At 32.9% G+C, this 281,356-nt stretch overlaps 4 protein-coding genes and 2 long non-coding RNA genes across 9 annotated transcripts; 3 read left to right on the plus strand and 3 right to left on the minus strand.

Annotated features, from left to right (window-relative positions):
* Positions 1-10,327: 10,327 nt before the first annotated feature.
* Positions 10,328-17,891, minus strand: LOC143045039 (P-selectin-like). Its single transcript, XM_076217326.1, has 7 exons — positions 17,738-17,891; positions 16,855-17,188; positions 16,025-16,201; positions 12,952-13,065; positions 11,994-12,239; positions 11,413-11,610; positions 10,328-10,576 (listed from the first exon to the last, which is right to left on the minus strand). The coding sequence occupies exons 1-7, from the start codon at positions 17,759-17,761 to the stop codon at positions 10,392-10,394; spliced, it is 1,278 nt and encodes a 425-aa protein (XP_076073441.1). The 5' UTR covers positions 17,762-17,891; the 3' UTR covers positions 10,328-10,391.
* Positions 17,892-17,894: 3 nt separating this feature from the next.
* On the plus strand, positions 17,895-218,803 carry LOC143045037 (uncharacterized). Of its 4 annotated transcripts, none has more exons than XM_076217320.1 (28): positions 17,895-17,920; positions 18,428-18,546; positions 19,925-20,090; positions 20,844-20,972; positions 21,619-21,748; positions 22,420-22,553; positions 23,746-23,937; positions 24,971-25,153; positions 25,798-26,052; positions 26,814-27,005; positions 27,276-27,464; positions 27,686-27,870; positions 28,204-28,489; positions 28,983-29,144; positions 29,474-29,635; positions 30,505-30,700; positions 31,242-31,411; positions 32,622-32,804; positions 33,332-33,562; positions 33,867-34,037; positions 35,122-35,325; positions 35,761-36,021; positions 36,191-36,373; positions 36,955-37,110; positions 215,041-215,073; positions 215,534-215,618; positions 216,197-216,298; positions 218,138-218,803. In XM_076217320.1, exons 2-28 carry the CDS (start codon positions 18,472-18,474, stop codon positions 218,364-218,366), a joined length of 4,644 nt encoding a protein of 1,547 aa, XP_076073435.1. In that variant the 5' UTR covers positions 17,895-17,920; positions 18,428-18,471; the 3' UTR covers positions 218,367-218,803. The 4 variants fall into 4 exon arrangements, with proteins under 4 accessions (XP_076073435.1, XP_076073437.1, XP_076073438.1 ...); XM_076217322.1 differs by lacking the exons at positions 215,041-215,073; positions 215,534-215,618; positions 216,197-216,298; positions 218,138-218,803 and adding exons at positions 37,854-37,886; positions 38,836-38,920; positions 40,252-40,344; positions 40,849-41,228; XM_076217323.1 differs by lacking the exon at positions 36,191-36,373.
* LOC143046433 (uncharacterized) lies at positions 65,401-128,389 on the minus strand. Its single transcript, XM_076219596.1, has 14 exons — positions 128,362-128,389; positions 126,602-126,784; positions 124,500-124,778; positions 124,019-124,141; positions 121,959-122,447; positions 120,965-121,126; positions 115,583-115,738; positions 114,387-114,620; positions 113,847-114,017; positions 101,762-101,917; positions 101,257-101,406; positions 69,110-69,280; positions 67,833-68,024; positions 65,401-65,414 (listed from the first exon to the last, which is right to left on the minus strand). Exons 1-14 carry the CDS (start codon positions 128,387-128,389, stop codon positions 65,401-65,403), a joined length of 2,508 nt encoding a protein of 835 aa, XP_076075711.1.
* On the plus strand, positions 130,102-136,700 carry LOC143045034 (uncharacterized). The gene is made up of 9 exons (XR_012968846.1): positions 130,102-130,250; positions 130,607-130,685; positions 131,249-131,339; positions 132,385-132,463; positions 133,026-133,116; positions 134,162-134,240; positions 134,804-134,894; positions 135,940-136,018; positions 136,582-136,700. It is a non-coding gene; the product is annotated as an uncharacterized LOC143045034 (long non-coding RNA).
* Positions 153,416-161,986, minus strand: LOC143046434 (E-selectin-like). Its single transcript, XM_076219597.1, has 7 exons — positions 161,965-161,986; positions 156,470-156,751; positions 155,735-155,911; positions 155,350-155,463; positions 154,569-154,814; positions 154,038-154,235; positions 153,416-153,665 (listed from the first exon to the last, which is right to left on the minus strand). Exons 1-7 carry the CDS (start codon positions 161,984-161,986, stop codon positions 153,481-153,483), a joined length of 1,224 nt encoding a protein of 407 aa, XP_076075712.1. The 3' UTR covers positions 153,416-153,480.
* Positions 218,804-250,414: 31,611 nt separating the features above from the next.
* LOC143046901 (uncharacterized) lies at positions 250,415-264,136 on the plus strand. Its single transcript, XR_012969299.1, has 4 exons — positions 250,415-250,653; positions 251,642-251,756; positions 259,348-259,472; positions 264,045-264,136. It is a non-coding gene; the product is annotated as an uncharacterized LOC143046901 (long non-coding RNA).
* The last annotated feature ends 17,220 nt before the right edge of the window (positions 264,137-281,356 follow it).

Genomic DNA, 281,356 nt, shown 5'->3' on the forward strand with positions numbered 1-281,356 from the left:
ACAAGGAATTTATCTCTTCTTAATTTTATGAAATATTACTGATTTAATTTTCAAAATAAGGGAAGTTATGAGTATTCCCCATTATCATTGTAACTAGATTTATGTGCCAACAATATAATGCTTTAAATATGGACTTTAAACTGGAGAATTTATTTAAGACAAATTTAAGTTTTTTTTTTATATTCAGTAATAATCCAACAAGCAAAACCTAGGTGCACAACTTTTACAAAAAAAAAAAAAAAATATCTGTGACATAGCCCACTTACATGAAGCGTTAAGTGGAGTTTAATCAAAATATCAAATTGACAATTTCGGATATTCACCGCTTCTAAGGGGCTATAATTGTTTTTTTTTTAATGCCGAAATAAAAGTGGAAGGGCCTTTTCAAACATTGGAGAAACGCTTGTGAACCTAACATTATCAAACACGAGTTGACGTTTGTGTTTTAGAATTTCTCGTTTGTACAACAAAGGTAGAATTTTTGTGTAAAATATTGGTGGCCCTGAAATGGACCGTTTATAAGAGATATCTTCGGCACTAAATGCATGTTTAAAGCCTTATTGTCCCGTCTCTCGATGGGCTTCATGTAACGTGAACGTTGCCATTTTGTTTATTTACGCATGTGACGTCATTTTCCTGGGAGATAAACTCTTGAACAAATCAAGTAACTCAAAAGGTTATTTGCCGGAGAATAAACAGGTTATTCACAGCTGGTGTATTTTTTTTAGGGTTATATGTCCTTCCTTGCAATTAACTGAAAATGAATTGAATTATTCCATGTCACGTGATAACGTGTTACCCAATAGAAATGTTGGATTAAATATAAGGTATAATAATATCATTACTTCCCTGGAATTTCATAATTGGTTCCATCAATTATATTATTTGTTCATTGGAATTGGATCGTTGATTCCTTCGAATCTGATTATTGATTTCTTTGAATTTTATCATCGTTTCTTCCTATAATTGATTTCATTGGATCTTTTCACAGCTTAAATTGGTATTTTGATATCTTATCATTGCTTCCTTAGAATCTTATCATTGGTCCCTCCTTGTATTGAATCCTTGAAACCTGATTTTTGCTTCCTTCAATCTTATCATTGATTTCTTGGAATCTGATCATTGATTACTTGATATCTGATCATTTCTTCTTTGGTATCTTATTATTCATTCCTTGGAATGTTGTTATTGCTTCCTTGAAATCTTATTTTCCTGAAATGCTATTATTGATTACTTGGAATGTTATTATTGTTTCCTCGGAATGTTATTATTGGTTCGTTAGAATGTTATTATTGGTTCCTCAGGATGTTATTAATGGTTCCTCGGAATGTTATTATTGGCTCCTCGGAATGTTATTATTGGCTCCTCGGAATGTTATTATTGTTCCTCGGAATGTTATTATTGGTTCCTCAGAATGTTTTTATTGGTTTCTTTAAATGTTATTATTGGATCCTCGGAATGTTATTATTGTTCCTCAGAATGTTATTATTGGTTCCTTGAAATGCTATTATTGGTTCCTCGGAATCATTATTGGTTCCTGGGAATACTATCACTGCTTCCTTGGAATGTTATTATTGATTACTTGGAATGTTATTTTGGTTCCTTGGAATGTTATTTTGGATCCTTACAGGAATGTCATTATTGGTTCATTTAAATATTATTATTGCTTCCTTGGAATGTTATCCTTGCTTCCTTGGAATGTTATCAATGCTTCCATTGAACGTTATCCTTGCTTCCTTGTAATTTTATAGTTGCTTCCTTGGGATATTATTATATTAATATTAACATTGCTACCTTAGTACATTGTAACTACTTCCGTGGTACATTATATCTGATCGTGGCTTCTTTGATACATTATGTTTTACCATTGCTTCCTTGGTATTTTATTTTTGCTTTCTCAGTATCTTATCGTTGTTTCCTTGACTTCGTATCATGGCCTCCGAGGAATTTTACCATAGCTTTCTTAGTATCTCATCATTTTTACCTTACTTCAATATAATTTCGTCCTTGGAATCTATCCATTGTTTCCGACGTATTTTATAATAGTTTTATTTATATCAAACACTGCTTGCCTGAAATCTTATCATTGCTTCCGTTTCATCTTGGCATTTCCTCTTTGATATCTTATTATTTCTTCTTTGTAGCGTATCATTGCTTTCTTTGCATCTTCTCCTTACTTTTTGTATCTTATCTTATCTTTTTTATAACTATCATTGCTGCTTTAGTTTCTTACCATTGCTTCTTAGGCATTTCACCAATACTTCATTTGTATCTAAATATATCTAAGGTTCCTTCTTATTGCCATCGTTATTTCTGATCATTGTTTCATTGGTATATTAGCACTGCTTAATTAGTTTTATAACATTGCTTTTTGGTCTCTATAAATTGGTTCTTTAGTATATTATCATTGCATTTTTGATATCTTGTAGTCATTGCTTATTTGGTATCCAAACATAGCTTGATATCATGACAACCTTTGTTTGTATCATATAATCGATTCATCTGTATCTTGTCATTGCTTTATTCGTTTGTCATCATTGCTTAATTGGTTTATAATTAATTATTATAAACATATCGGTACGATGAAAGAATTGAGATGACCATTGGTAATCTGTTTTTCGTTTTATCACCTATGTCGACGTTGTTAATTTCATTGACAATGGCACGTGCACCCTTACTTTATAGAGATAATTTTTTGTAAATCATTCTACTGCTGAGAATGGAAAATATCAGTCGGTAAGATCGAAGGAAAATTTCGTAAAATAGCGATACCATTGATTATTTGGTCTCTTTTTTTGTTCTTTTTGATATCTCATAATTGCTTCTTATATATCTTGTCATCTCTTCATTCAAAATATTGCTGCTTTCTTTGTTGTATAAAATGGTTTTCTTTGTATCTTATCATGACTTTTTTGTTATCTTATCTTTGCTTTCTTTGTATCTTATTATTGCTTTCTTTGTATCTTATTATTGCATTCTTTGTATCTTATCATGGATTTTTTTTTAAATCTTCTTATTTTCTTTGTATCTTATCCCATCATTGCTTGGTGTATTTTATTACTGCTTCTGCTTTTATCTCTCTCATTTCTAAGACATGTCTGTATAACTATTCTTTTTATTGCCTTCTTATTTGTATATTTCAAACTTTATTTAACACATAATAATTGGCTCTCTTTGCTTAAGTATCTAGACGTCCCATATGAACTTTATGAATACAATTTTGATTTATTTCTTATTAGTATGCAAGTCTTGTTAGATGTAGAAAGAGATATTAATATAAGAAGTTCAAAATAGTCTTTTCTATGTACGTTTATGTAAATAACAATTTGAAGAAACAAATACATCGAACCTTAATTTTAACTTGGACAAACATTTTACAAATCTTGACATGTTAAAATATCTTCATTTGTTTATTAAAAATTCGATACTGGGATTGCCAAAGAAGTAGATTTGTTTGCCAAAAAATCACAAAAGATCAATTTTAGAATGGTGAAATCAATGAATAATTTGAATTGAAAGTAAATATTTTGTATTAGAATAACGTCCAAAATTACATGCACTATAATAAAACGTATGTAAAACAAGTTCACTATTGTATCAGTTCAATGTGGAGACCCATTATATTTGTTGAATTTAAGTTAGAAGAATAAATATACGGCGCCTTTCATTAATACTGCAATATAATTATTATACATGGTTATTTTCATATGACCGAATCACACAAAAAAAACCCACTTAATAACAAACAATAAAGTCACAATGTTATAGTACGACAGAATATATGAAAGGTCCATTCAAAGCTAAGATGACACTGCAATCATCATTAAACATTGATAAAACGGCAGATAATTTTGAAATATGTTTGAATTCGTTTTAATTGATTTTGGGAACAAAAAAACACCTGTTGTTTTGAAGTTTATTTTTTTTCTTACAAGTACAAAAATTTTATCATTGATGTTCCTCAACATTTACGCTCAACAATACTTCTTCAACTTGTTTAACAGACATTTAAAAATTCTAATTGAATTTCATTTGTTCCCGTCATGATCAATAAAGATATATATATATATATCATTTAAAAATATGAAATTACATACATTGATTTAATCAAAGCACAAAAACAGTTTAAGTGCATAAAATTTGGCAGAGTATTTGGAATGTTTGACTTTGTAATTATAAGATAAGTACTAGTAATTAAAGGAATGTGTTATCACACACATCAGTCTTGCAACATATTGTCAATAACTTCTTCGGTATGAAATTTGGACAAAACATGGGAAAAAAACTACTAAAGAATATAATTAGAGGTGTACAATTATTTTTGTAGTTTGTTTTAACGCGGTCAATTAGTGTTTTCTAAAGACCCTTGTAATTCGACAGTGAAAGAAAATGGGCAACAAGTCAATATGCTTGTACTTTATTACGAATTAGTCGAGAATTCACAGAATTAACAAAGGAAGTTTGTATTCTTAAATCCTAATATTGTAAAATCAATCTTCGGACTTGATAACTTTAAAATATATATATACTAATTTCCAAATCTCTATCTATCTAAAATGTTGTCTTAGTGATTTCAAAGTTTCTTATCAGCCATTGCATTTATATTCGCAATTTTTAACTATGCATCTTTCATTTTCTTTTTACAAGTTGTCTTACATTCTTTTTTAAACCTGTTGCTGCAATACACCTTATCGCTAATCCCGACTGACCTGGCCGCTTGAACTTTTGATGCATACAACAATCCCTTTTTCATTGTGGCGTCAGATATTTTGTTTTGTGAAGTCAAAAATTTACGGGAACCTGTGTGATATCTAGTAAGGACGGACAAATAGCGATAAGGTGTATTAAGTTCTTCCTGTGACAAAATAGACTGATACAAATGACTTCAAATATGAAAATGCACATTCACGGATGCGGATGTTAAACCAAATTATCAAAGATATTAGACTTATAGGTCTGTACGCCGGACGATCGTTTCGTCTATAAAAGACTCAACAGCTAGAATAAAAAAGATAAAAAGGCAAAATCATGTTTGAAATTGAAGAGCACTGAGGACCCAAAAAAGTAATTCTATAATTTTTCAAGAAAACTTCATTTCGTCAGTTAAGTAAGGTTTCCGGATGGTAGCTGGTGAAACTTTACGAGTCATGGATATATGGTTACAGTTAATGAGACAAATATTTCTATTGATTTAAAATAAGAAGTTTACAACTATAGATCCCCTTACTAGCTTCAACAATGATCAAAACTAAGTCTACAGCTCTAGAAGGCACCGGAAGTAAAAATCAAAAACAATTCAAACGGGAAAACTAACGGCATAAGATAGAACCGAATGAACCCCCCAAAATTTTGGTATTTGTATACATCAACAAACCACAACCACTGAATAACAGGCTTCTACCTTACGACAAACACATACATATAGCGGGATTAAGGCCATTTGTTTAAGGATCAAAATAACTGATACTGTACCAGAATAGTACTAAACTTCAATTTAGGGTTGCATACATTTATATATCATTATTATATAGGAAGACGTTTTCTATTGCTAATGAAGTCAAAACATTTACTAGGACAAGGTCTCAGATACATATACCAAAAATATTACAAAAATCGAATTACTTATAAATAACTTAAGGGGTGTATAAAACAATTATATACTCAAAAGATTATATAGACATGAAACTGTGTATTTGTTTTAATTATACTTCACCCAGAAATGTTTGAAATAACAAAAACAAAAAAATGAAAAAAGGTATAACGAGGAAAAAAAGAAGACATAATGTTTGATAAAAAATTTTGGTTTTAACTTTCAATTTATGAAGCGACACACCAAATTAAAACTAGCCGTTGCAGTACTTAGTGATTGGAATTGTCACTCTTCAACACATTCAACTTATCAATTGGAATATTTGTTTCTTTATTGACAGTGTTTCCTCGGCATTTACATATCAGAACATAGTTATTTAAAAAAACAAAATAAGTATAAGTCAACAGTCATGACATATGACTTATTTAAAGGGTAAATGAAATCATTACAGTAAAGGTAATTTGGCTTGTTATCAAAATAAATATTTATATATTCTCTTGCAAACGAGTTTGGAAATTCCCGAGCATGGACCCGGAAGTGTTTGTGTATTGTCAATGTGACCCAAATGCCTCGAAACGGTTTCATATTTTAGAACTTGATACTGCATTATACTAAACATGCGAAAATAAACAAACAAAAAAACGCGAAGGTTTTTATTGTAGAGTTTTATCAGAATTTCATTTAGTTCCAAAAACTTTAGTAAAAAAAAATAGTGTTGTCAACGGTTAACCGGATACCGAATACCAAAAACGCTAACCGATTAACCGGGCTTTTTTTCAATTTTAATAGATTTGCTATAAATTTGTATTGAAATCATTAAATATTTATGTTGTCTTTAAAAATTGTCGTCGTGGTAATTAATTTGACAGATCAATTGTCCAGTATATTGATTGCTGTTGTAAATCGTGAATGTAATCAATATATTCTTGATGGATGGATAAATCAATTAAAATTAAAAAACTTCAATATAATTCACATTATTTTCGGAAACAACAAGTGAAAATGAAAGAATCATCGGTTTCAGACATATTCAAATCTACGAGATCAAGAATTTTTATTTTTCAATCAGAAGTTAGTTCAAACGCCATAGTTGATACCGTTTATTTGATTAAAAATCAAACTTCGACAGGAATCTTTACAGACAAGCCTTATAATACCAAAGGACAAACTTCAATTTATGGTATTATAAAAACGTAAATGTATGACTTAAATGGAAGGTAATCACATTGACACTCATACCACATCTTATATCTATGTGTAGGGTACTATTGAAAAGACTTTCAAAAATCAACTTAAACTACCGGTTAACCGGTTAATCGGTCGAACGATTATCCGAGTAACCGGTTAGGCAAAAGTGTACGATTTGGCAACACTAAAAAAAATCCAATGGACAGATAATGAACGTTTTTTCTTTTTTTTTTTTAATGATTACCGGTATTTATACATGTAGTTACAATAAGAAATTCAACTATCCCTAAATAGATCTTCCACGTACTTTTTTACGACTTTTTTCATCTATATCTGTAACCAGTGCTATAATATGATAAGACTATGATACGGGCCTATTTCTTTTATTTCTTTCGTCCTTTGTTTCGTCCTTTCTTTTTTACATATCTATGCAACATTTTTTTCTATTTTCGTGTATTTCCTGGATTATATGCATTCCTCAATTTCTTTTTATTTGATACCAGTATGCAATTGCCAGACCTATGTAAGTCAGATACTCATTGCTTTGATTTTGGAAACATCTAATAATTATCTGAGGAGTCTCAATAAAACGTTCCGGAACTTTTTGTTTCGAATTCTACAACGCATTTTAAATCACATTATGTCCACAAAAGGTTAGAAAATGTCTTTTCACAATGTAAATTTGCCAAGAATCTGTGTAATATCTCTTTAAAATTTGTAAAATGGAAAAAAAAAGGCACAATTATTATTGAAATTAAAAGATCATTGAGCTTGAACAACTCAATAAAATTGAGAATGGAAATAGGGAATGTGTCAAAAAGACAACAACCCAAACATAGAGCAAACAACCCGACCATAGAGCAGACAACAGCCGAAGGTCACAAATGGGTCTTCAATGCAGCGATAAACTCCCGCACCCGGAGGCATCCTTCAGTTGGCTCCTAAACAAATATGTATACTAGTTCAGTGATAATGGACGTCATACTTAACTCCGAATTATACACAAGAAACTAAAATTAAACAACAAAGACTAAAAAAGGCCAGTGGCTCTTGACATGGGACAGGTGCAAAAATGCGGCGGGGTTAAATGTGTTTTTTGAGATCTTAACCTTTCCCTATACCTCTAGCCAATGTAGAAAATCAAACACACAACAATACGCATAGAAAACTCAGTTTAAGAGAAGTTCAAGTCCGATTTCAGAATAGGAAATAAAAGAAAACAAACAAAATGATAATAATACATAAATAACAACAGACTACTAGCAGTTACTGACATGACAGCTCCAGACCTCAATTTAACTGATTGAAAGATTATGTCTTCATTATATGAATATCAGGCACAATTAATGTTTGTATGTATGTGCATGGAACGCGAAAAAAAATGAGATATGTCTAAACTGAAGGACCCGGTTATGCTTTGTTTTGAACCTACGGTCTGATATTATTAAAAGAAATTCAATGTTATTGTATATTTTTGTAAAACTGAACATGTGGTGTTAAAATTCATTTCAGACAGGAACTTTTCGAAATAGGGTGTACCTATTTTGAATAGGTGAACGTATATCTTATTGCACTTATCTTATTTATAGAATGCACATTAAATCTTTTATATCATCATAATATTTATGTACTATAATGTATATCATGTAATGATATAAAAAAAAAGAAAATGTGGAATGATTGTATCTCGTTTATTTATTCATTTATTCACTGACTATATTACAAATTTAAATGATAAAGATAACATAACATATAACTCTTAACCTAAGATCCTACATTCAAGTAAATAAACTAGGATTCTTTTTGATCCAGTCTATAAAACCGAGAACATGGAACTCTTGAATTATTCACATTTATCCTGTTTATTTAATGATCTTGTTGATATTGTTAATTCTATTTAGTTATTTTGTGTCACATGCTTTTAATATATAGATTTCAATTGAAATGTAGGGCACTAGTATCATACACTATCAGATTATAATGTCATATTGTTCACGATTTATACTTAAAAATACTTTTTAAAGGATAAAATCAGCAAATTGTTTTCCATAGCTACGCTCAGCTCATGGATCCTCCCTTTATGTTGACTATCACAAACCTGCCCAACGTCACTAAAATGTGAAATATTTGTCAATGTAATTCATATAATCATAACACAATGTAGAGATAAAAAATCCGTTTATTGATACAATTATTAATATAATAATCAGTTTTGCATTTTCTAAATGGCCTGAAACTATTTTATTAATTTATTATAGTGCGATAGTAACAAATGGAGAGGTAAACACATTTTAACGCAGGATTATTGTGATTCTATGCGCTGCATGAAAATTCATGCATAGCCATTTGTCTTATTCTCTTGTTTTATATTGAACATCTAAGTGTTTAAGATGTTTTCCCTGGAGATAGGAAAAAAATAAACTCCATATATATAGTGGAATATTTATTAGGATAACTATCCTTTTGTTGAAAACGATCACATATTAAATGAATGTCCTTTAATTTGCATGGCCGTATGAATACGTCATCCAAGTTTGAACACTTCAATTCACATAACTCGTATTAAAAAAAACTTATACGAGCTTTAACCTAAAATTATGTTACAACCTTCATTTCTTTGTTTTTATACAAAGTCAAATGAAATCCAATACTATCATTACTAACCATAACGGAATGTATTTATAGATTTTACGAATGTCATTCCATGATTTACGAGATAACCAGATAACACATCTAATCCAATACTACTAATAATATTAAAAAAGTAAAATCACGAAAGTACCAAACTCTGGGAAAGTTCAAAACGGAAAGTCCCAAGTCAAATGGCAAAATCAAAAACTCAAACACATCAAGCGAATGAATAACAACTGTCATATTCCTGACTAGGTACAGGCATTCCCTTATGTAGAAAATGGTGGAATGAACCTGTTTGTATAGCTAGCTAAACCTGTCACTTGTATAACAGTCGTAACAGTAGTAAAAATATGTAGAAGAGATTACTATAAGTATTATATGAATGCAATTGTATTTCATATTGCGCCATAGAACAAAACAAAATAACGCAGTAACGTTTTTATGAACCAGGAACAACGAGCGAGTTTCAACATGCACCCTGCACAGGATTTGTCACGTTCCAGTTTTTTCCATGCATCTTGCTTTGGGACAATAGGAAGCCCCTTTTAGTTTAAAATGAACAGACTGACGACTGCTAGGATACATGAAATATAAACAAGACGGATGACTCAAACAGGGATATACAATGTTCATTAACCAAAGAGCGATCAAACATTGTCGTCTAGCTTTGTTCATTCGTCATATTTTTCTGGCTAATATTATCCGTAGACTTCTTTACTTTGTTTTGCCTACATTATATCTTTATTTTTTCATATTGAATATAATTGCCTTATACAAAAGTAATGTAGTTTCACCAGACGATGTATAAGTTTAGAATTCAAATTATTGATATGTAATCTTTAGATGCCTGGCTATTGGACAGCAATCTACATGCATTGAAAGGTGTTGTCATGTGTAAATAATTGGTACATATAGATGAATTAATGTGTTTATTTGACGAAAAATGAAATGATGACCAGACTAAACATGAAAAGGTCTTTTAACACTGAACAGACACATTTTCCGGGATACATTCTTCTTGAAATTTTTCACAAAAATAGCTGAAATCTGATTGGCTGAGTTTTTCTATGTAAAACTCCTGCATTTCTCTACGGTTATCTGAACAATTAGAATATGTTGGACCAATATTATATCCTGTGGTAGACTGTAAATTTGTTACCATCACTGAAATAAAACATTAAAAAAAATTAAATGTTTATTATCTCCAGCATTTGATAAAATGACATCTCTTGAATAAAATCATATAAAACGAATTAATGTAGATTAGTTCAGAATGTATTTTATCAGTTGAAATGTTTTCTCGACCAAACATTTCATATACAATTTCCTACAACTTCATGCTAATATTGGAACCTCTTTCTCAAACTGTCACTTGTTGAATAAAGAAATAGGAATTGATACGAATACCAATGACCAAATGTCTTACCAGAGATCAAATGACATAGAAGAGAGCGAGAATAGGTTACTGTACGACCTTCATTAATATGTAAAACACACAACGCATAGCTAAATATAAAATATCCAAACATTACAAGTTATTAACAATTCAAACGAGAAAACAAACTAAGGGATTTATGTACAATAATACGACTTACGATTACAATAGTATTTTGTCATGTGATCAAAGACTTTTCGTTTTGAATTTTCCTTTGAGTTCGGTAGTTTTATATGAATATTAAAAACGCGCATTCCGGAAACGATGCATATTCCCTCTAGCGTGTGAGTTGATTTTCGAGTATATTTTCGAACAGCGGTATACTACGTTGCCTTTATTTATGGATTATTCATCCAATTCACAGGTATTCATCTTTAGTTGTATTACTCAATTGTGCTTATAACTGAAATTAACAAGAATTTACAAGAAATATTTTCCACTGGACACATCAAACAAACTATCAATGGAAAAAGCGTTTGCCAAATAAGAGGTAACTATCTTTTAATATCAAATTTATAAATTAAGTATATGATAGATTATAAATCGTTACATTATAATATTTTACCTGAACAATCGGGAACTGTATTTGCAGGCGTCCACGACCCAGAAGCTCCACAAACATAAAAATCATCTATTATAATACCACGGGGCACTGTGTAAGACTCTTTACAGAAAAATGTACAAAACTGACCGTAATCAGTCTTCCAGTTGTTACAAATTAAAGCCCCGTTTGCTGGAACATTCATAGGATCACAAGGTTTTGCTGTTTTGAATAAAGAAATACACAATGTTCTTAAATGGTGAAATAAAAATTGTATGCAATATCTTCATATGCATGGAAGAAACAAATATTCGCTCGTTCATTAAATGAAGAAAATATGGTTAACGGGCATTTGAATATATATTTAAAAAATAAAACATGATAGTTCTGCAGATATTTTAAAATATAAGGATTACGAAACGGATGGCGGAACCACATGAACTAATCATTTGGTTTGTAACCTAAATCGTTTGTAGAATGACTGTTTGTACTCGCCTAACAACGTCTTCAAATATAATTCCATCCGTTTTTAATTTAGCACATGAATGAAAAGCTGTAAAAATAAGTAAACAAATTGAGTAAAACCTTTCTACGGGAAAACTTACGCCTTAAACTGATACCAAACAAGCAGTCTGTACTTAAACCGTTCGATGGTTTTACTGCTGAGTAACTAACATTAAAATCTCCCCACGGAAATGTGAACTCATTGTTAAGGTAGTTAGCTGTAACATCAATCCGAAAATCATGAGGATCTGTAAAAGTAGGTATCTGCCATTCAACCAGATCAGTGAGTTTTGATGTGGTTATGTATTTGTCGCTAGAACAATTTGTCATCACTGGTGGCTGTATATCTGGAAACAGTTTTGATAAAACATGAAGAGATCTCAATCAAATTATTAATTTCCGAACAAATTATTAAAGTATTATCACTAAACAAAAGGTATTTATTCAGAACCTAGGTTAAAATATTGAAAAAGTGAAATAACAAGAATACCTAACTCCAAGAAAAAAAAAACTGAATGTCTTTTATCAAAAGGCAAACTCAAAAGCTCTAGTACATCAAACGAATAGAAACATGTCACATTCCTGATTTGGTACAGGCAAATACATTAAATGTGTCAAGGAGACAACAAAAGTAAAATATACAAAAAAGCAATAATAGCTAAAATGACACATATTAACAAATCTTTTTATTAGGTATTTTACTGTTGTTGTCTCTTTGACATTTTCCAAATTTTCATTCTCAAATCTAATTTCTGTGTATTTTTAGCTAACATTTTTATTGTGTATTTTACTTTTACTACATATTGTCTAAATTAGAAAGGTGGTGCTCATGCGCACGTAAGACGATTTCAGTCCCACCGCATCTGTTTAAAGTTAGGCTATCTGCTACATTCTTTGTTCGTTGTTGTTTGTCTTTTTTAGTGCTGGAGAAGTTAAATGTCAATGGCTGGTGTAATCTGTTGTTCGTTACTTGTATCATTTGATCCAATTAATGCATCACATTTACAAGCTATTTTTAAACAGGGAAAAGAAGTTAAAACAGTTTTAAAATATTCATACCAACGTCACAGTTTTTACCAGACCAACCATTAGAACATGTACATTGATAATCATCCGGTATGTTTGTACAAATTCCTCCATTCTTACATGGACCACTTGAACAGGAGTTATAATCTGAAATAAAAAGCATAATTACAAAATGTGCTATTTTTTATTACTTGAATGGTCATTATATTACACTAAATATAGGTATATCGTTCAGTATTTAGATATGAGATGATTTGGTATGAGTGCCAAATAACATTTTAGAAGAATTTAGAAATTTTCGGTTCAGTAATTGTTACACACACATATATATATATATATATATATATATAGATTAAGGATTTTTGTAACCTTCTGCTTTTTTTTTATTTTGTACCTTAAGGTTTACTATTTCTTTCTAAATCATATTTCAATAAGTTGGTATTTTGAGCAATATTAAATAATGATTATAATACAACTTCTCTAATTCTTACTCGATTTACCCCTTTCCTGATCGGATGATTATTTTATTTATCTAATTCTTCGTCAAGTTATCCCTTTCTGTACTCATTGTATAAAAAGAATTAACGTGTGATTCGTTTGATCTCAGGTCCTCATTGGTTAACATCCTATTATTACGTCGAATTTTCTTGCTATCATCTGAATTCCTTTTGTGATGGCATGAAAAAAGGCGACCATGCCTGATGATGTCATATAGAAAAACCCCATCTTTTTGCAGATCATTCGAAAAGAAGGAATAAGTTTAACTGCATATTGTTTGAAATCATTAGAGAAACAGATTCCACCACCAAATATCGTGTAATACGATATTTATCCACTCTCGAGTGCGCCTCGCGTTTTAAATTTGAAAATTTAACTACCTCGAATGGATAAATATCGTATTACACTCGATGCAGTGGTAGACACTATATCTAATCAACGTGTTGTTTGTTTAATCTCAGTTATACATTGGTCAAATTTGATTATGACGTCAAATTTTCTTGCTTTCCTCTGAAATTCCTACTATGACGTAACAAAAAAGGCAACCATGCCTGATGCCGTCACATAGAAAGATCACATATTGTTTGCATATCGTCTAAAAATCATTAGAGAAACGGATTCAACCACCAAATCTCGTGTAAAACAATATTTATCCCCTATCAACAGTTAAACTATATATAATTAAATACCAATTGTTCAGAGAACAATTGAAAGTCTTTCCACATCAAAGAGATTTTGATAAGATAGTTTCATATACTGATGCAATAAATAATTGTTTAATTATATTTTTGAGTGAAATAAGGGAATTAATATGCTACTTCCGGTGAAATGAATGTCACTTCCGGTCTCATATGATAGCTTCTTTCACACTGATTCCAAAAATATATAGTTTCTATATACTTTTGTATGTATAATGGGAAATAATTGACCCCTTCCGGTTTGTTGGAAGTCATTTTTAGTCTTCAGTAATCAGTTTATGTATCTATATGACAAAATATATGGATTCTGAGTACTTTTATATGAAAAAATTGCAAAAAGGGCTACTTCCGGTTTCTTAAGGTCACTTCCGGTAGTCATTTTTCAAGGTCATTTGTCACCTTACCTTTTGTACAAGGTCAAATGCCTTTATAATGAACTGAGTTAAAGTTATAATCAAATAACCTCATATCAAGACATTTCAGGTGCACCAACTCCTATAAGATGTCATTAAATTGTATAAGACTAAACGTGGCATATCTTTATTACAATAAAGCAGACATTTTGCACTTGTTCTTTTATATATACTTTCAAATTGTCGGAGAAAATGCAAAAACAAGCAAAAGTCACAATTGAGAACTTGACCTTGACCTTTGACCTTGACCTCATTTTCTAAGTTAGGACCTAGGGGCCTCAAATAAAAACATTCCAGGGTTATATCGTTAACTGTTTATGAGTTAAAAAAACATACCGACAAATTTATTTTGTAAAGGTAGATAACTCCTATAAAATGTCATTGAATCGCTTCAATCTAAATTAGCCAAAAAATACTGAGGATGTAACGAACAATTTGTAAAAGGAATTTTGTCGCTATCTTTTTTTGTTACGAAGGAGATGCACACAGATGATAAACAATGAATAGGTTGATAACTCTTACAAAGAAAATGGTTCTCGTTAGCAGGGTGAAATTTAAAAGCGCATAAACTATACAATACCATATGAGAAATATCTAAGCGACATATTGCAAAACAAACATTTATCGCAAGAACAAAATTTGGCGGAAGAAAAAAAAATAATAATCAGAAGAAATACAATAAGTCTTTCCACAGAAAAGTGGAAAGACTTAATTATAACGGTAGGCGAGCCTCGCGTTTTAAATTTGAAAATTAAACTGTCTCGAGTTGAGAAAAAAAATCATATCACTCTCAATAAGAGTGGTAGAATATATAAATATTGACGAATAAAATGTAAATTTGAAAAAATGAACAATTCGATTTTATGTCAAACATGCTACGACATTCGTTATCAGAACAAAATTTTCTTTTACTAGATGCTTGATATTCTGTAAAATTCATTTAAAACGTATTGTGAGTATCACAGCAGCTATTGTTGAAGGAATTTACATATCCTTCATTAGAATCCTGGTTGAAAACTCTGGTAAGTTTAATAAATAACAGAAGACATATTTTATGTAATAACTGATATCTTATAAACCTGGTACCTTTGATAACTTATTGCAACATTTCAAAATAATATTGCTTGTTTCGTCTAATTATCTTAGTTGGTGACGGCTAATGAAGCTGTTTGAATGATGATTGACCATATAACAGACCCAAACAAAAACAAAAAGAAAATCCTAGTAAGTTGACTTAAATATGACTTTATTTGCGTTGATGGGTTATTGTATCATTTTATATTAAATACCATATCATGCAATTGCTATCTTTAGGAACAATTAATCTGCAGCGCCTTAGTTTGTTAACATTTCCTTTCTTTACACTGCACATGACGTTTTGCATATTTCGTATCAATTTGTTGCTACAATAAATGACTTACATGGAATTATAACTAGTTTATAACAAAGTTAAAACGATGACTTGCTGTTTTAGTTGATAAAATTAAGTTTACTCACATGCACATCTTGGTTTTGTTCCACTCCATATTGCGTTCAGTTCACATTTTCTACTTGAAGATCCGTCCACCAACAGATATCCAGTCTGACAGGTGTAAGTTACAGTACTACCATACGTGAAGGTACCTCCGTTTAATATACCATTTGTTAGAGATCCAGGATTTCCGCAGTTTACCTCTACAACAATGTACAATAAGTACGTTTAATTTTCTTTAAACAAAAAATTAAGGAGATGAGGTATGAATGCCAATGAGACAACTATCCAAATAAAGTTGAAGTAAGCAAGTATAGGCAACCTTCAACAATGAGAAAAAACATACAGTATAGTAGTTAGTTAGGATATTTTCTTACTTTCAAATTTCACTTAATATGGTGAAAATATTGTATCACCTGATTAATTCATGTATGTCAATCGATTGAGTGAGACAGAGACATATCTAAATGGTTGATTTCATTTTTGTTGTTAGACGGCAACCAGTAGTGTAATGCTTTTTAAGGATACATTTACACGGATTAATTCAGTTTCCTTTATACATATGTTTGACAATGACATTTAGTTTTAACAATTTACCTTTGAACCGGATTTTGATCAATGTGATAATTATTTTAATCATGTGTAGTTTTATTTCATAAAAAACCATGTTCATTATACTGAAGACTATTTCAATGTGGATGCTTTTTTTTAGACAACTAACATATTGATATAGCTCTGTGTGCCGCCATGTTTGATGCTGCTAGATCTGCATATACATGCGACCATGATTTTTATTTTTCAACATTTGGTAGATAATTGCATAGATTTAACTTGTATAGAATTTAATCAAACTTACGAAGTCCACAACATGCTCCATAGAATCCTGTTACACAACTACATGAGATGCTATTTGATGTTCCTCCATTATGACAAAATGCATTACAATTTGAGTAGTCCCATCCCATATCGTTGGTAGCGCATGTGTTGAATTCGAAGACACATCCGGGCATGTTGGTATACAGCCATACTCTTCGTGATCGTTTACGTTCACCGTTGCATTCGCTGTCACATTCTCCCCATGCTTCCCACTCCTCCCATCTACATCCACATTGATCCCACTGTGAGGAGATTCCACATTCTGTAGAACCAAGTAACGAAAGGAACAAAAGCAAAAGCCATGGAATGGATCTCTAAAGGAAAAAATAATCACACCTAGAAAAATCTTAGTATCAATATCCTCTGTTTTAGTTCGCATTCTTTAAAAACAAATAAAGGCAACAGAAGTCTACCGCTGTTTGAAACTCATAGAGAGAAAAAAAATCAAATACGGGTTACAAACTAAAACTGAGGGAAACGTATCAAATATAAGAGGAGAACAACGAAACAACCGGAACACAACATTAAAATGTAACACACAAAGAAACGAACTATAATACAACAATGGCCATTTTTCTGACTTACCACACAATGCCATGTGAATAATGGAACTTAAATCAAATAGATCATAATCGATGATTTTCTTTATTTTGAGAATCCAAAATGTTAAATATGAATCAAAAGAAAAATCATAATTTGATTTTTTTTCTGTTTAAAAACCTGCAACTATCCTAACATTTATACATGGTTTCTCTTTCTGATTCATAACACATCTTGATTTTCATATAATTAAAATGCATTTTTCTATATTTCTTACAACACTCCAATGTCTTAAAATATTTATAAGTAAAATAGTTACTTACCATTATCCGATCCAGAATACACATATAACAAACCAACGGTGTATTTTAATATTCTAAATACTAGTACAGTACACTCCTACTTGCATATATTCTATATTAAATAAATTCGATACTCATGCGTAACATAACTTCCTTATTTGAGAAATCTATCAATATATTCAGTCCGTCTTGTGGTGTTTAATGGTAAGGTTATTTTTAAAATATTATCTGTTTAGAACGTTATTATTATAGTATCGATAATTTGAAAGCAATACATTGCTATTAAAAAAAATGTATAAATTAAAGTAGTATATATTAAAGTATTTACGCAGTTCCTTGTTCTTGTAAATGGATAGCAGCAAAAAAGTGAAAATACAACTTTCGCAATAATGGGAATACTATTGCTTGACGTTTGTATTTCAACCTTTTTTAATGTAAATTCAGAATCATAATATTTTATATATTATCATTGCCTATAGCTAATAAGTGCTTTTAATGCTTCCACAAAAATTTCAAGTTCTCTGTGGTTTATCCGAAGCACCTATCGGAAGTCACTGGTATAAATTTTCTACGGAAAGGGGGGTTTATCACAAAGTTTGTCACTTTCTTTGTAATTTTCAAAAAAAAATATATAGGAAGGAAGAAGATTAAACCTCCGAAACCCTCCGCTGGATCCGCCAAATAGTTTATATATATTTATTTTAATTTCAGGACAATTCACAATAACTATATTATACAATTCATTGTACAACAGTATGACGACGTCCAATCTTGTAGTTGCTGTAATTTCCCTTTTTATCGTAAATGTCTTTGGAGTAAACGAGAATCAGGTAAGTAATTTCCGAAATTGATTTTATAACTCAAAGGGTATATGAATGTTTCACAATCTGAAACAATGTCATTTGGATAACAAAACAATTTAAACGACATAATTCATTTGAATACGACATTTTTTATTTTATTGAAATATTTTTATATTCTAAATACTTTTTTTATAATGTATTACTACACACGTATAGTTGACAAATATTTTATTATTTCATGTACATACAATATAATTGAATAAAATATGTACATTGGATAATGAAAAAAACCAAGATAAATTGGTCCTGTTTTGAAATATTTCATTGAAATGAATTATGATGTTTCCTATTGTATTGGACATAAGCTTTAACTCCACCAAAAAGTTATGTCCTTACTCAATCTAATTGTGATGGAATAAATAAAACAAAATTACAAACAACAACATTTCTATACTATTTAATGACATCAGGTTATACAGACGAATTGAGTGTAGTAAAGACAGCTACACATTTGTTACATCTGCAAAACTAATGATTGAAAACAATACTAGTACCTGAAATAATAGCCTGCAGCACCACTACTGGTTTTTTTTAAAAGGGAAACCCACCAGATATATTTTTCATGATACCTAAAAATACCTACATACAATATCTATAATTGTTTTTCATCTTACACAAATTAAAAATATATCGTATATGCCTTGACAGAACATTTTCATGTGTATATTTGATAATAGTGTCTCTTGCTCTGCCGTGAAAGAAAGTTTTCACTTGTATTTTTATAGTTTCCTGTATTTTCCTTGACAAAACATTTTCATATGTATATTAATATTTATATTAATATTTATATAAATCATAGTGTTCCGTAATTGCTTTGACTGAACATTTTCATGTGTATTTTTATAGTGTCCAGTATTTACCTTGACATTTTTTTTTATATCCATGCTTAAATTTCCTGTATCTGCCGTGACTGAACATTTTTAGTTTCCGTTAACTGTCTTTACAGAAAATTTACATGGGTATGTTTTGATAGTGTCTGTTAGCCTTTACATGACATTTTCATGTGTATGTTGATATAAGGTTCATTAATCGCAATTACATCACAAAAATGTTGTGTTTACATTGTATGCTTTATAATAGTGTCTTTGCCTGCCTTGACAGAACCTTGACATGTATTTTTATAGTGTCTAGTATATTTTTATAGCATCTCGTATCTGTCTTGATGGAACAGTGCTCCGTATATTCTTTTTTTTTCATGTTTATAGTGTGTAGTATCTGCCTTGACAGAACCTTGCCATTTGTATGTTTAAAGCGTCTCGTATCTGCCTTGTCAGAACATTTTTGTGTGTATGTTTATAAAGTCTCGTGTTTTATTGACAGAGTATTTTCATGTTTATGTTTACAGTGTCCTGTATCTGCATTGGCAAAAAATTTTCATGTTCGACACACTTATCCTGATGTAAAAGATTTCATTCCTCATGGAACCACATTAACAGTTAAATGTAAATCTACGAGAAAATTTTCATGGGCGTTTTGTCAGAGTGGTCAATGGACAGTAGAAGATAATGGCTGTAAGCATACATTAAATATTTACGACTATAAAAACGAGCTGTGCGATGCAGACAGCTATACAAAAATGAATGGTTGGTAATTCTCGTCAAAACTATGTTTAAATTAAATTCTTTTTTTCAAAAACAAATTACACACTGTGATTTTTTTTAACATACTGATGAATCAATATTACACACTGAGATTTTCTATATAATCAAAACAAATTTTTCTCAGAAAAGGGGGAACCCGGTCCCCTGGCACCTTCTAAATCCACCTCTGTGAGAATTTTGAAAAAAACACTGAAATTTTAAAAATGACACACACAGATCAAATAAATTGAAAAACATAGTGAGAATTGTTAATCATTTTAATGATACACTGAGATTCCAAAATATTCACTTAGTTTAAAATCCATATTACTTATGAATATTTACACAGATTAATATTTTGGTCTCCGGAACTCTCGTCATCTTAAATTAATGAAATGCTGATTTCACATTACTTTTGTCTTCGATGGAGAAAGCAGAATGCTTTCCATAGAAGGAAGAATTACCACGAGCTATCATCACGTTTTGCAAACGGATGACTTAATTTTAAAAGTGAGAACTGTGAATACCTTTGAAAAATGTACATGTCAAATACCATTAATGCCTGAAATAGTAGCTGATAAAGATGAGTTAGAAATGTATTTTCTGTACTAAAAGTTATGAATAGCCAATATCATATGCATTCAGCTTTTATTAATCTATGAATCATTATTTATTCATCATTAGGTTTTTCAAAGATAACCAAAGAGATAGCAAAACCATTAAAAAGAAAAAAACGGTTTTTTTTCCGAATTTTTGTCGCAATTGTTGCCAATGTTGTTTGTGGTATATTCAGTTGCAGTAGACCAAAATCAAGTAAGATAATTTTTCTTTATTAGGTTCTTGTAGCTTCAAAAAGATTTTGAAAAGTTAAATGAAATCGATTTAATATTGATATACAGAACTGTAAAATGTAGAATGTAGTAAACATCAAAATACGTTTGTGGAGTTGAAATTCGATGATGAAATTTCTGAATTTTAAAGATGCCTGTGGTTATTGACCATCAATTAATATCTGAGTATGATAGTTTCACACCGTTTTTAGAATTTAAAGATAAATTAAGAAATATGATGATCCTTGCGCAATATTCAAAATTCCCACATGGAGAACAAATAACATATAAAGTAGGAACTAAAGTTCACAAGACTGATTTACACAACGAGCAAAACCCATACCGCATAAAAGGCCAAACAAGGTGACGAAATTACAAATGTAAATCAGTTCAAACGAATTATCAAACGGTCTGATTTATATATTTTACATAACAATTAACGATATACCAATTATGATATACAGAAACATACGATAACCACTTAACTACAGGCTCCCGACTTAAGATATACACATACATAATGTGGGAGGGTTAAACGTGTTAGCTGGAGCCAAATCCTCCCCTAACTGTGATAATGGTGATAGTACGACATAAGAACAAACTTTAGAATATTTTCTGTTATTTTACAGGAGATACAACTATACCGCAGATAAGTGGTTGCCCATCTGATAGAACAGTTACAGCAATACCATTTCAGCACCATGCCTTTGTTGATTGGACACCTCCTACAGCATGGGATAATAGAGACGGACAAATCAGGTACTTAAACAAACTAGACGAACTCATAACTGTTTAGCTTGGAATGTTTAATAAAATAACACAGTGCCCTCATACGGTCAGTACCTGCAGTGTAAATGGAGTGATCGAAGTAATCGGTATGTAACAAATGGATTATTTGGGTGAGGACAGTTAAGGAAATGAACATCATGTTTTCTTTGCAATCATGATAACTTGTCAAAATATTACTTTTATAAACATTTGATCATAAATACTTTTGCACTGGTCATTTCAGCTCACATTAATTTGATATTTGATAAATTCTCATTTGATGTTTTAAAATGAAATTTTAATTTATTTAATCGTACAACAATATCCTCCTACCCACGGAATGTAGGTGTCAATCTAAATTACAATGTAAAATGCAAACAACCAAAATTTGCAAGCAAGCCGTTTTAAACTTTTGTTCAGCTTGGAATATCATGATATATCTAACAACTATTTTTCAGTGAACTGTTTTTAGTTGTAAAAAGATGTCATTTATAGTTCAATCATGAATACGAACGATACAATTTTCTAAGAATGAAAGTTAAATACATCTGTGTTTCTTGTTGTTTTTCAAACCTATCCTAATAGACGTCCCACAGATAAGTTAACTAATTAAACAATGAAAATATGAAAAAAGACAAAACTGCATTTTCTGTAATTCACAGCGTCCATATAAATGGTCCCTACTTTCCTGGTGGTCCATTCTTCGAACGAGATGGTAGACCTACGACAGTTGGTTATTATGCCCGAGATCAAGCAGGAAATATGGCAACATGCAACTTTAACATTTATGTTAAAGGTGAACAATAGTATATGTTATAGACTAAAACGGCTAAAAATAATTGTGCATAAAAACTCATTCTGTAATAAAAATGGTGAACTGCATCAACACATGTTTGAATCCACCAAAATAAAAGAAGAAAAAGAAAAAAAAACCGACAGAGAAGAATAGAAAGATAGTGTATTTCATAGTATTGCATTCATATATAGTTATCTTACCTCATATGCGTTTATAGAAATATAATTGGTTAAACGCAACCGCGTGGAGACAGTGTATAGATCATATGGAATTAGTAGCTGTGGTGTATTTCAATTATACAGTTAGTAGTGGTGTTATGTCTTTAGTATGAATAACACAGTTTTGAGACGCAAAGGTTTCAATAGACAAGACAAAGGAATTGATGATGAAACATTGAAATAAATTCACAGAACACATGTAAAGCTAAAAACGTTTTATTGTTTGCTTTTGTTAATGTACATGTGATCTACATATTTTTAAAGACCCATTGGTTGACTTCGGCTGTGGTCTGCTCTTTGGTCGGGTTGTTGTCTCTTTGACACATTCCCCATTTCCATTCGCAATTTCATTATAGTTCTAAACACTTGACTTTTCTCAAACTTATTTCAGAAAGAGTAAATCAAAAAGCCAAACTTTATTTCTTAAAATACCAACGTACAAGAGTTGTGTTGAGAAATGATATATTATACTTTTAAAAAATAAAAATCTCAGCATTCCTATAGGACAAACTGTACTACTTTATTGTAAGAGAAAGGGAGGACAGATAGAGGAACTGTTTATTGACTATTTAATAATTTGTCTCATTGATGTAAAAATTGAGTAGATATCATATTTCAAATAAGATTTTGCAAATAGATAATAGTTAATGAATATTTGAAATTTTGAAATGCTATACAAAACACATATATCAAAATGTTTCTAAATGTAGTTAATATAATATGATAAGATGTGGTATGAGTGCCAATGAGACAACTCTCCATTCCATCCAAGTCAAAATTTATAAAAGTAAACCATTATAGGTCAAAGTACGGTATTGAGCACGGATCCTTTGCTATCCTAATACAACAAGCTATAAAGGGCCCCAAACATTACTAGTGTAAAACCATTCAAACGGGAAAACCAACGGTCTATTCTATATAAAAAATTGAATTAATTATACATTTTTTATGAGTTAAGTCTTGTTCGATTCCAGTCATACGATGTCCAGTGCGTTCGGGTAGTATACCAGATGGATATAGAGTCTGTCATCCGAGCTATGATATGGTATTAGGAGCACTCTGTTGGTATGGCTGTTACCAAGGACACACACTAAAAGGAGCACCAGCAACAATAGAATGTTTAGAAACAGGTGAATGGTCAAGTCAACAGGAGCCATTTTGTGAAAGTAAGTAACATTTGGGATTACGTATACAGAAATCATTAACTCTGAAATGGGAGAATATGAAGAATTCAGTTATTGGTCATTTATAAAATAAGCGGAGCTAATAATTAAAATATGAGTTTCTTTCATGCGTCATGGGTTGCTTTCGTACAAAATGAAAGCATATGCCGAAATCAAAATATTAGTTTCTCAGCTTATATCAGATCAACATTTGTTTTATTGAACACTTACATGTACTGTAAATATATGCATATGTATTATTAATTGTTCTAAATAATAAGGATGTTCTTATCCCAAGCATAAAAACTTAGCCGTATTTGACACAACCTTTTTCAACTTTTTATCTTCAGTGTTGTACAACTTTGTACTTTTTTTCGCTTTCGATCTTTTATATCTGGGCGTCACTGGTGAGTCTTGTGTGGACGAGGCGCGTTTTTGGCGTATTAATTTTTAAACCTGATGCTTTTTGTTATTCATTAATCATGTGTTTCTTTGTCTAATACGTTTTCCTATTTATTTGTATTGTAGTCCTGTAATATTATGTTGTCATTTCTATGTTATATTTAACATTGCCATTAAAGTGCGAGGTTTGGCATGCCACAAAACCAGGTTCAACCCACCATTTTTTCCTTTAAAAATGTCCTGTACCAAGTCAGGAATATGGCCATTGTTATATTATAGTTCGTTTCTGTGTGTGTTACAATTTAACGTTGCGTCGTTTGTTTTCTCTTATTTTTGAGTATAAATTGACATTGCGATAAGTCGTGTCACGGTACTTGTCTATCCCAAATTCATGTATTTGGTTTTGATGTTATATTTGTTATTCTCGTGGGATTTTGTCTGATGCTTGGTCCGTTTCTGTGTGTGTTAGTTACATTGTAGTGTTGTGTCGTTGTACTCCTCTTATATTTATGCGTTTCCCTCAGTTTTAGTTTGTTACCCCGATTTTGTTTTTTGTCCATGGATTTATGAGTTTGAACAGCGGTATACTACTGTTGCCCTTATTTATAATACATCTGTTATTCTATTTTTACAGAAAAACAGTGTACACCGATTGTACAACGTGGCCAGCTTAGTTTTTCGTGCACAGCAGATTTTTACTTCAGATCTATTTGTACATATGGATGCGATGCAGGATTTGATATTCCTACAAATCAACGGAGAACTAAAGTTTGTTTAGCATCCGGGACTTGGAACGGATACGATCCGGATTGTGTTGGTAAATGCTTTAACTTTTATTACAATTCACTAAGATTGATGACAAGATTTGGAATGCATACGATCCGGATTGTGTTGGTAATAACTTGAACTAAATAACACTTTTAAACCTAGTATAATAATCTCATCGATGATACCAGTTTCTCTATCTGTTCGGAGAAGGTGCAAAGCAAACAGTAACATTAGAAATACCAGTTCAATTTTTTTTTGGAGTCAGACACACGTTTCGTCTTCAAAAGAATCATTAGTGACGCTCGAATGATAAAAAAATTTAAATAAAGTACAAAATTGTACCATCACATAAGTATAATGTTGTGAATAAATTGTTTTTTCAAGCAAGCAAAAATTATATTATGAATATAAATTTACAAATACAAATAAATAGTACGGAGAAACCAAAAAAATCTCTATTATCTGTCTTTTCTGAAGCTAGTTCGAAAATGTAGTTTTATTGTATATATTTTTCAAAACAATAACAAATAACTACTAAAAACTAACATTTATATATGTTTCTATATGCAGTCATTAAATATTTGTCATAAATCAAATATCTGTATATTTCAGCATAAACTCATTAAATTTATTTGTTTCAATAAAAAACAGTTTTCATTATTTTAATTGTAATATGATTCATTTTGTTATTAGATGTTGAACCGCCTTCAATAGCACAATGTCCAAATACCTTAATGTTTTATCCTGGAGATAATAAAGACACTGCCTTTATTTCCTGGGATAAACCAGCAGTCATAGACAACAAAGACAAGGGATTGGAACCAACACAAGTAACAGGTCCTACGTCAGCCTCCGAACAAGGAGTTAATACGTATAACGTCAAATACACAGTTAAAGATTCAGCAGGCAACGAAGGAATGGAGTGTTCATTTGACATTGTGATCAAACGTAAGAAAAAATCATATTGTACATTTTCATCACTTTTAATATTTAATATGTGTGTGTCTTTTTTTGCATCGGTTGATCTGTGATTCTGACAATACTATATCAAATTTGAAAAAAAAGATTGTCTTTCGATTAGCATTTAATCAAAGCACAAATGAATAATATTACATTTCCATAAGGAGATTAATACCATTTTATCGGTTTGATTACTGAAGAATCTCCGACGAATTATTTTATAACAACACTCACCTTGCTTTTTTCGTCTCGATGTGTTTATATCTTTAGATATGTGCAAATTCCAGAACGCACAAAATTTGGTATATTTGAATTTGAGTTAAATAAATATTAAAATCGCGATCGTAATGATGATGCAGATACTGTTTATCTCATGTATAAACTATAACAGAAAAGATATAGCATCTACCAATTGAGAAAATTTAAATTCCAAATCAAAATGAAAGTTGATTACTGGAGATTTATACTCCAACGCTAATGACGTGAAGTGGAGTACTGGGAATGTTAATAAGAGCCTCTAACGTCACCATTCCAGTGTTGTCTTTAAAAAATTACAAAGCCATTAACTTAACTCAACTATACCAACAGTTATATGTAGTATGGATGCATCCAACCTTAACAAGGTTTATTCAATTTTATCTTAGTTTTATCATATTTCTGTAACATGGTCTTATATTATTCCATCAACTTTTACCATGTTTGCTGCATATTAACAAAAAATACATTTATTGTATGATGTTTATTTACAGAACTGAGATGTCCTAAGCTATACCCACTGCCTTATATGAAGTTAAACTGTACAGGAACGAGGCGCGGTTCCGAATGTGCTTTTTCATGCCAGGATAACTCGGTATTAGTCGGCAAAAGAAACACCTTCTGCACAAGAACTGGAGAAGATCCCTATGCAAAATGGGCGATGGATTTCCAGCCTTTCTGTGAATGTAAGATTTCATCTTTTGTTTCTTTCGTTTACCAAAAAAAACCACATACTTTTTGTAAGCAGCTGAATTCATAATAAATATTGTAAATGATATATTTGCAACAAAAGCCTAAAATGTTTTAAAACAAGACAACAATGTTCTTTTTTCGCTTGATTAAAAACCTCAGGAAAAGTATGATTTGAAGAAGAAAAAAAACCCTCTTCAAATTTGTGTACCTATTCTGGTGTTTCTTTAACTTCCTTTGCTGGAAACAAGCTTTGAAAATTTCAGTATCAAATGGTTGTCAAGATCTAGTACCCCCTGAAAATGGAGCTATGGCATGTGACGTGTGGGTTGGTGGACGCTATTGTCACCCCTTGTGTTCTCAGGGATATTCTGTACTTGCTTCATTACCAAATTTCTTGATTTGCCAAGACAATGGAATTTGGACAAACCACGACAAACTGAAAGACTGTTTTGGTAAGTACGGCATAACAGAATTCGAAAGTAAAACATAGTACACAAAATGTAGAGAAACAGATTAAAATCATATAAAAACAAGTAATTTTTGAAACGGAAATGGTGATAAAGAGCATTTTTATACGGCATATATTCTTACTACACTGTACTTGAAATACAGACAGATAAAGCACTTTTACGTTACAAAAAAATCCATGTACATTTTGTTTTCATTTTCGTAGATACATCAAACTCCAGACGTAGATATGTCACCATGGAAGCTGAGTTTTATTTCACGGGTAACTGCAACGATCCAGTTATTCAGGCTGAGATAAAGGAAAAATATATGACTGCCATAACAAATTCAAATTCCTTTCTTGTAAAGAAAATGTGCATGACTCCAGAGTGCAATATTGGAAACGTGAAGGTATTTCATATAAGAATAAAACAAACACATTTTAAGGTAACTGAACAGAAACAGTTTTCCAATATGGTATATATTGCAATTCAAATGTTTTTGTAATATTTCTGAGGGACATTTCGGTCATGTAATTACAATATTTGTTCGTATATTTTCAAATGCAAGCTAGGCTCAAAGTTTTATCTTACAACCTTAGCTTTACTGGAGAAAAGACCAGTAACATAAACATTTTTTTCAAATATGCTCTAAGCGTCAAATATTTGCGTTTATTGTAATGTTTTGCGTTTGACACCACACACTATATTATTGATGCGAGTTTGAGTAACTTTTTGCATACAGGTAATTTGTCCAACAGCATCAAAGAAAAGATCAACGGATAACATGAAAATAAATACAGACATATCTTTCGAGTCTGGAAATGGTACACTTACATCACAACAATATGAAATAGAAGTGTATACTTATACGGAGTTTCTGAGTTCTCTAGAGACAGAACTAAAATCAGACAACTTTACACTCATCATCAATGACCAGCATGCTTATCTCCTTGAAATGACATCAAACGATTTACAACTAGATTGTCCTGATAATTCTGTTCCTGTATTCAGCACTATAGTTGCATGTGGTGAGTGGACCTAAAACTTGCGGGGTTCATGATTAATGATTTGTTTGTAATGGTATGATACACACATCTCACATGAATCAAAAACTATATATTTTAGTTTTTTTTTTATGATAAACCTGTTAGAAATAATTTAAAGGTTTTAATTTATCTTGCAAAGTTGTTTTCAGTTATTAATTTTACGTCTATTCCGTAATGTTTTTCTAATATTTATCTTTATACATCTCTGTCATTCCAAAAATTGGTTTTGATCGATTCTTTTCAATAATGATTCGGCGATTTGGACAAACTTATTTTATGATGTGTTGTTTGTAATAATAGTATATGTTTTGAAATCGGTAATTGTGTTGTTTTATCAAATTAGATATTAGCCTAATTTTAACATCCAAATCTATAATATATACATAGATCATAACCGTGTTTACTTATATGCTCTTTAATATAGTAGTTATGAACACTACCTGATTTTTAAATATTTCATGGTTACCATTTTTAGTGCAATGTCCCCCTGGAACATTTTATGACGGCAGTTCAAAAACCTGTAGTACATGTTCTAGAGGTTCTTACCAACCACATTCTGCTCAGGATGACTGTACTCCATGTCCGTATACTCAGACAACAGCCAGAATTGGTGCTAAAGATGCATCGGAATGTGAAGGTACTCATACATGTAGTGACAGAAGAATGATTAACAATTCATTTGCAAACAGGGATACTTTAAATTCACATGATTATTATCTATGATTTTTTCTGTAAAGTAAAAATAGTAATGTTGCAATGTTGAAAGAAAGTTTACAAAATCGAAAATCCAGGATTTTTTTTTTTAGTCTTTTACTTGATATACTAAATGTAGTGTATGATTTAAATCATAAAGCAAATTTTAAAAATAAAGACCCTCAAGTTTATTCGCATTGTAAAAATCAATTACTAGAAATAGTAATTTGCTGTTATATAAAAGAAATTTTGCTGTATTGTGCTGTATTGTAGATGCTTGTGAACCTGGTACCTGGTCTCTGAATGGTATCCCACCATGTGTAGAATGTGATGTTGGCTATTACGAAAGCAACTATGGTTCTACAGTCTGTAAACAATGTCCAGGAAATCGCATCACACTGATGGAAAAAAGTGACAATGTGTCGAATTGTGTTGGTAAGATATAATTGTTTTTCGCATTATTTTTTATTATTCATTTTTTTGTATCAAAGCAAAATCAGAATCACTTTGAAACAAAGATCAACAAAAATTGGTCGCCATAAGTTTAACACACTTTTCGATATAAAATATTGAATCAATACGGATTATGGCTGTAGCTTCATTTATGGCAAAACAATCAACGAGATTTATTCATCCTAATAAATACTAAGTCGATTATTATACAATTGTTGAAGTAAAAATTAAGTAAAAACTTAAGATGATGATGCATGCAATTTCAGAATTCCATTTTTAAGTAGCAACATTCAAGCACCACCTGCATACGGGGTATATATCTCCAAATGGATACGATATTCTCGTGCTTGCATTTCCTATCATGATTTTCTTGATATAGTGTCGCTGCTCACAAGGAAGCTTTTAAACCAAGAGTTCCAAATGGTGAGGTTGAAATGATCCCTTCGTAAATTTTACGGACGCCATCACGAGTAGGTTGACCGTTATGGAATAACCGTTTCACATATGATATTGGATATGTTCCTTGCGTCGTAAATACAATCCCCTTCCCTTTCATGAATGTGACCTACCGAATTAGACTATTTACCGGATTTGTTATCACATAAGATATAAGCAACACGATGGGTGCCACATGTGGAGCAGGATCTGCTTACCCTTCCGGAGCACCTGCGATCACTCCTAGTTTTTGATAGGATTCGTGTTGCTTATTCTTTAGTTTTCTATGTTGTGTCATGTGTACTATTGCTTGTCTGTTTGTCTGGTTTTTTTTTTCATTTTTAGTCGAGGCATTGTCAGTTTATTTTCCATTTATGAGTTTGACTGTCCCTTTAATGATGTTTTTTTTTCTTCAGATTATGATGTTGTTTTCCCAAACAGCACAGAACCTGCTTACACAGAGCTGCAAGTTACCGGTATTTCACTTCAAACACCATTTGTGGTGACTTTTCATATACATTGTCATACTGTATGTCGGGGAACGTTTTTTAGTATGATTTCCTCTGCATCCGACCACATCGAAATGACTTCTAGTTTATTAACTATCAACACGTAAGTCTTTTATGTCGAAGGTATGCTTTAAGTGTGTTGTAGTATATAAAATGTAAAAATGTATCGAATAAAGAAACGTAGACAAAAGAATATTAAAAAACTACCGCAATAGGATTAATCCAAAATTAACAATAAACGAAACACAAACAATCAAACAAAAACAACAAAAACAACAAAAACAACAACAATAATAACAACAACAACAACAACACCAACACCAACACCAACAACAACAACAACAACAACAACAACAACAACAACAACAATAAATACAAAACAAAACCTAACCAAATATTTTTTTAGCACAAAACTAAAGCTAGCTGGTAAAGGAATCCTGTGCAAAACATAGGTTATATTTGGGATACGGAAATTTTACTATATTTCGTAGTAACATACAGCCCATGTTTTATTGTCAATTAAACAAAAGCGGAAATGCGTTAAAATCAGTTGATAACGTGAATCATGTGCACTGCACATCGGTGAATGATATATTTCAAACGCAAAAGTTTTTATGTGTGTTTGTTTTTCTCTATTGTAACAGAAACACGTATGGTGTTTTTGAGAATCTTGACTTCTCTAAGAAATGGTTTCACATTGCATTACATATTGGTAAAAATGAGAGTTCTACATTTGTGGATGGAGAAATGCATAAAAAATATGCAAACAACATAGATTTTTCTACAGATGTTGACTTAAATATTACTTTAGGAGGTAGGTCTAATATTTTCGATAAATGTTAGTCTAACTATTGTTTTAAATTTTGTGTCAAACAATTACACCGAATGTCAGCAAATAATCTGACTTTAGATTAGTTCAATCATTCTATAATTGTTTTAGTCAAGAAACTTTGAATCGGACATAATTATAAAGGATACTAAATAAGGCAAAGTCTGTTTTAGCATTACTGGTTTATGTATAAAAATATGATATCAAGAAACATTTTATAATAAAATTGAGAATGGAAATGGGGAATGTGCCAAAGAGACAACAACCCGACCATAGAAAAAAAAACAACAGCAGAAGGTCACCAACAGGTCTTCAATGTAGCGAGAAATTCCCGCACCCGGAGGCGTCCTTCAGCTGGCCGAATATAAGCATTTTATTTATCTTAACTTCCAGTCATAGCTAATTATTTGCCAATGAAGTAAGTAAATAGACAGACAGGTTGATAAGAATTTAAGACAAATAATGAACAATTAACATATATAATACAACCTTAAAATATCATGAAGGCCAAACTATAGTCTCTTTGAATCTTCTATCACCAGTTAGATATTTAAATGCTTTGCCATATCATTTTTCTTTGCATGATTGATATTTTTGAAGGACAAAGTTAGTATCAATTCCATTGCTATACGACTATTATGAGTTGTGAATAAGTAAAAAACATTGTCATTTCGGGGCTTTTTACATGTATACATGTAGCTGAATATGCGGTATGGGCTTTGTTCATTATTGAAGGCCGTACGGTCACCTATAGTTGTTAATTTCTGTGTCATTTTGGTCTCTTGTAGAGAGTTGTCTCATTGGTAATCATAGTTATCAAATGTACCAGGATTATAATTTAGTACGCCAGACGCGCGTTTCGTCTACATAAGACTCATCAGTGACGCTCATATCAAAATATTTATAAAGCCAAACATGTACAAAGTTGAAGAGCATTGAGGATCCAAAATTACAAAAAGTTGTGCCAAATTTGGCTAAGGTAATCTATGCCTGGGATAAGAAATTCCTTAGTTTTTCGAAAAATTCAAAGTTTTGTTAACAGGAAATTCATAAAAATGGCCACATTTTTTTTAATTTTATATCATCATAGATACCAAGATAGAAATTGTTTAATGTGCCAGACGTTCAAATAATTTAGAGCTTGAAATGTATATGATTCAACTGAAAACTAGTAGTGGATATGTTTCTTCTTCAGGAGATGACTTTACTGGGGCTATTTCACAGTTTAGCATAGTTTCCCAGCAAGGGTATATGAAGTATGACCATTGGTATTCGAAATGTGAAAGTGAAGGTGTGCCTTCTGGGCTCGTCAATTGGAATGAGTTTGCTTATAGCAGTCTTATAAATTGCTATATCAACATCCCCTCCAAATGTGATGGCAAGTATTTATTTGTTTAGTGTTGTTTAGTATTTTAGTTATTGCAACAATTTGAAAGATACTTTAGAATAATCGAAAATGATTTGAGCACTGCCATATTTTAAGAATGAATTATTGAAGTGGAACCAAGTTTAGTCAAGGCACAAAGGATATATAACACAAATTCATACAGAGTTAATATAGATTTAAGTTGTTTTTCCCTTTGATTTTGAAATTTCTATAAACTCATATGTAAACTATCGAAAAATATATATATACATATCATGCATATGATAATAATGATTCTCTTGATTCAAACTTTTTTAATTTTTAATAATCTACTGATAAAGGAATTTAAGTATTCTAGCCAAAAGTCTGTAGCTCCTTCCGGGTTTTCCAGTCCTCCCCCAACGAAAACCCCTGTCATAACTATGAAATACTAGTAGTGATGAAAAGGGTATTTGTTCTTGCTGTTGGAGGAGTATTTTTTCCTTCCTAAACCTCTTTTTGAATTTAGTTAAGTCATTTATTTCGTTTCTGTTTAACAGACTATGATGAGTGTCAGATGAATCCTTGTGTGAATGGAAGCTGCACCGACAAACTCGGAGGATATACTTGTTCTTGTGATATTGGGTTTAAGGGCAGTAACTGTGATATAAATATTGATGACTGTGTTGCACATGCCTGTCAAAATAATGCAACATGTATAGATGAGGTCAATGCTTACTCGTGTTCATGTGACTATGAGTATACAGGAGAGCTATGTGAAATTGCAATGGGTATGTACTTTTCGGAACCATCATTTTCAATTAATCTTATCCATAATTCTTTAGAGCGGGATAATGAAATGGTAGCATAGTTTTTTTTTTCACCAGTTCGCTCACCATTTTGTCTTCAACATCATACAAATAGCAACGTATCAATCTATATCATTTGCTTTCATTTATGATCTGTAATGTAACATTGTATAGCGTTATACTATGTAATGACATGTGGATATGCATAATTGCTTCAAAAGTAGGAATGTATCGTTTTGATCAGCGACATTCATTATTTTGCCTTTATTCTTTCTTATTATTTTAGTTGACGGTAGTTGGTCTGACTGGGATAACTGGACAGAATGTTCTGTAAGTTGTGGTAACGGAACAATCCAACGTCGACGGGCATGCGCAGATCCACTCCCAGATAATGGAGGAAAACTTTGTGAAGGATCAGATACAGAAATTGAAATATGCAGCTTAGAACCTTGCCGAGGTACTGTCTGGTCTTTTAAGTGATTAATGCTGAGCATAAATTATCAAGTTATTTATATTTCGAAATGTCAGTAACTCGTAAACTTTAATTGGATATTATGCTTTAGTTAACTTGCATATTTATATTGTTAATAGCTACAAAAGGTACCAGGATTATAATTTAGTACGTCAGTTAAACTGTTATATATGTTTTGAAGTAGACTATTCACAAAAAAAGCCCAAAAATGAGATGGTTTGCAACTTTGCCAGATAAAGAAAGTAGAGAAAGAGATGGGATTCCCATCTTATTTGAATAATCTAAGCTATATATGAAATATATCAATTTTTTTTATTTGAATGCAGCATTTAATATGTTTGATGGGAGTACACTCAATACACAAAGACAAACATACATTAACGGCGTCCCAATACTGTTTTTGTGAACAAAAATTCCATTACAATCGTCCGAAGTAGTACCAGAAGTGTAATGTCCTAATCTGTATTTATCAAATGAAGACAACAGTAGTTTAATGCTTTTTAAAATTCATAAATCGATTAAGAGGAAACGAATCCGGGTAACAAACCATAACCGAGGGAGGAACATCAAATATAAAAGGAACACAACAGAACAACAGAAACACTTAAGTGCAACAACAAAAACCGCCAATTGAACATACATAGGAACAAACCATTTGATAACAACTGCCGTATTCCTGACTTGGTACAGAACATTTTAACAAAATTAACCAAAAAAAAAATGAAAGGTTTGATGAACCCGGTTTTATAAAAAACCAAACCTCGCGCTTAATAGTCATTTTGTTTTAAATGCCGCTGCAAGAACACTCCAGACAACATAAATAAAAATAATACACTTCGACATGTTTACCACAGAATAACAACGAACACCTAAAATGAATTTACGGGATTGAGTTGTAAAGGTGTTATTTGATGTATTTTATAACAATTTCAAGAATATTGATCTAAAAATTAGAATGCTTACAGTCTATTGTTACTTTTGGATGACAATGGTGATGTCCTATTTATTAATTAACATTTCAAAGGACTTATCTTGGGCAAAGTTTCTTAATTTTCTTAATGTTTTATAGAATGCACAGAGCTGAGTGAACCGAGTAACTCCACCTTGTCATGTGTTAACAACAGCAACACAATAACATGTGTGCTGAAGTGCAACGAAGGATTTGACTATGACCATGATGTGAAGGACAAATATGTTTGCGGAAATGAAACATATTACTACTGGGACTTTCAGACGGATAATAACCCGTATGGTCGACTACCTTATTGTACAGGTAATCCTTGAAGAAAATAATAAGTCATATATGTCAAGACATAATAGCATTGCATGTATATTTTTGGTCGAACAAACGAATATGTAAACATGATACTTTCACCGACATTTTGATAAACATGACACATACATACAGACCTTAGCTAGTATTCATCATCGGCTAAAACATGTTAAATGTCCATAAAAATTGAATTGTAGTGATATTTAAAGTATGGTGCTCTATGATTTCTGGTCTTCTCATCCAACCGTGATACCGTTCAGTATGAGGTTAAAGTTTTTGACGTATATGGTTTATAACATGTTGTTGTCCTATCAACTTTGCACTTTGTACAAATAAAATATTGTGGAAACTTTAGAAGAAAAAAATATGCCAAATAATGAGATAGAATAATAAACGTATTTGTTAACTTAAATTACTTTTTATATTTTATTTCAGCGGTTGTTCCAACTTTCAAGATGCACGTTGACCATACAGCGTATTATGACTTGGACGGCTGTGATGCGCTATCCACTACTGATATCGAAAACAAGATAACTGCTAGAATTGAGTCTGCTACAAAGCAACTTACATGTGTGACGTCAAACATATGTACAATGTCAAACAATGAAGTTATAAATTGCGATGTTTCAAGGAGGAAAAGAGACACTAGCACTTTTGTTGGTTTTACTGTGAAATTAACATGTGATACCACTACACGTTAGTCAGTTATTATCAGTAGCTTAACAAACATTACAAATCATAAAAAAAAATTATCTACAGAAAAAGTTTCATCTTCAAGACATCAATAATTTTCATTGAATATAAAAATAAAATTAAGTACGTAGGACAAATTCTGATTATTGATAGATTCAAATTTCAACTTCAGATGGAACAGATACCTGCTTTTTTGGATTAGAAGACGCTGTAACAGAATTTGAACAATTGGAAAATGGAAATGAGTTAGATCTACCACACAATAGTATTATATATAAAATTGTACAGAATAGTTCTGTATCAGACAGCAGTTTAAATTGTCCATCCGAAACAATTCCTGTTATTGCTTATTGCGGTAAGAATTTTCCATAGCAATTTTCCAAAAAAAAAGAAAGAAACCCGATCACATTTTGATCAATTATTTTTGCATTATGTGTATGCATAAGTTTTAAAAGTATAGATATATTAACAGACACATGTAATATACATTTGTACTTCAGTCTTCAGTATATTCTCATTTGTAATCATACCTTATATCTTTTTTATTGCTCAACAAAAAAGACCAATGAATTGATAATTCTCCTAATCTTTTCTGCGCTTACCATTAAAACAGAAATTATTCAACTATAAGAATAATAAAGGTATTACCTATTGCTGGTTTTGTCCAGAAAAAAACAATCATGTACAATGTTGGAAACTTGTACATTCTTGATAGCTTAGTCAGCACAAAAAAAAACTTCATAGTATATCAAATAATATGTTTGAAAGAAGGTAGGTGCATACTTACACAGTACAATGTTGCCAGTGTCTACATACCTTATGTTTTACTGAGCTGTTACTCTTGTATTTCCTTCATTTTTATACTAAAATTCATTTTTGGAAAGCTGCTATATTTAGATTTTTCTCCAGTTTGTATTGTATTGCTTTTCATTTTAGTTCCTTGTAGCATCGGTCATTACTATTCCAACGAAGAATGTCTGTCATGTGCTAAAGGAACATATCAAGATCAAACAGGCCAAACGTTCTGTTTTTCATGTCCTAAGGGAATGACAACAGAAGGAACGGATTCTGTTTCTATTGATGACTGTAATGGTATGTTTAATAGACAAAATATGAATGAATGAAAATTTAGTATTTATTTTTCTCAGGGGTTAAGAAATATTTTACAACTTTCGATTATATTTTTATGCCCCACCTACGATAGTAGAGGGGCATTATGTTTTCTGGTCTGTGGCTCCGTTCGTCCGTCCGTCCGTCCGTCCGTCCGTCCGTCCGTCCGTCCGTCCGTCCGTCTGTTCGTTCGTTCGTCCCGCTTCAGGTTAAAGTTTTTTGTCGAGGTAGTTTTTGATGAAGTTGAAGTCCAATCAACTTGAAACTTAGTATATATGTTCCTTATTATATGATCTTTCTAATTTTAATGTCAAATTAGAGTTCTGACCCCAATTTCACAGTCCACTGAACATAGAAAATGATAGTGCGAGTGGGGCATCCGTGTACTGGGGACACATTCTTGTTTTTCATATTTATATATCTGTCTTTTAAAAGTTTCTCTTCATCTGCTTAGGAAATACTTCAAGTAGTTTTGCAACTAAAGTGAATACAGTTTATCTGTTTGTTGATAGAAAATAAAGGTTACCGTAAAAATAATGCTATTGAACCGATAAGAAACATTGAGAGTGGAAACATAAGTATAAAAGTGTTTATGTGTCGTGGAATGAGAGTTATTTATAGCATTTTATACTTACTGTTTTCTATGATATGCCAATATTTGAAATAATATTTTATCATATTCTTTTTACATTAAAAATATAAAACCTTATTATTTTATACTTTAGTACCGACACCAATAGCTAGTGAGGAAAATAAGTGTAAGTATTTTCAATTATATGGCTTTATTTTGGGCACAATTGTTTAAATTGAAAAAGTCCAAACAAACAAAAGTTCTTGTGGGAGTTTTTATGCAAAGGATGTAAGTATCAATCAGCGCGTGTAAATTATTTTCAGTGGGCTTGTTGGTTTGAATTTTAAAGATTAACAGTCGACATTAAGATTAAACAGTTATCAAGCGTTTACTTTTCTACATTGGCTACAGGTATAGGGGAGGGTTGAGATCTCATAAACATATTTTACCCCGCCGCAATTTTGCGCCTGTCCCAAGTCAGGAGCCTCTGATCTTTGTTAGTCTTGTATGATTTTTAATTTTAGTTTCTTGTGTATATTATGAGTTTAGTATGACTTCCATTATCACTGTACTGGTATACATATTTTTTAAGGGGCCAGCTGAAAGACGCCTACGGGTGCGGGAGTTTCTCGCTACATTGAAGACCCATTGGTTGCCTTCAGCTGTTGTCTGCTCTATGGTCGGGTTGTTGTCGCTTTGACACATTCCCCATTTCCTTTCTCGATTTTATTTGGAAGAAAACGAAGTTCCTTTTACTAGAAATATCCAGTTTAAAATCTAGGATGTGTATTCGCTTGCTGAAAGAAAAACCAATTATATAGATAAGGGCATCTAATGTCTATATTATGTTTTACAGTTCACATCTATTGGTTAGTCCCTTTACATTAAACAAAACTACAATTTTAAAAATGAGATTTTCTTTCTACAAATGTTTATCACCTTAGAGTAAGTGTATACATTGAATTGATAAGTTTTTGATTTTTTTAAATTAAGTTCAATTAACCAAGTTTTTTTTATTAAATTAACACCATAAAAATATCAGATCTTGGAACAAATATAAGAACGATATACAATGTAGCAATGTTTTAAAGTAAAACTATATATAATTTAAAGAATATTTTGTTATTTTATTTCAGTGCCCATCATTTTGGCAGTGTGTATCAGTATCTCAATCTTAGTCATTATGGTGATTGTCATTGTGGTAATTTGTAGACAAAATGGGTATGCTGCATAAATTAGTGTTTTTGTACAGACTGAGTGTTCCTAGGAAAAGATTAAAAATTAAGCTTCTATTCTCTATTCTAAGTTAAGACATATGTCGTTGATAGCCAATCTCAATTGCATTTATAGAGACTTAAGTCTATCTTTCGGAACTATTGTTGAGACACAATATTTATTAAGATTGCAACATTTTCAAAAACAGTTCAGATTATTCAAATACTATTATTCGTTTACTTATTCATATAAAACATAATTATCATTTGTCATGCAGTCCAATTTTCAGCCCTTCAAGCTTTTTCCAATCATATATTGATCAATTTAACATTTCTAGTTTTCCAAACAATTGACCTAAATAAAGGGTATTGTTGTGCACAAGGAATAAAATTGAGAATGGAAAGGGGAAAGTGTCGAAGAGACATCAACCCGACCAAAGAGCAGAAAACAGCCAAAATAGCACTAATGCGTCTTCAACACAGCAGGAAAAATCAAGCGCAAGTAGGCGGTCTTCAGCTGGCTCGTAAACAAAACAATGTACTAGTTCAGTGAAAAAGAACGTCACAATACACTCCGAAACATGTATATGAATTAAAATTAAAAAACCCATAAAAAATAATAAAGGCAAGATACTCAGGACTTGGGACAGGTGCAAAAATGCGACAGGAATAAAATGTTATGTTAGTTCTCAAACCACCATCTTATACATATAAGAAATGTAGAATCAACAAACATACAGCAATACGTAAAAGTAAATTTCAGTTACAACAAAGTCCGAGTCTGATATCAGAATGGATAACAAAAGAAATTACGCAAAATAACAATAAAACATAAATTCACAAATGACAACTTTCCGTGCCTGACATTCCAGCTTCAGGTCTCAATAAAACAGATTGAAGATTATTTCTTTGCAATATGATGATCAAGTATAATCCGTCCAGTGAGGGATTCAATATCCTCCCATCATAAAATATACGCAAAACACATAAACCGTATCATGCCAACAACTGGTGTTAGAATAAATGTGTTCTTTTCCGATGATAATCGGTTTACACCAGATTTTACCAGTTAAAAGAAAAATTCAACTTGATCAAAGTTTAAACATATACCACCCATCTGATAATTTAACTTTCATCAGCTGAGCATACTAGTCAAACAGTTCGTCCTTTTTAAATCTAAATGCTGTATATAAGTTAAAAGTAGGAAATCTCACACACCAACAGTTCAGGTGAAAGCAACGTTATTTAGCGCTTTAGAAGTATACATTAGAACGAAATATCGACCACAGAATTGCTTGTCTACTAACGTTTCAAGTATGATGCATTTTCTATTTCTAGAATTTTCAAAAAGAGATTTGAACAGAATAAAAACAAAAAACTGAAAGGTAGCTGTGATAAAGTTGGAAAGCCACGAATTAATCCAAACGCAATGTAAGTATTAATTCCAATATGAACATGAACTCATCATTGATACGAGGCTTAAAATTGTGTACATCAGAAACGCGTTGTGTTTCCAAAAGACGCATCTGTGACGGTCGAAAAAAAAGAAGTTTTAAGGACAAAATAAATCACGAAATTAAATAGCTTCAAGTAAACTAAAGGGTTCCGCGAAATACAGATAGTGTTCTATATGCTTTGGATATGACGATATATTCAAAGTTTAGTTGACAGTAAATAATTTTATAACTAAAATCATATCAACTCAGAAGTGTTGATTACCGGGCTGGTGTAGCATTTGGGGAGGAAACCTCCTCCTGCAGTACTATTGACCCTGTGGTTAGAAAGTCCAAACATTAATTTATTTTGATTAATATTAATGAAAATAAGATACATCCCTTTTTTCATAGACGAGCATGACTTTGTATATGATTTGACGTATTGCATTATTCAAAGTAGTATTCCGTTTTAAAGTGTTTTTTTTATTTTTCATTTTAGAACAAGTATTCAAAGTAGCACCTTTAGTAACGATGGATTTGAATTCGACACAATTACATTAGGAATCAGTTCTCCTCCTCCCGTTAGCTGTTCTTTTTCTCAAGCAAATCCGAAGCACGGCGAAGCAAAACAGATTTCAAATCTTTCAGAGGATGATGATAGGCGGCCAAATTCACCGAGAGAATGTTGGACACCAGAATCTGTGAATGGCATTGAAGTTGATTGTTGATAATAAAAAGATATTACATCGACTTATATCATATGACAGTAATTCGTCTAAACTTTTCATATACGAATAGTTCTTATTTTTGTGGCTGGGAATCATTCAACATTTATGTTACATGTTTTTGCATTCAAATAGTAAATAAAATGTTCAATCTAGACTATAATTGTCACTATTATGATGTCCGTTTCTAAAAATCTTCCAACAATTTTTTTGTAAAAAAACCCATGCACTCGAGAAATTTGTTTTAAAACAGAGTTACATACACATACCTTATACTGAACGGAGCTGTTTTCATTGAACAATATGAAGATGCATAAATTGCCAAATTACAAGATGACAACCATAGATCAAAAATGGAAGACAGAGGATTATAATCATGACAAATTACAAAATCCTTATTCACTTGATATGGTATCTGACGTGTACATCTTCAACACACGTGTTTTTATGACGGATGGTTTGTTCTGTGATCTAAAAACAAGACACATTTATCTTCATTGGTCAGTATATTAATGAAACAGCATTGATATAAGATACTATACCATGGAAACAATAAATGATATAAGTTGTGGAAAAAGAGACAAAACAATGGCAAAATAAAATAAACTGAAACACAAAAAAGGCATTTTTTCACATAAAGAAACAAAACACCGAGCAACATTAATCTCTCTATATACTTGGAGTGATTTCATTGGCACCACAATGGTTACCAGCTCATACCCCGCTAATTCAGTCGTGACACTCTAGGTAAAAATACGTTTAGAAGTCATATTAGGTGAGTATGCATCATAGTAGTGAATTGGTTATTAGTTGTTGCACCCCCCAAAAAAAAGTATCAGGTCTAACGGGCTTTATCATTTATTTTTTCAAAGGCTGTAAGATCCTCCTCCAGTGATACTCAATTAAAAATGGTTTGAAAGCCAAATTAGATACAAAGTTTTTTTTTTTTTTTTTTTTTTTTATCAAAACGCATTGAAGATATATTTGTATGACTGTGTCGCGTTTCATCTACACAAAATTAATGAGTGGTGCGCTAATAAAAAAAATCAAAGTACTGAAGAACTGAACATCAGAGGACCTCAAGTTATGTTGAATTATTGATAAATGACAGGTGTTTATATTATACCTGCCAGACAGAAATGTTCACCTTACAATATAGTACAAATAATATAATTTGCTATCATATCTGAGATACTGACTTGAACAAGGAAACTTAACTTTCTGAATTATCAACGATAACGGTGTCAAATGAGAACTGCTAGATTGGCATTATGACCATATAGCTGCACACATACAAAAGTCGTTAGCGTATAATTTATAATAGAGAATCAACATAGCAAACAATTCTTCGAGTAGCTATATAGTCACTCACTGAACTATGAAAAAGAGGTTCAAGACAATCATATTAAAACAGATAAATTGTAATATTGGAGCTAAAGATACCAGATGAACAGCAAACTCATAAATCGAAAATCAACTTACAATTCCATGACTAAAACTGAAAAAAGACATCCAGACAACTAAAAGTACACTAGAAACAACATAGAAAACTAAAGACTGAGCAACACGAACCCCACCAAAACTTGGAGGTGATCTCAGGTGTTCCGGATGGGTAAGCAGATCATGCTCTACAAATGGCATTTATTAACAATGTATGTACATGTAGTATCCAGGTCTTCTATTTTCTGAAACATTTAGCTTTTGGATCAATTGCTAATTAAATGGATGTTAACAAAGCAAGATTACTATCCCTTATTCTAGATTTTTGTTGCAGTCAACACAAACATGTACATTGTAGGTTCTGTTTTCTAATTATTAAATGGTTCATTGTTAATATTACAATGTATTATATGAAGATAGCCTTTCGCTAATAATGGTATTTTTGTTAATTGAATTTCACAACATCTGGATAGTTTTTCAACTGTTAAGTCTTTTTTTACTCTGGATTTAATACTTTGGATACCACTGGTTTTAGCAATGAGAAAATTTTGCACCATACCTATAGAACACAACTACCATATGAATGTGTCGGTCCTTAGTAAGCAGCCTGTAAAACCAGGGCTTGTAATTTTTTGGTGTATATCTTGATTTTCTGTTTGCACATTGATGTGGCCATTAGTTTTCTTGTTTATATTGTTTAACATTTGTCATTTCATGGCTATTTCTAACTGATTTATGTATAGTTTTTTTTCTGATTGTAAAAATACTGTATGGTAAACTTTATTTCTTTTTCATCGTTTTGTCTAGAACTGATTACCAATCATACCTCCCTTATTTTTTATGAATAATGACAACAGTTTGGGTTTGATTTTCATTTATGTATGTACATGTGACAATATAAAACAGTATACATATAATCTCATTTCATCATTAATATTGGTCGTTGTTGCTATATATTTATTTATCTTTAAGTTTAACAATGTACCGTGAAAGTGCTATCTTCTAACATATACTTAGTATTATGGTGGAAGCAGGACAAATCACCCCACTTCCAAAACGCCCAACACCAAATCGCCCCACTTTTTCACCAACTCGCCCCATTAAAAAAAAAATCGCTGCAATCTGGTTTACCATCTCGCCCCCTTTTTAAAATATCGCCTCACTTGTGAAAAGGGTTAAATCCTTTAACTTAGTTCCCCCCTGTCAACTCGCCCCACTTATCTAGAATCTACTTCAATATATAATTTTCAGATCTACCAACTAGCCCCACTTGAATGAAAACAAATCTACAAAGAATACAAAAAAAACCCGGAATTTATTAAATCAATATTTTTTAAATCAAATGATGTTTAACATTCTTAAAATATAATTGCAAATACATTTTGTATCATTATTGGAGAATAGCTTTATACTTGTAAGCTTAGTTATTTGTATAACAATTGAAAAGAAACCTGTTAATTGTATCATAATCATACAATTTAAGGATTTCAATTAACATTAATTTGATTTTATAGCACTTCACTAAGGTTTACATAGGTATTGAAGTGGGGCATGGACATAATACAACGGGATTGCATCTTTTTTCATAAGTGTGGCAAGTTGGCACTAATAAATTCATCGTGGTTTATCTATTTGTCATGAGTGAGGCGAGTTGGCAGACCATATTTCAGCAAAATTTTAACCCTTTTCATAAGTTGGGCATGTTGTCCAACCTATTTGCAATGTGATTTTACACTTTTTAATAAGTGGGGCGAGTTGGTTAACAAGATTGTGCGATTTTTTAGAAAGTGGGGCGAGTTTGTGAAAAAGTGGGGCGATTAGGTGTGGGCGATTTGCCAGTGGGGCGATTTGTCATAGATTCATTATGGTTATTGTGAAACCACTGATTCAAATGACAAGGTTCACTTATTGCCCAAAATGGCCTAAAATATAAACTTTACCCTAAGAACTCCAAAAAACTTCACAATTTGGTTCGTAAATGGGTCTATTTCAAAAGTCTCAACGCTCAATAAATCAGTTCTTTTCATAAAAGTACATTTTGTGTTCCAAATTTGTCAAAATGTGCTGATTTTGGGCAATTTTCAGACCTGAAAGCTTTAAGCCTTTAGGAATAAAGGTTTGGCCGCCACCTACCATCCAAAATGTTTTGTAACCAAAAGAATCCACTAAGCTAAACTGCCCACTTTGCACCAGCCAATATAAATGAATGCCTATGGTGGGAATCGAACCCACATACACCAACTCTGTTGTCCCTATATTTTTAAATGAACAAAAAATTGTCAAGAACATATTTAAAAAAATGTATAAATGTGTTAAAAATTCAATTATCAAATTATACATGAAAATATAGGTTTATTTTCGGTGATTCAGATGTCTACTTAGATTGTAGTCCCATAGGCTCCACTGTACAGCTACATGAATAAACAGCGTAAAAGGGTTTAAATTTGCTGAGGCAGATTTTTTGGGGGAGGAGAGAGCTGAAGGCACGCCCTTTTCAAGGAGCTTCATGAATGGTTAATGCGTAGTCCTTTTTTATATAGTTTTACCCAAAATGTTGACTTGCTAGACCCCTCCCTCTTTTAAATCCTGGATTCTCATCCAATTTGATATAAATCTAAACTCTTAACAAGGTTGCTTAAAATGATAACAACTATGTTTGAGAATTAAAAATAGATAGGTTTGTTTAATTATCTAAAATATACATGTACATGTGATTTTAATCGTGGACATTTTAAATCCCTGTTAACTTATGTGTGACTTGGGTTTCTGGTACAAATTAAAACATGGAATTATTCATCCAAACTCATAGAAAGATTCTTGAGATTTAAATTTCCACAGAATAATAAATTAACAATATTCAAAGAGCAGATTGCGCTGAGGGATACGATTGTCTTTTATTATCCACACCCGTATGAAAAATCACAAAATCACGGATCCAGGGGGGGGGGGGGGGGGGGGGCTGGAGGGGTCGGGGTTGGCACCCCCTTTTTTGCCGATCAATGCATTTGAATGGGGACATATAGTTGGAACCCCCCTTTTTTAAATGGCTGGATCCGCCCCTGTTGAAGGTTACAAGAGCACAATTATTCGTAATGCATTTTCCATAGGGTATCACTGGTGTTCCAAGATTCTGGGGCTTTAAAATGTAAACAAATAACTGCGCTCTTGTAACCCTATAAGTGATCTACTTGTTACTTTATAACGAAGAAAATAAATTTAACTCCAAAAATTGTTGAGATCTAATATAAAAAAACAAATTGTTGCAATAAAGAATACACAAGAAGTAAACTTATCTTTAAATACCTTGCATCGTATCTCCAACTCAATCTGCTCAATCTGCTGGCACCCCCCCTTTTTTTGCCGATCAATGCATTTGAATGGGGACATATAGTTGGAACCCCCCTTTTTTAAATGGCTGGATCCGCCCCTGTTGAAGGTTACAAGAGCACAATTATTCGTAATGCATTTTCCATAGGGTATCACTGGTGTTCCAAGATTCTGGGGCTGTAAAATGTAAACAAATAACTGCGCTCTTGTAACCCTATAAGTGATCTACTTGTTACTTTAATACGAAGAAAATAAATTTAACTCCAAAAATTGTTGAGATCTAATATAAAAAGAAATTGTTGCAATAAAGAATACACAAGAAGTAAACTTATCTTTAAATATTTTGCATCTTATCTCCAACTCAATCTGCTGGTATTTTCAAAATGGCGACAGGGAACGTTTTTAAAACAGAGAAATATTTTCATATTGTGCCATATTAAATATTCCTGGTTTTGCTACGATAATATGATAGACAAATATGCTACAAACGGTTTTAAACAAGTTACCTAAAATCAAATAATTGAAATATATAAATTACCTTTCTGTGTATAAATTCCTGTATTGATCGCCTCTCCGGCTCTCGTGTTTCTTCAAGCTCGCTCGATAATGATGAATGCGCATTGGTGGTATTCATCCGCAACAACAATTTTTCGGTAAGTCATTGATATTAAAGATTGTTTGACTAATAATCTAATATTTCGAACGACAAAACATTTCCATATTATTAATTTGAATTTAATAAAAATAAATTGTCTAAGTATCCATTGAAAACATGAATTAAAAAGAAGCGACAAGGAATTTTATTTTGCACTATATAATGTGCACGGATCTATAATTTTTATAGCTTGGTTATCATTCCAAAACTAATCTGAATATTATTCATATATTCAAATTAGGCGGAAAATTAGGCGATGGCAATACACCCGAGGCCCTGACGGTCCTCTGATGTAAAAATTGAGGCCAAATTAAATAATTGATTCTTTTGCGACTACTTGCCGAAATGTATTTCAGGACATGGACCTGTTTTCAAATAAATAGTTGATGTACATGTATCAATGATTTTGGTTGTTACGTGCATTTGTCAACGTATATTAATTTTGTTCCGCCTAACAAAAGTTCCAATGGAAACTTTGTTATAAACATTGTCATAATATCTATTCCTGTTGGAACAAATATTCTATACCATTTATTCTGTTAGGAAGATATACTGTATTATTTATTGTAACCTGCAAAATTTTGCTTAACATTTTTTTAAAATACTTCTTTTTTGTGTAGCATCAGATACTTGGTACTGTAACGTGTCAATGTATTGTAAACGCTGTTTTACAAATTTGGACTACATGCATATAACATATTTTTTCATGCTATTGAAAAACAGCAAATTGCAAATGGTAGGTTGAAAGCTCGTTTACACATATACTATTGCAGATTACATATATGAACGAACATTATTCTTAAAGCAGATTGCACATATGAATAGGCATTACTCTTAAAAATATAAATTACTGCTTACGTATGTATATCTTGACATATGGGCCCGTATACATAAAGCTATGTAAGTTTACGCACAGTAATTAGAAAAAGGTTCAGATTTGATTAAGTATTACTTAGCTTAGTGGAGAATTAAGTAAGTTAATGCATACGACTTAATAATTTTACATAACTAAAAGAATTCTTAGTGAAATCTAAGATTAAGAAATACTTAAGTGAAGATGTTTTATCCATACGGGCCATGATATCTAAAATGACACAAAATGTGATTTTACCTTGTCATATACCACTCAAACATGTCAAATCTAAATAAATGCTTACTTTTGTTAACTTTGCGTTTTAGACTTAGAATTTGAAATATTTAATTGGGACAGATAACTTGTATACGGATATGTAGTATGATTGTTAGTGAGGTAAATACCAACCAATGGACAAGGATGTGAAACAACAACAGGTCATTTCATTCAACAATATGCACAGCCATTACAGTGCTGCAAGATATGAATGCCCAGGATGACTATATGTGAAACAATTCAAGTGTGAAAACGGTCTGATTGTTGCATAAAACAATAAGCAAAACAATTATCATCTACAACCTTCATAACCATTGAATAATATTCTCTAGCCTGTGAAAGACAAATAAAGAATTTGGCGGTATAGAATAAAAGATTGTTTGATCGTGACTACTTGTAATTGTTAGACAATGGATTGTCTTTAATATGCTTTATAACTTATAACTTTATGTTGTTTCGATTCAAAGCTCTAAAGAGCTTATTATGTTGTAGTTTTATATGTATATAAGAGAGGTTGGAACCCCCCCCTTTTTTTAACGATCAATGCATTTGTAATAAATCTACATACCAAAAAACAAATATGAAGCTTAGAAATGGAAAAATATTAAATACTAAACTCGTTCAAAGGGTATCTACACGTCTCAATCTTCAGAATCGCTTATCTAAAAATACTACCATCGCTAACGTTTTTAACAATAAAAATCGTGGTTACCCTTCTATCGATAAGTGTCATGCCAAAAAATGACTTACGTGTCCCCGTCTTTCCACCAACAATACAGTTAGGTCCACATTTAATGGTCGCACATTTTCTCTAAATTTTGAAACTGATATTACTTGAAAAACAAACAGTATTATTTATTTACTCACATGAAACAAACCGGGATGCGGTATTCAGTACGTAGGTGAAACTGGGCGATATTTATCTAAACGCACGCAAGAACACCTGTATCGTTTTAAAAGACCCAATAAATTCAAAAGTATCATTTATCAACATCTTAAGAAGCACAGTCATCCTATTAAATATTTAACAGTTCAACCTTTAGAAGTAGTAAATAAGCAGCCTGGTGAATCTCATTCCAAGTTTGTACGATCACGAAAAATAAATGAATTAAATTGGATTAAAAAATTACAGACAGTCTACCCTCTCGGTCTTAATGATAATATCATGGGAATTGGCAATATATCAAGAACCGATTCTGTTAACATTTTGGATATAGTTTCTAAAACTGTTCGTAAAAATCGTTCTCATGGACGCAGAAAAAATCGCAATCAAAGAAAATTTCGGACCAACCATACAAATATTTCGGACCTAATTTCCATTTCAAAAAACAACGGCAGACATTATCTGTTAACCAAGCTTTGTTCTTTACCTATAAATAAATAAAATAAAATTTTAGAGGATTGCAACACAATTTCATATTACAGTCCTAAGTATGAAATTGTCCAAATTATAATGGCATATTGTTATTCTAAACTGTTTCCAAAAATTGATCGCCCTGAAGATCATAAAAAACAATTTATTAAAATAAAGTATGTCAATAAAGGTTTTGATTTTGTAAATATTGCCGGTATTTTTAACGACCATTCTGTTAAAGACCAAATTTGATAATACTGAACTCCCTCTCATTTGTTATATTTACAAGAAATCTACCCGAAAATATTTGTTTAATTATAGCCAATTGTGTAAAGATGTAAATATCACTGAAAATACACCTATGTCGTGTAATTGCAGTAATTCAGAATACACCTATGGACCAATTTCCCATGTTATAACAGGAGACCTTAACATCGTTCGCGACCGAGAGTTAAAATAATTTCTCAGTAAAGGACCTAACTATCGTCCCGTGTCAACTATTAACTGGAATGAGTGTCGTAATATCATCAACGACTCACTCCGTGCCTACTGTTTGAAATGGGTAAAACGGGAAAAAGCTGACAAAAAATCTTTGGACTCTTTTTTTAATTCAGTAATGAAGATAGTTGATATTCGAATACAACATTTTAAAGAACATTTTACTCTCAACAAAAACTATAAAAACCCTATTTCGCGTATCAAAAATAAACTAACAGAACTAGCCAAGGAATTTGTTTTTGTCCCGGCTGATAAAGCTGCTAATAATATCATTATTGTTTGACGTAAATTTTATATAGAGGTTCTGCAAAAGGAAATCACGAATTCACCAACATTCCAACTGACTTCATTTTCAGAAAACGACATCTGTAACAAACATAAACTTTTAGCTACTTCTTTACAAGCAGAACCAAACACAATGAAAGTCCTAACTATGTACTGGCTTCCGAAGCTGCACAAAAAACCTTACAAATATAGATTTATTTCATCTTCTAGCCATTGTTCAACTACTAAATTGTCTGTTTTACTTACTAGTACACTTGGTACAATAAAAAACCTGATAATAAATTGTTCAAATAAGGCCTTTGAAAATAGTGGAATTAATTACTTTTGGAGTGTCAAAAACTCGTTGGAAGTACTTGATAAATTGCATGCATATATTGGTGATTTTGAATCTGTTCAAAGTTTTGATTTTTCTACCCTATATACCACTTTGCCTCATATTCTTATTAAGAAAAAATTCACATCCCTAATTAACTGGGCATTTAAAAAGTCGGAATGCGAGTACATATGTTCAAACTCTTTTAGATCATTTTTTAGTAGCAATAAACAAAAGAACTATGTCAATTGGACATGCTTTGATACTATTTATGTACTTGAATTTTTACTTGATAACATTTTTGTTCGCTTTGGAGATTCCGTATATCGTCAAGTTATTGGAATTCCAATGGGGACTAACTGTGCACCACTTATTGCGGACCTGTTTTTGTATTGTTATGAGTTACAATTTATGACTAAAATTAGCAAAGACCCATCAAAACAACATTTGATACAAAAATTTAACAATACTTTTAGATATTTGGATGATATATTGGCTCTAAATAATGACGACTTCAGTATGTATACTAAAGAAATTTATCCTGTAGAACTTACTTTAAATAAAGCTAATGATAACAATGACCACTGCCCTTTCCTCGATCTTGATATCTATATCATAAACGGGAAGCTTAATACAAAAATTTATGATAAAAGAGATGATTTTTCATTTCCTATTGTTAATTATCCATTTTTAGATGGTGACGTTCCCTTGTCACCATCTTATGGTGTTTATATATCTCAACTTGTACGATTCGCTCGTGTATGTAACAATGTATTAGATTTTAGCGAGAGAAATTTATGTATTACTGAAAAATTATTACACCAGGGTTTTCGATATCACAAACTGGTCAAAACATTTACTAAATTTTGTCACCGGTATAAGGAAATAATTCGTAAATATAACTCAACATGCAGACATCTTATACGTTCAGGTATTTCACATCCAAAATTTTATGGAAATATTCTTTATAAAGCACAAAAATGTCAGTATTCTCCTCAGAAACTAACAAAACCTTTAAATAGACTTATTAAAAGGGGATATAGTTACGATACTGTTGTCAGGTCATTAAAGATTGCATATTTTGGCTTTAACATTGATTCACTAATAGGGTCTTTGAATCGGAACTAAACACATTTATTTCTAAAAAAAAACAGTTGTTGGCATGACACGGGTTATGTTCTTCTCATATATTTTATGATAGTATGATACTAAACCCCTAACGGGAGGGATTGTACCTGATTTTCATATGATGAAGACATAATCTTTCAATCAGTTTAATTGAGGTCTGGAGCTGGCATGTCACTCGTGTATGTAACAATGTTTTAGATTTTAACGAGAGAAATTTATGTATTACTGAAAAATTATTACACCAGGGTTTTCGATATCACAAACTAGTCAAGACATTTACTAAATTTTATCATCGGTATAAAGACATCATTCGTAAATATAGCTCAACATGCAGACTTCTTATACGTTCAGGTATTTCACATCCAATTTTTTATGGAAATATTCTTTATAAAGCACAAAGGTGTCAGTATTCACCTCAGAAACTTAAAAAACCTTTGAATAGACTTATTAAGAAGGGATATAATTACGATACTGTTGTCAAGTCATTAAAGATTGCATATTTTGGCGTTAATATTGAGTCACTGATAAGGTCTTTGCGTCGGAACTAAACACATTTATTCTAAAAACAGTTGTTGGCATGACACGGGTTATGTTCTTCTCATATATGTTATGATGGTATGATACTAAACCCCTAACGGGAAGGATTGTGCCTGATGTACATATGATGAAATCATAATCTTTCAGTCAGTTTAATTGAAGTCTGGAGCTGGCATGTCAGTTAACTGCTAGTAGTCTGTTGTTATTTATGTATTATTGTCATTTTGTTTATTTTCTTTGGTTACATCTTCTGACATCAGACTCGGACTTCTCTTGAACTGAATTTTAATGTGCGTATTGTTATGCGTTTACTTTCTACATTGGTTAGAGGTATAGGGGGAGGGTTGAGATCTCACAAACAAGTTTAACCCCGCCGCATTTTTGCGCCTGTCCCAAGTCAGGAGCCTCTGGCCTTTGTTAGTCTTGTATTATTTTAATTTTAGTTTCTTGTGTACAATTTGGAAATTAGTATGGCGTTCATTATCACTGAACTAGTATATATATTTGTTTAGGGGCCAGCTGAAGGACGCCTCCGGGTGCGGGAATTTCTCGCTACATTGAAGACCTGTTGGTGACCTTCTGCTGTTGTTTTTTATTTGGTCGGGTTGTTGTCTCTTTGACACATTCCCCATTTCCATTCTCAATTTTATGTCAGTTGACTGCTAGTAGTCTGTTGTTATTATGTATTATTGTCATTTTATTTATTTTCTTTTGTTACATCTTTTGACATCGGACTCGGACTTCTCTTGAACTGAATTTTAATGTGCGTATTGTTATTCTTTTACTTTTCTACATTGGCTAGAGGTATAGGGGGAGGGTTGAGATCTCATAAACATGTTTAACCCCGCCGCAATTTTGCGCCTGTCCCAAGTCAGGAGCTTCTGGCCTTCGTTAGTCTTGTATGATTTTAAATTTTAGTTTCTTGTGTATAATTCGGAGTTTAGTATGACGTCCATTATCACTGTACTATTATGCATATTTTAGGGGCCAGTTGAAGGACACCTACGGGTGCGGGAATTCTCGCTACATTGAAGACCCATTGGTTGCCTTCGGCTGTTGTTTGCTCTATGGTCGGGTGGTTGTCGCTTTGACATATTCACCATTTCCTTTCTCAATTTTATTTGAATGAGAGCATATAGTTGGAACCCCCCCTTTTTAAAATGGCTGGATCCGCCCCTGGGTATGATTGCCAATGAGACAACTATCCACAAAAGACCAAAATGACACACTTTAACAACTATAGGTCACCGTACGGCCTTCAACAATGATCAAAACCCATACCACATAGTCAGCTATAAAAGGCCCCGATAAGACAATGTAAAAAAATTCAAACGTGAAAACTAACGGCCTTATTTATGAAAAAAATGAACAAAAAACAAATATGTAACACATAAACAAACGACAACCACTGAATTGCAGGCTCCTGACTTAGGACAGGCACATACATAAATAATGTGGCAGGGTTAAACATGTTAGCGGGATTCCAGCCCTCCCCCTAACCTGGGACAGTGGTATAACAGTACAACATAAGAACGAACTATAAAAATCAGTTGAAAAAGGCTTAACTCATCAGATTGACAAAAATACAAGTGGACGTGGCCGGGTTAAAAATGAAAGAAGAAAGAAAGACAAACAATAGAGCACCTGACAAAAAATAAAAAACTAAAGAATAAGCAGCACGAACCTCTCCAAAAACTAGGGGTGATATAAGGTGCTCCGGAAGGGTAAGCAGATCCTGCTCCATATGTGGCACCCGTCGTGTTGCTGATGTTATTACAAATCCGATAAATAGTCTAATTCGGTAGGGCACATTCATGAAAGGGTAGAGGATTGTAGTTACGACGTAATAAACATATCCGATATCATTTGTGGAACGGTTATTCCATAACGGCCAATCCAACTCGTGATGGCGTCCGTAACACTTACGAAGGGATGATTTCAACTTCACCATTTGGAACTCTTGGTTTAATAGCTTCCTTGTGAGCAGCAACTCTCTATCAAGAAAATCACGATAGGGAATGCAAGCACGAGAATTCGTATCAATTGGGAAATAAATATTCCGTATGCAGGTGCTGATGGAATGGTGCTACTTAGAAATGGAAAGTTCACAATTGGAAAGCTGAACTCATCTCTTTTGTCGTAAAGTGTTATTTTCAACCGACCCTCACTGTCAATTTCTGGATTTAATTCAAGACATGAGACCGACGTAAACTGTATCTGCTATATATCCTTTATCTCTAGTTCGATGAGATAGATACGTTCAACATAGTCACCAAATCTTGAATTATTTAGTGAAAGAACGTCATCTTTATATCTACTTTAAATAAAAGTTCATTCTTATAACTTTGTTCTGCATAACTGTATCAGCTTTTATTAACGCTGTCCGTTGGAATTTCCAAAAAATATCCTGTAATATTTCAATAAATGGTTTTCTTATTTACCCTGACATAATGCATACCTTTATCTAATTAAATTATAAAGTATACTTTTTTAACAGTTGTAAGTATATATTTTTGATTTTTTGATTTTATTTAACGTAGCTTCTTGTAGTAATGATGAATTTAAATGTGACAGAATCACGTTAGGAAGAAGATCTCCGCCTCCCGTTAGCTATTCGTTCTCCCCAACAATTACGAAACACGATGAAGCAAAGCAGATTTCGGATCTATCAAAGACTGTTGAGCGACAAAGGAGTAGGTTCAGTGAGACGCCTTTTTGACCCCAAAACATAGCAGTTTACAAACTTGTGAAAATGTAATCTTTTAGCTATTTATTGGAAAGTAGAATGCTTCTGCTACACAAATATGGACTGTTTTGCATTCATATATCGCAGATCAAATTTATTCGTTTATAGTGTATTAATGTACGTTGTTTGATTGAGTTCAGCCTGCCAATTTATATTTTATCGTGTCTTTTTCTATGTGGTGATGTTAGGCTATTGTTTCAGAAAAAGAGAGGAGATTTGAATCCATTAAAACGTTTAATCCCGCTGCAAATGTTTGCACCTGTCTTAAGTCATGAATCTGATGTACAGTAGTGGTCGTTTGTTTATACGTGTTTCTCGTTTCTCTTTTTTTTTTTTTTTTAAATTTTATATAGATTAGACCATTGGTTTTCCCGTTTGAATGGTTTTACACTAGTAATTGTTGGGCCCTTTATAGCTTGTTGTTCGGTGTGAGCCAAGGCTCCGTGTTAAAGGCCGTGCATTGACCTTTAATGGTTTACTTTTTTAAAATTGTTATTTGGATGGAGAGTTGTCTCATTGGCACTCACACCACATCTTCCTATATCTGTTTTCTGAAATCTTCACAATTTTAGCAATTTTGTTAAATTTTAGACGGTTTCTGTCTTAAATGAAAGCGGCCACATTCGTGTTCATTCATAATATTGAAATGTAAGTTGAATTTGATGATAATACATTACATATATAAAGGTTTAGGATAAACACGGATGCGGCCACTTTCAATTTTGACAAACACCATCTCAAAAGTGACTTTATTTTGCATATTTGATAGATTTTTCATATTTAAGCTTGAATCGGACCGTTTTTAATGACTTAATCAGTTAAAATCTTTCACATTAACTAATTGAATCAATTGAATTACACACTTTTAAGTGTTTAAAAAGTGTCCAAATTATTTCGTTAGATGAACCTGTAATTTGAGGCCAAAATCGGCCTTACCGGACCTACTCCTTTTACTGAGAAGACACCAAAAACAATGAATGACATTGAGGTTGTTTGTTGACAATTAAACGATATTACAGCAGTGAATATTATATACTAGTAACTTAAATTCTTCTAAACGTTTGATTTAAAAATAGTTCTTCTTGTTGTGGCTCAAAGTCAGTCGACATTTATGTTATATATTTGTGCATTCAAATAGTGAATGAAACTATACGTCATCTCACTATTATAATAGCTTTTTAAACTCTGACTTATAAAAGAGGAGCAAAAATACCAGAGGAACAGTCAAACTCATAAATCGAAAATAAACAGACAACGCCATGGCTAAAAATAAAAAAAAGACAAACAAACAGAAACAGTACACAAGACACAACATAGAAAACTAAAGACTGAGCAACACGAAGACTTATTCAAATGGTTGTAAAATTTATTTCAGTGAAGTGTTTTTTTGTATGCAGGTATAAAGTTATGACTTCCCTTAAGAACTTAATGCGTTGAGTTACACATGGCCTCACTGACTGGTAACTTCCGGAGATCTCATTGCTTTGTTTTTCCATGTTTAATTAATGAATGGCTATTATCTATTTTGAATTTATTGAACCATAAAATTAATTTTTGACTCTTCACATTGAATAATCCGCGAAGCGGATTATGTAAAATGTGAAGAGTCAAAAAATAATTTTATGGGTCAATAAATTCAAAATAAATCATTGCCATTCATTATATATAAATTTCTATCAAATAAGGCTCACAGAACTTTTTATACTATTTATATTAACAATAACAACGTACTCACATGTTGGCGTATGAATACACAACGTCAGAGTGGGCGTGTCGCCATACAAATTGACAACATTGAAAATAAAACTAATACTTTTAACCAATCAGAAGACAATAAATACACCAAATTTATTTATTTGCTCATGTTTTTGTTTAACCTTAAATTCTGATTATATATCTCAATGATATTGATAGATACATGTAATTTGTTTGCCTAATTTTTTTTAAACACAAGTCCAACGTTTTCCATGTTTTCATGTATCCAATAGCTTTTTTGTTTTTTTTAATTTTTTATTGAAATCTGTACATTTGTTAGTAATGAAAAACATTGAATACTGGTACCTTATTACGGCCTCGTTTATGTTAGCAGTAGAACAAGAAAATTTATATCTGTTAGTATTTGTTAGTTCATTTTACAAAACATTATATCAGCTGTAATTTTACTCAACAGATACTTAAAGTTTTATAGTTTTTTTGTGAATTTAAAGAAAAAAATATTAAAAAATTCAAAACTTAAAACACAAAGAAGAAAAAGAAAATAAATATAATGTTTTGATGAATATATTTTTATTTTGATTAAGAAGTCAACATTACAACATGTTATTCACATATGAATTACAGTAAGACTTTAATTACAATCTAACAAATTAGTAAATTGAATCCACAATTTGTAGAAACTCTCAAGTTTGTTTCTTACTGCTATACATTTCTCTAGATTATAAAGATCTTTTTAGTATTTTCTTCACAGCATGAATTGATAAATCTGTCTGGAAATATCTTGTATTACAAATATATTGTTTAAGACACAGACAAATCAGTTTTGAAATTTCATCCTTGTATACATCACCTAACAAAAAAATATTTTTGGTGAATGAGATACTTATACCATTAGCTAAAAACCATATATATATGTTACAGGGAATTTGTGAAATCAGGGATTTTGTAAAACCACTGAAATTTCAGGGAATTTGTAAAATCACTGAACTGATTAGTGATTTTATAAAATCCCTGATTTTGACTAGTGATTTTACAAATCCCTGAAATAATTAAGATCTTTTTTACAGATTCGCTGATTAAATTCAGGGAATTTGTAAAGTAAATTCATTCATTTTTTTAAGTACTTCTGTGAAAAAAGCCTACTTTGTACAGTAACACTCAATATGTTTGAGGTTTTATTTTAATATCAAGTGAGCAGTTTTCATGCACTAAACAACTGACATACTGTAGAACAATGGCTCAGACACAGATGTCTTTAAATCAAGAGCAAACACAAACACAACAGTTACTTCAAATAATTGAGGGAAAATTGAAGTGCAACATATAGAACTGGGGAAAATATGATGAAACTTTGAAACATGTTGTCAATGAGTCACAGAAAGAAGAGTTCAAGACAAAACAAGCTCTTATATTGTCTTAAAACTACCTTGTTTGTAAGAAAGTTACTATTTATTATAGTTTTTTTCTGTAATTACTGTATAAAATAAAACAAATTATATCAAATTTTTAAAATCAAATATAAAAACGGAACATGAGTTGATTGCTGTCATTAGAGAAGGAAAAACACATATAAAATGTATAAGAAATTGAGTGGGTTAGGGTATGTGATCCAGTGTCAAATATTACATGCATATCAGAGCAAGAGCATCTTATTGCTGAATGAAAATTGATAGATAAAAAGCAAATACGTGTTGTATTATTACATGTATAAATTTACCTACAAAATAACATTTATTTCACAAAGTAATAATGAAAAAAGACAACAGAAAATATAGGTAAGATTACTTAGTTTTGTACTTCCATGTTTATAAAGTTCTAACCAAGCAAAAATAAAAACGTTTTACTTACTTTGGTCATATATCAGATAAATTTATTCTATCACAAAGTGATATAACTTGGAATAAGTTTCTTAACTTTCTCAACTCTTTTAATCCAAATAAAGTAAATATTTTATTTAATGTAGGTATGAAGTTCTTCAATTTGAAGATTTGAAAAATCGTTAAAAGCGGTATTCATCAGATGAAGATGTATTAAAAATACTATGTATGTCTTGAAGACATGTACAGCATAGTTCAGAAAATTCACATATCAATAGGTCATGGTGGTAGGGACAAAATGGTATTAAAAGTACGCAAATCTTTCATTCAAAGCTTTAGAACTTAACAAGAAACTTTGACAGGAATGGCAACTAAAAAAGCTTAGAGCTGCTACAGTAAAGGTATTGTTGTTAAGTCTATGATAAGCAAAGAGTTCAATTTTCCTAGTACAGGTTAATTTGATACAGACATGCATTAAAAAGCAAGGCAATTATGTAACAGTAGATGTCACCCAAACTTGCCATGCAAAAATAAGTAAATTAACAGTGGTCAAAATATTCGTTAACATGCCTTTTAGTCATTAGCATTATACACTAGTTCTAGCTCATAGTGTTTAATAAACAAATATATTTCAAACTCATTAGTGATCATTAGTCTATTATTATCTTAATAAGAAAAACACATTTCTAATAGCAAGTTATACTTAATTGAAATCAGGGATTTAACAAAATCCCTAGCTCTCTTTTAAGTGATTTTGTAAAATCCCTAAAATTTCAGCGATTTTACAAAACCACTGAAACTGTTAGTGATTTTACAAAATCACTGATGAGTCCAGTGATTTTACAAAATCACTGATTTTACAAATTCCCTGTAACATATATATTTTGTCTATAAAATTCTGGACATTTTCACAATTCAATAGTACATGTTCTATAGTTTCTATTTCTTCCTTACAAAAATTACATAGTTGACTATTAATGATATTAATTTTAAACAAAAAATTGTTTGTAGCTAATAATATCCAATGATTTACTCTAAACTGTAACCATTGTAATTTTGTTTTATTAGTAACTGCAAAAGGGAGTTTGAAAATTTGTCTCCAATCTAATTCATCAAGTTTCAAAGTTTCATTCCACTTTTTATTTCCATAAAGAACCTCTTTAGGTATTAACATTCAATATATATCTTGAGTTCCCTTTTTTCTTTTTAAAATGGTTTGTACTATTGAGGGAATAAAAGGTTCTGCGAGCTTATTATATCCCCTTGAATATAGCTTCTTTGTCTGAATTAATACTATATGATACTATCAAACATCATTATATTGCCAGAAATATAAAATTTGTCTTTAATATCCCCATGTATCTAATATGTTGATGTTATACCATTTTTCTTGATGGTTTGATGATTTAAGTAGATTAGAGCTGTTTGAATTTGAAGTTTTCTTCTGTCACTGCTAACAAAGTTTAACAGACTAATTCGGCCGGAAAATATATTTGAAAGTAAGAAATTGTCTACTATGTTTATTGTTTTTTTAATGAATATCTAATTCATAAACATCTGATTTTTTCACCTACATAATAAAAAATATAAAAATAACATTATGGACATGATTAACATACTATTAGTGAATATGTTGTTTTAGTTTATAACCATAATTAAAACACAATTTCTTTTCACTTCTCAGACCTAAATACCAAATTTTCCCTCTGGAGTCAAACTTCTAAAATGTATGCTTTATTAAATTTGCAAAGTTTATGTACACATCTGCGCAATTTCTGTACTTGCTGGTGGAAGGCCACAGTCATCTGGTTTTACCCAATGTGTTGGTCTGACCATATTCATACTAGCTATGCTCGGTTTTCTAGGATGTTTCTGTCTACTAAGCCTTCTGAAAATAAATAGAAAACATATAATGTATTCAAATAAGCTATTCTTATACGTACAGGTATTTCACATCCAATTTTTTATGGAAAAATTCTTTATAAAGCACAAAAATGTCAGTATTCACCTCAGAAACTAACAAAACCTTTCAATAGACTTATCAAGAAGGGATATAGTTACGAAACTGTTGTCAGGTCACTAAAGATTGCTTATTTTGGCGTTAATATTGATTCACTTATAGGGTCTTTGCATCGGAACTTAACACATTTATTAAAAAAAAACAGTTGTCGGCATGACACGGGTTATGTTCTTCTCATATATGTTATGATGGTATGATACTAAACCCCTAACGGGAAAGATTGTGCCTGATATTCATATGATGAAATCATAATCTTTCAATCAGTATAATTGAAGTCTGGAGCTGGCATGTCAGTTAACTGCTAGTATTCTGTTGTTATTTATGAATTATTGCCATTTTGTTTATTTTCTTTGGTTACATCTTCTGACATCAGACTCGTACTTCTCTTGAATTGAATTTTAAATGTGCGTATTGTTATGCGTTTACTTTTCTACATTGGCTAGAGGTATAGGGGAGGGTTGAAATCTCATAAACATGTTTAACCCCGCTGCATTTTTGCGCCTGTCCCAAGTCAGGAGCCTCTGGCCTTTGCTAGTCTTGTATTTTTTAATTTTAGTTTCTTGTGTACAATTCGGAAATTAGTATGGCGTTCATTATCACTGAACTAGTATATATTTGTTTAGGGGCCAGCTGAAGGACGCCTCCGGGTGCGGGAATGTCTCGCTATATTGAAGACCTGTTAGTGACCTTCTGCTGTTGTTTTTTCTATGGTCTTGTTGTTGTCTCTTTGACACATTCCCCATTTCCATTCTCAATTTTATTAAACATGTGAATTGATGATAGAAAAGGTAGAACAAATTATAAGTAAACATAACTGATTTTGAAGAAAGGAAATTATGATCGGTATTTGATTTTCACTTTTCAACTTGTTAACTTGGTTTATGATAAAAAAAATTATGTCCCTTTCAGATTTCTTCCTGATTTTTGACTGTTTATTTTAAACATTTACTATGGCATCAATCCATTGTTAACTTCATTTGTTTTATTTTGACGATTGTTGAGTTGACATACATACAAATGATGAAGATATAATATTTCATTCAGTTTAATTGAGGTCTGAAGCTGGCATGTCAGTAACTGCTAGAAGTCATTTGTTAGTTTATGTATTATTTTCATTTTTCTGTTAACTAGACATCAGGCTCGGACCTCTTTTATTCAAAGTTTTAGTGTGCGAGTTGACTGTTCTCTTTTGTTGTTTGTCTGAGGTTTTTTTGGTATAGACTTTTCAGACCTGTTTTTTTTTATCATCGTTAAGTGTTCTTCCAACTTACATGTCATGTAATTTGCGCTTTATATTTTGTTAAAAAGTCTTTATATAGGTGATTACAATGTAACTTATACTGTAATATTTGTTGATCAAATGTGGTCCATGTTAATTACTCAATAGCGAAAATGTTCTCTTGGTAATCTATAATGCACGTTACAAACTTTGCGAATAAACACATACCTAACATAATTTCTGTATTTCATCAAGACTACCGATGTCACTATAATTGTAACAATTAACAACGATGCAACAATCACTGGAACTAATATTGCAGTTAAACCTGAAAAAGAAAAAAAAATACTTTCATCGTCAAAACAAACAAACACATCTAAACTCGCTGCATATTAATGCACCTATTCTTAGTCAGAAACCTGTTGTGCAGTGGTTGTCGTTTGTTGGTGCGGTACATAAGTGTTTCTCGTTTCTTTTTTTCCCCTTAATATAGAGTAGACCTTTGTTTTCCTGTTTAAATTGTTTTACACTTGTAATTTTGGTGCTCTTTATAGCTTCCCGTTCGGTTGGATAGAAAGACGCTCAATGGCACTCATACCATATTTATATTAACATAATAATGATGAGACATAATCTTTCAATCAGTTTAATTGAGGTCTGGAGCTGGCATATCAGTAACTGTTAATAAACCTTTGTTGAATTATATATCATTGTCACATTGCTTAGGTTCGTCTTTTATAACATTAACGGTACCACATTTTATGCACCAGATGCGCATTTTGACAATTAATGTCTCCTCATTGATGCTCGAGGCCAAACTATTTGAAAATCCAAAGATTATTAAAAATATGAAAAGCTATAAACCAAAAAGGACAAAACGTTTAGCCAAAGCTGGGCAAGGAATCCGAGCTTTGCAAGAGGGAGATACATTACTTACTTGAAGTCTCACTAGTCATTGCACTTGAACTGGATGGTGCACTAGTAGATGTTGAACTTGAAACTGGACTTAATAAGGTAGAAGAAGAAGTTTCAGTGATGTTTTCTAAAATGACATGAAATTAACCTTTGTATGTAATAGAAAATAATGACAATAGACAAATAAGAACACTAAATAACCAGGAGTATATTTCAAACGGGAGTTCTATTCATATTAGATACAATTGGATATTTTATTTCATTATTAAATTACACACTATGCAATCGGAAGTACAATATACGAATCAAAATACCACGGAATTTTTTTTATCTCTTTTTTATTTTCATAACTTTCAAACTCTCCTGTTTGAAACACACATATTTCAAAACCTTAAAAAATCTCGTTTTAATATAGAAAAGTAGTTTATTATCTTTTAAAAACTCATAAGTCAATTAAGAAGATACAAACAAAACGTTATGACAGAGAGTTTTTTGTTGGCTTCATTGTGAATTGTCTTTATTAGCATCGAACAGTTTACCATTAGACGTGTATTAAACTAGGCTTCACCAACTAATCTTTTAAGATATATTTTCTATGTATTCATCTTAAAAGATTTTGCAGTTAACATTTATTAATTTTCTATATTGGTTTTTCTTTTCTTGTTTTATAAAACTATTAACTGTAATAACACATCATAAAGATTTACCGTCTATGTTGACAATAATTTTCCCACTTTTTTCTACATTTTTAATGTAGCATAATATTTATAATATTTTATGATAATAAGAATATTTGCCACTTACCAGAACAATCAGTTAAATTTCTGAATGCTCTGTACAATGTATTATACCCATTTGGACAAGCTTCACATCTCTGCTGTCCTGATTCATTCAGGTATGTACTTACAGGACACAGAACACACAGCTCTTCACTCCAATATGTACCAGTAGGACACGCCACTAAAATAAGTTTGGTTATAATAAAACACTCATGCAACCACGTATCCCATATTGCATGATAGGACCCGACACTACTTTAGTGTTTTGCAGTTAAGCTTCGGATGGTCGATTTAAGATACATATTTATTCATTTATATATTGATATATTTACATTCTAATTCTTCATCAATAGATCTAGTTGTTATGACAGATCATCAGGGTTCCAACTGACAATTTCCTGTTTAAGTCTTTAACTTTAATCTTATAAGCATATCTCCTACACTCTTGTGTTTGCTATACTCATCAATTGGTGTTGTATTGAATTTTTGTTGTTCACAATCTTCGTCAAACTATAATAAATGTCATTGTGTCATAATACTTTTCTTTAGTTTACGTATATATGGATAACATTTAGTCATTAAAACTAATGGAATATTTTGTTTTGCTTTTGATTTGTTTTATTGTAATAATTCAGTACGGTCCATTGATAAAGCGTCAGTAATACTGTTATCTATTTCCACGTTATCATAATCCCTATCTAGTAATTTCACTTTAAATTAGTTAGATTGTGTTATGATAAAAACACCCATGTAAACAGCATCCTATATTGCATGATAGGACACAATATGTTATAATAAAAAACACAACATGCAACCACACATCCTATATGGCATGACCCGACATTAATAGTGTTTCGGCAGTTAAGATTGGGATGGTCATTTAACAATAACAAAACCATATGCAGTACACATTTGTCCTACACCAGATGATGCGCATAACCGACTGTTTATGTCTCTTTAATGAGGCCTGATGCAAAATTATTTGAAAATCCAAAACTGAATACACACGGGGAGGAGACGGTAAAACAAACTAAACGCTCACTTGGTTTCAACAATTGTCATTCACTACCGAAATATAGACTTAGATACATTATTTTCTATAAGAGTATAATTTTTGTTGGATCTTGATTTGCTAATCATTTGTGCTTTTTACAGAATCTATCTTGTCTAAAGATTTTGATACAGTTCCAATACAGTGTGTAGTATTGTTTTCGAGATGATTGGCAAAATTTATAAATAGAATGTAAAATAAAAATCATTTATTGTCAGTAACTCCTAAAATCATTCAAAAGGTATTTATATATTAATTATATATCAATCAATTGGAAACCCAAATTAAAAATACTGATGGATCTAGTTGACGATTATGCCAGACCACGAGTACCTACGTCTTTTTCATTTGTTTAACCCATTATAATTTAGTACGCCAGACGCGAGTTTCGTTTACATAAGACCCATCAGTGACGCTCAGATTAAAATAGTTATTAAACCAAACTATTACAAAGTTGAAGAGCATTGAGGACCCAAAATTCCCCAAAGTTGTGCCAAATATCGAACTGTGCCCACTTCTTGCCAACTTGTTGTTTTATTCATATAAGGCTAAATTTTAACTTTACTTTTTGCTATATTGATGCTCTCTAACTAAATGATTCAACATTGATGACTATGATGAACGCATCTTTCCCATCGAGCTGAAGATAAGGAATACTACGGACACTGTAAGGTCTGCCTCATATCTTGATTAACATCTAGATATTGACAACGAGGGTCGGTTGACAACAAACATTTAGGAAAAAAAGCTTCCCAATTATGAACTTTTCATTGCTATATTGCAATATTCCAGCAGATACTGTTTCCCAGTTTTAACATATCAGACAAAAACATAATGTAAAAGTCAAGAACCGTCAATTAACGCATTGAATCTACAAAAAAATACAACACGTTATCAATTTGATGCATCCAAGATGCTTTTTCTAGATTTACCTACAACAGGAACGCGCATTGTCGATAATTTCAATGCTCTTCGACTTTGTACCTGTTTTGCTTCATAATATTTTTGAAAAAAGCGTCAATGATGAGTCTTATGTAGACGAAACGCGCGTCTGGCGTACTAAATTATAATCCTGGTACCTTTGATAACTACTGAAAGTCAAGGATGTATAAGATCAAAAACATATGAAGAGCTATATAATCACAACAGTTTTTAAAAAATAGCGAAAACCATCTGGGGTTGACGTTGTCTGAGGGAGTTGAAAACTTAGTTTCTTAATTTATAAACGGCCAATTTTAAAAAGGTTCGTAATAAATCATGTCATAAACGAAGTACTGACTTCTAAGTAGTGATATTCACTAGAGGTATCTACCTAGTGCTGTTTCAGGAGTCATCTGAAAAGTAGGGTGACAATTAACGGTAGGAGAAAACTGACATTACTAGAAGTATCGCCCCTGTCAATTGTTGTGCTCTGTTATGGTTGTCAAGTTATAAATAAGTTGATGCTATCAGCATCATCTGGCATAATCATCATTTAGATTGTATGATTTTCGGTGAGTTGTAACAATTACAATATGTAGCTAAAATCTTAATCGCATTTCCGTAAATTTGTTAAATTCTTTAAACAAATTCATACATAAATATAAAAGCCTGTTAGATAGACCTGAATTCGAAAAAAGTTTCTATCAAAATTTAGCTTATAGCTCATAAGCACATTGCATGGTTTGATTTATTCAAAATTCTTAAGCTATCAACTAAAGAATTTGCCTACCTTTACATATACATTACAGGTTAATAAATACACAATGTTGCGTCGCTTTCAAAGAAAAAAACATTGTTGACATCTTCCCACAAACTGCTTCATATTCTACTTCCCCTGGAGAACAGCTGACATTAGACGAAAAGTCGATATTTGAAACATTTGTTGTATATACTTCACCATTGACATTGATAGTATAAAAGTCTGTCGTTTCGTTGATCATTTTTTCTGCCGTTGTAACTTGGTCTATATATATGTTAATAAGTTGGGCTAATTCCTCTGAAACTGAAAGTACAAATGAAAGATTGCACGTGTCCTTATAGCCTATATTTTAGAAACGAAACACACATCCTGACACGCAGTAATCTTATTGTAGTTAACAAAGATCTTAATGTTTTGTTTTTTTAAAGTCGATAACAATAAATGCATATAAACATGTAAACAAATTAAACATATATAAATGAATTAAACTTCCTTTCACATAAATAAGATTGTGCCCATTTCAAATTACTGATTTCATAAAGTCTGTGAATCTAACATATAATTTGCTGTAAAATGTTGCAAGAAAACAGCTGATGTTTTTTTTTTTTTTTATTAATACCTATTTTAGATGCATAAAAGTCCTCCAAATCCAAAGCATTACTTTCAGAAAGTGTGGATGTAAATGTCACAATAACTTCGAGGTCTGGTGTAGATCTACGTCTTCTGTCAAGTCCGCCACCACAGCCATTTATGTCAACAAATACCTGACATGTTGCATTTTCAACGCATTGTAGACTTTGAACTCGTGATTCCATTTCAGTTTTTATTTCATTTTCATTTGAACAACCAGAGCTGTCATAATTAAATGCATACTTTGTTTGAAGTTTTATTGGAGTCCTAATTGCTGTATAAAATGAAATCAATGTTGAAAAATGAATTATTGCAGTGAGAATCGATAACTTTTCAAAAAATTAAAATCCACATAAAGAAGCAATAATACAAAAAAGACGTTTAAAATCCAGAATGATTTCCCCCATGTGAGTTTGTTTATGTAAATATTATTCGGTACAATCAAATGTATAACTAAGATTCTCGGTTACGGTAATTTATCTGAATCCGTTAATGCTCTTTAACGTCGTACTTTATCTGGCTTTTTCTGATTCGAGCGTCAATGATGAGTCTTTTGTAGGCGAAACGCGAGTCTGGCGCAGATGTAAATTTTAAGTCCATTTTCCTTTTCATATCAAAAACTTTATAAAATCAAAAAACGTTAGAGATCAATGGTGGCAATTAAATCGTTTATTCCAGCAAAATTTCTTGTTCATTTGTTCAAATGTTGTTTTTTTTTAGAATTCAAGGTAAAACACATTTATTGTTTTTTAAAACAACATTTTTGATTAAAACAACATGAAAGGGTTGTGGTATTTTAAGAATTAGAAATTTGATTTGAAAATGTCCATAAAATTATACGATTGAATTCATATGAAACGGGTTACTAGGTATTATAAATTATTGAGCCATTGCATGAATATAAATACCAAAACAAGTCATCTGTATTTTATATTTATAATGAAGGAGGGACGAAAGATACCAAAGGGACAGTCAAACTCATAAATCTAAAATAAACTGATAAACTTATAAGGTATAATCGACAAAGATTATTTCGTTCTGTAATTATTGATCAACACCTTTGGCTGCTAACGAGTTTAAGCACAAAGCTTTACCGATTAGTGATTATACTAGATGAAAAATCAACACAGAATCATGAAGATTGTACCAATACGAGAGATGAAAGAAAAGAGGGACGAAAGATACCAAAAGGGACAGTCAAACTCATAAATCGAAAATAAACTGACAACGCCATGGCTAAAAATGAAAAAAGACAAAAAGACAAACAATAGTACATATGACACAACATAGAAAACTTAAGAAAAAACAACACGAACCCCACCAAAAAACTAGGGGTGACTGAACATCTGGAAAAAACAAAGGGTTTTCATTAGAAAGTAAGTCCTTGTACACGTTTTATTAATATTTGAACCATTTGAAGTTTTAAACAAAATTGCCCGATTGTTAAAATTTAAGTACGACATTTATGCGATGTAAACATAGTATCAATATCTTAAATATTATATAAAGAATACTTACGAGCACAAGCTGGTGGTGTACCAGACCACACATAATTGGTAGTTGTTCCACATTCATATTTATCATTTGGTCGGTGCTCAGGTAGAAAAACGTATCCATTTTTACACGTCACAGTGCATGATATATGGTCATTAATGATGGTACAGTTAAACTCGTTCTTGAACTGTTTTATTTCATAATACGGTTTGCAAACTGAAATAATGTATTTAAGACATCAACATCGCTATTCTAATACAATTTATATTGTAATGTTCACACCAGAATTGTTTACAAAAACATTTCCGTTCTTATATTTTATTCCTTGCCTTCATGACAAAGTTCCTTTTGCTCCTAGTGTATATTTCTCAATCGGTTTGATTATCAAATGTGTTATCATCTGTACATTGGTTTGTATTCCCTGTACATGAGATTTGTTCACAAGAGTAAACTACATGCAGGGTTAATTTAAGTGTTCTTTGAAAATAACTTTGTAGTTAATCTCTAAAGCAGTTAGAGGCAATTCATCCTTTGTGTAGGATGCGGGCATTTTTGTTGGAGATGTTTTTTTAAAATAAATCACTTGTTATAAAAAAAGTTTTGGAGATGAAGTAAAAAAAACATTTTTTTTCCATTTAAATATATAAAGTAGTAAAATTGAGTTTCACAAATGATAAACATCTTGTTCCTGTATATATATGTTTTTCTTTGATTTTGCTTAAATCGAAATAATTGTTTGTTTAAACCTCAAATCCCCTTCCAAATGCAAATAACTCAACGAAATATCTCTTCACTCTCCTAACGATCATTTACGTTTATATATAAATATTGACCTAGAGTGTCACTTAAAAGGCCTAAATGTTGCAAAAAGCGCATCTGGTACAATTTATGTTATGACTGCTTCTAGCTGATCCTGTACTAGTGACCTGTTAGTCCCTGAAAGTATCACTTGCCCATCAGAAATCACCTTTTTGTTTTTGATTTGTTGTTCTAAAATTTTGAAAAACCCTTTCAAATTAAGGACTGTATTATACGCTGTGGTAAATATAATCTTTTTAAACATTTTGTTTTAGATTTTTTACGTTTGTTGAAGGTATAAGACTGTTATAAATCATGTTATGGCATCAGGCATCACTACAGAGATATGAGTTATCGAAATTAGCAACTGGTTCTGTAAAACTAGTACGTACCGTTAATTATATTTAAAGACTTAGTATTGAATTGATTTTATAAGATAAATAATGACAAGCAAAACTGATTTATCATATATAATACCATATTGAATGTTGAATAAGTAATACCTGGACATGAATCCTCATTGCAATTTCCAACACCAGTGTCACTACCGACGCAAACTTGTCCATCAGGTTCAGGATGAGGATTGTCACAAAATCTAACACGTGATCTATTACCACCATCACAGGACTTCGAACACTCAGACCATCCAAACCAGGAACTCCATCCACCATTGACTAGATATTTTAATGATATAAAAGATATTGACATTTATGCTCATAAACGCTGACTGATATAAACACATCAACATGAGAGAGTTATAATGCGTTTTTTACCACTTATTCTTTATACGGAATAGTAAGTAACAAGTTTTTGTTCTTTTCAAATTACAGTACAATTTTAAATTACCACTAAGAATTGTCCGTTTAACACAGCTTTATATTACGTTAATAAAAAGTAAGTAAAATTAAGAATGTAAATGAGTTATATGTCAAGGAGACCGACCAAAAAGCAAGAAACAGACGAAATACCTATTTCTTTTTCACAAAAAGAACTTTTATATCCAAACACACAATGACATGTATAATTTGTTAGTTGGCTTTCACACGTGGCTCCATTGGTGCAATTATTTCCGATACAAAAGTCTGGTGGTGTCTGACAGTTACTACCTCTATATCCATTTAAACAGGTACAATTATAACCATTTTTCTTGTTGTAGCATATGTTGCCGTCTCCACATGGATTTGAAGTGCACTCATTTATTTCTGAAATGTGATACTTATCTAATTGAAATTCGAAGAATTATTTTTAACAGACAGAACGACACAAATATATGATAGTTTAAAAGTGTTCTCCCAATATTGTTTTTTTTACATCTATATTGAATGCATTTCAAGCTATCACTGTGTACAACTAGACTGTTATTCACCATAAAGTCTATTGTTCCTATACGTAATTCACATCGAAACACACAAGTACCAAACGATTTTACTGGTTTTGCTTATAACAGACATGTAGAATCATTTACCGGGAGTTCCTTCAAACACTTGTCAAAACAGAAGAAAAAAGAAAGAAGCCAAATCATTTAATTTCCCATTCAGATATAATGATGATGTTCTTCCCATAAATTATCAAAAATTTACAGATTAAGTGTCATTAATATATCCTCAAGAACAAGAACTCAAAGAAACAACAAACACGGCTTCCTCCGCCTCAATTTCAGACTTCTACCTCGAATTTGACAAAGGCGGTGATCTCAGTACAAAAATCAGACAAACTAGACGATTCTAATTTTGAAATTATCAATTTCTCTTCCTAAGTACCAATACTGCAACTTAATTGCATATGGGATTGTATATTTCCCAACTCATTCGGTATTCAAAAACTTGCCGCTGCTACTCAGACTTTGTAAAACTTCACCCGTGTCTGAGCAGAAAGTTGATTAACCATGGTTTTGTCAAAGATCGCCTCGTAAATTTTCTTAAAGTCCAGCGGAAGATACTATTACCTTGTTGATAAATATTCCGTATCAACTTCACAAATATTACGTGATGGTTCTGGTGTATAGTTTCTTGGTCATGACGTTGTTTATCCTCCTAATTACATTTTATAGTGTTCTTTTATTTGTCTTTTGTAAATTATTTACGTTAACTGTTTGATCCATTTTTGGTTATATCCGTCAGACTTGAATCGGAACATGTACATGTACATCCCGTTATTGTGTTGTTGTAATGTGGTCATTTTTTGTATTCTAGTGTTTCCTTTGTCCGTGTATGCTTTGTCTAAATAACATTTTGTTTTGCTGGTATATTTGTTTGTTAATAAAGTAATTATGTTTAACACACAATGCTGACTGAATCACCCATATTTTTTACATTTTTACCTATTACTGTGGAATTATTAATATTCGTTGGATACAAATTTTCGTGGATTCTGTTCGACCTGGGAAACTACTAATTAAAACTTTGCCGAAGCCAAGCAATTAAATATCAACGACTATGCAAGTTTTCCCAAATCCACGAATTTTGGTAACCACAGTACGTCTGCTTGTAAATGTTCTGCACATACATTGTTGTCACAATAATGGAATTAACGCGTCTGTCATACGAATAAGAGGTTAACCTTACTTTAAAAGCAGGTTTAATCGAGCATTTTCTACATATCAAAATGCCTGTACCAAGTCAGGAATATGACAGTTGTTTTCAATTCGTATGATGTGTGCTTGCCAATTGTTAAGGGATCTTCCAATTTAATTTTCATTTGAGTTCGGTATTTTGTGGTTTTATTTTTTGCACGAAGAAAACTTTGAAATATTTCAAAAAGAGTCTTTTTAAGTTGTTAATATCTAAATTTTGCAAAATCTTTTAAACAATGTGAAATTTTCATTGCCAGTTCATATTTACTAAAAATGGAACAGGTTGTTGCTCATCCTTATCAGTTTTAACAAAAAGAAAATTGCTTTTTTCATCGTTCAAATAAGCAGAGCAGAAAAGTATATTTCAATGTTTTTCCAGTACTCTTACCATCACATCGAGATTCCAGTAATTCAATACCACTGGTTTCTATGGCTAGGAACTCTGACATCGTGTATACTGAGTTTGTTGTTACCGGTGTACAAGTCCTGGTGTGGACATCTGATGTGTTATGTGTAGCCAGTAATAATCCTGACACGTAAATTTCTGAAAAAGACGAACCAAAATCGACTGAAAGTTGAATCAGAAAGAATGATTATATCTTAAAATTAAAAAAAAAAAGTTTATATTACAGTGTCAAAGTATTACTTGCACTGAGTACCACCAACTTGCTCCTGTTTTAACGATTGTATATATTTGAGTTTATTTTAGGCAGTAATCGACTGTCCTAACTGGTTGGACTCTGCATTGTTTATCAGAATTAATTTATATTTTGATCATTTACACACTTATAACTGAAAATGGATTGAAAATTTTAAAAGAGTAATCATGCTATGTAATTTTAAAGCATTATCGCATAAAATAGTTGACGCTTTTAATACATACGATCCTACAGTTGAATGTGCTTTTGAAAGATTTAGTTTTTAAACTTATTAGCGTCTATCGTACTTTCCATTTTTCATTTTTTTCATTCATTTTATTTGCGTTTGATTGATCTTTTATTTATATTCATATGTCGAAAAGTACATTTGATGCAGTTAAATAAGTACCGTTAATATTATTACAAAAATTTAATTGTGTATATTGTTGGTGAAAGCATACAGTTGAGACCAGGTTTAACCTTTAAACTTCGTTTTTTAAATTCTTCTATCTAACTGTTGATACCAGCGTTTTTGATTAGATGTTTGCAGACATTACGTATATGAGAACAGTTGTGTAACAGCACAACATAAAACATAATACCAATTTCTTGCGTATATGAAAACAGTTGTGTAACAGCACAACATAAAACATAATACCAATTTCTTGCGTATATGAAAACAGTTGTGTAACAGCACAACATAAAACACAATGCCGATTTCTTGCGTATATGTTTCACTCCAGGTGTAAAACTAAAAAATGTGTTAAAAAATATCTTGATAAGTCCGACTTATAATACTCTTTAAAACAATGGCTATACTTCTTTATTTTGTCTATTGTTGAATATTGAATAATGACTTCGAGATGTCGTTTGTTTTTCTTTGACGTTATGTTGTTTTCTCTTTCACATACACTTACATGTATGTCATTTATCAACATGCATAGGAATGACACATTACTATGTAGATCGATTCAATTAACTTTTTACCCAAACTTTAATATGCATGATACCTAATTCGGGCTGAAAGAAATCTATATGGAAAGTATGCATAAATGCTTGAACCCTACAAAACATGTACATGTATAAGTGAAAACAATTAAATCCTGAATTCATTATTTATTCATATTGGACAACGATTAAAGACGACTACACTCAATCGGGTTTACTTTTAACAATACATGCCGTCACATTGGACGTCGATTAGAGTATCAAAATATTGGACGTCGATTTGCGAATGTGACGTCAGATTTGGACATCGATTTGAGAAACGGACGTCGATTTGAGGAACGGACGTCGATTAGAGGCCGGACGTCGATCTGAGTCTAACATATATATATACCGTAGGTTGTGGGACCCCTAAAACAAAAGAATGCAATGTTGCACTCTTTTGCTTTAGGGGTCCCATCAAAATTACCTGAAAATATATACCATAGGTTGAGAGTCCCGAATCAAAGGACAAAATCAAAATCTCAAACACATCAAACAAATGGATAACAACTGTAATATTCCTGGCGTAGTACAGGTTTTTTTCTTATGTAGAAAATGGTGGCTTGAACCTGGTTTTAGTGTACTAAACCACTTATTTGTATGACAATTGCATCAAATTCTATTATATCATACCTTGTATCATAATCTTAAATCAAAATAAAAACAAACAAATGTTTAACAGAAAAGAACAAAAAGGCACAAATTTAACAACCGCATTAATCGCTTACTTATTTTTGTATTTTATCTATCTATGTTTAATCCACCCATAAAGGATTAAAACAGAAACCAAATAAAAGAATGTGAGGACGTTATTTGATACACTTACAACAGGTAAAGAAGTAAATATTTTATATTATTACAAAAAAGCACTTTTATGGATCAGGATTCCTAAAGTAAAATCCAAAAATGCCAGGACATCTTAAGTGACAGAATGCCATTATAGCACCCGGTCATAAACCAATATTTACAGAACTAAGCTCACTGTTTGACTGTTTCCAAACAAAAATGACTTTGATCCAAGATTTTGATTTAAATTCGTCCACCGATTTCATGGCATTATCGCTTAAATAAAAAAATGTCAAAATATACACTTCTGTCTAAAAGTACTTTTAAACAAGATATTTTTTAACATAAATTGGAGTCACCAATAATCCATCGAGTCACTTATGAATCTAATGAATTATGGAAAAACAAGCTCGAAAAAATGAAATCACATAAAATCAAACGAAACGAAGTCGGCTGTCTTAATTAATTACGCGTCTCATGTCATGTGTATCCACACTCAGGCAAAATGTTCAACCAGGAAATAGGACACAGTTTGTTATGAACAAGTCAGTTAACTTTATGGTATAAAATAAAATTATCGTGAAAAGTATTCTTCTTAGTGTAATCATCAATAAATTCGTGATTTCTGACTTGACGTAATATGACTTTTAAAATGCTTTGCTGATCAATTGAGATTTGGATTACAAATGCTGTGAAAGAGACGATGTTACTATTTAAACTCATTTTTATAACAATAATTAATTCCGGTATTTTTGAAAATACACAATCGCAAAAGGATCTGGTTACTTGCCGCTGACATAACATTATTTTTATATATCCAGCATTCGAGTGATGCTTTTAAATCTATTGAGATTTGGTATGATTTCAAATGAGATAACTTTTCACTAAAGCCGAGAGAAAGTTGATGTATACAACTATAGGTTCTGTATTGAACAACAAACATGTGACGAAGCAATGAATGTGTTTTTAATTTTATAGATGTTTTTGTGTCCTTTTATTAAATAGTTTCTTTTAAAATTGTTACACGATGGTGACTTCTGTACCCATATTTTAACTATTTTATTTATCATATCTGTTTAGTTCAAGCATCATTATAAATATAACGGAATTTGATGAGACTGTCGTACAAAGTGAGAGGTTTAGCGCTATAAAACCAGGTTTAATCCACTATTTTCTACATTTGAAAATGCCTGTAACTAGTCAGGAATATGACAGTTGTTGTCCGTCTTTGATGTGTTTGGTCATTTGATTTTGCAATGTGATTAGGGACTTTCTGATTTGATTTTCCTCTGAGTTCAGTATTTTTGTGATTGTACTTTTTTTTCAACATAGGGCAGACTCCATACCGTATATTAATCAATATATTGTTTATCACATACCCAGAATGAGACACAGTCAAAGTTTTTCCCACATCAAATGTGAATCCTTTTATTTTCATTGTGATAAATGAATTACAGTTTTCAGGGCAAAATATCCAGAAGCTGAGTACAAAATCATCGGAGCTTGTAGTAACAGGACTAAAGCTGATCAGCGTATTTTCGGGAATCATGACATCAAAATCTGGAACAGACAATACATTTTTAATAACTAATTATTATTGCTTTCAACATATCTAAACATAGTTAACCAAAACATGTGGACAATTATGTTTTATATTGATTTTTACGGAACTTATTTTCTTACTTTCAAATTATCTTGTATAAGGTACGTACCGCCAATTTCATCTTTTGTGTTAACATGTTTTTTCTCAGAATATTTATTTCTTATAATTTTTCATTGTTATATTTGAAAGTGTATTAACATTAATAAAATATATTCAAGATATGCATACTGTTTTACAGCATTAGGTTTATTAAAAAAATCCTTTACCTAATCTGATTTTAATAATAACAATACCTTTACAATCTGAAGCATCAGTAGCACCCACTGTAGATGTAAATGTTTCCTCTGCACATTCCAAACAAGCGGAAGATCCTTCTAATGGTTGATATTTCCCAATCCCACAAACTGAACATGGAACTACACCAGTACTTGAGTAAGTTCCTGGTTGATACAGTAATCGATGTAAAAGGGTAAAATTTTCAGTATACCCTGTCAAGTATATATACCCTAATATAAGTTTTACTTGTAACTTTCTTCGGTTATAAGTTTATAAGTGAACAAAAACGGTCTTTAGATTTAGTAGTATAGATTGATGGTTAATATCAAACATCTAGCAAAATTTAGAAGCCGTTCTGATCCGAAATTAAATGAGGTCATTCATAACATCTTTTGAGGAAGCGCTGTAAAAGGCGAAAAGAAATTTGCAAATTTATCAGACCAAAGAAAATGTCAACAATTCAATGCAGTCGCTAATATATAAGAAGACAAGACCACTAGCGCATCAATCTTCGAAGTGGTTAAAAAAATATTCATATTTAAATAACATTTTAAAAACCTTGCAAAATAAAATTTTAAAATACACAGAAAGAACATTAAAGTAAATTTTCATAATAGATTTATTTTATATATGTTATATATAGTTTTAGGATTTTAATTAACTCAATCTATACGTTATAAAGAACCTGTAAGATTTTAATGGCACTCCGATTTCGCCCGCTCTTCGAAACTGATAAATCGATTGAGAAAAAAAAATCCAGGTTAAAAACTAAAACTGAGGGAAACGCAACAAATATAAGAGGAGAACAACGACACAACAAAAACACAACGTTAAAATGTAACACACACAGAAACGAACTATAATATAACAACGGCTAAACATCGTCAACAGTCTCGAATTAATAACTATTCGTGTTTTATTCCCTGAAACATGCAAAAATGAAAGTATAATATCTTGACAAAAAAGTATATTGTTTATTTTTTAATATATCATAAGTGAGTCCCGCGAGATTTGACCAATACATTCAGTTTGGCCGCTGCTATCAAGCGTGACAGCACGGACTTTAACAGCTCTTGAGTAGAGCGTGGTTGTAGTGTCTAAAGTAAAGAAGTTTCTTACTGTGGAAGTAAGTTTTTTAAATCTAGTTAAATGTAGTTAATGCTTTCAATGACCTAAATATCGCCCCCCGTCAATTATTAATTGGAATGAGTGTCGTAACATCATCCACGACTCATTCCATACTTACTGTATGAAATGGATAAAACGGGAAAAGCTGACAAAAAATCTTTGGACTCTTTTTTTAATTCAGTAATGAAGATAGTTGATATACGTATTCAACATTTTAAAGAACATTTTACTATAAACAATAACCACAATAAGCCTATTTCTCGTATCAAACATAAACTAAAAGAACCAGCCAAGGAATTTGTTTTTGTCCCGGCCGATAAAGCTGCTAATAATATTATTATTGTTTGACGTAAATTTTACATTGAGGTTCTGCAAAAGGAAATCACCAATTCACCAACATTCCAACTGACTCTATTTTCAGAAAACGAAATCTGTAACAAACATAAACTTTTAGCCACCGCTTTACAAGCAGAGCCAAATGCAATGAAAGTCCCAACTATGTATTGGCTTCCGAAGCTACACAAAACCCCTTACAAATATAGATTTATTTCGTCTTCAAGCCATTGTTCAACTACTAAATTGTCTATTCTCCTTACCAGCACACTTGGTACAATTAAAAACCTGATAATAAATTGTTCAAATAAGGCCTTCGAAAATAGTGGAATAAATTACTTTTGGAGTGTCAAGAACTCGTTGGAAGTACTTGATAAATTGCATGCTTATATTGGTGATTTTGAATCTGTTCAAAGTTTTGATTTTTCTACCCTGTATACCACATTGCCTCACATTCTCATTAAGAAAAAATTCACACACCTAATTAAATGGGCATTCAAAAAAATCAGAATGTGAATATATATGTTCAAACTCTTTTAGGTTTCGTCCCCGAGGGTATCACCAGCCCAGTAGTCAGCACTTCGGTGTTGACATGAATATCAATTATATGGTCATTTTTATAAATTTTCTGTTTACTAAACTTTTAATTTTTCGAAAAACTAAGGATTTTCTTACGCCCAGGAGTAGATTACCTTAGCCGTATTTGGCACAACTTTTAGGAATTTTTGGGTCCTCAATGCTCTTCAACTTTGTATTTGTTTGGCATTTTAACTGTTTTGATCTGAGCGTCACTGATGAGTCTTATGTAGACGAAACTCGCGTCTGGCGTATTAAATTATAATCCTGGTACCTTTGATAACTATTTACACCACTGGGTCGATGCCACTGCTGGTGGACGTTTCGTCCCCGAGGGTATCACCAGCCCAGTAGTCAGCACCTCGGTGTTGACATGAATATCAATTATATGGTCATTTTTATAAATTTTTTGTTTACTAAACTTTTAATTTTTCGAAAAACTAAGGATTTTCTTACGCCCAGGAGTAGATTACCTTAGCCGTATTTGGCACAACTTTTAGGAATTTTTGGGTCCTCAATGCTCTTCAACTTTGTATTTGTTTGGCATTTTAACTGTTTTGATCTGAGCGTCACTGATGAGTCTTATGTAGACGAAACTCGCGTCTGGCGTATTAAATTATAATCCTGGTACCTTTGATAACTATTTACACCACTGAGTCGATGCCACTGCTGGTGGACGTTTCGTCCCCGAGGGTATCACCAGCCCAGTAGTCAGAATTTCGGTGTTGACATGAATATCAGTTATATGGTCATTTTTATAAATTTTCTGTTTACTAAACTTTTAATTTTTCGAAAAACTAAGGATTTTCTTACGCCGAGGAGTAGATTACCTTAGCCGTATTTGGCACAACTTTTAGGAATTTTTGGGTCCTCAATGCTCTTCAACTTTGTATTTGTTTGGCATTTTAACTGTTTTGATCTGAGCGTCACTGATGAGTCTTATGTAGACGAAACTCGCGTCTGGCGTATTAAATTATAATCCTGGTACCTTTGATAAATATTTAGTAGCAATAAACAAAAAAACTATGTTAATTGGACATGCTTTGATACTATATATGCCCTTGAATTTTTACTAGATAACATTTTTGTTCGCTTTGGGGATTCCGTATATCGTCAGATTATCTGAATTCCAATGGGGACTAACTGTGCACCACTTATTGCGGACCTGTTTTTGTATTGTTATGAGTTACAATTTATGACAAAAATAAGCAAAGACCCATCGAAACAACATCTGATAAACAAATTTAATAATACTTTTAGATATTTGGATGATATTTTGGCTCTCAATAATGACGACTTCAGTATGTATATTAATGAAATTTATCCTGTTGAACTTACTTTAAATAAAGCTAATACTAACAATGACCACTGCCCTTTTCTCGATCTTGATATCTATATCACTAATGGAAAGCTGAATACTAAAATTTATGATAAAAGGGATGATTTTTCATTTCCTATCGTTAATTATCCGTTTTTAGATGGTGACGTTCCCTTGTCATCATCTTACGGTGTTTTAATATCTCAACTTGTACGATTCGCTCGTGTATGTAACAATGTTTTAGATTTTAACGAGAGAAATTTATGTATTACTGAAAAATTATTACACCAGGGTTTTCGATATCACAAACTAGTCAAAACATTTACTAAATTTTATCATCGGTATAAAGACATTATTCGTAAATATAGCTCAACATGCAGACTTCTAATACGTTCAGGTATTTCACATCAGGTATTTCACATCCAATTTTTTATGGAAATATTCTTTATAAAGCACAAAGGTGTCAGTATTCACCTCAGAAACTTACAAAACCTTTGAATAGACTTATTAAGAAGGGATATAATTACGATACTGTTGTCAAGTCATTAAAGATTGCATATTTTGGCGTTAATATTGAGTCACTGATAAGGTCTTTGCATCGGAACTAAACGCATTTATTCTAAATACAGTTATATGCATGACACGGGTTATGTTCTTCTTATATATGTTATGATGGTATGATACTAAACCCCTAACGGGAAGGATTGTGCCTGATGTTCATATGATGAAATCATAATCTTTCATCAGTCAGTTTAATTGAAGTCTGGAGCTGGCATGTCAGTTAACTGCTAGTAGTCTGTTGTTATTTATGTATTATTGTCATTTTGTTTATTTTCTTTGGTTACATCTTCTGACATCAGACTCGGACTTCTCTTGAACTGAATTTTAATTTGCGTATTGTTATGCGTTTACTTTTCTACATTGGTTAGAGGTATAGGACGAGGGTTGAGATCTCACAAACATGTTTAACCCCGCCGCATTTTTGCGCCTGTCCCAAGTCAGGAGCCTCTTGCCTTTGTTAGTCTTGTATTATTTTAATTTTAGTTTCTTGTGTACAATTTGGAAATTAGTATGGCGTTCATTATCACTGGACTAGTATATATTTGTTTAGGGGCCAGCTGAGGGACGCCTCCGGGTGCGGGAATTTCTCGCTACATTGAAGACCTGTTGGTGACCCTCTGCTGTTATTTTTTATTTGGTCGGGTTGTTGTCTCTTTGACACATTCCCCATTTCCATTCTCAATTTTATTTCAATGTATTTTGTTGATAACAGCTAGTAGTTGTGGTTTAATGCTGTTTTTATAATTAATGTACTAAAATGGAGTTTGCGTCTGCATTGGTTGCAACGCGTATCGAGAACTGTCCTGTATGTCGGGAAGTGTTGTATGATTTAAAGCTTTAAGTGGCGTTTGCATAGGTTGCAGCGTTAAATGAAGATATTGTCAGAGATTTTTGTTAAATATATCTAGGAGGAAGATAGCTCCGAATTTTGCGTTATTGTCTAGGTATTGGAAATAATTAACTTTGAAGGAAAATGTTTTTGGTTTAGTTCATTCTATGAGTTTAAGAGCATATTTATTTTTTTTGAATGTTCATACGTTAATTTAGAAGAAGATATTTGTATCTTCAATTTATGACGAAGACAGTCCGCATTGCACGATTTGTAATGGCGGATTTGTAATGGGGTTACTAAATTTATTTTTATTAATTTCAGCTATGGCTCAGGTATTGAAGCCAAATTGCTCCCTGGCGGGTATAAGTTTAATCCCGATCATTTTGAGGGTAAAAAACGCAGATGCAGAAGCGGTTTTAGAGATGTCAAGACTGAAAAAAGATGAACCTTTAGAGAGTTTAACAAAAGTCGAATTAATTGTCAGTTTGAGAAGCTGACAGGTAATCTCTAATTTATTATAACGTTTTCTAAAGACTTTCAGAGAACCTTGTATTCATATGGCTTTATTTTTTTGTTTTTGATAATTTAATTAGCTTCATTTGACCGATAATGCTCTTTTGAACAAACATTTTTGTTAGAAATGTAGATCTGCATCTGGTGCGATAAATTTAGCCTTTGGTTTTTATGTTAATTCTTGTTATTTAGTGTCATCAGAAGGTATGATTTTATTGACGGTAACTTGGCAAGTAACCTCCGAGATTTTCGCTTTTCACGGTTCGTGATTTTTTACACATTATACATGAAATTGTATCTGTTCCGTTTGATTGATTAGTGCCTTATTTAATTCCAGGTGAATCCGTTAAAGATGTATTAATTGTTCTGTGTGGAAAGGATGACAATATTGAGAATGTGAGACTTCTAGTGCATGAAAGCATATTGTTGGCTAATTCTGTTGGTGCTAGAGGTCAGAGATTAAGTACTAGTAATCCGAGTACAGATACACCAGCGGCGAAAGGTATGAATGTTTCTTTTACCTTTTTTCTTTGGATAAGTTTGCTTGTCCGTCTGTTCTAATTTAGCCCTTTTTAAATGCTTATCGAAGATAATCTCTCCTTATTTGTAACTTGATGCTTATGGACCTTTATATAGGCTTTTGTTTATTTAAGCGAGATATTATTCACGGCAACATTTATCGTTCACGGCAACACATATCGTTCACGGCAACAGATCTAGTCTGGTTTTGTTGCATTTTCAAGAAATCTGGATTTCTTTGCTAAGTAAACTTAATTTTTTACAGAAAACAAGACTTGATAATTTTATATAGTTTTTCGTTATTTCGTTTTACACTTAATTTTGTTTTAATGTTGGCACTACTTTCATGGTTTCCTACATTTACAGCTTACGAATGTTATTTAGAGCAAGACATTGTCCTGTATTTGTATTGCTAGTATGTTTTGATATTCTTGATTTTCTTTTTGATATATATTTAAAAACTGTTGCAAGGAAGTTTAGTTATTTTTCGTTTTGTTTGTTGTAGGAAATGATTGCAAAGCGGCTCAGGGAAACCCATCCACAACACACCAGCAGCTGCAAGCAATGAGACAAGACCTGGATGAGTTGAAGAAAAATTCAAAGGTATTACAGGTAGATGAAGCACTATCTTATGTTAGAACTTTGGCAGCAAGACCAAAACTCACAACACCGGGAGTATTACTTGCAGCCATCGAAATGTTGGTTGATGCAGCTAACAAAGCGAATCATAAGGACTGTTCTTTATTTTCAAAATCTTTTTCAATGTGTAAAAAATACGAAGATAATGTTGATTTTTGTGGGCTCGTCTTAAAGTTATTTGGTTCCCAGGAGGACAAGAAGATTTCCTCCTTAATTTCAGACTGGGCAAAATCTAAAAAATACGAGGAACCATCAGGTTCAAAGGAGAGGCAGGATATATTAGATGCTCCACCTACTTCAGCTCCTGCATTTCCTTTTCCTGGATATGGATATCAGAATCCAGGTTTTGGTTTTCCGCATCCTAATTTTTATCCAGGGCCAAACTATAATTCAGGTGGTTTTAGGCCTCCAAGAATGCAAGGAGGTAGTGGCAGGAGAGTGTCAAACGGTGTTTGTTATTTTTGCAAGGAGTCGGGACATTTTATTGCAAATTGTCCAAAGATGAAAAAAGACAATTAATTATGTATTTTGTAAATTTTTTAATTTTAATCTTTTAGATGCCTTTCCCTTTCCCAGGAGCTTCGATCTCCAGTGAAAATATTTTCACGCGGGCAAGGGTTGAATGTCTCTCTCCTTTATTTTATTTTATAAATCTCAAGCAATTTTTCAGAGTTGAAAAGATTTTCTTTTTTGTTAATTTCAGAATATCAGTGATCATGAACCTTTGGCTAAGAAAGAAAAGTTTGAGCCAGAAATTCCAGATTGGGAGTTAAAATCGGGTTTCGATCCACCTAGCGTTAAATTAAGAAAGCAAAGTGACATACTTTTAGTAAATTATAAAGGAGAGATCACCCAACCCTCTGATTGCTTACCAAGTGCTGAAGAGGTTGTAAATGGTAGCGACTATGATTTTGAGGATCTGTCTTTTTTAGATCCTAATTTTTTCAAAGCAGGAAATTTAATGTATTGTTCAGAACAATGGGACAAAATAGGTTGTCCTGGTGAAATTGTGGACTGGATTAAACAGGGGGTAGATATTAGGCCCATGTTTAAACATTTTAAGGGAAATTTTAGGGGTCGTTGTTACGATTGAAGTCTTCCCCAACCTGCTTATTTTCAAAATTCTGCTAGTTGCAAAGGATTTGAGACATTTTTGTGTGACACTTTATTAGAAAGAATAGCCAATGGATCATTAACTGTAATTGGCAAAGTTGGGGAATGTGATCCGCCGTTACTTGTTTTACCTATCACTATTGAGCCATCAAAACCACGTATATGCCATGATGAAAGATACTTGAATTTATGGATTAAGGGTTGCCCTTTTTCGTTAGATACTCTTAAAGAGGTTCCTAGATTAATAGAAAAGGATTCTTTCATGGCATCTCTTGATGATAAGTCTGGTTACGATCATATACTTTTAAATCCCAATTCTAGACAGTATTTTGGAATCCAGTTTGCAGGCTGGTACATGGTTTTTAACTCTCTTCCTTTCGGCTTCAAAGCTAGTGCTTTTATTTATCACACTACTGGTCTGGTTCCAATTAGCTATTGTCGCTCCCTTGGTGTACCTTCTTTATTGTACATAGATGATAGGTTAGTTTGCGAGTTTAAAAATACAAGTTTGAAGAAGAAATCAGGTCATGCCGAATTGGTAAAAAGTCAGTACATTCTGTGTCAAGTTCTTGTTAGATTGTGATATTTTTTAAACTTGGAAAAGTGTTGTTTTATACCAACCAGGTGTTTGAAATTCTTGGGAATGTTTTGTGACTCAGCTAAACTGGCCTTTATCTTGCCAGAGCAGAAAAAAGAATCATTTAGAATTTTAAGGGAATCTATCCTTGATGGCAATGACGTAGGCATTAAAACCCTTCAACGTTTCGCAGGAAAATGTATTTCATTTTTTCTTGCTGTCCCCTCTGCCAGATTGTTTTCAAGGGAAATCAATAGGGCCATAAGCCTTGCTTCTAAAAATAGTAAGAAAATTAACATTTATAAAGAGTTAAAAGAGGAGTTAGAATATTGGCGTTTTTTGGATAATTGGAAGGGAACTGCCTCTTGGAGATTAGAAACCCATTTACAATTGATTTTAGCAGCTGACTCGTCGCTTTTTAAGTGGGGTGCCTTTATGATTTGCAAAGAGGTTACGGTAGAGTTTGGTGACTTTTGGAATAAGAATGATAGCTCTCCTATCCACGTTAAGGAGGCAAATGGCCTACTACACTCCCTCTGTTCTGTTAAAGAGAGAATTGTCGACTCTCGGGTGGACGTGTTTTGTGATAATCTTGCGGTAGTTAATGCTTGGAGTAATCAAGGAGGTAGAGACCCCTCGTTGAATGGAGTTTTGCGAAAGATATTCACTCTTTCAAAAACAGTTAACATGGACCTACGTCTTGTATATGTTAGTTCTAGTAGAAACCCTGCTGACAGGGAGTCCAGAAAGTTGAGATTATCAGATGCTATGTTATCTCCTATGAAGTGGAAATTTGTTGAAGAGAGGTTTGGTCCCCACACTTCAGATTTGATGGCATTAGACTCGAATGCTATGAATGATACTAATGGTAATACGTTAAAACATTTTACACCATTCCCCACAGTTCTTTCAGATGGTGTTTATGTTTTTTCTCAGGACTTTAATTTGGAAAAAAACCCTTATGTGTTCCCCCCTTTTTGTTTAATTTTTCCCGTTTTGAAGTTTTGTGCTCAGATTGGGGTTAAGAGTTGTACATTTGTGGTTCCTGAGTTGTTTCCATGACCAGTGTGGTGGCCTTTTTTCTGGGAACATGTGTCAGTATTGAATGTTTTAGCTGAACGAAATGAACACAAAGCCCTGTTGTACCCATCTACTAAAGGGTTTAAGTTGGACACTAATGGTTTACCATGGCGTTTAATTGTCGCACGACTTCATTTTTAGTTTCACCTTTTTGTAGAATGGTGTACCACGAGTTTGGCTGCCAGCAGAACAGTGTTTAGTGTGTGGTTATGCAAATGATGTTGGATATCAATTTTGCCAGTCATGTGGACAAAACCCCGTTTTGATTGAAAGTTCGGAAAGAATCACGAGTAATTGTTCAGTGGAAAGGCGTTTGAGATATTTAGACAGTTTAGTTGGGAGCACTAGTTATGATAAGAAAAAACTTTCGCTGGAAAAAGAGTTTTAGAAGTTTTTATTTGGAGGTGAACCTGTTAAGTGTTTAAAAACCGCTTCCCCTTTAGATGTTAGGCGATTTATGGTCATGAAGGATTCAAGGGGGAAAACGCAAGTACATGACTTAACATGTGAATTTCTTGGTAAGTTGGGTATTCATTCATGTCAGTGTCCGTTAAGCTTAGCAGCGGGAACTGTTCAGTCTATGCTAGGACAATTAAAGGCTATATTTGAATCTAATGGTCTGGGTTCTGAGTGGAATGAAATAACTAAAATTGGTAATCCTGTGTGTAGTCCAGAGGTAGACAAATATTTGCATGCTATTCAGTTTGAGCAGTCAAAATCCCATGTTGTACAAAAACAGGCAAAACCTCTGTTTTTAGACAAACTCCGATCAATTAGTGTTCATATTGATGATTTGTTGTTGGATCCTGTTTTGAAATCCCCTGAAAGATTCAGATGTCTTAGAGATCAAGCTTTCTTCAAAGTTCAATACTTTTCAGGGGACAGAGCGAATGACTTGGGCTTGTGTATTTCACAAGAGGTTAAATTATTACCAAATGGTGACGGCTTTCTATTTTCACACACAGTAGGCAAAACACTTGGAAAAGGGAAAGTGAATGAATTTTCCATCTCAAGATTTGATGATACTTTAATTTGTCCAGTTAAAGCACTGGAAAGGTATGTTGAAGGTGCTAGGGCACTTTGAGTTGATTTACGGTTTGGTTATTTATTTCGTACTTTGAGTAAAAATCGAAAAGATGTTACTGACAACCTTGTATCTTCGAATGCTATGTATGATCGCTTGAGGAAATATTTAAAGAAACTCGATATTTACGACGGTGATACCCCTCATGGAATTCGGGGAGCTTGTGCTATTACTTTAGCTTTGTCAGGGGGGTCTACAAGTGACGTCATGCAGCATATAGGTTGGTCTTCTTCGTCCTCTTACCAAAGATATAGTAGATTGTCAAGTATGGTAGGAAGAGGGTTAGTCAGTTCCATCATGGCTAATACAGGGGTTTCTGAATCTAATATTTGTAGATCTATATTCGAGTCGTATTGTGAGTTCAATAAACTTTCCAGTGCTTTTCAGTGACAATTTGAAGTGTTTAGAGTAAAAGTTTGTTATTTTTGATGCTTGTTTAATTATTTTTTGTATTTTGAGGGAATTATGTACTACTACTTTTATGTATATTGACTATGACTAGCTTGCATTTTAAGGGATATTATGTATTTCTATAAGTATAAAGGTATGTAAAAATAGAGAATTTTTTAAATTGGACTTGCCTCTATTTTTCGAGGGATATTATGTATTACTATTTTGTATATGTATGTTAAAATTGAATTTTGTGAAGACGTACTGTATTGAATACACTTTTCTGTAATAAATATTACTTTTCATAATCTGTTTAACGTAATTTGTTTTGAAAACAAGTTTATTAAGTTAAGAGGGAGACTTGTGGTTTCTGTTCTATTTAGATATACGAATTGCTTACATCAACAACATTTGATCTTGGCTGGTTTGTTGTCTCATTGGTAATTAAACAACATCTGATTTTATATGGACAAAAATGGACAACATATTACACATGTCATTCTCTACACATTCTTTTTATTTCATACATGTAGTGGATGTATTGAATATTCAAGAGTATTTCCCTGATTATGGGAAATAAGGGATAAAGGACAAAGACACCAAACATTTCTTAGTCACCCGATGTAATACATAAAAACCATCTAGAGCTCATCCACCACTTGATCGTTCTTGGAAGTATGCAAAAACTACTGCATAACAAATAGTTCGCTCTGGGTGTCTACAAACATAAGAGCAGTTCAACTGAAAATATTAACACTTTAATTTAAGTCATACGTTGCATACGTTTGTTAAAATTCATGATATGGAGCATGCACGTGAAAGTCTCAGAAACAACACAAGAAGTACACGGAATAGTCAGCAGTTGGCATAATTTGCTTTTATCAGTTTTCTGCATGGGATGTATTCATTTGAAATTTCTTAACTTTTTGATGTTTGCTTAGATGGCGATATTTCAAGTTTTGTCATGGACTCAAAACTCCCATTTGCTTAAGAATTTTGACTTCTTCATTTATACAAGACAATTTGTAAGTTTTGGGTGAGTATTGGGAATGTTAAAGGTTAGAATTGGGAATTATAAGTGTGTTGTCGTTATACTAGCTTATAGTATTGAGGTCTGCTGTGTAACCCAATTTTCACCCAATACTCATATAAATTTGGTCATATCGAGCAAGGGCTCACCTATGATATTACTATATCATAAGTGAGTCCCGCGAGATTTGACCAATACATTCAGTTTGGCCGCTGCTATCAGAGCAATTAAAGCGGGACTTGCACATGCTCTGCATGATGTCGATACAAAGATGGACTTGCACATGCTCTGTGCATGCTGTCGATACAAAGGTGGACTTTCACACACTCTGTGCATGATGTCGACACAAAGGTGGATTTGCACATGCTCTGTGTATAATGGTGGTGCTATACAGATTGAATGAACGTGTGACGTCGGTACAAAACTTTAAAAAAAACAAAAAAACAAAAAAACAAACACGAAGGTACATGTATCTCGATATGGCTAAGTTCAAACCCAATTTTCAACCAATACTCATATAAATTTGGTCATATCGAGCAAGGGCTCACCTATGATATTACTATTTCGACAGGGCTTCTACAAAAAAAAACCAGGAACAAACATTTTAACATTAGCTTTTTTTTTTCTCGTTGCCCTTTTGATCTTTGAAATCTTTGTATCTATGGACGAATTTAGTAACTGTTTTATATACAATTTGGTAACAAAATTCGTGAGTTAATAAGGCACATAGATTATGTTTATTAAAATCTTAATCGTAACTACAAACACGTGCATAGTGAACGAGTTGGGATGGACAAACATTATAAAATGGTTCCAAAGAAACATCACGGTCCGTAAAAAAAACAACAACAAAAAACCCAACAGGGAACGAACAAATGTCCTTTTTTCGTAAATGATTGTATACAGTTTTCCCAAGTGAACATGAAATATACATTTCAAATGTCCTACCTTTGTTTGGATGATGTAATGAAAACACTACAAATGAATGAAAACAATTTTATTCTACTTAAGCATCATAAATTTCACGAGTATCTCATAATAGTTTTAAAAAATGTATGAGGGCTTGTTCTTAATGAAGTCAAATGAAGAAACCACATTCATAAAGTCCTTTTAAATAGATATTTACCTTATTACAAATTTTCCAATGAATATCGAGGACGGATAATACCAATATGATCAGATCTTAATTATATATTGTGTGATTTCCCCTTAGTTGCTTTCTCTTGACGTTCATCCTATATCTTCATTTATATAATTTTTTTAACAGATGAGAATATACGTTATCACCAGCTCAGTAGTTGACTTGAATTATCATTGATATGGTCATAATTCTAAAATAACGTTTTACAAACCTTTGAATTTTTGAAATATTTTGATTTGTCTACCTCAGAAATAAATTACCTTAGCTGTTTTGGGCAAACTATTATTGATTTTTGGTCCTCTATGCTCTTCAATGTCGTACTTAAGTCGAGAATAAACTTACAACGACATGCAACATGAACCAGACCAAATACAGGTGGTGATCTCAGGTGCCCTTTAAATGCTCTACATATGACACCTGTCATGTTGCTTATGTTAGTATAAACCCGGTAATACGTCTAATTAAAGATTGCAAACATCATTGTAAATTGTAATTCTAAAGGAAAATACAAACGGTACATTCAAACTCGCTTATTAAAAAATAATTATGTGGTAATGGATACATATTGTTAGGTTTAATCAATGAACTCAATTCAATAATGTGGAAAGATGCGAATGATAACAAAGGAAGCCCTAAAACTCATTGCCTATAGGAGATACGACAATACAAGGGTTGGGAACGAAAATTGGCGTGAAGATGGAAGCACAGTCTACATAATTTGTGTATCAGGTCTATTAATCACTGAAAATTTGAAAAAAGAAAAAAACCTACAAAAAAAAACCAAATACTGCAGTGAAAACAATGTATTTGTTTAAATTCTATTCGTGGTGAAAAAATATTTTGCATTGACGAATCATAGAAAGATATGTTTTATGTTTGTTGTTATTTGTTATTCTCGTTTTATCTATGACATTAGTAAAATAAAACTTTATGTGGTAAATTCAATTAATATTTAAATAAATAAATCCGACCTAAACAAGTTACATATTCAAATGCTCATCCATCAAACGACTTGAGTTGTCTTTGTTAAAAAACATGAAGGATGTTCGCTACTCTGGTTTTGTTACCTTTTTGTCAGAAATGCGGAATCTCTAGTTTTATCAATGTAGTGGCAATACAAATTTGCCGTGTAACCCTTACTTTTTGTTTTCATAATATTATTACACATACAATGTAGCTTGAAACGCGATTTTTGAAATCTTATATAATCCTTGTTATTTTTCATAGTTTTTAAACGATTAACGATGACATTGTTAAATGTATGAACAAACAGGAAACAATCATGTCCCGCCTAATTTTTACTTGATTATACACCAAACACAAGAACACAGACATACCTCTTCTCTTGTTTCTGATTTTATGTTTCTTTTTTCAGATACTATATATCTATAACAGTCTTTTTAAAAGCTTGTTATTTTGAAACAGAGTAGTTGACATCCAAAATAGACATCGAATAAGACATTTAGTGTCTACGTTACACCGTCAGTGGGGATACAGACAGACCTTTCTCTTGTTTCTGATTTTATGTTTCTTTTTTTATATACTATATATCTATAATAGTCTTTTAAAAGCTTGTTATTTTGAAACAGAGTAGTTGACATCCAAAAAAGACATCGAATAAGACAAGTAGTGTCTACGTTACACTCGTATATAAACAGAGAAAAAATATGTGATAAAAAATATCAACTAAAATGATTTTTAAAGAAATTACCCAACCAAAACTCTGATATCAAATTTCCTAACCAATTTTATAATCAATTCATTCTCTGTAGAAATCCGTAGCTCCATTCAATCTGCTCTGGAAAACCATTAAAATATCAGAATCGTATAGCAGTAACATATTAGGTAACTGAAATGTACAATTAATTTAGTTCAGAATAAATTATTATTCCTGTATATTACGATCTGTCTGTCTAAAGCACATGAAACAGGACAAGATAATAGAAGTGAACTTACTTTTGATGTTTAATGCACATCATTATTTATGTTATATTATATTCAAAATTGTAATTTTATATACAATTTGTTGCAAGACATTTCGTTATCACGTTTTAACAGATAATGTACATAACACCGTCTGCTTGGGAGAGGACGTTTACGAAGAAAACGCCATATGCAGACAATATGATGATTGAAATTTTTTGTTTTGCTTAATATTATAGTTCTCAGTTATTTAAAAAAAACAGGTATATCTAAAGAAAAAAAGAAAATACCTGGCGCATGAAAACCGGTATCGTACATATTTATGATTCGTTAATTTATATACCAATCCTTATAGATAGTCAAAAGATGTAGATTTTTAACATAAAAAATCAATCAACCATGGACTTAACACACATTTTGGATTTTGTATTTATCATAACTGCATGTGCCCAAGTACTGCTCATTAATATTCTAATACAGAAAACTCAATAAGTTACTATTGATCCTGTATAAGTCTTTATACGGCCGTTTTGTTCCCAGTCAGCTTTTTTGTTATTATTTATTATAAGTTATTAAAGGTGTCATGAAATAGGTGTTTTCGTATCGATCCCCCTAAATTCCTCGATCTCGATCAGCTATATTGTTATCTGTAGATATTTTGAATTTATATTTTGAATTATTCTCACCTTTAGTGGGGTCCAAATTGAAATCCATAGAATGTTCATTTATTTGTCAAAATGTAGTTTATATGATGCTTTTTTTTCTTCAAAAATATGATAAAAAGTATGCAACCGCACTTTCTTTCACGCTACAGGTTGTGCAAATTTTTTCGAATTTGAATAGATTATGCGTGGAAAATGTGTAACAAGAAAACTACACATATAATTTTAGTTTTAAATTTGAGAATATAGCTTTAGTAATATGCTTTCAGATTAGACACCACAGTTATCTTAAAATTCCAAACAATAAATAAGTCCAGAATTGCAAGTGCAGAAACGATGATGGCACGCGTAGATGATGAAACCAATGAAGCAAATATCCAAATAAAAAGACAAGAATTACAAAATGAAATAAATAAGGTGTGGTTTTCTTACGATTTTACAGATCCAATGGATAAAATAGAAATCATATAAATATAAGATAGACAATAAATATTATCTTCCCAGAAATATTGTCACCCATCCTCAAACGAAAAAAAGATAAAATAAAACAAGACAAACAAACAACAAACTCAATTAAAAAAAGAAACTTTTCAGTTTTGCTTTTCATTTAGTAAAACAATCATACTTTTGATTTGAAGAATGTGTCATAAATTGTTTCATTTTTTTAAAAATGGGCTTGGCTCATTGTTGAAGGCCGTACGATGATATATAGTTGTTTATTTCTGTGTCATTTTGTCTATTGTGGAGAGTTGTTTCATTGGCAATCGTTTAATATTTAATAGTTTAATATTTATCTCTGATATCAGATACATAGACAATAACTGTTTAGCGTCTTTAAATGTTAGCTGTATTTTTACGAGGCTAAGAAACAGGTGTAATGCGAGTTATTTCTCCTGTATCGAGCCGAGTACAATTACAGCTGATATTTAAAAACACAAAACAGTCATTGTCGTTATCCTGCATTTCACTCTGTATATTGTTTGTGCTTTGAAAGACACCAAAAACTCACATTTTTTGCGTTATTTTTCGATTTAAAATCCATTGAGGCCCGCGTAGTAATATTAAAATCACAGTTAGCTAAATACACGTTCACAAAAAAAAATCGAATGGTCAACAATTATCTATTTTAACATAAACTAATTTCAACAGTAAAAAGAAATAACAAAATATTTTGAAACTGAAGTGTACGAGTTGTCCTACACTTAACATGCATGCTGAAATTGATATGTTTGATTGTGTTACACATGTACACATTCAAGCTTTGAAATCGATGATTTTCGTCGTAGAAAATACTGGTGTTCATGTTTGTCTGTAATCCGAAAATTGGATTAATTCGTATTGCTCTACAGAAATGTTTGAAAACAAACAGAAAGTATAAAAGTTATCGTAAGTTCGCATAAAATCAACCAATACGTCATTGGAATGCGACTGCAATACACATACTGAGGTCTTGCATGTTCATACAACACTCATCAACAGCAATACGCAAACAAAGTCCGGAAGTGGGCGGAGCTTTAAAGCGATATCTGTATAGTATACAGATACGGCATAGCAATATTTGTAGGGCTGTATCCATATAGTAAGACACCCAATTGGAGACAAAATGTATATACGTAGAGTGCACAGAAAATAGATCAACAATGATACTTTGTGGTAATAATATTTATATGAGATTAGCATTTATAAGTGAATAACTTCTTTACATACGGGTCCTTTATGTAACATGTGAGTGGAAAGTACCTTTCCTTCTTGATAGAGGACAATCATTGTTCATGTAGTAAGTGTGATGTAACTGATGAAGATAGCAATTTGGTAATTTCATACTAAACAATTGAAGCGTATAATAAATAATTATTACTTTTTATATGTTGTGTATCAATTATCAAAGGTACTTTTTTTTACTATTTTCAAACTATTTGTATTTTCACTTTTGTTATAATAAAAAGAGATGACATTGCAAATGTTCTAGATAACGCCATTATTTATCACACCTGACATCCTACAAAACGACAAAAAAAGGAGGAACATCGTTTACACAATGAAGTTTGAAAATGACAAAAAATTTTGAAAACGGATGTAACGAGTTTGCTTGAAACTTCATCCTTTAAAAGCTACTGATAAGCTGCTGGAAAGACGTAGAAAATTGCGGTTTTACTCTCACTCCAACTTTTAAAGGTTTCGTATGAAAACACTCGTTTTATTAAAATAGGTTATTTGTAAATGTAACGAAACATTGAAACTTACGTGCGTTACATTCGGATGAAATAATCGGTAATCGAACACAATAAAAGTCCGATCCCCTGGGCCTCATTACGCTTACAATTATTTCCTTGGCATTGGCCAGCTAATTGCTGAAAGTTTATCGTTTAGATGAACATAAACATTTCAATCATTTGTCGAATTTCTGCCGATGTTGTTACATTTTTAGCTTAGATAAAAAAAAATCATTAAAAAGGCATTTTTAGGTTGTCATTATTGAATTCGAAAATTATGGTTTTTGGTTTTGTTTATTTTCAAATGAAATATATATTGAAACATCAAAACATATGCCGTTCATTTTATTTCGTCTTTTCATCCAATGTTTATTTAGTTATTACGGTGTTCAATAAATAATTGCTATAAGAAACAGTATTATTTTTAAAAAGATTTACTGTATTTGATTACAAAAGTTATCATCAAGAGAAACAAACAATTAATTCCCCGCACGTGATTGCAAATAATAGATAATACATACTAGCTCTTAAATACTGAAATGTACCTTTATTTTGTATATAACAACATATTACCATTACTCTATGTGAAATTAGTTGACGAAAGAAAAATACTGTCTCATGGAAGATCAGAGATCTATATATTATTTAATGACATTATCTAGTTATATAAGCATAAATGATACTGGATGAAATGCTTATGAAACGTTTACCTAAAATATCTTTCTTCAGTCGTATCTAAACACATTTTGCAAGTTACGTTCAAGAACTAATATTTAGTTAGATGGACATAGATACACCGTGAAGTTATAAAATCTAAAACAGATAAGTCAAAATCATATACCATACATGTACGCTGACCTTTTCAAAACTACAGTTTTTACATTAAGATGTGGGTCTAAAAATTCAGATTCTAAGCAGAAATTGTTAAACTTGCACAGAAGTTTTAATATCTACCCTTTACCAATATACAAGCTATCTAGATCTTCGTGACAGTTGTTCCTTTTATTTTGCGACACTGGACCTTTTTTGTGTGTCAAACAATAACCCCCGTTGCAATGTAATGTCATCATTTTTCTTGCTATGTCATTCAAAGTTTACGTCAAGGGTTGACATTTTCTGAAATAAGGGACAAATAGCAATAAAAAGAAAAATACTCTTTAATGGAACATGTCTATAATATTTGATGTCATAATATCATCAAAAATTTATCGATGAATGAGATCTTTAGGTCAACATGAATATCGCCTTTATTGCATGTATTGTATGTTAAGAAATTTGATAAAGATATTTTTTGGCAGAACTTATTCTAATTTGCCCAGAAGTTTTAAATCTACCCTTTACAAATACAAATGTATACCAGCTATCTAGATTTCTGTGATATTTGTTCCTAATTTTGCGACACTTGACCTTTTGATGTAAAACAACAACCCCCTTCGCAATGTAGCACCCTCATTTTACTTGCGATATCATTCACATTGTACGTCAATGATTGACGTATACTAAAATGAGGGACAAATATTAAATGGCGTATAGCCATTAAATGTCTAATACCTTTTTTTTTTAAATTGTGTTATCATTTTCAAATTTTACATAAATTCTCAGATTTATTAACAAATCGAATTTTCACTAGATATCTATTATTATAAATACATTTTCGACTTTGGAAAAGGAAGTTTTCAATCGTTGATTATATATTTGGTACTATATTCAGATAATAATGCGAGCAAATTTTATTGCAAATCACTATTTAAAAATAAAAATGCACGATTTGACTAAATTTCGATTTAAAAGCATTTGTGAAGAACATCTCGAGTAAAATTATGATAAAACTCCTCATAGATAAAGGAATTAAATTTCGCCAGACGTGGGTTTCGTCTAAAAAGACTTAACAGTGACGATCGAATCCAAAAAGGTTAAAAAGGCCAAATAAAATATAAATTTGAAGAGCATTGAGGACAAAAAAATCTAGTTTTGCCAAATACAGCTATTCCTGAGAATTCAAGTTTTGTAATAGCAAACCTGATACTGTCGCCTTATCGAAATTGTGACTTTCTAAAGACTAAACTATTTTTTACATTGCATACTAGTCATTTTATGACAACAAAATCATCTTAAAATCCACTATATATCCACCAAAAAAGCATTATAATATAAGGTATTTGATTATTCTTAATGTTCTGGAATATTTTGCCATAACTTTTTTTGATATATCTTATATCGTTATTGAGTTTGGAAAGGTCGAGACAGCAACAAAGCTTTTTCCAGTACTTTCCTTCATTCAACATTTACATTCCCCAAACTCAGCATCATTCATCTGGCAAGTTTTATTCCATGCTATAAAGTTTATAGATTCGCATACCTGCACTCTCGAGCAAAACTGGGCGCACAATGACAAAATCGGCATAGATACCGTAAACAGCACGTGACCAGTATATATTGTATCTTTTTGTTTTGTGATAACAACTATTCACATAGTGTCCAAGCAAATAAGTAAACGAACAAAAATGTCAAACGGTACATGTTTTGCTTACTGAACTACCATTAAAAGCTGTTACATGTAAGTTTTTTCTATTTTATTTATTTAAGTTATTTTGAATTGTAAGTTGTGTTTTAAATTTTCAAGAGGATGTGGAATGGTTTAATCGATACACGCAAAGCTATATTGCATTCAAAAAATACATTGGTTAAACAATTTATACGTTCAGGTATTTAATATCCAATCTTTTATGGTAATATTCTTTACATAGCACAAAAATGTCAGTATTCACCTCAAAAACTTACAAAACCTTTAAACAGACTTATTAAGAAGGGATATAGTTACGATACTGTTGTCAGATCATCAAAGATTGCATATTTTGGCTTTAATATTGATTCACTTATAGGGTCTTTGCATCGGAACTAAACACATTTATTTAAAAAAAACAGTTGTTGGCATGAAACAGGTTATGTTCTTCTCATATAGTTTATGATAGTATGATACTAAACAAACCCTTAAGGGGCGGGATTGTGCCTGATATTCATATGAAGAAGACATATACTTTCAATCAGTTTAATTGAGGTCTGAAGCTGGCATGTCAGTTAACTGCTAGTAGTCTATTGTTATTTATGTATTTTTGTCATTTTGTTTCTTTTCTTTTGTTTCATCTTCTGACATCGGACTCAGACTTCTATTGAAAAGAATTTAAATGTGCGTATTGTTATGCGTTTACTTTTCAACATTGGCTAGAGATATAGGGGGAGGGTTGAGATCTCATAAACATGTTCAACCCCGCCTCAATTTTGACCCTGTCCCAAGTCAGGAGCCTCTGACCTTTGTTAGTCTTGTATGATTTTTAATTTTAGTTTCTTGTGTATAATTCTGAGTTTATTATGACGTCCATTATAACTGAACTAGTATACATATTTTTTAAGGGGCCAGCTGAAGGACGCCTCCAAGTGCGGGAGTTTCTCGCTACATTGAAGACTCATTGGTGGCCTTCAGTTGTTGTCTGCTCTATGGTCGGGTTGTTGTCGCTTTGACACATTCCCCATTTCCTTTCTCCATTTCATATCTGTATTACTCCTAGAGAAGCAAGATTTTTGTTTAGCTAGGGACGATAGATGCGGAAATGAGACATGCATGTAGTAATTGTGCATTCTGTGTTTGTGGAAATTTTCAACATTTAGATTCAGTCTGTGGTTGAATTTTTTTATGTACATCATCAACTGTGTCAAGCCTGCATAAAAATTGATACAACTTGGATAAAAACATCTTCGACTTGGTCAGTATTCATAGCTTTTAAAGTATTTTATAATTTCGTATTTTACCAATAAAACAAAATCCCGGCTATTGCTATTACTTACTAGTATTACGAGTTCTTATGCGTCGATAGGTTTGGTCATGCAACTGAAATATAGGTCGACAAGAATATGTGGCAAAAGGTCACCATGCCATTATCATAGTTTCATGTCGACTGTTCTAGTCAAATGAAGATTAGAAGTATACCTTATAGTAAATAATAAAGAATTCATATACCGTCTTAATAAAACAAAGTTTACAACATCAGTCTGTATAATAGACTTGGGTTAATACATCTTTGTATCCGAAAAATTGCATAATGTTTTATAGTTAAAAGAATATTGTAACCAAAAACTCAAGTAAACTTTTTGTGTTCAGGAACATACTGAAATATCATTTTCGCGTTCATTTTCTTTAAAGGAGTAGGTTCGATTAGACCGCATTTTGGCCCCAAAATATAGCAGTTTTACAAAATTTTGAAAATTTAATCTTTAAGCTATTTGTTGACATGAATATCAATAATGTGGTCATTTGTATAAATTTTCTGTTTACAAAAGTTTGAATTTTTCGAAAAACTAAGGATTTTCTTATCCCAGGCATAGATAACCTTAGCCGTATTTGGCACAACTTTTTCAAATTTTGGATTCTCAATGCTCTTTAACTTTGTACTTGTTTGACTTTATAAATATTTTGATATGAGCGTCACTGATGAGTCTCGTGTAGACGAAACGCGCGTCTGGCGTACTAAATTATAATCCTGGTACCTTTGACAACTATTTACACCACTGGGTCGATGCCACTGCTGGTGGACGTTTCGTCCCCGAGGGTATCACAAGCCTAGTAGTCAACACTTCGGTGTTAACATGAACATGATGAATATCAATAATGTGGTCATTTGTATAAATTTCCTGTTTACAAAAGTTTTAATTTTTCGAAAAACTAAGGATTTTCTTATCCCAGGCATAGATTATCTTAGCCGTATTTGGCACAACTTTTTGGAATTTTGGATCCTCAATGCTCTTCAACTTTGTACTTGTTTGGCTTTATAAATATTTTGATATGAGCGTCACTGATGAGTCTCATATAGACGAAACGCGCGTCTGGCGAACTAAATTATAATCCTGGTACCTTTGACAACTATTTTGGAAAGTAAAATGCTTCTGCTGCATAAATATGGGCTGTTTTTGACAATACAATGCACAAATACAGCGTACTAGCATCATTAAGTCATGCTAAATTACTGAAATCTTCACAATTTTAGTTAAATTTTAGACGGTTTCCGTATAAAATGAAAGTGGCCGCATTCGTTATAGTGAAATGTAAGTTGTATTTGATGATAATACATAACATATATAAAGGTTGAGGTTGAACGCGGATGCGGCCACTTAGAGGTAGATTGCTTTTGCGTATTTCGCTCATCTTTCTGTATTTTCAGTTATTAGTCCATAACTTATCAATATTGATTTTGAGTTGGATAAGCCTGGTGCCACTGATGAGTCCTATGTATTTCAATAATAGCTCATCCAATGAATAGAATGCCGACGTCTGCAAGAGGGCGAAACATACCAGAGGGACAGTCAAACTCATAAATCGAAAATAAACTGACAACACCATGGCTAATAATGAAAAAGACAAACAATAGTACACACGATACAACACAGAAAACTAAAGAATAAGCAACACGAACCCCACAAAAAACTGGGGGTGATCTAAGGTGCTCCGGAAGGGTAAGCAGAACCTGCTCCACATGTGACACCCATCGTGTGGCTCATGTTATAACAAATCCGGTAAATAGTTTAATTCGGTAGATCATATTCACGAAAGGGAAGGGGATTGTAGTAACGTTACGACGTAAGGAACATATCTGATATCATCTGTGAAATGGTTATTCCATAACGGTCAACCAACTCGTGATGGCGTCAGTAAAATTTACGAAGGGATGATTTCAACTTCAACAAGTGGAACTCTTGGTTTAATAGGTTCCTTGTGAGCAGCAACCCTCTATCAAGAAAATCATGATAGGAAATACAAGCTAGGGAATATTGTATCAATTGGGAGATATATACATGTATATCCCGTATGCAGGTGATGCTGGAATTTTGCCACTTAGAAATGGAAAGTTCACAATTGGAATGCTGAAATCATCTCTTTTGTCGTAAAGTATTGTTTTCAACCGACCCTCATTGTCAATTTCTAGATGTAAGTCAAGACATGAGGCTAGTGAAATCCAAAAGTACCATAGAACAGACCTATGAGTATCCAGAATGTCCGCTTTGGTATGTGTCGTGAGGGTAAATGTTGAGTCTCCAAGTGAAATGTCAATACCTAATTCGTTTATCAAGCAGTTAATGTACAACAACATATTTGTCATGGAGGTAGGATAAGTGTTTTGCAACATTTGGATCTTTAAAGATTGACGTAGCATAGGCATTGATAGACCCATTCAGTTTCTTAATTATGATTTTTTTATCAACGACCTCACAGCCTTAATCCATTCGGAAAGAGTGTCTATGCCTTCCTTCTCGCGCTTAGCCCATTGACTGGCATAATCCTGGACTGAATCCATCGAAATTTTTAAGTTGTATTATCAATTGATGGATTTAGGCTCACGATATTTCGGACCTTTCAATAACATATTTCGCAGGGAAGTGTTATTGACAATGTTGACGTCACCGGTAATAACTTAGCCAGCCGGATTATATGTGAATTGGAAACTAGCACAAGTGCAATCAGGATTTTTAGACTAGAAATCGTCAATATTGAGATCCTGCAAAACGTGATGTACTTGAAATGAGTTCATGGACTTCTTACTTTTGATGTAAGAATTTGATGATGAACATGTGTTTGATTTAGTTGTTCTTCAAACGATCTATTCTTCATATTGTTCAACACATCACCACATGCATGTTTTATTTAAATAGGAAATGAATTCTCCTGAATTGAACAGTCAAATTAATTTTTCATATTTTGTATCAAATCTTAATAATTGATGTCAATCTTTTTTGGGCATCTGAATATTTCAGTTTGCAGAGAACTAACATGTACTGATAGGTGGTAAACCACAAATGTCAGGTTTTACTGACAGTGATGGGTTGACCATATTTAAACTAGCAATGCTTTGACGTTCAGTTAGCTTGTGTCTATGTAATCTCCTGAAAAAGAAATGATATATTCATGCAAGAATAAAGTATGGGACTTCATAAAAAGGTGTTTGAATAAAACTGTTGACAATGTTTTCTAATAAACGGAAAAGAAATTATTCAAAAGGAAAAAAAAAACGAGTAATATTTCTCATTTTGTTAATGATTTATTTCCTTGATTTTCTACATTATGATTTTCAAAAACTAGTTACTTTATTACTCACGTAGACTTTGGATTTTGCTTAATTTGCGATTCTTTCATTTCCTGTGTCCCTTTTGCTGTTTCTTTTTAGTTTTTTTTTTTTTCCGTTTTAAAATGTTCTCTTTTTTTTTCGATATTTGATTATTTAATGTTATCTTTAATTCTATCTAGCAATTTGCACTTTCGATTCATTTGCATTTTGTATTATCTAAACTCTTAAAATAGAATAAGAAGATGCTGTATGAATGTCAATGAGACAACTGTCAATCCAAGTGTAGAAATTTTAATTGAAGATTTAGAGAAATTTACTTATTTTATACAAGTATATTTTGTCTATTGTGACCTTCGGCTGTGGTCTGCTCTATGGTCGGGTTGTTGTCTCTTTGTCACAGTCCCCATTTCCATTCTCAATTCTATTTCGATATTTCTTATGTGGATTAAAAGTTCTCTGATTTAAACATCAAATTGAGAATGTGTTTAATGCATAAGTTTCAAAGACAAAGACGCAAACGAAAATAAGACAAGTTAACACAAACCTGACATGTTTTCTGTATTTAAACAATGCCACTGACGTCACTATAATTGTTACTAGTAAAGTTGCAGTAGCTGGAATGATAACTGTTGTTAAGGCTGAAACAAAACACAAAATTATTCGATTTGTTTTGGAAACAAAATGTATACAAACATTAATGTACACACTGTATTAGTTTTTGGAATACCAAAACTAAAGAAATTTTAAAGTTTTTAAAAACCTTCATCTTATTATCTTAGACATCATCTAGTTTGAACATGCTTTTTTAGGTTCTATTTAATACCTTTTCAAATATACTTTTGAATTGTTTAACTTCTATCCTGAATTCAATTTCCCAATATAGCAACTGTAAGCTAACTTGCAGATATCTAATAATAATTGAGTCCAAACTGATTGAATTTATATGTTATCTAGTTCCAGCAGGAACTTCTCAAACAGATACTATTATGCAATAAATCAATCAGACAAATTAATTTCGCTCAAAAAGAACATAATAATCTTTACCGGAAATATCTTCCTCGTCTACTTCTTTAACATCAGGTGAATTAGACACTTTTGACACACCATTTGATGTACCAGAGAACGTAGAAGTAGTAGTTGAGGTTGAACTTGTAGTAACTGTTTCCGAATTTGATGTAACTGATGTGTTATTTTCTAAAAGAGAAATGAAATTTAATCTCATATAAACAAACATGACGTTGCATTATAGCTACTAAAACTATTTAAGCTAAATGGTACAATTTTAATCAATACTTTCATGGCCATAATGTGGTTTTTTATTTTACAATTTTTTTAAATATTTCGCCACTTTCTTCAATGAAATATATAAATTCATAACGAAAACAGAAGACAATCAAATTATGTAATTATAATTTCTTGGTTGTTGTCTATACGATTCCCTTTTTTTTTTTTTTTGGTTTTTTGGTTTTTTTTTTGCTTTGTGTGTAATGATTTTTGTGTTATGGATGGATACGCCCTATTATTTTTTTGTCTGTTATATGTGACTTACCAGAACAATCAGTAATATTTCTTGAAGATCTGTACAATGTAGTATACCCGTTTGGACAAGCTTCACATCCCTGCTGTCCTGTTTCATTCTGGTATGTTCCGACAGGACACAGTCGGCAAAACCCGTCACTCCAATATGTACCAGTTGGACATGCAACTTAAATTACATTAGTTTGAATAATTCAATTCACAACCGATTATAAGATAACTTCATTATTAAATCCTTTTTAATAATGAAGAAGTGTTTCCCTTATGCCCGCGTCACACTGTCCCGATTTTTATATACGATAGACACCCGAATGCGGAAATTGTAAGTTCGTAAGAAGTTGGTCCCGATCTCGTTAAAATACCAAAAAGTGACCGAAGCAAATACGATGAATAACGAAGTCTATACGATGGTGCCGACATTATATACGATAGCAAAAGATATACGAAGGTTAACCGAAGACGGGTATTTAAGCTTCATATCTCAGCCGAAGCCTACACGATGGACCACGAAGGCTACACGATGGATTACGATGATGATGCGATGGCCATACGATGTCTAAAAGACGTCGTGTACAGCTTACGATGCATTTAAATTATATGCCGAAGGCATCGCGCGTTTTAAATTGTTTGATCAATATTGAATATATATCATATTGTACATTTCATTTCTGGTTTAATCATAAGACGGAAGACCGTGGGCTTGAATGGTAAAACTTGACTCTGAGTCTCTGCATATAATGCCACCAAAATCAGGGAGAGGAAGAGGAAAAGGGAGGGGTATAAGTCTAGCAGGAAAGTACAAGACCAAAAGAAAAATAGAAATAGAAGTGGAAAGTTCGGAATCGGATACCCATAGCACAGAGAAAAAGAGACACAGAACTGGAAGTCCGATCGAAACTGAACAAGAAATCCATAAACAGGACAAAGAGCCCCAAAACAAGTCTGCTATGCATGGCGGGAAATCGATCTTTTTGTCTAATTCTTATAAAACTTAGTTTATTATCCCCTCGCCTACTACATATAAGTTGCGTGTAGATAAAATTGTTATGGACACTCTAGAACCAAAATGCTCAAAACTTGGTATGGTGTTACTCGTTAGGAATATCGTAAGCGCTATTGACTTTAAAGTTCAAAGGTCAATGTCACAGTGGCAGTTGTAATACAAGGCAATATCACCCTTGTGGACACTCTAAAACCAATATGCTTCAAAAGATTTTAACCACATTTGGTATATTGTTCCTTCTTGTAATTTTTTACGTTTAAGGCGAAAGGTCAAGGACATGCAGATGGACTTGTTATTTCTACTTGAAATAGCATAATACACAGGAAATTGGTTGCTCATTTTTTTACCTGCTGGTTCTAAAGACAATATTAAAGGTATTTCCAGTTACTGAATGTTTTGGTTGATTTCTAAAAAAATAGTTTATGCATCAAATATGCATATTCAATTTCAATTTACCATTTTTTGCATGTGTCATATACAAATATAGTGTCCATATTTGTCCCCAATATGTTACATACGAGGGGATGCCACGCTCGGCATTGCCTTGTTTGAACTGTAAAATGTGTGCACTAGTCTGAATAATCACCCATAATTATTCCCATGTTTACTGATCTATCTTAAAGGTAAGGTAATGGGTTCGTTGATCCCTTTTATTCAAAAAGATCTCTTTCCAGGAGAATATCATAATAATATAGACTAAAGGAAGGATGTTGGGAAAGCAACAAATGCGGCAACATATAACATATAGAAAACAAAATGGTTATGGAGTAAACATTCGTGTGACAACAACTCAGACGATACATAAAAAATCAGAATAATGAAGAAAAAGTTGGTTTCCCTATATACGTGTACCTGCAGTGTTGGTATACGAGGCGCGTTTATGATTTTTATTATGTTACTTGATATGAAAAATTGACAAAAAATAATATTTTACTTGTAAAAGTAAATCCTGAGCCTGCAATAGCTGCTCTTCTTGTTCTATTTGTATTAATAGAAACAACGCTGTCGCCTTTCTTGTTCTTATAGAATCATATGATATGAGCTCCATGTTTTGTGAACGTCTTTCTTAACTGTCGTATTAGACTGACCAGTGCATATCGTGCATGGCACTTTAAATGTATTTTAGCGCGAAAATTAACTTACATTTAGCTGGATTTATTGCCGTCGTAGTTCCATCTTGTCGTCTTCGTACTTTTATTCGATGGCAACACGACGGGATTACGAGGTCTTCACGAAGTCGTGTTGCCATCGTAAGACCTTCGGGTAGCTTCGTGATTCATTCGTGTAGACATCGTAATGTCAAAACTGCCCGATGGAAACGATGGAAACACGAATGCAATACGATGTTCAAAGATGCATTCCCGGTGACATTACGATGGTGAGGATGGTGATACGAACTCAATACGAACCCTCAACATCGGACGCACCTTCGGGGATTTTTTAACATGTTAAAAAATTTAGAACCCTTCCCGAAGTTGTCCCCGAAGGCTAGAAAAAGTGGCCGATGGTTCTACGATGGTTAAAGATGGCACTACGAATAGCCCGATCTTGATACGATCAGTCCCGATTTTGAAAATTTCTATAATCGTGTTGCCATCGGCGTAAAAATCGGGACAGTGTGACGCGGGCATTAACTGCTATCAAACTTGATAAAGAAATGTCTTTGGCCTGTTATAAGCAGGTGGCCTTTAGACACAATCGTGTACTCTTCTTGACCAAGGAAGATCAATATGACAGTTTTACAACCACTTAAATAATGACATAACGAATGGACGTTACATCCTCGAGAGTATTGCCTGTTTTCTACATGTACCACCAAGCACATATTGCCTCTTTCTGATTTGGCTCATCTTTGTTTGACTTTATGCTTTCTTATTCCCATTTTTATTGATTTGGTCTAAAAATTTGTATGTCGAGACAAAACGCATGTCTGTTGTACTTTATTAAATGCCTGATATCTTTACACTCAATGTCTCCTCAGCAGTTGCAACGCAACTTGTCTGAATCAATTTTAGTGTGAACCAGTAGTCCACAGCTTTCACAATACAATAAATTATCTTTTGATGTTAAATGTAACTGTGTCATAAAACTATGACAATGCCATTATATAAATTAAACTTTATTTCGACTACCATCGCATGCCAATCTTTATCACAAAGGACAGTTGATTGGATAAACGTTACAGATTGTCACGCCTATATCAAACTTCGGTCCTATAAACTGACTAGTATTCGAATTTGATAAAATACTTATTGATATCTCTTATTGTTTCAGTATTAAAAGTGTTGAGTAACATAGTTTATTTAAGATTACATTTGGGAAGTCGTGTACATCCCCCTTTTTCTTAAATATTCAAAGAAATACAAAAAAAATCAGTTTGTTTTGAGATTTTTGATAATTGCAAATATTGAACAAATTCAAATTATCATACAGAATTTTTTTCTTTTTTGTCAATTTCCCCTTCAACTTTGTCTGCTGAAGAGAGAAAGAAACGGGTCGCCCGTGAAAGGGGTATCATCCTGAATTTCAGGAAGAAAATAGATCGTTGAATAACGAAATGCCATAAAAAAAAGCATTTGTTTCCCCGAGTCCCGAAAAGTTAATAATATACTGATTCCCGAGGTCAAATTTGTGTAAATACCGACTTGACAAGACAATAAAGGTCAGACCCCACGTTTGGTCTGTTCTAGAGTTCAGTTTAATTTTCAGAAATAAAATCCTACTAAAAATATCACACAAATATTCGTCTTCAGACACGTAAATTGATTTAAGTTAAGTTACTAACTGGTCTGGGTTGTGATATAAAATAGCCAATGCATAGCATGCAATTTCTAATGTGACGGATGGACTGTCTTATTCTAATGTGATGCTTATGCGGCACATCAAAGATAGAATTAATTTACCCATTGTACTTTAGAATAACCACATAACTTAAATTCACTTGAATACATTGATCTGTTATATTGTCAACTTAAAAACTTTAGATATGCTTATTGTAATATATAGTTATAAAGGTCTTTCTTCTAAAAACGAAGTTTAAAACGATTTTTAAAAATTTTGAATCAGTGCACTGTGTGCGTCAATATGTAGCCGTGAGACATGGGACTACGTATTTTCACACCAGACAAACATCTTCGTGCATGTGACTTCATATTCGATTAAGTAATTTCAAAAGGGAGAGGAATGCCCATCAGTTAATAAAGGAAGACAGTAAGATAATAATATAATGAGTCGGGCCTTTCCATTATGCAATCTCGATAGTTCTTAAGCTCGTGTATAAACGTATATAGACTTAGTAATGTATTATCGTGCAGCGATCAACACGTAAGTCACTTGCTGAAAGTCACAAAATTATGATGGCTAATATATATCATGAAACAATTACCAAAGTTCATTTAACTTCTCGGGTCGGTGTACAACGAAATAGTGCATTATAGTTTTAACAAAGATGTCATTCGGTATACAAAATGACTATATTGATAGGTTCTACATTGCATTTAAAAAATACATTGCAAGAATATTGTCAGATGAGAAATCATCGCCCACTGTTGAAAGTTTAGTTTCGCCACTTTCGTGTTTGTCATGAGACGGTTATAGGGGTTTCGATTGATAAAAATCAGATAACGAACATATTCAACCCCAACCTTAGGAAGAGTGGCTCATTTTCTTCTTGCAATGTTTATCGTTTGTTAGATGTATTTCAATGCTATTTATAAACGCAGAGTAATATTTTAAATGATTAGTATACAGACATTAAACTATTCATCTTCAAACAACCATTTCAGAAGATAATGGGAAAAATCAAGGAATCATGATATAATTTTAAAGAAAAGAAGAAAACCAGAAACATATTTTATTGATTTTGAAAAATCAAAGTGTTTAAAATCATATCAACCTCTAACATTCTTTACACTAATAACAATTTATTAGTATCACAAAATCTTAAAATAAAACCCGTTTTTAAACTCGCACTGGACATTATTAATGTAATTGTTAAAATTCTTTTCAGACTTTCTACATTTTATCAACCGCAAGTGAACTATTTTTGAAGATTAAGAATCCGTGTCTCCATTGCACGTTAAACACAAAATAGACTGAAACATTTTTGCTCACCTGGCCAAAGGGCCAAGTGAGCTTTTCTCATCACTTGGTGTCCGTCGTCCGGTGTACGTCGTCGTCCGCGTCATAAACTTTTACAAAAATCTTCACCATTGAAACTACTAGGTCAAATTTAATCAAACTTGGCCACAATCATTATTGGGATATCTTTAAAAAAATATGTTAGATGACCCAGCCAACCAACCAAGATGGCCGCCATGGCTAAAAATAGAACATAGGGGGTAAAATGTAGATTTTGGCTTATATCTCAAAAACCAAAGCATTTAGAGCAAATCTGACTTCATAAAATTGTTTATCAGGTCAGGATTTATCTTTTCTGCAATTTTCAGATGAATCAAACAACCCGTTGTTGGGTTGCTGCCCCTGAATTGGCAATTTTAGGAAATTTTGCTGTTTTTGGTTATTATCTTGAATATTATTATAGATAGAGATAAACTGTAAACAGTAATAATGTACAGCAAAGTAAGATCTACAAATAAGTCAACAAGACCAAAATGGTCAGTTGACCCCTTAAGGAGTTATTGCCCTTTATAGTAAATTGTTTACAATTTTCGTAATTTTTTGTAATCATGTACAACAATCGTCTTCTCTGAAACTACATGGACAAATTTAACCAAACTTGTCCATAATCATCATACGGGTATCTGGCCAAAAAAATAAGTCCGATGACCATGCCTGTGAACCAAGATGGCCGACATGGCTGAAAATAGAACATAGGGTAAAATGCAGTTTTTGGCTCATAACTCTGAAACCCAAGCATTGTTTGGGTTTATAAATATTTTGATATGAGCGTCACTGATGAGTCTTATGTAGACGAAACGCGCGTCTGGTGTACTAAATTATACCTTTGATAACTATTTGAGCAAATCTGACAGGATTGTATTGTTCATTAGGTCAAGTTCTATCTGCCCTGAAATTTTCAGACTAATCAGGCAACCTGTTGTTGGGTTACTGCCCCTGAATTAGTCATTTTAATTAAATTTTGCAGCTGATGGTTATTATCTTGAATACTATTATAGATAAAGATAAACTGTAAACAGCAATAATGTACAGCAAAGTAAGACCTACATATAAGTTATCATGATCAAAATGGTGCATTGACCCCGTAAGGAGTGTTTGCACTTTATAATCAATCTTTAACAAAGGAGTAGGTTCAGTAAGACCCCTTTTTGGCCTCAAAATATAGCAGTTTTAGAAAATTGTGAAAATGTAATCGTTTAGATATTTATTGCAAAGTAGAATGCTTCTGCTACATAAATGTGGGCTGTTTTTGACAAAACAATGCACATATATCGGGTACTAGCATCATTAAGTCATGCTAAATTACTGAAATCTTCACAATTGTAGCATTTTAGTTAAATTTTAGACGGTTTCCGTCTGAAATGAAAGTGGCCGCATTCGTGTTCATTCATAATATTGAAATGTAAGTTGTATTTGATGATAATACATAATATATATAAAGGTTGAGGATGAACACGGATGCGGCCACTTTCATTTTTGCCAAAATTCATCTGAAAAGTGACGATTTTTGGCATATTTGATAGATTTTTCATATTTAAGCTTGAATCGGGGCGTTTTAAATGACTTATTAGTTAAAATCTTCCCCATTAACTAATTGAATCAATTGAAATAGACACTTAAGTGTTAAGAAAGTGTCTAAAATCTTTCGTTAGATGAACTTGAAAATTGAGGCCGAAATCGGCCCTTACCGGACCTACTCCTTTCATAAATTTTGTTAATATTTTCCACTGTAACTACTTGGCCAACTTCACTATAGATAGAGATAATTGTAAGCAGCAAGAATGTTTAGTAAAGTAAGATCTACAAACACATCACCATCACCAAAACACAACTTTGCCATGAATCTATATGTGTCCTTTGTTTAATATGCACATATACCAAGGTGAGCGACACAGACTTTTTAGAGCCTCTAGTTTTTGTAGCGTTAAGAAAATACAGTTTCTTGTGTGTAAAATAATTTTAATGGAAGCTTTCTGAAGGTATTTGATAGGACGTACGCCAATTAATGAGGGCGTGACAAATTATCACTAATGCCCAATCAGCTTTTTTGGTGTGCAAAGTTTAAAGTGCGGTGATGTTTGAACAGTGTAAATGACATTGTCATTGTATTATGACATTGTCTTTTAACATGAAAGACTATTTTACTATTCTATTGTGACTGTGTTATCATGATTGAAAACTAAATTGATTTAGAAAAGTGCTTTGCAACCGTTAATTATATAAGGAGACGTTGAATGTAAATGTTTAGTATGTTACGGTTGACTAATCCATATCAAATGCACTAAAATTTAAAACATTAAATATGTAGGACTCGGAGGTGCGATGAGGACGCTGAAGTGCGATGGTCACGCTGAAGTGCGACGGTCTACGCCGAAGTACGATGGTCCTTTCGCTGAAGTGCGATGGTCTACGCCGAAGTGCGATGGTCCTTTCGCTGAAGTGCGATGGTTTTGCATGACGTTCGAATATTGTGACGTTTTCCAATATAACGTTTAAATACAAAATTGATTTGCAAGTAGGAGGAAAGGGTTTTGTAGATGACGGTTTCATGCTAAAAAATGATATGAAGGGAAAAGAAAGAGACGAACGATGAAACAAACGACCGATTCAAGTCCCGTGCAGAATATTTTTAACCATTCAGGCAGCAAATTAGAGAGAACAACGAGGCTTAAACTGATGAACTTTGTCAGAAAATGGACTATACCATGTATACAGTGTTCGGAATTATGCCGCGAACTCATTGCACTGAAATAAAGTATACTGATATAATTTAAAATATAAATGTTGATTTATCTTTGAGAAGCTTCACGTGGTTTTATGTGGACAAATTAAAAGAAAAAAATAATAATTGAGAGTATTAGCAATGCTTTTGTTAATCAAGTTAATACGGTTGTTTAATCCCGAGATACATACTGATTTGTAAGAACATCTTCGCTTTTGTCTTTTTTAAATGCGGTTAAAGTGTAAATTGTCTGCAACACAGATGGCTGAAATTAAACTGACTGCTCCCCACGTGTACTTCCTCAGTAAAATAATAAATAGGAATAATCGTTTTGATCAATTTCTAAGTTTAGTCATAAAATTTCATAAACTGAAATTAACGCTGCTTAGTTTTATCATAAAGATATACACGCTAAATATTTGGTTTCATTTCGCCCTTGAACACCCTATATCTGACTCTAAAATACTGCATGGTAATCGGAGAATTGGCAAATTGAATATAACATTAAAAAATTAAAATTTAATGACTTTAGTTTGACTTGAACAAAACATTTAAGATCTTCCAAATGCGAAGCTAGTAGCTACTTTTGTCAAATCTTAATAATGTGATTTCATTTTAACAGCTCATGTACATTTTGCTTTTGACCCATTGTCACAGGTAGACCATCGCACTACAGCGTAACCACCATCACACTTCAGCGTAGATATCAACAAGTTAACGTCACAATGTCACCATCGCACTTCAGCGTGTTAACCATCGCACTTCAGCGTGGACCATCGCACTTCAGCGTGACCATCGCGGTTCGGAGTACCATCGCGTTTCCGAGTCCTACACATATATTGCATGTTTAGTCATCTCGCTTGTGTTAGAATTATATCATAAAAGCTCTAACCACACACTGCTTGATATTCAACTTTCCCTGGAGAACAGCTAACAGTAGACGTAAGGTTGATATTCGAAAAATTTGTTGTATATACGTGACCATTGACATCTATAGTGTAAAAATCCGTGCTGTTAATCATTTGTTGAGCTGTTGTAACTTGGTTTATGTATATATTTATAAGTTCAGCAAGTTCTTGTGAAACTGTAAGTAAATATTCACATGTAGAAAATATCATGTATCTTGTTTGTGGTTATAAAAATGCAACTTCATACCTATAATTTTTAAAAAACAAATAAAAACACCTCTTTTTATCTTAAAAAAACAAATATCTGAGTGATGTAAAAATGAATGGTATATTACAATCTGTATGTTGAAAAACAGCTTATAAAATCTGTGAAATCTCTTATCAAATAATGATGCAAATCCATCAGTATATAATTATTATGATAATGGAAACGAGGAATGTGTCAAAGTTACAAAAAAAAAACAATAAATACCTATTTTTGATGCATAAAAGGCTTCCATATCCAAATCATTACTTTCATCAAGCGTTGATGTAAAGGTAACAATAACTTCAAGTTCTGACGTAGATCTACGTCTTCGTCCAAGACCACCACCACATCCATTTGTACCTACCGATACTTGGCATGTTGCACTTTCAACGCATGATAGACCTTGTACTCGAGATGTCATCTCATTCGTTATTTCAACTTCGTGTGTGCATGCAGAGAAGTCATAGTTGATTGCGTACTTGGTTTGAAGATGTATTGGAAGACCAATTGCTGTTGATAAATTAAAAGGTGGTGTATAAGCATTGATTGCTGAGAGAGTTCAATAACTTACACCCATAAACTGAAAGAAAATTTACGCCTGAGCGATAAACACAATTGAAATAATGCAAGGTAAGTTTGTAATGCAAAAGTCGGAAGAAGTGTAAAACAAGTATCCGAGTGGAGGGGTTCGGTTGCATTTGAAAGAGGTTTCTGTAAAACAACTTTTTTTCTCAGTTTGTATATAAAACAAATATGCGTTACTAAATATGTCGCCACGAATATGTTATACTTGGATCGTCTCTTAAATGAAAGCACTATTGATAGATAATCGCGAAAACATGCATTGTATCACTGCAAAAATTCGCAATATAACGGCTAACCACGAAAACCAATATAAAATCAAGAATGGAACTGGCGAATGTCTATAAGAGACAACAAACTGACAAAAGCAGAAAACTGTTGTTGGTTAACAGTATTTTGCTTTTTATATCAGACCTCGTCTAAATAAAGAATAAAGTTATCACAAGTTTATGTATAAAATGTTTCCCATCACATATTTATTGATTGTATGTTCAACGTGTACGTTCTCTCTTACATATCAATAAGAAACAGCAACACATTTTAAATCACATATGTTGAAAGGGGTCTTCTACTGCAATTTGATTTTAGAATGTATTTTTAATAATATATCAATGATTTAAAATTATATATGATATAGATAAATCTTTACTTACGGGCACACGCTGGTGGTGTATACCACCACACATAGTTCGTATTATTTCCACATTCATATATATCCTTTGGTGGGTGTTCAGGTAAAAATACATATCCATTTTTACACGTCACAGTGCATGATATATGGTCATTAATAATGGTACAATTAAACTCGTTCTTGAACTGTTTTATTTCATAGTATGGTTTACAAACTGTAAACAGATATCAATAATCATTTAACATAAACAAAGTATGACTGCAATCAATATTTACATTGCAATAAAACAAATTATCGATTAAATAAACTCAACATAAATTTCAGGATACAAATTTTGTACGGCAAACGCGCGTTTTATCGATAAAAGATTCATCAGTGACATTTGAGGCAAAATACGAAGATGAAGAGCATTGAGGACCGACAATTCCGAAAGGTTTTGCTAAGTTATACTCATATTATAAATTTCTGGGATAAAACATCCTTAGTATTTCAATTATAATCAAAGTTTTGTAAATACAACGTGGTTAATTTATAAGTATGAAAATATCAATGGCGATGTATGTCAACACTAAATTGCTGACTACTGTTTGAGTGAACTGTGTGGCTATACTTTTTTCTATGAGGTACATTTTTTATGTACTTTTCTTTAAATTTTTCTGATTTTATTTGATCGATCATTCATGTTGCTTTTGTTAGTGTACGTGTTCCGGACCATATGAGTATTTGGACCATACGCGTATAGTCATGACCATATGCGTATACTTATGTAGTCAGACAATACTCGTTCGGTTATTAACGGGCCGGACCATATGAGTATTTGGACCATTTAGGTATATATTTTTTTTTAATTACATTATAAAAGTTTCAATAATACAAAAACTTTATCTAAAAAAAAACCAATGTTGGTTATATGACAATGTATTATTTTTATAATTCAGATATTACGTAAAAATTAAATATTGATGCCATAGTTAGTTTTCATCACTAATTACATTCTTGCATGTAGGCTTAGGGTGACATTTACTTCACACGGTATCATAGCATTTTTGCATTTAAAAGTCTTGGTTGTGCACTATCCTTTTCATTTACGCCTTTTGTTTGCGAGTGAAAAGCTAGCCTTTTTTAGCTGCGTACAGTGATACCGAGGTCTTGGGCCATTTTGATGTCTATGGTGTTTTTAAGATGTTCTAGATCTCAAATATCGTAACATGACTGCAATACACCATATTCACAAGACAATTTAAATTAACTATGTTACTTAACAGTGACTTTTGGTGTAACAGTTCATTATGAAGTTTTTGGAATTTATCTTTATAAGTCGATATATTGCCATTCACTCGTAATAACAAATCGGTAATGACCATCGGTAATGACCATAGATATAAAATGTGTTGTTGTTTTTTTTTTTATAGTTTTGACAAGTAAGTAAAATTAACTATGTGAAACATCTTTGTTTAATTTAGCTAATCTTTTTATTATAATATAATAATAAAATTACCTATATGATATTTAATGAACGGTCATATCATATGAAGAGTTTAGAAGAATTCAAAGTAAACTGTAACAGAGTGTTAATTACCCCGACCATACGCGTACGGTCGGACCATATGAGTATATACCCATATGGTCATGACCATACGCGTATGGTCCAAATACTCATATGGTCCGGAACATAGTATCAAGAAGAAAAAGGGAGGGTTGTTATCTACCAGGTAATATGTTTTACTCTGACACATATTCAAAATCACAGATGCCTATTTCAAAGCGCATATACTGTTGCTTATGTAATTGCAATTTTATTATTAAGCCCGTCATCAAGTTATATATATATATATAAACATAACTTATATTAAACAAAGTTATACCAGGACATGGATCAGTATTACAATTTCCAACTTCAGTGTCACTTCCAATGCAAAATTGTCCCTCTGGGTCAGGAGCAGGACTGTCACAAAATCTAACACGTGATCTAGTACCACCTTCACATGACTTTGAACACTCATACCATCCTGAATAGGAACTCCATCCACCATTGACTAAATCATTTTGATATTATGAAAAAAGATTATTTATTGTACACCAAGGAAACATGGCATCTTAAAATAAATAAACATGAGTCTTTCAAGTCTTATCTTAGGTTTACAAGTACAAATGAAGTAATCAAAATATTTTTTACAAAACGTTTATTGTTGATTTATAAATTAAAATTTAGTTTTGAAAATGAAAACAACACGTTATACATTGTATGCGCCCGATGTGCGTTTATGGATTAAACTTTATTTAAAACGCCCAAAACCGAATATTAAGAGAACCAAGAATGTATCAGAACCGCAACAGACAAAAAGCTTAAAAAGACTTTTAAAAATAATCTTTTACCGATAATATTTAAAGGTTAAATGTATTACCTATTTCCTTTTTACAGAAAGGACCTTTAAATCCAGATGCACATTGACAAGTATAATTTGCTTGCTGGCTCTCGCACGTTGCTCCATTGGTACAGTTATTTCCAATACAGAAGTCTGGTGGAATCTGACATTTACTACCTCTGTATCCATTTAAACAGTTACAATTATAACCATCTTTCTTATTGTAGCATATGTTACCGTCTCCACATGGATTTGAGATACACTCGTTTATTTCTGAAATTCGATATTAATCTAAATTGAATTATATTCAGTAAGGTCTAGCAATCTAAAGTAGTGTGATAGACGTTCTATATATCTGCTGTAATTACAAAACGGATAAAACACACAAATCTGATCTTTCAACAATTTTTATTACATCTTCATTTAATTCCCTTCACTTTATATAATTGATTTGGTATTTGTCATAAATTTCTTGCATTGGATCTATTATCATTTTTGCAACGGCAACTTTACCTCTGAGTGTTTTATAACATGGATAAAATACGAATCAAAACCCATCTTAACCTAAAACATTTTATTCCTCAAGTCAGATATGTGATTTGCCTATTTTTTTTATTTTACTGTTTTTTATTTTCTTCGTTATTAGATATAATTTAAAGAAGATGTTGTGTGTTTGTCCTCGGCAACACAAATAACAAAACGACAGGAATATGACAATCAAGTGTATATACAAACTGTTATACTTTAAATTGTTTCGAGTCTTCCAAAGATGCAAATATTGTTGGCATTTATCAGTACTACATCTGAACTAGCATTACATAGTTTCTTGTTCTTTTGAACTTAAACTTCAATAAATATTGTATTTAGATAAGCAGCCTTGCAAATCAATTCATCAAAGATCCCAAAAAGTAGGTTGGCCAGACGCGTGTTTCGTCTGCAAAACCAGTGATGCTCAAACAAAAAAATCTATAAGGTCGTATAAAGTAAAACGTTTATTGAGATTATTGAGGACACAAAGTCCTGGAAGGTTTATCCAGGCCATGGTAATAATCGGGTAGAAAACCTTCAGTATTTAAGATATTTAAAGTAGTTTACACAGTTAATTTATGAGGAGACCTTATCATTGCTAATTCATGTCAACAAAGAAGTGCTGACTACAAGACTGATGCTACCCTTGACGATGTAACCTTAACCAGCAGTGAAAATGTTTTGCAAAGTTAGTATACTATTCTCACCATCACATTGAGATTCAAGTAGTTCAATATCACTTTTTTCAATGGTCAGGAAATCTGACATCGTGTATATTTCATCTGTTGTTGCCGGTGTACAAGTTCTAGTATAAATATATGATGTGATATTTGTGTGCAGTACTAAACCTGATAAGTAAATTTCTGAAAAAGACAGAAATCATATGTCGACATTTAAAACTCTAAATAAATTTATCATAAAATCTAAGATTTATTTTTCCTGTGCATCATAATCTTATTTCAGTATACTAGTACATGGCAACGTACAGGGTTTACGACATATATCAAAAGGCATTCCTGAATAAGTAAGTTCTTTTATATAGTGGAACTCATATTTCTTACTTTTAAAATTATTACTGGAAAGGGTTTGAAACTACTTTTGACATTAAGGAGGAACGAAAAAAACAAAGGAATGGTCAGTGGTCAGTGCCATGAAAAAAAGGACCAAAAAGAAAACAGCAGTACGCAAAACAAAACATAGGAAACCAAAGACTGTATAACGCGAACCCCACTAAAACAATCGTGGCTTTTTTTAGACAGTTTCGTAAGTGACACCAGTCATGTTCATGTGCGTACTATTACGTAGATAGTTTTCACATGAGGCTAAGCGATTGGTGCTGTAGTGTATTAAAGGTGTGAGTTCGAATCCCGCTGAGGGACGAACAAAAAATTGTCAGTAGAAAATCTAACTGTAACACTGTTTGGAGTAATTTTCAGACTTATATAAATATTTGTATTAACCATGTATCTCTATCACTCTGAGATCCAGTGGGCATATATATTGTATGGTTTGTCACTTGTTTAGACTTGTTTGTATGATATACTTATTTCTAGTGACTGTATAATGAAATGCATCATGATCCCATATGATATATAAAAATTGTTGAGTTAGATTACTGACAAATGAAAAATACATTGTGTATAAAAATAATAATATAACATCTACACACGCTTAAAAAAATATCGATAGTCGAGTGGTCTAGAGCGCTGGACATGAGGCTAAGCGATTGGTGCTTAGGTGTATTAAAGGTGTGAGTTCGAATCCCGCTGAGGGACGAACAAAAAATTGTCAGTAGAAAATCTAACTGTAACACTGTTTGGAGTAATTTTCAGACTTATATAAATATTTGTATTAACCATGTATCTCTATCACTCTGAGATCCAGTGGGCATATATATTGTATGGTTTGTCACTTGTTTAGACATGTTTGTATGATATATATATATATATATAAGTTGCGAAAGCAAATTTACAGATCTAACATTGTTGGGTTGATGTTTAGACGAGTTGTATATATATATACAACTCGTCTAAACATCAACCCAACAATGTTAGATCTGTAAATTTGTTTTCGCAAATTTTTGGTTCTTCCCTCGCTGGGATTCGAACCCATGCTACTGTGATATCGTGACACCAAATCGCCTGCACTGCAGCCGTCCCACTAGACCACACGACCACCTGGGCTCTTAAAAAAGAGCTTTCGCTGGCCGTGTGTTACCTTTCCTCGTCAGTTTTAATCTAGCGGCGTACTACAGTACATGATATATATGGCATGAAGATGTTATTGTTACAGATCAGCTAAATTATCTATAGTAAAGGATCCTACAAATTAATGTAATATACAATCACAGAAAATAATTATATTTATAAGTACGTCTGAGTCAGTGACAACTCTACAACAGATGTATCCATCGGATCGCCATCAATGATGGTGATACATGGCTGTGTACATAATGTATATACAACTCGTCTAAACATCAACCCAACAATGTTAGATCTGTAAATTTGCTTTCGCAAATTTTTGGTTCTTCCCTCGCCGGGATTCGAACCCATGCTACTGTGATATCGTGACACCAAATCGCCTGCACTGCAGCCGTCCCGCTATATATGTATATATATATATATATATATATATATATATATATATATATATATATATATATATATATATATATATCAACATTTCAGCAGTGCCTTTGTACGTAGTGAACATCATCTGTTGGTACAATATTCAAAGGGTTGTATTTCCTATCATAATTTCCTTGAGAGAAGGTTGCTGCTCACACGTAAGATGGTTAACCGTAACGGAATATCCATTTAACAAATGATAGCGCACATGTTCCTAATGTCATCACTACAATTTCGTCCCCTTTTCCCGGATGTGACCTACCGAACTAGACTTCTTAGTGGGGTTGTACTAATAAAGCAAAGCAACAAGATAGATTTGGAGAAGGATCTTTGACCTTCAGGAGAAAATGAGATCAACCCCTGTTGCTGGTAGGGTTCGTGTTGCTCAGTCTAGTTTTCTTTGTATGATTTTGTATACTGTCGTTTGTCTGTTGTCTCTTTGGTTTTTGTTAATGTGAAACATTTTGGGAAGATTAATTGTCCACGTATACAAACACGGTAATTTCTCGCTGCATTGAAGACCTGTTGGTGACCTTTTGCTGTTGTCTGTTCTATTGTCGGATTGTTTTCTCTTTGACACATTCCCCATTTCCATTCTCAATTTTATTTTTTACACTATGGATACTTACTCTGCGCTGATGAAAACATTTCTAATTTAGCTCCAACAGTTAGACTACCATCAATACCAGCAGAAAACACTTTGGTCAATGCCACTTCTTCATTCACGTGCACTTTCACTTCAGTCTTTGATTGGGTCCAGGCAAAAATAACTTTTATCCATGTCTTAGATTTGAATTCGTCAAACAATTGTATGCCATTTTCTCTAAAACAGAGATATATTATAATATGCATAACACAGTTCTGTTAGCATAACCTTAAAAATAATAAGAAAAATAAATTTAAGGCGACCATAGTTAACCGATGTTGAAATTTAAAAAAATAGTATCGAATGTTTATACAGAAATTAATATAGAAATACATTCAAACTTGACGGAATTGATTAATATCGTGTGTTTTTAGTTCTTTAAATTAAAAGGATTAAAATGACGTAAACAAAAAGTACCTTTTTAAACATTGTCATACTAATTTTTTTAGAATATACTGAGTTTCATAAGTCAATTTCTCTAAACATTTTCATATTCATCACTTACCCAGAATGAGAAACAGTCAAAGTTTTTCCAACATCAAATGTAAATCCTTTTATTTTCATAGTTATAAATGAATTACAATTTTCAGGGCAGAATAACCAGAAACTGAGTGCAAAACCATTGGAACGTATTGTAACTGGACTAAAGCTGATGTGTGTATCTTCGGGAATCATGACATCAAAATCTGAAAGAGATGTAAGTCTAATTTAAAGACTAAGTAAATATTCTGATTTATCTCGAAACAGTAAAGGTGGAAATGAAGACAATGAGAAGATATATATTTTTTTTTTATTTCTTTGATAATATATCTGACATAGATTCAATGATTTCAATTTCTCATATATAGACGCATTATTAGATAATAGCTTAAACGCGCATATATATTTATTATTTTTTAACTGTTTTTTTTTTTACATCTTTAATTACTATGCTAATCTTTAACTTCATACATAAAAAAGATTATAGCATTCAATTACATAACTACTAGTTACCAATGTAAACAGCAAACTTTACATATTCCAAAAATGTTTTTTGGCAAGTTTATAATTAATTTACTATATCACGTCTGGACTCAACGTAAACGAAAAATGACGTTGATTATTTTGAATGAATGTAAGTATTTTATTATTACAATATTATAATTATGTTTTTGTTATCACAAAATTATAATTATGTTTTGTTATCACAATATTATAATTATGATTTTGTTATCACAATATTATAATCATTCTGCATGAATGAAATATATAATGATGGATATAATTCTTCCTTGTAAAAAATAGCTTATGCATGCTGGGAAATAAACGGAAAAGGAATAAACAAAACACTGTAAGCATCTCAAATTCAAGCCTGCTACAAAGAATTTGAACTTCATGAATCACATTAATATCTTTTAAAGTTCCTCTTGGGCTTCCCCCAAAGAACACTATCACACCTTGAAATATCTATACCTTTACAATCTGTTACATCAGTGGCACCTAATGTGGTTGTAAATTTTCCCTTGGTACACTTCAAACAAGAGGATGATCCTTTTAATGGTTGATATTTACCAACCCCACAATTTGAGCAAGGAACAATACGAGTACTCGAGTAAGTTCCTGGTTGACAAATGTCTAAAATTAAAAAAATATATATTGATTTATTCTTAAAACAAAGAGCATAAAAAATGAAGCACCAATTACAGTATGCATAAATGAATCCGATGAATCTGAGATTTGTCACAAGTACTCTATTTGCTTTTTGTTGATTTAAGGTTAAGATGATATATTATATTTCTACACTAGAATAACATCTCGCAATGCTATATATCCTGTTCACAAGACATTTCTCTTTTAACTAAACACGATTTTAATTTAACATTAAAGGGGCACTAGCTACGAGATGTATAAAAAAAAATCTATTATTTTTTTTTATTTGCTCAATCAATAATGAAATGCAAATAGTGAAATTTGTTATTATAATAATTAGCTTTGAGAAGCCAGTATGGTTCAATTTGTTAGTGAATAATTCGACCTCATTGAATCCGTATTCATGTGAACTTTAATTTAACACCTTAGCTTGAGATGGATAACACGTGAATTGTAGGTGTAAAATTATTTAAAGGAAAAGAATGTAAATATTGAAAGTGAAACAAAGGTAAATCATTTGATTGACTGATTCGATCCCAAAAATACGTTCTTTTACAGGTAAAAACGATGTTAAACATTTATTTTTCATCTATACAATGAAATTAATTAGATATAGAATAATTCAACGCGTTTGTTTAATCTTTTTATATCTATATTTATGTTTACATCGCTTTTATGGTCATCGCATGACATTAGAGGTCAACTCGATAATTAATTAGATGGCGTCTGCACTAAAATACACACGAAATGAAGCTACGTATTCTCCTGCTCGTGCCCTGTTTATTTTTTATTTTAGACTTTTAAAAATTTGGATAAATGTTTCATACTGTTATAAATAAAATATGAGATTTTGAATTAAACATGTTAAATCGGTGAACAAGAATTTGACAGCTAGTGCCCCTTTAAATCTTTAATAAACATTTAATAATAAAAAATATCCACGGTACAACTTTTACTTCACCAGCTGGTGGGCATTTCGAGATCAGTTTTAATAGACAACAACATGTTTTAAAATCCAAAACTTTAAAAAAAATTATTAAAAAAGTTAAATAAATCTTCTCTTTGCAGGAAACAATTCAAAATTAAGATTCCAGATCGACTCTTCTGATATTTGTTATAAAAAAAAAGTTCGTATGAATTTATTTTCACTTACTGCTTTCCTCCTTTAACTAATTTGATACACGTACCTTTGCAATCAGAAAGACTGCTAGATCCAACGTTCTCAGTAGACATACCAGTAGGACATTGTTTACATGATGCTTGATATTCTTCATCTTGATAGAAACCTATGGCACATTTTTTACACTCTTCAGTTGCCCTTAACAAATGGGTACCTGGAGCACACCCAGCTAAATAACAAAGCAAACATAATTCTACAATAGTTGAATATAACAACGAAAAATTACAAGTATATATGCGATTGACAGACAAAATAGCAAAAGCTTACATTATCAAATTAATATTAAATTAACTGAAATGATATGTAACCGGAAATTGGCAAGTTACCACTCTGACATGTTTACGCTACATTAGTTACGACCCTGACTTGCTGACAAAATAGATTTCACAGTCACAATCACACGATGGTCGACCGACGTTTAGTCTGTCTTATTTCTTAGGTACCAGAACAGAGGTTTGATCCGAGTGTGATTTGTTGAGTGTATACACATGGCAGGTAACGCATACAAAGCAGGGACTGCTTACTGGTGGCTTACTCTGTCGATTTGTATTTACTGAATAGTTTTGTTTAAAGTTTCGAAAATCGGTCTTAAACTACTGTTTCCTCAAATGTATTAGTCATGCCTATCGTCAACATTTAAGATTATTACATGTTTTGATGGATACATTTGTCCTCGCTGTTACGAAACTATTATATTACACGTATGATTGGTATATGATGCAGGGTGGTTTATTCAAATCCTGACGTTGTATTTATCAACTTTCACTGTAATTGGCGCTTGTGTTTTGTCTGTAGTTTTAAATTCAATATATTACTACCTTGTTTATATGATGTTGAATCTGGTTATTAAAAAGACAGCATTCAAAAATTTATCCGAAATGAAAAAAAAACTTTGATGAATGCAAACGTTATTTGTTTTTATGTTACAGTATTATGCAGATTATAGCTGGTAAGAAATGGTTTGATCAAATATGATCAAATCAAATTAAGAATTCACTAACAACATGTGTCCGTGTAGTAATCGGGAGCAGAACCTTCTTCACATCCCATAGAGCTGAACGAAAACGCTATCGTTGCTGGTGAAAGTCCATTGTAAATTAAATCTCCGTTTTTCGACATTTCTTCGAGTATTTCACTAACACCAACTATTTCATCATCATTTGCCCAGTAGTCTCCTCCTTCAATCCACTGCATTGTTAATGAGAAAGTCAATGTAATCTCATTTGTTGATCGGATGAACAGTCGCTTGAAATATGTTCCTTCGATATCTCGTCGTCTTCTTCCAGTTGTTGGTCCACATGTAACAGTTACATCGCTGATATTGCAAGATGTCGGACAGATATTAGACCAGTTTCTATTGTAAGCCAAGTCTTCCATAACAGTTATAAAATTTTCTTTAATTCCTTGTTGAACGGTTGTATCACTGCAGTCTCCAGAATAAAAATATATAAGTTCGCCAGGCTTTACCAACAAGTTTGGATTTCTTCTGCCTATTTATAAAAAGTGGAATAATTGAATATTTTGGCTATTAAGCTATATATGACACATTTTGATTATTTACTGGTGATATTGAATTGAAAAATAAACAGTTTACTAAACATGCTCAACCAAAGAATACGGATAAGGTGTTCAAATTTATGAAACTAAAAATAAACTAGATAAAAAAAAAACAAAAAAAAAAAACAAACAAACAAACAAACAAACATTAAACCAGACGATAAGCCGTATAAAAACCTCGATGAAAATAAAATTTTATTAGTATTTCGTTTCATACAAACCGGTTTCAATTATATTTCTTGGTCATAAGATAGCACATATTTCATTTTATGGTTTTGAAAAATAAACAAGGAAACTTTTTTTTTGCACATTTAGGATTCTGCAATTTTTAGATAAAGGTAACAACAAAAACTTTTAAACATGTGCTTACGTGCGTCGATAGATAAATGAAACACACATTAAATAAATTCGACTGAATACGAATACCTTTGTTCAAAGCATTCAAAGCCGTAACCGCTGTTCTTTTTTACAAGATGAATAAAAGATAGATCAAATTGCGTAACGTATATCTCAAGAAATAATATTTATAAAATTAAGATTAAAATACTTGTGCAGTTTGGAGGCATCCCATTAATCCATACTTGATCATCATTACACACAAACTCTGAGGGCGGTTTAAGAGGAGTCTGATATCTTTCATTGCAGGCCATTGTGCAAATTTGATTACCCAAAACTGTTGAACAGGCAAGGGCACCATTGGCCGGAGCAGGTAAATCTGGACACACTAATAAATATACAATATATTTGTTAAACCGATTTTGAAATAATAAATGCAAGAGCAGGTTTTTTAATTTCAATTTTATAAAATATGAATGAAAGAAGATATGCATATAAATATAAATTCTCCGGAAAAGACATAAAAATGAAGATCAATAACAATAGATTAGTTGATGTTTGATACCCCCAATCCTAGTGGACACATTGCAAAGAATTGTTTTATTTATAGCACATACATAAAATTGAGAAAGGAAATGGTGAATATGTCAAAGCGACAACCACCCGACCATAGAGCAAACAACAGCCGAAGGCAACCAATGGGTCTTCAATGTAGCGAGAATTCCCGCACCCGTAGGTGTCCTTCAGCTGGCCCCTAAAATATGCATAATAGTACAGTGATAATGGACGTCATACTAAACTCCGAATTATACACAAGAAACTAAAATTTAAAATCATACAAGACTAACAAAGGCCAGAGGCTCCTGACTTGGGACAGGCGCAAAATTGCGGCGGGGTTAAACATGTTATGTATATCTTCATTCCACGATGGTCATACTGGGACAAAGGTACAAAAATAAATTATAATGACTATTAATTGTGATATAAAATATGATATACATTTGTAGTTTAAATATGGTTGAACATAAGATAAACCTACTGAGTTTCTCACAGAATGATTCTGTATCATTAGCCCATGCCCATACTCCATGTTTACCACTTGTATCTAACTCACAAGAGACACTTTCATTGCCGTTTAGAATATAACTCAAGTAGCAATTAAAAGAACAGATTGATCCATAGGTATATCCTGTTGGACATCGTGAGATTAAAAATGTATCAGATGGCATCAATGGATCACACGAAATAGCTGTAAAATACAATTGTATAGTATCTGCAATACTTTTGATAACTGAAATAGTATATTGACATACATTCTTTTCAGATTCTAAATGGAAGCGCCGTTTTTTAAAAGCTTCTAATCTTTAACGACATTGACGAAGAAATCCATCAAGTTAAAATATCTCGAATTCGGTGAGATAACACGCTTTTCTAAATTATATGTAACCTTTTCAGCAAAGTCAAAAAGACGGCCAAAGAAGATATGTTTATAAAAAGGGTAACATTTTTGCCAAAGGTAGATAGACCCTTTTTTGGCCAAAAATCATTTATATTTAGTTGTTCTTCCTACATTTCGACTGCAACACTGTTACTAACCTTTACAAGAATATAAATGTATAGCGAATAAAGTATGATTAATTAGAACATACTTTCAATAATAACAGTAAAACTGCAAAAAGATGTCAGTCCATTTCCATCTGTTGCTTCATATTTAATCAGATGAAAACCTGCAGAAAAATCAGAGCCATGTGGTAATCCTTCTACTTGTTCCAAAAGCGGATTACTTTGATCCCCACATGATTCGCCTTGTTGAGAATTGTCGGTTATAATTGGTTCATTCCACGTTACATTTGTTGCCACGTCACTTCCTCTATCAGCATAACGGATAATGGAGGTTGGACAGTTGACAAACTCAGGGGGTTCTGCATCTAATTGACAATGTTCAAATAAGTTATATTCAATTCATCGAGACTGAAGAGAGTATATAGGTTTTTATCATTGTATAACTTGCCTTAATTCATTGCATCAATTTAAATAATAAAATTTCACTCTAACCAATCTGTGTATAAGCTACATTTTATAAAATGATATAAAAATCGCAATGTTTTAGCATATGAAATATTTAATTCACGTTTCGCTAGCTTTCTGTCATTAATTTTAATCATTTGTGTATACGTGAGATACGTGTATAAGCCTGAGATCTACCCTGATTTCTTATAAAGTTATAAAGGGACATAACTCAAGACCTGTAAAGTAAGCTACCCAAATTTGTACTGGATCTGAGTTTTGTGGTAATAATCATTTTGTATACGTTTCATAACATTTGGTTGAGGCAAACTTATGTTAGAGAACGGAAACGGAAAATCCAGCAAGTTTTCCATGTGAATGGGGCATTACTCTACAAGAGTCCGAGTGACGCCACCAAATTCTAACTTGAGCTGTGTTTGTGGTTATAAGCATTGTGTATGAGTTTCATAATATTTGGTTGAAGCAAACTAAAGTCAGAGAGCGGAAATAAAAAGTTTAGCAATTTTTCCATATATAAAGGGGAATAATTCTAGAACGGTAAAGTGACGCCACCAAAATTAAAACTTGGTTTTGTTGTAATAAGCAAGTTTCATAATATTTGGTTGAGGAAAATTTAAGTTACAGAACGGGAACAAATTTTGAGACATACAGACGTACAGACGGACAAGGCTAGAACTTAATGTATAAGAATATTAAGAAAAGTAGTTGAACCTTCACAGGGAAGTATGGCATTTGTTCCTTCCCAGTTATCGCCATTGCATTTCAAGTATCGGCTTAGCTCTGTCTCATACCCAGCACTACAATTCGGATAGCAGACCGAATCATATTCATATAAATCATTTGTACAGGCATAGTTTCCGTTGCAAGGTGGAACTGGAATTGAACATTTCTTTCCTAAAACAAATAACACTTGTTCAATAAAACAGACAACCGTAAACCGAAATAATAACCCATATCAGTTTATTTAACTGCAAGTTACTTAGAAAGTTAAATGAAATAAACATGTATATGCATATATCTACAAATACATCAAAGTGATTTTTTTATCATGAAGCATTACTACGTATAGTTTTGTCCGACAGACGGGGCTGTGTGAATGAGTAATTTTGACTGGCCAAAACTATATAGATATAGGAAGATGTGGTGTGAGTGCCAATGAGACAACTCTCCTTCCAAATAACATTTTATAAAAGTAAACCATTATAGGTCAATGTACGGCCCTCAACACAGTTTATAAAAGGCAGAAAAAATAACACACAAATCTCAATTTTCACTAGAGTACTGATTATGAGGAAGCTTCTGTCCGAGGTTTGAAAACTTAAAAAGGAGTCAGTCTGTATAAATGGATTTGTTATTTTCGTTCTTTAAGAAAAATAAGGCTGATAGTTTCATATAAAATAACTACTCCATTTTAAGACAAATTACTACTATGCATGTGGTGAAAACAACCTGTTTATTGATGCAGAGAGTATGCTGGCTTGCAGTCTTTCCTAGAAATTAATATGTTTGATTATTTGGTCGCAGTTATATTGAAATATTGCACACCTTTCTTTTTCCCTTTTTAATTCAGTTTAGCTTTAAAATTCTTTCTCGCATTCATATAATGTATTTGGCAGTAGAAAGATGCACTTCTTGTCATTAAAACCTTGTTGAATTTCAACATATTCTTGTTTCTGTAAGTATTTTATGAATAAAGATCTTTGTTTAGTCAAATACTATTTACTTTCACATTCAATCTTCCCACTGGAGAATGATGTGCCTTCACAGTTTTTTGTTGATACACTGTCAGATGTCAGTTGATATCCATCATTACAGTAAATTTTACATATACTTCCATAAATCTTATCTTCAGGATCACATACAGCAAATCCATTTTTAACGTACAGACTCTGGCGACAGTAATTCACTAAAAGTAAAATGTCGTAGAATAAACACTTGACTTTACAATTACATTTAATTGGAAATAAGTATAATCACAATTATATATCTTTATAATTTATGAAATAATTGTTCAGAATCTGGTAAAAGCATCAAATTTTGCAAAGTTTTAATTAAGGTCATAGCAATCATTTATAGCTATCGACCCAATTAAGAATATCAAAATGGCTGTTCTGGGCGGCCATTTTAAATTGCAACAATACAATCAATAGAAATCTTTCCAAAATATTATATAAAAAAATGTCTTCACCAACTTTTATAATCTTTGGTACATAAATCACTTATTGCAAAGTATATCATCTGAGGACTTCAGATATATAAGTGTTGGTGGCCTTCTTGAATGTTGGCCATTTTAAAATCATAAATTTCCAAATATCTTTATTTGCCTTTATTTGATATTTGCATGTGTACTGGTGTTTTGATGCATTTGCAACTATTGTTGCAAATCATTGTTTTATGACTGTTGCTTTTAATATAACTAAAATATAGATTACTCAATTTGAGCTCATATTAACGAAATTCGAGTTCTATATTTTAATAAGATTGTGAAATCACTATAACTGGAAAATCTAATGAACAAATAGACTGGAAAGAATTGTGAATTTCCAATCGAGGACACGTGAGGATTTTCAATTCCCGGCTACCAGAAAAACAGACATCGACATAGGAACTGGTTTTTAGTCCTTTGATGCTAGCATATACAGATGTTTCGTATTGAACTACTTTATCGCATCACTCCAGCATCACATGGCAAAATGTTATCTTGTCAAAATATATTTTCAGATCTCAAAATATTTCGTCAGGAAAAACTTATTTCTGTAGTTGAAGATGAGCCACCGATGGAATATACCAGTAAAATAACCAGACAGTACTGGTGAATCAGCAAGAACAATGACTGCAGGAAGGTTTATTTGTGGTGATGTATCTGTCGATCATCACGAAGCATCGACATGTATGATCGACGAAAGAGTACGTGCATGACTATGCACGTGAACTACAAGCCATGGTTCTCTGAGCTAAACTCAGTGCTGTAGCTTTACAATCACAGGAGCTGCGGTATCATGCTTAATTTAAAATAAAGAAGATATGGTATGATTGCAGATGAGACAACTCTCCACAAGATACCAAAATGACACAAAAATTAACAACTATAGGTCACCGGACGGCCTTCAACATTGCGCAAAGCCCATACCGCATAGTCAGGTATAAAAAGCCCGAAATGACAATGTAAAACAATTCAATTGAGAAAACTAACGGCCTAGTTTATGTATACAAAATGAACGAAAAACAAATAAACAAACGACTACACCTGATTTACAGGCTCCTGACTTGGAACAGACACATACATACAATGTAATATTTGTTAAAACTGTACAGCAAGGCAATAAGACACAATCCAAAGACACAGAGTAATATGGATTACGATAATATCGTAATATGACGTAATTATCGTAATATGACGTAATTATCGTAATATGACGTAATATTTTAAGATTTACAAATGTGTATCGACAGTATTTGTGCAATTTTAGCCTGTGATTTAACAGTGTGTTTGCTCTTTTATAGCCTTCATTCCAGTGTTCCGAATTGAGCGATGGGAGGAAACAATTCATAGCGCAACATATTTGTATGCTAGCATCAAAGGACTGACTTATATACCAGCTCAAATATTTATATATGTATTTTTTTATCTGCTTATCAATGTAAATCATCACGTGTCCTCTCTTGGCGTTTCAAATAATTCTTTCCAGTCCATTTGTCCGTTATGTTACTGCTGCAGTGTTTCCGATATCTACAGTTTTTATCCTTTTTGACAAATTGTGGTCATATATTATATTATATATAATAATATAAACGTAATTTATGTGGTAAAAAAAGTAACTAAGACAACCCTGTTAGTTGAAGAATTTTTTATTCAGATACCTGTTTCGTAAACATGTGCATGCCTTATTTTCCACTTGGTGAATATCCAATATAAATATCAATATACATATAACAATGTTTTTGCTTAAATAGTTGTAAGTGTATAAAAAGATATAAATGCAAATAGCAATTTAATAAAAATAACGAATAAAGATATGTGGAAATTCTTGTTTTCAAAATGGCCACCACTCAAGAAAGCTACCAGTACTTCAATGTATTAAGTCTTCATATGATAATCTTTGTCATGGGTGATGAATATACCATGAGATATCAAAATCGGTAGAGAAATGTATTTTTTTCATAATTTTTTAAAACTTTTTTTTTCCAATTTTCTTGCGGCCATTAACATGATTTTACGTTGTTAAAATCCCCCCAAATGCAGACCTTTTTTATTTTCTGAAGAAAAAAATATGTATCCATAGCTATTAATGTTTGCTTTGACCCTTAACATAGACTTTGAAAAGTTTAAGGCTTTCAACACCATCCGAATAATTGCTTAATCAACAAAATGTAAAAGGTTAACCGGTCGCAGAGGACGATGTAAATGTTTAAAAGCAGTCTTAAGTTTTACTACTCTGTGAAATGCGGAGGACTATGTGATAGGATATAGTATACAGAGATAGTTGTTGTGTGGATTGACAAGATGTACAACTCATTCAGTGTGAGATATCTTTAACGTCAATTGAGAACATTTGAGCAGACAATTTCCTAATGACATTACTTGAATAATATGCTACTCACTAGGTCCGTCGTGGAGGTTTTTTGAAAGTCGGTTTTATATATACATTATCAACCAAATGATTTATTTTTTATCGAATTATGAATTTTGAGATCTACCTATTTTAGCTTTAATGACATTGAATTTCAAATGTTTCCAAGATAGCTGAAATACTATATGGGTAACATTATAATAAATTTTGTTCAACAAGGCAATTGGCATAAGCACTGTCACTCTTGTTACAAGGTTGCATGTCAATATCTTTATTGATTTAATGTTCATGAATTTTTAAAGTATATTAAAGAAATCAAACGTGCCATTCTAAAAATTCCTCTAATTTTCAACCTTTAAAGTGGGTCCATAGCTGAAAACGTTTTCCATGACTTATACAACTATTTATGCTTTTAGGTGTAATACCACCAAATCATGGTACGTCACATCCGGTTGCATACGAAAGTAGGCCTAAAAAAATATTCCCTTGAATTTGACAGTTGTAGAAAATTAACCCTGCATTTCAATGCACTTAAATTTTTATGAGTCGTAAATATGTATGTTGGGTGTCTGAAAGCATCATTCTTTTTTTATTTGATGGTCTTATAAAATATTTTGGAACGTTACGGTTACATAGTTACCAAATCAGGTAACCAGTAAATAACAGTGTAAAAATTGGGTTGTCTACCCTCGGCGGTGGTTACTTTCTTATATGCAATGAAATGTAGTGTGAAATTTTCACTGTATCACTGGAAAGGATTGAACTTTACACATGCAAAGTATTTCTTTGGTTGAAATAAAGGTAAATACTGTACGATTTTTTTAAAAGTGCCAATTTAACAAAGACTAATAGGGAAAAATCAATGGTGGTATTACACCTATTTAGGGAAACTAAATGTGCACTCGTGACCCTATTGTACTTTCATTTTTAAAAGTTATTAATAAACCAGTTCATACATTGTAAACATGGACTATTCAGAATGGATTTAGACACAGAAAGTACGTTTGAGGTAAAATTGCATTGAAATGGGGGTTTACGGGTGTTTTCTTAGTCAAATGGGTGGACAGACGAAGCTGTATTTAGATTACTGTGTTATATTTTAAATTACCCTTACAGTTTTTGTTTTGTTTATACAACATGTGAATTTTTTATTTCAGTATTAACCATGTTCTGAAGAGCATTCTGTTGAAAAATCTTATATGTGAATTGGTCTGCAGATGACACTTCAGCATTAAAGTATGTATCAACTATCATCATGTTTTTTTTTTTGTTTTGGCCGCAAAAGTTTACAATTTGCCATTGTGCCGTCTACATTTTGCACAGACAATAACTCATCTAAACACTTATTTGTCCTGGATTTATTAACATCAGAATCCAGTCTCACATACTTAAACTTTATAATTCTTACCAATTATTTTTTGTACCAGCATTCCAAGGGACATAACCCTTTTTAAAAATATTTTGAGGTATTTTTTTATTACTCTTTCTCCCCATTTCTAATGTAAAATACAAGAAAGTGGACTTTTTGTGTAAATCTATTAGAAATATACTGTTATGAGTAAATAAAAAGACTTTGATACCAGTAGCAATAAATGATTGACTGAAAGGGAACCGTTATTTCTCACACTAGGGGAACAGACCAAAAACTCAAGTTACACATAAGGGCTTATAGAAACTTCCATGTAGACTGTTAACATTTATAGAGACAGTTCTTTCAGCTAAAACACTTAAATCATTGATTTAACATTACATTTATTTCATTTTTGTGGGAAAATAATCACATTTTTTTTATTTTTTAGACAAAAGATATCAAGTTTTGATGAAAAAGGAAGGAAGGAGGAAAAATGGACCAAAACAGACCAAAACAGACCTTCAAATGAACTCTAAAAGGTGCAATAAAATTGTTTATCATCTTAAAGTTGTCTTTTGTATTCTATTAAATTGTTTGAATGCATATATCATGAGTTTATGATCAGATATTAGTCAACACTGCATTTTATAATGATACACTGAAATTAGGATTTTTCGAAGAAATTGGACTGAAATTGCCGTAGGATATGGCCTTACATTATAGTGATTTTCTCTGAAACTATAGTTCTGACTGAGACAAAACTTGACAGTTATGCTTGAAATAACTTGCAATTGGAGGGGAAAAAATTGCATTAAGTTTATTTGACATTTAGGTGTTCTTTAGGTGTAATACCACCAAATCATGGTACGTCACATCCGGTTGCATACGAAAGTAGGCCTAAAAAAATATTCCCTTGAATTTGACAGTTGTAGAAAATTAACCCTGCATTTCAATGCACTTAAATTTTTATGAGTCGTAAATATGTATGTTGGGTGTCTGAAAGCATCATTCTTTTTTTATTTGATGGTCTTATAAAATATTTTGGAACGTTACGGTTACATAGTTACCAAATCAGGTAACCAGTAAATAACAGTGTAAAAATTGGGTTGTCTACCCTCGGCGGTGGTTACTTTCTTATATGCAATGAAATGTAGTGTGAAATTTTCACTGTATCACTGGAAAGGATTGAACTTTACACATGCAAAGTATTTCTTTGGTTGAAATAAAGGTAAATACTGTACGATTTTTTTAAAAGTGCCAATTTAACAAAGACTAATAGGGAAAAATCAATGGTGGTATTACACCTATTTAGGGAAACTAAATGTGCACTCGTGACCCTATTGTACTTTCATTTTTAAAAGTTATTAATAAACCAGTTCATACATTGTAAACATGGACTATTCAGAATGGATTTAGACACAGAAAGTACGTTTGAGGTAAAATTGCATTGAAATGGGGGTTTACGGGTGTTTTCTTAGTCAAATGGGTGGACAGACGAAGCTGTATTTAGATTACTGTGTTATATTTTAAATTACCCTTACAGTTTTTGTTTTGTTTATACAACATGTGAATTTTTTATTTCAGTATTAACCATGTTCTGAAGAGCATTCTGTTGAAAAATCTTATATGTGAATTGGTCTGCAGATGACACTTCAGCATTAAAGTATGTATCAACTATCATCATGTTTTTTTTTTGTTTTGGCCGCAAAAGTTTACAATTTGCCATTGTGCCGTCTACATTTTGCACAGACAATAACTCATCTAAACACTTATTTGTCCTGGATTTATTAACATCAGAATCCAGTCTCACATACTTAAACTTTATAATTCTTACCAATTATTTTTTGTACCAGCATTCCAAGGGACATAACCCTTTTTAAAAATATTTTGAGGTATTTTTTTATTACTCTTTCTCCCCATTTCTAATGTAAAATACAAGAAAGTGGACTTTTTGTGTAAATCTATTAGAAATATACTGTTATGAGTAAATAAAAAGACTTTGATACCAGTAGCAATAAATGATTGACTGAAAGGGAACCGTTATTTCTCACACTAGGGGAACAGACCAAAAACTCAAGTTACACATAAGGGCTTATAGAAACTTCCATGTAGACTGTTAACATTTATAGAGACAGTTCTTTCAGCTAAAACACTTAAATCATTGATTTAACATTACATTTATTTCATTTTTGTGGGAAAATAATCACATTTTTTTTATTTTTTAGACAAAAGATATCAAGTTTTGATGAAAAAGGAAGGAAGGAGGAAAAATGGACCAAAACAGACCAAAACAGACCTTCAAATGAACTCTAAAAGGTGCAATAAAATTGTTTATCATCTTAAAGTTGTCTTTTGTATTCTATTTAATTGTTTGAATGCATATATCATGAGTTTATGATCAGATATTAGTCAACACTGCATTTTATAATGATACACTGAAATTAGGATTTTTCGAAGAAATTGGACTGAAATTGCCGTAGGATATGGCCTTACATTATAGTGATTTTCTCTGAAACTATAGTTCTGACTGAGACAAAACTTGACAGTTATGCTTGAAATAACTTGCAATTGGAGGGGAAAAAATTGCATTAAGTTTATTTGACATTTAGGTGTTCTTTAGGTGTAATACCACCAAATCATGGTACGTCACATCCGGTTGCATACGAAAGTAGGCCTAAAAAAATATTCCCTTGAATTTGACAGTTGTAGAAAATTAACCCTGCATTTCAATGCACTTAAATTTTTATGAGTCGTAAATATGTATGTTGGGTGTCTGAAAGCATCATTCTTTTTTTATTTGATGGTCTTATAAAATATTTTGGAACGTTACGGTTACATAGTTACCAAATCAGGTAACCAGTAAATAACAGTGTAAAAATTGGGTTGTCTACCCTCGGCGGTGGTTACTTTCTTATATGCAATGAAATGTAGTGTGAAATTTTCACTGTATCACTGGAAAGGATTGAACTTTACACATGCAAAGTATTTCTTTGGTTGAAATAAAGGTAAATACTGTACGATTTTTTTAAAAGTGCCAATTTAACAAAGACTAATAGGGAAAAATCAATGGTGGTATTACACCTATTTAGGGAAACTAAATGTGCACTCGTGACCCTATTGTACTTTCATTTTTAAAAGTTATTAATAAACCAGTTCATACATTGTAAACATGGACTATTCAGAATGGATTTAGACACAGAAAGTACGTTTGAGGTAAAATTGCATTGAAATGGGGGTTTACGGGTGTTTTCTTAGTCAAATGGGTGGACAGACGAAGCTGTATTTAGATTACTGTGTTATATTTTAAATTACCCTTACAGTTTTTGTTTTGTTTATACAACATGTGAATTTTTTATTTCAGTATTAACCATGTTCTGAAGAGCATTCTGTTGAAAAATCTTATATGTGAATTGGTCTGCAGATGACACTTCAGCATTAAAGTATGTATCAACTATCATCATGTTTTTTTTTTTGTTTTGGCCGCAAAAGTTTACAATTTGCCATTGTGCCGTCTACATTTTGCACAGACAATAACTCATCTAAACACTTATTTGTCCTGGATTTATTAACATCAGAATCCAGTCTCACATACTTAAACTTTATAATTCTTACCAATTATTTTTTGTACCAGCATTCCAAGGGACATAACCCTTTTTAAAAATATTTTGAGGTATTTTTTTATTACTCTTTCTCCCCATTTCTAATGTAAAATACAAGAAAGTGGACTTTTTGTGTAAATCTATTAGAAATATACTGTTATGAGTAAATAAAAAGACTTTGATACCAGTAGCAATAAATGATTGACTGAAAGGGAACCGTTATTTCTCACACTAGGGGAACAGACCAAAAACTCAAGTTACACATAAGGGCTTATAGAAACTTCCATGTAGACTGTTAACATTTATAGAGACAGTTCTTTCAGCTAAAACACTTAAATCATTGATTTAACATTACATTTATTTCATTTTTGTGGGAAAATAATCACATTTTTTTTATTTTTTAGACAAAAGATATCAAGTTTTGATGAAAAAGGAAGGAAGGAGGAAAAATGGACCAAAACAGACCAAAACAGACCTTCAAATGAACTCTAAAAGGTGCAATAAAATTGTTTATCATCTTAAAGTTGTCTTTTGTATTCTATTTAATTGTTTGAATGCATATATCATGAGTTTATGATCAGATATTAGTCAACACTGCATTTTATAATGATACACTGAAATTAGGATTTTTCGAAGAAATTGGACTGAAATTGCCGTAGGATATGGCCTTACATTATAGTGATTTTCTCTGAAACTATAGTTCTGACTGAGACAAAACTTGACAGTTATGCTTGAAATAACTTGCAATTGGAGGGGAAAAAATTGCATTAAGTTTATTTGACATTTAGGTGTTCTTTAGGTGTAATACCACCAAATCATGGTACGTCACATCCGGTTGCATACGAAAGTAGGCCTAAAAAAATATTCCCTTGAATTTGACAGTTGTAGAAAATTAACCCTGCATTTCAATGCACTTAAATTTTTATGAGTCGTAAATATGTATGTTGGGTGTCTGAAAGCATCATTCTTTTTTTATTTGATGGTCTTATAAAATATTTTGGAACGTTACGGTTACATAGTTACCAAATCAGGTAACCAGTAAATAACAGTGTAAAAATTGGGTTGTCTACCCTCGGCGGTGGTTACTTTCTTATATGCAATGAAATGTAGTGTGAAATTTTCACTGTATCACTGGAAAGGATTGAACTTTACACATGCAAAGTATTTCTTTGGTTGAAATAAAGGTAAATACTGTACGATTTTTTTAAAAGTGCCAATTTAACAAAGACTAATAGGGAAAAATCAATGGTGGTATTACACCTATTTAGGGAAACTAAATGTGCACTCGTGACCCTATTGTACTTTCATTTTTAAAAGTTATTAATAAACCAGTTCATACATTGTAAACATGGACTATTCAGAATGGATTTAGACACAGAAAGTACGTTTGAGGTAAAATTGCATTGAAATGGGGGTTTACGGGTGTTTTCTTAGTCAAATGGGTGGACAGACGAAGCTGTATTTAGATTACTGTGTTATATTTTAAATTACCCTTACAGTTTTTGTTTTGTTTATACAACATGTGAATTTTTTATTTCAGTATTAACCATGTTCTGAAGAGCATTCTGTTGAAAAATCTTATATGTGAATTGGTCTGCAGATGACACTTCAGCATTAAAGTATGTATCAACTATCATCATGTTTTTTTTTTTGTTTTGGCCGCAAAAGTTTACAATTTGCCATTGTGCCGTCTACATTTTGCACAGACAATAACTCATCTAAACACTTATTTGTCCTGGATTTATTAACATCAGAATCCAGTCTCACATACTTAAACTTTATAATTCTTACCAATTATTTTTTGTACCAGCATTCCAAGGGACATAACCCTTTTTAAAAATATTTTGAGGTATTTTTTTATTACTCTTTCTCCCCATTTCTAATGTAAAATACAAGAAAGTGGACTTTTTGTGTAAATCTATTAGAAATATACTGTTATGAGTAAATAAAAAGACTTTGATACCAGTAGCAATAAATGATTGACTGAAAGGGAACCGTTATTTCTCACACTAGGGGAACAGACCAAAAACTCAAGTTACACATAAGGGCTTATAGAAACTTCCATGTAGACTGTTAACATTTATAGAGACAGTTCTTTCAGCTAAAACACTTAAATCATTGATTTAACATTACATTTATTTCATTTTTGTGGGAAAATAATCACATTTTTTTTATTTTTTAGACAAAAGATATCAAGTTTTGATGAAAAAGGAAGGAAGGAGGAAAAATGGACCAAAACAGACCAAAACAGACCTTCAAATGAACTCTAAAAGGTGCAATAAAATTGTTTATCATCTTAAAGTTGTCTTTTGTATTCTATTTAATTGTTTGAATGCATATATCATGAGTTTATGATCAGATATTAGTCAACACTGCATTTTATAATGATACACTGAAATTAGGATTTTTCGAAGAAATTGGACTGAAATTGCCGTAGGATATGGCCTTACATTATAGTGATTTTCTCTGAAACTATAGTTCTGACTGAGACAAAACTTGACAGTTATGCTTGAAATAACTTGCAATTGGAGGGGAAAAAATTGCATTAAGTTTATTTGACATTTAGGTGTTCTTTAGGTGTAATACCACCAAATCATGGTACGTCACATCCGGTTGCATACGAAAGTAGGCCTAAAAAAATATTCCCTTGAATTTGACAGTTGTAGAAAATTAACCCTGCATTTCAATGCACTTAAATTTTTATGAGTCGTAAATATGTATGTTGGGTGTCTGAAAGCATCATTCTTTTTTTATTTGATGGTCTTATAAAATATTTTGGAACGTTACGGTTACATAGTTACCAAAGCAGGTAACCAGTAAATAACAGTGTAAAAATGGGGTTGTCTACCCTCGGCGGTGGTTACTTTCTTATATGCAATGAAATGTAGTGTGAAATTTTCACTGTATCACTGGAAAGGATTGAACTTTACACATGCAAAGTATTTCTTTGGTTGAAATAAAGGTAAATACTGTACGATTTTTTTAAAAGTGCCAATTTAACAAAGACTAATAGGGAAAAATCAATGGTGGTATTACACCTAAACCACCATATGAGCAATTTTGCTAAAAATCTGCACAATTCGACCGGTCTATTGGAAAATAGTACTAATTGATTATTTAGTCTTAGATGCATGAATTTATCACTAGTTTTAATTGGCTTCGAACAGTTAGTGCGAGTTCTCTCTAATTTGTCGTTCTTTGGTGTGTGGATGTATACGTATCCTTCCACGTCCGGTCGGTGTTTTTCTGTGAATTTTTACTTTATTTCAATCTTTTGAGTTAAGTTCTTTTCAACTAATTTTTATGATTTACAATTTGAACTGTTAAACCATTGTTTGAGGTTAGGTGAGTTTTGGCGCCTTCGACATGTTCAAACCTGCAGCTTTCGGAATGTGACTGGCCCCTGTCAGGATTTTTGATTTAGAGGTTGTCGTTTGTCGCGGTTTATCATATTTATTTTTCGTTCATTTTTTTTACGCTATTCGGGCCGTTAGATTTTGTTTGAATTGTTGAACATTTGAAATTTTAAGGACTTATATTACAACTGACTATACGGTATTGGTTTCGCTTATTGTTGAATTCCGTGCTTTGGTCTATAGTTGTTAATTTTTTATGTTATTTAGTTTTTTGTTGAAAAAGTTATGTTATTGGCAATCATACCACTTTTTAGTATTTTAATAAATCAGGAATGTAAGTGGAGAACAAACATTTCTCTTAAGTTGTGGTAGACATTTGAAATGAAATCTATTTGGTTAATTTATTGAGGTTACTTTTATTTTCACTTTATCATAAAACATTATCAAGAAGTTCAAGAGTCATTTATGTTATATAAGAATTTATACGTCATATAAGAAGTTATATGATGTATAGTCATATAAGAAGTTATATGATGTATAAGAAGTAATAAACATTGATAGAGATAACAATGAGAGGGTTGAATACTCAAAAACTAGTTTAATCGGCCACGTCTTCCTGAATAAATCCAGGCAACTCACCATATACTTATATTTATTCATGTTTTTAAGATTTAGAGTACTTGATGTTCATACAAATTGAAAGCAATCTATGTTAATTCATCAAAGACTACAAGTCTTTAAAAGCTTGCTGTACATACACACTTTACTTTCATTGAATACCTAGGGGGTCCCTCAAAATCAAGGTGATGTTTTTAGATCTTTTTATTTATAACCATTAAAATGATTAAGATGTCCTTAAGTATGCACCCTGGCCTACTTAGGTATTCATATATCAGGAAATAATTCGTTAAAAGAAAGAGGATGTCCGATAGATTTATTATACGCTTCTCTTGATACTAAGGTCCTAAATGACTATTTATATCTGTCACATCAAAAACTAAATATGTATCTTCAAACGGCTATCTTAACCATTGATATTAAATGAAAAAAATACAAACATAATCGTTCATAGTGAGTGATACATGTATTTTAGTGGGCCTTCCAATAAACATCAGCCTATTCTTTAGCAGCAATATTGGTATGCGAATGTTAAGTCTACTGTTTGCTTTTTTGTATGAAAACGGTTTTGACAATGTGTGAATCAATTTGTTTTAATGATTTACAGGTTGTTTTTCTATTAACTTTGTTGTCGCTGTATTCTATTAACTATAACGATCACAAAGGCAAACTGATTTTTGTTGGAGAACTAGAAACTCTAGATAAAATCATAAACTGATACAAAAACGTAGATAATATAAAAAAAATAACGTTATCCGAGCTTACCCAACATTTGGTTTGAAAACAATTTGCCATCTTAGAAAAAGGGGAGAATCCAGAATTTGATGCCACGGTTACTCCAATATGAGCTCGAACAAGCTGAGATGACGCACGCTGACGTCGCAACTCATTCTCTTGTGACAAGAATAACAATATCAATATTGATGATTCATCCAAAGCAATGCTTTTTTTATATACAATAACAGTTACGGGTAACTTCTAATTGAATAGGTCAGTTTGAATATTTACATTTTATGAAATGTCTAAATGTGTGTTCTTACCCGTTACTCGAAACCCAAAACTACAGACTACCATGTTACCATAACTGTCCGTAGCAGTATAAGATATTGTATGGTAACCATGTTCAAAGGAAGACCCAGATGGAGGATGTCCACCATTTATGCTGAAGAAAAAAAGTTTCTCGTCTATTGACCAAGTTTCCTGAATGATTTACATAAAAACATATTTTCAAAGACTGTAAGATTGAATCTTAGAGACTGACGAACTTCTTGATAGTGACAGGAAAATAAAACGCGGTTAAGACTACCATTCAAATATTCAGCTACTCCTACCAACTTAATCTCGACAAATAGTTATTAGTTCTTCTACGTCATGTTACTTATAGGAAGGGGAGATATCATCAATGTCTGACAAATTAATAAGATATTTCAACAAATCAAATTTAAACCACACGTATTTTGTAAATTGTATGAGATTTATTTAAGCTCTTCATAAAATACAATATACCTCACACTGTCGCCATCCGGGTCAGAATAAGAAGGGTAATTCCACCTGACAACAGCACTCGTAGCCAATGGTTTGGCGGAAACACTATCTGATGGTTGAGGAGTTCCACAAGTTATAGATGGGGGCCTATTAGCTAAAATGGAATGATATTGATTTTTCAGCTTTTATCAACTGCTCCATATGTTTAACTATAAAGTCAGAACCCTCTTTATCTAAACTTGATATGCAATTGTATAATGCGGTCATTATTTTAATAGGGAATTGCCTATGAAAGTTATATCAATAAGTTAATTTTAAACTGACTTAAAGGCTCAAGTACAAAAACAAATATCAAAGGGGTATTTGGTTTCAAATGCATGTTCAGATTTAACTCAAATTATCATATTAAATTTATGACATACTAAATAAGATAGCACATCTTAACCTTTATAGAGATGTTGTTTACCGAGCTCGCAAATTAACATACGATACAGGTTAACTTGCCGATCCTTTATAAAAAAAACTTTTCTAAAAGGTTTCCTATTCGATCTATATAATTATATCAATTACACTGGGGTAAAGCTGATGACCGTAACTGCATTTACGGTCATCCCAAGATGTCGGACGAAAAATTAGGTCAGTATTTTTATTGTCTATTAAGGTGTTTCTACATCATTTTCTTTACAAAGCATACTTTGATACGATGTAAATTTATAAAAGATTCACACGGAAGTCACAAATCTCTACCAAGGAACGTGTATAAAATGGGAATTTGGATTTGAAAAATTCGCTAGGATGACCGTAAATCGTAATCGAGATGACCGTAACAGGATTAGCGATTCATAACAAGGCTGACCGTAATTGGTTAAAAGATGACCGTAAATTGTTAAGGATGACCGTAATTTATAAAGAATGAATAAATTTAAAAGGATTTTCGTCAATTGAAAGAAATATCCATATTTGTATGCATTGTTTTTTGTTGAGTTTGTCTCAATAGTTCTTTTTAACTATTTGGCGTATTTTGAGTTTATATGAAAATGATAGTAAATAGTATAATCGATGTTGTGAGTAGTTTTGATTTAAATGGACACTATAGACAATAGACATCTGCAAACAATAGGTGATTTTAACTGTGTAACTGAGTGGACCGTATCAAATGAAACTCGTATGTCTGTTTATTTTGCTATCTTCTGCATATTTAAAAAAAAATGCAACTCCAAAACCAGGTAAGTTAGTTTTTTTTTTCTCAAACATAGACTTTATATAACTTTTACATATCTAAAGGTCCTGCCATGCTTTAAGGTTTATGTACCCTTCTGTAGCCATTTTTGTACGAATTTTTTAAACATCAATTGTATCAAAACTACAGATATAATGAATAATAGATACAGTCCATTTTAAACATATACTAGGGGGAAACTTGATGCAAAGCATTATTATTTACTGTTGCAGTGCATTTAATAGAAAAGAGCACTTTGTGGCAAATAAACCAAGATTTTTATAGAAAATCCACAGCCTTTAATAAAGAGATTTTTGTTATAAAATTTGAAACATAGATTACTCACTTGCTTTTCTATGATGTGCTAGTGTTTATTTTTTACAAAAAGTTCTAACCAACCTGTAAATTTCAAAATACCTCGTGCAGAGTAACTAAAGTCGAGCGCACCCTAAAAGATGTACTTGATTTGGTCCATATTTTTATTTGTTCTAACCAATAACTACATTAATTAATAAACTTGTTTTAAGGAAATCAATGCTAGCACTGCATGCAATAATCCTATATCTATCGGTCATCAAATTGCCAAATATGATAGAACAAGGATTAAGGCTGTGGATTTTCTATAAAATTTCCATATGTTTAGCATTGAAGCAACACAAGGGTACATAATCCTTAATACTTTTCTAGATGCATCAGTTTGTCTGTTCTCTTAATAGATATGTGTGTGTAAAAACGGCCATATTTTTCAATTCATTCATATGAACCTTAAACATTATGAATATCCGGTAATTGAGCCCATGTGTATGGTTCCAGAGGAGCAGAATAAAATCTTGATTTGTCTTGATATATAAAAAAAAAACAATTCTGTGTTCTGTTTATACAATTTACAAGGCCCCCCTTTGAAATTCGCTATTTATACAAGACTATTTTAGGATCTATTTTGCTGGAGCTCACCTTCACTAGTTTGGTCGGAGTATTTTAAAAACATTTTCTGTTATTTCACTTACAAGATAAAATGGAAGACCAATCAACAGAGACAATAAATGACGGTTATACTATGAAAGTTACGGTTATCCTTTATAAGTTACGGTCATCCTTTCGAAATTACGGTCATCATTTTACCAATCACGGTCATCCTTATTATATGTTACGGTCATCTTGAAAATATTTTTAAGATGATTTACGGTCATCTTAGCGAATTTTTCAAATAAAATTTCCCGTTCTATACAAGTTCCTCGGTAGAGATTTGTGACTTCCGTGTGAATCTTTTATATATATACATCGTACTAATGTATGTTTTGTAAAGAAAATGATGTAGAAACACCTTAACAGACAATACAAATACTGACCTAATTTTTCGTCCGACATCTTGGGATGACCGTGAATGCAGTTACGGTCATCAGCTTTACCCCAGTGAATTAACGAGATCTTTAAAAATTGTTTTTTATTGGTATAATTACTATTGATTCTGTTATCAGAGATTCAGTAAATTAAAATCAAACTAAATTGTATTGTTATATACATATACAAATGCATGGCTCTACAATTGTTGATACTTGTATGTCCCTTTAGGACATTTATCTAAGGAAGTTTAATTAAAAGGGCATTCCTAAGTCTATGCAACGTGACAACTCGTATGGCGAAAATATTCGCCTATTTTAAAATAAAACTTTCTAATTGAGCTCATACGTGTTTCTTCTTTGCAGAATAATACACAACCAAGGTATCCCATTGCACCACCAATTATACCACCAACATGACCACCGACAGCGGCTCCCGTTCCAGCACCTGCTGACGTCCATGCTACCAAGTCATCCGCCGTTGCCCTTTTAACTCTGCCTGAAAACACACAAAACAAAAAAAACAACAAAAATATGAATCAATTGCTTTAAAAAAGCAATTGTATACGGTATTTCACCTTTCAAAGCATGATAGGTTGATTTGTTTTGTTCGTTTGACTGTTTTATTGTTCGTTTGTTTGTTTGTTTGTTTGCTGTTTTATATGAGTTATATCATCATCATACAGCTAGGGGAAACACTCCCAACATACCCGTTCAACAACATGTGTGGTACGTTATGTAGCATATAACAATTTAGTAAAAATATTGTGTCGATATTTATACGACATCTGGTAATCAGTAATAACGAGCCAGAATCAAAATTTAGAATATGACCTGTACTTCTGACCTCATTTTCTTTAACTGGGCCACGGACTTCAAATCATAACAATTTAGGTCTTATGGTTTACCAGTTACAGATACATATCACCTATTTGAAATATATAGTTATCAAGGTTCCAGGATTATAATTTAATACGCCAGACGTGCGTTTCGTCTACATGAGTCACATCAGTGAAGCTCAGATCAAAATGGTTATTAAGCCAAACAAGTACAAAGGTAATTAAGCGGGAATAACTCTCATATGGAGTCTTCGTAACGTTTCGGTCAAGTTAAACGTATTATTCTAAGGATATAATTCAATTTTTTGCTATCTTTAACGGTTGTGAAGGGATTGTCATAGCAAGAAAAACAGTGCTTGGGGATATAACTCCTAGAAAGAAAAGTGATCAGTTTAATAAACAGGATCACTATCAAAAGCGTATATACTGTACAATAGTATATACAAAAAATCTAAAAGACAACGTTTGAGACAACAACAGCGCAAGAAAAAAAATTAGGCGGAATCTAATAAAAAATTAAGGTCACCAAAAGAAAAAGGTTTTTCTGCAGAAAAGTGGAAAGATCTATAATGATAAAAGAAAATAACAAATATATGTAAGAATGGATCAGTATTTGTTCTCATACGAGATGATCTGAGGGGATCGACAGAATAGAGAATAATGAGCAAAATATAGTAAAAAGTACTCCCCAACAAAAAAACAAATTATAGCATTGGTAAAACCTTCCCGGCACTTAACCCTCATAGAAGCCTTTCATTCTTCAATTTTCCTGAATCTCATTTATTTTTTGCTATTTTTCATTCCATCACAACGAATGATATACCAAAATGTTTACCTCTATTTTCATATTCCTTTGTGGTTTATTTAAAGCGTACTGTATGATTTTGGTTGATTTTATGGTTGGTGATAATAGCTATGTTTTTAAAAACTTATTTCATTTATCTTATTTCGATAACAATTTTATTCACGACAGGTGTTTATCACCGACACAGAAATTTATCTACCCAAATGTGATGGATGTAAAGTTAGCAGCCTGTTCGATATTCAATATTTGATATCCAACCAGCTACTAGCAGTCGGTTCGATATTCAAATTTAGTTGATAATCATGAAAAAAATGTAATATTTGATAAATTCAAAACATGATTTTCAAAGTTTAAAGGAGTGTAAGATACGTAACAAAAATTTAATGACCCCTTCAAGTTGTCTTACACTCTCGTTGTCCTCAAATATAAACCCTTATCAATGATTATGTAAGTTGCATATTTGTCCTAATGTAATACAGATTTTTATCAATAAAACGACATCAAAACTGTAATTTTCTATCTTATCTTTTTAAAAACAAAACGAAAAACCGATCATTCTAGAAACATTTAGAAGTATAGCTAGAAATGTATATGGAAAGCCCACAAAAAATTAGAAATATATAGTGAAAACCTACCTGAGACCGCTTAAATGACGGTGAGACCCCCTGTTCTTTTAATGTCCATGAAATTCGACGGATTCATAGACTCTATATATAAAGATTGTGTCGAAAGGATTTTTCCTAATAATGTCATCTTCGATATCTACGGAGGGCTAAGATTGTCACTTTTCAACTGAAAATTGTCAAAATTTTAAGACAAAGGGCACAGGGCAATGGTGAGAGTATCCTGTTTTTTCAATTTCGGGAAGTCTATCCAAATTTCTTTTAGTCACGTTTGTATCTATCTATTAAGTAAATGTCTGCATAATATCAGAAAGATTGAGAGATCAGGGAGCTCTCACCACTGCTCTGTGCCTTTGTCCTAAAATTGTGACAATTTAATTTTTTGCTGAAAAGTGACAATCTAAGCCCTCCGTAGATATCGAAGATGACATTATTCTTGGAAATCCTTCTGATACAACCTTTATGTATACAGAGTCTATGACCTGATTGTATTTTATGGACAAGGGGGGGGGTGTCTCACCGTCATTTACGCGGTCTCAGGTATGTTTTCACTATACATTTGTTTTTTGTGCTTTCCATCAACACGATCAATATTTCTATTTTATATTTCAAAATGTTTCTAGAATTATTGGTGTTTCTTTTTGTTTTAAGAAATATAATATATAATATTACATCTTTGAAGTCGTGTTATTGATAAAAATCTATATTACATAAAGACAAATATGTAACTTACAAAAGGGTTTATATCTGAGGACAACGATAATTTACGACAGCTTGGAGTCTTTAAACGATTTCCTACGTATCTAATATCAGTTTTCTTAACTATGAAAATCGTGCTTTTAATATTTTCTAGTATTTAATTTTTTTTATGATTTTCAGCTAAATTTTGAGCTAAATTTTGAATATCGAGCTGACTGCTAGCAGCCGGTTGGATATTGAATATCGAGTATCGAATAACGAAACGACTGCTAACTTCACATACATCCAAATGTGTCCAAAATGTGTCGATCTGTCCATATTTCAAATTGATAATAAGTTCACAAATGTTTTTACCTATAATACATCATACTCTGACATGGCGTAGTGGGTTTATATAATATATCAATTGCAACTGCTGTATAGACCTCTAATCATTAATAATATTTTAAAACTGACAGATTATTCCAAATACCTTGCTGCTTCGTGTATGATGTATACAAATAACCATGGTAACAGTACATAGTTTTTATGAGTTCATCACTACGAGACAAATCACAAGTTCCATCGTTTCGGATCATTCCATTCTCTACTGGTACATTGCAGACTAAGTTTCTCGCCATGAAAGATTCAACTGAACATGTTTCGCTTTCCACATTTTGCATCTCAAATATCTAAAGAAAACAATTGAAATAACATGAACATCATTATTTGCAGTCCTTAATTGTGGAACATTAACGAAAAAACTTGTATGTTAGTTGTAACAAAAATTTACAATATTTGGGGTCATATTATATTACATATAAATATCATTTTAAGTCAACATAATACTTTGAGTACATTTTCCGGGTAGTCCAATATTATAAGCACCTTAAAAACTAACATTTGTTTATGCTTGTTACCGATTCACCAATACAACAAACTTCATAATGACTTAGATTAAGTAAGATCAATATATTACTAAGATAGCTGCATAGTTTGATGAAAATCCAAGTTAATTTGAAAAATTTATAACAAAAATTAAAGTGTACTAGTATCTTAATTTTGTCCGAAATTGCAAATCCTAGCTTTTTTTTTACCTAGATTAATTAAATTCTTAAATTTGTCAGCAATACACCAAACTACATAATGACCTGGAATTAAATAAGATCAATATTTAACTAAGATAGCTTTATAGTTTGATGAAAATCCAAGTTGATATGAAAAAGTTATTAAAAAAATTAAAGTGTACTATCTGAATTTTGTCTGAAATTGCATATCCTAGCTTTTTTTACCTAGATTAATTTAATTCTTAAATTTGACAGCAATACACAAAACTACATAATGACCTGGGATTCAGTAAGATCAATATATTACTAAAATAGTTGCATAGTTTGACGAAAATCCAAGTTGCTATCTGAATTTAAGTTTGGTTTTTTTTTCCCTATTAATTAAATTCTTTTATTTTACAGCAATGAATCAAACTACCAAATAAACTGGAATTTTGTATGATCTATATTTAATTTAGTTAGATGGGCTGATTTACACCAGTCAAGACTAAATTTGAAGGTCCAGACTAGTCGAGACTGGTTAAGACTGAGTCGAGACTAGTCGAGACTGGTTGAGACTGAGTCGAGACTAGTCGAGACTGGTTGAGACTGAGTTGAGACTACTCAAGACAAGTAGGGACTGGTTGAGCCTTGGTCAAGACCAATTCAGACTACACAAAGATAATTAAGTACTGAATCAGACTATTTAAGTAAGTCGAGACCTAGTCGAGTGCAATTAAGTACAGTTAAGTACTGTCGAGACCTAGTCGAGTAAAATGTGTTCTCGAATTTACTGGTCGAGCACAAAAACTGGTCTTTTCAGACTCTGAGCAGTTTGTAGTGATAAATAACGTAATTTTGCGAGATTTCTGATTTTAACAAAATTTTATATGCATTTACTTACCACATTATTCAGTACATTGCTACCAACCGTCGTGGATATTAACGCAAAGAGCATAATGATATATGGAAGACTCCTCATGTTAGGTCTGCTAAAAAGGGTAAGGTATATATATATACATGTTTAGGTGTAAAACCACCAAATCATGGTACGTCACATCCGGTTGTATACGAAAATAGGTCGAAAAAAATATTCCCTTGAATTTGACAGTTGTAGGTAATTAATCCTATATTTTATTGCAGTAAAAGATTTCTGTGTCATAAACATATGTCTTGGGTATTTCAAAGCAACATTATTTTTTTATTTGGGATTTCTATAGAAATTTTGTAATCTTGAGGTTACATGGTGACTAAACCTTGTACACAGATAAAATAAGGGGAGAAATTTGATTGGTAAACTTCCAGTGATGGTTATTTTCTTATATGCAATGAAATGTTATGTGAATTTTTTTCTATAGTACTGGACAGGATAAAACTTTACTCATGCAAAGTATTTCTTTATTTGAAACAAAGATACATTCTACAGATTTTTTTGAAAAGTGCAAATTTAACAAAGACTAATAGGGAAAAATCAATGGTGGTATTACACCTATATATATTGGAATAAAATTGAGAAAGGAAATGGTGAATATGTCAAAGCGACAACCACCCGACCATAGAGCAAACAACAGCCGAAGGCAACCAATGGGTCTTCAATGTAGCGAGAATTCCCGCACCCGTAGGTGTTTAACACATTTTTAAAGAACCAGGAAAAGTGAAATATTACATAAAGCATTACATTTACATTTTTTGTTACCAAACACATTGAAACTGCTTTTAAGGATCAATAACTTGTCAAATAACTTTGAAGACAGTTTCTTCATTTATGAAGATGTTATTTTCTGTTATCAACTCATGTGGAAACAATGTACTGAGATGTTATTTCCGTAAGAACAACACTTATTTTCGGAAAATTAGAATTCATCAGTTACACAAAATAAAAAAAATAAAAAAAAACGGAATAAACGTTTTAGAGTATGAACAAACGGATATAAACTGACAACAGTCAAACAAGAGTGAGGTCAACCTTGTAGGATGGTGCTGCAACCTGATGAGTTGAACGACAATACCAAATTCACAAAATTATAATGCCAATACCGAAACACTTGCTAGTGCGCCTACTTGGCAGATTGAACCCCCAGCGACTGTTAATCCAGTGATAACGGTACTCTACTTGACAATGAAAAAAACAGATTAAAAGAATTCTTCAGGAAAACCGTTAACATTTATAAAACAATATATATTTTTCTTAACAATTATATTAAATAAAAATAATTATCTATTTATTTATCTTATGTATCATAAAAATCAAATTTCAATAAAACAAAATATTTATAAAAAGTTTCGATTCACCTGTTATACCTTTAAAAGTTAAAAAATACATACCGTTCATTGCACGTCTTTTCAAAATGATAAACTCCGATACAAAAACGGTTAAAGTGATTATCAGGAAGTAGTTCTAGTTTAATGATCAGCTTTTTAAATAGACCGCATACAGGAAATGGTAATAAATACTTTTAGTATTTTTAATTTCCAAATTATACTTTTGCATCTGTGATGGTAGCTGTTTTAGTCTTATCGTTAAAATTATATTGAATTTAATATTGATCTCTGGAAGAAAGATGTCTCATTTTTGCAATCAAATAACATCTCCTTAATTTCAAATTGAAGAGATAACAGATCATTTAATGACTGTGAAATGAAAGAAGTTAATTTTATCAACTGAATATCTTAATTTCCGCAAATATGTTTTTTAATCAATTAAATGAGCGCTCATACGCATGTTGAATCCCGTCGCATTGTTGATGTGCCTCTCGCAAGTCAGGGGCCTGTGATGCAGTTGTTGTCGTTGGTTTATGTTTGTCAATTTTGTTGTTCGTAAATTGGTTTGTTATAAATTGTACCGTTAGTTTTCTTAATTTAATTGTTGCATATTTTCCTGTCGGGACCTTTTAAAGCCGACTTTACGGTATAAGAGATTTCATTGGTGAAGGCCATACGGTTGTCCATAATTGCTTACAGCCACTTCATTTGAACGTTGGAGGAAAGTTCAACTTGTCTCGTTCGTTATTATTATATTAGTAATTCTCAGTACGGACAAAGAGGTACTGACAATTTTATTCTTTATTTTTTATTAATTAATTTACTTTTGTTTTTATTGACTTTACTTTCAATGTGATGATATATGTTATTGGTCGTCAATCGGTCCCTATAGCTTAAGGTGTAAAACCACCAAATCATGGTACGTCACATCCGGTTGTATACGAAAGCGGTCGGAAAAAAATATTCCCATTTATTTGACAGTTGTAGGTAATTAATCCTACATTTTATTGCAGTAAAACATTCTCTGTGTCATAAACATATGTCTTGTGTATTTCAGAGCACCATTATTTTTTTATCTGGGGTTTCTTTAGAATATTTTGAAAACTTGAGCTTATATGGTTCTTGAAACTGTACACAGATTAAAAAAGGGCAGAAATTTGATTGGTTAACTTCCAGTGATGGTTATTTTCTTATATGCAATGAAACATTATGTGAATTGTTTTCTATAGTACTGCACAGGATAAAACTTTACTCATGCCAAGTATTTCTTTATTTGAAACAAAGATAAATTCTGCACATTTTTTTTTTGAAAAGTGCAAATTTAACAAAAACTAATAGGGGGAAATCAATGGTGGTATTACACCTAATATGGGAAGCTGTACATGCACCTTTGACCTTGTGAGTACTCTCATGTGTTTAAATTTCTTGTCTTTTAAGTGAAATATTACAAAAAAAGAAATATTCTGAGTGGATTGAGTCTCCAAAACACATTTTATAAGAAAATTTACTTGCAATAGGACTCTACCATGAACATTCAGATAACAGAATAAGCCATACTTAGTGTTTTGTTGAGTTTTTTCTCCTTATTTCTTAGATTCTGCTATGAATGAACATTTTACTTAGAAATACTTCCATAAATATATAGTTATAAGTAAATGATTTATTTTTTAATGCTGTAACAACAAATTATTCACTAAAAGAGAAGCCTTTTATGTCCCTCTCTGGAACGCGGCGTAATTTTTTGTTTTACGTAAGGTCTTATTGAAACCTCCACGGAGACATTAAACTTTTATATTGATTGTTCATTCTGCTTGAATACTTCAATTACTCATTTCTTATAACAATTCTATCATAAATGAGTGGAAGTTACCCCATTATTTTTATTTAATGGCCTGAAAAATTGAAATTTTGAGGAAATGAGAGGTATAAATAGACCAAAAGAGACCTTATAAAGAAGACATAGAGGTCCATTAGTGGTATTTATCTTCCTAAAATCATCTTGTGTATCATATTCAACTGTTTGTAGGCAGATGAGATAAATATTTGATCATTTATTGGTCCACACTATATTCTACGTCACATCCGGTTGTATACGAAAAAAGGTCGGAAAAAAATATTCCCATTTATTTGATAGTTGTAGGTAATTAATCCTACATTTTATTGCAAAACATTCTCTGTGTCATAAACATATGTCTTGGGTATTTCAGAGCACCATTATTATTTTATCTGGGGTTTCTATAGTATTTTGGAGACTTGAGCTTACATGGTTCTTAAACCTGTACACAGATTAAATAAGGGCAGAAATTTGATTGGCTAACTTAGCTTACATTGATGGTTATTTTCTTATATGCAATGAAATGTTATGTGAATTTTTTCTATACATGTAGTACTGCACAGGATAAAACTTTACTCATGCGAAGTATTTCTTTATTTGAAACAAAGATAAATTCTGCACAATTTTTTGAAAAGTGCAAATTTAACAAAGACTAATAGGGGAAAATCAATGGTGGTATTACATCTACATTACCAACGTGTTAGTAAATGACTTTAGTTTTTAATACTATGTAATTCGGTCTCTGGTAAATGGTTGGCTCATTGGCAATCATGCAACATCTTCTTATATATTGTTATAATTGTTTCGATGTGTATGTTCATTGAAATGATTAAAGTATTGCATTTTTGTCGTGTTGATAATTCCATACAGTCTGTTAAAAAGTCACATGGAGAAACATCTCAAAATTCAATATTGTAAATTATGTGTTGTACATGAGTTGGTTTGTGTAAACTCACTTTTGTATGAGACAATAAGCTTAACCAAAATCTATGAGACGAATGTTCATGTATAGTCAAATATGTCGACACAGTAACTGCTGCTACAGTACTAGTGACACCACAAATGACATATGAACACTAAAATTATCAAACCATACTTAAATAACAATTTATCACTAAATTTAACGAGTTGAACCAATTCCAGTTCCTTAATGACGGTCCATATTATATATCATCTTATCATTCGACGGCCAAAGTACAAGAAAACAGATACAATTAATCATTTAGTCGAAGAGCGACGAAAGATTCCAAAGGGACATTAAAATTTCAATCGAAAATAAACTGACAACGTCATGACTAAAAAGGAAAAAGGCTAAAATTAAAAGAATCAGTACACAAAATAAAACACCACATATACATGTATAACAAAAAACTGAACAACAAGAATCCCACCAAAAGACCGGGGGTGATCTCAGGTGCCTGAAAAAGAATCAAAGCAGACGCTGTATAACATGTGGCATCCGTTGTGTTCATCGTGTAAGCACAAACACGGTGATAAAACTTATTCGTTTTGTCAAATTCGTGAAAAAGAGGACTGGATTGTGGTTACGGCAATTGGAAAATATCCGTCGTCATCTGTGAATCAGATATTCAATAACGGTCAACCAACTCGTGATTGCATTGGTAAAACTTTGAATTATTTAGTCCATGAGAGGACAACATCTTTATAGTAGAAAGTGAAGTAGGAGGATAATGCTAACTTCCTTTCTTTCTTCCCAAGAACCTCCTGTATGAAGTCAGTCTCATAATAAAGTAACAAGTGGGCAAGAAGAGGAGCACATTTCGATTCCATGGAAATGCTAATAGGAACAATTTCATTCAAAATTTCAATGATCCGATTTTGTTATAATTAAAACGAAACAGACTGTATGCTATGCTGTGCTGTAACATAACTGTCCTTGGTTAGGGAAGGGTTGGGCGCCCACAGACATGTGTTTCACTACGCTACATTCTGTATGTTCCTTTGTCAAGTCGGAAGCATTGAATTGTTTCACATTTTTGTTGTATGGGCATTTAATATCTGATTATGTGGTGTTTTCCCTCTTATTGGTGACATATAACTGTTATATCATCGTCGTTGGACTTCTGGTGGATATTTGTCTCTTGATCTCCTTATTTTAGTGTTTTCTTCATGAACATTTGTTTTTGCAGGTAAATATAATCACTGAATTTTTTTGTTTTGTTTTATTGATATGTAACTGTCAACCTGAATTTCTTTTCTGATATATCTATGAATAGTCTTTTAATTTCACACTAAAGTGTAGTATGAAGCTTATGCTCTTCAACTTTGTTATTGTTTGGCTTTATAAATATTTTGATATGAGCGTCACTGATGAGTCTTGTGTAGACGAAACGCGTGTCTGGTGTACTAAATTATAATCCTGGTGCCTTTGATAACTATTTACACCACTGGGTCGATGCCATTGCTGGTGGACGTGTCGTCCTCGAGGGTATCACCAGCCCAGTAGTCAACACTTTGGTGTTGACATGAATATCAATAAAGTGGTCATTTTTATTAATTTCCTGTTTACAAAACTTTGAATTTTTCGAAAAACTAAGGATTTTCTTATCCCAGGCATAGATTACCTTAGCCGTATTTTGCACAACTTTTGGAATTTTGGATCCTCAATGCTTTTCAACTTTGTTATTGTTTGGCTTTATAAATATTTTGATAAGAGCGTCACTGATGAGTCTTGTGTGGACGAAACGCGCGTCTGGCGTACAAAATTATAATCCTGGTACCTTTGATAACTATTATGATACTATATGGTCTCCAGCATTCCTTTTTAAAATTTACGCTATGGCAAAAAATAAGGAAAAAGACAAAATACATGTAATTCATATGTTACTATAAGTTGCATTGGAATTTCACTGCAATTAGAAGGTTGACATGAACATAAAACTGTTAAATGTAGAATTAACGTGTTTATTTTAATGAGACATGAAATGCTGACCGTACTGAACAAAAATAAAGTCTTCAACACTGAACAGACACATTTTCTGGGATACATTCTTCTTGAAATTTTTCACAAAAATAGCTGAAATCTGATTGGCTTATTTTTTCTATGTAAAACTTCTGCATTTCTCTACGGTTATCTGAACAATTGGAATATGTTGGACCAATGTTGTATCCTGTGGTTGACTGCAAATTGGTTACCATCACTGAAATAAAGAAAAAAGAAGTTAAATGCTTATCTCTATCTAAAAAAAGGGATCTTTCTTGACTACAATATAACGAATCGAATTAATGTTGACTAGTTCAGTATGCGTTTTATCATTAGAAACGACCAACCATTACATAAAATTTCTTGTACTTTTCAATATATAAATATCATAATTTATAAACGAAGCGTATTCCTTCATAGCCAAAAATGTTTAATAAAGCAATGTGCAAAACACTAAAATGTACATGAAATATTTGCCACTAAAAACATCTAACCAACGTCCAATGGAACAAAAGCTTGACACATATGAGGTTAATATATTTAAAAACAAATTGATTGTTTATTAATCGTCTCTTATTCTAAAATTTACCGGAACAATCGGGAATTGTATTTGTAGGTGTCCACGTTCCAGAAGCTCCACACACAAAGAAGTCCTCTATTATAGCGCCACGTGGTACTGTGTAATACTCTTTACATAAAAATGTACAAAATTGACCAAAATCAGTTCGCCAGTTGTTGCATATCAAAGCTCCGTTCGCAGGAACATTAATTGGACTACAAGGGTTTGCTGAAATAAATGAATAAATGACTGATGTGAAAAGAAATGTTTTGTGTAAAAATCATTTATTATGGTCATATGCATTTACATGGTTATTTGAAACACAAACAAAACATCGTCCGACGGATAATATTTGAAAAAGATAATTATAACGAAATAGGTGGCGGTACAGACCTTAATCAACTATTTAGTTTGACACCTTAATCGCTGAAATAGTTACTTTTCTTTTGTTCTGGATTCACCATTTCTTCATATGTAAATACATCTGTTTGTAATTTACCAGAGAATGTGTTGTAAAATGATTAAACGAATTAGACAAACGATCTCGTCAGAAAAACTTACGCCTTAAACTGATACCAAACAAGCAGTCTGTACTTAAACCGTTTGATGGTTTTACTGCTGAATAACTAACATTAAAATCTCCCCATGGAAATGTGAACTCATTGGTAAGGTAGTTAGCAGTGACATCTATCGGAAAATTATGTGAATCAGTAAAAGTAGGTATCTGCCATTCAACCAGATCTGTGAGTTTTGATATAGTTATGTATTTGTCGCTGGAACAATTTGTCAAAACAGGTGGCAGTATATCTAGAAAAAGATTTTTTTCGATTTAAATGTGAAGTTCTCAAATGAATATCAATAAATAAACTAATTATTAGACTGAGAATAAGATTATCTACAAAAAGTTTCATTCATAACCTAGGTTGAAATATTTAAAAAAAAATTGCTGATTTTTTTTTATTCTGCATTTTATTTTTACTACATATCGTCCAGAATGAAAAGAGTAGTATATGTCCGTACTTTAACCTATAATGGTTTACTTTTTAAATTGTTATTTATATGGAGAGTTGTCTCATTGGCACTCACACCACATCTTCTTATATCTATATAAGATTGGTTTAATATCACCACATTGTATGCCTGTTGCAAGTTAGGATATCTAGTTCATTTGTTGTTGTCTTCTTTTTAACTGAAGAAGTTGAATGTTGAATGTTGATGGTTGGTGTACTCTATTGTCCACTACTTGTGTCATACTTTGATTTTAATTGAGACAAAAAATGCGTTACATCTATGAGTTATGTCTAACCAGAGAAAAGAATATCCAGTTTTTATATAGTCTTACCAACATAACAGTCTTTACCAGACCAACCATAAGTACATGCACATTGATAATCATCAGGTATATTGGTACAAGTTGCTCCACTCTTACATGGACTACTTGAACACGAGTTATAATCTGAAATGACGATAAAAATGCCTTTGAATGGAAACATATAGTTGAAACCAACCCATCCCTTTATCCTGGGTTACGACCTCTCCCCCTTTTATAAATGACTGGATCCGCCCCTGGATCATGAATATCAATTTTACACATTTCTATTTAGGTTTTAATTAATCTGTTTTATTGAAATTCAATGAAAGATATAAAACATACTAAAATAACACGTTCCTAGAATTTTACGCTTTTTTTCACATACGTGTACTATGGTAAAATTAAGTTTACTCACAGGCACATCTTGGCTTTGTTCCACTCCATATTGCGTTCAGTTCACATTTTCTACTTTGAGATCCATTTAACAACAAGTAACCGGTCTGACAGGTGTATGTTACAGTACTACCATACGTGAAGGTACCACCATTTAAGTTACCATTTGATATAGATCCAGGATTTCCACAGTTAACCTCTATAATAAGGACACAGTTTTTATTTTCTTTAGTTGTCTTACTTTTAAGTATGACTACTTATTGTTTAGATATTGCATCCACTGCATAAATTGGTGTGTGCCGATCGATTGAGTAGGCATACAACCGATTAAATGATTGATAAAGTGTTTCATGTTTGTTGAAACTTACATTGACAAACATGGATTGATTGCATCGAGTAACATTGTTCTTGTTATATCACTGACAATGCTAGTGAATAAGCAGCACTTCAGTAAAACCCTTGTATCCCTTTAAACCCGATTTTGACAAATCTGATAACTATGCTTATCTTGTTAACGTTATCTCGGTTTAAAATGTTTCATAAGTTCATGTTTCAAAAAGACAACTTAAAGAAGAAGTTTAAGTTAAGCTTTGATATAAGATCACAATGGTGCACAGTTCGATACTACAAGATCAGCACGTACAACCAATCATTATGATTTATGTTTAGCACGTAGTATAGATGATATTCAGCATGTATAGGTTACTAAGCAACAAGACAAATGAAGTTTTACATAAACTAATTGACAATTTCTTACGGTGTCCACAGCATGCTCCATAAAATCCTGTTATACAGCTACAATAGTAGCTATTTGAAGTTCCTCCATTGTGACAAAAAGCGTTACAGCTTGAGTAGTCCCATCCCATGTCGTCGGAAGCGCACGTGCTAAATGCGAAGACACAACCAGGCTTGTTTGTATACGACAAAACCTTTCTTGATCGACTGCGTCTACCATTGCATTCGCTGTTACAAGTACTCCATGCTTCCCAATTCAGCCATCTACAGCCGCACTCATCCCATTGTGAGGTGATTCCACATTCTGTAGCACCAAAAAACGAAAGAAACAATAGCAAAAGCAATGGAGTGGACCTCTGAAGGAAAGAAAAAACAGACATAGGAAAAAGCTTCAGTACAAATATTATTTTATTATTTTTGCGTTCTACAATCATCCGTTATGCATAAATACCATTCCAAAAGATCATAATCGATATTTTGTTATAGTATGGAGCCAAAATGTTATACATCAGCCAAAAAAAAAACGCCATGATAATCATTTTAGTTTCGGTTTGAAAACATACAATCAGACTAAACATTTATAAATGATTTCTTAATCTGGAATATAGCACATTTTGATTTTCATATACTTTAACTACATTTCTTTGTAATTCTTACAAGATATTATTGTCTTAAAATATTATTAAGTTAAATCATTACTTACCATTACCCGAATACACGTTTAACAAACTAATGGTGTATTAGGAAAATTTAAATATCTTATTCTTACTTACTTACGTATATGCTATATTAAATAACTTCGATACACATGCGTAACAGTACTTCCTCATTTGAAAAATCTATCAATATGTTCAACCATTCGTGTGGTGTTTAGGGGTAAGTTTACTTTGAAAATAATATTTGTCACTTCTATCTGTATAGAACATAATTATTATAGTATCGTTAATTTGAAATAATTCATTTTTTTTTTAATTTTGATTTATAAAGTAGTATAAGTTCGCTATGGTGGTATTCACTCAAATAAGGCAAGTTAATTGTTATGTGAAATGTCGCCAAAAAAAAGAGTTTAAAATAGAATTAACCTTCGCAACAATGAAAATAATATTTTTTTTAATTTTAAAGTTCTTCAATACAAATTCAAAATCTTGTTCTTCCTATGATACCATTGACAAATGGTTTCTTTAATGCTTCAACAGTTTTGTTTTAGATCTCTAGTTAAGCCGAGACATAAATTTTAATGCGCGGAGATTTTTTTCTTCTAAAATTGGGGGTTTGTCACAATTTTTTTGAAATTCTAATTGAAAATTTTCAAAAAATATATCTGACAGACGGGTATTAAATCTTTGGAACCTTCTTGGTCTGAAACCTTTTTTTTTTAATTTTAGGACAATTAACAATGATTATACACAGTAACAGTATGGTGACGATAAAGCTTGTTGTTGCTGTATTTTCCCTTTTTATCGTAAAAGTTTTTGGAAAAAAAAAAGAACATGTAAGTACTTTGTTTGTAATTTAAGACACTTGATTTAAAAATTGAAATAATTTCAAAACTCTATACAATCTCGTAAAATTTCTCCTGGATAACAGTAACAGACGACAGACAATGTGAATAGCACATTTTAAATACCTAATACAGAGCCCTTTTAAATGTACTGCACATGAATATATAGTGGAGTGTACACATGTTTTCTTATTTCATGCACTTACTACGGAAGCCGTAAGGGGACACACAAAACATTAGAAAATATTTTTTTTAATTCGAGATCACGATAAAACATTACCGTTTTACCGAGATCTCGATAAAAAATATATCGTTAAAACGAAATTGTTATATCGAGATCTCGATAAAAAATATATCGTTATCTCGAGAAAACGAAACTGTTATATCGAGATCTCGGATTATTATATCGTTATCTCGGGAAAACGAAACTTTAATATATCGTTATCTCAAGAAAACGAAACTGTTATATCGAGATCTCGGATTATTTAATCGTTATCTCGGTTTAATATATCGAGATCTCGATAAAAAATATATCGTTATCTCGAGAAAACGAAATTGTTATATCGAGATCTCGATAAAAAATATATCGTTATCTCGAGAAAACGAAACTGTTATATCGAGATCTCGGATTATTATATCGTTATCTCGAGAAAACGAAACTTTAATATATCGTTATCTCGAGAAAACGAAACTGTTATATCGAGATCTCGGATTATTAAATCGTTATCTCGGTTTAATATATCGAGATCTCGATAAAAAATATATCGTTATCTCGAGAAAACGAAACTGTTATATCGAGATCTCGGATTATTATATCGTTATCTCGAGAAAACGAAACTTTAAGATATCGTTATCTCGAGATAACGATTTAATAATCCGAGATCTCGATATAACAGTTTCGTTTTCTCGAGATAACGATATATTAAAGTTTCGTTTTCTCGAGATAACGATATAATAATCCGAGATCTCGATATAACAGTTTCGTTTTCTCGAGATAACGATATATTTTTTTTCGAGATCTCGATATATTAAACCGAGATAACGATTTAATAATCCGAGATCTCGATATAACAGTTTCGTTTTCTCGAGATAACGATATATTTTTTATCGAGATCTCGATATAACAATTTCGTTTTCTCGAGATAACGATATATTTTTTATCGAGATCTCGGTAAAACGGTAATGTTTTATCGTGATCTCGAATTAAAAAAAATATTTTCTAATGTTTTGTGTGTCCCCTTACGGCTTCCGTACACTTACAATATAATTGAATGAAAAAAGCAACCTTTATAAAAATAATTTGGTCTCGTACCGAATTTTATCGTTTAAATGTATCATGATGTTGCCACTTGTATAAACATGTACGCTTCAAATCCGAATAACAATTTATAACATTATTATAACAAAAACCACCACCAACACTACTACTTCATAATAACGATGATGTCCGAAAAAAAACCAAAAAAAAAACCACCAGGACTAATCACGAAATAGACATGCAGAAAAACGCGATGCAACAAAGACAGTTACTCATTTTCTGTCTTCTGCCAATCTAAGAGATGAAAATAAATAATTCGAACAAATAGCATACAACACCACTTCTACTAGAGAAGAAACTCACCAGAGAGTTTCTAGAACAAACTCACCAGATAAATTATCCTATTTGATACCTACATGTATCCATACCTACATTTATAATCCATGGGGCCTGGATTTCGAAAGTATCATAAGATATAAGATAGTCATAGCTACGATGCTTTTATGACTTTCATAAGTGAACATTATTTTCTTTTATCTTAAATAAAGATTAAAAAATGATAAATATCAATATAAAAATGTAAAGTATGAACATATAAATTATACCCATTCTTAATATTTACGAATATTATTTTTTTTTTCATTATAATGAACATTTTTCATTATTATAATGATTATTCTCCTTAATTTCTGAACAGGAAAGTTTTATCTAGCTCTAATTGTATAGTTTTATTGTTGATATTCACCCCATATGTATCTTGTGTTAAATTAGGTATTTATTTGACAGAACTTTCTTGGTATTCCTAATTATTGGAAAATTTTATATACAGAAGTAGTATACCTAAAACGACAAAGTTATTTTCCATTTACCTATGTATATTATGAAAACCGTTTTTTTTCAAAAGTGATTATTTTCTAAGGGTTATTAAGTATTTCGCGATGGTGTCTTGTCATGGCTTTGTTTGTTTGCTTTTGGCCATGAATGTTTGTTCCTAATATTTTATTAACTATGTATTTGCATTCAGGTATCGCAGATCCAATCTATTCGTTCATTGTGTGTAAATTTACGTTTTTTGATTGAGTTAAGCCTTCCAATTGATATTTTATCGTGTGTTTTTCTTTGTTATGATGTTATACTATTGTTTCAGAAAAAGGGAGAAGGTTTGGTACCATTAAAACGTTTAAATCTGCTGCAAATGTTCGCATCTGTCTTAGTCAGGAATCTGATTTACAGTAGTTGTCGTTTGTTTATGTTATTCATACGTGTTTCTCGTTTTTTCATAAAAATTAGACTGTTGGTTTCCCTTTTGAATGGTTTAACACTAGTAATTTGGGGGCCCTTTATAGCTTATTGTTCGGTGTGAGCCAATACTCCGTGTTGAAGGCCGTACATTGACCTATAATGGTTTACTTTTATAAATTTTTATTTGGATGGAGAGTTGTCTCATTGGCACTCACACCACATCTTCCTATATCTATGAAATTTCATACAAAAAAAAATGAATATGAGTTAATAATTTGTGTAAATTCAGTTTGAAACGTATATAATAAGTCTTGAACTTCGCTATTTATAGATTATTGTTGATCATCTCAACGAGATTGATTTTCTCGTTTGAGCCGGGACGGCGAAAGCGAAAAAGGCAATCGATTTGAGATGACCAATGATAATCTAGTTATCGCTATTTTATCTATGACGACGTTGTCAATTTCATGTCAATTTCGTTTGCAACGCCACGTGCTTGATTAGTTTCTAGAGATAATTTTCAATCTCAAACGAGTAGCATGATATAAAAAATTATCACAAAACAAAATCAAAGGAAAAATGCACAAAATAGCGATAATATCAGATTATTACATGGCATTTATCATATCGCATGTATTATCAGCCCTAGGTTCAATATCAGTCTAAGAGCCGCATGTATAATCATATACTTAGACTTAATAACATATGATTTTTACTGTATGATAAAAGCATTTAATTAACGTAAATTCCATATTTTTTCGAATTGGTGCTTAGCGAGCTGATATGAAAAGTTTATCACATGCTTCGATTGTTATCACATGCCTTTCCGTAACGTTATCGCATGGCATTCCGGTGATACTCGGCAAATTCCGGAAAATACACCTCAATGCTACGTTTTCTATGAAAAACATTACAAAGTAGTGTACAACAAATAATTTGGATACTGGAAAGTATATTGTGTAAAATAATTATATAAAAAAAAAAAAAAAAGAAAAAAAAAATAATAACAAACAAATTATTAAATAAATGCATTTTTTAAAGTTTCAAACATAATTTAGAAAGTTACTTTAAAAAGTAGACTTTTCCAAACAGTGTTCATTATGAATATATTTTTCGATTCGTCCATATTAAAATATGTTTCTTCTCTGTTGAGGAATATGATAGAAAGATTTCATATCGAATGTACTAATTTTGGGGTCCGACGTCCCTCTACTTTTCACTCTTTGAACTTCTTTTTGGGAACCACGTAAAAGGATCAATATATGAATCTGTTATTTTTCTCCATTGTTGAAGCATATGATAAAAAGATGATAACATGTCATTTTTCATATCGCATGTATTATCAGCCCTCGGTCAATATCAGCCCTCGAGCCATGCGGCTCCTGGGCTGATTTTGAACCTAGGGCTGATAATACATGCGATATGAAAAATGCCATGTAATAATCTGATACTATCATACATAATCATTGTTATTTAACTATGAATACTTTTAAGATTCGGTACATCGAGTACCTACTTAACGAAATGCCCGTGCACATAGTTAATATAATTACATGTACTATTAACTATACTAGGAAAGAAATACTATATGTATATTTACTATACCATGAGTTAGAAAAGAATTACAAGTTGTATGTCGCAGGAGATTCAAATTTAAATTCACGTAGTTGAGAAAAATAGTTTTTTTTTACTATTTAGCTAACTGAGAAACACAACAAATATTTTCATTGCAATTAAAAGGAAATTATACATGAAAAGTAATTAAAGTTTTAGTTGACAATCATAAGACCATCATAAGTCCCGTCGCGAGAGGTCTTACGTTTACAACTACATTTATGACAAATCGTAACTTGGGACACTTTCGAAAAACATATCTTCCGACTATAACATGTCCTAAGACCAGCATAAGACATGATGTCTTAGTCATAAGATACTTTCGAAAACCAGACCCAATCATATATTTTATCTCATTCAAATCATAGATTAAATATCTGTATATGCCTTGACAGAAAATTTTCATATGTATAATCAAAGTGCTCGGTATCTGCGGTGACAGAACATTTTCGTGTGTATGTTTATAAAGTCCGCTGTCTGCCTTGACCGAAAATGTTCATGCGCACATGTATGTTTATTTGTTTCGTATCTGCCCTAACTGAATATTTTCATGTGTATGTTTGTAATGTCCCGTATCTACCTTGACAGAAAATATTAAGTGTTCGGTGTCAGTCTTGACAAAATATTTCCATTAATATGTTTATGGTGTCCGGTATCTGCCTTGACATAAAGTTTTGATGTGCATGTATATAGTATTAAAAAAAAGAAAGATGTGGGATTATTGCCAATACGCCAAATCTAACAAGAAACCAAATAACACAAAAATTAACAACTATAGAACTATAGAACTATAGAGCTATAAAACAAACTGCCTAATTCATGTAAAAAAGAACGAGCAACAAATATCTAAATATCAACACACGACAACCACTGAATTACAGGCACATACAGAATGTTTTTAACATGTTTACTTGTACCCAACATTCACTTAACATGTGAAACTGGTGTAACAGTACAGCATAAGAACAAACTATGAAAATCAGTTAAAAGAAGTCTCATCAGTTGGAATAGAAAAGACATACATCTAACAACAACTCAGAGTGGTTCGGGTTCTTGTAAATCCGAACAACAAGAAAAATCCACTAAGTACAGATATGAGAGAACTTGCAATTACTGACAGCTAGTTCAAAGTGTCCGATTAACGATTAGTAAATTTATATTGTCCCGTATCTGATCTGATAAGAGATTTTCATGACTTGTTTTGGTGTATGTTTATAATGTCTTACGTTATACAGCATTTTCCTGTGTATCTTTATAGTGTCCGAATATTGCTTAAATTAAAATATTTTATGAGTATCTTTATAGTGTCCCGTATCTGCCTTGACAGAACATTATTATGTGTATTTTCATAGTGTCCCGTATCTGCATTGACAAGACATTTTCATGTTCGACAAGATTATCCTGATGTAAAAGATTTTATTCCTCATGGAACCACATTGACAGTTAAATGTAAATCTACGATAGAATTTTCCTGGGCTTTTTGTCAGAGCGGCCAATGGACAGTTGAAGATAAAGACTGTAAGCATAGATTACAACTATTTATATTCAACTACAAAAATGAGTCTTACTAGACATTAAGCGGTCTGTTAAAACATATTTTATTCTGATGTCAGGTTATTTCTGGGCGATGAAGCAAGCAGACTGTTAAAAATAACATAAATACTGAATAATAGTGCAATGACTTGACATGTCAACGATATAAGCATGAGGCTAAGAAACGGAGAAATGCGAGGCTCTGCATCGTTGATATGTCAAGTGAATGCACTATTATTGTCTTTATACTGCAATATAGAAAAAAAACATTTTCAATTGTTATTTAATGTGTTAATATTATTTATTTGAATTAAATATTGGAAAAAAATTCCCCTTTAAAAAGGTCTCATATCAGGCGGAGAAATATACAACACAATGAAATGTAAATTACCTGTTGAAACCCGCAATCGATAGTGAACGAATTCGTTTGAGTATGGACTAGAATATCTGCAATATGCTTAAAACATTATGATTTATTATAGGTTTCAAACAAAAAATATTAACAAGTGCAATATGTTTTTTCCTAAAATTGTAAAAGAAATAAGTATGAGTCGTTGTATACATTGGAAACAAGAACAGGTTGAAGATGTCGTAAGAATAATTTAATATAGTTTCGGCAACTTCTATTCAAATATTCATGAGGAAAAGTGATATCGGGTCAGTGACTGTATATGGCATAAAAATATATACAGTCAACGCATTTTGACTGCTCAAATAGAACGAGTGCAGTATAAAAAGGAATACACTGCGCTCTAATCGCGAAATGTGTGGGTTTTTTTTTCTGATGTAGCAGTGCTTGATACAAATGTTTAAATTTGTGAACTGCTATATAGATTTCCGAATTATTTTTTTAAGAAAGAATTTTGTATACATTTTGTACTTTGAAAAAAGTACCTTTAATACATGTATCACACACAGATAATATAAATATTAATTAAGTATATTCTGTAAATTGTCGCTCTTTTCTGTAAGTCGTCGAACCCTTTTATACAAATATAGCCTTTGTATGAGGTCGATACAAAGATATATTGACCTGAAAGAAGTATATTGACTGAGGACGAAGTCCGAGGTCGATATACTTCTTTGGGTCGATATATCCTGTATTGACCTCATACAAAGGCTATATTTGTTATATTATTAATTTCCGACTCTGATTTCCGACCATATTTGTATCAAAATCGTCATTTGATTTTGGAGGAATTTTACAGATATCATATTGATCCATATTGTCTCCTTGACAATAACAAAATATTAGTTGCTATTTCATTAACTTTTTGTTTTTTTTGTTTGACATGTTATGTATTTGAAGATTTTTTTCGTCAAATAATCGATCACAGATATACTTGTTTCAAAACGTTTAACAATATCCTGAAATTCATTACATGACGTCAACAAGTATATCGGTTTTTAGATATTCTAAGAATAACCGTGCAATATGCTTTTTGCTGTGCAATATGCTTTTTGCTATCCGCCGTTTTCTCTCTACCTTCCAAAATATAGTTTAACATGTGACTAACCCTAAACGAATCAAATTTATTAAAATATACGAATTAATAATATTATACAAATATAGCCTTTGTATGAGGTCGATACTAGGATATACTTCTTTGGATCGATATATCCTGCATTGACCTCATACAATTGCTATATTTGTTATATTATTAATGCCCGACCATATTTGTAACAAAATTGTAAGCTTAAATTTATTCGATCATTTGATTGTTGGAATTCTATAGAAATCATATTGTCTCAATACCTAAATATAAGTTGTTATTTCATTTTAATTTAAAAAAAAATAAAAATTTGTACATCTTATGTAATTGAAGATTTTTATTCTTCAAATAATCGATCATTAGTATATTTCTTTTCCAAACTGTTTACAATGTCATGAAATTCATTAAATGACGTCATAAAAATATCGGTTTTCAGACATTCAAAAAGTAACCGTGCGTTATGCATGTTATGCTTTTTGCTGTGCAATATGTTTTTTGCTATCTGCCGTTTTCTATCTTTCTTTAACATGTGACTATCCCTTAACGAATCAAGTAAGTTAAAATATACGAATTGATAATATTAAAAGTTATGAATAGCCAATATTAATCAGTTTTTGTTAATTTATGAACCATTAATTTGTTTCTTTTTTAGGTTCGTCAGAAGTTACAAAAGAACTAGCGAAACCTTTAAAAAGAATAAAACGCGGATGGTTTCGACGAGCTGTCAGTAGAGTTGGCAAATTTTTTTGCAACGTATTAAATTGTCCTAGATTACGTAAGTCATTACTGATATAAAAAATAAAGGAGGCGAAGAGTGACTGCAAATGAGACAACTATCCACAAAAGTTTAAATAAAGTGGATTTAAGCAATATAGGCAACCGCATGCCTTCAAAAATGAGATTAAATATTATAAATATTTTTCCTGCAAACTTTTCCAATTTCACGATATGAATGCGCAAACTCGATATTTGCTTACCTTGCATGATATACTAGAACATTTTTTAGAACGTTTTCAAACATGACATTTTCCGGTTTACGGTTTCATTGAAATGGATTTAGCTTCAACACGCAAATAACTATAGCAATACTCTTGTGAAGTTTTACGATGATCAGAGAACAAACACGATATGAAAGACACGGAACTCCAATCTTTTGCACACAAAATGTATCGTTAGACAATACATTTTTGCGTAATTGTTTTAATTTTTTATATTTTAAAATTCGGGTTTTTTTTTCTCATTCTCAAGTCAATTATAATCACTATATCACTATACTTTTATCGGACTGAGCAGTCTACGTATTTATTATTATTTTGATAATCAGCTATGGCAAAACGGAATTCGTACCAACATCGTGCGCAACGTCATATATTTTAGAAATATCAAAATTGTGACCCTCCCACAAAATCAAAAACTGTCGTTTTACATTTCGGTCATATCTTAGACTATTTCGATCACGAGTATCGTACTTACACTCAACATCACGACAGCGGTTACAAAGCAATTTGTCAAAATCAATTCTATTTTGAACTAGTAGTCCACAGCTTCCACAATAATGTACACAACCTTTCAAGTTGATGTAATTGTGTCCTAAAACTATGACTATGGCATTATATGAATTACAATGTTTCAACTACAATCGCACTCAAGTTTTATTATAGAGGACATTTGATTGGATAAAAGGGATGGATCGCCACGCACCCAACGACTTCTCAGCGATTCCAAAGAACTGTTGTAAATCAATATAGTTTTTAATCAGGATAACACAGTGACAATAGTATAGTAAATACTCTTTCATGTTAAAATATAATGTCATAAAACTATGACAATGTCATTTACATTGTTCAAACATCACTGCAAGTCAATCTTTTTACAACAAACAAGCTGAGAAGCCATTAGTGAAAATTTATCAGCCCCTCATGTCCTATCAAAGTTTTCTAAACACAACAAACAAATATAACTCAGTCTGTTTTGCGTGAAACGTGAAGCCACGGATTCGTAATCTTTAAAAATAGTTGACTTACGGTTAATATAATGTAGAAGTCTGACTAGAAATATAACAATTATGTCCAGTGCACATATTCAATAATGGGCTCTATTTTGACATTTTCAGATAGGAAGAACTTGTTTTAGGTGTAAAGAATTTAAGAGGTCAATTTGACTTTTCATCACTTGAACTTTCAATTTTAATAAAAGATGTGTTTGGTTTTCTTCTTTTCTTCAAATTAACTAGAACACACCCTCGAAATCGCGGGCATTTAGAGGTTGGTTTAAAATATTTAAACTGTAGTAGGATGAATTTTTGTAAAAGATTTTATGTCTGGAGAATTTCAGAAAAGGTATCATAAGCACTCTCCCTTTTTCCAGTGTTCGTGTTTTGATTTATTTCTTCTGAATTCCATTATTTTCGCGGTTCTGACCTCAGACCACAATTATTATTCCCCTTTGCTATAATGCCTTTTTTGGTAAAAGTCAAATTAAATAAAAACAATTGCACCGCTTGAGGATTGCTGCTCACAAGGAAGCTATTAAACCAAGAGTTCCAAATGGTGAAGTTGAAATCATCCCTTTGTAAATTTTACGGTCGCCATCACGAGTTGGTTGACCTTTATGGAATAACCGTTTCACAAATGATATCGGATATGTTCCTTACGTCGTAACTACAATCCCCTTCCCTTTCATGAATATGACCTAGCGAATTAGACTATTTACCGGATTTGTAATCACATAAGCAACACGACGGGTGCCACATGTGGAGCAGGATCTGCTTACCCTTCCGGAGCACCTGAGATCACCCCTAGTTTTTTGTGGGGTTCGTGTTGTTTATTCTTTAGTTTTCTATGTTGTGTCGTGTGTACTATTTTTTTCTGTTTGTCTTTTTCATTTTTAGCCATGGCGTTGTCAGTTTGTTTTAGATTTCTGAGTTTGACTGTCCCTTTGGTATCTTTCGTCCCTCTTTTTAATCATGGAATAAATGTAACTGCTTAGTATTCTAATAAAATATGCTTCTGAACAATCCATAAGTACCTTTTTTCTTTTTTTTTGAGAGCCCTATTAACATGCCAATGGTAGGATTTAAATCTTGAATAAAATAAAATGACTAAGGCTAATTTCTTCCCTACTTTCATTTTGGTCAAAGCACTACTTTCACTTTCAACAATATTTTTTTTCCACATGTTTTACTTATTTCAATATATATGCAACTGATACGACCCCTTTAATAGTAAATATTTCAAAGAAAACAGTTGACAGAATTATCCCATATAATAATTGGAAACTATATTCCAAGACCACCAACAAAGGGAATTAATTGTGGTCTGAAGCCTTCTGTTTACTATAAACATACGTATAATACAAATAAAGTGTATTTGCTTTTAACTATCAATTCTAAGTTCTTTCTCCACGGCGATCCCTGCTATAATTAGATAGACAGTCTCTATATATTATAGTAACATTATCATAGTATACATTTGTTACATGTAGTTAAACGCGAAAATAATTATCCTCTCTCCGAGTACTTATGAAAATCATGTGCAAGTTTAAAACCGGAAGTCTTATCTATGACTTAAAAGTCAGACTCATGACGGAAACAATATCCGGACGCCTTTTTTTTCGTTTTTCAACATAACTCAAACTGAATAATCTTAAGAATGGATGACACATGCGACTATGCATGATACCTATAGGACACAGATGCGTGATGAAAATTTTATTTTGGAAGAGATATTGACCCAAAGAAGACGACAAGGAGACTATGGAAATCTTGTGCAAGAAATGAGACTTGATCCAGAATATCACATTCTATACTTTCGTATGTCTCGGGAGCATTTTGAAAAGTTGGCAAGAAAAGTATGTTCCCTGCTTGAAAGACAAAGGACACATTTGTAACCAATCAGTTCTACTTTAAGATTGGCAATGACGTTACGGTAATCAAATTACTTCTTTCACAAAAAATGTTTTTTTCTAGAAATAAAAAAAGACTATCATCATGAAAGGCTCTTGAAAAACGATGATATTTTTTTTTATAAAAGACTTGCATGTAGCGCGTCAAACACAAAAAAAAAACAATATTTGTGTTATAAGCCTTATAATTTAATTTTGGATGTAACGCGCGTCTTTTGATTGGCTGACGTTATTTTGTTATCAGCTCATAGACATAATTAAGTCATGTGACAGTGACGTCATCAACGTTTTTTCATGGTTTTCTACGGTTTAAAATAGATTTAGAATTAAATTATAAAAAATGACTGTAATATTTGTTATGTCTATTCGAAATAACATCAACAATGTGGTGCACACTGTTAAATAACCCGCTACGCGCGTTATTCAGTGTGCACCAATTTTTTTATGTCATTTCTTCATAGACAGAAAACATATTACAGTCATTCCTTAATTCAAAGCCTAGTCAAAAGATTAAAATTAAGAAATAATTGATGCAAGCTATACTTTATTGTTGTTTTAACATGGGAAGGCATTATATTCGTGATTATTTTTGCCCGAGCGATAGTGAGGGCTAAAATAACACGAATATAATGCGTACCAATGTTAAAACTATAATAAAGTATAGCTTACATTAATTATTTCGATTCTGAATAGGACAATGAAGGTAATTTCTATGTCCGGTGTGTATCAAGTGTAGAGCGTATGTGTAAGCTCTTCCACGAACCTCCATTTGTGTTTGTATACAAACAAACGACTGGCAATGTGATCTGTCAGAGGGAAGAGTTTTAAACAGCCAGCATGAACGGTTGTCGTATCTAGGTCAAATATGTCAATTTCGAGTTGCAACACATTACATTCAAAATAAATGAATTAGTATCAACATGTGCATCATTTAATAGTTTGGAAGTGTTTTAAGTTAATGAAATACTAGAACACACCCGCGAAATTGCGGGCATTCAGAGCGGAGTTAAAAGTATGTAAAGTGTTGTTAGAAGTTTTATACCTCCTCCTTCATTTCCAAAATTCCCAATTTCAATATGAACATACATTTAGTATGTTATGAACATTTAAGTAAGGAGCCTGTAGTTCAGTGGTTGTCGTTTGTTTGTGTGTTACATATTTGTTTTGTGTTCCTTTTTTTGTACATAATTAAGGCCGCTGGTTTTCTCGTTTGAATTTTTTTACATCGTCATTTCGGGGCCTTTTAAAGCTGAGTGTGCGGTATGGGCTTTGCTCGTTGTTGAAGGCCGTACGGTGACCTATAGTCGTAAATTTCTGTGTCATTTTGGTCTTTTCTGGAGAGTGGTCTCAACATGGCAATCATACCACATCTTTTTTTTATTGTTATCAATGAATTTTGTAAAATATTTAATGAATGGAGAATTTCAGAAAAGGTATCAAAAGTTCACATGAATAATTTTAGCGCTTATCTGTATATTACTATATAAATAAAGTGTATTTACTTTCAATTCTTAGTTTAGTAATCGATCCATGGTGGTCAATTGACATAGTATACAGACCCTCTCCATTTAATAAACTCTGAACAGAATTAAAATACACTTTTTTTCGTACTATTTGTTTGTTCAAAGTATACAGAAAAACGCAAACCGGAAGTATAATCTGACTTAAAATTTCGTCCAATGACGGGACAATATCCGGATGCCTTTTTTCTCGTTTTTCCACCAAAATAACTCAATCTGAATAATCATATGAATGGATGACAAATGCGACTATGCACTGTACATATAGGACACAGAGTCGTGTTGATTAATTTATTGTGGAAAGAAGAGAAGCGACACCAAAAATGAGGTCTTCTCGTTTAATAGTATAGATAATAAAATGCATGTCAATTTGATAAAATTCATTATTCTGCAGTAGTCAATATACGCATGTGCGAACTAATTTTATTGGTTTATGCATGGGTTTGTTCACAAAGCGAAAGAAGCACGTATATTAGAATGACTATTTAAAATATCAAAAAACTGACTGAAGGTATATTGAATGTGGCATAATTTTATTCGAATACATATTCATGTTTTCAATCAATCAAGAATGTATTACCAATGTTATTTCAACTGATCGGGCGGAGCTTACGTTTTAATTTGCATGAGGACAGTCGTTTTGAAAATGTGTGTGATTACGATGATTGCCGTTATAGTTATTACTGATTTCTAGTCACCTATCATTGACCTCAGAGGAATTTACAAAAGAATGACTGGACAATGCATTGATGAGTTTATCCTAAAACACCTATCTATAGATGGACTGGTTTATTATGATCGATCATGAGCAAACTGGATAAACTCCGCCCAGTCAAGTGAAATAAATTGAGTAATATATGCAAAGAAGACACTGGTACATGTATTTTAATAATCATACTGGCAAGTTACATCACAGATTATACATATAGTTGACCAGAATTGCCAAAAAATGACACACTGGTTATTGGTTGAAACCATCGTTTCAACTACCGTCTTGTTTTCAATAAAAAAAAAAATTGTCTTCCAGCGCTTACAGTGCTTTGATTTTCCAATTGAAACCGAGTTACTTACTTTCAACATGTATAACATTCCTATATTAATATTTGACTATTCGACTGAAGAGAACATAATTACATGTTTGACTTCTTTTGTAAAAATACTGAAGATACTTTTGTCCGACATGTTTTCCACCTACAAAATTATTGAAGTTAGTACACGTTTACGATCACAGACAAACTATCATATGTATACACGTATGTCCTTCATCAAAAGGAATTATCCAAATATATTATGTTTTTCTCCATACGCGCAGTTTTCCGCGGGAGTTAGGGGTTATTTATATTATTTCATTATTGGTGTAATTCATGGTTATTTCTCATTTTGTGTAGAGATTTGACCGCAGGTTAGTTTTCCCATTTTAGTTGTTTACACTGGTAATTTTTGGTCATTTTAATGCTTGCCATTCGGTATGAACAAGGACTCCATATTGAAGTCCATACTGTAACCTTTAATTGCTTTAATTCTTTTGTGTCTTGGAACGAGAGTTGTCTCATTGGCACTCATACCACATCCTATTCATATTAGTCACGTGGTACGGTGCTGTTTCAGAAGTCCTATAAACAAACATTTTAAAATGGTCTCGCAAATAAACTAGAGTCTCATGACAGCCTGAAATCGCTCATCTGTGTATTTTTTTGTATATTTATATATTTCACGAATTAGTTCTATTTTGTATGTGTCCCTTTATGGCTTCCGTACGTTACCATTCATCAGAATTTTTGCAAAATAAATATCTTGCAGAGTAATTGGGTCAGTAATTCTGGAGGCGAAGATGGTTAAAATAGTTTACGATGACATACGACGACGGACTCCCAGTGCTGGCAACCTCGCAAGGCCCTTTAGTCTCTCTGTGCCATATGTGTTAACAAGTAGAAAGTCGCGCGACTGTTTTCTTCCATTTAAAGTATTAAGCATAATTTTGCCTGGGGCATGTCGTTTTTAAATAACGTGGATTTTTTTACATAATTTTTCGTTTTCAATTCTTGTATAAGTAGTAAAGAAAATAAACTTTTCTTATATTTTGAAATTTACAATCCTTTTAGGATTTTCTTTCTTGCTTTGTTGCAGATATCTAGCTTCTCGAGATTCCCAAACTTCGGTAGCTCTTGGTTACCGGGTATCCAAATCAACTGTTTGTAACGCTATTAATAAGTTTGCGATTCAATATGGCGAAGTCTCAACACAGAATATATGAAAGCACCAACTACAGGACAAATATTGTTAAATATTGAGGAAGGATTCAGTGGTACTTGGAATTTCCCACATTGCATATGGGTAATAGATGGTAAACATGTAACGATTCAATCACCTGCTAATTGTGGCTCTAATTTCTTTAATTATAAGAAATCGTTTAGTATTGTTCTTCTCGCAGTTTGCGATGCAGATTACAACTTTACAATGATAGATGTCGGATGTCCCGATCGATTTAGTGATGGCGGTATATTCTCGAACTCCAAGATATATAGGTCAACGGTCAGAAAATGATGAACAGCCCCGTGTTTTCTTCCTGGTACAGATAACACTTTTTGTAGGTGACGAAGCTTTTCCTCTTAAACAACACATGATGCGTCCTTATTATAGATTGTCAAGGGCAAGACGTGTTATTGAAAATGCTTTTGGAATACGTGCAAGCCGCTGGAGAATATTTAGGAGACCTCTTTAAGCAACTCCAGAGAAAAGTAAAGAAATTTTCAAAGCCGCATTGTTTTACATAGTTTTGTGAAGCATGAAGAGAGAAACGTTCCTGTCCTTCAGCTTAGGTACTGCCCTCCCAGGTATGTAGATACAGATGACAACGGCAACATAATTGAGGGCATGTGGCGGAATGAAATTGGTGATGCGGGTGGGATCGTCGGGATAAATCAAACAGGGAGCAACATGTTTCAAAAAAGAGCTCGGGAAACAAGGGAGAAGTTCGAGAATTATTTCGTGAGTGACATAGGAAAGGTGGAGTGTCAAAATACAAGTGTTCATTTTGGTGAACAGAAATAACTACATATGAAACTTATAATTCATTAAAATCTCTCTAGAATCATACGGCAACATAATTGAGGGCATGTTGCGGAATGAAATTGGTGATGCGGGTGGGATCATCCGGATAAATCAAACAGGTAGCAACTTGTTTAAAAAAAGAGCTCAGGAAACAAGGGAGAAGTTCGAGAATTATTTCGTGAGTGACATAGGAAAGGTGGAGTGGCAAAATACAAGTGTTCATTTTGCTGAACAGAAATAACTACATATGAAACTTATAATTCATTAAAATCTCTCTAGAATCATACGGCAACATAATTGAGGGCATGTGGCGGAATGAAATTGGTGATGCGGGTGGGATCATCCGGATAAATCAAACAGGGAGCAACTTGTTTAAAAAAAGTGCTTGGTTGATTAATATTTTACCTCGAGCTTTTTGCTCATATTAATCATCCAAGCACTTTATGATGTGGAGTTCAACGCTCCATATCGAGAAGTGCTTTCAAGTAGGAACGTTAATAATCAATGTCAAAAAGTAGATGAAAATGATCGATCCAACAACATATTTTTCGATGAATTAAAAAAACTTTAACTATTTCGTTTAATTGATTTCATTTCGTATGATTCTAGAGAGATTTTAATGAATTATAAGTTTCATATGTAGTTATTTCTGTTCAGCAAAATGAACACTTGTATTTTGCCACTCCACCTTTCCTATGTCACTCACGAAATAATTCTCGACCTTCTCCCTTGTTTCCCGAGCTCTTTTTTTAATTATGTTGCTCCCTGTTTGATTTATCCCTATGATCCCACCCGCATCACCAATTTCATTCCGCCACATGCCCTCAATTATGTTGCCGTTGTCATCTGTATCTACATACCTAGGAGGGCAGTACCTAAGCTGAAGGACAGGAACGTTTCTCTCTTCATGCTTCACAAAACTATGTAAAAACAATGCGACTTTGACAATTTCTTTACTTTTCTCTGGAGTTGCCAAAATTGGTCGCCTAAATATCCTCCAGCGGCTTGCAAGTATTCCAAAAGAATTTTCAATAACACCTCTTGCCCTTGATAATTTATAATTAAAGATCCTCTTCGTATAATCTAACTGTGTCCTCCAATAAGGACGCATCGTGTATTGTGTAAGAGGAAAAGCTTCGTCACCTACAAAAACGCACGGGCAAGTGTTATCTGTACCAGGAAGAAAACAAGGGGTTGGAATATTAAGTTCTTCATTATCTGACCGTTGACCTATCTTGGAGTTCGAGAATATACCGCCATCACTAAATCGACCGGGACATCCGACATCTATCATTGTATAGTTGTAATCTGCATCGCAAACTGCGAGAAGAACAATACTAAACGATTTCTTATAATTAAAGAAATTAGATCCACAGTTAGCAGGTGATTGAGTCGTTACATGTTTACCATCTATTGCCCATATGCAATGTGAGAAATTCCAAGTACCACTGAATCCTTACTCAATATTTAACCATTCTTGTCCTGTAGTTGGTGCTTTCAAATATTCTGTGTTGAGACTTCGCCATATTGCATCGCATACTTCAGAAATAGCGTTAGAAACAGTTGATTTGGATACCCGGTAAGCAAGAGCTACCGAAGTTTGGGAATCTCCAGAAGCTAGATATCTGCAACAGAGCAAGAAAGAAAATCCTAAAAGGATGTTAAATTTCAAAATATGAGAAAACTTTATTTTCTTTACTACTAATACAAGAATTGAAAACGAAAAATCATGTAAAAAAATCCACGTTATTTAAAAACGACATGCCCCAGGCAAAACGATGCTTAATGCATAAAATGGTAGAAAACAGTCGCACGACTTACTAATTGTTAGCACATATGGCACAAAGAGACCACAGGGCCTTGTGAGGTTGCCAGCAATGGGAGTCCGTCGTCGTATGTCATCGTAAACTATTTTAACCATCTTCGCCTCCAGAATTACTGACCCAATTACTCCGCAAGATATTTATTTTGCAAATATCGTGATGAATGGTAACGTACGGAAGCCATAAAAGGACACATAAAAAATAGAAATAATAAGTGATCTCGGATTGACAATCCGTGATCTTGGTTAAATAACTCGTTATCTAAGTTTGATAATCCGTGATTTCGGATTTCTTATCGGTGATCTTGGTGTAATAATCCTCTGTCTCGGATTATTTAACAGAGATCACGGATTATGTAACCTAGATAACGGATTATTAAACCGAGATAGCAGATTATTAAACCGAGATAACGGATTATTAAACCGAGATAACGGATTATTAAACCGAAATAACGGATTATTAAAACAAGATCACGGATTATGAATCCGGGTTCTCGGATTATAAATCATTAACAATCCAATATGATCTTGGATTAATTATATTTGTTATGAGTCCCTTTATGGCCTCCGTATATAGAACGTAAAATGACATTTGTTAACATGTATGAATGTACTTTCAACATCATAATTATATAATTATTGAGGAAATATATAAATATACAAATAAATACACAGATGAGCGATTTCAGACTGTCATGAGACTCTACTTTATTTGCGACACCATTTTAAAATGTTTGTTTATAGGACTTCTGAAACAGCACCGTACCACGTGACTAATATAAATAGGATGTGGTATGAGTGCCAGTGAGACAACTCTCGTTCCAAGACACAAAAGAATTAAAGCAATTAAAGGTTACAGTACGGACTTCAGCACGGAGTCCTGGTTAATACCGAATGGCAAGCATTAAAATTACCAAAAATTACCAGTGTAAACAACTAAAATGGGAAAACTAACCGGCGGTCAAATCTCTACACAAAATGAGAAATAACCATGAATTACACCAAAAAATAACATACTATAATTATAAGTGGAAAGCGCAAGGACCTACATGTATATAACATGGAAGATACAAGTAGTAATACAAAGATTTATACATTTGCACACCTATAAACAACTATGGATAAGAGTGATACTTGACTAAAAAAAAAGAAATAAGACAACCTGTTAAGTATATTACATTGAGAAAAAAACTAATAAAAAATAACCATCACAAACAACTCCTCACTCCCGCGGAAAACTGCGTGTATGGAGAATAACATGATAGATTTGGATAATTACTTTTGATGAAGGACATACGTGTATACATATGATAGTTTGTCTGTGATCATAAACGTGTACTAACTTCAATAAATTTGTAGGTGGAAAACATGTTGGACAAAAGTATCTTTAGTATCTCTACAAAAATAGTCAAAAATGTAATTGAGTTCTATTCAATCGAATAGTCAAATATTAATATAGGAATGTAATACATGTTGAAAGTAAGTAATTCGGTTTCAATTGGAAAATCAAAGCACTGTAAGCGCTATAAGACAATTTTTTTTTTTTTTTATTGAAAACAAGACGGTAGTTGAAACAATGGTTTCAACCAGTAACCAGTGTGTAATTTTTTGGCAATTCTGGTCAACCATATGTATGATCTCTGATGTAACTTGCCAGTATGATTATCAAAATACATGTACCAGTGTCTTCTTTGCATATACATTGTTTTACATGATTGAAAACATGAATATGTATTCGAATAAAATTATGCCACATTCAATATATCTTTAGTCAGTTTTTTATATTTTCAATAGTCATTCTGATATAACGTGCTTCTTTCGCTTTGTGAATAAACCCATGCTCTAAATCCAATAAACTAGTTCGCACATGGGTATATTGACTACTGCAGAATAATGAATTTTATCAAATTGACATGCAGTTTATTATATTTCATTAACTTAAAACACTTCCAAACTATTTAATGATGCACATGTTGATACTAATTCATTTATTTTGAATGTAATGTGTTGCAACTCAAAATTGACATATTTGACCTAGATACGACAGCCGTTCATGCTGGCTGTTCAAAACTCCTCCCTCTGACAAATCACATTGCCAGTCGTTTGTTTTGTGTACAAAAAAGGGAGGTTCGTGGAAGAGCCTACACATACGCTCTACACTTGATACACACCGGACATAGAAATTACCTTTATTGTCCTATTCAGAATCAAAATAATTGATGTAAGCTATACTTTATTGTAGTTTTAACATGGGTACACATTATATTCGTGTTATTTTAGCCCTCACTATCGCTCGGGCAAAAATTATCACGAATATAATGCCTACCCATGTTAAAACTACAATAAAGTATAGCTTGCATCAATTATTTCTTAATTTTAATCTTTTGACTAGGCTTTTAATTAAGGAATGACTGTAATATTTTTTCTGTCTTTGAAAAAATAATTGGTGCACACTGAATAACACGCGTAGCGGGTTATGGAACAGTGTGCACCACATTTTTTTAATGTTATTTCGAATAGGCAGAAAAAATATTACAGTCATTTCTTCTAATTTAATTCTAAATTCAATTTTAAACCGTAGAAAACCATGAAAAACCGTTGATGACGTCACGGTTACATGACTTAATTATGTCTATGGGCTGATTAAAAAAAAACGTCAACCAATCAGAAGACGCGTTACATCCAAAAATAAATTTCAAGAACCTTTCATGAGGTAAGTCTATTTTATTTCTAGAAAAACATTTTTTTGAAAGAAGTAATTAAACCTTTCTTGCCAGCTTTTCAAACTGCTCCTGAGACATACGAAAGTATAGAATGTGATATTGTGGATCAAGTCTCATTTCCTGCACAAGATTTGCATAGTCTCCTTGTTGTCTTCTTTTGGCCAATATTGATCTTGTGTATTTGGTTCTGTTTCTTCTACTTCGAAGTCTGTTGTACAGCAACCATATACCAGTCATGTGCATCAAATGCACATGAACTAAAACGTTGGTATCATTTTGTATTATCTTCAATTGATTCTCCATTTTGAATAGCTGTTTTGTTTACAAAAATTGCTAAGCAACGCGAACTTAAAACGATCGTGGTGACACGATTTTTCAGTATCGCATCGCGTCGCATCGCTGTATCATTTTGTCGCATCGCTACGCCTTCGATAGCATCGCGTCGCTTGTCGCACCGCTGCCACTACCGAAGTATAAACTCACCTACCATAGCTCTAACAATCCTAATCTTTCAACGACTCTCCGTAGACAAAAAGAAGACTACTGGATTAGACAATTGGGAACTGCAACACCTTATGGCTGCAATGACAAAATTGATGGTATAGGTATTCTATCTAGTCCTTCGTGTAACTCGGTGAATGTGATGAATATTTTCAACTCGACTCCTCGACGTAGACGCAGTCATGGTCATCGTCATTATACATCACCTTCTCTGCATGATGTCTCTATTAATGACTTGCTGCCATTCATACAAAAGCCGTTAGGTATTCATCACATTCGCACGAAACTTTATTCATTACCCCTTTCGAAACTTCATTCTCTGTTCAATTTATGTTTGGAATCCACTGTTACAAACCCTCATTCAAACCAATACAAACTTGAAGCTATAATTTCGGATATTGCAAGTCATAGACTTTTCAAGCCAGTTCGCATTGGAAAAGATGAAAAAGAGAAAAGATCTTTTCTTAATCTTTCCTTTGCCAACAAAGGTCTCGATGGCGTCAACCTAGGCAATATCCTTCATCATAAATTAGTGCAATCGAAAATACCTCCTTATTTCAAAGACCAGTCTGTACCAATAATTTCTTATACCTATACCAAACCTATTGCAACTAAAATTTTCAATTACAAACGCGTTTTGCAGGATCTCGATATTGACGACTTCAAGTCTAAACCTCCTGATTGCACTTGTGCTAGTTCCAAATTCACATATAATCCTGCTGGCCACGTTATTACCGGTGACCTTAACATTGTTAATAACACTTCTCTACGAAATGTGTTATCGAAAGGTCCCAAATATCGTGAGCCTAAATCCATCAATTGGAAATACAACTTTAAAATTTTGATGGATTCAGTCGAGGATTATGCCAGGCAATGGGCTAAGCGCGAGAAGGAAGACGTAGACACTCTTTCCGAATGGATTAAGGCAGTGAGGTCGTTGATACAAATCAGAATTAAGAAACTGAATGGGTCCATCAATGCCCATGCTACGTCAATCTTTAAAGACCCAAATGTTGCAAAACACCTATCCGACCTCCATGACAAATATGTTGTTGTCCCTGCAGATAAAGCCCCAAATAACATCGTTTTTGTGTGTAAAAGTCACTACATCAACTGCTTGATAAACGAATTAGGTATTGACAATTCACTTGGTAACTCAACATATACCCTCACGACACTTACCAAAGAGGAAATCCTGGATAATCATAGGTCTGTTCTATGTTCCTTTGGAATTTCAACCAAAGATGAAGAACTGGATCTTCCATCACTGTATTGGATACCTAAACTACACAAGTGTCCTTACAAACAACGGTATATTGCTGGGTCTTCCAAGTGCTCCACGAAACCTCTTTCTAAATTATTAACATCTATTTTATCAGCAATCAAAGACGGGCTTCAAAGTTATTGTGAAACTGCCTATTCTAGAGGTGGCGTGAATCAGATGTGGATACTTAAAAATTTAAAAGATCTTTTAGAGTACATACAATCTAACTCTCTTTCATCTTGTAACAGTATTAAAACATTTGACTTTTCTACCCTGTACACAAGTATTCCACATTCCAAACTAAAAGACAAATTGAAAGAGTTGATATTACTTTGCTTCATAAAAAAGAATGGCCAACGTAGATACAAGTATCTTGTCTTAGGGAGGGATAAATCCTACTTTGTAAAGAATCACTCTGATTCAAACAAAAAATTCTCTGAAACTGATATTATCAAGATGCTTGATTTCTTGATTGACAACATATTTGTTACGTTCGGAGGACGTGTTTTTCAACAGACTGTCGGCATTCCAATGGGAACAAACTGTGCCCCTCTACTCGCCGACTTGTTTCTTTATTATTATGAGGCTGACTTCATGCAGGAACTTCTTAGGAAGAAAGATAAGAAGTTAGCAATATCCTTTAACTCTACTTTCCGCTATATAGATGATGTTCTTTCACTAAACAATTCAAAATTTGGTGACTATGTGGAACGCATCTATCCAATCGAACTAGAGATAAAGGATACTACAGATACAGTTAAGTCGGCTTCATATCTTGACTTACATCTAGAAATTGACAATGAGGGTCGGTTGAAAACAAAACTTTACGACAAAAGAGATGATTTCAGCTTTCCAATTGTGAACTTTCCATTTCTAAGTAGCAACATTCCTGCAGCACCTGCATACGGGGTATATATCTCCCAATTGATACGATATTCCCGTGCTTGCATTTCCTATCATGATTTTCTTGATAGAGGTTTGCTGCTCACAAGGAAGCTATTAAACCAAGAGTTCCAAATGGTGAAGTTGAAATCATCCCTTCGTAAATTTTACGGACGCCATCACGAGTTGGTTGACCGTTATGGAATAACCGTTTCACAAATGATATCGGATATGTTCCTTACGTCGTAACTACAATCCCCTTCCCTTTCATGAATATGACCTACCGAATTAGACTATTTACCGGATTTGTAATCACTTAAGCAACACGACGGGTGCCACATGTGGAGCAGGATCTGCTTACCCTTCCGGAGCACCTGAGATCACCCCTAGTTTTTGGTGGGGTTCGTGTTGTTTATTCTTTAGTTTTCTATGTTGTGTCGTGTGTACTATTGTTTTTCTGTTTGTCTTTTTTATTTTTAGCCATGGCGTTGTCAGTTTGTTTTAGATTTATGAGTTTGACTGTCCCTTTGGTATCTTTCGTCCCTCTTTTAAGTCGGTGCGACTTTATCCATCAGCAACAGTTATATGTCCACAAACTGTGACAAAAAACCGGGTGCGTGCGGAGACCATCTGGCTAGAAGACGGTTGACATTTTCTTCATTATTAGCTAGAACTATTTGTACCTTGGCGTCTTTTTGTTAAAATTACGTCGTTGATGATTTACTCACTACAACGTTTCACAAGATCTTCGTTAACGTGAAGGTCTCTTCTTTAAATATGGGATTATATCCTGAGAAAAGATAAACAGATCAATGTATTCAAGTGAACTTAAGTTATGTGGTACTTCTAAAGTACAATGTGTAAAATAATCTTATCTGTGATGTGCCGCATAAGCATTCCTATAAAGTACGACAGTCCGTCACTTTTATCCAATCAAATGTCCTTAATAATATAGATTGGAGTCGCAACTGTAGTTGAAACATTGGAAATCAAATAATGACATTGTAAAAGTTTTAGGACATAATCACATCAACATGAAAAGGTAATGTACTTTATTGTGGAAGTTGTGGACTACTGGTTGAAATTGGATTGATTTCGACAAGTTACTTTGTAACTGCTGTCGTGATGTTGAGTGTAATGTTTGCCTATCATCTAGAAAACAATAAAAGAGAAAGAGAAACATTTAATTTTATAGATTATCAGCAGCACTAGATCTGCTTCGTTGACATCGCCATCTGATTTTGATTAGAGTTATTGCCCTCTAAAGATGATTTTTCTGTGTGTGCTTTTTTGCCTAATATCCAAAATACCATATTATAGCAAAAGGAAACTTAAAATTCAAAAATTATCAACAAGACACGATTACAAATAATTTTACATGGTTAAGGTAGATCATTGTAAAGTATAGACTTTTTGAGAAAGAATTTGCTTATAATTTGCTAAAATGAAGATTTTACTATGCTTTTTTTCAAAAATATAATAAAAAGGATGGGTCACTGTGCTATTTTACAAGCTACGAGTCGTTGAAAATTGCCTAAATTTGGTTAGATTGTTCTTGAAAAAAACACACTTGTGTGCATAAAAAAACATTCTTTGAGATAGAATTTTGAATAATTGTGAGAAGATCGGTTTTACTCTATGTTTTAAGAAAATAAAAAGAAACAATAGTGTCACTGAACTTGTTTTCTTGCTAAAAGTAAAAATAAAAAAGTTCCCTATTAGTCCAGTATAATTTTTTTACCGAAAGATATTTCCCCTTAAATGACTCATTTGAAGACAAAAATGATTCTAAATACAAACAAAAATGATATTTGTTTAAATATTTTGAATAATACAATAAAATCACCAAGTTTTCTTCACATAAATAAACAGCCTAACCATTAAATTGCAAATCTGTCTCCAAATTTACAGATTTTGGCAAATAATTAGACCGATTTGTACTGTAATTGTACAATCATAGATGGTGGTTTACCATGAATCTACCTTAAATTCATTTGACAACCCTTACTTAGAGTAAATACCCTTTAAAGACAATTTTGGGTAACAATCGTCATTTAGTATTAACATAAATATATTATTATAGAATAAGCTATGTATAGCTACAAGAGTAACTAAACAAGAATACATAATTTGGATAAGGAAACAAGAAAAACTGCTGTTATTTGAAATTGTCTCCTTTAGTACTCATTTAAAGGCAAAACGCCTATATAGAGTAAAATGAAAATTTTGAAGATTTAATGATTAAGTCTTGTTGGTAATTTTTACTATTAAATTGTTCATTTATCCGTATAAGTTTCAATAAAAATGATGTTTTGTTACATCATTACTTTTTATACAAACATTGAAGATTCAAGATTAAGAACATAAAAGTACAACACGAGGCCCTAGTATAGGATATTATGATTCAACTGATATTTTTTCGTAAAATTAATAAAATACTTCGGGAAATAAACAGCATTTGTAATTCAAGTAAGAACAGGAGACAACGTAGCTGGCGATTAACTGAAATGTACATGAGTAAACTCATGTATGTGAATTATTTAAGACCTGTTCTTAAAAGAAATTTGAAATTTGAGGGTCTAAATGGAACAATGAATTACAACTTTAGTAAAGTACCAATACAAGGATGGTTGCTATGCATTTTCTTATTATATGAGAATGGCTGGTAAAGTTTATGTTGAAAATATTGACCCCTTAACTTTTAATTAGGATGTATATCACAGTTTGTATCAATCTGAACCCAACTATGCATGGTTGCTAGGTACTTTTATATCAAGTAAGGGTCGTTGCTTAGAACTTTTAACATGCCCTTGACTCCTGGAATTTTGCTTTCGAAACAAATATAAGCATAATTTTGTCTAAACACTTTTTCTAAATACTTTTTAAGTTTATTTGATAAAATAATTGACAAAATTAAATAAAAAAGACCGAAGGTCAAAGTCAAGGTCATCAATAACCTTTGACCTTGAGGTCAACTTTCTGGTCAGTGAATGCACAATACGTCCCAAGTGATTTTTACATTTGTAATTGTCACTGTTTTAAAACTATTTTAATAACAATGTCAAAATTCTTTTTCAAAACAATTAAAATTACTCTATTCTGTTCCCATAGCAACCACACTAGCAACCTATTTCCCAAACCTTTATTGATAAATTATTCCTAGGTAATAGTCATAGATTACATGTATTACTTTAGTATAATTGGTTGTGAATGCAAAAGTGTAAAATTATGTCATGCAAAATGCCTATAATTTGCCTTCTTGAGAAAATTCCACTATTTAAATCAGTGCTGCCCACTTCTTCCCATTTTTCTAAGAAATAATTTTTATCTCTCATCTTACTCATAAAGCGTTATATTTTAATGAACAATAGTCAAAATATTCATAAAACTTGAAATGAATGCATGATAACTGCTTAAAATGGATCATTTTTGATCCTCAAAATATGCATTTTTGAGGTAAAATCCAAGAGGACCCGTTACCATGGCAACGGGAACATAAACATTTTTTTTTTCAACATATTTTTTGTTAGTTTATCGATAGCTACCAAGAAACCAAATTTCAAGAAAATCTGAGACTATGCGTGCCGCAACTTGGTTGGTGGTTACAGAGATATGCTATTAACAATTCAAAATATTGGATTTGGTGTTTGGAACACAAACTTTGTACTCCGAGAAAGGAGCAAATTTTATGACCGAGAGCCCAGGAAAGGGATGGCTGTATATACCTTATCAATTCAAGTTGAATATACATATACATCACTAGAATGTTAAAGACGATTGTTTTCATATAATATTAAGCAAGGTTTTATATAACTAAACAATTATGTAAATCACTCATGATAATACTAATCGCACATTTATGTAAGGCTTTTTTATTATTTTTTTCAGGAGATACAACTTCTCCACAGATAAGTGGTTGTCCATCTGACAGAACATTTAATGCTATACCAATTCAGCACCATGCCTTTGTTGATTGGACACCTCCGACAGCATGGGATAATAAAGACGGACAAGTCAGGTGATAAAACATACTGGACGAACAGATACATTACTTTACTTTGTAATCATAATAACCTGTTGAACAATATTTGTTTAAACCAAAGATCATTCATATCCCGGCTTTGGTTACTTTATATTACATAAATTTGATAAATTCTAATTTTATAAATTTCGATACAATATAGTTAACACACATTGACAATTAATTATACACTGGGTATTCGTTTTGGTAAAACTATGTTGTGCAGTATATATATAGCTACCGTATGTATAATGCACATACATAATTTATTTGCAAATTTTCAGGATGGGATCACGCCGTTACTATTTGAAAGTAAACCCAGAACGGCCCAACTGAATATTTATAAATCAAGGAAGACAAACTGTCTATTCGATACAGATCTGTAAAAACTTTTGTTCCATATATCTGTTCATTTAATAGAAAGTCGACGAAATGCAAGGATTTCGCCGAACTTTATGTTATCAATTGCTTAAAATTAAAACTGTTAAATTTTGTTAGTTCAGTGATAAAAAAGAACGATGACGGTTTAAAAAAACACACTTTTAATCATAACGGATCGACCGCACACTTATAAGTTAACAGTAAATAAAAGATATAAAGAAATGAAAAAAAAAGTTTTCTGAATTTTACAGCGTTCATATAAATGGTCCGTACTTTCCTGGTGGTCCATTCTTTGAACGAGATGGTGGACCTACTACAGTTGGTTATTATGCCCGAGATCGAGCAGGAAACATGGCAACATGCAACTTCAATATTTATGTAAAAGGTAAATAATTATGTAATACTAGTCGATTAAAATACTTTTAATATCAACGTATAGTGTATTCCCTTTATTCCGTTATGAACAAATACTGTGATACTTGTTCCAGTGGTAGTAAAATTACAGAATAGTTCATCTATTTGGAACTTATATCATGAAGGATTTTCTATTCCATGACAAAGAGAGATAAACGATATCTAGTTTTGAGAAAAGTCATATTAATCATTGTAAAAATAGCTCTGACTAAAGTCAATCATATTTCAAATAGTTTTGCTTGGTAGCCTTTTTTAAAACAGAATTTGACATTCCTTTAGAAACCAATTGTGCTCCTTTTCTCATTAATATTTTCCGTCATTCATACGATGCAGATTTCATATTTTTGTATGACACATTTTTAGTGGTGATCTTTAATTTTGTTTAGGTCAGAACCTGTCTTAATTTAAATACTACTTTCTAAATTTCAAACAGAATTCGACATTCCTTTAGAAACCAATTGTGCTCCTCTTTTCATAAATATTTTCCGTCATTCATACGATGCAGATTTCATATTTTTGTATGGCACATTTTTAGTGGTGATCATTTATTTTGTTTAGGTCAGAACCTGTCTTAATTTAAATACTACTTTCTAAATTTAAAACAATTGAAATTGAAATTTATATTAATGTCTCAAAACTCCTTTTTATCAATATTTATGATTGAATTAGACATAAAAAATAAAGTTTTCATAACTAGTTTATTTACATTTCCGGCCGATATATTTCGTAGGACCGTCTTACTAGCTTTCTGTTAATTTGTTCTCGATTTGAATTTATTCCAATTGTTTTGGGGTATATAAATAAAGTCATCCTGGAATTCACCAATCCCGAATGAAGTAAATTTCATGAAGTGTCAGTTTAGCTGTGTAAAACAGGACAGTAGGACAGTAAATACGTTTATGTGCCTGTCTTACATGTACGTGTCTTCTTTTACACGTTGCAATCGCAATTCCTGCCATCAATTGGATCATTATCAAGTTATTATGACCGGACAATTTGGACTGTGCGATGAAATAAGTTTTTAAACAACATTTTATTAATTCAATTGTTTTAATGTATATTTAGGTTGTGCATTTATTTTATTATTCTAGACTTTGTCGTAAATTTAGGCATAAGTGTTTTACACGGATTATGTGTCATAATCTTGGACAAAGGTCTTAAATGCATTTACTCTGTTTATTGAATTATTTATTCTCTGTGACAGTTTGAACTATAATTTACAAATACGTGTCGGACACTAATTACTCTTTTAATCTATTGTTATTTCTAATTTGTTATCTGTTAATCTGCTTAATCCTTTAATTGCTGTTTCTTATATATATTGTTATTGTTTGTATGTTACATTACATTTAGTTTTGAGTTTGTTGTTCAGTCTTGCCGGACTGCTGAAATAAAAGTTTAAGGAGCGAAATCTTCCTTCTTGATTTACATTTAGCTGGAACGACATTTCACCCGGCTATATCATTCTCGTCCTGAATATGTATGAAATATTTGTCACTGAACGTTACGCCAACATTAATAAATCAATCAAACCTGTTCACAAAAAACATGTAACTGTAAATATTGAGAACACCCGTGCGATGCCGATTTCGCAAATACACCATTCACTCTTAAGTTGCGCCCCTGTCTTCAAAACACACACGTCTTGAATTTTAAAGGTTCAAATTGGTTGCCTCATTAGAAATAAGGATCAAGATACATCACTGTGCTAGATATGTTTACTGGAAGTGTGTTCAGATTATCTAATTGATATTAAATGGCGCAAAATAAATTTATAAGATCAAAAATGTAAGGTATAATGCAAGGAGAGTTAGGGGGATATGTAAACAAGTATAGAGTAGGTTGAGGAAGATAGTGGTATCGTCTTTTTTTTTAATAAATTATCTATTTGATATAAAAAGGGATGAGGTGTCATACTGGATTATCTCAAATAAGATTTTGTTTATCTTAAGTTATCTTAATTTTTAAGATGTAAACGAAATAGGCCAAAACGTTTAATGAATGAAAACCTATTTTGCTCATCATATGGCACCCGTCGTGTTGCTCACTTTATTGCAAACCCGGTCAATTATTATAGTCTAATTCGGTAGGTCACATTCGAGAAAGGGGAACGGGATTTTAGTACCGACATTAGTAATATATCTGTAAATATAATTTAATCTTTTGTGAATTACAACTATTTTTTATTAATTGTCATAAATAAAGTTAACACACAAAAGATGATAAAATCGGAATTTTTCAATTTATATATCTATTCAATAGTTTAACGAGGTAACTATAAAGTATTGTATGCTTCCAGTTGTACGATGCCCAGTGCGTTCGAGTAGCATACCAGATGGATATAGAGTCTGTCATCCGAGCTATGATATGGTATTAGGAACAGTCTGTTGGTATGGATGTTACCAGGGACATACACTAAAAGGAGCACCATCACGAATAGAATGTTTAGAAACAGGTCAATGGTCAAGTCAAAACGAGCCATATTGTGAAAGTAAGTGTCAATCAGGAAGACACACACACACACATATATATATATATATATAAAATGACTGAATCAATAGTCAACGATCAATCTTACATGGATCATGTAATATGATTCTGTACACTACAAAATATAATATACTAGAACACACCCGTGATATCGCGGGTCCGTGACTGAATTAAAGTATATAACTATGCGTAAGCCTTTTTTATATTGGTATTGTCATCTGATAAAGTCATGTTGATAATAAAATGCACAGTTTTCTCTGCTTTCAAACATTTTTGTTTGAACCCGTCGACCTGGAACTTTTTGGTAATATTAATTATTTGGAAAACAAAAGGGCCTGGAATGGAGTATTTTTTTTATCAACAGCATTGTCCCATATTAGTTATAAATAACCGCTGTTTTACGTCATGCCGGCTAACAAATTGAAAACTCAGTCTGTACCTATACGCCTTATTTTAAGTCCAGATTTTTAGTATTCGTAGTATCATCTTAGAAAGTCACACTGATTAAAATACTACAATAGGAAACAATGTGACAATGATTGAATTTGGTAGTGTCAACTCTGTAATTATGACCCGTGTATTATAGCAAAATCCTAAATACACCCGGTTTGGTGGTGCGCCAATCAGATGCGGAACGTGCAGATAAGGGAAAAAGGTAACAGGTAAATATACTATTGGTATCGGTATCGGACTCGACCCGGAACTTCTTAATTATTGGCAATATTAATTACGTGGAAAACAAATGGGCCTGGAGTGATGTAATTTTTAATCAACACCATTGTACTATATTATTTATATATAAACTTGAATTCTTTGATTCATCGTTTTTACGTGATGACGGCTGACAAATTGGACCTCGTAATTTTAGTATTGTAGATAACAAGTCAAAAAGGGTACAACATCAACATTAAATAACTATAAAATGAACAAATATTAGATATTTCGGATAACAGATATCCTTCTCCAATAATAGCACGAAGTCAAATGAATCATGTAAATATTTTCAAACTGAGAAACTTTTTCTAAATCTTGAAAGTTATACAATTTAAGTGAACACCACAGACGCTGATACCATTTTAAAATTTCCAAACACGGCGCAAAGATTACAAAGATATGCCAAATGAAAAAAATTATTTTCGATGTGAACTGGCACAACTCTTAATTTCCAAAGGTTGTGACAGTTTAGATGTTATAACTGCATCGAGGGCAGTCCTCAAACAAAAAAATCAAAAATGTCCTAACCGATTCAAGTTGGTATAATATTTCAAATTTGACAACGGTAGGGCAAAAGCAACAGCAACTACATATTTAAGCCTCCCAAACGAATAGCAGTCTAATAATGATTAGAAAAATAAGTTTTATCTAATGAGGTAAAATAATTGAACGTGGCTACGTACTTATACATCCATCCCGAATGAATGGAGCCCTGTAATTTAAACTGGTATTTAAAAAAAAATCGAACTGTAAAGCCAGTACTAAAGCCGGAGTTACTGGAAACAAGTGATGATAGGAAAATGAGGGATTCATTCTATGTTTTTTTCATTTATGCCCTCTAGGTAAACTGTCTGTAACTTTCTTACCCAAAATCTTTCCCGAGCGACTCTGTCGACCTTCGACCAACCCTCGTTGTGGTCTATGATTGTGATGGTAAGGTTTTTGAGATCAGCTTGTGTGTGCCCAGGTGATATCAAATGACGACTTACGGGTAGGTCGGGCTTGTAAGTGTAGTCACTTCGATGACCATTAATGCGTTTGTTGAATGGCTGCTCTGTCTCGTGAACATACTGCATGCCACATCGACACTGAAGGAGGTATACAACATTCTGGGTTTTACAAGTTACATTGCAAAATATAGTGTACACAGACCCAGTCGAGTGGCAAGTAAATGTTTGAGTATTTAGTATTTGTTGACAAGTCAGACAACGTCTGTTACCACATGACTTGCACCATCCTGCAATTGAACAGCTTTTATTTGAGGAGACGTCAGCTCTAACAAATAAGTCTTTCAGACTTGCTGGTCTCCGAAAAGCTAAGACAGGAGGATTGGGAAAGATCTTGGATAATTTAAGGTGTTTGGCAATAGTTTGCCAATTGGCACGGATCAAACGTGAAAGGTTAGTAAAGGCTGGATTGTATGTTAGAACAAACGGGACTATTTTGCTGCGCCTCTTCCGTTTGTACTGTAAGAGGTCATTGCGGCTGTTATTGTTAGCGCGCGCAAACCCCTTATCTATGTCCAATTTCTTATAACCTCGTTTTGTCAAAAATCCGCGAAGTTCCTTTAACCGTTTCGTGACAGCCTCCTCAGAGGAGCAAATCCGCTTGACTCTGAGAGCTTGACTGTACGGGATACTTTTTGTACAGTGTTTGGGGTGACAGCTTTGGGGAGAAAGGTATTGATGTTTATCTGTTGGTTTACAGTAGAGGTCTGTTGATATGACACTGTCCTTTATAGATGTGGTTGTGTCTAAGAAAGATATCTTAGAGTCGGAAATTTCATACGTAAATTTAATTGAATGGTGGGCGTGGTTTGCATGTTTGATGAAATCATTCAGTTTTTGTTGGGATTCAATCCATTTCATGTCAACATCATCAATGAAACGGAACCAAGACAAAGGTTTGGATAAAGATGCTGCAATAATTTGTTTTTCTAATTTGCCCATGAAAATATTAGCGTAAGACGGTGCCATTTTCGTCCCCATCGCTGTCCCGTTTATTTGAAGATAATGATCACCATTAAAGGTAAACTTGTTGCATTTCAGGACCAGAGTAAGCAGCAAGACTAAACATTTAGTAGGTGGTTCTAAAATGTTGCGCGAGTCCCATATTTCTCTACAAGATTGTATGTCGTCATCATGAGGTATGTTGGTATACAATGAGGTGAAATCTAAAGTGACAAGGAGGGTTTCCGGAGTAAGAGGGTTCATGGATTCCATTTTACGAAGATAATCTGTAGTGTCTTGAATGTGGGAAGGAAGATTTCCTACATGAGATCTTTATTGAAAATCGACGAATTCCGAGATTTTCTCAGTCGGGTGGCCGTTTGCGGATACAATGGGTCTACCAGGGTTGTAAACCTTGTGTATTTTGGGAAGAAGATACAATCGACCAGGCTTGGCATTCCCTGGTTTTAAATAACCAATTGTATCCTCATCTATGTGACCGTCATTGTACATGGTTTGTAACGCAGTGATAATTTTGGAGCTAAACTCGGAAGTAGGGTCATAGTCTAGCTTCTTCTAAAATCTCTCATCAGAGAGCTGACGCACTGCTTCCGCGATGTAGTTAGCTTTGTCCATTATCACAACGGCACTGCCCTTGTCTGCTGGTTTTATCACAATATCATCTCGGTTTCTCAGCGATACAATTGGTTATTTAAAACCAGAGAATGCCAAGTCTGGTCGATTGTATCTCCTCCCAAAATACACAAGGTTAACAACTCTGGTAGACCCATTGTATCCGCAAACGGCCATCCGACTGAGAAAATCTCGGAATTCGTCGATTTTCATTTAAGATCTCATGTAGAAAATCTTCCTTCCCACATTCAAGACACTACAGATTATCTTCGGATGGAATCCATGAACCCTCTTCCTCCGGAAACCCTCCTTGTCACCTCATTGTATACCAACATACCTCATGATGACGGCATACAATCTTGTAGGGAAATATGGGACTCGCGCAACATTTTAGAACCACCTACTGAATGTTTAGTCCAGCTGCTTACTCTGGTCCTGAAATGCAACAAGTTTACCTTTAATGGTGATCATTATCTTCAAATAAACGGGACAGCAATGGGGACGAAAATGGCACCGTCTTACGCTAATATTTTCATGGGCAAATTAGAAAAACAAATTATTGCAGCATCTTTATCCAAACCTTTGTCTTGGTTCCGTTTCATTGATGATGTTGACATGAAATGGATTGAATCCCAACAAAAACTGAATGATTTCATCAAACATGCAAACCACGCCCACCATTCAATTAAATTTACGTATGAAATTTCCGACTCTAAGATATCTTTCTTAGACACAACCACATCTATAAAGGACAGTGTCATATCAACAGACCTCTACTGTAAACCAACAGATAAACATCAATACCTTTCTCCCCAAAGCTGTCACCCCAAACACTGTACAAAAAGTATCCCGTACAGTCAAGCTCTCAGAGTCAAGCGGATTTGCTCCTCTGAGGAGGCTGTCACGAAACGGTTAAAGGAACTTCGCGGATTTTTGACAAAACGAGGTTATAAGAAATTGGACATAGATAAGGGGTTTGCGCGCGCTAACAATAACAGCCGCAATGACCTCTTACAGTACAAACGGAAGAGGCGCAGCAAAATAGTCCCGTTTGTTCTAACATACAATCCAGCCTTTACTAACCTTTCACGTTTGATCCGTGCCAATTGGCAAACTATTGCCAAACACCTTAAATTATCCAAGATCTTTCCCAATCCTCCTGTCTTAGCTTTTCGGAGACCAGCAAGTCTGAAAGACTTATTTGTTAGAGCTGACGTCTCCTCAAATAAAAGCTGTTCAATTGCAGGATGGTGCAAGTCATGTGGTAACAGACGTTGTCTGACTTGTCAACAAATACTAAATACTCAAACATTTACTTGCCACTCGACTGGGTCTGTGTACACTATATTAGTCCGGCGGCTTTGTAAAAAATTGTGCACATCCTGTTACAAGCATGAAATTTGGCATAGACCTTCCTCAACTATTACTCTTTTATTTCAGATAGGGAGGCATTTGAAAAAATGTCTCACTTCCGGTAAAATCCAAAATGGCGGACGTTATACTTAAATCATCCCAATATCGAAGACTAGCGTGTAAAAATGTCCTATTATCATGCTACTATCATAATATTTGGTACAGACCTTTGTGTTTTACTACTTTTGGATAAATTAAATAGATTAGATGTCTTCAGAAACCCCACTTCCGGTTAAAATCCAATATGGCGGACATTGTACTTAAATAAGCTTATTTTTTAGGGAGGGTAATTGAAATGTGTTTTAACGTATTGCTACTATAATTACATTGTGTATGAACCTTTCTTTGGTGCTTCTGATGGAGACAATGTATAAGACATATGTCTTAAAAACCCTTACTTCCGGAAGTATCCAAAATGGCGAACAGAGAAATATCAATTTTTTATTCAAATTTTCAATTTTCTTTAAAATGTAAAGAAAATGATTTTATTTTGTGCTGGTCATTAAACTTTTGGCTTTAAGTTATCCCCGAAACCACTTATTCTAGCATGTTGTAAATGCTAAGATATAAAGTTGACACTTCCGGTAAAAATATGACGTAAATTTCAAAGATGAGTCCTCAATCTATTTCTTCGATGTAGAGTTTTGGATAGATTGATTTAAACAAAATAAAATCACTATAGTACTAAAAAATATTTAAAACTACTTCTATTTGGCCAAGAATACATGCTTATTCACAATCACCACCACATGCACACAAGGCAGTGCACGGGAGACCCGATTTTACTCATTAAAAATAACCGCGGCACCCTTTCTTACATCCATAATGTACATGCTTCTGAAAAAATGATGAGGTCTCAGAAAGAGTTTTTGTTTAAAGGGATCTCTTTGTCCCTTTGCAATCCATTAGTGACAAGACTAGGTAGCATAAGAGTCAATCCAAAGCTCGTCTCACTAAACACCTGCATTAGTATATTACACGTTTTACATGCTTGAAAAGACTAGAACAAGTCGTGGGAATAGCCTCACTTAAAATGAGATTTCCCTTTTGTGCAAAAATTGACTTTCTTGGTTCGTTAATCATGTTAGATCTGATAAGTTTGTACAGTACAACCCAGGTGATTTAGGCTGATCAATCATCATTCTTTATGTTAAAGTCACATCTTCAAATACCATTAATATCTCCCACGCAGTCTTTTTTTTTTACCTTTTCAAGCAAAGAGAGAACAGTATCACAACCCGTCATAAGGTATTGGTCAGAAATAAAAGTGTGTGATCACTCATTGCCTAGTGCATTTGAAAGGCCATTGATAAATATTATTCCAAAGATTTTTGCCTCCCCAAATACAATCAATAGTTCGTCTGCCCCTTTGTTACGGAATAGCGAAATACTGGTAGTTTTAAAGCTGCTAAAAGAAGCAAGGGCAACATTTAGGGGAAAGGGAATACACAGACGAACCCAGGATTAAAAACATCCTCAAAGATGGGAAAGTTTTCTGAGAGATGACGACAGTAAGAAAGAACTTTTAAGTTTTCATTCACAGGAGCTTGCTCAATACAATTTTGAGTACAAGGTAGTTGAAGCAACAAATGCTCAGGATGTTTAGTGTTATCCACCACTTGATGATGTTTCAAGTTTAGCACCATGTTTACACGAAGAGACTGACACTAGAATCAAGATAGATGTGTCTGATGCAGTGAAACATAGACTTATCTGAGTCACTACTCAAACAGTCGATACTGATGTCATTGCTGTTTCGCTATTCCGTGACATAGGGCAGACAAACTTTGGTTTGCATTTAGAAGGGTAAAAGTATAAGATATATATCAATCAATGACCTTTCAAATGCACTAGGCATTAAAAGATAACACGTTCGCTGGAAAAGGAACTGCGTTGGTGACATTAATGGAGTTTGAAGATGTGACTATAGCATTTAGAATGATGATTGACCAGCCAACATCACCATATGGATTTGATGTTTAATGTCATTGAAAACGATACGTGGTTTTGTTGGAAGATAAAAAAAAAAAGAAACAGATTAGGTTAACAAGGCAAGAAAATATGTGTTTTTGCAGAATTTATTAAGATGTGAGGAACAATACCACAGTCTTTGTAAATGTTGGAAATCAGCTCTCCGATTGTGAATTGCGGCCTACTGAGTATGCTGATTGGGTATTATGTCCTTACCTAAATAAAATACCTTGAAACTGAAATACGAGTGGATGAAGTCTTGGATGCGTATGGTAGCTATAGCAACAAATGGTCAGGATATTCTATCTTATCCACCACGTAATGTATTTCAAGTTCAGCACCAAGTTCACATTTAGAGGCAGACACTAAAATCATGGTGCATGTGTCTGATGCAGTGAAACACGCACTTAAACGAGTCATGATTCGAACAGTCGTTAATGATGATGTTGTCAATACTGTTTCGCTATTCCGTGACATAGGGGTAGACGTTGTGTTTGGGAGGGCAAAAGACTTTGGATTAATATCTATCAATGGCCTTTCAAATGCACTAGGCAATGAGTGATATGGGTGATCTGAAACACTTATTGTTATCCATGTCTTTACCTGTTGTGATATGGTTCTCTCTTTGCTTGAAAGGGGGGAAAAGACTATGTGGGAGACATTGATTGCATTTGAAGATGTGACTTTAACAAAAAGAATGATGATTAATCAGACTAAATCACCGGGGTTTTACTGTAAGATCGCACAAACTTAGCAGATGGGTATAACATGGTTAACGAAGCAAGAAAATAACTATTTGCGCAACAGGGACGGCTTTTCGAGGCTATTCCCTCAACTTGGTCTAGTCTTTTTCAGCATGTAAATAATGCAATATACTTATGCAGGTGTTTAGGGAGACGAGCTTGGGATTGGCTCTTATGCTACCCACTCCAGGCGGGGACAAAGAGGATAACTTTTGAAAAACTCTTTTTGAGGCCTCATCATTTTGTCAAAAGCTTATACATTGTGGATGTAAGAAAGGATTCCGCGGTCATTTTTATTGTGAAAATCGGGTATCCCGTGCACTGCGATGTGTGCATGTCATGGTGACTGTGAATAAACATGTATTCTTGGCCAAATAGTAATAATTTTAAATAATTTTTAGTACTATAGTGATTTTATTTTGTTTTAATCAATCTATCCAAAACTCTAAATCGCAGAAATAGATTGAGGACTCATCTTTGAAATTTACGTCATATTTTTAACCGGAAGTGTCAACTTTATATCTAAATATTTACAACATGCTAGAATAAGTGGTTTTGAGGATAACTTTAAGCCAAAAGTTTAATGACCAGCACAAAATAAAATCATTTCTTTACATATTGAAAAAAATGAAAATTTGAATAAAAAATTGATATTTCTCTGTCCGCCATTTTGGATATACCCGGAAGAAAGGGTTTTTAAGACATATGTCTTATGCATTGTATCCATCAGAAACACCAAAGAAAGGTTCATACACAATGTAATGATAGTAGCAATACGTTAAAACACATTTCAGTTACCCTCCCTAAAAAATAAGCTTATTTAAGTACAATGTCAGCCATATTGGATTTTAACCGAAAGTGGGGTTACTGAAGACATCTAATCTATTTAATTTATCCAAAAGTAGTAAAAAACAAAGGTCTGTACCAAATATTATGATAGTAGCATGATAATACACATTTTTACACGCTAGCCTTCGATATTCGGCTGATTTAAGTATGACGTCCGCCATTTTGGATTTTACCGGAAGTGAGACATTTTTTTCAAATGCCTCCCTATCTGAAATAAAAGAGTAATAGTTGAGGAAGGTCTATGCCAAATTTCATGCTTGTAACAGGATGTGCACAATTCGTCTGAAATATGCTTGTAGCCGCCGGACTATATTTTGCAATGTAACTTGCAAAACCCAGAATGTTGTATACCTCCTTCAGTGTCGATGTGGCATGCAGTATGTTGGCGAGACAGAGCAGCCATTCAACAAACGCATGAATGGTCATCGAAGTGACTACACTTGCAAGCCCGACCTACCCGTAAGTCGTCATTTGAGATCACCTGGGCACACACAAGCTGATCTCAAAAACCTTACAATCACAATCATAGACCACAACGAGGGTTGGTCGAAGGTCGACAGAGTCGCTCGGGAAAGATTTTGGATAAGAAAGTTACGGACAGTTTCCCCAGAGGGCATAAATGAAAAAAACATAGAATGAGTCCCTCATTTTCCTATCATCACTTTTTTCAGTAACTCCGGCTTTAGTACTGGCTATACAGTTCGAATTTTTTTTTAAATACCAGTTTAAATTACAGGGCTCCATTCATTCGGGATGGATGTATAAGTACGTAGCCACGTTTAATCATTTTACTTCATTAGATAAAACTTATTTTTCTAATCATTATTAGACTGCTATTCGTTTGGGAGGCTTAAATATGTAGTTGCTGTTGCTTTTGCCCTACCGTTGTCAAATTTGAAATATTATACCAACTTGAATCGGTTAGGACATTTTTGATTTTTTTGTTTGAGGACTGCCCTCGATGCAGTTATAACATCTAATATGTCACAATCTTTGGAACTTTAGAGTTGTGCCAGTTCACATCGAAAATAATTTTCATTTGGCATATCTTTGTAATCTTTGCGCCGTGTTTGGAAATTTTAAAATGGTACCAGCGTCTGTGGTGTTCGCTTAAATTGTATAACTTTCAAGATTTAGAAAAAGTTTCTCAGTTTGAATATATTTACATGATTCATTTGACATCGTGCTATTATTGGAGAAGGATATCTGTTATCCGAAATATCTAATATTTGTTCATTTTATAGTTATTTAATGGTGATGTTGTACCCTTTTTGACTTGTTATATAAATATATATAACTTGTCTAAACATCAACCCAACAATGTTAGATCTTTTGCAAATGTTTTGTTCTTCCCTCGCCGGGGTTCGATCTCATGCTACTGAGGTATCGTGACACCAAATCGCCTAAACTGTATACGATGCGCTTGACCACTCGACCACTTTGGCTTCACAAAAATAAAGCTTCCGGTGGCCGGGTGTTACCTTTCCTCGTCAGTTTTTATCTAGCGTCGTAATACAGTACATGATATATAAGGTATGACGGTGAAATTGTTACAGATCAGCTGACATGTCTATTGTGTGTATATATATAGAGAGATTTCCCTCCGGTTTATATGATCCGTTCATCCTATATTGACTCCTAAAATTCAAGACAAGAGTCTATCTTAAATTGAGGGTAAATTATATGGCCTTCCAAATACCGTTTCGATCCCTAACATCACTGAAAAGACATATATTGTCGAAATCTAGATCTGGTGTACAAAAAAATATTGACACCTTATGTTTGTGGCATAACATCTAGGCCACAAGTTAATTGTTTTCTGTTTAGTATTAAATTGATATTAAGATCCATTTTGTTACATCTCGTGATCAATTTTATTTGGCAATCACCAATGGTAGTCAGCAGGGTTAAAGAACATCAGTTGTACAACCTGTTAGTCAAATGCGTTTTGTTTAAATATACTTTTTCACTTTTTTGGTCTTTTGGAAAATGTTGTTTGTGCTGTATTTAGACCCTTCTACAACAAAATTTGTTTTACATGCACACGTATAAAAATTGCGGTTTTTATCCAACGCAATCATAGGTTTGAATGTAGTTTTCAATTTAGACTTGTTTATATATAGAGATTAATACATGGCCTTTTCCATATCGGCCCGAGTATCATCCCGAGACGGAGTCGATGTGCTGATACGGGTCGAGGGATGATACCCGAGCCGATATGGAAAAGGCCATGTATAAATCTCTTTATCATATACTTCCGACAGTTGTTTATGTATGGAAAATTAACTAATAAATAACAGTCAAAAACTTTATAAAAAAGTTGAAATTATGAATCCAACAAATACACTATAATTGTCCAACAATAACATCACTACCTCCATATTTATTTATGTTACTATTTCCTATAGAAGCATTTTGAAACATTGAAAATTTGGAAGAGTTTTATGATCATTATTACTCCATGTTTGTTGTACTATAAAATGATTCATAATTGTCAATGGCATTTGTTAGAAAGTACTAAACTATCCCCACAAAAGTTCCCGTTAATTTTGGCGTCGTCATAAAAAATAGCTGACGTCACAATGGAAAAGTAAACAACCGATACAGGAAATACCGGAAGTAACTTGCACGAGAGACACTATTATGGGGTTTGTGCACGAGATGCCCCTGATACGGGTTATCAGCCCGGATGGGAAATTATGGCTTTTGTACTTCTGCTCATTACACATATGCAAAAGCCACCATATCAATGCTAAGTATATGATAGATATACAATATTATATGAACAAACCCCAGAAAAAACCTGAAAGAACTTCGAATTTTAGTGTGTTGAAAGAACTACAAATTATAGTGTGTTGATGTATATATATATATATATATATATATATATTGGTTGTTGGTGACCCTCTGCTGTTGTTTTTTATTTGGGCGGGTTGTTGTCTCTTTGACACATTCCCCATTTCCATTCTCAATTTTATATACAACTCGTCTAAACATCAACCCAACAATGTTAGATCTGTAAATTTGCATTCGCAAATGTTTGGTTCTTCCCTCGCTGGGATTCGAACCCATGCTAATGTGATATCGTGACACCAAATCGCCTGCTCTGCAGCCGTCCCGCTAGACCACACGACCACCTGGGCTCTCAAAAAAAGAGCTTTCGCTGGCCGTGTGTTACCTGTCCTCGTCAGTTTTAATCTAGCGGCGTACTACAGTACATGATATATAAGGCATGAAGATGTTATTGTTACAGATCAGCTAAATTATCTATAGTAAAGGATATTACAAATTAATGTAATATACAGTCACAGAAAATAATTATATTTATAAGTACGTCTGAGTCAGTGACAACTCTACAACAGATGTATCCATCGGATCGCCATCAACGATGGTGATACATGGCTGTGTACATAATGTATATACAACTCGTCTAAACATCAACCCAACAATGTTAGATCTGTAAATTTGCTTTCGCAAATGTTTGGTTCTTCCCTCGCTGGGATTCGAACCCATGCTACTGTGATATCGTGACACCAAATCGCTTGCACTACAGCCGTCCTGCTAGACCACACGACCACCTGGGCTCTCAAAAAAAAGAGCTTTCGCTGGCCGTGTGTTACCTTTCCTCGTCAGTTTTAATCTAGCGGCGTACTACAGTACATGATATATAAGGCATGAAGATGTTATTGTTACAGATCAGCTAAATTATCTATAGTAAAGGATCCTACAAATTAATGTAATATACATATATATACAACTCGTCTAAACATCAACCCAACAATGTTAGATCTGTAAATTTGCTTTCGCAAATTTATATATACATTAACACACTGTAATTTGTAGTTCTTTCAGGTTATTTTGGGGTTTGTTCATAATAGGTAAGTAAATATATATCTCGCATACTGTTTTCCGGCAGAAAATATATTTGCATATTATAAATAGCATATACATTTAAAAATTGATGATAAAAGTATGATTGTTTTAGTTGTAAAATATATCAATGATAAAACAGAGAGAATATAGAATAAAAGTAGTGTGAATGCATGATTCTTTAACCATAGGTTCCTGTCACATGGCATTGGCACCTGTAATATGGAATAAAAGTATATATCGCAACAATAACACACATATAGAGACCAATTGTTCTGTAAAATATGTGCATTTGGCGATTAATGTCTCTTCAGTGATGCGCAAGGCCAAACTATCTTTTTTAGAATCTCAAACTTGTTCAACGGATGAATCAAATTAAACGTCTCATTTTACAGTCAATAGAAGACCGGCATTTGTATAAATTGAACGACTAATGTATATATTCGTAAATGTATTAAGATAAATAAATTAGTAAACATTATTCTTTTTTTACAGAGAAACAGTGTTCACCAATTGTACAACGTGGAAAGCTAAGTTATTCGTGCACAGCATATTTTTACTTCCGATCTTTATGTACATATGTGTGTGATGCAGGGTTTGACATTCCTACAAATCAGAGGAGAACTAAAGTGTGTTTGGCATCCGGGACTTGGAATGGATACGACCCGGATTGTGTTGGTAAATGCTTTAACTTTTATAAAACTTCACTGCATTTGGGAAAACGATTCGATTTTTCATAAATTGATAGTTAATGATCATTTATTTCGAACTATTTTATTTAAAAAAAGACGAAAAACACGTATAAATTACATAAACAAACGGCAACTACTGTACATCAGATTCCTAACTTAGGAAAGGTGCAGCGGGATTAAACGTTTTAATGGTACCAAACCGTCTCCCTTTTTCTGAAACAATAGTATAACATCACAACATAAAAAAACACACGATAAAATATCAATTGGAAGGCTTAACTCAATCAAAAAACGCATTTTTACAACCCGAGCGACACTTTATATTTTGATAAATAACAGTTTTTAAAACCAATTAATTTTAACTAAGAAACTGGTATTTGGTATAAGTCAATGAGGGGAATACAATTCTATATAAATGATACGGAGGGTAGCTGTGTAAAGTAGTTTTTTATACCGAAATTTGCATATAAAGCCTCAACATCTGCAACACGGAAATTTAGGGCTAGGTGTTTGAGAAAACTGTGCACTTAAAACGACTGCTTCTGCCTTTCAGGAAATAGATTATGTTGCGGTTCCTTCCGTGCAATACATTATATGGTACTGTGAGTTCTAAAAATAAGAAAATTTGATGCTTGAACTTACCTTGTTACTTTTTCGTCGCTTCAAAATTGCCACCCCATGTCAAACATAGTCGACACCCCGCATGTGGCGTTCTACACGGTGTATATGACTGATTAAAGAAAAAGCCGTACAAAGCATAGATTAAGTTCCAAATAATAACAAACAACTACATTACATACAATATATTCCTTAATGCAGACCATGTATAAGTATCATGTTGAAACTTAGGATGTTTAGGTATACTACTTTTGTCAAACATAAAGCAGGGTTTCCTCTCCAAGGTCCTCGTTTTACTTTGCGTTAATGTAGATTTGTTTGTAGAAATTAAAAAAAATGTATAAACACCTAGCGAACCAATTACTACTTCATAAGCTCGTACAGCTAAGTTTATAATCGCCGTTAAAGTACTTTCATTACATATAAATTTAAAAATCAATTAGAAAATACAAACAGAAAAAAAGATAAACATAGTTTCATTATACCAACGTCAATAGTATAAACATGAAAGATACCTCCTCATTAATTTTGATTAAATTCAATTTTTATATTTCATTTTATAGACGTCGAACCACCTTCCTTTGAACAATGTCCAAATACCTTAATGTTTTATCCTAGAGATAATAAAGACACTGCCTTTATCTCCTGGGATAAACCAGTAGTCATAGACAACAAAGACAAGGGATTGGAACCTACTCAAATAACAGGTCCCTCGCCAGCAACCGAACAAGGAGTTAATACGCATAATGTAAAGTATACAGTTCAAGATTCAGCAGGCAATAAAGGATCGGAGTGTTCATTCGACATTGTTATAAAACGTAAGAAAAAAATCATACTTTACCTTTGTTTCACTATTTTATATAACATGTGTGTTTTAGACTAGTTGATCCGTGAATCTGTCAAGGATTTCCTCATCGAAATTGAAAAATATATATATCGATTAGCATTTTGTCAAAGAAATAGATGAAACAATCTCTTGTTTTTCTCCTCACAATTTTACTTAACTACAATTAATCATTACTAGTAATACTATTACATCTACTGTTTGAAATTAGAACAATTTTGATTACTGATTACTCTCAAAAGAATTTTAATTTGAGTTACTAGTAATAATCCAAATGTTCGTAGTCATGATGGGGAACCTGTTTGTCTCATGTGTAAACTATAGCGCCAAAGATGTAAAATCGTCAGCTTTGAAAACTTTATATTTAAAATATAAATGAAAGACGATCAATGTAGATTTAAACTCCAATGCAACTAAGACACCAAGTAGGGTGATGAAGGTTTTGATTATAGCCTGTAGATGTTACATCAAACGAAATAGATGAAAAATTCGAAAAGCAAACCTGCACCTCTTACTATGTAAAGTGGTTTGCAAGAACTATTTCAACTGGAACATATTCAATTCCTTAAAAACAAATATTCCACAAACTTCTGTGATTTTTTTTTTAGTTGCAGATTGCTGGATGTGAACATACATTGTCAATGAAAACCTTTTTATGCCTAACACAGACTAAACATTGATACTCAATGCTAAACATGTATACATGTAGCACAAAGAAAACATAAAATTCATATTTACTGCTTTTTTTTAAATCATACACAAAAAAAATTGATCGACTTGCTTACTATGTTTGCTTGGATGCTTGCATACAATAGGTAGACGGAGTTTCAGTCTGTAACATGAACCGGAATTTTATTGCACAATAAAAATTGACATACAATGTGGAACGTTAGCTTGACATGGAGTTACTGTTTATTGTCTAATCACATTCCAGTGTAAAGTAAACAGACTGAAACAGACTACATATCTGTTGTTTACAAACATCCATTCAAACATAGCAAGCAAGTTGATCAAATGTTTGCTTTGTATATCCTTTTATAGGAAAGCTGTAATGTTAAATTTTAGCTTCAGGAGTTTGCAAAGGGTAACTTCAAAATTACTTTAAAAAAAATTCCCCTGTTATTCCCCAACAACCCAAACGATCTGTTGTACCCCATAACAACCACTAATAGCACGTAAAATTTCAGCTCAAGACTGTACATTCCCAGCGCTTGACTTAACATCGTCAGAGCGAGAGATTAATTGTTCAGAGCTTGAACTCATATCTCGAACACTTGACCTAACGTCTTCAGTGGTATACATCTCCAGCGTAAGACTACATTAAACACAAACAGCCTTTGTCTGTACGATACCAACAACGATTCATAGCATGGTACATTCCAATTTCTTGAATAATTTCTATTTCATTTAATAATGTGTTACTTTAATTTTCACGGATGTTTGTTCTGCATACTATTATTCCCACGATAGACTTAATTCAATATTGTTCATTACAGAACTGAGATGTCCTAAGTTATATCCACTTCCTTATATGAAGTTAAACTGTACAGGAACAAGACGTGGTTCCGAATGTTCTTTTTCATGTCAGGATAACTCGGTTTTAGTCGGCAAAAGAAACACCTACTGCTCAAGAAATGGAGAAGATCCTTATGCAAAATGGGCGATGGATTTCCAGCCTTTCTGTGAATGTATGTTTCATCTTTTGTTTCTATCATTGAATAAAATGGAACAATATTTTGTTGAAAAATGTGATTTTACCAGATAATCTTACTTAATTGTAAATCTCAATAATGATACACATGGCAGTTATGCATCTTTTTTATTTGATTTAAAGATATTCAAACCTTATGAAAAGGGTAAACAAGCATTACTTATGTCTGCTTATTCAAGTTTTTTTTCGAAATAACGTATACTGGAAATTAGTTCGAGAATACATTTCAAATTTCAGTATCTAATGATTGTTCTGATCTTACGCCACCGGATAATGGGGCCATTGCATGTGATGCATGGGTTGGTGGACGATATTGTCACCCCTTGTGTTCTGAAGGATATTCTGTTCTTGCTCCGTTACCAAATTTCTTGATTTGCCAAGATAATGGAATTTGGACAAACCGTGACAGACTGAAGAACTGTTTTGGTAAGTACGCCTTCCCAGAAGGCAAAATTCCATAAACGGATTAGAATCATATAAGGTCAGGTTAATTTTCAATCGGAAACCGTAAAAAAATATTACAAAATTACCGTACTCTTATGAAAATTAAAAATAGAGGAATTCCTTTAAACATGACGAAATCAAACAAAGAAAAACTACTGTCATATTTTTGACTCGGTATAGTATTTTTTTGAGGAAAATGGTAAATTTAAACCAGATTTAGTGTTTAATTTTATTCACAATAGCATAGTTTTACATGATTTTTTAACTGAATATATTGGACACATGGTACATGTACGTTAAAAAGTATTCTAAAATGACGATATATTATCGTCAACCAGTATAATCACAATATATCTACCTTAAGCGCAAACGCATTAATGCACAAAAACGGCTGTTCCGCGTTACGACCAACTTATTTATACTACCAGATATTCTCAATTTTCGTCATCAAAACCCCCAGTTTACGTAGGACAAGACTCAGATACAATATATTTATCCCTTTTCTACAGCCAAAAATAAATCAGTCCATTTTTATTTATTTTTCATGGTAAAATTTCATAAAACGAAAACATGTAAAGGTCTTTCACGATTAACAAAATTACCGAATATGTCCTATTAAAATCGAAATAATTCATGGCAGCCGTAGATTTGTTTTCATTTAATCATGGGTTGGGCAATAGTACAATAACGCTCAGGGTAAAATAATCGAATATAAATGCCCAACCCTTGGTTAAATGAAAACAAATCTACGAATGGCATGAATTATTTCTTAATTATTCGTTAAACTATGCAAAATATTGATGATTTTCGCAGATACATCTAACTCCAGGCGTAGATATGTTACTATGGAAGCTGAATTCTATTTTACGGGAAACTGCAACGATCAAGCAATTCAGGCTGAAATAAAGAAAAAATATATGACTGCCATAACAAATTCAGATTCCTTTCTAGTAAAGAAAATGTGCATGACTCCTGAATGCAATATTGGAAATGTGAAGGTATTTCATTTAAAAATAACAAAGAGGCATTTTGGTCAATTGTATCTAAGCGATTGGATGGAATCAGTTTGCCAAAATAGTATCCGTTGCAATAAAAATATTTTCTTTATATATGTAAAGGACAAAGCGGTCATTTAATTGCAATTTTATATTTGTTTGTGTATTTTCAAAAGCAAACTAGGCTCCAGGTATTTTCTACGAAAAACAAATGTTATGCTTTACTGGGGATAGTACCAGCATCATACACATTTGTCCTATCAAATACATTTTCATTTACTTGCGTTTATTGTTTCATTTTTTTGTTGTATACTTGAAGCAGCTTTCTTCGACGAAGATATCATATTACTGATGATATTGTGTGTTTTTTATGCATACAGGTAATTTGTCCAACACCATCAAAGAAAAGGTCAACAGATAACATGATTATTAATACAGACATATATTTCGAGTCTGGAAATGGTACACTTACATCACAGCAATATGAAACAGAAGTGTATACTTATACGGAGTTTCTGAATTCTTTAGAGACAGAATTAAAATCAGACAACTTTACTCTCGTCATACATGACCAGTATGCCCATCTTCGTGAAATGACATCAAACGACTTAAAACTAGATTGTCCTGACAATTCTGTTCCTGTATTCAGTACTTTAATTGCATGTGGTAAGTTGATTAAACATGCCTGATAATAGTTAATATTTTGTTAACGATGGTATCACAAAACCAAGAATAAGTGGTTCGTCGCTGACATGATTTATAACCTATATATTATAAAAGAGAGACGAAAGATGACATAGGGTTATTCAAACTCATAAGTCGAACATAAAATGATATTAGTGAAGGTTGGTACCTATTAAAACGTTTAAACACGCTGCATTTGTATGCACCTGTCCAAAGTCAGGTTTCTTATGTTCAGTAGTTGTCGTTTGTTAATGTGGTTTAAAAGCGTTATGCGTTTCTCTTTTTTATATAGATTATACCGTTAGTTTTCCCATTTGAATGGTTTTACACTTAGTCTAGTCATTTTGGGAAACCCTTCATAGCTTGCTGTTTGGTGTGAGGTAAGGCTCCGTGTTAATGACCGTGCTTTTACCTGTAATGCTTTACTTTTACAAATTGTGACTTGGATGGAGAATTGTATCATTGGCAATCAAACCACATCTTGTTATGTCTATTGATAACGCCATATAAAAACAAAACCACGAGACAAAAACAAATACAAAACACAACTTTGAAAACTTTAGATTTAGCAACGCGAACACCACCAACTACCGGGGATACCAGATGCACCGGAAGGATCTTTCTTTGACTAATAAAGACAGTAATAAGAAAATAAGGTCCCAACTTTCTCTGGTAAAAATGCCTTTGTGGCTTTTTCTTTTTGGGTTTGTTTGGTTTTATAACTTCTCAAATATCAATACAACTCTTTCATTGTAAGATTTGGTTTTGTGCGTTTCATGAAGTTATGACAGCGCCTCGGACGCACCAAATGTATAAGGTGTGATTTAAAAAAACCGGTACATTTGATTAAAAATGTATTGAAAACAGTTTTCATACGGTAGTTTCATTAAAAGGTGTATGGCTATTTGGTCGTTATTTTATGTATGAAATCTTCATGATCTATTACGTTATAAATAAAGGCAACAGCAGTATACCACAGTTCAAAAGTTATAAATAGCTATAGATTGAAAGAGAAAAAATCTAGGCTACAAACTATAACCGATGAAAACGTATCAAATAGGAGATTGAAACAACGGAATAACAGAACAACAGAAACACTGAAGTGCAACAAGAGCAACCGCCAACATACATAGAAAAGGACTATTTAATAATAACTGATGGTAAAACATATCGCTAAGATGACAACACTACGTGACTGGAATACAGTACAGACAAACGCCAGAACACTCAGCATAACGAAAAAGACAACTAAATAGTATTATATTACATTGTTTTCTTAACTTAATTAATTTTGTTTGTATATTTTATTTTTATTATTAGTGCAATGCCCACCTGGCACGTTTTATGACGTCAGTTCAAAAACCTGCAGTACCTGTTCTAGAGGTTCATACCAACCACATTCTGCTCAGGATGACTGTATTCCGTGTCCATATACTCAGACAACAGCCAGAATTGGGGCTATTGATGTTTCAGAATGTGAAGGTACTCTTTAAATACATGAAATAACAGAAGAAGAATAAAGAAAACATGTGCAAACTGGGTTACTTTTAATAAACAAATCATTAGATATGCTTTGATTTGAAATACTAAATTTTAGGGGTTTCTTTAACCATACACAAATATCTAAGTCAATTAAAAAATATAAATTCACTCAAACAAATTTGCAGAGTAAAATTTATTTAAAAGTCTTATAAAAAAGAAATGATATTGTATTGTAGATGCATGTGAACCTGGTACCTGGTCTTTGGCTGGTATCCCACCATGTGTAGAATGTGATATTGGTTATTACGAGAGCAACTATGGTTCTACAGTCTGTAAACAATGTCCAGGAAATCGTATTACATTGATGGAGAAAAATGACAATGTATCGAATTGTGTTGGTAAGATATTGAAATTGTTTCATTATTTCTATAGATGTCTTTTCTGTCATTTGTTAAGTTATAATTTGTTTCTATTCGGTAATCTATCAACTGTTTATTTGATACTCATCAAGAGTAGAAGAGTCAAGTTTCAACAAGCACTGGATAGTTAAATATATTCCATAAGCTAAAGGAATATCTTATAAATTCATGAAAAAGGCTGTTCCATAAATAGGTAATATAGTATATGAATATAAACAATAGGGCAATATAAATAAATTCATCATAGATATCAGGATGACATTTTGTATTTACGCCAGACGCGCGTTTCGTCTACAAATACTCATCAATGACGCTCGAATCCAAAAAAGTTTTAAAAAGGCCAAAAAAACGTTTTTGTATAACATACATCTATTCAAGGAATGAAGCAATATTTTCGATTACAAAATACTATTTCCAATTCTGAAATGTTTAGAAAGACTCCCAGAGGGAATTGTATAAGACAGTGTATGAATATATAAGGAACATATTCTTAAAATGGTTACAAGAACGATTACAATATTTTTTATTCAGATTATGATGTTGTTTTCCCAAACAGCACAGAAACTGCCTATACAGAGCTGCAAGTTACAGATATTCCACTTCAAACACCATTTGTGGTGACTTTCCATATACATTGTCATACTAAATGTCAAGGAACCTTTTTCAGCATGATAACTTCTGCATCTGACCATATAGAAACGACGTCTAGTTTGCTAACTATTAACACGTAAGAGGGAATTTATTATTCAGCTTTTTACTTATTAAATAACTAATCGAAGAATTCAAATAGAGAAAAATATTCAACGAATAACTATTTATTCACGAAGGCTCGTAAATTAATGAGAGTGTTGTTCTGTCACGAGTTGAATATTTGATATTTGAATTCTTTGATTAGTTATTCTTTTTGTCACATTGGCAAATGGGTCTTTTTCTGAAATCTAAGTAGAAAATGTAAGGAACTATTTCTTTTTCTAAGCATTCACAATTTGTTATCCGACGTCATGACTTTATTTATTTTACATATGAAATTATCGGTTTTTATTTCACTGGGAAATGTAATTAATTGCGACCAATGTGATAACAGTATTTATTTAATTGATATGTAATGATTATTTCCAATTGTAAAATGTATCAGTGTTTAAAATTGATATGTTATTATTATATTATATTGTCAAATGTATCAAGAGTTTAACAAATAAAGAATAGATTACATTTTGTATAACAAAAGCCAAACCAAACAACAAAAATATTTCAACAAATAAACAGAACAAAAACAGACAAAAGAGATAAAAAGAAAGAAAAAACAACGACATAATCAGTAAAAAATGATGCTATCTAATAGACGAACTCCGATCAAAATCTGGTAAATATAAAGGCCATAGAAAGGTCACCATATATTGTTTCACATGTTTTCTTCTTAATGATGTATAGTGATGAAAAGCTGATATGACTCAAATTTTGTAAGGGTAAAATCTTTAAACAAAAAAACAGAAAGGTTAAAAATGTGCACCAAACATCGACAAAGCTGTTGATGCCTATTTAAAACCCAATCATTATTACATATGTACATGTAGTTCTATTTTTTAATTTTTTTCACAGAGACACGTTTGCTGCTTTTGACAATCTTGACTTTTCAAAGAAATGGTTTCACATTGCATTACACATCAGTAGAAATGAGAGTTTCTTATTTTTGAATGGAGAAATGCTTAAAGCATATGTAAACAACATAGATCTATCTCAGAATGTTGACTTAAATATTACTTTAGGAGGTATGTTCAATATTGTCAGTATATGTCCAAATGACGTTTGTTTTGAATAGCGTTAGTTGAGCTGTTAATGAAATGGGCGGATCATCAGTTAAAAGTGTATCTTACGTAAGTTTGGTTGTAACCTTCTTTATTTGTAGTTCAGAAGCATTGAATCAGATAACGTTATCAAGAATACCGAAATAAAGGCAAAGACCGTTTTGACTTTTATCGGTTTAAACATGAAAATATGAAATCAAGATCTGCTTTAAAAGTCTTTGATTTGTGTTAGACTTCTGAAAAAAACGCACATTTTCCCCAATTCTTTGCCATAGAAGTGAGAACATAAGATAACATATAAGTACATAAGAATTGAACACAAATAATGAACACTTTACATATATGAAACCTTAAAAGCAATAATATTCTCATGAAGACCACAATACAGATTTCTTTTTGATTCTCACCATCAGCTGGATATTTAAATACGTTGATTTATTTTTTTTCTTTACAAGATTGATATTTTCAAAAGATAAACGTCGTATCAGATTCATTTCTCCTTTGACTTGTTAATGATTGTTTACATTAGTTCGACCTTTATTTTGAAATACATATGATCCAAGTGAAAACTAGTAGCATACATGATATATTTATTCTTCAGGAGATGACTTTATTGGGGCTATTTCACAGTTCAGCATAGTTACCCAGCAAAGCTATATGAATAATGAACATTGGTATTCGAAATGCGAAAGTGAAGGTGTGCCTTCTGGATTCGTCAACTGGAATGAGTTTGCTTATAGCAATCTGATAAATGGCTACATTAACATCCCCTCCAAATGTGATGGCAAGTATAAATGATTTGGTTTTTTGTTATTAGTACATGTAGTAACGCTATTGCTACATGTACGTATTTTTTTTTTTTGGAAAAATACATATAATTTGCTAATGAGCACTTCAACATTTTAAGAATGGATATATAACAAAAACTCAGACTAACATAGATGTTAGTTGGTGTTCCTTTTGATCTTGATATTTCTATGGACTCGTATATGAGCCTTCAAAAAACATGTGGTCATGATGTACATATGATTATCATGATAATAATGTTTCTCCATAATTATTTTTTTCTTTCTTTATGATTTATTATATTGTAACTTCTGTTCTTGTTGTAGGAGGATTTTTTTTCCTTTTCCGTTTAAAACCAGTCATTGAATTCATTTCAATCATTCATTCATATCGTTTTTGTTTTTCAGACTATGATGAGTGCCAATTGAATCCCTGTGTGAATGGAAGCTGCACTGACAAACTTGGAGGATACACTTGCGCTTGTGATATTGGTTTTACGGGCAGTAACTGTGATACAAATATTGATGACTGCGTTGCACATGCCTGCCAAAATAATGCAACATGTATAGATGAAGTCAATGATTATTCGTGTGCATGTGACTATCAGTATACAGGAGAGTTATGCGAAATTGCAATGGGTAAATACATTTTGAAGCCACCAATGGCAATATATCTTATTCGAAGTTCTTTAAATATGATTTAGATATGAAAATACAAGCATATTTCATATACAGAATGGTGACCTTATAGTTAATTCATTCATCAGTAGAATATTTCAGTCGTTCGTCATATTTTTCTCAACATCTTACAAACAAAAATATATCAATCTTTACCATGTTCTTCATTTTTGATATATAATGTATTAATAAACTATCAATTGATAATAATGGGTTTAAAAAAGACAGGTGCATATGTAGAAATGCTTCAATATTAAGGATGTATTGTTTGCCTTTCTAATTATATATTTTTTTAAGTCGACGGCAGTTGGTCTGACTGGGACAACTGGACAGAATGTTCTGTAAGTTGCGGTAACGGAACAATCCAACGTCGACGAGCATGCGCAGATCCCCTTCCAGATAATGGAGGAAAACTATGCGAAGGATCAGATACAGAAATTGAATTATGCAGCTTAGAACCTTGCCGAGGTACTGTCTTATCTTTTTTATGATGCATTGCTGAACATGAGTTATTAATACTTGCAAATTTAATTTCCTTTAAGTGAGTACATCCTAAATTTGAATCGGATATTATACTTGATTCGCATGCTTTTATTGAAAACTGTTGATATAAGTTCTGGTATAAAATATTCGCAAAAAGAAGCACAAGACAAAGAAGGTTTACAACATTCCTAGAAAAAAACATGAAAGAAAGAGTTTGAACTTTCATCATATTCTAACTATCTAAGCTGTTGATGAAATATAAAAAAGGAATTTCAAAATTAAAACACAGATTACCATGGTTATGTCCTATTTGTTACCTAACATTTTAAATAATTTATCCAAGGCAAAGTTTCTTAATTTTTCTAAAAACTTTTATAGAATGCACAGAGCTGATTGAACCGAAAAACTCCACCTTGTCATGTGTTAACAATAGCAACACAATAACATGTGTGTTAAATTGCGACGAAGGATTTGACTATGACCACGATGTAAAAGACGAATACGTTTGTGGAAACGAAACATATTATTACTGGGACTTTCAGACAAATGATAACCCGTATGGTCGACTACCACATTGTACAGGTAATAGATTCACAGATATAATTGAATTCTTTAGTGGTAACAGTTGAATATATTAAATTTGTCAAAGACACTTAACATTAAAGGATCAAGGACTAGTGTTCATCGTCTGTTAAAGTAGCAGAAATAATCAATTTAAAGTGATAGAAGTTAAAAATATTTAGTAAATATACGATGTTAAGGACACAATGTGTTTTGATCTGCGCGTATATCTGTTATTTTGTTATTTCGGTCAATATTGGGCTAAAGTTCTAAGGTTAGATAACATAGTTGTGAGCCTATACATTCAAAACTTAGTACTCATGTTCAATATTCTGTGAACTCATAATGAAAATAATAAATGCAAACTAATTATTTATACTCTGATGTTGCGGTTGATTGAATTTGTATCATATGTGTGTATACTTTTATTCTAATTACAGAGGTTGTTCAATCATTCAAGTTGCACGTTGATCATTCCGCGTATTACGACTTGGAGGAATGTGATACGCTATCAATTGCTGAAATCGAAAACAAGATAACTGCTAGAATCGAGTCAGCTACACAGCAACTCACATGTGTCACGTCAAACATCTGTACGATGTCTACCAATGATGTAATAAATTGTGATATTTCACGGAAAAAACGAGACACTAACAATTTCGTTGGTTTCACCTTGACATTGTCATGTGATACGACTACACGTAAGTAATTTATCATGCATAACAAAATGAATAGACCAAAGTATCTAAACAAAACTTGTTATCTAGTTACTACAGAAATAGTTTTAAAACTGACATGAACATGATTGTTATTTATCATAGTATGCTAAAATCTTTACCAATGCCGGGAAAAAGAGTAATGTAGGTAAAGTCACAAAGGAAACGATTCCAACTCATGAACAAATTTTCATTGAATATAAAAATATAGTTTCGTATAGATGTCTAGTCTTGGTGTGTGATTGAATCAATTTAAATTTCAGATGGAACAGATACCTGTTTTTACGGATTAGAAGACGCCGTTACAGAACTTGAAGAATTGGAAAATGGAAATGAGTTAGATCTTCTGCACAATAGTATCATATACAAAATAGTACAGAACAGTTCCTCATCAGACAGTAGTCTAAATTGTCCATCCGGAACAATTCCATTTATTGCATATTGCGGTAATGATTTTCCATAGTAATTTTTATAAGAAAAAAACAAATATTTGAATAAATCTTTTTTGTAATACTAGTACTTTTTTAATACTCTTCAGAACTATATATAAACAAAAACGAAACATGTATTGTCCTATAGTCTCATAGGTACTCATACCAAATAAATATATCAATTGTCAACAATGATCATGTAACCTTTGTCTGAAAATTATTGCCGGATTTGGTATAATGTCTCTGCTATTATATAAGAAACCGTCCATAGAGAGCTGCTATATATAATATATATTCTAATTTGCAATATTTTGATTTTCATTTTAGTACCTTGTAGCATTGGTCATTACTATTCCAACGAAGAATGTCTGTCATGTACTAAAGGAACATATCAAGATCAAACAGGTCAAACATTCTGTTTTTCGTGTCCCAAGGGAATGACCACGGAAGGAACGGATTCTGTGTCGATTGATGACTGTAATGGTATGAATGATAAACAAAAAACAGAATGAATGAATTTGCAGTTAAATCTCCTCTTTTACAAAAAAAAATACTTTTTTTCTGTCTTTTTACACTTTTTTCGCTGACAATTTTTACTTTTGACCGTGAATAACATTTAAAATGGATTGATATTTTATACCAAGGTGCTTTTGAAATGCTATTGACACTTACCATTCTCATTTTTATTAAACAGATTGATACAATTTGGATTTTTGCTTTTTTCTTGACAATTTGTACACTGAAAAATGGAGACAATATGTTATAAAATTGATACATTTGCTTAGGAAGTAATTCGACGTGTTAAATTGAAACAGAGTTCAATACAGTTAATGTGTTTAGTGGTATAACGATCCTATACTTCGGACGCCATCGCGAGTTGGTTGACCGTTATGGAATAACCGTTTCACAAACGATATCGGATATGTTCTTTACGTCGAAACTACAATCCCCTCCCCTTTCATGAATGTGAACTGCCGAATTAGACTATTTGCCTGTTTTGTAATAACATGAGCAATACGGGTGTCACATGTGGAGCAGGATCTGGTTACCCTTCCGGAGCACCTAAGATCACCCTAAGTTTTTGGTGGGGTCATGTTGCTAAGTTTTTAGTTTTCTACGTTGTGTCTTGTGTACTATTATTTGTCTGTCTTTTTTTTTAGTCATGACGTTGTCAGTTTATTTTCTATCTATGAGTTTGACTGTCCCTCATGTAACTTTCGCCCCTCCGTCATATATAATTTAAGTACGAACTGTGGAAATATAATAAACAGTGACGTGCTGAAATTGAGGAATTAAAGTCATTAGATATAGGAAGATGTGGTATGAGTGCCAATGAGACAATTCTCTATACAAGTCACAATTTATAAAAGTAATTCCAGGAATACTTACTGTTTTCTGAGATTAGCCAATATTTAACATAAAACTGAAATGTCTTTTCTTTTGACAATGTGTTTATTCAACGTATAGAATTTTTATTTTATCTATTTCAGTACCTACGCCTATATCTAGCGAGGAAAATAAGTGTGAGTATTCATAATGATAAATCTTTAAAAAAAACAACAACAATTGAACAAATTGTTTTTATTTACACAAACAAAACTAATCATGTTTATTGCATGGTTCTTTTTTCTTACAAAGGTGTATGTAAAAAACAAACCTGTTTACATATTCAGATATTCAAATGTGCTCAGTGAGTGGCTTATGTACTAGTGTGCGTTTTGAAACGACGTACATAGATTTAGAACATTACGTTGTTCGTGCTTGTGAGATTATCTATGCTACAATTAAATAAGGTGGTGAAAATACTATTACTTTGTACATTTTTTTTAACTATCACTTTTGAGTTTATACATTGATTTGGAATGGTTTGGAAATTTTTGACCTTTTGTAAATCAAGTCTAGACTGTTATAAGCTCTTCGTCTATTTTTTTTATCTAAGGTATTCAAGTTTAAGGTATTTTAAAATGTACCATTTTATTTCAGTGCCAATCATTTTAGCAGTATGTATCAGTACTCCAATTATAGTTATTATGGTTGTTGTCATTATGGTGATTTGTAGACAAAAAGGGTATGTTACATAATTTAATGTTTAGTTACAATCCCCTGAGGAAAATCACCAATTGATCAATTTACAATTTTTTTTTAATATGCGTTATCCTTTAAAATGAATAATTAAGTCGTGATCAGCCAATCCAAATTTCTTTTAGTATTAACCTGACCCTCGAGCTTACAGATATATTTTGTGTGCTGAGAAACAATTCAAAAAGAGTTTATATCAATGTTTTATACATTCCATGTTTGTATTTATACTCTAACATGTGTGATGAGAACCGAAATCGGATGAATACCATATTCACTAGTTGTCAGAAACATTGTAATTTTATCCTGTACAAAACATATGATGACTGATAATTTGATATTTTAAATGAATATCTTAAAAAATACCCGTTCAATTCATTTAATAGTATTTTTTCACATTTGTCTTACTATTTTTAAACGACCAAATATAAGATAAAAAGTGAAAGCACACACGACAGGAGTTCGCGTTATTCGTTGTTTTAGCTCACAAGTTCGTTACATTTGACACAGAAATGTGTGTCCACGTTACTGTCAAATGTTCAAGGAAGTTTCAAATTCTATTTTTAGAATTTTGAAATCCTACAAAAAGGGATTTGAACAGAATGAAAGCGAAACATTTAAAAGTCAATCCGATAAAGTTGGAAAACCTCGATTGAACCCTAAGACGATGTAAGTATTCAATCGATTATGCACATACATTAATCATAGATACTACGCTAAAACTAGTGTAAATCAGGCTCGTATTTTGTCTCAAGACTCACAGTGACGGTTGAATGCAAACTAAAATACTAAAGTTGGGGAGAATTAAGTTAACTAAAAGGGTTTGCCAAAAATACCATTAAATATAGTGTATTCCTACTGTTTTAAGTCCTTAATAAGAATTGCGAAAAATTAAAGTTTTGTACACAGTCAATTTATATCTATAACCATATAAATTATATAGCAAGTCAACACAGATAAACGTGCTCACTACGGAAGAAACCTCTGTCAGCAGTAGCATTGAAACAGAGCTGAAAATGAACTCATCATGATAGTTTCTTGGTCAGATGAAACGCGCAAAAATGTGTAGCAGAAAAAAATACCAAAATATACAGGTCCATAATGTCGGACGAAATCAAACACTATCAGTCAACAGAACAAGAGAAAAACAGCTGCCATATTCCCAACTTGATTTCAGAATAAAATGTGGGTTGAACATAGTTTTATAGCTTTTTCTGTTGTTGTCTGTTCTATGGTTTGGTTGTGTCTATTTGACATATTCCCCTTTTCTATTCTCAATTTAATTTTAAAACACAAACTTGTATGACAATTGTTTATTGTTCCGGTATATTCACAAAATTTGATGAGCAACCCAAACAGATAGATAAGTTCATATGGCAATAATTGAAAACCAGCTGCCAAAAATCACCGACGTACAACATCACTGATTGAAAAATTTGAACACACATTCAAATTAATCGAACATATACTTCAAATTATTTTAATCCCACTGTAACTTTGTTTATTGGATGACGACTTTTACATGTAAGCCCAGCCATGAATATTGATTGCAAAACTCAGAAATACTAGTGAATCAATTAAGAGTCACTCAGTCCAGCTTCTTTAAAGTTCATGCAGTGTCGGTTTTGAAGACATGCTAGTGTATCAGAAGTTAATTAATGAGTTGACGCATAAAAATACCGTAAATAGAATAAATATAGAAATGAGGCACACATCCTTTTTCCAATCTTAATTGATTTCTGTTATGTGAATACACTATCGTTACAACTTATTCTGATGGGCATTATGGCAATGACTGTTTTTATAATCCAAAATTCAATATTAAAGAAAATAAAAGAACAAGCATTAATTATGATAGCATTTTATGGTAAAACATAGTCCCGATAGTATTTTGTTGTAAAACATAGTCCCTAGCGAATTCCGGTTTGTATATACACTACAGTAAAACAAATTTTGTATTAGAGCCAGTCTGAGATATGAAAACTACTGATTTTTGGTTGATGATTCAATTATTTGAATAAAAAAAGGACATGAATTCTTGCACTGTTGATTTGTGCAGAATTTTTTTTTATATTACACTGGCTATAAGCATGATTAATTATTGCTTGACGGGATCGTAAACTCGCAAAACCGAGTATAATCGATTTTCTGAGTTTGACCTGACCTGTTTACTGTACACCAATATTGCTTTCAATTATCATGATTATTTTATATAATATAAGACCTATTCGTTTTTTGGCATTGTTTGTAGATTTTATCTGAAAACCAAGTTTATAAGATTTACGCTACATTTTAAAACCGATCAGAACTTAATAGCAAGGCATATCACGAATTAATTTGTATTACAAGCAAAGTTTTATGTGTTCTCCATCCAAACATTTGAACTCGTTTGTATCCAATTAAGATAGAAAAAAACACCTATCTTTCGAGCATACCTCAGTCAATATCATACTTTTCATTTATTGTATTTTAAATATACATCAATAATTTGTATTTATATTTTTTTAGAAAATCTGTTCAAAGTAGCTACTTCAATAATGATGGATTTGAATTTGACACAATCAGATTAGGAATAAGCTCTCCGCCTCCTATTAGCTACTCTTTCTCCCCAACCAAACCGAAGCATGCCGAAATCAAAAATATTTCAAATCTATCAGAAGATAAAGCTGGGCGGCCAATTTCACCGAGAGAATGTTGGACACCAGAATCTGTGAATGACATTGACGTAGATTGTTGATGATACAAAGATAAACCATTACTTAATATTTTGTAGTATTGTAATGCGTCTCCCAAACTCTCTTTGTGTAGCTTGGAACCATATCATTTGATAGATAATATTATATATGAGGACCCAATATATATTGTATATATACAAGTGTGGACACATATGAGTGTGGATAGTATGTTTGAATGTTTGACAGTGTCTTATGACAAAAGGAGTTCTATGTTTTTCCTATATGGTGTTATTAGTTGTGTTGCACGATGACAAACAATCTGAGCATTAGGAGTGTTGTTTATTTATTATTTAGTTTTTATGTTCAAGACGGGCATGGAAGAGACATTAATTGCATTAGTTACCAAATGATTATGATAGAATATGTTCCACATCTTTGATTTTGGATACATTTTGTAGCTAGGAGAGCAACACATAATACATTTTTCTAGGTTCATTTTTTCATGTGTTTTTTTTTTTTTTTTTCTAAATGGGAGATGATATCTAGATTTGAGAACATGATATAAGGAGCCTGTAATTCAGTGGTTGTCGTTTGCTTATGTGTTACATATTCGTTTTCATTTATTTTTTGTACATAAATAAGGCTGTTAGTCTTTCCGTTTAAATTGTTTTACATTGTCATTTCAGGGCCTTTTATAGATGATTATGCGGAATTGACTTTGCTCATTGTTGATGGCCTTACGGTGACCTGCAGTTGTAAATTTCTGTGTCATTTTGGTCTCTTGTGGAGAATTATCTCATTGGCAATCATACCACATCTTTTTTTATATGTATTTGCTTACTATTTGTATGATTCTATAAATAGTACTTTGTGGAGGATCGTCAGTATCATTAGTAAAAAAAATTGTTAAAAGGTCGAATTGTTCCTCAGATTAGAATACATTTATTGGTTTTTAGTAATGACAATGCCTGACAAGATGCTAGGGGCTAGATGAGCTAGGAAGTAAACTTCTGTGCTGATTTTTATCAATTCTTTTATAATATTTCCTCCAAAGCTGGTCGAAGCAAAAAAAAATTGACAAATATGAAAATGATTTCACCAAAAGAACTTTTTTGAGCATGCTTCAAAGACTCAAAACTGCTCCAAAAGTAATCTAATAGAATTTCAAGCATGTCAAGTGGATATTATCAACATCTACCTAATTAGTCTTAATATGTCTAAATATCTAAAAAGTTATAGTATGCAAAATTATTCTCTTTTCATTTTTGTTTGTTATATAGATACAAATATAAGTGATACATGTACCACAAATACAGTATTTGTTGTGGTATGAAAGTGTAGTAATTAACATTTACTGTTACAATGTTAATTCACACAAATTTATTAGAAATAAACAATTGAATGAAAAATGTTGAACATGTACAATAAAACATAGTTTTAGAAATCAATTAGGCCAGATAGGCCTTATAATTTTTTTTAAACATAATCGAATGACCATTTACACTCCGGACCAAGTCATCAGTAGGCAGTACAGATGTATTAAAACAACCTACATTGTAGCATCATATTGCTAGTAGCGGGAGTAGCATTGTCGGGTAAATTTGTTCTTTTTATAAAATTTGGTCAAAGGACATATAATGTTTGGTTCAAATCGATATATGCTTTTTATCTCCCTATTACTTACATTGAAGAAAGAGGTGATACTTTTTACTTTGACAAATCCTTGTACATGAGAGATGTCTGTGAAATCTTTATTTCACAAAGAATGAATTGCATAACAATGAACTGAGCTCAAAGCAAAGTACTTTAATAATACACTTAGACAAAGAGCTAAATCCAGTGATATACTTTGTACTGCAGGTTCTTCATGAACATCCATTGACCAAAACCTTATCTCAATAAAATGCCATACTACATGGTTGGATCAGAAGTCCTGAAAAAGACATGTTTTTTTTATTGTATTTTAAGTATGCACAGGTTAAACTTTCTTGTGGTATAATCATTCAGTATCTAGCAACTATCAACTTGCTTCATGCACAAATTGATATAGGTTGAGCGCTCCTCTGTTGGAAATAAGAACACACCTGGCTCCACCTAATTTAAGTCAACTGATGAAGAAACATTCAAAACTATAAAATGTTATCCAAGACTTTTCAGTGTCTATTTACCATTGCCACTGAAACAGTAATATATTTGTACACATATATACATGTAAGATTAAAATTTTAAAGTACTACATATATAAGACCAAAATTGATATTCGGTCTTTACTACATCTTCATTCCCCAAGTCATTTTCAAATTTTCCAAATTTAGATATATTTAAGCTAACTACTCCTCACACACATGTATAGATTATCAGTTTTTCTACACATGAGTATCGTAAGATATTTGCCAGTGAGCCGCAATGAATATTTTTAGCGAGTGAGCCCAGCTAATGAGCTAAAATGAATCAAATTGTGTACTCAGTCAGAGTTGTTGATATTTTAAGGTATCTTTACAAAGAAAACCTGCAAATCTCAGTGGCAATTCAGCACTTTTCATAAAGGGGTGGCCTCTGACTTTCCAAAGGACTGCCCACTCCTGTCAAGCTTTGACGATTTCCTATATAATCAACTAAATTTTTCCCACCAATAGGAGGATCTAGGGGGCAGAACCCTCCCCCCTTTTGGTTGGAAAAATTTTGTTGATTATATAGGGAATCACTGAAGCATGACTGGAGCGGGCCCCACCTTATGAAAAGTTCTGGATCCGCCACTGCCACCCCCTGGGTCTGTCTATGCATCTGTTTATGGTTCTGCGTAATAGTACCAATACTGGTTTTTTTTTCACCTTCCTTACTTGGCCCTAGACAGTTGCTTATCTGGTTAAGGTTCTATCACTAGCTTTTTTTAGACAAGAGATTTCCGGACCTCAACACATGTACTACAGACGAAAAGAGACAAATAATTTTATATAATAACCTTGAGTTTACTTCGACTACTGATATGCAAACCAAAAAAACAGACCCAAAAAAATATCATAAAATAGCGATTGAAAGATTGATTGCACTTTGAATGTATAGTTCAGGCTGAGACACGTGTTACATGAGGAGCTGGTTTGTTTACAAATAATAATGTCACGTGATCACTCACCGACGTCACAATTTGCATCTATCTTGCAGTTCACTAGACAGTTCGCTCAAACAGTACCCATTATCATGCAACGCAAATGTGATTGGTTATCAAATATTATACAGAAATAATGCATGTACAGTTTTAGAAGAAATTAGTTCATCAAATAGATTAGATTTTCACTTTTGACACGAATAGGTCGGGTTGACATTTCTGTCATCGGGGATAATATCAAGATAAATGGGATTAAACTGACCGTCAAAGATGTCTAGAGAAGCACATCTGGAGAACTTTAACATAAATAAGCCATACTTACATGTACCATAATTACTCTATATTAATAAACCCTATGTCAGTGAAATTTCACAATGATTACGATAAACAATTTTGATACTGACGATGATGCTGGTCACGGTTAAATTGGCGCAAAAAATATTCTTACTCCTATTGCTTTACATGTACGTAATAAAGTTTGTATAGAATTGAATTTGACCGAAGTTCAGCATACAAAAAAACGTGGATATGCAGAAGCATGACAATATATTACTGATAAAGTGTGTATATATTTCTGTAAACGAAGTTGCCTGTATACTTCACTTGAGCGAAAGGATATCTCTATTTGTGAACCCAGGGTCGAAGTTCAAGATGTTAACATATTAACGGAAATTTTTTGGGTTGCGTTTACATCATTGAGGCCATCTATTTTCATTGCGGGGTTTCACATATTTCAAATGGAATTATAGAAAAAATAGAATGTTGTTATAGCAAAATCAAAACAGAAAATGATGAACACTTGATTATTTTTAGCAATACATAAATTGGATTGAGGGTCTGTGTAGTCACATTATTTGTAAAACTCTCCTTAATTATTCCTGTGAAGCGTGTGCTTTACAGCGAGGCTTGCTATGCTTTACATCGACGCCACAGTGCTTCAACCAATCAGGGAATGTTTATTTGGGGCATTCGACCTATTCTAACTCAGATTTTTGCACATTTTAATCCAAATTATAGAAAAATGGAATATTGTTAGTACATATAAAATAGAAAATGATGAATACTTTTAGTTAAAGATGAATTGGATGGGGGTTCTGTGTATTCACATTATTTGTACAACTCTCCTGACTGATGCCATATTTTGGAATTTCCGTGACCTAAATGGTTCGCGAAAATTAATATTTTTATATATACATTTAGTATAGTAAGTAAACTTCAAAAAGTAAATCGGTTCGATTGAAGTATTATATGGCGGCTTCACTGTTGTGCCAATAAAATACACCTATACTGCACGTACAAACTATGCTAGAGGAAAAACGATGATTTTTCAGTGTTATTTTCAACCCTTTTCAGATGCATAAAGCATTATATTTATTAAATTTAGGACTATTTGGAAATGCCCTTTAATTGTATGAAGATCAAGAATAACTGTATTTACCAATTTCATATGCATTCACAAATTATTTCTAGAACGGGTTTGTTGTGATGCCTCTGGGTGTGGGAGCTTCTCGCTGCATTGAAGACCCATTGGTGGCCTTCAGCTGTTGTCTCCTCTATGGTCGGGTTGTAATGGGTCTTTCCTGCATAAGCAATTTCACACAGCAAAATATAATGAACATGTTTACTTTTATATAAAGTTTCTTTAATAAGGAAGTTTATTAGTAAATTGAGTTGTTTTCGCATCACTTAAGTAATTACATGTAACGAACTAACATAGGTCCAAGTAATGTGCAGTGGCTGATCCAGGGGAGGGTTTTCAGTTGGAACCGCCCCTTTTTTGGGGTGATCAATGCATTTGAATGGGCACGTGTTTGGACCCCCCTTTTCACAAAATGGCTGGATCCGCCCCTGATGTGTTTCAGTTTAGATTAGAGTAACTGAGACAGATCCAACCATTTTTTAAAAGGGGGACCTCACCCAGGATAAGCAGAGGCGGATTTAGTAATTTTTCAAAAAGCGGGACCTAATGTAAATTGAGTTTTTTCGCATCACTCACTAAATAACATAGGTCCGAGTAGTGTGTAGTGGCGGATCCAGCAGGAGGGTTCCCGGTTGGAATCGCCCCTTTTGTGGGGGTGATCAATGTATTTGAATGGGGACATGGTTGGACCCCCCTTTCAAAATGGCTAGATCTGCCACTGATGTGTTTCGGTTCTGACTTGACTAGCTGAGACAGATCCAGCCATTTTTAAAAGGGGATCCTAACCCAGGATAAAGGGTCAGTTCCAACTGATATCCCTATCCAAATGAATTGATCGTCAACAAAAAAGAGAGGTTCAACCTCCGGAATCCCCCCTCAACTAGATCCGCCACTGACCAGAGACTTAATGTGTACAAACCTGACGTAAAATTATATACTATTCAATTATAAATAATATCACATTACCTCCAAAAATCTGTTACAGTACATTTCACATGTTTCAATAATCCAAAAACGATGTTTATGTAAGAAGTTCCCGCGCAAATGTCATGTGTTACCGAAACGGGAAACAAACAAAAGAATTGTAGGTGCATGTTGTCATTCGCATTCCGATTAATTTACACAGTTCAATAAAATATACATGTTAACATTATCTATATTGGTTTTGAATTTAGTTACTAGATCAGAAAAATGATTTGTTTCTCGCAGACAACACAAAATAATATACATATTAACTCGACACTTCATCTATACATCCCTACAACAAAATGGGACGACCAAACAGATTTCCTAATTTTGATAAAGGTGAAATATGTAGAATAAGAATTGTGCACTCTGGAATAAGATCATAAATAAAGCCCTATATAAAGTGTAAACCAAAAAAAAAAATAATGTATGAAATCATTGTTTATTACATCTGCTTGCATAATAATATTGAAGTTGAAACTAACAACGATCACGTGTATCCTGTCAACCCCTGAAAAACATAATATTGTCTTCTTGACTACTTCCGCAAACCGTGGTCTGGTAAAATGATATATTGTTATAGTATATGTTAATTATAAACTAGACTAAATCTTGTCAACGTACATGCAGCAGAAGAAATGAGTTATAATGATTAACGAGATTTGACCGTGAATAAATATAAGATCCCCAGTTTTTGTGTTGTATAGTTACACCACTGCCCAAGGTTGCGAGCTTAATAACATGTTTAAGCCACATTCTTAATGTTCCTGTCACATGTCAGGAACCAGTAGAGCAATGGTTATAGTTCGTTTATTACTGTTGTATTTGATTTTCGTAATTTGTTTTGGTATAAAATAGGCAGAAATATTTTTCCTTTTTCCAGACGGAGCCTTTTTAAACTGTTCATATGGCAGGGATCGAACGGTTGCCTTTAACTATACATTCACTTCATCATAACTCTGTTGGTCAGTTTTCTCAGTTGCTTTTATGCCACTCCATTTTTCACTAGTGTGGATCTAGCCGGCGTTAATATTCATGAGGCTAGCCGTCAATAATATTCATGAGATCAAAACCGCGTTCGATGAAATGTTTTGGGTAGTTATTAGATTGTGACAATAAAATAACTTTTGCTGTTAAATTAAGGTTATGCTATTTATAGCAATATAAAGTAATTAGGAAATAGTAAGCCAATAGGTGTCTTCTGCAAGGTCCGCGTCATTTAAAATGAAAGTAAATGAAAAGTTTAATTGCATTGCCTCACACAACACAAAACAATTATGAACTTTAAAATGTTGTTATTATTGAATCAATGTAAACTATAGTAATTAAAACAAGATGATTAAATACAGGGTAATTAAATGGAATTAATTGTCATATGGGCATTCCATAATCTGTTCGTTGTCTACAAATATAGTCCAATTCTAAAACTAAAATATACAATACATACGATAGTATCACACAATTAAAAAGATCAGAAAAACAAGAAACATAGTTTATTGAAGGAATATAATAAACAGAAAAATAGAAACTGTCAATTACTATTTCAATGAAATAATTCTTCAAAATTACGGAGATCAATAAGAGTCTTTAATCTCAACATTACCAGTCCATTTAATTGCCTCTAAAATGGTCCATAGCACTTATGCCCTAGACCCGTACGAGTTAGTCAGAAAAGGATAAGGGGGGTACCTTGGTATATCACAAATTCGAAAATGAACTATTGCCGGCTGGCCAAACGAATAGATTCTCCACGTGGGCAATGATACCAGAGGAAGAGGTACTTATTGCCTTTAAAATGGCCCATAGCACTTATACCCTAGACCCGTACGAGTTTGTCAGTATAGGGTTCAAAGGGTGGATATGGTATCCCGGATACAACGAATTCGAACTGAACTATTGCCGGCTGGCCAAACTAAGAGATTCTCCACATCGACCATTATACCAGAGGTAGAGGTTGGTATGGCCTCTAAAATGGCCCATAGCACTTATGCCCTAGACCCGTACGAGTTAGTCAGAAAAGGATAAGGGAGGTACCCTGGTATATCACAAATTCGAAAATGAACTATTGTCGGCTGGCCAAACGAAGAGATTCTCCACGTGGGCAATGATACCAGAGGAAGAGGTACTTATTGCCTTTAAAATGGCCCATAGCACTTATACCCTAGACCCGTACGAGTTTGTCAGTATAGGGTTCAAAGGGGGGATATGGTATCCCGGATACAACGAATTCGAACTGAACTATTGCCGGCTGGCCAAACTAAGAGATTCTCCACATCGACCATTATACCAAAGGTAGAGGTTGGTATGGCCTCTAAAATGGCCCATAGCACTTGTGCCCTAGACCCGTACGAGTTAGTCAGAAAAGGATAAGGGGGTACCCTGGTATATCACAAATTCGAAAATGAACTATTGCCGGCTGGCCAAACGAAGAGATTCTCCACGTGGGCAATGATACCAGAGGAATAGGTACTTATTGCCTTTAAAATGGCTCATAGCACTTATACCCTAGACCCGTACGAGTTTGTCAGTATAGGGTTCAAAGGGGGGATATGGTATCCCGGATACAACGAATTCGAACTGAACTATTGCCGGCTGGCCAAACTAAGAGATTCTCCACGTCGACCATTATACCAAAGGTAGAGGTTGGTATGGCCTCTAAAATGGCCCATAGCACTTAAGCCCTAGACCCGTACGAGTTAGTCAGAAAAGGATAAGGGGGGTACCCTGGTATATCACAAATTCGAAAATGAACTATTGCCGGCTGGCCAAACGAAGAGATTCTCCACGTGGGCAATGATACCAGAGGAATAGGTACTTATTGCCTTTAAAATGGCTCATAGCACTTATACCCTAGACCCGTACGAGTTTGTCAGTAGAGGGTTCAAAGGGGGGATATGGTATCCCGGATACAACGAATTCGAACTGAACTATTGCCGGCTGGCCAAACTAAGAGATTCTCCACATCGACCATTATACCAAAGGTAGAGGTTGGTATGGCCTCTAAAATGGCCCATAGCACTTATGCCCTAGACCCGTACGAGTTAGTCAGAAAAGGATAAGTGGGGTACCCTGGTATATCACAAATTCGAAAATGAACTATTGCCGGCTGGCCAAACGAAGAGATTCTCCACGTGGGCAATGATACCAGAGGAAGAGGTACTTATTGCCTTTAAAATGGCCCATATCACTTATACCCTAGACCCGTACGAGTTTGTCAGTATAGGGTTCAAAGGGGGGATATGGTATCCCGGATACAAAGATTTCGAACTGAACTATTGCCGGCTGGCCAAACTAAGAGATTCTCCACAACGACCATTATACCAGAGGTAGAGGTTGGTATTGCCTCTAAAATGGCCCATAGCACTTATGCCCTAGACCCGTACGAGTCAGTCAGAAAAGGATAAGGGGGGTACCCTGGTATATCACAAATTCGAAAATGAACTATTGCCGGCTGGCCAAATGAAGAGATTCTCCACGTGGGCAATGATACCAGAGGAAGAGGTACTTATTGCCTTTAAAGTGGCCCATAGCACTTATACCCTAGACCCGTACGAGTTTGTCAGTAGAGGGTTCAAAGGGGAGATATGGTATCCCGGATACAACGAATTCGAACTGAACTATTGCCGGCTGGCCAAACTAAGAGATTCTCCACATCGACCAGTATACCAGAGGTAGAGGTTGGTATTGCCTCTAAAATGGCCCATAGCACTTATGCCCTAGACCCGTACGAGTCAGTCAGACAAGGATAAGGGGGGTACCCTGATATATCACAAATTCGAAAATGAACTATTGCCGGCTGGCCAAACGAAGAGATTCTCCACGTGGGCAATGATACCAGAGGGAGAGGTTCTTATTGCCTCTAAAATGGCCCATAAAATTATACCGTAGACCCGTACGAGTTTGTCAGTAGAGGGTTCAAAGGGGGGATATGGTGTCACGGTATACAACGAAATCGATCTGAATTATTGCCGGCTGGCCAAACTATGAGATTCTCCACGTGGGCCATTATACCAGTTGTAGAGGTAGGCATTTCCTCTAAAATGGCCCATAACAATCATGCCCTAGACCTGTGCAAATTTATCAGCAGACGGTTTAAAGGGGGATATAGTATCCCGGTGTACAACGAAGTCAAAATGAAATATTGCCAGCTGACCGACTAAGATAATCTGAACGTGGACCATGATAGCAGAGGTAGAGGTAGCCATTGCCTTTAAGATGGGCCATAGCACTAACCCTGATTGCGTTGTCAAACATATCAGATGTATGGAATAATGTTGCCTCGAAAATTACCCATGGTTCTTATGTCCTAGACCCGTACCTGTTGAAAGCAAAGGGAAGTACTCTTGTATATCACAAAGACCAAACTAAGAGTTTCTCCTTGTGGGCTAACAAAAAGATTAGCATAGGTGTTTTCTCTAAAAAGGCCCATGTATCGTATATCATAGATCCGTACGTATTGGTAGGAAAAGGGTAAGGAAAGTACTCTTGTATATCAAAATATTCAAACATACTTTTACTTGCTGGTCATTTTAAAGGTAATTAGTACCTTAACCTCTGTATCATGGTCCACGAGGAGAATCTTTTAGTTTGACAAGTCGTCAATAGTTCAATTCGACTTTGAGATATATAAAGGTGCCCATCTTTCTCTTTGCTGACTAGTTCGTACGGTCTAGGGTATAGTAGTATGGGTCATTTTAGAGGCAATTCCTATTTCTTCCTCTGATATAATGACCCACGTGGAGAATTTCTTAATTTGGCCATCCAGCAATAGTTTTTTTCGACTTCGTGATGAATCGGAGTACCACAACCCTTGTTATCCCCTCCTGACAAACTCGTACGGGTCTAGGACATAAGTACTATGGGCCATAATACAACTACTACATATACCTCTTGTGTCATGACCCATGTGGAAAATGTCTTGGTTTGGCCAGCTGGCAATAGTTCATTTCGACTTTGTGATATATAAAGGTACCAACCTTATCCTTTCCTGGCTAAGTTTTACGAGTCTAGGGCATTAAAGATTTTTGTCATTTTTGAGGCAATGGATACCTCTCCCTCTGATATAATGACTCGTGTGAATAATTCTTTCTATTCAAGCTCTAATGTCAACATGTCACACATGTTACAATGAATATGGGCAGCGAGAACGTTGCGTTTGTGATTTTGCTCTTAACATACTTGGGCCGCACATGAATTACTTTAAAATAAATGAAAGTGATCACAACATTAATTATTAAAGTTCTAATAAAATAAATAACTAGTAAAATTTTAAAGTTTATATGTAAAATATTTAACAGCCCACGGTTTAAATTCATTTTAATGTCCATATGCTGATCACACGTTATCATTTTACTTTTCACGATTTATATTTTACACATGTTAGTCTATGTTTTTATTTTCGTCTTTTCATCACTCTGAGCTGCTATATTTTCAAGTTCCAAAGAATTCAAGTTTGATGATTGGTCTAGATATCAAACCAGTTTTTGTTCGAATTATGGCTGATCGTGTAAGTCCATCTTTACCGTAAAATAATTTGTCAATGATCGCCAAAGTCCAATTTACTCTAGATACATAGTCCTGAATCTGAACTACATATTTCCGACGTTAATGTTCTATGTGTTTCGATCTGTGTATCGGTAATATTTCCTAAGCGAATTTATGTATTCCTGCTTCCATATTTTTATGTAGTTTTTAAGAATTAATGAAAGAAACTTCGATTGTCTAGCCAGTTACTGGTTCATGCGTAGTGTCTTTGGTTCCTGGTTGTAAACTACAGTCTTTAAGGCCGTTATACGGTAGCGTCTTGGTCCGTTTTCAATATAATAAATGTGACGGAGTAAGGGGTTCGTCGTCCGCATTTGATCCGATGAAACGTATGTTAGTGGGCGATCACTGAGTAAACGTTCTACTTCAGTCATTATCGTGTTGAGTGTTTTATTGTCCATATGTGCTCGTTTAATGCAGTTTTTCGTTATTCCTCTCAATCTCTCCTACCATCCACCGAACAAAATTGATCCATAAGGATTAAGCTTCTCGGTTACATGATCATTTTGATAAATGTTCAATTTCTTATGCTCTCGCATCATACAAATCATTTACAAATACTAAACGTGATGCATGGAAGAAGTCTAACAAAGCTCTTTGTTAATTAAAGCTCGATATAATATTTTCAACATACAAGTATTTCTTTAACATTGCTGTCCAGTCTGTTGAATTGCAGTCAAATGTTTACGTATAACAGCATTTAGGATAAACGGAGAGAAAGTTGCTCCAAATTATACTGACTTGAATCTGTTTGCGGTTAGTTGACTATTTGGGTCATCCGGGTTACTACGCATAAGAGAATCTGGTAACATCACGATCCTCTTCATCCAGCCCATAATAAGAAAGGCTTTTTTCTATACCTGTCGAGACGGCGTATTTGTGCATTCTAAATCGGAGAAAAATTCCGGTTAAATCATTAAAGTTTGGCCAAAGATCCATCAAACAATCATTTAAGCTTAGATTAATAGGTGAAGGTTTGCAGCTACAGTCAAATACAATTCTGATTGGCGTGGTTGACGACTTTTTACGGAAATGATGGTGCGGTATGGAATGAACAATTGTTTTGGCTGATCGTTCATCAACTCTCTCGATAAATCTACGTTTTTCTTGTTCATTAATAATTTTCCGTTTTTCTGTAAAAGTGTAAGTTCACGATTAAGACGCTTAATGACATTTTCTGTTCTCCGTTATTCAATACTTCTGTTGTCTAGTAAGGTGTGGTGTTCCTCCTTACAAGGTAACTTATCAACATATCTTTATGTTTCCATATGGTAACCTATACCATTTGATTTATATACATCTTGGAATTGTCTGTTTTCAGATTTGTTGTCACTATTATTTATACTAGCAGCTTCAACTTCCATAAATTTCTCCATTATAAAAGTTCTACTCTTCAACTTTGTGACCTACTAATATGTTCATCATTGACGTAAGTGTGTGATCTGGATTTGCAGGTATTCAATTGATTGTGCCGGACAGAAGGTTACGGATTTCCGACTTGACGGTAGTAGGTCCTGTTCCTCATACTATTCTATCATCGACAATTGACCAGTAATAATCGAATAAGATATAATTCAATAGAGAATCTTCAACCATTGGGTCATGTGAGACCGGATGGTCTAATTTCAAGCCAAACAAATACTTTAAATTTGTTATATTACGTACATAAGTCTTCATTGGTACAGCTATTTCTGGTACAATCAAAACGTTGATAGGTAATTTGCCGTTGTCTGTGCCATCACTTGTGTCACAAAATCCTAACAAGTTTATGGTCTTCTGTCTGGTAATTGTCAAATCAAGCTCTGTAGCTTATTTTTCTGTGATGAGGGCATCTGTGCGCCCTTGTCAAATAATGTGTTTGTGTAAGTACATTGAATGCCCGAACTTACTTGCGCTACGACAGTTTTTAGTCTGTGTCTGTGAGTGAAGAACTGTACCCGTTTTCTTCGCGTTGTGTTGTGTTAACTGAATTGTGTTACTAGTAATATATTCATTAGTGTTACTCTGTTTTTCATTTTTTTAACCTCGTCTTTGCATAAACTAGTATGCTGCTTTATTTTACATTTCCTGCAACTTTTGTGTGATTTGCAATCAGCTATATTGGGGGTCAAAGACAGTTAAAACATAAACGATGCTGTTTAACAACAGAAATATTTGCTGTTTGATCAATTATCTTAGTGCAATTAACGGGAACATGTGATTCGTTACAAAAGTACACATGATTTTACGTTTATTTGTGTTGATTTATTTTGTACGTACCTTTGCATTGGTGTGAAATGCTGCTGTAGTGGTTTAAGTTTCCGTATGATCAGAGGAATTGCCTCTCTCCATAATGTTGAGTTCTTGAGATAGTATATGTAGTAGTTCATTTAATTGCCAACTATTTGATTCATGGTGTCTTGTAAGATTTATGCGTACGTCCCCGGTAACTTTTTCAATATGATAGGGACCAATAATGGGTCATATGTATTCTCTGTCTGACCAAGGGATTCTAAACCACGTACATATGTTTCAATTTTGTCGTAAAAAATAACGTAAGCTCTTGTATGAAGGTATGTAAAATTATGCATTCATGTACGTTTGCGTGATGTTGCGAACTTGTGGCATTTGTGTTTAGCGTTGATGTTTGTACTTAGATAAATTTTGCTATTGGCTGTATTTTTTTTCTAAATTAAATAAATAATCATCAGAGTTAACGATTTCTGTTTCGAAGGTTATTGGAATCAACAAGTTTCGTGCCGCTCTCCCCATTTTTCGTCGAATTTCTGGAATATTCCGGAGACGGCACTACTATGTCCTGCTAGTATCGATTTCAGCTGTAAATTCATCCTGGTCACTTGACACCAATATCGTTAAGAGGTTCACTTGACACCAATATCGTTAAGAGGTTACATCGGACAACTATATAGCTAACAATAACAAAAGCGAATAGAATGTATGTATATCTATTTTGACTCTAATGTCAACACGTGACACTTACGTAACATTACAATGATTAACAACAGCGAAAACTTGATCAATTACTCCTTAACATATTGTCTAAGTATCGGTACCCAATACGATCGTAATACGTAAGTAAGCGTAGCATTGAGTCCGAATTAAGTGAACGCTCGTGTGCGTCTGTCACTATCAGTTTGGTAAGTAAATGATTCGCAGGTAATAAATACGGAAATTTGGTATTCTCTAAAATGATTCCGCTGTGAATCCTTCCATTGCATCTCAAAAAGCTACCGTCATCTATGAAGAGTCACAATTGTCTAGTGCTAGGATATTGCCTTGTGTTTTTATCTCAGATGTTTGGTATATCGGTATATTGGTAGTTAAATATGAACCGCTGAACGTAAGCAGTTACTGAAATCACTTTCCTGAAAATTTCAATATTTCCAATTGTCTATAACGTTACTGATATCATAGTGATCAGTACGAACTTCATTGTTTAGAAATTCCTCGTCTTCGTTTTTTTCTGTAATTGTCAATACCGTTAACTAATTCTGTCTTTTTAAAAAGAACACCATTGATGTATTGATCGACGTCAATTCCTCGTGTTAAGAGATTGGTTGGGTTGCATTCTTTTGGGCAATATCTGCATTAATGTTGATTTTGTAGATTTTGTTATTCCTCGCGCTCGATTCACAATAAATCGTTTAAACAGTTTCGATGATTTAACCAGTGCAATACTATACAGCTATCCGACCAGAAAGCAACGTTTTTACATTAGAAGGTCGATTTTACATGAAAAGCTAGTCTAGTTCCAATAACTGCGGCCATAAGTTCTAGTTGCGGTTATGTAAGGGTTTTCACTTGCGCTAATCTGCTTTTCGCAATAACTAACGTAATTTCGGTTCCGTTGTTCAGATAGTCAGTCGCAAAATACGTGTAGTTCAAGGTATACCTAAGATTAGATGAAACAAAGGAGAATACAAAATTCGATCAAGTAGAAGTTATTACAACACTAGGAAAACTTGTGCAAACACAAACATTGTTTTAGGACTTGAATGAACAATTTCTAAAGTTAACGGAACCGGAAGATGTGGTAAATTAGATTATTTCATTCAGATGAATTTTCGGTTAATATGATAACCTTGATTTGACACGTACGTAAGTTCATACAAATGTCCAAAATCCTGCAGTCCCGTCACATTGAATCAAATACTAAAGTACTAGAACGCACACTTTAAATCCAAAAACTATACCGTTTGTTTCAACGCAAAACAAAGCAAACCTACACAACGCACTGTCGTTTGAAAACCAGTTTGCCCAAGCCATTCTCACAATCAACACGTAATAAAGTACATTTCCTGCAACTTTTAATCAGAGTAACGTACCAAAACTTACGCTTCCAACTTTCGAAGGCACGATTTCAGAATGGCAAACCTTCTGGGACTCATGTGAGTCGTCCGTACATCTTAACTAGTTACTTACAAATATACAAAAGTGTAACTGCTTGAAAGCTCATGAAGTAGAACACGAAGCACTAGATTTAGAAATTCCTTCGCCTATAAATCAGTAAACAAGCTTACGAAGTTTTTTACTATCAAATTGAAGGTAGCGTCAAGGTCTAGAAACTTTGGGTAAGACACATGAAACATACGGTACACTACTTCTTCCCATTATTGTCAACAAATTACCCGTTGAAGTCAGAAAATATCTCGCGCGAGAACATAGAACAAAAACGTTGGTATAACGGACCTCCCTGAAAGCATATTAGACGATATCGTTATACCGGACACAGGACAAAAGAGTCGACATCCGAAATTGGTGAAATCTAAATCTTACAAGAATATTGAGACTAGACCTAGCGTTTAATGTCACGAAATACATCCACCAACTCATTGCAGTAAAACAGCCGACACATAATGCCGTATGAACAAATTTGTTATCTTTAACTACCTTGGTATACACAGACTAAACGAATGTTAATCTGAACGCACATTGTAATGAGAAACACCACACAAACTAATGTAATGCACGTTAAACCCACTATCTTCGAATTCGCCCAACGTTCAACTCGTGAATGACATTGATGATACGGAACATAATACTACTATTTTGTATTCTCAACGGACAGAATTGCAATCGAATGTACTTTTGAAAACTGCCGTGGCACAAGTAGGCTCAAATCAGTTCTTTATCGATACGGATATTCTTTTTGACGAAGGAGGGCAAACATCTTTTGAAACGCAAAACTTAACTAAATTTACAGATAGCGGGAACATAAATAATATATTAATCGGCATTTGGAGGTGCAGAGAAAAACGTGAGACACATAGAAAAGTCAACAATCTATCTGAAAGAAAACCGATGTAGGACACGTATTGTCAATCAAAGTACTGATAGTACAGATGATCGGCATGCCTATACAGAATCACATACGTAATATTGATACACAGAACGGTTATTTGCGTGGTTTAAAGATAGCGCACACGGTGACAAAGCACAATTCATTCGAGATATCGTTGCTGGTAGGCGCATATCACTACGGGGACATTGTTAAAGATTATATAGTCCGTGTAAACGATCCGACCGCCGTGAAATCCAATATCGGATAAATGCTTTCGGTACTTACATACGGTAAGAAAACAAACACGTCGAAGACTAGTATGTGTAATGTTCTAGTATCACACAAAGTTAAAGAATTCAATCTGGAGAGATTTTGAAATTTAGATTCAATAGGAATAAATAGTAGGGAGGTAGACGAAGACGACAATGCATATATTTAAGTCTATCAGGACAGATCAATTGAGTTCTGAGAAAACAAATATTCCGCTATGTTACCTTGAAAACGTGATGAATTGCCTATAAATTAAGCAGTCACGAACAGAAGGACAGAAAACGTCCTTCAAAGACTTACTCAAAACTCAGATATGTTAAAGAAGTACGGGAACGTTATACAAGAACAGGAACGAAGAGGATTCATAGAGAAGGTAGATGAAACAGATGAACTTAAGAAAAGTATCACTACATTCCTTATCATCCTGTACAGAAGGAATCAAGCACTATGCCTATCAAAATTGTTTACGACTGCATTTGTTGACATCGCATAATTCGCAAAGTTTGAATGACTGATTTGTATGTGGACAACATTCTGTTAAGTTTACAGAACGAGGGCGGGCTGACTATAAGGAAGGGAGATCAATGATGGAGGAAACTGGATTCTATCTACGATCCTGGACGTCAAACCGTGTGGATATACGTAAGCTAGCTAAAACGGAAAAAGTACTACTATATGCGGACAAAACACAAAAGTACTTGGTATGTTATGGAATAGCTGATTCGATGATCTGATGTACCAGAAATTAATACGGCCGCTTTGTGAAAAATTGTGCAAATCATGCTACAGGAATAAAATTTGGCATAGACTCAGCTCAGCTGTTACTTTTTTATTCAAGATAAGGAGGCATTTGAAAAAAATGTCTCACATCCGGTAAAAATCTTAAATGGCCGACATCATACATAAATCATCCAAATATCAGAGGCTAGTGTAAGTGTGTGAAAAGCGGTTTTTATCATGCTGATATAATAATATTTGGAACAAACCTTTGTTATGTACTACTTTTGGATATTTTATATAGATTAGATGTCTTTTAAAACCCTACTTTCGGTAAAATCCGACATGGCGGACATTGTATTAAAATAAGCTTATTTTTAAAGGAGGGTATTGCTACTATCATTAAATTGTTCAGGAACCTTTCTTTGATGCTGCTAATGGATACAATACATAAGACATATGTCTTTAAAAGCATTACTTCCGGTTATAGTCAAACTGGCGGTCATGAAACATCATTATTTTACTTTAATATTCAACTTTATTTCAAAATGTAAAGAAACTGGTTTTTTTTTGTGCTGGTCAGTTACCATTTGGTTTTGGCTTTAAGTTAATCTTCTAAACCACCTATTGTATTCTATAGATAATGATTAAATACAAAGCTAACACTTCCGGTATATAAAACCAATTTGGAGTAAATTTCAAAGATGAGTCCTCAGTCCATATCTTCGAAATAGAGCTTTTATTTGGATAGATTGATGAAAATAAGATAAAATCACTGTTGTACATCTTTTAAAGTACAGATCATTTATGGCCGCAAATATTCACAATCGGAAAGCTGATTTTCCTCATTTACTAAGACAGCGGCGGTATTGGTTTTTACATCAATAATGTACAAGCTCCTGATAAGGTGAAGAGGCCTCACAAAGAGTTGGCCAAAGGGGTTTCAATGTTTCATATTTTCCCCGCCATTATAAGCGTCTGGAATAGTAAGCATAGAAACCAAATCTCAAGCTTGTTACTCATCCACACCCGCCATGGTATATTGCACGTTTTACTAATGAAAAACATTAGACCGAGTCGTTCAAATATCATCAATGAGTCTTTCCACTTTCAAAAACATGTTTTCTTGCTTCGTAAACCCCATCTGATAAGTTTGTTCGATCTTACTACAAAACCACGTATCGTTTTATCAATGGCATTATCAAATCCATATCTGGTGATGTTGGCTGATCAATCATCATTCTTAATCATTAAGTCACATCTTCAAACGCCATCCATGTCAACAACGAAGTTCCCTTTCAAGTAAACGTGCACTTGAAAGGTCACGGATAGATTATATCTAAGGCTTTTTCCACTTCCAAATACAAGCCAAAGTTCATCTGCCCCCATGTCACGGAATAATGACACAGCAATGACAGCAGCATCAGTATCGACTGTTCAAGTCATGAGTCAGTTAAGTCTGTGAATCACTGCATCAGACACATGTTTTTTTTTATATTGATTCTATAGTATAAGCCTATTCATTTTAACATGGGGCTAAACTTGAAACACCATCATGTGGTGAATAACACAAAACATCCTGAGCATTTGTTGCTACAACTAACTCTTCCTCAAAATCTATTGAGCAATCGCCTGTGAATAAAAACTAAAAAGTTCTTTCTTAATGTCGTCATCTCTCAGAAAACTTTACCAATTTTGAGATTTGTTTCGACTCTGGATTCGTCTTTGTATTCTCTCACCCCTAAGTGTATTTCTTTTTTCTTGTGGCAGCATTCAAACTACCGGTATTGTCTATATATGCATTCATCCACTGTTACAGTTTCAAGTTGTGTCATAACGAGTATGCTGATAGGGTATTATGCCCTTATCTTAAAAAGCATGAAACTATTATGATAAAGTCTTGGATGCATATGACAGTTGTGGCAACACATGTTCAGGATATTCTATCTTTACCGCCGTGATGCGTTTCAAGTTAAACACCATATTAATACATATGTATTAAAAGGCTGACACTAGAATCATGGTGCATGTGTCTGTTGCAGTGAAACACGAAATTAAACAAGTCATTATTCGAACAGTCGTTACTGATGATGCTGTCATTACTGTTTCGCTATTCTGTGACATAGGGGTAGACGAACTATGGATTGTGTTTAAGAGGAGGAAAAGCTTTGGATAAATATATATAAATGACCTTCCAAATGCACTCGCGATTAGGGATCACACACAAATATTGTGATCCATTTTCCGGTTGTGATACGGTTCTCTGTTTTCTTGAAAAGGGGAAAAAAGACTGTTTGGGAGACATTGATAGCATTTGAAGATGTGACTTTAACTCAAAGAATGATAATTGATCCGCCTAAATCACCGGTGTTTACTGTAAGATAGCAAAAAATAATCATATGGGGTTAGCATGGTTAACAAAGCAAGAAATATCTATTTACGCAAAAGGGTAGGTTAATTGAGGTTATCAACTTAGTCTAGTCTTTTCCAGCATGCAAAATATACAATATACTAAGACACGTGTTTAGGGGACGAGCCTAAAATTGGCTCGTATGCTACCAAGTCCAGGCGCTAATGAATGACGACGGGACAAAGAGGATCACTTTTAAAAAACTCTTTCTGAGGGCTCATCATGTCATCACCTTAAGTCATGAGTCAGTTAAGTCTGTGAATCACTGCATCAGACACATGTTTTTTTTTTATATTGATTCTATAGTATAAGCCTATTCATTTTAACATGGGGCTAAACTTGAAACACCATCATGTGGTGAATAACACAAAACATCCTGAGCATTTGTTGCTACAACTAACTCTTCCTCAAAATCTATTGAGCAATCGCCTGTGAATAAAAACTAAAAAGTTCTTTCTTAATGTCGTCATCTCTCAGAAAACTTTACCAATTTTGAGATTTGTTTCGACTCTGGATTCGTCTTTGTATTCTCTCACCCCTAAGTGTATTTCTTTTTTCTTGTGGCAGCATTCAAACTACCGGTATTGTCTATATATGCATTCATCCACTGTTACAGTTTCAAGTTGTGTCATAACGAGTATGCTGATAGGGTATTATGCCCTTATCTTAAAAAGCATGAAACTATTATGATAAAGTCTTGGATGCATATGACAGTTGTGGCAACACATGTTCAGGATATTCTATCTTTACCGCCGTGATGCGTTTCAAGTTAAACACCATATTAATACATATGTATTAAAAGGCTGACACTAGAATCATGGTGCATGTGTCTGTTGCAGTGAAACACGAAATTAAACAAGTCATTATTCGAACAGTCGTTACTGATGATGCTGTCATTACTGTTTCGCTATTCTGTGACATAGGGGTAGACGAACTATGGATTGTGTTTAAGAGGAGGAAAAGCTTTGGATAAATATATATAAATGACCTTCCAAATGCACTCGCGATTAGGGATCACACACAAATATTGTGATCCATTTTCCGGTTGTGATACGGTTCTCTGTTTTCTTGAAAAGGGGAAAAAAGACTGTTTGGGAGACATTGATAGCATTTGAAGATGTGACTTTAACTCAAAGAATGATAATTGATCCGCCTAAATCACCGGTGTTTACTGTAAGATAGCAAAAAATAATCATATGGGGTTAGCATGGTTAACAAAGCAAGAAATATCTATTTACGCAAAAGGGTAGGTTAATTGAGGTTATCAACTTAGTCTAGTCTTTTCCAGCATGCAAAATATACAATATACTAAGACACGTGTTTAGGGGACGAGCCTAAAATTGGCTCGTATGCTACCAAGTCCAGGCGCTAATGAATGACGACGGGACAAAGAGGATCACTTTTAAAAAACTCTTTCTGAGGGCTCATCATGTTGTCAGAAGCTTGCACATTGTGGATGTAAGAAAGGTTGTCGCGGTTGTTTTTATGAGGAAAATCAAGTCTCCCGTGCCCTGCGTCGTGTGCATGTGGTGGTAACTGGGAATTTACAAGTTTTTTTTGCCAAATAGTGGTAATTTTTAAAAGGTTTAGTACTTAAGTGATTTTATTTTGATTAAATCAATCTATCCAAAGCTCTACATCGAACATATGGAGTGAGGACTCATCTTGACATTTACGCCATATTGGTTTTTTTTACCGGAAGTGTTAACTTTGTATTTAAATATTAACTACAGAATATGATAAGTGGTTTAGAGGATAAATTAAAGCCTAAAGTTGATGACCACCACAAAAAAACCCACTTTCTTCACATTTTGAAAAAAAGATAAATATCAAAATAAAAGAATGACATATTTATGTCCTCCATTTTGAATATTACCGGAAGAAAGGATTTTTAAGACATATATCTTATACATTGTATCCCTTGGAAGCATCAAAGAAATGTTCCTGTACAATTTAGTGATAGTAACAATAAGTTAAAACACATTTCAATCCCCCTCCCTAAAAAATAGCTTATTTTAGTCAATGTCCGCCATATTGGATTCTACCGAAAGTAGGGTTTTTCGAGACATTTTATCTATATAATATATCCAAAAGTATTACATAACAAAGGTTTGTACCAAATATTATTAAAGCAGCATGCTGATAGATCCTTTTCACATACTGTGGATTCATTATTATTCGTGGGATACCAATTTTTCGTGGATTTCGTTGGTACAGGCAAACCACGAAATTTGATGTTCAACGAATGACAAATTTTACAAAGGCTTGTACTAGTATGCAGACTTCGGTAAAACCACGAAATTAAATATCCACGAATATGTAAGTTTCCCTGAATCCACGAAAATTGGTACCCACGAAAATAAATGAATCCACAGTACTAGCCTTCTATATTGGGCCGATTAAAGTATGATGTCCGCCATTTTTTATTTAACCGGCAGTGAGACATTTTTTTCAAATGCCTTCTTATCTGAAATAAAAGAGTAATATTTCAGGAAGGTCTATGCCAATGTTCATGCTTATATCAGGATGTGCACAACTCGTCTGAAATATACTTGTGGCCGCCGGACTAAATGTGATATTCCAATACTAGACATTGTAACAAAAAGTGAGATTTTGAAAATTCTTCGAAAAAATACGATCCACTTAGAATACTTAGCCCGGTCACAATACGAACAAAGAAGCTCATACAGGAGCTATGGAAAAGTGGATTGAATTGGGATAAACACGTTTCGGAAAACTCTAAGGATTACTGTAGCAAGCGACTTTGAGAAAGCGACACACAACGTATTTCCGAGATATTATTTCTCCGGTAATTCTATTTCGGAATAGTCTGGTAACAGCGCTTCTGTCTTCTGTTCTCCGATCTGACTGATTTCATTTTTTCGAGATCCGGGTCACGGTATCATAAATAAAGATGATAGTTAAGGCAATATGTACTACAACAACTGTTCAGCCAGTACATTAAATATACATATTCGTATTCCAAGGCGAAGTCACTGACAGTACGACGTCGACAATGGACAAGTACAATAAATCGGACGTTATGCTCCCGCGATAGGTTAACCAATAATGGCTAACGTGGAGAATCTCTTAGTATGGCCAGTCAACAATAGTTAATTTCCATTTTAACCCTCTTCTGAAAAATCTTACGGGTCTAAGGCATCAGTGCTATTATCCAGTTTAAAGCTAATAACTACCTTTGTCCCTGTTATCGTGGCCCTAGTGGAGAATCCTTTAGTTTTGCTAGTCGGCAACAGTTCAATAAACCCCTTTCCCTTTGCTGACTGACTCGTACGGGTCTAGGGCATAAGTGTTATGGGTCATTTTAGAGTCAATATCAACTTCTACCTCTGGTATAATTGTCGATGTGGAGAATCTCTTAGCTTGGCCAGCCGGCAATAGTTCAGTTCGAATTTGTTGTAAACCGGTATCCCATATCCCCACTTTTAACCCTCTACTTACTTACTCATACGGATCTAGGGTATAAGTGCTATGGGTCATTTTAAAGTCAATAAGTACCTCTTCCTCTGGTATCATTGCCTACGGGGACAATCTCTACGTTTGGCCAGCCGGCAATAATTCATTTCGAATTTGTGATATACTTGGGTACCCCTTCCTTATCCTTTCCTGACTTACTCGTACGGGTCTAGGGCATAAGTGCTATCGGCCATTTTAGAGGCAGTACCAACCTCTACCTCTTGTTTAATGGTCGATGTGGAGAATCTTTTAGTTTGGCCAGCCGGTAATAGTTCAGTTCGAATTCGTTGTTAACCGGAATACCATATCCCCCCTTTTAACCTTCTACTAACAAACTCGTACGGGTCTAAGGTACAAGTGCTATGGGCCATTGTAAAGGCAATAAGTACCTCTTCCTCTGGTATCATTGCCCACGTGGAGAATCTCTTCGCTTGGCCAGCCGGCAATAGTTCATTTTCGAATTTGTGATATACCAGGGTACCCCCCTTATCCTTTCCTGACTAACTCGTAAGGGTCTAGGGCATAAGTGCTACGAGCCATTTTATAGGCAATACCAACCTCTACCTCTGGTATGATGGTCGATGTGGAGAATCTCTTAGTTTGGCCAGCCGGCAATAGTTCTGTTCGAATTCGTTGTAAACCGGAATACCATATCCCCTCTTTTAACCCTCTACTGACAAACTCTTACGGGTCTAGGGAACAAGTGCTCAGTGCCATTTTTAAGGCAATAAGTACCTCTTCCTCTGGTATAATTGCCCACGTGGAGAATCTCTTCATTTGGCCAGCCGGCAATAGTTCATTTTCGAATTTGTGATATACCAGGGTACCCCCCTTATCCTTTCCTGACTAGCTCGTACGGGTCTAGGGCATAAGTGCTATCAGCCATTTTATAGGCAATACCAACATCTACCTTTGGTATGATGGTTGATGTGGAGAATCTCTTAGTTTGGCCAGCCGGCAATAGTTCAGTTCGAATTCGTTGTAAACCGGAATACCATATCCCCCCTTTTAGACTTCTACTGACAAACTCGTACGGGTCTAGGGTACAAGTGCTATGAGCCATTTTAAAGGCAATAAGTACCTCTTTCTGTGGTATCATTGCCCACGTGGAGAATCTCTTCGTTTGGCCAGCCGGCAATAGTTCATTTTAGAATTTGTGATATACCAGGGTACCCCCTTTATCCTTTCCTGACTAACTCGTACGGGTCTAGGGCATAAGTGCTATGAGCCATTTTATAGGGAATACCAACCTCTACTTCTGGTATGATGGTTGATGTGGAGAATCTCTTAGTTTGGCCAGCCGGCGATAGTTCAGTTCGAATTCGTTGTAAACCGGAATACCATATCCCCCTTCTAACTCTCTACTGACAAACTCGTACGGGTCTAGGGTACAAGTGCTATTGGCCATTTGAAAGGCAATAAGTACCTCTTCCTCTGGTACCATTGCCCACGTGGAGAATCTCTTCGTTTGGCCAGCCGGCAATAGTTCATTTTCGAATTTGTGATATACCAGGGTACCCCCCTTATCCTTTCCTGACTAGCTCGTACGGGTCTAGGGCATAAGTGCTATCAGCCATTTTATAGGCAATACCAACATCTACCTTTGGTATGATGGTTGATGTGGATAATCTCTTAGTTTGGCCAGCCGGCAATAGTTCAGTTCGAATTCGTTGTAAACCGGAATACCATATCCCCCCTTTTAGACTTCCTCGATAAACTCGTACGGGTCTAGGGTACAAGTGCTATGAGCCATTTTAAAGGCAATAAGTACCTCTTCCTGTGGTATCATTGCCCACGTGGAGAATCTCTTCGTTTGGCCAGCCGGCAATAGTTCATTTTAGAATTTGTGATATACCAGGGTACACCCCTTATCCTTTCCTGACTAACTCGTACGGGTCTAGGGCATAAGTGCTATGAGCCATTTTATAGGCAATACCAACTTCTACCTCTGGTATGATGGTTGATGTGGAGAATCTCTTAGCTTGGCCAGCCGGCAATAGTTCAGTTCGAATTCGTTGTAAACCGGAATACCATATCCCCCTTCTAACTCTCTACTGACAAACTCGTACGGGTCTAGGGTACAAGTGCTATTGGCCATTTGAAAGGCAATAAGTACCTCTTCCTCTGGTACCATTGCCCACGTGGAGAATCTCTTCGTTTGGCCAGCCGGCAATAGTTCATTTTCGAATTTGTGATATACCAGGGTACCCCCCTTATCCTTTCAAGACTAACTCGTACGGGTCTAGGGCATAAGTGCTATGAGCCATTTTATAGGCCATACCAACCTCTACCTCTGGTATGATGGTCGATGTGGAGAATCTCTTAGTTTGGCCAGCCGGCAATAGTTCAGTTCGAATTCGTTGTAAACCGGAATACCATATCCCCCTTTTAGACTTCTACTGACAAACTGGTACGGGTCTAGGGTACAAGTGCTATGGGCCATTTTAAAGGCAATAAGTACCTCTTCCTCTGGTATCATTGCCCACGTGGAGAATCTCTTCGTTTGGCCAGCCGGCAATAGTTCATTTTAGAATTTGTGATATACCAGGGTACCCCCCTTATCCTTTCCTGACTAACTCGTACGGGTCTAGGGCATAAGTGCTATCAGCCATTTTATAGGAAATACCAACATCTACCTCTGGTATGATGGTTGATGTGGAGAATCTCTTAGTTTGGCCAGCCGGCAATAGTTCAGTTCGAATTCGTTGTAAACCGGAATACCATATCCCCCTTCTAACCCTCTACTGACAAACTCGTACGGGTCTAGGGTACAAGTGCTATGGGCCATTTTAAAGGCAATAAGTACCTCTTCCTGTGGTATCATTGAACACGTGGAGAATCTCTTCGTTTGGCCAGCCGGCAATAGTTCATTTTAGAATTTGTGATATACCAGGGTACCCCCCTTATCCTTTCCAGACTAACTCGTACGGGTCTAGGGCATAAGTGCTCTGGGCCATTTTATAGGCAATACCAACCTTTACCTCTGGTATGATGGTCGATGTGGAGAATCTCTTAGTTTGGCCAGCCGGCAATAGTTCAGTTCGAATTCGTTGTAAACCGGAATACCATATCCCCCCTTTTAACCCTCTACTGACAAACTCGTACGGGTCTAGGGTACAAGTGCTAAGTGCCATTTTTAAGGCAATAAGTACCTCTTCCTCTGGTATCATTGCCCACGTGGAGAATCTCTTCATTTGGCCAGCCGGCAATAGTTCATTTTCGAATTTGTGATACACCAGGGTACCCCCCTTATCCTTTCCTGACTAACTCGTACGGGTCTAGGGCATAAGTGTTCTGGGCCATTTTATAGGCAATACCAACCTCTACCTCTGGTATGATGGTCGATGTGGAGAATCTCTTAGTTTGGCCAGCCGGCAATAGTTCAGTTCGAATTCGTTGTAAACCGGAATACCATATCCCCCCTTTTAACCTTCTACTGACAAACTCGTACGGGTCTAGGGTACAAGTGCTATAGGCCATTTTAAAGGCAATAGGTACATCTTCCTCTGGTATCATTGCCCACGTGGAGAATCTCTTCGTTTGGCAAGCCGGCAATAGTTCATTCTAGAATTTGTGATATACCAGGGTATCCCCTTAACCTTTCCTGACTAACTCGTACGGGTCTAGGGCATAAGTGTAATGAGCCATTTTATAGGCAATACCAACCTCTACCTCTGGTATGATTGTTGATGTGGAGAATCTCTTAGTTTGACCAGCCGGCAATAGGTCAGTTCGAATTCGTTGTAAACCGGAATACCATATCCCCCCTTATAACCCTCTACTGACAAACTCGTACGGGTCTAGGGTACAAGTGCTATGGACCATTTTAAAGGCAATAAGTACCTCTTCCTCTGGTATCATTGCCCACGTGGAGAATCTCTTTATTTGGCCAGCCGGCAATAGTTCATTTTAGAATTTGTGATATACCAGGGTACCCCCCTTATCCTTTCCAGACTAACTCGTACGGATCTAGGGCATAAGTGCTCTGGGCCATTTTATAGGCAATACCAACCTCTACCTCTGGTATGATGGTTGATGTGGATAATCTCTTAGTTTGGCCAGCCGGCAATAGTTCAGTTCGAATTCGTTGTAAACCGGAATACCATATTCCCCCATATAACCCCCTACTGACAAACTCGTACGGGTCTAGGGTACAAGTGCTAAGAGCCATTTTAAAGGCAATAAGTACCTCTTCCTCTGGTATTATTGCCCACGTGGAGAATCTCTTCGTTTGGCCAGCCGGCAATAGTTCATTTTCGAATTTGTGATATACCAGGGTACCCCCCCCCCCTTATCCTTTCCTGACTAACTCGTACGGGTTTAGGGCATAAGTGCTACGGGCCATTTTAAAGGCAATGATATAAATTGTTAATGTTAAGATTAATGACTGAGATTGGTCTCCGTAATTTTGAAGAATTATATGTCATTGAAATAGTACTTGACAGTTTTTATTTTTCTGTTGTTTTTATTTTTGCAATTAACTATTTTTCTATTTTTTCTGATCTGTTTAAATAGAAAATACTGTCTGTATTGTATGTTTTAGTTTCATGCTTGGACTATATTTGTAGACAACGAACAACGAACAAATTATGAAATGCCCATATGACCATCAATTCTCTGTAATTCCTAAATTTCTATACTAGTATTCAATCATTTTATTTATTTATTGTAGCTTACATTAATTCAATAATCACAAAATTTTAATAAGAACTGTTCTTTACTTTATTTGTTTGTTGTAATGTCCCATTAAATTTCTATATTTAATTATATTTATTTCAACTTGTTATTGCTTCAGTTTACATTATTTCTCTTATCACAGAATGTTAAAAGACCATTACTTTGTTTTATATGTATGGAAGCATTTGCATTGTTTTTATTACATTTACAATGTTATTTAAAGACGCAGACCTAGAAGTCCTTGAAGAAGACCAAAAGTTAATTTAGTAAACGCGGACCTCGAAGAAGACACCCATTGACATGCCTGTTTGAAGTAATATCACATATAAATAGGAACGTTATTTAATCATAGTTATCGTTCATAGTTTCTAACAACACTTCTTCGAACGCAAGTCATCTCATGAATATTATTGCCGGCTCATGAATATTATTGAAGGCTGGCCTCATGAATATTAACGCTGGCTGCTATCGACGGCTAGATCCACACTAGTCCATTTTTCATATAATATTATGTATTAAGAAAACTTCGACAGAAACATACGCAACTGTTCTAAGAGCTTATACGTGTTTTACATACCAATACAATTGAGAATGGAAATGAGGAATGTGACAAAGACAACAAGCTGATTAAAGAGCAAAACCACTACAAGGGCAACACATAGGCCTTCAATACAGCAAGAAATTCTTGAACCCGGAAGCGGCCTTCAGCTAGCTTTTAATAAAAATGTGTACTTGTTTTCTATTAATCAAAACATCTACCTATATCTATTATTTAAAAATATATAAGAAAAATAAAGGCCAGAGACTCCTGACTTGGAACAGACGATAAATGCTTTTCTATTTTTTTTTTAGTAATTTCTTCGTTTGTTTGTTTTTTGTGATTCTATATATATGAAGATGTAGTATTCCAAGTCACTATATATGGAATTGAATCATTACAGTACTCAACTAGGAGCCTTGACTCACACCGGAAAACTTAAAACCAACTGCAATTGATTGCACCTGCATGTCTTAATTCAGAAATCCGATGTTCAGTAGTTGTCTTTTGTTGATGTGGTTAATAAGTATTTCTCTTTTTTCGGTTTTTTTTCTATAGATTAGACTGTTGGTTTTCCCGTTTGAATGGTTTAACACTATTAATTTTTGGTTTGGGGCCCTTTTTAGATCTACCAGCAGAGGTATCGACCCAGTGAAACCATATTCTCAAGCTTGCAATTCATAGCATGAATTTTTTGATACATTTGCGATGCTCAAAAAAATAATTATAAAACCAACAGTTTCAAATCTTGAAAGTGCAATAATTCTTCTGAAAATAATACGGACACCATCAAATGTTGGTTGACCGTAATGAAATATCTATTTCACTAATGTTTCAATTGTCAAACCCAAACCACCTCCTCTTTTAATCCATCGAATTAAACTTATGATTGGGGTTGTACTGACATCAGCGGTACGTCAGGTCTAACAATGCCACTGCTGGTGGATGTTTCGTCCCCGAGGGTATCACCAGCCCAGTAGGCAACACTTTGTTGTTGACATGAATATCAATAATGTGTTCATTTTTATAAATTTCCTGCTTACAAAACTAAGGATTTTCTTATCCCAAGCAAAGATTACCTTAGCCGTATTTGGCATAAATTTTTGGAATTTTGGGTCCTCAATGCTTTTCAACTTTGTACTTGTTTGGCTTCATAAATATTTTGACATGAGCGTCACTGATGAGTCTTATGTAGACGAAACGCGCGTCTGGCGTACTAAATTAAAATCCTGGTACCTTTGATAACTACTAATTTGAATCAGGATCTACGTCCAGAGCCCTCGAGACAACACCTAATTTTTGGTCGAATCCTTTGGCTCCGTTTTTAGTTGTCTTAGTTGTATTATTTATACAGTTGAATGTTATTTTTTCGCCAATGCATTGTTAGTATATACGACGTATGAGCTTAAATATCCCTTCGGTATCTTTTGTCTCTATTTAACAAAAAGAGTCTGAAAACAAGCATGATGCGTCGTAGTCGTTATTCAATTTAAAACATAACTTGTCAGGCAGACGATTGTACAACTCGTGCTAGTAATGATTCCCGGTAAAGGAGAAAAATATATATCAGACATGGATGTAGCCTAAACTAACAACTCATAAATAATAACACAATATCTATTTGTGTGACTGTGAGTGCTTAAATTCTTAATGTACTGTATCTACCAGACAGACAACGATTCACTGTCTGCGTATTGTAGAACATAACTTATCGTCTAACATGTATTATAATCCACGACAAACACACTAATTATGTTTTATTGGCAATAGTCTTCTGGCCAACACTGAACAAACATAAATTAATGTTGCTTTATATTTGTAATTTTATTCAGTGTTTAATTTCGAAACGAAAGGCATTGATCACATGCAAAACTGTTTAATAATTAAAGATGACTTTTAACCTATCACAATCAATATAATTTGATTCATTTTCATGTCAATTTTTTTCTTTTTTCGTCAATTGAGGAGGGAGAATTTTTTCGATTTTCGAGGGAATGCATTTTTGCAAGTGAGTATTGTTGGGTCAAATCCGTGTCGCAAAATAGTATTTTATTGACGTTATAAATTATGTATGTTTTATCCGGATACAAGCCTTATGTTTTCCTGAAATCTCAAGAAAATATTATCGACTAAACACCGTGTCAACTATGAACGTATTTTAAAGGACAGCTATCGTATGACCCATTATTAAATTCAATACACATAATACAGGACGCATCATTTTTAAACAGATTTAAATTTGTCATTTAGCAGTAGAAATTATTCGATATATCATATGTCATAGAAATCAAATTTTATTCCATCTTGATAAAACGGGATCACAGATACATGTACAAGACAACTCCATGATAACACGACAATATTTAATTAAGTGCGACAATGCAAGTTAAAAAAAATCATCTGAGGGTAAAATAAGTTAGACCCATAAAATAATTTAAGATGTAAATGATTCATCTGCATTTCCTTTTACATGTATATGTATTGCAAAGGGGGACGAAAGATACCAAAGGGACAGTCAAACTCATAAATCTAAAACAAACTGACAACGCCATGGCTAAAAATGAAAAAGACAAACAGAAAATCAATAGTACACACGACACAACATAGAAAACTAAAGAATAAACAACACGAACCCCACCACAAACTAGGGGTGATCTCAGGTGCTAAAAGCTTCTTGTAGCTTTCAAATTATTACTCAATTTATTTCACTTGACTGGGCGGAGTTTAACCGTTTCGCTCATAATAAACGATTACATCTATAGATAGGCGTTTTAGGATAAACTCATCAATGAAGTGTCCAGTTATTTTTTTGTTAATTCCTTTGATGGCACTGATAGGTGATTAGAAATCAGTAATAATTATAACGGCAATTATCCTATTCACACACATTTTCAAATAGACTGTCCTTATGCAAATTCAAACGTAAGCTCCGCCCGATCAGTTGAAATGACATTGGTAATACTAATAAATGTATAGTTAATAAGTGGTCGATACTGTTTCAGACGAATTGCGGTTAAAAAAAAGACGGTGATTAAGTTCTTGTAAGCAAATCTTATCAAAATCCGAGGCAAAAGTTAAGAAATATTTTCATGATTTTTTTTTTCTCTGAATTTAGCACATAACACATATCTCTTATGTTTCTTACTTGAAGTAATTGACTTTTTTAAATATTTTCTCTTTTTGAATTTTAACTTTAAATTATGATAACATCTTGAAATTTTAATCTGAATTATCTATAGTCTGTATTTTATTTCTTATCGACTTAAACAGAAAGACTCTCCAGATAAAGGACTATCCAACGAAACTTTATACATGTTTGCAAGATAATATTGAAAGGTAAAAGTTTTAGAAATTGTATGAAAAGACAAGATGTTTAAAAAATGACATTAAATCTCCGAAATGCATTAGTTATGTATTTTTTCTTTGACGAAATTTGAGTTGAATTGATTTGCAAAATGTCACTTCTTCATGAATTTTGCAGTATACATGTTAATATTTAGTTTCAGTTTCCTGACAACAGAATAAATAGAGACCTTTTTACAACATTTACAAGTCGATCTTGTCAGTGTTATACATTGACTCTCAATTGAACACACAAAGTGTTTCGAAAAAAAGCAGAAACTTTCCATGGTGAATCAGAAGGCACAACATGTACTGTCTGACATTTTTTGTAGTTTTCTTCTTTGCTTGGACATTATGTGAAATAGTTGTTATCACAAAACAAAAAGATATAATATATAGTGGTCACGTCCTGTTTACGGTATCTATGCCGATGTGGTCATTTTGCGCCCAGTTTTGCTCGAGAGTGCAGGTATGCAAATCTATAAATTTTATAGCATGGAATAAAACTTGCCAGATTAATGATGCTGATCCCGGGGACAGCAAATGTGGAATAATCGAAAGTACTGGAAATAGCTTTGTTGCGGCCTCAACCTTTCCAAAGGTAATTACGAAAAAGATGTCAAAAACATTATGGCAAATTATTCCAGAACATATAGCACATTTAAATACCCTTTCTTATAATGCTTTTTTGGAACAAAATATAGTCATATTTGCTTACCATTTATCGTATTTAAAGATTTTTTTTTAACATAGAATGACTAGTATTCAATGTAAACATGTTTTAGTCTATAGACATGATAGAAAGGCAGTCTTTCATATGTATTTTTATACTCTGTAAATTTTGAAATTATTTCAATATTTCTATAAATTCGTTAAGGCGAAAGTATTAGGTTTACAATTATAAAACTTGCATTCATAATTTAATCGTGATGTTCTTTACAAATGTTTTTTAATTGCAATTTAGTCAAATCGCGCATTTTTATTATTAAATAGTGATTTTTAATAACAATTGCATGCATTATAATCAACAATTTAAATCTTCCTTATGAAAGTTGAAAATGTATCTATATTGATTTCCAATGAAATTTCCGTTTGATAATAAATCTGATAATTGATGTAAAATTTGAAATTGATAACAAAATTTAAAAAAAGGTATAAGACATTTAATGGCTATACGCCATTTAATATTTGTCCCTCATTTCAGAATACGTCAATCATTGACGAACAATTTGGATGATATCGCAAGTAAAATGAGAGTGCTACATTGCGAAAGGGGTTGTTGTTTTGCATCAATAGGTCAAGTGTCGCAAAATTAGGAACCACTGTCAGGGAAATCTAGATAGCTGGTATACATTTGTATTTGTAAAGGGCAGATTTTAAGGAAAAAATACTACAAATCTTACACAGAAATAATTATAATACGGCTAGTAAAACAAAATAACTTCTTTATTAATGTAGTGATGAAGCCTTTAAAATTACAACTTTTTTTTAAATGTACTTTTCACCCCTACCCTCCCCCCCCCCCCTTTTTCCCATCATTATTTTAAGTGAAATGATGATGTTCACTTAATTGTTTGACTCGGTTTCAGCAATTAGCTGGTCAATGCCAAGGAAATAATTGTAAGCGCAATGAGGCCTGTATGCAAAAGGGACCGGACTATTATTGTGTTCCATTGCACATTATTTCACCTGTATTTAGCACAGGTAAGTTGGTATTGCATTGCACTTTACTTTACTTTACTTTAGTCTTTTCAGAGTGCATATTATTTAAATTTTCATTTAATCCAATGCACATTTACAAATAACACATTTTAATTAAGATTATGTTTCATACGGGACTTTTAAATGTTGGAGTGAAACCGCAATTTTCTCCCTCTTTCCAGCAGCTAATCGGTAGGTTTTTAAGGATGTAGTTTCATGTAAACCCGAAATTCGGGTAAGCATATTCAAAAATTTGTTTTTTTCAAACTTTTTTATGTGAACGATATTCCTCGATGCTCGAAGTAAAAAACAATTTTTTTGTCGTTTCACATGATGTCAGAAGTGATAAATAATGGCGTTATTTAGAACATTTGCATTGTCATATCTTTTTTTCAACAAAAGTTAAATTACAAATTATAGTTTAAAAAAAAATAGTGAAGAAAGTACCTTTGATCATTGATACACAACTTATAAAACTTTAGAGTCATTCTCTGTAAGCATCAAAGGATTTCAAAGAAAATGAGAAATGCATACTCATGGATATACTTTATTTTCATATCATGGGTTTGTAATGGTGCACTAACAACAAAAATAATAATCATTTCAAAATTTGAAGTGTTGGTTGCCATGGACACAAGTTGCTCTGATTTTGGGTGAAAAACGTCAAAAAGGTTCAACGAAAAGTCCATTTTTACCCTTTTTTACCGCTTTCTTTGTAATAGACTGGACTTATCTATCCCCAGTTTTTCTTTTGCTATCAAACTATTATCTATTAGTGTTTCAAAATACATTTGAAAGTTTGGAAAGTTCTTTCATCTAAAGTAAAAATTTCGAAATTTAAAATTTGATGTTTTCCAAAAATCAAGATTTGCAAAAAAACACAAAATAACCTTTTTTTATGGCTTCAATTTTTTTTTCCAGATTTTTTGGCATAAACGAAGATCATCATTATACAATATTGCATCTGATGCATTCTTGACAAAAATCTCTCAGAGGGTATATTTTTTATTTTTTTTAAAAAAAATTTTGAAAAAAAGGTCACTTGAATTTTTGGATTCTTTTTTTTTTTTTTATTTTAGGAAAAAAACTTCAGGCATAAATGTTATTATTGCAATCCTTATCATATCAAATGATTAGTTATGATCAAATAACAATTTGAAGATAAACTAAACACATTCTGATACCTTACATACATGTAGTCAAGGAAAAGAAAAAATAGATATGAATATCATGATTTTTATACAAAAAAAGAAAACAACAACAAAACAAATCCTTCGAATGATCTTGTCTGTCGACTTTTTTCATATATTCTCTGATAAGACAACTGAAATCTACATTTTGCATGCAAGTTGTTGGAAACTAGTAACTTTATAATGAATGACTGAATTGCAATCTTTTAATTATCTGCCTTTTCTTTTTACATAGTATGTGTTGCAATTGTTTTCATAACCATACTAAACCATTGCTCTCCAAACTTATGTTTCGATAACTTGACTTGATGGAATTTACAAAACTAGAGGCTCTAAAGAGCTCACCTTGGTCTATGTGAATATTAAACAAAAGAAACAGATGAAAAAATTGCGTTTTGGTGATGGTGATGTTTTTGTACATCTTACTTTACTGAACATTCTTGCTGCTTACAACTATCCTTATCTATAATGAACTTGGCCCAGTAGTTTCAGTGGAAAATGTTGGTAAAAATTTACAAATTTTATGAAAATTGTTAAAAATTGACTATAAAGGACAATAACTCCTTAGGGGGTCAATTGACCATTTTGGTCATGTTGACTTAACATAGTAAGATTAAGATATTGTAGTTTTTATTCAGAGAAATATTTTTAATTTCTACAAAGTTGATACAGCAATGATTATAATAAGATAAAAAGTAAATCAAGCAAAGAATAAATAATGGATATCTATGTAATGTGAAACTATAAAACATTTTTTTTTTATTAGATATGACTGTATTACTATCTTAGAGTTTTAAGTAGAAAGACTTGAGTTCATTTTTTTATTGGGAAAAGGGGGTTAGGTAGTTCTTTTTGTTATATGATAAAATGTCAGACAGTTTGTTGATTGAATTAATTGTAACAAACGTTATCACTATATGATAATTATAATTAGTTATCAAAGATACCAGGATTGGAATTTTGTACGCCAGACGTGCGTTTTGTCTACATAAGACTCATCAGTGACGCTCATATCAAAATAGTTATAAAGCCAAACAAGTACAAAGTTGAAGAGCATTGATGATCCAAAATTCCAAAAAGTAAAAACAAGAGGCTCTCAAAAGCCTGTATCGCTCACCTGACTCTACTTGGGTTTTTGAAATCATATAAAGAAAAATAAAATTTGGCTACAAAATAACAACACTTGGCCAGCACCTCAATAGGAAAGAACATTTATGCTATGTTTGGTTTCATTCAATTCAGTGGTTCTCTAGAAGAAGACAATTTTGTATGCATTTCCCAAAGGGTCCTATGTTAAACTAAGTCCGTACACTGGCAGCCATCTTGGACGTTGGACTTTTGGTCAGCATCTCATACGGAAAATTCATGCTATGTTTGGTTTTATTTCAGTCTGTGGTTCTCTAAAAGAAGAAATTTGTATATATTTCCCAAAAGGTCCTATGTTAAACTAAGTCCGTCCACTGGCAGCCATCTTGGATGTTGGAATGGCGACAAAGTAACAACACTTGGTCAGCATCTCATTAGTAACATTCATGCTCTGTTTGGTTTCATTCCATTCAGTGGTTCTCTAGAAGAAGACATTTGTATGCATTTCCAATTGGGTCCTATGTTAAACTAAGTCCCCCGCTGGTGGCCATCTTGGATGATGGAGCGGCTACAAAGTAACAAATCTTGGTCAGCACCTCATAAGGAACATTCATGCTATATTTGGTTTCATTTCATTCAGTGATTCTCTAAAAGAAGTTCAAAATGTAAAAGGTTAACGCCAACGATGACGGATGCCAAGTGATGACAAAAGCTCACCTGGCCCTTCGAGCCAGGTGAACTAAAAATAAGCTATGGTATGATTATCGATGAGACAACTCTTTAAAGAAACTAAATTAAAGGGAACAGAAATTAACAACTATAAGTCACCCTAATATAGCATTTAACAATGAGCAAAGCCCATGCTGCATCGTCAGTTATAAAACTATTGTAATATATTGCTCTGTAGCCACATCATGTTCTGTTGCATGACTGGAAAACAGGATTATCATTTGTTGATTTTTTTTTTTTTAATTATTCATATCAAATATTTTACACTATCAAACTATATCGAATATATTGAGTACTTTCATACAATTTTATGGTTTTCTTGGTACATGTTTCTTAACAATATGTGTTGCTAAATTTTGGAATAGGAAATTCCATTTTTTGTTTGTGAATATCACATTTTTCTCTACCTCCCTTCAAATCCAAGTCTATCAGTAATATGTTGATAAACAAATGGTGCACTAGTAGAGGCATTTGCTATTTGTTTTCTTAGATATATCAATATAAAGGTTGACTGCTTCAACTTTCTTTTCATGTCAAGCTGAAGATGACTGTTATTAAGAGTTTTGTTCTGGCATTCCTCATTCAATGTTTCTCGAAAAAAGTAATGGAATGGTCGTTGTAGCAAACAGTAACATCTTTATTCGATTGTTGTTCTAGTGACACTACCATCATATTGTGTTAGATCTTGTTAAAAAGGAACAAGACAGACTCAGTAGGTTTCTGTATTACATTTCCTGAAAAATATACACATTTTTATAAAAGATATCATTCCACAATATGTAATTTAAGTTCACAAAGTAAAAAATTATATACAATGAAACAAATTATTTATTTTCAATGCCTGAAGGTGATATAAAGTTTTGTTTACTCTAAAACAGTCACATTTTCCCTCAGACACATCATGGTTGGTGGGCCGGGTCACCGGTCACATTTTTAAAACTAGATACCACAATGATGATTGTGGAAAAGTTTGGTAAAATTTGGACAAGTAGTTTCAGAGGAGAGGATTTTTTAAAAAGTTGACGACGACAGGCGACGGACGGCGGACGCAAAGTGATGACTCATGTGAGCTAAAAAGGGGGATTTTCCACTTTTCAGACAATATCTCAAAAACGCTTTCAGCAATTCTTATGAAACTTTGGTGAATTGATTATATCTATTGATGTAAGCTTCCTTTATAATTTTACAATTTTTACAATTTACATTTCCAAGTCATCATGGTCATAAGGTTTTATTAAAAAAAGGGGGGATTTACCAGGGTTTTTTTTATTACAAAAACTGAAAAATGCTTTCTTCAATATCATGAAACTTTGGTGAATTGTTTATTGTGTGCTCCTTACGCAGAAACTGCTTCAACAAAGTTATGAGGAGGACAGATTGAAATTGACACTCCGTAAATTTTATGGACACCATCACGAATTGATGGATCCATACGAAGTGTCTTTAACCAAACTAGCTAAGGACATTTTTACCACATGCGGTTTGTCATTATGTCGTCTAATCTTTTAATTACCAAACGTGACTTATTCCCGATTGTGACTGTGAATTCGCTTTACTATAAGACGTGTTACGGTACTTGTCTATCCCAAATTCATGTATTTAGTTTAAATGTTTAATGTTATATTTGTAATTCTCATCGGATTTTGTCAAATGTGTTAACGTCTTTTCTATTATATTTATGTGTTATGGTAAAGAAATTAATCACCGCATTAGATTTTGTTCAACGTAATCAGTACGATATTTTACGTTTGAAGTTAGATTCAAAACAAACCGGACATAGCTTTATAATAAATAGTTAATTGCTTCCTTAATTTGCTATTTATAAGTATTAAAATGTGCATTGTTATTAAATGCAATATCAGTATTTAGTTCAAATATAATCTTAAATCAATCCTAATTATATCTTATTCATTCAAATGTGACGTAATTTTTCATTTTTTGATGATCCGTTTTCAAATTTCATAAATTCAAATGTGACATAATTTTCGTGCTTTTTCACCATCGTATGTGACGTCATTATTATGATTTATTGCGTTGAAGCCTGAACTGAGTCAGGTGTGTCTATTGTGTTGGTCTTTGCATTATGTATTCGTGTTTGTTTTCAGTAATTAGTTAATACTTCAGTTTCATTTTGTATATTTATTATATTCATTTAATAAAATTTACTGTTTGCAATAGCATTAATTGTTCTAAATGATAAGGATGTTCTTATCCCAAGCTTAAAAACATAGCCGTATTTGACACAACCTTTTTCAACTTTTGATCTTCAGTGCTGTACAACTTTGTACTTTTTTTCACTTTCGATCTTTTATATCTGGGCGTCACTTGTGAGTCTTGTGTGGACGAGGCGCGTTTTTGGCGTATTGAATTTTAAACCTGATGCTTTTTGTTATCCATTAATCATGTGTTTCTTTGTCTAACACGTTTTCCTATTTATTTGTATTGTAGTCCTGTAATATTATGTTGTCATTTCAATGTTATATTTAACATTGTCATTAAAGTGCGAGGTTTGGCATGCCACAAAACCAGGTTCAACCCACCATTTTTTCCTTTAAATTCACATTGCGATAAGACGTGTCACGGTACTTGTCTATCCAATATTCATGTATTTGGTTTTGATGTTATATTTGTTATTCTCGTGGGATTTTGTCTGATGCTTGGTCCGTTTCTGTGTGTGTTACATTGTAGTCTTGTGTCGTTGTTCACCTCTTATGTTTGGTGCGTTTCCCTCAGTTCTAGTTTGTTACCACGATTTTGTTTTTTGTCCATGGATTTATGAGTTTGAACAGCGGTATACTACTGTTGCCTTTATTTATACCTATTGATGCAAGCTAACTTTTGATTTTCATACATTAGCTAATATGACATTGAGAAGTAATTTAACTTTTTTCTTTGAAAATATGACGGACGTATCATGCACTCATGACGCAGCTGTTTTTAATAGACAGGTAGATAATGCTATAAATGGTGATCTCGGCTTGGAGTCCTGTTCTTTGTCCCAATCCCCACATCAATAATTTCAGGAAAAATATTTTTTACTTACCAAGTTCTTACAGTTAAAGATTAGATATTGTTTTCATGTCACAAGTATGTCTCTTTCTGGCAGAACATTTTCTCTTGTCATCAGGTTCACATCAATTACTGCTCGACCCAATCTCTTCTTTTAATTGTCTACATATTGGGTGTGTTCCGATTTCACTCAACACAAGGCACAGAGTTTTCCTTTCCCTTTTCCATTAAATGGCATTTTGCATGAGCAATTGTTGGGAATGTGTTAAACATTACAAAAAATTCATTTGTATAATTTGTAAAATTTCAACTAAAATAATTTAGCACAATAACCAATTGATGGAATGATTTCATTTTCACAAGTTCAGTAGAGCACTGGGAATGTTTTCAACAGTCTTATTTGTGATTAAACTGCGAGCGGTAAACAAAACACATTCTATTGTGTTTATAGTACTTTGCAATACATTTGTTATGGTCCCACAATTTGAATTGTTTTCTGTAGACAAACAAAAACGTTTGTGTCTTCTTGTCTGAAGAGTAATTCAGGGGAAGCTACTCCTGCTACACAGGGGTAACTAAAAGGGGCTTTTAATTGAGATATTAGAGTTCAGCAGTTGATATATTTAATTTTGATAACATTTGTTTTTTCTGAGATCAAGATTAAGTATTTGCAGACAAATAAATCATTCTTGTCAATTTCAATATTCTTTTTGTAACAATATCAAAAACTGTAATTTCGAAAAACCATGTTTTTGAAAAATTGAATTTTGCAAAATTTTCAAATATACCCCTCCCAATTTTTTGTATTTTGATTAAGCAATGGTTAAACTAATTAAAAATTATTTTAGCCATATTGAGAAAATCTGGGTTGAAAATTTTCGAAGCTTTCAAAACAGGGTAAAATTGGATTTTCAATACACATGGAATTTGACCCTTTTTGGAGCTAGGTTCTTGACATAACTTTTATATAATATATTTTTTTTAATGCAATTTTTAAATATTTCGTAACCATACTTATTCATAATAACAAACACAATTTTCTTTTTTATTCTCTTAAAGGCAGTATTCATCTAACTAAAATTGCACATTTTTAGCCTTTTTTCCTCACCAAAATTGACAAAAAAGTGTTCAAGCCGTTACCATAGCAACCACAAAATTTTACATGAAACTGGTTGTATTTTTCAGTATATCTCAACTGTTAGATCATTTTTACAAATTTTGAACCAATTCTGTGACATGTCATTTCCACATGATTTTGATGCTTACAGAGAATGACTCTTAATAATTATTTACTATCTGATTAAATTGATAAGTATGAAACTGCTAAATTGCAATCTTCGTCAGTTACATCACACTTACTACAGAAACAATCATGGTCCTCTATCAAAAAGGAAAGGTACTTTACACATGTCACATAAAGGACCAGTATGTAAAGAAGTTAAACAATTGAAAATGTTAATCTCATATTAATTTTATTATCACAAAGTATCATTGTTGATCTATTCTCTGTGCACTCTACGATACATATTAAATTAGTTAATAAACGAAAACAAATTTATTTTTTAAATCACTTTTTTTAGAATTGCACCCACGTGACTGCAGTGATCTTCCTATCGGAAGTGAATCGGGGGTATATACAATATATCCAACAAATGCGATATTTGATGTTTATTGTGACATGGATACTGCAGGATTTGGATGGACAGTAAGTGTAGTGAAGATATGGATTTTACTAAGATATAGTTATTACATAATTGTATCTATTTTTATTTACATAATATTGTATGTATATAAAGTTTCTACAACAATTTCACTTGCAGTGTAGGGCAAAGCAACATCTGGTTTGAGGTAAAAACAGGAGTTAGACATGGCTGTGGGATGTCTGTTCTTCTTTTCAATATATTTGGTATAATTTATGATATCGAACAGTTTATGCGCTTTTGAAATTTACCCTGCGTAACCGAATACATTTCTTCGTAGGAGTTATCTCCCCAAACACTGTTTTCCTTGTGTCCACTACTCCTTCGCAACCGTAAAAGATTACGACAAATTTATTTTATAAAATTGCTCGTTATATCCTTCGCATGATTTGTCCTATTTTGACCGAAGCAATATGAACACTCCATATGAGAGTTTGATATAAGTGATATGCATTTCTATCTTGTAAACCATAAGTGATAGAGACCTAGGATCTTTTGATTTGAGGTCCTTGGAAAAAAAATGAAAATTAGGTCAAGGTCAAAGATCAAGGTCATATTCTAATACGTAAATTTTGATTGCAAGGGTACGTTGAACGTAAAAGGGTTTTCTCCCCTCTTGTATCAAAAAATATGCGTATGGTGATATAACTCATTAATCAAATATGATTAAGACATATGGTCTTTTGATTTAAGGTCCTTGGTTTATGACCTTGAAATTGATCTCAAGGTCATAGCTTAATTTGACGTTCTAGATTTTGATCTTTGCTTTTACCTCATATGTACATGTATACATCATAAAGCCATGAGACTTTTGGCAAAAGGTATCAAACCATTTAACCTTGAAAAAAACAACCGGAACTTACCTTGTGTAAACCGGAAGTAGCTATTTTTTGTACTTTATTAATATAAAAGTATATAGAACCAGATATTATTGGAATCAGTGTCAAGTAAATATTCAAATATTATCAGAAGTAACATTTTACGATTGAAATGACATTTTAAACTTAATTTTACAACTTTCATATTAAAAAACATTGTTTTTGGTGGTAAGACCTTCAATTGTTCTCTGAACAATTGGTAATTATTATTATTAGGTATTTCCACTTTCTGTGGAAAGACCTATTGTTTTTCTTCTGATTATTGTTAATATTATTTTTTTCTTCTTTCACCACTTTTTTCTGACGGTGCTTTTTTGTTTTGATAGATGTCGCTTAGGTCAAAGGTCAAGGTCATAATCTAATTTTTGAATTTGACTTATTTTCACTTATTCCCAAAAACCGTATAAGATATCAACAAATTATTTTTACTAAATTGTTAGTTGCGACCAAATTTTACTACTTTCATATCAAAATACATGGTTTTTGGTGGAAAGACCTTCAATTGTTCTCTGAACAAATGGTTTTTAATTATTATTAACTTTTTTTCTTCGCCAAATTTTGTTGTCGCGTAAAAGTTTTGTTTCGCAATATGTCGCTGAGATATTTCTTATATAGTATCATACAGTTTATGCGCTTTTTATTTTCATACATTCCTGACCAAACAATTTTCTTTGTAAGAGTAATCTCCCTATTCACTGTTGATCAAGTGGGTGCATCTCCTTCGTAACAAGAAAAGATATCGATATAATTCTTTTTCTACATTGTTCGTTACAATTTCAGACTTTTTTGGCTAATTTGGATCGAACCGATTTGATGAAATTTTATAGGAGTTATCTACCTTTACGAAATAAATTGAAGTACAGATTTTTGCATTTTTTTCATGTAAAAGTACTCGTTGTACACATACAAGTATAAAGAAACTATATATTTTTGGAATCAGAGTGCAATAAGCTATCATTTGAGACCGGAAGTAACACAATATCGCATTTAGTTCACTTTAAAGCATATCAAAACTATTAGGTATAGCATCAGCTTGAGAAACTAGCTTCTTATCAAAAAAATTTTGATGTGAAAAGACCTTCAATTGTTATCTGAACAATTGGTTTTTAATTTATAATTTTTATAATTTCTATTTTATCCTTTAATAGGATCTGTAAATTCGTAAGAAAACAAGCGAAACTTTACATAGGTTATTATGTATTGCTTGACTTTTAATCTCGATTTTTGCTCTATTGGTTTAATTATCTACACATACAATCATCGTTTCTTCACTTGCAATTGAGGGTTTTTTTTTGGAATTTGTCGACAATTCGATTAGAGGTACATATAGCTGCGGTGTCTTCCTCCATCTTGAATTTTGAAATAGCAGATAACAATCGGTCTAGATCTTTTATGAAATGTTCAAATTTCGAGATTAGTATTCAACTTATGTGTAAGACTTTTAATATTTATATATTAATATTTATTATATATATTATTAATATAGAAAATTTAAGAAATAATTCTTTCATGTTTTGCTTTTAAGCTCATTGTCAAGAAGTTCTAGAGGACCAATAAAACATATTCAAACGTCGCCAATTGTGATTTGATGAACCGAAACGTTATAGTTGAACGATAAAAAAAAAAAAAAAAAAATATAGAAAAAAAACTTACTTTTAACATGATTTCATATAGTTTCTCGAATTCGACCTCGGCGTTGTTAAAAAAATTTAACGTTGTATTTGCAATTGTGACGTCAATCACGTGCAGCCAATGGTTTATTGTAATTAAAATATGGCTTTGTTTCCAAAGCGAAATCAGGACATTGTACTAGAATATGTGTTTTATCGTATTTTAAGGCTGTATTTTACAAAAAAAACAGACTATTTTTATTGATTGCTTTTTCAACATTAGGGGAGTTAACGCAGATTAAGCAATTTTTGAAACAGAATGGATTTGCCTATTTTATCATTTCGGAAAAAAAAGAGTTCGGAGACACCTCAAACAACCCCGCTTCTTTTTATGCCCCACCTACGATAGTAGAGAGGCATTATGTTTTCTGGTTTGTTCGTCCGTTCTTCCGTCTGTTCGTCCGTCCGTTTGTGCGTCCGTTCGTCCGTCTGTCCCCCTTTAGGTTAAAGTTTTTGGTCAAGGTAGTTTTTGATGAAGTCCAATCAACTTGAAACTTAGTACACATGTTCTATATGATATGATCTTTCTTATTTTAATGCCAAATTAGAGTTTTTACTCAAATTTCACGGTTCACTGAACATAGAAAATAGTGCGAATGGGGCAGCCGTGTACTGGGGACACATTCTTTTTTTATTTTATTTTTATATCTGAAAGCAAAGCGGTCTTCTCAAATTTTGTCTAATATTATATGTGTAGTTTTTCTAATTACATGTTTTCCCATGCATAATCTATTCAAAATCTGACAATTTTGCACTACCGATAAGATAAGATAAGATAAGATATTTTTATTTCCAATTATGGGCCCCAAAGGGCAAAAACATTACAACATCAATAATTTTTTTTTTTTATAATACAATACAAACAATGAGATAACAAAAAAAAGAAAAAAAAAAGTTAAACGAGAACTATTTAAGTTCTTAAAGAATACGTAGATAAAGAATCTATAGTATGTTTTTTTTTTTTTTTTTAATACTAATGCATTTTATTGCAAGTGTGGTTGATATAGATAACAAACAAGCAGCCCAAAAAGAAAAAAAGAAAAATAGATATCCACATATGTATAGTACACAAAAAGTTGGATCAATTAAATATATAATAATTAGCCAAAAAGAAAGTAGAAATTGTGAAAGACAGTTCAGTTACCAATACTTATCATATTTTTTAAGAAAAAAAGCATGATATAAACTACATTTTGACGAATCATTAAACCATTCTATGAAATTCAATTTAGACTCCATTAAGGGTAAAAATAATGAATAATATAAAAATAATTTATAAACGGATAACAATACTGCTTAACGAAATCCAATATGAACAAGACGAGGAAATTATGCGGAATCTATATAAGAATAATCATTTCATGACACTTATGATAAATAACAACAATAAGTTAGTTTGTCTGTATAAGGATATAAATGAACAGTACTTGGTCACATGCAGTTGTGATAAATGCAAAATTCAAAACGTGTGTTCAGTCCATAGTTGATAGATTTTTTATATTAAAAATCTGCATCAATTGAATTTCTGTAACGGTTGGTAAATAAATCAATGAACGTGTTAAAAATATACGATACCGATTTTCATGCGCCAGATACTTGTTTCTTTCTTCAGATATACCTGTTTTTAAAATAACTGAGAACTATAATATGTTAAGCTAAACTAAAAATTTCAATCATCCTAGTGTCAGTCTGCATATCGCGTTTTCTTCGTAAAACGTCCTCTCCCAAGCAGACGGTGTTATGTACATTATCTGTTAAAACATGATAACGAAATGTCTTGCAACAAATTGTATATAAAAAACAGGCATTATCAAACGTTAAGAAAATTAACATCTTGAATATAATATAACATAAATAATGATGTGCATTAAACATCAAAAGTAAGTTCATTTCTATTATATATCTTGTCCTGTTCTATGTGCTTTAGACAGACAGGTCGTATGCAGGAAGAATCATTTATTCTGAAGTGAATTTATTCTCTATTTAATTTACTACATATTTTATTGCTATACGGTTCTGATATTTAAAGGTTTTCCAGAACAGAATGAATGGAGCAACAGATTTCTACCGAAAATGGATTGATTATGAAAATGGGTTTGGAAATTTGACATCAGAGTTTTGGTTGGGTAATTTCTTTAAAATTTATTTTAGTTAGTACTTTTTGATTCAATTATGCAGAATTAGCATCACTTTTACTATATATATTTGTACTAAGTGTATTTATGAGTTTTGGCTAGTTCCTAAAATTGTTTACTCTCTACAGTCTATAATATCTTTATTTAGGTATATATTTTTGTAACACAAGTACTAGTAAACTGTCCACATTGATGCTGTAACGTAGACACTAATAATATATGTTCGATTTCTCTAAAGAATGCCAACTACTCATTTCGAAACAACAAGTTTTGAAATAAACTCATCATAGATATCAGGATTGAATTTCTGTATTTGCACCAGACGTGCGTTTCGTCTAAGAAAACACTACGAGTGATGCTCGAATAAATTAGTTTTAAAAGGCCAAATAAAGTACGAAGCTATAGAGCACTGAAGATCAGAAATTGATCATGTGTTGCCAAAAAAACTGTAGTGTTATAAATTGATAGTATATGAAAAACAGAAATAAAAAAGCAGGAACAAATTGAAGGTCCGAGTTCTTGTTCTTGATATATAATCAAGTAAAACTTTTGGCGGGAAATTACTTTCTGTAGATTTTTCATACATTTAACACTGCCAGTGGTATTATTCATCTCTAAAAATATAGAAAAATAACAAGGATTATATAAGATTTTCAAATGTGCCGTTTCAAGCTATGTGTAATAATATTATAAAAACAAAAAGTAAGAGTTACAAGGTAAATTGTTATTACTACTTCATGGATAAATTTAGAGGATTCCGCATTTATGAAAAAAAGGTAAAATACCATAGTAGCGAACATCCTTTTGACTTATAAGAATTTGGATATGTTACAAGTTGGGGTTAAATATATTTGTTGACTTTCAGTGTTATTTATTTAAACTTACAACGTTAAGTTTTATTTTACAAATGTCATAGATTAAACCAAAATAACAAACATAAAGCATATCTGTCTTTGATTTTTCAATGAAAAATCCTTTTTTCTCAATAATTGGATTTGAAATGAGTTTACATTGTTTATGATGCAGTGTTTTTTATTTGTGTGTGCTTTTCTTCAAATTTGCAGTGATTAACAGAGCTGATAAAAAAATATGTAGATGCCCATTTGCGGTCCTGGCCTTGAAGGCATAAAACTTTACTCAGTGCTTGGAGCACAAAAATCATGTTCGAAACATGAAATCCAGCAATTTGATTGGTTGATTTTCGAGTCTGAGTACAAAAATCATGCTCGAAAGTTTTATGACCGTGAGGCCAGACCTTTTAATTGTCATTTCTAATCGACTTATGAGTTTTATATCTTCTTTCGTTATCATTCGCCTCCTTTAACGGTTTTGAATACCTTAAGAAAGAAATTAGGCGATTAACTTCCTTTTGAATAATGTAACGTCATTTTTCTTTCAACAGGAAATGAACTTATACATCTTCTCACTTCGACCGGAAATTACAAGCTTTATATCCACCTTGAAGATTTTGAAGGAAATTCAGCATCTGCAGAATATTCCGACTTTAGTGTAGGAGATTCTGCAACAAATTATACCTTGAATGTCACAGGTTATTGTGGAAATGCAGGTATAACATATCATCTCATTTGTTTAAAAAAAATCATACATGTATATAAATGCTGATTTAGGATAAACGTCAACGAGACAGCAATTTAAGGGACATCCCACAATCTGTATTTAAGGTGGTACCTAACACCTTGACAAAAATTAATTTGGCTCGTTTAATTTTTATAAAATTTTAACAAAACATTTACTTCGACCTTTTGACTAAAATTTAAACCAGACACATTTTCGGACAAATAGCAGTTTGACTTACACCAATTTTGATCAATGAGATGCGTAATATGTCCTTAACAATCCAACGTCATTAAAACGTTTAGCTGATTTTACTGAATTATCTCCCTGTAGTGGTAGGTACCACCTTTAAGCCTCGGTCACACCTTACCGGATAGCACGAACGGACGCCTAACGGATGAAAATAAAAGTTGTCCGTTGACAAAATTGTTATCCGTTTGGAGTCCGTTGATGTACTGACCGAATAAAACGGACGTGTAACGGATGCATAACGGACACACACCGGATATGCAACGTACGCGAAACGGACAAGTACCGGACAGAACGGATGTCGAACGTACATCCAACGGAGGAGTACCGCATAAAACGCACACCTAACGGAAGCGTACCGGATAAAACGGATGAACAAGATATACGGAAAAATTCAAAGGCGAAAATACTAATACATGTAAATCGCATATATATTCAAATTGTTTCTGTGTAACTGGTTTTGGTTTATTCTTCAAAATTCCGCCAAAGGGCAGTGTTGGCCTGAATAAGAGCTTCTTGATTGTGAAGACGTACCTATACTCTAAGATCGATTATGAATAATAAGAATTCATGAACCTTAAGAAATCTGACATACCAATAATTGGCATTTCTGACGCGAAATTTTCAATTTGCATTTATCCGTTTCAGATCCGTTCATCATCCGTTTTATCCGTTATACGTCCGGTAGAAGTCCGTTTCTCATCCGTTCAACATCCGTTTTATCCGTTAAACGTCCGGTAAATGTCCGTTGGTGAATTGATCTTCCAGACCTCCAACGGATGTATAACGGACACGTAACGGATTCAAAACGGAAACGAAACGGACGAGTACCGTACAAAACGGACGCCTAACGGACGTTCAACGGACATTTTATTCGTTGGACGTCCGTTCAAAGTTTTGAACATGCTCAAAATTTTCCACCGGACAGAACGGACGCCGACGGATAAAACGCTGTTGTAGTTTTAAATAAAATTGAGAATGGAAATGGGGAATGTGTCAAAGAGACAACAACCCGACCAAAATAAAAAAAACACAACAGCAGAAGGTCACCAACAGGTCTTCAATGTAGCGAGAAATTCCCGCACCCGGAGGCGTCCTTCAGCTGGCCCCTAAACAAATATATACTAGTTCAGTGATAATGAACGCCATACTAATTTCCAAATTGTACACAAGAAACTAAAATTTAAATGATACAAGACTAACAAAGGCCAGAGGCTCCTGACTTGGGACAGGCGCAAAAAATGCGGCGGGATTAAACATGTTTGTGAGATCTCAACCCTCCCCCTATACCTCTAACCAGTGTAGAAAAGTAAAAGCATAACAATACGCACATTAAAATTCAGTTCAAGAAAAGTCCGAGTCTGATGTCAGAAGATGTAACCAAAGAAAATAAACAAAATGACAATAATACATAAATAACAACAGACTACTAGCAGTTAACTGACATGCCAGCTCCAGACTTCAATTAAACTGACTGAAAGATTATGATTTCATCATATGAACATCAGGCACAATCCTTCACGTTAGGGGTTTAGTATCATACCATCATAACATATATGAGAAGAACATAACCCGTGTCTTTAACATGGTTAGGCATTATATTCGTGATTATTTTTGCCCGAGGTATAATGCCTACCTATGTTAAAACTACAATAAAGAATAGATTGCATCAATTATTTCGATTCTGATTAAAACTATTAAGGTAATTTCTATGACCGATGTGTATAAGAGCAGAGGGTTTGTGTAGGCTCTTCCATGAACCTCCTTTTTTTTCATTTCCTATCGTTAATTATACATTTTTAGATGGTGACGTTCCCTTGTCACCATCTTCTGGTGTTTATATATCTCAACTTGTATGATTCTCTCGTGTATGTAACAACATATTAGATTGTAGTGAGAGAAATTTATGTATTACTGAAAAATTATTACATCAGGGTTTTCGATATCACAAACTAGTCAAAACATTTACTGAATTTTATCATCGGTATAAGGAAATAGTTCGTAAATATAACTCAACATGCAGACATCTTATACGTTTTTGCGCGATTTTAATTGAATAAGTTATACGAAATACTTTGGCGCTTAATATATTGGCGGATTCGAAACTTTTATCAACACTTTGCATGTGCTGTTTTGAATTGGCGGGATTTATTTTTGCGATTTTGTTCTATCCGCGAAAATAAGTAAAAATGTGTATCCCGCGAAAATAACCCGCTATACGGTATAGCAAAATAATTGCAACTTAACACTCTGGTTTTCCACCATGTGGTTCATCGTATTTTTTCTTATGTGCTTACGACAATATTCCCTTTTACATTGAGAACATAACGATATTTCGGTACTTTATTCAGTACATATGCACTAATACATCAATATTGACAACCTCGAGCAGTAATTTTAATTACGATCTAAAGAGCAACGATAAGAAGAGCTTTTATCTTTTGTGTTTTATGGTTTTTGGAAGAAGCCTTGTCAAAATTTAAAAAAAAAACAAGATACTTTTTTTGTGTGGATATTATACTTTTTTGGGTGCATATTTTAGGTAAAAACAAGAGTAGTTATCAATTCTGGACTTTTGACGAGATTAATACGTTACATTTGGACCTGTTGAGATTATATTGATCGAGTGCAAAATCCGAGTGCCAATGTAATCTAGTAGGTCCATATATAATTTAAAGTCCTTAATTTATATATTACATATGTAAAAAATGTATTAGGAAAATGGAATATAATATTCTTTCAGTGCAATTTTAAAATTGCATTATGCAAGGTTTTTAACATGTCATTTAAATTTGAATATTGTTTGAACAACTTCGCAGATTGATGCGATAGCGTTCTTGTTGTCTTAGCGACTGCGTTAAATTAATGGCATTATCTTTGGTCTGAGTAATGTGCAGATTTCTTTTAGTCTTTTACAGCACTTTCTTAATAGATTTTATGATTGACGTCATGAACAATTTCAGAACGGAATGGCTTTTAAATTTAGCTAGATTTTTAATGTTGACCGTCAATATACATACATCAATATACCATTTCCTTTCTCAATTTTAATTTTATTGTACATATAAAAAGAAACAAAGCATAATTAATATATATGAATTTAGAATCAAGGCTTTGTAAAAACTTTATAACACGTGATCGAAGCTCGAACCCCATATGGAGTTTACTGACCCCGTTTATATCGTATTGGGTCACAAGACCCTTTGTAACGAATTTATCTTACAAACTATCTTTATTTGTTAAAGGAGTAGGTCCGGTAAGGGCCGATTTCGGCCTCAATTTTCAAGTTCATGTAACGAAAGATTTTAGACACTTTCTAAACACTCAAGTGTCTATTTCAATTGATTCAATTAGTTGATGGGGAAGATTTTAACTGAATAAGTCATTTAAAACGCCCCGAATCAAGCTTAAATATGAAAAATCTATCAAATATGCCAAAAATCGTCACTTTTCAGATGATTTTTGTCAAAAATGAAAGTGGCCGCATCCGTGTTCACCCTCAACCTTTATATATATTACAAAAATGTCAGTATTCTCCTCAGAAACTAACAAAACCTTTAAATAGACTTATTAAAAGGGGATATAGTTACGATACTGTTGTCAGGTCATTAAAGATTGCATATTTTGGCTTTAACATTGATTCACTGATAGGGTCTTTGCATCGGAACTAAACACATTTATTTCTAAAAAAACAGTTGTTGGCATGACACGGGTTATGTTCTTCTCATATATTTTATGATAGTATGATACTAAACCCCTAACGGGAGGGATTGTACCTGATATTAATATGATGAAGACATAATCTTTCAATCAGTTTAATTGAGGTCTGGAGCTGGCTTGTCAGTTAACTGCTAGTAGTCTGTTGTTATTTATGTATTATTGTCATTTTATTTATTTTCTTTTGTTACATCTTTTGACATCAGACTCGGACTTCTCTTGAACTGAATTTTAATGTGCGTATTGTTATTCTTTTACTTTTCTACATTGGCTAGAGGTATAGGGGGAGGGTTGAGATCTCATAAACATGTTTAACCCCGCCGCAATTTTGCGCCTGTCCCAAGTCAGGAGCCTCTGGCCTTTGTTAGTCTTGTATGATTTTAAATTTTAGTTTCTTGTGTATAATTCGGAGTTTAGTATGACGTCCATTATCACTGTACTATTATGCATATTTTAGGGGCCAGCTGAAGGACACCTACGGGTGCGGGAATCCTCGCTACATTGAAGACCCATTGGTTGCCTTCGGCTGTTGTTTGCTCTATGGTCGGGTGGTTGTCGCTTTGACATATTCACCATTTCCTTTCTCAATTTTAATTTTATTGTACATATAAAAAGAAACAAAGCATAATTAATATATATGAATTTAGAATCAAGGCTTTGTAAAAACTTTATAACACGTGATCGAAGCTCGAACCCCATATGGAGTTTACTGACCCCGTTTATATCGTATTGGGTCACAAGACCCTTTGTAACGAATTTATCTTACAAACTATCTTTATTTGTTAAAGGAGTAGGTCCGGTAAGGGCCGATTTCGGCCTCAATTTTCAAGTTCATGTAACGAAAGATTTTAGACACTTTCTAAACACTCAAGTGTCTATTTCAATTGATTCAATTAGTTGATGGGGAAGATTTTAACTGAATAAGTCATTTAAAACGCCCCGATTCAAGCTTAAATATGAAAAATCTATCAAATATGCCAAAAATCATCACTTTTCAGATGATTTTTGTCAAAAATGAAAGTGGCCGCATCCGTGTTCATCCTCAACCTTTATATATATTATGTATTATCATCAAATACAACTTATATTTCAATATTATGAATGAACACGAATGCGGCCACTTTCATTTCAGACGGAAACCGTCTAAAATTTAACTTAAATGCTACATTTGTGAAGATTTCAGTAATTTAGCATGACTTAATGATGCTAGTACCCGATATATGTGCATTGTTTTGTCAAAAACAGCCCATATTTATGTAGCAGAAGCATTCTACTTTGCAATAAATATCTAAACGATTACATTTTCACAATTTTCTAAAACTGCTATATTTTGAGGCCAAAAAGGGGTCTTACTGAACCTACTCCAACCCAGAGTTGCAATCATATCAAACTTTTTTATGTTTATATCAAAGTGTTCAAGTGTTTAATTTCAAGAACCTACTTCCATTGGCTGCACAAACAGCTAATGTAATCAATAACAATTCAATATGAAACTTGTCTTCTGATTGGCTGACGTTGTTTTGTTAATCAGCTCATAGATATAATTTTGTCATGTGACCATGACGTCATCAATGTTTTTTTGTTGGTTTATTCAGGTTTAAAATGGATTTCAGAATTGAATTATAGGAAATGACTGTAATATTTTCCCTGTCTACTCGAAATGACATAAAAATGTGGTGAACACTTTATAGATAACCGCTACGCGGGTTATTCAGTGTGCACCACTTTTTTATGTTATTTCTTCATAGACAGAAAAAAATATTACAATCATTCCTTACATATTAAACTGACATTTCAACACATTTGTTTGATTAATTAATAGTGCCAAAGTCGTAACTCCACTTCTATTCGTGTATTGAAATAAGCCCCGCCTCCCTACTCACCTTATTTGGAATATACATGGTCTCCACGCGGACGCTTTTAACAAATAATATTCCTAGTAATATATAGGAGGTAAGACAACGTTTTTATTGAATTTATCAAATCCAATCTTTATCTATTTGCTCAGGAAATAACCTTTTTTACCACAAAAACATGATGTTTTCAACTAAAGACAAAGATAATGACAGATTTAAAACAAGCTGCGCACAAATGTTTGAAGGAGGATGGTGGTTCAAAGATTGTCTGCAATCTCATTTGAATGGGAAATATTTAGGAGGCGAGCACTTTAATTCTGGCAATGGTATCCTATGGAAAGGCTGGAAAGGAGAATACTACTCATTAAAAACTACTAGAATGATGGTTAAAAGGCACTAAAAACCATTTTATGATCGACTCACAGTTTCTCAATCAAAAGTACAATTCAATAGAATTGAATGAAAGTGGTTTCATTAATTAATAAGTTACTTGTTATGTGGAGAGTTATGATCCTGCTAACATGTTTAATCGGGCCACATAATGTATGCATGTGCCTGACCCAAGTCAGAAGCCTTTAATGCAGTGTATGTCGTCATATTTGTTTTTCGTTAATTTTTGGGTGTATATAAATAGGCCGTTAGTTTTTCTCGTTTTTTATTGTTTTACATTTCACATATCGGTGTCTTTTATAGCTTATATGCGGTGTGGGTTTTGATGATTACTGAAGGCTGTACGGTGACCTACAGTTTTTCATGTCTTATTCATTTGGTCTCTTGTGAAGAGTTGTCTCATTGGCATTCACATCGCATCTTCTTTTAATATTCACAAACTACTTGAAGATAAACACAGATAGTTCAAATATTTGCTAAACTGTGGATAATAAACTTCCTTATATGTATTGTAGTATTTTTGTTCATTAACTTTTATAAAAAAGTAAAATCTATAAATACTGAACTCCGAGAGAATTTCAAAACGGAAAGTCACTAATCAAATGGTAAAATCAAAAGCTCAAACACTTCAAACGAATGGATAATAACTGTCATATTCCTGACTTAGTACATGCATTGTCTCTTGTATAAAATGATGTATTGAACATGGTTTTATAGCTAGTTAAGGGCATACGATAGTTACAGGGGAGGTAATGGCGTTGCTATCATAAATTGTTATTTTCGCAACGTCAAACTACGACTTATCGGGTAAACATTCAGTTCTCGACTGATTTTTATCATTCAAACTTATTCAACTTAAAATCGAGTTCATGGACCCCTCTTTTTTTAAATGCCATTTTGTTTGATTACGTAAGACGATAATTTGTGCAAATTTTCATGAGAACGTAAATAGTGCAATTTAGATGAATATACAGCAAAAAAAAAAATTTTTTTTTCGACATTCGTGAACATTTGATAAATATGAGTTATTTAAAAAAATAAATTGCACAAATTTAGACTACATTTATATAAAACAGAATTTACAAATAATCTAACAAAAAAACAGCTTGCGTTTATCTTTTAAAACAAAAAAGTTATGTATTTCTGTAGAAAGGAAAAAATACGTCCTCAAATCCGAATTTTGAGCAATATATAAAATTTTGACCTCATTTTACTCAAAAAGTAGCACATGAAGGTATATTTTTTCATACATATTTGATTTAATCGTGCAAAAAATAGCCTATATGCAAATTGTCAGCAAACTGTAAATATGGGTTCAAAACTGTATCGTATGCCCTTAAACCTCTCACTTGTATGACAGTCGCATCAAATTCTATTATTTTGGCAACGATAACCAACAGTCAGAATATTCAATATTCTGTGTAGTAAAAAGTCGATTATGAAAACTATGGGGCGTCATCATGCTACTCCTTCAAGTCTAAAAGCAGTTATAATATTGATACAAAGTCATGAAAAAAATACAATAATTCTAAAGTACATAAATGTACGTCTTAAACATTTGAATTTCATATCAACTAAATATTCTAAACTTTGAATAGTTCCGTCGTGTTACCAGTTGTAATTTGTTATTCAATTATTCATATAGTTTCCTCTTGTAAATTAGTGGTTCTTAGCTATTTTCCCAGTAAACAATTAAATTGTCCGGCAATTTTGTATGTTGTTGTTTTGTAACAAGTTGATATCAACTACTGAACAGCCTGAAGCACAGACAAAACATATCTCAATTGACTGTTATTAACTGAAGATAGCAAAGACAATTTGGAATATGCAGTGTCAGTGGCGGATCCAGAAATGTTCATAAGTGGGGGCCCACTGACTGACCTAAGAGGGGGCCCGCTCCAGTCATGCTTCAATGATTCCCTATACAAGCAACCAAATTTTTTCCCAAAAAGGGGGGGCCCGGGCCCCCTGGGCCCCCCCCCCCTAAATCCGCCTCTGAGTGTACAGCAAGATTAGTGTTTGATATGCTACAATAAAAAGTAAACTCACAAGAATACTGAACTCCGAGGAAAATTCAAAACGGAAAGTCATAATCAAATGACCAAACCAAAACCACAAACTCATCAAACGAATGGATAACAACAGTCATATTCCTGACTAGGTACAGGCATATTTTTATAAAGAAAATGCTGGATTAAACCTTGCTTTATAGCTAGCTAAATCTTGTATGTTATATTGAAATAATGCGTGCAAAAACAAATAGAAATAATAGGTTAAATGTTACAAACAGGTGTACTGCACTTGGCAGTCAAACGATAAACTCAGACTGCATTAACCTTGAACTTTTATCTGTTTATTACCAACAGTGTATGAATGGAGATATGAGATTAAACGTCAATGAGATAGCAACCCATGAGACATCATTGAAGTCTACCTAAGGTCCTATCGAACTGATACTCGTTTTCCTTGGTTTAGAAAAAGGTCGTTACTTTAACATAAAACGAGAAAATAGAATTTGCAAACTCTTAAATGAGGAAAAAGAAGATGAGATGCATTTTCTTTTAACATGTAAAGCTTCGGGTAATGTTAGAAACCCCTTTTTAAGCAAAATATGAAGGAAAAATAAAAATATTTTAAAAGTTGATAACAAATCTCTTTTATTTGGATAAAAGGAAATGAAGATAAAAAACATTTTGATAATAATTAGTTAAGTACAAGAGGTTTTAAATCGAAACAGGAATACAATTTAGAATTATATTTCTCCACATAAAGTTATATAATTATATGACTGTATGATCATATATAGGTAAGTTATTTTCTATTACATTTAATTATTCTAGTAGTATGTTATGAGGTGTGCTGTCCAAAAAAGGGTCCAGAGTAACAGACGATTGCTCATATAATATATTTTTATTATCATAAATTTCTTATTTCATTTACTTTTTTATTTTATATTAATCAAATAATCAGTCATATTATGTACTTTGTTCAACATATTTTTAATTTACTTTATATTATGTTTGAAAATTATATTGTAATAGTTCTGCTAATTTTGGGCGCTGTGATTGGCAAATAAAGCATTTGTGTTGTTTGGTTGTTTTGGGTTTTTTTTGTGTTTTTTTGTTTGATAACCAGTAAAACAATTTTATTTTAACAAAGGGTGTTTTGCAAAGTTTTGTAATTCATTCGAGGTTAGGTTATCAATTAGATAGAAAATTAATATGAAACTTTTGGTCTAAAACAACTTAAGGATGTCTGCTGCTCAGTTTCAAAATAAATGACTTTCCACAAAATTAGTATATATTGATAGGGAATTAAATGAGGAATCAAAAAAGCAAATAAAATATAGGGGTCAATGTGCTTGTTTTCGAGATATTGCCTGTTGGAATTTTGGCGGGAAAATGTTCTCTCTTGATTTTTCATAGCTTTATCATTGACCAGTTAAAGCTCTCAAAAACTATTAAAAAATAAATAAGATTTTATAAGACTTTTACAAATGACTTATAATTATACATGTAAAAGATAAATAAAAAGAAAAAAGGGGGTTCATGGGCAAAATTTTTTAAGGCATTCAAATGGATAAAACCAGAGGATTTCGAAAATCTGATAAAAATTCCAAAACATGACAAGCAAACATCCTTAAAGCATAGAGTAAGCATATAATCAATTAAGCGTACATTTGTTAGTTTATAAGACATCAAATCGAGTAGTAAACGGATACAAAAATAATAATAATAAAGGTAACAATAGTATACCGCTGTTCGAAAGAGAAAATTAATCCGGGTTACAAACTAAAACCGAGGGAAACACACCAACTATAAGAGGTTAACAATGAAACAACAGAAATGTGCAACAATAAAAACAAACGACAATGCAACACACACAGAAACGAACTATAAGATAACAACTGCCATTTTCCTAACTATAAAGTATTTTTAAACGACAATCCCATACCATGTTGATAAATAATCACATTTACTTGCAGAATTTAGTTTCGTCATTATGTCCATTTATAAAGATAAACAATACTTGTCTTTATTGGAAAACAAATGGTTGTGGGTAACAGTTTCAAATACATCATCTATGTACAGTTCATTCAAAGGTACTAATAAAATGTCTAAAACTAACAGATACAATGAGATTGCTTTTAATTCGAGACAACAGTAGTTAACCGATGTGCAGATCTCATCACACTTCTGTACATTCAGAAATTTTATTATTTATTATTACGATTTTGTCTTTTTAGACTAAAATGCGATTTTAATAATTGCGATATTGAAAAACTCCTGATGAATTCATATAAAAAATTTAAAAATGCGAGTTTAAATTATGGCGATTATCCTGTCACATTTTTTCGCTTATATAAAAACATCGCAATAATTTCTGAGTTTACAGTCTGACTCAATCGACAAGAGTGTTCGGGATAGTCTACCTTGCTCGTTATTGATCTGACTTTCTACCCGAGAGATTTTGACATGTCAAAACATTCGAGTAAGGATCGAGAAGCAAGTCACTCGAGAAGAGATCGAGAATTCGTCGAGTAGCGATCGAATTGATCCGGAAAGGATCGTAAAGAGATCGAGTTTGGCTGGAATACAAAAATTTTACCAATCAGTACTCGATCATGTCGACCTTTGCTCGACTAATGTCCGATCGCTTCCAGATCACTGCGACTTGTATATTTATATTATCTCAGACCGACTCGACCAATACCCGATACCTTCGCGACCACATTCGACCACTCTTCGATCTTTACTCAACCATACAAGAGAACACATGACTGCTTCACGATTCTCTAAAAGTGTGTGCAGATCTGATTAAATCTCATAACTCTGCTTCCGCAAAAATATGTTGGCAACATTATTTTTAACTGTACACAAATTCCTCCATATACAGTACGTGTCTTCACTTTTGCAAGGAGAGGTTACATTTTAAAAGAGAGACAACAGACACCAAAGGAACAATCAAACTCTGAGGTAGAAAACAAACCGACACAGCCATAGCGAAAAACGGTAACCGACGAGAAGACAAACAGCAGTCCACATAACATAGAAAACTAAAAACTTAGCAACACGTAACCCAACAAAATTAAACCAGTGAAGATCTCAGATGTTCCGAAAGGGAGGAAAATCCTGCAATTTTGGCACTGGCTGGATTTCCCAATATTAAAGTAATTGTGCAATAATATTCATTGTTAGACTGCTGATGACTAAGTTATCTTTCAAAGTTGGTTTATAAGAACATCAAGATTATATTTTACCTGTTTAATGGGCTATTTTCTGTTTTGTCTGTCCGTATTTTCCGTTTGTCCAGAAATGTTTGTAGCGTACAAAAAGAAGATGTGGTACAATTGCCAATGAGACAGCTCTTCACAGAACACCAAATGACACAGAAATTATCAATACCAACCATAGGTCACCTTACAGTCAATTCTTTTTTCATTTGAACTTTTTGACGTAATTTCACACAAAAATGAGACGAAAGACAAATATTTTTTAATTGGTGCGAATTTCTTTTCTAACAGTAACCATACAAAGTGTTCAGCGAGCACAAGTTTTGATCATTTGTTTCTTTCATACTTTTGCAAGTTTGCATAAACTTTGACAAACAATACACTCGCTGCAAATGTGTCTACAATTTGTTGTTCGACAAACAGTACGCTTTTATTTTTATTGCTATCTCACATAAGTACTAATCCAGTGACAAATCTCATTTTGTGGTGTCATTTCCAAAAAAGAGCAATAAAACTACCATTACATATCAGTGTCCACTATGAGGAAGTCTTTATAAGCATTGGGTTCCTCTTTATTGAATTAGTGTAAGTCTCTCAAACTGCCCAAACAGTGGTCTTCGTGTCAGCCACGTCACTGCCTCACCTAGATTTCTCTACGCCTGTGTGTAATGTCTACACCATATTCTGCGTCTTCTATGCACTCTACAAGCTCCGTCACAGCTATTAACCTGTCTCTCTGAGCTCTTACCACCTTGCCAACAAATCCAACTGCTTTATTCCTATGTAGATATTGTGAATGTATGATTTTACTCGGACCTTCTACTGAATATAACCAAATAAACAAGAAAATGAGTCCACGGGACCGCAATAATGCCCCAGCTAGCATATATAACATTATAAAGGGTCATGTTGGGACATACGTGCGTACGGACGGACAAGGGTAGCACTTAATGCCTACTCCGAAGCGGCAGGGAATGAAAACTTCGGACGTTTTTATACTAAAAATGTGCATACCCGACCAATTTCCGATTATCCCTACGACCATATACAATCAGGTCGATCTGGTCTGGTAGATTTCAGGTTGAGATTGTGAATAGTTGATTTGGTCTAGCTACTCGAATAAGGATCGTGTAAAGATCGTGAATTGATCGGAATTATCGAATAAGTATTCATTTGGTTGTCGGGATGGAGTCGTAATGGAGTCATTAAGGAGTCGTGAATGGTCGAGTTAAGGTCGTGAACAGTCGGATGGCGGTCGGGTAGAAGTCGTAAACAGGCGCGATCAAGAATTTGGTTGCGCTTGGTCTTTGAAATTTGGACAATCGGGATCATCGAGTTGATCTGATCGGCAGTGTGAACCTAGCTTTACCAGCCATGCACATCGACACTCAGTGATAAATCAAAATCGAGAATAGAACACAATCAGTCAAAATTACATATCGAACGACTATTGTAAATCAACTTTTTTTCGCAGATACCTATTTTCGCCTTTTATGATCTCAATCCAACTTCACGCTTAACCTATTTCACGTTTAAAGAATCGTCACTTCAATTGTCACTACTAAACGTGTTACAAAAAGGTAAATACACGACGCTTAGGTTTACAAGTTAGAAATTAAATGTATGGATTGGTTATCGATTTAATAGGTTAAAGTCTATTTGCCTGATGTAAACCTGTTATCATTATACTTCTTTATTTTTTGAAATCATTGCTTATGATTATATGATGGGTAAGGTGTACTTTTTCACGGGGAGAGAATATGTTTTGGAGTTTAGTATGACGTCCTTTTCACTGAACTAGTACACATTTTTATTAAGGAGTCAGCTGAAATGCTAATCTGGATTTGGGATTTTTATCGCTGCTAAATGGCCTTTTGCTGTCATCTGCGCTTTGGTTGTGTTGTTATCTCTTTGATATATTCCCTAGTTCTATTCTCTATTTTATTTTTGTCAGTTATTCTTCAAAAAGTGTTTGAAGTGTTTTAAGTATGTGTGATATCTTATCATTCTTAATAGCTTCACTGATCAATGGTAAGCACCCACTTTTGTATCGGACTTCATTCATACCGTAACCTGAATCCTCATAATAATATTTAAAATCTACTTTCATCCTAGGCATTTTTTTTCATAATGTAAAATAGGTTTTAAGAACAAGTCATATTCTTTAAGTCTAGAAAATGTATAAGTGAAAAGTCAATTTTAATGTTTTTATCAATCTTTTTACTGATTCACTATCACTGACATAAAGCATTAAAACAAAATTTGAAATTATGTCTCTAAGAGAGGGACGAAAGACACAAGAGGGACAGTCAAACTCATACATTGGAAACAAACTGACAACGACATGGCCAAAAATAAAAAGACACACAGACAAATAAAAGTACAGAAGACACATCTTAGAAAAAAAAGACCAAGCAACATGAACCCCACGATAAACTTGGGGTGATCTCAGGTGCTCTGGGAGGGAACGCACTTTAGAAGAAAAATGTGAGATATGAACAAGCTTATAGTTAGTAAATATATATGGGTAAATTAAGGATACGGATATCATAACGCACCGTTATCCCAGAACCGAATAATTATCTGTGAATGCAGATTTCAAAATAATTTATTAAACAGTCGATACAACAGCTGGTGGACTATCAATCACCAAAGGTATCATCAAGTTATAGTGTTCAGTTCATTGGTACTGATATGATCAATATCAAACATTAATGCAAACAAAAACAAATAAATGTGATTATATTTATAAATTTTTCAGAAACTTGAAAGCTTGAACTACCTCAAGTACAGATAATCTGTGTTGATTTTGGCTTTTACGTTTAGGGTCCTTTTTGGTCAAATAATTCCTCAACTGTTACGGTTCTCATGTATCGTTGGCTTTCAAATTTTCTACTTTGAGCGTTCTATATTACGTAAGATCACGAAAAGGTATTTGGATGCATGAAATTAGTTAAGTGTTGTTTCATCTTTTCAATAACTCTAAATTATAAAATAATATTTGAGTAAACCCTTCTACTAATGTTTTATTGATGTATACATATTTGCTTAACTAATCTGTGCACATTAATAATGATCACGGCGGTCTATTTTCTTTTATGATAGTATTGTACAAACGTATCTTTGAATTACGTATATTATTTATTTTTTATTCATCCCCTACTGCGCATTTGTGAGTACAGAAAAACGATCAATTATCAACCTGTCATAAATCAACAACTCATTGCAGGATTTTAGGTTAGCAATGCTTCGAAGTTTCCTAAATATCTCAAATGAAATAAGTAAATATGTACTCGGCATTGATTCAATATTTGCAAAAAACCTTTAAAATACTTATCATTTATATTTCTCGTAATCCATATTAATAACAACCGCTAAACACTAAAAGTCTTTTGATTCAAATTACTGTACATATTTTGAAAAACTAGACGTCATATAAATATTATATTACATACTAAAAGACTTTATCTGAACTCTTGAAATAAAAGACTTTACTTATGTGAAGTAGTGAACATTAATAGTTTACTATAAATACATTTGAAATATCAAAAACAAATTAGGAATGTCGTTCAAGAGTCACTTAACAAACTAACCAAGGACGCCAGTTTTTATTACGATGCATAATTATGGAATGTTGTGAGCGAATATTTTTGTATTTATTGATAAGCAACAGTTTGTTTTTTTGTCCTCAATTTCGGTTAGTTTCCAAATCCTTCATAGCAACACGTATTGTAGAACACCTGAATTATTGAATCCACTGTTGTCATCCTTTTTCCTTTAGAATTCAGTATTTCGTATAACTGTCAAGGAAAGAGAGGTAAATAAGATGATGCAAAAATGGATACGAACGTAATAATTTGGAGTTGTTTAACATAAATCTTAAATCGGATATTAATTACATGTATTAGGGGAGTTAAGTGATTAACTAGCAGTACGTTATACATGCACACAAAGAACGACAAACATTGTTTAGATAAAGAGTTTGAGCATGTATATCAATCAAATTCTGCTAACTAAATGTTTTACACATGTCATGTAGGGTTATAGCTTGCTGTTTGGTTGGAGCCAAGGTTTGACATATTATTGATAACTTTTTATACATTTTGACTTGGATTAAAAGTTGTCTTTTTGCACCCATACCACGTTATCTTATTTATATTAGCTGGTCCTCAAGTAGGTCAATTAG

Source organism: Mytilus galloprovincialis, chromosome 9 (assembly GCF_965363235.1).
Source record: "Mytilus galloprovincialis chromosome 9, xbMytGall1.hap1.1, whole genome shotgun sequence".
NCBI classification, from domain to species: domain Eukaryota; kingdom Metazoa; phylum Mollusca; class Bivalvia; order Mytilida; family Mytilidae; genus Mytilus; species Mytilus galloprovincialis.

Coding starts and splice junctions, on each gene's coding strand:
- LOC143045039 (XM_076217326.1), bottom strand. CDS start 17,761: ATGTGTATTCTGGATCGGATAATG. Junction 16,202..16,854: donor TGGAGCATGTTGTGGACTTC/GTAAGTTTGATT, acceptor ACATTGTTGTAG/AGGTAAACTGCGGAAATCCT. Junction 12,240..12,951: donor TGGTAAAAACTGTGACGTTG/GTATGAATATTT, acceptor AACTGTTTCCAG/ATATACAGCCACCAGTGATG.
- LOC143045037 (XM_076217320.1), top strand. CDS start 18,472: ATGACGACGTCCAATCTTGTAGTTGCTGTAATTTCCCTTTTTATCGTA. Junction 37,111..215,040: donor TTCTATTGATGACTGTAATG/GTATGTTTAATA, acceptor TATCTATTTCAG/TACCTACGCCTATATCTAGC. Junction 216,299..218,137: donor CGATTGAACCCTAAGACGAT/GTAAGTATTCAA, acceptor ATATTTTTTTAG/AAAATCTGTTCAAAGTAGCT.
- LOC143046433 (XM_076219596.1), bottom strand. CDS start 128,389: ATGAAGGCTATAAAAGAGCAAACACACT. Junction 115,739..120,964: donor CAGTCTTTCTGATTGCAAAG/GTACGTGTATCA, acceptor TGTCTTTTTCAG/AAATTTACTTATCAGGTTTA. Junction 114,621..115,582: donor ACTTGAATCTCAATGTGATG/GTGAGAATAGTA, acceptor ATCGAATTTCAG/AAATAAACGAGTGTATCTCA.
- LOC143046434 (XM_076219597.1), bottom strand. CDS start 161,986: ATGTGCACGGGCATTTCGTTAA. Junction 154,815..155,349: donor TGGTAAAGACTGTTATGTTG/GTAAGACTATAT, acceptor ATCTTTTTCTAG/ATATACTGCCACCTGTTTTG. Junction 154,236..154,568: donor GTTTGGTATCAGTTTAAGGC/GTAAGTTTTTCT, acceptor CATTTATTTCAG/CAAACCCTTGTAGTCCAATT.